The 286093-nt window shown below is 46.0% G+C and overlaps 13 protein-coding genes, 1 long non-coding RNA gene and 4 other non-coding genes across 28 annotated transcripts in view; 10 read left to right on the forward strand and 8 right to left on the reverse strand.

Moving 5' to 3' along the window:
- The window catches only part of ip6k1 (inositol hexakisphosphate kinase 1), a 21419-nt gene extending 13967 nt beyond the window's left edge, over positions 1–7452 (forward strand). The window contains exons 4-6 of the mRNA XM_007890501.2: positions 3179–3360; positions 4238–4413; positions 4816–7452. Of these exons, the coding sequence (XP_007888692.1) occupies positions 3179–3360; positions 4238–4413; positions 4816–5322 (865 nt within the window). The 3' untranslated portion in view covers positions 5323–7452. The remainder of the gene's footprint in view (positions 1–3178; positions 3361–4237; positions 4414–4815) is intronic.
- A 3769-nt stretch (positions 7453–11221) lies between these two features.
- On the forward strand, positions 11222–78276 carry LOC103176755 (E3 ubiquitin-protein ligase RNF123). Of its 3 annotated transcripts, none has more exons than XM_042339578.1 (39): positions 11222–11280; positions 12895–13009; positions 13784–13868; positions 14686–14768; positions 15279–15376; positions 15708–15762; positions 15872–15957; positions 16486–16572; positions 16728–16795; positions 17113–17238; positions 17753–17867; positions 18039–18143; positions 18531–18656; positions 18870–18962; positions 19467–19540; positions 20032–20149; positions 20615–20705; positions 21629–21693; positions 22444–22515; positions 22927–23047; positions 23678–23779; positions 27096–27196; positions 27698–27893; positions 28792–28937; positions 29016–29099; positions 29497–29604; positions 30492–30669; positions 30879–30953; positions 31422–31509; positions 31845–31932; positions 32502–32586; positions 39613–39752; positions 41186–41374; positions 45048–45123; positions 46571–46655; positions 67968–68110; positions 72043–72137; positions 75239–75324; positions 75695–78276. In XM_042339578.1, the coding sequence occupies exons 2-39, from the start codon at positions 12928–12930 to the stop codon at positions 75801–75803; spliced, it is 3924 nt and encodes a 1307-aa protein (XP_042195512.1). In that variant the 5' UTR covers positions 11222–11280; positions 12895–12927; the 3' UTR covers positions 75804–78276. The 3 variants fall into 3 exon arrangements, with proteins under 3 accessions (XP_042195512.1, XP_042195514.1, XP_042195513.1); XM_042339580.1 differs by having other exon boundaries at positions 27701–27893; XM_042339579.1 differs by having other exon boundaries at positions 11261–11280; positions 12892–13009.
- Positions 60123–61737, reverse strand: amigo3 (adhesion molecule with Ig-like domain 3). The gene has a single exon (XM_007890545.2). It carries the CDS (start codon positions 61635–61637, stop codon positions 60123–60125), a length of 1515 nt encoding a protein of 504 aa, XP_007888736.1. The 5' UTR covers positions 61638–61737.
- A 726-nt stretch (positions 78277–79002) lies between the features above and the next one.
- On the reverse strand, positions 79003–88492 carry gmppb (GDP-mannose pyrophosphorylase B). Its single transcript, XM_007890502.2, has 10 exons — positions 88379–88492; positions 84690–84824; positions 84318–84398; positions 83912–83960; positions 83281–83423; positions 82664–82822; positions 82065–82143; positions 81613–81740; positions 80899–81081; positions 79003–80372 (listed from the first exon to the last, which is right to left on the reverse strand). Exons 2-10 carry the CDS (start codon positions 84816–84818, stop codon positions 80241–80243), a joined length of 1083 nt encoding a protein of 360 aa, XP_007888693.1. The 5' UTR covers positions 84819–84824; positions 88379–88492; the 3' UTR covers positions 79003–80240.
- Positions 88493–90060: 1568 nt separating this feature from the next.
- On the reverse strand, positions 90061–93338 carry abhd14b (abhydrolase domain containing 14B). Of its 2 annotated transcripts, none has more exons than XM_007890505.2 (4): positions 93140–93338; positions 92140–92370; positions 91557–91798; positions 90061–91039 (listed from the first exon to the last, which is right to left on the reverse strand). In XM_007890505.2, exons 2-4 carry the CDS (start codon positions 92345–92347, stop codon positions 90857–90859), a joined length of 633 nt encoding a protein of 210 aa, XP_007888696.1. In that variant the 5' UTR covers positions 92348–92370; positions 93140–93338; the 3' UTR covers positions 90061–90856. The 2 variants fall into 2 exon arrangements, with proteins under 2 accessions (XP_007888696.1, XP_007888695.1); XM_007890504.2 differs by having other exon boundaries at positions 92140–92373.
- Positions 93339–95421: 2083 nt separating this feature from the next.
- LOC103176816 (telomeric repeat binding factor 2, interacting protein) lies at positions 95422–98694 on the reverse strand. The gene is made up of 3 exons (XM_042339714.1): positions 97917–98694; positions 97193–97407; positions 95422–96087 (listed from the first exon to the last, which is right to left on the reverse strand). Exons 1-3 carry the CDS (start codon positions 98692–98694, stop codon positions 95611–95613), a joined length of 1470 nt encoding a protein of 489 aa, XP_042195648.1. The 3' UTR covers positions 95422–95610.
- Positions 98695–100565: 1871 nt separating this feature from the next.
- mst1 (macrophage stimulating 1) lies at positions 100566–112608 on the forward strand. The gene is made up of 18 exons (XM_007890507.2): positions 100566–100712; positions 101472–101604; positions 102647–102759; positions 103134–103248; positions 103626–103768; positions 105258–105378; positions 105874–105992; positions 106344–106512; positions 106913–107043; positions 108006–108108; positions 108517–108653; positions 109244–109276; positions 109946–110063; positions 110273–110350; positions 110664–110810; positions 111155–111261; positions 111586–111725; positions 112330–112608. The coding sequence occupies exons 1-18, from the start codon at positions 100661–100663 to the stop codon at positions 112489–112491; spliced, it is 2121 nt and encodes a 706-aa protein (XP_007888698.1). The 5' UTR covers positions 100566–100660; the 3' UTR covers positions 112492–112608.
- Positions 112609–113169: 561 nt separating this feature from the next.
- On the reverse strand, positions 113170–117671 carry LOC121849975. 5 transcript variants are annotated; one of them, XR_006085436.1, is made up of 4 exons: positions 117612–117671; positions 115991–116080; positions 114308–114428; positions 113170–113898 (listed from the first exon to the last, which is right to left on the reverse strand). It is a non-coding gene; the product is annotated as an uncharacterized LOC121849975 (long non-coding RNA). The 5 variants fall into 5 exon arrangements; XR_006085435.1 differs by having other exon boundaries at positions 114304–114428; XR_006085432.1 differs by having other exon boundaries at positions 114300–114428.
- A 7982-nt stretch (positions 117672–125653) lies between these two features.
- Positions 125654–143691, reverse strand: si:dkey-49n23.1 (semaphorin-3D). The gene is made up of 18 exons (XM_042339716.1): positions 143634–143691; positions 140773–140825; positions 138118–138366; positions 136996–137058; positions 136650–136769; positions 136168–136261; positions 135599–135727; positions 135085–135227; positions 134238–134355; positions 131928–131997; positions 131395–131539; positions 130682–130904; positions 129829–129917; positions 129197–129238; positions 128098–128255; positions 127523–127587; positions 126750–126883; positions 125654–126210 (listed from the first exon to the last, which is right to left on the reverse strand). The coding sequence occupies exons 1-18, from the start codon at positions 143689–143691 to the stop codon at positions 125788–125790; spliced, it is 2376 nt and encodes a 791-aa protein (XP_042195650.1). The 3' UTR covers positions 125654–125787.
- On the reverse strand, positions 136528–136601 carry trnaa-cgc. Its single transcript has one exon. It is a non-coding gene; the product is annotated as a tRNA-Ala (tRNA).
- A 21731-nt stretch (positions 143692–165422) lies between the features above and the next one.
- LOC103176759 (testis expressed 264, ER-phagy receptor) lies at positions 165423–227895 on the forward strand. The gene is made up of 4 exons (XM_042339586.1): positions 165423–165683; positions 173063–173284; positions 216319–216481; positions 226669–227895. The coding sequence occupies exons 1-4, from the start codon at positions 165423–165425 to the stop codon at positions 226971–226973; spliced, it is 951 nt and encodes a 316-aa protein (XP_042195520.1). The 3' UTR covers positions 226974–227895.
- On the forward strand, positions 169248–169321 carry trnat-cgu. The gene has a single exon. It is a non-coding gene; the product is annotated as a tRNA-Thr (tRNA).
- Positions 182558–186402, forward strand: LOC103176758 (E3 SUMO-protein ligase ZBED1). Of its 2 annotated transcripts, XM_007890509.2 has the most exons (3): positions 182558–182631; positions 182773–182836; positions 183854–186402. In XM_007890509.2, exon 3 carries the CDS (start codon positions 184063–184065, stop codon positions 186043–186045), a length of 1983 nt encoding a protein of 660 aa, XP_007888700.1. In that variant the 5' UTR covers positions 182558–182631; positions 182773–182836; positions 183854–184062; the 3' UTR covers positions 186046–186402. The 2 variants fall into 2 exon arrangements, with proteins under 2 accessions (XP_007888700.1, XP_007888701.1); XM_007890510.2 differs by lacking the exon at positions 182773–182836.
- On the forward strand, positions 209216–209289 carry trnaa-ggc. The gene has a single exon. It is a non-coding gene; the product is annotated as a tRNA-Ala (tRNA).
- A 7353-nt stretch (positions 227896–235248) lies between the features above and the next one.
- On the forward strand, positions 235249–259669 carry LOC103176760 (metabotropic glutamate receptor 3). The gene is given in 7 exon segments (XM_007890512.2): positions 235249–235579; positions 243315–243616; positions 243619–243887; positions 253034–253871; positions 254998–256061; positions 257886–258060; positions 259552–259669. Coding segments are annotated over 6 exon segments (2625 nt in total). The 5' UTR covers positions 235249–235579; positions 243315–243411; the 3' UTR covers positions 259626–259669.
- A 2100-nt stretch (positions 259670–261769) lies between these two features.
- Positions 261770–276673, reverse strand: rrp9 (ribosomal RNA processing 9, U3 small nucleolar RNA binding protein). Its single transcript, XM_007890513.2, has 15 exons — positions 276490–276673; positions 275494–275576; positions 274683–274789; positions 274190–274254; positions 273671–273712; positions 272961–273087; positions 272421–272545; positions 271899–271991; positions 271398–271498; positions 270361–270495; positions 268023–268085; positions 267448–267593; positions 267097–267176; positions 264632–264705; positions 261770–261977 (listed from the first exon to the last, which is right to left on the reverse strand). Exons 1-15 carry the CDS (start codon positions 276592–276594, stop codon positions 261869–261871), a joined length of 1455 nt encoding a protein of 484 aa, XP_007888704.1. The 5' UTR covers positions 276595–276673; the 3' UTR covers positions 261770–261868.
- A 145-nt stretch (positions 276674–276818) lies between these two features.
- The window catches only part of parp3 (poly (ADP-ribose) polymerase family, member 3), an 11016-nt gene continuing 1741 nt past the window's right edge, over positions 276819–286093 (forward strand). Inside the window, exons 1-10 of one of the 3 annotated variants that reach the window (XM_007890515.2) lie at positions 276819–276873; positions 279129–279330; positions 279716–279841; positions 280742–280927; positions 281850–281979; positions 282453–282676; positions 283399–283554; positions 284281–284361; positions 285057–285234; positions 285566–285712. In XM_007890515.2, the coding sequence (XP_007888706.1) occupies positions 279157–279330; positions 279716–279841; positions 280742–280927; positions 281850–281979; positions 282453–282676; positions 283399–283554; positions 284281–284361; positions 285057–285234; positions 285566–285712 (1402 nt within the window). In that variant the 5' untranslated portion in view covers positions 276819–276873; positions 279129–279156. The other 2 variants (XM_007890516.2, XM_007890514.2) reach the window with 2 other exon arrangements.
- On the forward strand, positions 277703–277778 carry trnat-ugu. Its single transcript has one exon. It is a non-coding gene; the product is annotated as a tRNA-Thr (tRNA).

Genomic DNA, 286093 nt, shown 5'->3' on the forward strand with positions numbered 1-286093 from the left:
GTTGAACTGGAGCATGTGTTGCGGTCTGCAGAGCTGTACTAACTGGATAGAGGGTATATGACGAGCATGTCAAGGGATATATACCTGTTCCTCCACTTTGCAAACTCACTAATGTTAAGTAGGCTGGACATCTTCTGTTGCATCCATTTCTCCTTCCAATGGCACAGGTGCAGAGGACAAGATGTCTTCACCTCAGCTCAGTCTGGACACAACTTGTAAATTGTTTGCGCGTGCATTTGTTGCTGAACTTGAGGTTCAGTAATTTTGTGCGGTTGAAACAAACGGGTGAGCCTCACTAGATTTTCTCCTGCTGGTTTTGAATAAGTTGCTTGAGTCTGCCTTCTTGGCATTTTTCTTTTGTTGAAGATCACCATTGTGAGCAGAGTCTGTAATGGGGCAAAAGAATGGGGCTTCCATGTAAGCTGGTTGCACACGGCTGTGCGTTTCCTGTGCACTATGTCTGGGGGTTATAGAGATGCTAGCGATAGAGATTGAATAATGGCTCCTGCTCATAATCACAACTGGGTACATCATAGGAGGACAGCGACTTCCTAATGGCTTGTCTCCGAGTCTCAGTTGTGAAGGACTGCCGTAATAGTAATAATAATCCTTGGATTTGATGTAGCGCCTTATCACACCTTCGAGACGTCTCAAATATACTGCAAAGTGAATTGACTGTATACTTTGTGGGTGAGACACGGTAGCCAATTGGCATTCCCTGATATGGCCACTGAAAAGTTCGCCGGTGAAGAAATTGTAACATTTTATTTTTTTGACAATTGTGCCGGATTAGTTTTTCGGATTCAGTCTCATACATAGAACGAAAAGGTCCAGATCGTGGTGAGGCTGTAGTTTGGAAGACAATTTTGGTTTGTGTGGTGATACATCGTGGTTCACAGATCTTTGCTTTGCGATCGATTGGGTTGTTTTGAAATCTTTCCAAATACTTTGAACATCTTTAAACAGATATGTTTAGAGGCACTGCTTATTGGGTTTTCTGATGGGGACTGCAGCTTTAAAGGCACATACAGACCTGGATTGCTGTTTGTGGAGACGTATTTTAGCCTATAATGGATGACATCACTGGATTAGCAGATGTGCTCTGAATACTCCGAGGCCTATTTGTGTCCAGATTTCTTGTTGATAACTGTCTTTTGTGCCATGTCATCCTGAGGAGTTGAAAGCACTGATTGCCACTTCCTTTCACTGCTCCTGCAAATGTGCTTGAGATGGGCTGATGACATTTTCTTGGACGCGTACAGGAGCTATTTAGGACTGATTTACTTAAGTATATCAGACCATCCTTTATTGTATTACAATGATGATCCGATTGAATGACTCATGCACATCAACATTGTACCGTTCATCCTTTTGTTGAGTTTTGAAAACATGTTTTGTAGTAAAATTGGAGGTCAGCTACAATTTTATCGATCAATCCTTTCAATTCCTTTGTTTCCCGTTGGTCTACTTTGCGATGAGTATAAAAGTGGTGCTGTAAATATATATCCAAAGATTGCTATTTTAAAAGAACCTTTTGTACAATACTAACGGGGATCACACAAACAAGTCTGTAAAATCTGTCTCTTGAACTATTACTATATTCATAAAATCAAAGTTGAGAGATAGAGTGCCATCCAGACCTTGGTAAGATTGGTGAATGAGGTAAGTAAACCTAACCTAAATAGTATTGGAACCCCTTGCAGATTGCAGCAAAGGCTAACAGAACTCTAGTGTCAACTCGTGCTAATCACCAGAGTATTTCTCTCTTACTGTACTCGTTTATTCCCTTGTTTTCTTCTTCCAGGATTCCCCTTCTTCCTTCACGGTACGGCTGAGCTGTGTGCCTCCCAATATCATGAACTCTCACATCTGTTAGTTGTAGTCGGAAAGACATAGATAATTGGGTGAGCAGCGGTATTAGCAGGGGATGGAAGATTCAGATGGAACATCATGTCTGTTGGATAATGCCCTAAAATTGCCTTTGAGGATTGGGGCCCAATATGCCTAGGGACAATGATGGATTAGTAACAAAATCCAATCCTGGAAAACACTGGACAAATTGGGCCAAATAAAGCTCAGTGATTGCTTATGTATTGTAGTCGTGTGTGTTTCTGATGTTGTACACGTTAACGTTGCAGGGATGGAAATGGCTGATTTAACGCAGAGGGATGGGATATAAATAGTCCGCTTATTCTGAAGGACTTTGAAACCTCCAGCAAAAAAAAGTGCCAGTTACTCCCAACTCAGTGCTGCAGGGAACTACACAACCTGTTATCAGCATCTGTGTTCACATATACGTGTCTGTTTGTGTGTGTGTGTGTGTTATGCAGAATTAGTACATGAGGACTGTGAAGAGCAAGACATTTTTAAGAGAGCACGATGCATCATCATATGTGATTACTAATTAAATTATCGGGGCCGTGCAACAAAGTTAAATTGTCGGCAGCGATTATTATCCTTTATTATCCTTCAGACAGATTATTATAAGGCGCATTATAAATGTAATTATAAATGTAATTTGTTGTTATTGTATTATTAAGGCTTTAAAATTGGGATATGTCATGATGAGTGTTACAGGACAGGGTTAAAAAGGAGATATTGTGAATTTTTTTATATCTACTCATTCTTGCTCTTCTGGACTCGGCAAATTGGACATGTGATTGTTGAAGAGCCTGGTTCTTAGCTACAGTTAATACTAGTTTTGTGTAAAGTAAGTTCTTTCTAAACTTCCACGTTGTACCTCTTTACAGTCTAGTGAATTAATACAACAATACCCTGATTTTCACACCATTTTTCAATATTATACATTCACAGTTCTGGATTGTTTCCAACTTGTAAGTGTCACAAACTGGGATTCGGAATAATGCGACTCGAAGGGTTAGTAGTAGAATCCCAAAGGTTTGTCAGATCAGGAGCACAGAATATACCAATAAAGTGTGATGCTGTAAATTCTGTGAGACTGGAGATGCAATTTGTCACTCTTACTTTCAAAATGAGACAAAGCTATGAATCCAGGAGCCAAACCCTTCAAAGATGAAAAAGCATTGTGATTGCATTGACCTTTGTGTGCGTCTGTGTGGGGAATATCACCCAGTGAAGGTTCTATCTTGGTGAAACTGATGTCTGCCATAAAAATATGTCTTCTCATCTTCATGCTTTGTCTCTGCTTTGTCCGCAGCATTCAGGCGATGAAGAGCACAAAGTTGGAGGTACAGATCCAGTCAGAGATTCCCTTCCAGATGTTGGATGGAAACAGCGGGGTGACCTCAGAGAAGATCAGCTTCAATCCATGGAGTCTACGCTGCCACAAGCAGCAACTGAGCCGCATGCGCTCCGAATCACACAACCGCAAGTTCTACAGTATCCTTCGCTCAAGCTGGTCACACAGTAAACCCACGTTTGTACAACAACAACTTGCATTTATCTAGTGCCCCTTCCGCAATGTAGCGTCCCAGAGCATTTGGTACAGGTACCAAGAGGTACAGCGGAGCCCCACTCACAACGCACCCCTGTTTTGTCCTTATTTCAAAGTTCCAGAACAGCTTTTTTCACAACCTACATTAAAATGTGTGTGTGTGTGCGTGTGCGCTCTTGTTAGCGATGAGCTGTTTAGGTCAGAGATCTGAGGGATATACTTCGACAGAATACAATAGAATAAGGAGCTAAACACTAAGTTTCCAGGTGAATTTGCTCCATTTTCTCATATGAAGGGAGTAGCAGAGTGTTTACGTTCCTCGCTATGGTAGAAGGTAGAGTTTCACAAAACAGTTGGTTCCTGATAGAGAAATTCAATTTCCCAATGATTTATTGCAAATCTGCCTAAAAGGTCCCAGTGCAGCATGCATAAGGTCCCAAAGAGTCAAACTATATTGAATATACTGCTTTGTTTTCATATGGTCCTATACTGGCATTTCTCCAACTGAGATAGATTTGCACTGCACTGCCTGATGCACTTATGCTATTCATTTACTTTAAGAGCAAATACTGAGCCAGCAGCTTTTAGATGTTTTAACTTGTTGAATTTTGCCTTACATGCAATGAAGGGATTATAGTAATAATAATCCTTGCATTTGATATAGCTCCTTATCACATCTTCGAGACGTCTCAGAACGCTTCACAGAGTATAGTGTAATGTGAATTGACTGTGTTTTGTGGGCATGTAGTGCTGTGTTGCACACTGCTCCCAACTTTGCCCTTTCCAAATCATAGGAAACGTTCTTGACAAAATACTCTGCAGAGTTCCTCCTCCTGGAAAATGTGGTTCATCAGTTCCGTCATCCCTGTATCCTGGATCTGAAGATGGGAACCAGGCAACACGGAGATGATGCTTCTGAGGAAAAGGCAGCGCGACAGATGAAGAAATGTGAACTAAGTACATCAGCAACACTGGGTGTGCGAGTGTGTGGAATGCAGGTGAGGAACAGGTCTCAAAAAGTAAATGTAGCCTCATGGTCCCTCAGGATTTTATTTTACGTCCACGTCAAATCATTTAATAATGATAATATTCCTTGGATTTGATATAGCGACTTATCACGTCTTCGAGATGTCTCAAAGAACTTCATGGAATACACTGGAAAGTGAATTGATTGTAGATTTTGTGGCAAAATGCGGCAGCCAATTGCCCACAACAGCGTCCCACAAACAGTTGTGGATTGAGTCACCAATTTATTATTTATTGTTTTTTTGAAGGGATTATTACCCCCTAGAATGCGATCCCCCAATCGAGTAACAACCGGGTTTCTACTTATCAATTATCCCATTGACTACTAGTCATACAAGGGACACTGATCAATCTGCCTATGTCCTCATTTGTAGGTGTTCCAGTTAGACTCAGGGCATTACCTCTGGAGGAACAAGTACTATGGCCGCAGTCTTTCCATTGAGGGATTCGGGGAGACCCTGCATCAGTTTCTGCACAACGGCAAATACCTGCGCAAGGACTTGTTTGATGCCATCCTGCAGAAGCTCCGTAACCTCAAAGCGGTCCTGGAAAAGCAAGCCTCCTATCGCTTCTATTCCAGTTCTTTACTGATCATCTACGACGGGAAGGAGAGGAAAGCGGACTTTCGACACAAATACTCGGAAACATTCGTCCCCCAGGACAACAGCACGCAGGAAACCATTAGCCCTGTGCCATCCTCTTCCTCCAACGGCTCTCCGCCCATGCCCAAACTTGACGTGCGGATGATTGACTTTGCTCACAGCACATTCAGGGGGTTCCCAGACGACCAAACTGTTCACGACGGGCCTGACAAAGGCTATATCTTTGGATTGGAGAATCTCATTAATATCCTAGAAGAGATTCAAAATGAAAATCAGTAGCATACTCCAAAATGTTTCCTATTTCTTTATGTCTATTTACTCAGTGGGTGATTCCCTCCTCTCTCCTCTCTATCTCCCCTCCCCCCACCCCCCAAGCACATACTATGACTGCTTATTCTGATATTCATCGTAACGGTGACATCATAGAAAAGTACTGTTCACTTCTGGCAAATCGCTAGACACAAGTGAGTTTGTTAGACCTGATTGTTCTACCACAGTGTATACTCTTTTGTTTAGTCAAGTGAAGCAGAATTTCCTACACTGACAACACCTCTTGATCCTGTACAGGGAGCGGTGCTATTCACTGACTGATGCCTCCTATGCAGTGGCAGAGGCTAATGTGGAACTGTTCACTGAGCACCAAGGTAGCAAGTAGGTTACCCACTGCTCCCCAAAGACAAACTGCATGGATCTGCCATATGTACATTTGTAAATGTTGGGACAAATTCCTCATTTACGACCACCCTGATTGTGAGTGAAGGACTCTGTAATCTAACACTCAGGTTTGTTAGCTGCCAAGGTGTGTGAGTTTATTTGAATTTCTCTTCTTCCCACGAATATTATTCCCCAAATATCTGGCCAGCGTATGTGTTTGCTGAGGTTATTCTCTCACTGCGCCAGCGATTAATGCACAGAGCCTGCTGCTACTCACCTATTCCTTGGAGATTATTGCACGTTCTCTAGAAAGAAAAGCAGATCAGTTTGAATAGTTCAAATCACGGACCAACGCTGGTTACTGCACAGGACTGAGTATATTAGGCTCAGAGCTTTGTACCGGTGACAGATACGAGTATCACAAAGCCAGGCTTCTGCTAGCGAGCACAATCTCCTTGTCAGCACTCGGGCAAGAAATCGATCAGACTAACCCGCTCAGTGCTGTCATGGACTTCCAGTGAATGCAACCAGAAGTATCGGGACAGTCAAAGCCATTTCCTGTTCCTTATCCTCAGAAGGACTTGGCTTTCCTTTGTTTGTGCAGTTCCATAACGTATGTACTGTTAAATTCAATGAAGATATTTTAGAAGATTGTAGGAAAGCACATGGGCAAGAGGGCAGGTGTTCTATAAAACCTTCCCTGCACGCTGTTCCTAGTATAGAGCTTTTATGTTGCCATCCTTTTGTTTTTAGAATATATCGACTTGACACCGTTTGACCACAAGTAATCGCCGTGTTTTAAAGAGTTTTGAATCAGATTATAATATGTAGTTTTAAAAAAAAATGCATTATTTTGTTACGTTTATCTCAAATCTTTATTTTNATCTTTTAAAAGTGTATGTTTCAGTCCAGATCACAAAGTGTTGTGTTGAGAGAGATTGAGAGACCCGGTTTACAGAATGGCCGACGATTTCTTGAAGCTGCAGTATTTACCCCTGGAAGTGGTTCACGTAAGACCACTTACGGAAAGCGCTTATGGAAACGCTCAGATCACCAGCAGTTTTACTCAAATGAACCACCAACAACTGACTGACTGGAGTTGGGGTCTGCAATGCTGGACTGAAATTGTACAGCACAGTGGTGTGAAACTTTCAGGCCTGATTAAATAACTCTGAGCCCCTCTAAATGGTTTGTACTCAGACCAAATGTGTTTAAACATTTCATCCGAATTCATTGTATTCTTTGAGCCACGCTTATGTTCAAAGGCACTGGAGTGATAATGTGCTTCTTTCAGATTTTTTTTCCTGATCCAGTTACAATCTTTTATATGTGAGTACGTAATATGAGGCTGCTTACTTCAGCTGTTCCACATTCCTCCTGCTTGTAGATTTCCAGTAATCAGACCATACATCGCCCTGTGCTTCGATAATTTCACCAGATTTTCTTCTTGTCATTGGGGACCAACTGCCTGATTTGCCTGAAAGTATTCTTGATTCTACATTTGCAACCTTTTAACCCTTTGTTGTTGGTGACATTTGAGTCTGTCAGGCATGTATTCGATAAGCTTGTTGATTCTTGCTTGAATCAGCAGCTTGGTGGGTTTCCTCTCCTGCTAGGATAGGAGAGGAAATGGACAGTTTGCCCATTGATTGGGTTTGAGAAGGTTAGATGGGGTTAGCTTGTTCTTTTCACCCATTACCAGGGGCTTTAGGAAATACGAGCAGGAAACATCGGGGGTTGACTCACAGCTGAAGAGGATGTATGCAGTTGAGAATCGACATTGAATCAGTGAATTTGGGGAAATTTAACTCTGTGCATGTTACACAATTATTTCTTGTAACGACATTCTTGCACTAAAGAGGGAGAAAAGGGAAATGATAACATTCTCCATCTTAAAATTGATTCGGAAAAAGAATCACAATGTAATAGTAAAATGTGCAAGCATACAGCAAAATGTAAAGAACACATTGGTGTTTACATTGAAACAGTTATCTTGAAAAACACACACACAGTGGGGCTCGGGAGAATAATTCAGAAGATGCTACAAAGTGAGTGAAAATCAGGGTGACCTTGTTTGAATTGTATGTTCAAATGGACTGGACATTATTTCCATGACCACTTTGGGTACAGTACATACGGTCTGGGTAGCAGGATTTGTTTAAAAAAAATTAGATGACTAGTAGGCCAAAAGAAGAGTTCTGTCTGCCTGAGAACTATTGCAAAACCCACAACAACTGAAGGGTATTTATTTTTGCAGCCGAGAACTTATTGCCTAGTTTGCTTTGCGATAAAGCTGCTGTTGTACAGTCAGAACAGTCGCGGACAGTGACAGGAAATATATCGAATTAGAGTGAATCTACTTGGATAAGGTTAGCAGCTAGAATTAGTAATGTCGATTTACTACTGCGCATCAATATCTAAAGTGTGTTAATTTTAAAAGTACTTTTTAAGAAGAAATTTGCACCTTTGTGTGTGAGGAGTAAGTGTACGTGCTTCGCTGGCACGCTTATACCTTTTGTTGATAAGGTAAAGCAGTACTGAGACAGAGCCAACCATCTTGACTGTTTCATCTGTCTCTGGAACTGACCACATTTCAACCAAAGAGGCCGGCAGGACTGGCCGAAGGAAAGCAAGCGTGCTTTTGTCTGAATATTTTGAGACAGATTTAAATGTCTTTTTTTTTAGAGGGATAATCTGTGTAGGGAGGAAGAGAGTGGTAAGTGGAAGTTTTATTGTCTAAAAGGGAAAGAAACTGCATCTATGTTTTTAAAAAAAAATGTTCACTTATAGAAATGACAAGGTGTACATTCATCTCGGCTTTTATAACGCCAGGGTCTTATAGCACTTGGCTTTCGCCGCTTCCCCCAAATTTGTCCCTGGCGTATTAAAGCTCACCGTGAATGCACTTACTTAATCATTCTTATCCAAAAGGCAACTGATTGACACGAGACAGCTGCAAGTGGCTCAGAGATGTTTCTGTGATATTCTAAGCTCCCGACTGCTCTCTGGGCAATAGACGTGGCATTTTCTCATTTGTGTCTGTTGGAACCTGACGCTGACAAAAGGACGATAAATTGAGCACACGCAGAAAGAATTCTGCGGTGCCGCAAAGATTTCTGTCTCTCGCATCTCTCGCAGCGACACACAATTCAGGTATGTGCCGGAGGTCGGTTTAGTTGGGTTGTACCAACTTTGTGCCGTTTGCCAACTACTTCAATAAGAAAAAATGACAGAGCTTTACGACAACTACAACTTGATATTATATTAGCGCCCTTCACGTGGGGTAGCGTTTTAGAGCACTTACGATGACTATCGGCACTGACTTTGGTGAATCTCCTCTGCCCCTTTCCCCACCCAGGTTTGCTCTGGGATTCGCTCAGTTCTTGGCAGAATTCTATCTAAAATGCTCACGGACTTTTCTCTTTGATTTTTCTCTTTTTGTTCGAATTGTAGTTCTATACATATGTGTACGTTGGCGCACGATGCCACCGAGTGGCGCCAGAACTCGCATCGTTTCACCACACTGTGCTGCGGGATTTACTGCCCTGCAAAATCGCAACGGTTTAATGTCCTGCGAATCTCCGACCCATACTCGACGCCGAACTTCCGCACAACATTCCCTGAGCTGTACAACCCGGCCCCTCGCGGAGTTCCTCGCGCTGTACGTTTTTTTTGTGTTTCTGGCCTGAGAGACGATCGTCAAAACATTGCACTGTGAAGAAACAAAAAGCGGGAGTGCGGAGTGACTGCTGACTGAAGTGTGTCGTCTTGAGGGAATGTTGTGCACGCTCGAGTGACGGTTGCCGCCAAATAGGAGGGGATACTGCAACTTTGCTAAGAGTTGTGCGTCACAGACTTTAGACTGAAAAAAAAACGCTCAGTCGTATTGGGGAGTGGGGGTAGGTGGGTGGGGGTAGGTGGGTGGGTGGGGAGGGGGGGGGGGGAATAGTCACAAACACAGGACAAGGCTGAGTATGCTTTCTGGTTAGCAGATGGTGTGTAGGCTCCTGGTAATTTTATTCAGCTACCGTGCAGAAATACAGGGAACCCCCATTAAAATCTGCACACCATCGACCGAACCCGACAGACAGCCCCCGCACCCCCCCCCCCCTCCCCACAACTTGGCTGCCAAGCATACATGGGAATTATTTTGTTAACGATATTACTAATTTATTCTAAGTAGTTTCAATTGTATTTCTTTTCAATTGTATTTCCGTTGTATCTTCAAATTGGTAGCAGACTGTATCTCTTCAGGAATCTGTGGGCATGAACATACTGTATCTTTGTGACCTGTGTTTGACAGTGTTACCTCCCATATTGTCACAGTTATGTATAAAATAAAACACATTTAGGAAATCTATTCCACTTTGCTGTTGTGTGTGCTGTTTCGGTATTGTCGGAAATTGGTCTGCGGGGCACTCGCTGATGACCCAGTGAGTAAATGCACAACAACAACCACCACCACCACACGATTCCATTGATAGAGCGCCTTTCACGTCGGGAGGACGTCCCAAGGCGCTGGACAGTTGGGTCGGGACCCGAGCATTGGGGGGAAATGGTCAGTGTGAGGGGAGGGGAGGGAGGGAGCGAGGAGGGGGGAAATGGTCAGGGTGAGGGGAGGGAAGGGAGGGAGCGAGGAGGGAGGAGATGGTCAGGGGGAGGGGAGGGAAGGGAGGGAGCGAGGAGGGGGAAGAGAGTCGAGAGCGGAGCTGAAGGTACGGTCAAAGAGAAAGGTCTTGAGACCGGCCTTGAAGGAGGAAAGGGAGGAGGCGGCGAAGGCACTGGGGATGGAGTTCCAGAGCCTGTTATACTGAGATCCAGAAAGGTCCCAGTGCAGTTCCCGGCCGTGCTAAGTTGAATCAGCTCAGATGGAATTTCAGTCACAGTCTATATTGCAATGACAATAATCCTGGGATTTGTCACAGCGCCTCAGCACTTCTTCGAGACGTCTCAAAGCGCTTCACAGAATATACTGGAAAGAGAATTGACTGCACATCTTGTGGGCGAGGGGGGTGTTGGGGGGGGATGGGTTGGGAGGGGGGTGTTGGGGGGGGGGATGGGTTGGAGGGGTGTTGGGGGGGGGATGGGTTGGGAGGGGGGTGTTGGGGGGGAATGGGTTGGGAGGGGGTGTTGGGGGGAATGGGTTGGGGGGGGTGTTGGGGGGTGTTATTGGGGGTGTTGGGGGGTGTTGGGGGGGGCACAGCTAACTCAGCCCTGCGTGGAGTCCTGTAGCTCAGTGGTTATTGGCCAAGTTATTGGTCATTTTCAATCTACGACTGTTTGTGGGACATTGCTGTGCGCAATTGGCTGCCGCGTTCGAGTGTGTTCTGTGAAGCGCTTTGGGGATTATTATTATTATTATTATTGGGGGGTGTTGGGGGGGCACAGCTAACTCAGCCATTAAGGATCAGCAAAGCTGTGACTCTGAGAACGAACGCGTTTCGAAACCGCCCCCCGGGGGGCGGGGCCCGGGGCCGGGGGGCGGGGCCCGGGGCTGGGGGGCGGGGCCGGGGGGCGGGGCCCGGGGGGGACCCGTAGTTCAAGATGGCGGCGGCGGAGGAGACGCTGTGAGACACAGAGACCGTTAGTTACCGTCACCCTCTCCCCCCACACCCACACCCTCCCCCCCCCACACCCCCCACACCGCCCCCACACACACACACACAGGTTTGTCCCAGAAAACAGAGGAGCGCGACAGAGAGGGACCGGAGCCCAGAGAGTCACTGCTCGGATACCAGAGGCCCAGCACCGAGTTCAAGTCCCCCCTCACACCCACACACCCCCCACCCCCCCCCCCCACCCCCCCCCCCCTCACACACCCACACAGCCCCCACCCCCCACCCACACACCCACACAGCCCCCACCCCCTCATACACACCCACACAGCCCCCACCCCCCCACACACCCACACAGCCCCCACCCCCCTCATACACACCCACACAGCCCCCACCCCCCTCATACACACCCACACAGCCCCCACCCCCCTCACACACCCACACAGCCCCCACCCCCCCACACACCCACACAGCCCCCACCCCCCCACACACCCACACAGCCCCCACCCCCCACCCCCACACCCCCCCCCCTCATACACACCCACACAGCCCCCACCCCCCTCATACACACCCACACAGCCCCACCCCCCTCATACACACCCACACAGCCCCCACCCCCTCATACACACCCACACAGCCCCCACCCCCTCATCACACCCACACAGCCCCCACCCCCCCTCACACACACCCACACAGCCCCCACCCCCCTCACACACACACACCAGCCCCCCCCCCCCACCCACACAGCCCCCACACACACCACACAGCCCCCACCCTCATCCCCCCCCCACACACCCACACAGCCCCCACCCCCCCCACACACCCCCACCCTCACCCCCCCTCACACACACACGCACAGCCCCCACCCCCACCCACACAGCCCCCACCCTCATCCCCCCCCCCCACACACACCCACACAGCCCCCACCCCCCCCCACACACCCCCACCCTCACCCCCCCTCACACACACACACACAGCCCCCACCCCCCCCTCACACACACCCACACAGCCCCCACCCCCCCCCACACACCCCCCACCCTCACCCCCCCTCACACACACACACACAGCCCCCCCCCACCCCCACCCACACAGCCCCCACCCTCATCCCCCCCCCACACAGCCCCCCCACACAGCCCCCACCCTCATCTTCCCCACAGCTCAGCTGCCCCCCCCTCGCCCCAGGCCCCTCCCTCCCTCCCCCTCTCGCTGCCTCTCCGCCCCTCTCCCCCCCCCCCCAGGCCCCAGCCTCACCTAATGAGCTGCGACCAGAAATGCTGCTTCATCATCCTCCTGTCGTGGTTATTTGAAGTAAACAGGAGAGCAACTGAGACTGACACTCAGCCCAACTCCACCCCTGCCGTCATCATCATAATAATATAATAACAATAATAATCCGTGCGTTTGACACAGCCCCTCATCACGTCCTCGAGCCGTCTCAAAGCGCTTCACGGGATACACTGTAAAGTGGTACTCAGCTCAGCCCCCAGCCCGGCCCCTGTAACCCCCAAAGCCGCCCGTGTAGAACCGCGCAGGGCGCGTGTTCTGTGAAGCTCTGTATTGGATCTTGACTCTGTCCAGAATCTTGCGTTCGGGATGAATTTTGGTGCCTTGTGGCTCACGTTGAATCATTGTCCGCCAGCAGGTCAACGGGTCTCTGCCGACACTAACGTGAAAGATGACGTCAAAAAACAGCAACTCATCACTGTCCAGAAAGAGTTATCAACTGAGCTCTGACACGGAGAAACCAAAGGTCACAGGTAGGATTCGATCAGTCCGCTAATAGTGGTGGAGGCAATAATGTTGCTTGGCTTTTTAAAATGTTTTGTTTTCATTATTAGTTGCTAGAGTGATATTTGCTGGGATCTGCGGATATAACTTTGCTAAAACTCCCAAGACCGACAGCAGCACTGGGATCCTAGGCTGAACGGGGTCGGGTTGGGAGTAGGCTCGATTGAACCACTTCGACTTAGCAACATTGCTAAAGATTGTAATAGGTGACTTGAGGGTTACAAAGGTGACTGACAGTTTGTTCTAATTACATAAAGACATTATTGTCCCCTGGGGTGTGCTTCAATAATAGGTGTATAACAGTACAGTAGTTATAGCTTGAAAAGTTAAGTCAATATTTATTTAACTGTAGACCAATCAATTATCTGTAGTGATCAGAGTAGTCAGTTCTTCTTAGGTAATAATCCCTCTGTGGCTTCAGGCATCATAGTTTATTGGACAGTAAAGCAAGTTAAATTATTAATAAAATGATTACGTATATTATTATTTTTATTATTATTGTTAATAATAGGCAAGAGCGGGTAATTGGAATTGAGGTACAGATCAGCCATGATCTTATAGAATGGTGGAACGGGCTCGAGGGGCTGAATGGTCTCCTCCTGGTTCTGTGGTTTGTATGTTTCTATAAACCGTTATTCCCATGAATGTAGATTAATGATGAAACCAAAATTCATGTTTGAGAGAACCATCATGAACTCATTCTACAGCAGAGTAACATTACACTGTTGTATTTGTTGGTGTAGGTATTGTGAACGACAAGCTCCTCAGTGACTTCCTCCACCACATCTTCCCCAGCTCTGAGAACAGAGGGCTGGCAGCAACATTCAGGTACACGGTGTTTAATAAGATATATATCAACCGCATTTAACCAACAAGTGTTTGGGTGTCTCAGCTGGCACCTGAGTCAGACCTCTGAGTGATGTACAATGTGAACAATGCAGGTGTTAGTTGCTTGTGCACACATTGTGGAACCTTCAGTACAGGTGACTCATTTCAACCACTACGCCCTGAAACTCTGGAACACTCTCCCTCTATCCCTCTGCCCGGCCACTTCCTTCTCCATCTTCAGGTTGAACCTGAAGACTTTCCTCTTTGACCGTATGTATGGTCACCTCCCCGCGGCTCCGCATGATCCTCCGCCATTGTCAAGCGCTCTGGGACGTGAGGGGTAAATACATGTTGTCCTCAATACTCCCAAGATAGTGTTGATAACAGATCATCGAGCCTGACTCATCAGCAGATCAGGGAGAAAGGGATTCTTCTCTTTCAACTCCTGTTAACCACTGCAAGCTAAACCCCCAGTAGATGGTGTAGTTCTGGCTGGACAGGCAGTGTATTAGTGCTGAATGTCAGCTAGTGTCCTGTTCAGCTGTGGCCGTCTCTGGTCCAACATGAGTCAGAAATCCCCAATTAATCCTGGCAGTGTGGCTGGACGATGCAGCTCAGTTTACCCAGGCCTGTAGAGACTGCATCTCCTTGCCTTGCCGTATTTATAGTGTGCGTTAACTTGTGTCAAATCCGTTACCTCAGAACAGAGTATGGAGGGAAATTTGTGTTTGTGAAGGAGTGATAAGGCACTGAATCAAATGCAAGGATCATTATTATTATTATAGAGGTTGTTATATTTTCTCACTCTTTGTCGCAGAAAACCTTTGAACTTTCAAAACTTGAACGAACACTTGGATCGGTTGTTATCTGATGGCATTGACAGTGAGGCCGAGAACAAAGGTGAGATCCCAGCAATAATGTGTGTTATTAACCATTATCGTTTATTAGTTCCAACCCAGATCTGACACCTAGCTATCCATTCGACGCCAAAAAAACACCTGAACCCCATTGCAGTCTGCAACAGATTGTACAGAACAAGTGCGGTAAAGTCCTGATAACTCCACCCTGACCACTTAGGTGACTCACCTATCCTATCAGTAGCCCGGCTGAATTTAACTCGCCCCTCTGGATAACTTGGCCCTTTTATTAATAATAATGATAATAATAATCCTTGCATTTGATACAGAACCTTATCACGTCTTCGAGACGTCTCAAAGCGCTTCACACCGTATCCCGTAAAGTGTCGTGACTGTGCGTATTTTGTGGGCGTGTATTTTCCCTTCCAGTGAAGAGTTATCCCGATAATCGGTACCATGTATATATTTCAGACGTTATTCCCTTGTATGATTTGCTGTGAATCTGCTAGACGCGGAGAGTTGCCGATTGATGGTTTGACTTTGTAAATTTCAGAGCAAAGTGTTGATGGACGTCTCGGCCCAGCCATGGTTGTGCTCGATCACACCAGCGGGTTCGAGGGCTTGCTGCTCGTAGATGATGATTTGCTCGGTGTAAGTACCTCGGGAAAAAAAAGGCTGCTGGTTTAGGCTTCGCTGTAGAGTACGAGGATACTCTGACAAATGGTCTTTTTTTAAAAAAAAAAGCTTGCGTGGTATAATGTAATAGATTCCAATAATACTTTGCACGTGTATGTGTGTCTCTTCTCTTTCTCTCGCCATCCATTATGTTAGCTAATGGCGCTCTGGGACACTACCCTGCGTGAGGGGCCCTACGTAAATGCAAGTTGTTGTTGTCGTGTTCATTCTACCCTTTCCGCAACAGAGGGAATGGCTACAGTGTAGGTGCTAACGTGGAACTTAACTGTGCCTTCCTTTCTTTTAGGTTGTTGGCCACAGCAATTTCAGCTCTATCCGAGCCACTACGTGCGTGTACCAAGGTGAGGCACTATATCAAACGCCAAGATTATTATTATTACTTCTGCCTCAGAACTCTCGCGTGTCGGTGTGTAATGTTCCTCTCCCGATTCTTGTCCTCTTTCCCCTCAGGGAAATGGATGTACGAGGTTCTGATCTCCTCTCAGGGCCTGATGCAGATTGGCTGGTGCACTCTTCACTGCAGGTTCAACCAGGAGGTGAGCGGGTACCACACATAGGTGTCGACGGATTCACGATAGACTGTTTTTCGTACGATATCTGAGAGAAAATAGTTAGAATCATAGAATGTTTACAGCACAGAAGGAGGCCATTCGATCCACCATACCTGTGCCAGCTCTGAAAGAGCTACCCACTAGCCCCACTTCCCTGCTCTTGCCCCAACTAGTCCCACTCCCCCGCTCTTACCCCTTAGCCCTGCAAATTTTATTGTTATCGCAGTTAATCTACTGAGACATCTCGAGAAAACGCTTCACAGGATATACTGTAAAGGGTAATGACTGTATATTTTTGCAGCAGCCAATTGCACACAGGAGCGTCCCACAAACAGTCATGGATTGAGTGACCAAATATATATATTTTTTTCTTTTGGAAGGGATTGTTTTATGAAGACCAGACACTAGTACAGTAAGGGGCAGGTATATTTTTTGTGACTGGAGGTATGATAGCAATAGTTCGCTGTCAGGTTGTCCAGCGCATTGATCTGATGTCCACGTGTCCACGAACAGGAGGGAGTGGGTGATACTCCAGATTCTTACGCTTACGATGGGAACCGAGTACGGAAATGGAATGTCACTACCACCAGTTATGGAAAAGTAAGTACAAGATATGCAAGGTTTGGAATATTAAAACTCACCGGCATTGCCTGCTGCAGGCAGACATCCATCTGCCCCCACTTTCAAATGTCTTATTTCCTGCATTTAGTTTCCTCTCTGCCATCAGTAATTCGCAATTATTTTTTCCCCTCCAGTCTTGGGCGGCTGGGGATATCGTCACGTGTGTAATAGACCTAGACGAAGGGAAGATTGGCTTCTGTCTGTGAGTATTGGTTGCTTATCAAATTCTTTGAATCTGTTTTGGGGACAAGGAGGATGGAAGTGGGAAGAAGACTTAAGATGCGGTCAAAGAGGAAGCTCTCGAGGTGGACCTTGAAGGAGGCGAGGAACGGTGCGAGGCCAAGGAACTCCAGGAAGGAGAGTAGGGGGGGATAGACCTATGGCTCGACCTCCGATGCTGGAGCTGGCGGGCAGGGCAGGGGGGCACATGAATTGTAAGCGAATTGGATGGAAGTTATTAATGTGTAATGTTATCTCTCTTGAGAACAGTAACCAGTTTGTTGGCAATTCCTTTTCCAGAAATGGGATATCTTTGGGCGTTGCATTTGATAACATCAAATTGGGCCCTGGTTTGGCCTACTTCCCAGCTATCAGCCTGTCCTTCAAAGAATCCGTGGCTTTCAACTTCGGAAGCCGCCCCATACGATATCCTTTGTGCAGGTTTTGAGTGAGAATTTTGGTCTTAATAATAATAATAATAATCCTTGCATTTGATCTAGTGCCTCATCACGTCTTTGGCATCTCAAAGCACTTCGCAGGATATGCTGTAAATTAACTGCGTATTTTGTGAGTGACTCGCGGCAGTCAATTGCACACAGCAGTGTCCCCACAAACAGTCGTGGATTGAGTGACCAAAGTATTATTTTTTTGGAATGGATTATTACCCCCAGGAATGCGATCCACCAATCGACTAACATCGGGGTTCCTACTTACTGCTGGTAAACAGAGGCGTGGGTGTGGAGTAAGGAAACTTGCCCAATGTTTCGCCCTGTCCTGGAATCAAACCAGGTCTTCTCGCTTGCAAGGCGAGTGCTCTAACCACTGAGATTTGTGACTCCACAATTCTTATTCGTGTTATTGTCATGAGTTAAGTTTGAGCCTAGAGGACTACTTGGGCCATAGTCTCCAAAAGACTTTACTTTCTTTAGCTTCTTCACACATATCCAATGGAAGGATATCGTCCAATGCAAAATCCACCTGAGGCAGATCTCACGAAGGCCCACAAACTGTTGGGATACCTGAAGAACGTGATCACTACCGGCATTGACGTACAGGTAATAATAGTAGAATAATAATTATACAATAATACTAGACGTACAGGCAGCCAGCCAGGCACTATCATGATCAATAACATGTCACTTTAGTTTGAACTGTTGTAATGTTTGTGGAGCTGGAACGTTATTACAGTATTTTGCTTTCTCTCATGCGATCTCTCCTTGTCAAAGGAAGCCAAGTTGACTGTGAAGGGAGCGTCTTTGTGGCAAGCTGAAGGAGAGCCCACTGTGATCATCGCCCTCGCTCACATCTTCAACCGCTTCGCGCCCCTAATGGCAAGTGTCCGAGCTCATTCAATACAGCAGTAGAGATATCAGCGACGGGGCAAAACATTGGGCAAGTTTCCTTGCTCCACACACAGCTTCTGTGTACCTGTCCACATTCAGACACGCTTCTGTTTACCCAGCAGTAAGTAGGAACCCGTTTGTTAGTCGATTGGCGGATCGCTTTTCCGGAGGATAATGATCCCTTAAAAAAATTTGTAATAAAAAATAATAATTTGGTCACTGAATCCACGGCTGTTTCTGGGGACGCTGCTGTGCGCAATTGACTGCCAAGTTTCACCCACAAAATACACAGTCAATTCACTTTACAGTATCTTATCGACGTGCGAGAATTAGTATTTCGTATCCTTGATCAATTTTTACTTGTGTTGTGAACAGTGTAAAGTTTACCTGGTGGAAGAAGTACTGATGACTTATTTCTTGAGTATATTGGAGGTCGGTGGTTCAGTGGACGAACACCCACTGATTCAGCAATTGCTGGACCTCATGTGGCTCTTAATGGAGGTGAGTGTGCAGAGTTACTGGGGCACATAGGAACAGGCCATTCAACCCCTCATTGAGACTAAATGCTGATCAAATGATGTTTCCTTATCGTTAAGAGAAAACAACAAAACCCCCATGTTTCTGGAAGTTGAGAAGAAGCTGTGAATTTATTCTCTTTGCTGTTTCCAATAACAAAATACTTGAAAATGATTCTGTTTGTTTCTTTTGCGACAGGATTATGAAGTGCAGGAGTGTTTAAAACAGCTGATGATGTCATTGCTTCGGGCGTACCGGTTTTCTCCTATAATCCCTGATTTAGGACTTCAGGTGAGATAACTTGTCGCCTCCCCAAAGTAAATTTCGCCCACAAAATATAGTCGATTCACTTTACAGCCTATCCTGTGAAGCGCTTTGAGACGTCTCGAAGACGTGATAAGGCGCTGTGTCAAATGCCGGGATTATTATTATTATTTTAGTTATGCAAAAACTCTGTTCATCCCTTTAACTCGAGTCCTGCAAACTGACGACCTTGTTCTAATAGGAAATAATGATAGATTTTTTTTTCCCTGGGTAATAATAATCCCATCAAAGAAAAAATACTTTGTTCAGTCAATCCACGACTGTCTGTGGGACGCCGCTGTTGCAATTGGCTGCCCCGCATTTCGTCCACAAAATACACAGTCACTACATTTTACAGTGTGAAGCGCATTGAGATAAATTTGCTGAAGATCCCAACTGCTGGCTCTTATAAACCTAGGGTTGTGTTACATTGTGCAGAATTGTGTCATCTCTGGGAGCTAACAAGCCTCGTATTTCTGTATCTTTTTCCAGATCCACTACTTGCGCCTCACCATAGCTATTCTGCGGCACGAGAAAACCAGGAAATATCTGCTCAGTAATGTCTTATATCCTTTAAGCTTATCCAATGAATCCTGCATGAGGAGCAAAACTCCCTGAGGGACTCTTGTTCAAAGGTATATTCCGAAGACCACTTTATCATTCGTACCAAAGAACCTGAAGCCGTTCTGTGCCTTGCTCCTCGCTCGGCCAGCTCAGTTCTGTGACTCAACCGTTGAAGTGCGATGTGGAGTCCTGTAGCTCAGCGGTTAGAGCGCTCGTCTCGCAAGCGAGAGAGCCGGGTTCGATTCCCGGTCAGGGCGAAACGTTAGGCAAATTTCCTTACTCCACACACACACACACGCCTCTGTTTCCCAGCAGTAAGCAGGAATCCAGTTGTTTGTCGATTGAAGGATCGCTTTTCCGGGTGCAACAATCCCTTCAAAAAAATAGATAATGAGGGGCAGGGGATTCACTTTCGGGGCGAAGGTGATTGATCTTTCTATTTCCGTAGATTAAGCGCTTTTAAAAACCTTTAATTCCCTTAATTTGAGACCACGTTTGACGTGCTGCGTTCAGTTGTGTTTTTCTTCATCAAGACCCCACTTCGAGTGGAGGAGGCGGGGTTGGAGGAGCTCATTCCCACCACATGGTGGCCAACAAGGTTTGACAAAGAGGTGAGTGAGTGTTCATTGTCTTTAACTTCAGACACCTCCATAGCTTTGGATCACTGTAATCCTAGTAACCCGGTCAGTCCATCTCCACCAACCTCGTCCTGCTTCCCCACCCGCTCTGCTCCACCCCACCATCAGCTACTGTAGGCTGTAGGTCACGCTCCCTGATCTCCACCCTACCCTACCCCAAGACCTCTCCCCCCCCCCCCCACCCTCCTCACCCACCGCTTGGGTCAAAGCCCTGACTGTCCAGTGCCTTGGGACGTCCTCCCAGCATGAAAGCTACCGTGCAAATGTAATTTTGTATTGTACAATTTTGTATTGTACTTACAATACAAAATCCCTCCACTTTCACCCCTCTGCTCCTCTGCTTTCGAATAATCACCCGAAGACCTGCTTCTTTGACCCAGACCCACGTTTGCTGCCTGCGGATGTCGATTTTAAAACATTTGCCATTTCTCTCGTTAGGGGAAAGAGACGAGAGAGGAAAGTGCTGAGGAGAGGCTAAGACGCCGGGCGTATGAACGCGGTTGTCAGCGATTAAAGAAACGTATTGAAGGTTTGTATCTGGCTGAGGAAAGAACGACTAAGTGGTGTGATGTCCTCCTGATGTGAAAGGCTCTATACAAATGTAATTTGTATTGTATTTCAATCCTATCGCTAATGGATGCAATTAACACAGTCTCTCTTGAGGATTACTATCATTATTATCGCAATTTCCATGGCTTACATAGATACGATGCAATGCAACAGTTAAATGAGTATGTACAATATATTCTGATTGTTATAATAATCGCTGCATTTGGTATAGATTTATCTCTAGAAGGTACAATAATACAATGACGGTTTAAGAGATAGCTCTAAATGTATTGCTGGGTTAGATGGGAGCACCCTGAGGGAATTGCTGAGGTGTTTGGGAGGCTGGATGGTGCTTATTATCCTTGAATCTGGTCCTGTTTGTAGAATGGCAGTGTTGTCACTGAATACATAAACACAAGAGCCCCTCCTGTTGCAGTGAATGGCGTTGAGCAGTAGAGGGATCCACACTCCCATCAGTCAGGATCGCTGTAGGGCATCAAGACCTTTTTTTTCATAGAATTCAAAATAGTTTATTTGATGATAATAATAATCCTTGCATTTGACGTATCCACGACTCTTCATGGGGACACTGCTGTGCGCGATTGGCTGCCACGTTTCTCCCACAATATATGCAGTCAATTCACTTCACAGTGTATTCTTTGAGACATCTCGGAGACATGATAAGGCGCTGTATCAAATGCGAGAATTATTATCAGTGGTAATTGTACGGTGGGTATGCAATCTGCGAATGCATGGTTACAATCGGCAAACGTAGCACGTTAGCAATAAGACATTTCCAACTGTATCAGCCCACACCTGTTATAGTGCGAGTTCTGATTGGCTTTAGCGGTTCCATCCAGGGTAAAATGGCCACTAATGGTGTCTAATGGTTCTGTGTTTCAGTCGTAGAGGAACTGCAGGTTCAGATCTTGAAATTGTTTCTCAACAACAAAGATAAGGGGTCGTCGGTAAGTAATGCGACAGCAACTGTGCCGTAAACATGCGCTTAATATCTCACCACCCTATCACCCTGTCTTGAAAGCTAATCTTGCATTGTGACTTGTAATCCCTGTATCTCAATAAAAAAATATTTAATATCTTATGGAGAAGATATGAACAATAATAGATTCCAGATAGATAAGAGGGGAGGGAAGTACTAATAGGAATACAGACTAACCCCCTTGGTGGGGAGGATTGGGAGGGGGGGCGCTTGGTAAGTGGGGTCTATCATTGAACTCGGAGTTCTCTGACCGTGTTCCTATATGTAACCCGCAGACCACCGTCTCAGTGGTGACATTCACCGGCTATTTGTGATTCCTTCTATCCTCTGTTTGGGTTTGGTGCAATGCGCGCCCTTCAATCGATTGCTCAAGTGGCAGTAATTCATGTTGAAACCTTGACCGTCAATGTTAGCAGGCTATTCAGCCAACAGGGCACCAGATGGAACACCTTCTGTTTCCATCCATTCCTACGTTGCTGTGGGACATCACTAGCAATCCCAATCCTCTCCTCACCCAATATTCAGAGGTGTCCATCTTCCAGCAGGGATCATTACATGATTCTGCTGCAATGTTTTGTCATTATCCTCAGACCTCGAGTGTATATGCACCAGCTGGCAATGCGTCCTGCAAATTACAGTAACAGTGACCAAATCATTCTGATATGATCACTAGAGGTTCTGTTGAACATGAAAAATATTTAACTCCCTTTTATTTCAGGGTGAGGCTTCCAGATATATTTTCCTGAATAAGTTTCGAAAGTTTCTACAAGAGAATGCGAGCAGTCGAGGGGTGAGTCTCTGATGGTTACAGCAATAATAATAATAATTAAGAATCCTTGCATTTGAAAAAACATAGCAGCCAATTTTCTTTTTGTGTTGTAGTCCTCAATCACACAACCAATTCTACACAACAAGGCTTCCTTACATCTTAAAAGGGCTGCTTGAACTAGCCATCATTGTGACCACGTCTGCTTGTTGGTGTAAACAGTTGGAAATAATAATACTAATATGGTCACTTAATCCATGACTGTTTGTGGGGACGCTGCTGTGCGCAATTGGCTGCCACGTTTTGCCCACAAAATATACAGTCAATTCACTTTACAGTATATTCTGTGAAACGCTTTGAGACGTCTCAAAGACGTGATAAGGCGCTGTATCAAATGCCAGGATTATTATTAACATTGCTGTCTGCTCTTTACAGAACCCTACAATCCTTTGTCCACCCGAGTACATGGTCTGCTTCCTACATCGACTGATTGCTGCTTTGCGAAGCTACTGGGATGAGTACAGGCGGAGAAATCCATCCGCGATTGCCAGTGAAGGCACGTACAGACATCTGATATCCTTAAATTATTTTCTGGGAATCTTTGAGCACACAGTATGGTGAAGATCTGACTGCAGTTTATAAGGGCAGGCCTAGGCATCTTGCATGAAGTTGTACTGTATATTACGGGCTTGTCTGTTCCATGCAGTCACTCACACTACCTGGCTGTAGAAACCAGTCTTTGATTAACCATTTGCTTTTATCAAGTACTTAAAATTCATCCTGTAATGACATACAATTCATTACGATAAACAGGATATCTGTACACAAGGAGCTACTGCATTGAGTCACAGTCTACTCCACATTAATAATAATAATCCTTGCAGTTGCATTATCACGTTGTCGAGACGTCTCAAAGTGCTTCACAAAATATACTGTAAAGTGGAGTGACTGTATTTTATTTTGTGAGCAAAACGCAGCAGCCAATTGCGCACAGCAGCGTCCCCACAAACAGCCGTGGATTGAGACCAGCTAAAATCACACCATTTGCCCCTGCTTGTTCAGCCGGGACCATCCTACCCATTCGGGATTCGACTTATGGGGTCAACACGATATTGATAAATATTGACGATTTACAGTCTGTTGAACCAGGACACGCAGAGAGTTTACGGTGCTTTTCTGTTTCCAGATGCCTTTGTTCCCCCTCAGCTGTTTTACAATGGGAAGGTGGATTACTTTGACCTGCAGCGACTGGGTGGCCTTCTGTCCCATCTGAAAAAAGCTCTGAAAGGTGAGGCAACGGATATTAGTAGCATCTGCTGATAGGCTGCCTTAACTACTCTCCTCACTCACTCCCTCCCTCTCTTTCCTGCCCTCCCCCCCACCAACACCACCATCCTGATACTCAAATGAGTAACTGCCAAACTATTAACTTTCCTATAATAATTAAGAATAATAATCCTTGCATTTGATACAGCACCTTATCAAGTCTTCGAACGTCGCAAAGCGCTTCACAGAATATGTTGTAAAGTGAATTGACAGTGTATCTTGTGGGTGAAACCCGCCTGTGAATAAGAACTATTTAGGATTCAATCATTAGACTATATTTTGCCAAGTTTCTCAATTTTCAATCTTCCTTTTGGCTGCCTGAAGAGGCACCTATTCAGGATTCATCCCTTCATAATTTTCGTATCTATGGCCTTTGCTTCTAAAGTGTGCTTTGGTAATCCTGACCACAGTACGTAAGCTCAGTACACACTGCAGAAGAGCTAATCAGTGCCGCTCTATCAACAATGGTAACATAAGCATCACTTAGACCCATTTGCCCCCTTGTTTGAACCAGACAAAATCTTCGACTTCATTACTTGGGAACCAGGCAAATCAAATCACATCCTCGTGCAATGCCTCCGTTCTCATCCGAGCAAATATCACAGCAGTCAAATCAACAGCGGTCAAATCAACAGCTGTGTTCTCCTTCAGTGCGATGAATTTTTATCAAGGGATATTGCTCAGGGTAAAAGCACTTTCAGTGTAAAGTGCTCCTTCCTTCCCCCATCGCCAACTATTGGGGGATGATTATTGTCGTAAACGAGAGAAGATATTGTATTTCGGACAAGTCCAATAACAGTCTCAGATGACTTGGTCTGAAACCCTCATTGACAGTAGGAAGCCACAGATAAAATCCCCGCCTTGGAGGTGAGAGGAGGAGAGGAGATGGAGCTATATTCCCTGAAGCTATATTCTTGAGAGGGAGCCTCAAGGGCAAGCTGGAACATTGGGTTTAGCTTTCAGATTCCTAAAATGTATAAAGACAAGTTATTTTTTTTTAAAAAACTGTCGATTATGATGTCTGCAGGGCGAATTCAGGCTCATTCCTTCCACTGTTAGACGTACCATAAGACGGAGTGTTTCTCAACGTTAAATTAATTTTTTTTATTAATGTAGCTGAATGGCTGAATAAATGCCCACTGGCTGTGTACAGCGCAGTCCTGCCTGGATGAGGAATGTGCTTAGTTAGGGGCTGGTTTACTGCAGTTGCACATGCAAAAGTAATCAATTTCCTGAGTTGTCATTTACCCCTCAGGACGTTTTGATCACCAGTCCTTCATCAAACTCTCTACATTGCCAGAGAACAACAGTAAAATAATAATACTGAGAATCCCAACACTTGCTCACTGTTCAATGTTCCGTTTCTGGTGCAGTTCTTGTGATCGGTTCAACAAGAGGCTGCTTTGATTAAGGCAGCTCTTGTCGTTTCCGAAGCCTCCCAATTTTTTTAATGTGCTCATTCAGAAGCTGCTACTGTTTGTATTGCTGCTGCTTGGAGATGATATATAAAATATACTCTTTGCATTTCAAGCAGCGCCTCATCAAGTCTTCTAGACATCTCAAAGTGCTTCACAGAATGTACCGTAAAGAGATTTGACTGCATATATTTTGTGGGCGAAACGCGGCAGCCAATTGTGCACAGCAGTGTATTTTTTAAGGAATTCTAAGCCCTGGAAAAGCCATTTGCCAATTGACCAACAACTGGATTCCTACTTACTGCGGGGTAAACAGAGATGTGCGGAGTAAGGAAATTTGGCCGACATTTCGCCCTGCCTGGGACTCGAACCCGGTCTCTCGCTTGCGAGGCGAGTGCTCTAATCAATCAGTTACAGGACTCCATTTGTATAGCAGCCTTCACATAGGATGTTGTTTCAAAGTGCTTCATGGGGAAGGTGTCGAATGTTGAGCAAGAGAGAAGGGGAGGTGACCATAGGAATGGTTAAAGTGGTCAGTTTTTAGGTGGGATTTAAAGACAGATAGAGATGGTCCAAGATGACAGGGTAGAGAGAGGGAATTCTAAAGGGTGGGGGCATAGTTGCTGAAGGCAGCAGTGAGTTTATTTTGTTTACGATGCTTATTATGTTGTTTTCGTTTATGATGGGACATCCTCCTGACGTGAAAGGCGCTCTATAAATGTAATTTTGTTGTTGTTAAAAATTCCATCACTGAGATTACTGAAGGTTTGGGTTTTTTTTGGGGCATGGTTTCAGCTTCTTAATATTGCTGATTAGGAATTGAGGAAGCTTTCACAGTGATCGCTGTGAATGTGTTTGTTTCCCAATGGGACAGGTTCTGTTCCTAAGAATTGGCTGTTGATTTGGCCAAGCCTGCAGTGCTGATGATGGAATTCCAAATGCAGAATTAAAATAGTGTTTTGGGGACTGTTACCTTAAACTGGTGATTTTCCACCCACAAAATATAGAGTTAATTCACTTCCCAGTGTTTCCTGTGGAGACGTCTCGAAGACGGGATCAGGCGCTATATCAAACATAAGGGGTATTATTGTGATTATCTTGGGTACCGATGACCTCAACAATTTCAACAAAGTGAAAAATATACTAGAGATTAAATCAAAGGAAACTTAAACCGCCGTATTAAACTGTTTCTCTGGTAGGAGCACGCTTATGCAGATTTGTATTCCGTCCCTCTATTTGGAAGATGTTGACTCTTACTTCTGTCCCCTATGTTTTTCATGGTTTCCAGAATGCTGTCTGATTATTCCACCACAGGTGCAGGGAGAAATATTAGCAAAATACCCGCCCCAAGTATATTCATATGCAATAAAACCAGATGTCACCGGGAACACTCAGCAGGTCAGGCAGCATCTATTAGATCATGGCTGATCTGTATCTCAACTCTAAATAGATCAACAAGACAGACGCAGATTAGGTTGTGAGAGAGAGAGACCAACTTTGGGAGGGAGAGAGTGGGAGATAGAGTGGGGCGGCACAGAGATGATTGGAACATACTCAGAAAATAAATAAAATAACAATTTGGTCACTCGATCCACGACTTTGTTGGGACGCTGCTGTGCGCGATTGGCTGCCGCGTTTCGCCCAAAAATATACAGTCAATTCACTTTACAGTCTATTCTGTGAAGCGCTTTGGAAAGCGCTATATCAAACGCAAGGATTAGTACTATTATCTATGGAGAGAATCGGTGTTGCAGGTCGTTGATCTTTCATCAGAACATATTTATGCTCATATCAACATTGGTGGGAAACATGTGTTGAGGGTGAAACTAATTTGTGTTGTTCCCCATATTGTGTTTCTGACAGATGATCTTGCATCAAAAGCAAACATCATTATTGACCCTGCCGAGATCTCAGCTATCTCCATGGATGACTTGGATGAGGACGATGAGAATATAACTCAGCAGGTACAGAACTCCCGTAAATCACAGAGTTTGAGAGAGAAGTATTACCGTTGAGCCCTACGTTCCTTGTCTTGTTTAGCCTCGGAGGTGTTCAGATTTTACAGCTTCTCATCTTACAGGAGTCCCGTAGCTCAGTGGTTAGAGCACTCGCCTCACAAGCGAGAGGACCTGGGTTCGATTCCCGGGCAGCACAGGGCAAACATTGGGCAAGTTTCCTTACTCCACACACACGTCTCTGTTTGCCCAGCAGTAAGTACGAACACGGTTGTTAGTCGATTGGCGGATCGCTTTTCTGGAGGTAATGATCCCTTTTTTAAAAAAAAATAATGATAATTTGGTCACTCAATCCACGACTGTTTGTGTTGCATTTCGCCCCCCAAAATATACAGTCGATTCACTTGACGGTATAACCTGTTGAAGTGCTTTGGGGACGTGCTGAAGACGTGGTGAGGCGCTGTATCAAATGCAAGGATTATTATTATAATTATTATGTCCTCACCACAGCAGAGGCCAACTGGAGCTGCTGCAATCGGAGGAGCACTAGCCAGGCCGAGCTGGTTAAGTTCACCTACGTTAGGCCGAGCGAATAGATTCCTGAGCACAGCGGCGGTCAGTTTGATGAATCCCCGTCGATCGTTGACAACCGTAGAGAAGGTGAAGATTCGGACATTGAACATGGAGCAGAGGACGGAAGAGGACAGTAAGTATGAACTCAGCTGGTACTGCGTGTTCCCAGCAGGGGTTTGTAGCAAGCCTTGTATACGCGGTTGAATTAAATGGTCGTTATTGTGGCATTGGGTTATGGCCATGTTGCCTCTGGCAAGTGAACACTGTGATGGGCAGTCTGTTGGAAACGCCAATGCTGGGGCAACGGTGAGTAGTGCATGTCCCTGACTTTGGTCCGTGAAATTGATTGTGTTTGTGCCACTCGGGCATTAACCTTGCCTTCTCCCACATCTCCTTCAGTTCACGGAGCAGGGCAAAACTTAGGCAGGTTTCCTTACTCCACACACACGCACACATACCACACACACACGCACACATATATTCCGGGGAGTAAATAATCCCTTTGGGGGAAAACAAAAACGAGAGGTTTGGGTTCTCCACAGAAGCAGCCCAGAATAATCGTCAGCTTTAACTGTGTGCAGATACACTGTGATCAGCTGTCCATCTGCAAAGCAAAACAACAAAAAGTGCATCCAGTCAACAAATTAATATTGTAATGAATTCACTCTGACTCGACAGCTGCTAAATCAGCTCGAGCAGGAATGCACTTTTAGAAATGAGCACAGTCAACAGTCGCGTCATTAAACCTAATGCACACAGGACAGGCACCTCTTAACGCCACTTGAAAGGTGTGTTGGCTGTTGGCTAAGTACCACCTAATTCTTCATGTACGTCAGTGACACAAGCAACAACTTCCATCAAAGCTGAATTCAAAGCTTTGTATTAATAATAATAATAATTTGGTCAGTTAATCCAGTTAGATCGAAAGTCAACTGATCTCTGTTTTCAGGCTGTAGCCGTCCATGTAATTGTGTGACAGAATTAACATTCATTTCTACTAATACATCTTGACTTTTCACTTCTTTGTACAGTTGAGGGGAGCCATGCAAACGATGGTCTGTTAGTGGGGCGTCCTTCCGATGTGAGAGATCAGCTACTCACAGAGAAATCTTTACTGGAGATCCTGGATGGAGTCATTATGATGTACAACCTCAGTGTCCATCAACAGCTTGGCAAGGTAACGTAACAAAGGAGATGGGGTAACGGGTTAGGGTGAAGACGTGATGTTGAGCTCAATCCTCTTCTGTGCTTACAGATGGTTGGGGTCTCTGATGATGTCCATGAATATGCCGTGGCCTTGAAAGACACAGAGGAGAAGATCACAAGATGCCCTTCGAAGGTAAATGAACGGGTGATTAATCAGGAGAGGTACAGTGCACAGCAGAGCCATATGTTGTATGTTAGTTGTGATGCTTTTGAACATATTGAGCACATCAAACCAAACTTCAAAATCAACAATTGCGGGGGAAAAAAAACACATAATAATCCTTGCATTTGATATCGCGCTGTATCACGTCTTTGAGATGTCTCAAAGCGTTTCACAGAATATACTGTAAAGTGTAGTGACTATATTTTGTGGGCGAAAGCTGCCCAAACAAGACTACCCTCCTGTAGCCTGTAACTACTACAGCCAAGCCTGGCTGATTGACGTAGGGGAAGGTCAGTTGAAGTTGTGTTATGCTTTATGTTCACTGGGGAATCTGCAGCTTAACACTCTTTGCCTTTGTTCCGTTTAGAGGAAGGACATCATGGAAGAGTTGATCAAGAGTCAGAGAGTCTTTTCTGAGAAACTCAACCACCTGAGCCGGCGACTTGCCTGGATCAATGCCACCATCTACTCAAAGGTAACGTCCACACTCTGTTGTTGCAAGTTGTTGTCTGGAACTCCATCCCATGGTCCCTCCACCTGGCCCCCCCCCCCCCCCCCCACCACTCCCTCCCTCGCCTCCTTCAAGACCCGTCTCAAAGACCCTCCTCTTTGACTGCACCTTCGGTCACCCTTCTACCCCTACCCTCCCTGCCCACCACCTTATCTCAACTCCCATCTCGGGTGTGGATCCCTGACTGTCCAGCGCCTTGGGATGTCCTCCTGACGTGAAAAGCCCCGTGTGAATGTAATTTGTTGTTGTTGTTGACCACGCTGCTGGGAAGAGCACCTTTGTGAGAAGTTGGGAAGCCGGAGCAAACCACAAACATTGCGGAGAAGTTCCCAATCCCTTGAGAGTACCAAATAGAAGCTGGCCATGATATTAGTCTTGTACAGGGAACACTGAGTTTATTTCAACATAGTTATTTATAACAAAATGAGACATTGGAGAGGCTGAGTGCGTGAGCTGCAGTGCATTAAAACTGGCAGCGAGGAATCCTAATGAACATTCTCTTAACAGAACTTTTTGATTAAACCTGCCAGATTATTCAGCCTGTTTATTAACAATAATAAAAACAATCCTTCATTTGATACAGTGCCTTACCACAGCTTCGAAGCGTCTCAAAGTGCTTCACAGGATATACTGTAAAGTGAATTGACTGTATATTTTGTGGGCGAAATGTGGCAGTCAATTGCACACAGCAGCGTCCCCACAAACAGTCAGTCGGTTTACTTGAATTCTGTGGCTTGTTTTATCCTGTGATTAATTTTGAACCTCTTGTCTTATCAGCTTGTGATTCTACTCTGAAAAGTGCTGATTGTCTTCATCCCTAAAATAAGTAACCTCTTCCTTCCCTTTTTCAGGAGAAGATGCTGGACATTTACTGGCTGCTGCAGATCTGCATCAAAACAATCGAGCGAAGTGACCGCACGCAGTCGTTGTTTGCCTTTATGCCGGAGTTCTACCTGAACGTCGCGATGAACAGTTACAGTGCTCTGAAGAATTACTTCAGCCCAGTGAATAGCATGGATGAGCTGCCTGGTAAGCATGGAGAGTCGTTACCAGAGTACATACGTATTGAGCTATAATTCAGTTGGTTGGTTTATTAACCGTAGTGTCAGCTGATTTTGCCCATTAATATCTATATGCATCCGCACATAACAAAGTGCTACACAGTGATCAAGGATAAACGGTTGATCACCTCCCTCTCTCTCTCTCTATCTCTCCCCTCTCTTTCTCTCTCGTCGCAGGATATCAGGACACTCTGAGCCGATTGGCTGCAATCTTGGCAAAGCATTTTGCTGATCCTCGGATTGTGGGAACAGGTAAGACTTTATATTGGGACGAGGTACTCTAGAGCCCACGGTCGTCCAACCTTCTGGCTGCCGATTTTCTTTTGTTTTTGAAGGGATTGTCACTCCTAGAAAAGCGTTCCGCCAATCAACTAACAACCGGGTTCCTACTCACTGCTGGTACACAGAGGCGTGTGTGTGTGTGGAGTAAGGAAACTTGCCCAACGTTTTGCCCTGACCTGCCCGGGAATCAAACCCAGGTCCTCTCGCTTGCGAGGCGAGTGCTCTAACCACTGAGCTACAGGACTCCATGTTATCTTCCTTTATTAGGACAAAGTAGGAGGAGCTTTACTCAGCAGCGAAAGCCATGTTGTCCTAATCTGCGTGGCGCTTAATGCTGACACTGGGTGGCGGAAGTGGAAGAGTGTTCCATTTCATAGAATTTCCTTGGACTAATTTTACAACGCTGCTTTTTTTTTCTCTCTGTTTATTCTCCTCTAGACATTAAGGATTCTCTGATGCAGGCACTTGCCAGTTATGTTTGCTATCCACACTCCCTGCGAGCTGTCGAACGCATTTTAGAGGAGCAGTAAGTTCAGAGAAGCAACTGTTAATAATGCGCTGGACAGTCAGGGATTTGGACCTGAGCTGGGGGTTGGGATCGGGGGGGCGGGGGCGCGGAGGTGGAAGACGGGGAGGGCAGGGGTAAGAGGTTGGCCGAATGTGCAGTCGAAGAGGAATGTCTTAAGGAGACGTCTCAAAGCACTTCAGAGGATATACTGTAAAGTGAATTGACTGTATTTTGGAGGCGAAACCCCTCTTCAAGATGTGATTTTATCAGAAAAGGGCTGTTTAAGTGCAAGTTGTTGTGGGGCATTGTTGTTCAGCAGAGGGTAATTGGCTTATTTCTGTATGTTCTCGTAGGCGTATGGCGATGATGAAGAACCTTTTAGCTCCGTATGAACAGAGACCATGGGCACAGACCAACTGGATCCTTGTGCGTCTCTGGAGGGTATGTTACAGGCAATCCTTGCGTTTATTTGATACAGTGCCTGATCACGTCTTCAAGGCGTCTCAAAGCGCTTCACAGAATATACTGTAACGTGGATTGACTGTTTTGTGGGCGAAACGCAGCAGCCAATTGCGCACAGCAGCGTCCCGCAAACAGTCGTGGATTGAGTGACCAAATTATTTTTTTTAAGGGATTGTTATACCTGGAAAAGCAATCTGCCAATCGACTAACAACCGGGTTCCTACCTAACTCTAAACAGAGGCGTGTGTGTGTGTGTGGAGTAAGGAAACTTGCCCAACGTTTCCCCCTGCCCTGACCAGGAATCAAACCCAGGTCCTCTCGCTTGTGACGTGAGTGCTCTTAACCACTGAGCTACAGGACAACAATGAAGTGGTCGGGGAAATTGCTTTTCATTTACAATTTTTTTTTAGAAGCATTGATGAGCTTCAGGGACTCAAATAGTCCCTAACCTTGCTTTTAATGTCTTGTGCAAATCACAGGCCCTACAGTGATAATCTTCCATTGTTTTATATTTTTCTTGCTTTGTGTGTTTCTTCAATGTTTTTCAGGGTTGTGGATTTGGCTACAGGTACACCCGACTCCCTCACTTGCTGAAAACCAAACCAGAGGATGCCAACATGCCAAGTCTACAGAGTGAGTACCGGCAGATTAATATCATTCCCACCCAGCTCTGCTTAATGCAGCTCTGTTAATCTTTCGGTGTCTGAAACTCAGTGACTCTCCTCAGCTCGGTACTGTTTGCTAAGTCAGTAATTTGTTTATTGGTGATTTAACCAAAGGACACAGATTTAAGATAATTGGTAAAAGAATCAGAAGGGAGACAATGAGACTTTTTTTTACCCAGTGAGCTGTCATGGTCTGCAAAGCGCTGATGGAAGCAGATTCGATCAAAGCTTTCAAAATTTGATAAGTACCTAAAAAGGAAAAAAATGCAGGGCTGTGGGGTAAGAGCTGGGGAGTGGGACTCGTTGGGATAAGAGTGGGACTAGTTGGTGGCTCTTTCAAAGGGCTGTCACAGGCACGATGGCCTGAATGGCCTCCTTCTGTGTTGTAAGATTTTATGGTTTTAAATGTGCTGTTTATCCATCCATAATTTATGGTTTGATTCCTTAGAGCCCCAGCGTGTGGGTTCTGAAGGTTTGTAGATGGGTAAATGGATCTTGTGATGACAACCTGAATGGGAAACTGCCAGTGCCATGGCAATTGAAAACTCATCAGTTTCAATCTCGTTCCTCCGAGGTGCAAATTCACCCTTTATTTAATCTATGTAATAACGATTGTAATGTTACACTCATGGAGTTTTTCCTAAATTACCTTTGACGATCGGGAGTAATTTTACTGAACATTGTCTTATTAAGAAATGTTATCCTCAATAGTTCTCCACCAGAAATTAATTGTTTTACACCAATTTTCTCCGCCTCGCCTTTTGAAAACTTGTGACTGCTTTTTCTCATTTGTGGAGTCCTGTAGCTCAGTGGTTAGAGCAGTCGATTCGCAAGCGAGAGCACCCTAGTTCGATTCCCGGGTGGGCAGGGCGAAACATTAGGCAAATTTCCTTACTCCGCTCACACGCCTGTTTACCTAGCAGTAAGTAGGAACCTAGTTGTTAGTTGATTGGCGGATCACTGACCGGGGATAATAATCCCTTCAAAATTAAGAATAATTTTGTCACTCAATCCATGACTGTTTGTGGGACATTGCTGTGTGCAATTGGCTGCCGTAATCGCCCACAAAACACACAGTCAATTCACTTTACAGTGTTGCCTGTGAAGAGCTTTGAGGCGTCTCGAAGACGTGATAAGGTGAGGTGTCAAATGCAAGAATTGTTAATTTTCATTACCCATTATGAAATTCTGCTCAAAGAGTTGCTCAAATATATATATATATTTCTTAAATTTATGGTCATTTTTGAAGAAATTCATCTTTTCTGACAAAAAATAGCATTTAAAGGAAGAATCTAAAGTGCCTTTAAATTCTCTGAAGCACGTTTCTGCTGCCGATTGCATCATTAATAAAATATTGCTTTAAAAGTGTATTTTGTGTGATGTAAAAAATTTCACATTATATTCTCTCACAGAAGTATAATGTATTATAAATGGTATTAATTATATAACTTTTATTAAATCAATTAATTGCAACGAAACTTGAATTGTCACTCTTGGGAGGACATTCCCCTCCGCTATGGTATATGGTCAATGCTCCGATGTAAGCAACAATCCATGACTGGGCAGGAATCCTGTAGCTCGGTGGTTAGAGCACTCGCCTCGCAAGCGAGAGGACCTGGGTTTGATTCCTGGACAGGGTGAAACGCTGGGCAAGTTTCCCTGCTCCACACGCCTCTGTTTACCCAGCAGTAAGTAGAAACCCGATTGTTAGTCGATTGGCGGATCGCTTTTCTGGAGGTGGTAATCCCTTCAAAAAACAAAAAAATCTCATCACTCAATCCACAGCTGTTTGTGGGACACTACTGTGCGCAATTGGCTGTTGTTTCGCCCACAAAATATAGTCAATTCACTTTACAGTATATTCCGTGAAGGGCTTTGAGACGTCTCAACGACGTGATAAGGCACTGTATCAAATGCAAGGATTATTATTATTATTAATATTATTATCCTACATGAGGGACATATAAATGCTTTGTGGTTGTGAAAGCTGAAACAAAATTAGGTCAATTGATTATGAATGCCAACATTTCATGAAACACACTAGGCATCAAATGTGTTTCACTTTTAAAGAACTGGAGGTTTTTTTTTAACTCATGGAGCAATGATAATGTCCCCCGGGATTTATACTTCTGTTTCTCAAACAGCTGGAGGAGCCAGTCGTAAACTAATGAAACTGTTCAGGCAAAGAAATAATTCAATCACTGTTGCGTGTGTTCCCCCCCCCACCACCCCCGCCCGTGTTGCTTGAGAATTCGCTGGGATATCCAGGTGATAATTATGAATCGTCAATGCAAAATTGAATCTATTGACTATATATTGGAACACGGTTGTGTGCAATTGGTTGCTCACAAATTAGTCAATTCACTTCACAGTATATTCTGAAGAGACATGATAAGGCACTATATCAAGTGCAAGGTTTGTTATTATTATTAATACATACCTTGTTCCATGACTGCTCAATATGTATCCTGCCCCTGGGAACTGTTGCTTAATTCCCTTTAGGTTTGAAGCAGTTGATTAAAGGAATTCTATCATTATCGCCCTCCCACTCGAACTTAATTGTGTTATTTGATTCTCATCCCTACAAGTGAGTGTTGAGTTGTGCGAAATTAAATATTTCATTCTAATTACTGCAGATTTTAGTTTTGAAAGAAAATAATTGGGTTTCTTTTTTATGGCATCTCAACGGCTATAAAAGGGTCTCTATCGAAAGGTCTCAAAATAATTTCAGCGTGATTATTTTCAAGTATAACGACTCAAAATGTTTTTCGTGATAACTGTTTTCAAGGTCAATGGTGTAGTCATTGAGTCAGCAATGTCCCAACACACAGTCAGTGAATCTGGGAGGTTTGGAGGAGAAACGTTACATTGATGGCCCCAATCAGCCGGCTTCAAGATTTGTTCCAAGTGCTGTTGGGGGGGTTGCCTTGGCTTCAGACCACAGTAATTCCTTCTTCTGTGGTGGTCTGGCCATGACATTGAACGCTGAACGTTTGGTTCTGAGCTCTTGAATCTCGCCTGGTTTGATGTTCGTGCATCTGCGGATATTGCTCACAGCGTAGATGTGGGGTAGCCGGACTTGGAGCAGGAAGAAACCGCAAGCATCGATCAGTGTCCATCATGTAATTCGGGGAGAGAAGCGAGCCCTTACTCGGAGCTTTAAAAGTGCAATTGAAAGCCAGGCTTCAAGACGTTTGTAATCAGCCCCGACCTTCTTCACTTCAACCTGCGAACTGCAGGGGTGTGTGTGTGTGTGGGTGGGGGGTGGGGTGGGGGGCCACTTCACTCTCCTGTGCTCACTGAAACGTGTGCAGACAAGACCCAGGTTTCCTTGCCCTTTCGCCTTGGCTACTGCTAACGTGTGCTACACACTGTTTGAGAGGATTTAGGGTATGAGTTTCTGTAGAAAACTGAATCTTGCTCCTAACTATTTCATATCCATATTAAACAATTTCCGGGTGATTGGAAACCCAAAGTGTTCCCCATTGCCAAGGGCTCTGGAACCCCTACCCTGCGTGAGGGGTGCTATAGAAATGCAAGTTGTTGTTGTTGAGGGTGGGGCCGGCTACTTTTTTTTGTGTAATAATGTTAATTTACTTTTTTTTTAAATTAAATGCCTTTTTTTCCTTTTTGCATGGATTCCAGAAGATTTATCTGTTGCTAGTTTTCAGAGTAAGTCTATTTCTTTTTCTGGATGTGGTGTCACTTCCCATTGTGTGTTCCTTCCCTTCTGTATCCGACACTCAAGTAGGTTTGTGGCAGCTTGTTTGTACGTGTCGCATTAGCTGCTAGCCAAGACCATTTTAAGTAAGTCGTCAGTCCATTAAACGTCCATATCGACCTGTCCGCTCCCTCCGCTCAACGGGCTCTGGCCTGCTCCACATCCCCTAAGCCGCCCCACCATCGGCGATCAGGCCTTTAGCCTTCAAGGCACGTCTCAAGACCCTCTTCTTTGACCGCACCTTCGTCCACCCTCCTATCCCCACCCTCCCTGCCCTCCACCCCCTCCTGATCAACAATCCCCAGCTCGGGTCCAAATCCCTGACTGTCCAGCTCCTTGAGACGTCCTCCCGATGTGAAAGGCTCCATGTAAATATCATTACATGTTGTTGTTGATAGCCAAAAGTGCAATTTAGTCAAGTTCCACCCACACATAACTTTCCCTCAGCGACAGTTCAGCTTCCAAAATGTGGGCTGATCCATAGGCTTTATGCTCCTCTCTCTGATCCCAGTCTGTGTAGTGTCACAGTATCGTATTGTCCTCTGTCCCCAAACACACGGAAGGGAATACAATGGAATACGTTGGCAAAATGGTGACTGTGGTTTATACGGTTGATTGGCAGGAGACGAGGGTATCAAGGGATACGGGGCAAGAGCAGGTAATTGGAGATGCGGTACAGATCAGCCTTGATCTTATAGAATGGCGGAACAGGCTTGAGGGGCTGAATGGCCTCTTCCTGATCCTATGTTCGTGTGACACTCAACCTTCAGGACTCGGCTGCTGTATATCGGATCATTGCTAGAAATCTTACTTGTTCAGTAGTCTCTAAGGCAATCTGCACATCCTTGGAAGTGGAGATTGTCCTGACGTGTGCAGTGTCAGTGTGATAACCCCTGGAGCGCCTTTTATTCGGCGGACAGCAGTAGCAGCTTTGCCTCTAAATGCTTCATGAGTAATCTAGCGCTCGTCAATCGAATACGAACGCAAAGGACTTTCACTGAGCACAAGCAATTAGGAGCTGTGCAGAGCGAGTACCTGCGTTCGAATACGGTAGAAACTTCTTGCTGCTTTTCATTCGATCGCACCATCTGAGAGTTTCTGAAAAGAATCAGGTCAAAAATCAATGTCATTTGAGCTCACTCACGAGGGGTGTTACAGACGTGGCAAATGCGCTGTTCAGTTTCTGTGCCGCCCAGCGACAGGGGAATGCGTTGTTAGATTAAAATATATTGGGTATAAAGCAGCCATTTGTTTTTGTTACGCTTTAGCTGTTCAGAGATAAGAGGGATATTATTCACAGGATGACCGATGACTGTGACCTTGGGTTACTATTAACTGTCAGCAAGTGCCTCTGTTCACAGTGTTTCCTCTTGGAATTGCCTGGGACTGGTTGTTCTTTCTATCTGGGGATTGAAAAAACCCGTGTAATGTGACAAGACGCATTGAATTCTGGTGTAGGGGCTAAAGAGTTTTATCATCATTGACCTGATTGTGTCATGGTGGCAGTGTTATTAATCGACCTTTCATGGTAAAATATGATTTCATTATCCTCTGAGTACATTGAGACTAAACCACCCAACCAACTGGTGAGGTCACAAGTACTCTACTCTGTTCCTTCAAGCCCACACTCTCACTTATCCCTTTATAATCACTTTGATGGATGAATGTTCGGAGTGAGAACACCAGCCACTCAGAACCCAGGAAGGTCCCAGCGACTGACGTCAATCGAAGCCAAGAGTCTTTCCATCTGCTCAATGGGATGATTTGGATTATAAATACTAATGTGACACTAATGAGAGGAAATGAAGTGTGCTTACATTGGAAACTACTTCGCTTTCTACTCATTTAATGTAACACGTCAGCAAGCGAGAGGAACAGCTGCACCTTGCAGCAAACTTGCGCTGAATCTTAATGTCTTGAAAGCAGAAGAGTCCAAACAAAAACATTACCAATGAACGAGAAACCCCTGTTTTTACTGAACGTCTATAATCGCCTCTTTCCACTCTTATTTTTATTGTTTCTCCTTTACCTAATTAGTATTCTATCTCTTCTTTTTCAAAGCTTCACCATGTCACTTTGTTCTGACACCTTATGACAGATTTAATAAGCATTTTAAGCATTACTTTGTAGCCTGTGTCTTTCTCAAGGTCTTTGAAATATTTTTGTGGAGTCCTGTAGCTCAGTGGTTAGAGCACTCGCCTCGCAAGCGAACTCGATTCCCGGGCAGGGCGAAACACGAGGCAAGTTTCCTTATTCCACATGCCTCTGTTTACCCGGTAGTAAGTAGGAACCCGGTTGACAGTCAATTGATGGATCGGTTTTCCGGGGGGGTAATAAACTCTTCCCAAAAAATAGTAAATCATAAATTGGTCACTCAATCCATGACGCTGCCGTGCACAATTGGCTGCCGCGTTTCGCCCACAAAATATACAGTCAATTCATTTTACAGCCTATCCTGTGAAGCACTTTGAGATGTCCTGAAGAAATGATAAGGCGCTGTATCAAATGCAAGGTTTATTATTAATATTTTCCGTACCTGTAACGTGGTTGCCTGGCTATTTGCAGTAAAGAGGCCAGGTGCTGTGCAAATACTTGTCTAGCCTCAGTGGGACTCTTTCTTAATGGTTCCAATTAGCTTGTCACATGAAAAGGCTGGCATCCTGGAGCTATCTGTACCCAGCAAAGTTCTGCTGTCAATTGCAGCTGTGCCATGCCATTCCATCCTTTGAAAAATAATAATAATCCTCGAGACCCTCATCTTTGAGGTCACCCTCCTACCCCTGCCCTCCAGTCTCTCCTGATCCCGACTCTCTGCTCGGGGTCCAAATCCCTCACTGTCCAGTATCTCAGGACCTCCTCCCGACGTGAAAGACGCTATACAGATGTAACCTTGTTGTTGTTGCTGTACATGTAATTTGTTGTTGGTGTCCTGAGTTAAAGGTAGCTTCTGTTAATTCAATTCTTTGGTATTGCTGTATGAAGTGCAGAAATGTTTTCCTTGAATCGCCCGATTGTTTTGGTGCAATCTCCCATATCAATGTTAACATTTCAGGTCGATGACCTTTCGTCAGAACTGGTGGGGGGGCAAGGGGTGGATGTTGGATTATAAGGGCAAACAGAACAGAGGGGACGGGGGAAATACAGACAAAGGAAACATTTAGGTGGAGGACAGAGGACGATGAGATCAGATTACCCTGAATCCTTTTGGTGATTCCAGTTTGCGTCTTCCCTTTCACGCTGGTTCTAACCTGGTCAGTTTATTTTTCTCCTCAGAGCCCTGTCCCTCGACCCTGTTACAGCAACACATGGCAGCTCTGCTGTGCTCTGACTTTGAGATGGCGGCCAGCTTCCTGAACAGCGTCCTCAATCAGCTCAACTGGGCATTCTCGGAGTTCATTGGAATGATTCAGGAGGTAAGAGACACGGTGGAGCATTGGCAGCGAACTGGGGGTAGGGGGTAGGTGACCGTAAGGATGGTCAAAGGGGAAGGTCTTCAGGCGCAACCTGAAGGTGGGGAAGGAAGGGGGTGAGAGTGTTCCAGAGTTTCAGGGCGTAGTCGCTTCAATCAGTTACCACCTCAGATTGTCTCTTAATGTTATATTCTTCGCATTCGACCACTGCGGTAAGGAAACTTGCCCAGGGTTTCTCCCTGCCCGGGAATCAAACCCAGGTCCTCTCGCTTGCCAGGCGAGTGCTCCTAACCACTGAGAGCTACAGGACTCCACAGGGGAAGCGGAGTGTTGCTGATATTATTATAATATCTTCCTGAAACAGGCAGTGAGGGGGGTGTGAACATATTAAACGTACTGTGAAGATGCAGAGTGTCGTCGTATCATCTCCTCGCCCCGAGGAGAGAGTAAAGTTCAGAGCTGTTTCAGTGTAAGACTTGTCAGTTCACTTCCAGGGGCAGATGGAAGGACGCAGGCTCATGGATTCTCTCTGATTCCTTGTGGACTGTAGGTATATAGATATGATTATAATTTAGTTTGAAAGATCTGGTGACAAGCAAAGTCCAGTCAGCACACAATGTCACTCTGGGAAAAGCCGTGTCCTCTGTGTTAACAGCAGCGTCAGGGAATTTGCTTTTGAAAGTGCAAACTATTTTCTTAAACCAGTGATGGCCGAACAACCTTTACGTTCTGCCGCCGAAGTACATTTTCTTGATCGGTTATTTCTTGATTCATGAAGGAAAAAAAAATTGAAACACAGTCACCGATCGAACCCACACCGACCTAGACTCGCGCAAATGTTCATGGGGTGGTGGGGTCTTGTTAACAGCCTCGAGGGCCACTTCTGGCCCGCGGGCCTCAGGTTGGCCACCTAACCTTTCACACAGTTGGTAGATCAAGGCTGTGTTGCAACACATTGGGGAGCGATGCCATTTCTGCATGTTTTATGAATCGCACAAGCTGCCCGGTTAACCGTTCCATGAGAGTGCGGTGATTCCCAGCTCATCACAGTGATCCCTTTCCTTCAAAATTCTACCTACTTCACGGAGGGGGGAGGTTTGGGTCTTCTTCAACATTGAAGTGGGGGGAAAAAAATGTATATTAAAAAAAAAAGGATCTTAATCATATCCACGACTTAAACTATATTGCTCATCATGGACTATTTGCTTCAAGTACCTGACTGTCCAGCGGCTTGGAACGTCCCCCCGACCTGAAAGGCCCTCTGTAAATGTCATTTGGTTTGTTGTTGTTGTTGTGTGCCGTGTTGCTGAGGCAGCTGTTCTACACCATTTTTTTTTACATTGGTGACGTTTGAGTTAAATGTTACAGAAGTGACTTTCGTGATTTTTTTTTTTTTTCCTTCCCACATTTTTCCTTCCCATCCTTTGCCTCTGCAGATCCAGCAGGCAGCCGAGCGACCCGAGAGAAACTTTGTGGACAGTCGGCAGCTGAAGGTTTGCGCCACCTGCTTCGACCTCTCGGTGAGTCTGCTGCGAGTCCTGGAGATGACAATCACGCTCGTTCCTGAGATCTTCCTGAACTGGACCCGACCATCAGCAGAATTACTGCTGAGACGCCTCGCACAGGTATGAAGCCCCCTCTCCCTCTCTGCCCCTCTTTGGTCGTTTGTAGTAATAATAATAAACCTCGCGTTTGGTATAGCCCCTTATCGCAGCCAATTGCGCACAGCAGTGTCCCACAAACACTCGTGGATTGAGTGACCAGATTATTATTATTTTAGATATATTCATTTATTTTTTGGAAGGAATTATTCCCCCAGTTAAAGCAATCCACCAATCGACTAACAACTGGGTCCCTACTTACTGCTGGATGAACAGAGGCGTGGTGTGTGCAGGAAGGAAACTTGCCTAAGATTTCGCCCTGACCGGGAATCGAACCCAGGTCCTCTCGCTTGCTCTAACCACTGAGCTGCAGGACTTGTAGTAGATATAGAATGCAGCCAAGTTGAAAACAATTAAAACAAGCAAGTGATGACTGTGATTTTTGCACAAACTGAGTCCTATTCCAGGACTTTCTAAGATACCGAATATAATTGTTTCTTTGCTTCATAATTCATGGCCTGGATATCACACCCAACTTAATTTGTTCGCTCATCACAGATCTCGCCATCTGGTTTAAAAGGGTTCAGCTGCTCTGCTCTGGGCACTTTCTATTTGATTAGATCTGCTTGATGGTTTTAACTCCTTTGGTGCCCAAATAAAAAAACATCAAGGAGGAAGAAGTCAGTCATTAGCAGCTAGATTGCCAATTACTTGTCGTCCTGTTAGCTTTCAGAAAGGACAGAATCATGTTCCTAAAGCAGGTTGAAGACTTGACACAATCGCAGTGGTACTCCCATGGCCTCGTTACTGGGAATTAGCGGGAAAGAGAGAAAACTCGAGTCCTAATTTCACAAAGTTGTGATGCATACTTGAGTGGTTTCTTCCAAACAATGGAAGCTTTGAGTTTTTCTTGAGCTGTTGCATGTACTTTAATCAGCTCCTAACCCCCTATTCTAGCATACAACATAATAATAATAATAATAATAATCCTTGCATTTGATATAGCACCTTATCACGTCTTCGAGACGTCTCTATATTTTGTGGACGAACCTACGAAAATGGTTGTCGAATATGAGACTTCGCCTGCGGTGTTTCCTGAGGCTGTATCCTCGGTCCCCTCCTTTTCTTTGCCCACGCAAAACGCACACACACTACGCTTTACAGAATATTTTTCACATACTCCCCACGAATACTCTCTTTGTTTCTGTGGTTTCTGCTGCAGAGCCTCCGATTAGCACGGCCTGAGTTGTGTGCTGAGCTTCTGCTGTGTTGACAGCAGCAACACACACATTATTGGACATTCTATACTGTACAAAATGTGCTCCCAGACAATCTCCCAACAGGCAGATTGAGGACAAACCAGCACTGAGTGTGATAAAAATCTGCATCTACAGAATTCCCCAGAGCTTATTTCAGATTAAGTCTTCTCTTCCCTCCACCCCCACACACACACACCACCGCCACAATAGTTTACTAAAACAAAAAACAACTTGCATTTATACAGAGCCTCTCACGTAGAGTATAACATCCTAGAGCACTGATCTTTGACTCATTCAATACTTAATATAAATGCAGTGTCCGAAGCATCATTTGGGTAATATCTGTAACAGTCGTACTCATTAACTTGTTACCATGGGTCGCAGCTCCAAGCCGTGTCAAATGGCCCTAACGTGTTGCCTCGCGTGTAATTATCTTTGTTCGTAACTGACCCATATCGATGGAAAGCTTTAAATGCATGGCTTGAGTTACAACCAAACCCTTCCGCTTGTCATTGTGTATACAATCCTATTCCAACATGTGATCCCTTTCCTTTTTTTCTACCTTCTAGCTGGCACTCCTCAGAACAATTGATTAATTGGTTCGGAACTGGGGGAAAAAAATCTTGTAAATTAAAACACTAGTTAACCAAAGAGACTTAACTATATTGTCAATCCCCTTATCTTACAATCACACACCATTCATCCTCATGTTGTACCTCACATAGTGTAACTGCGCAGGTCAACTTAATAATACTTTACACCACACTCTATATTTGCACTATTTCTGGATTTATTTAATCCTTATTGGTGTTGAATTCAGCTCCACGATACCTTAGGGGCAATAATCTAAGTTGTCATTATGTGAAGCTCAGCCCACGTGCTCTCAGATGAACAGACAGTAGATTAAGTAAGCAGCAGTAAGTAGGAACCCGGTTGTTAGTCATTTGTGAATCGCTTTTTCAGGGGTAATAATCCCTTCAAAAAGAATAATAATTTTGTCACTCAATCCACGGCTGTTTGTGGGGACGCTGCTGTGCGCAATTGGCTGCCGTTTTTCACCCACAAAATACACAGTCAATTCACTTGACAGTGTATCCTGTGAAGCGCTTTGAGACGTCTCGAAGATGTGATAAGGATTATATCCATATCAAATGCCAGGATTATTGTTACTCTTACGGACATTCTGTGCTCTCAGGTGAATGTTGGTGCATTGCCCAAATCACATGCTATCAGTTGACTATCCATTGGGCTATACATGCCATCTGCTCTATCATGAATGAATGCGCTGGAAGGCAATATTGGTTGTTTGAGCCAGAATTTCAAGACACAAAGCACTTTTAGATCTTTTTTTATCGTCGAAAGGTTTCCCTATTGTTGATCTGATTTTCGATGGTTTCCAGCAGTCCTGAACGATGTGCAATCATGTGTGGTGTGTGTGTGTGTGGCTCGTTGTGAAGCAGGATTACACTGAAGGACATTATTCAAATGACAAAGGTTAATGTGCTTATTGATCTGTAGCCAGCCTTCAAATGCAGAGCATCACATGCTGAAGATCTGTAATTGTTACTTCATCAGTTCAAGCTATCTTGAGAGAATTAAAAAGATAATAATAATTTGGTCATTCAATCCACGGCTGTTTGTGGGGACGCTGCTGTGCGCAGTCGGCTGCGTGTATCCTGTGAAGTGTATCCTGTGAAGCGCTTTGAGACGTATCGAAGACGTGATGAGGCGCTGTATCAAATGCGAGGATTATTATCTACAACAACAACAAAATGACATTTATAGAGCGCCTTTCAAGTCGAGAGGACGTCCCAAAGCGCTGAACAGTCAGGTGTCAGGGCCCGAGAATGGGGGAGGGGTGGTGGTGGGATGAGGGAAGGCAGAGAGGTGGGAGTGAGACCAAAAGCACAGTGGAAGAGAAGGGTCTGGAGACCGCCCTTGAACGAGGCAAGGGAGGAAGAGAGGCGAAGGTACCAGAGTGTGGGGGCAGAGAGGCTGAAAGCCCGGCCACTGATGGTAGGGCGGGAGACATGGAGCAGGTCGGAGCCCGATGAATGGAGGGAGCGGGCAGGTCAGAGAGGTAGGAGGGGGCAAGGCCATGGATGGCCTTGAAGGTGAGGACGAGGATCTTGAACGCGATCCTCTGGGGGATGGGGAGCCAGTGGGGTCGGACGAGGGTGGGAGTGATGGGGTCACGGAGCCTGGTGCGTGAGAGTACACGAGCTGCAGAGTTGTGTTGAATTGTAATTAACACACCTATCTAGGCGTCTAGTTGAATTGCTTTACACACTGAATCAGAATAAGGAGGGGGAGAATGTATTTCAGGTTTTTCACTGATGGGTACGGTAAGAAAATCTGAAAACGGGGGACCCACTGAGATAGAAACTGTATTTCGATCACGTTTCCGGCTCATCCAAATCAATTTTCTTCATCCACAGCTGATAAACCAAGTCTTGAACCGAGTGACGGCTGAAAAAAACCTCTTTGACCGCGTGGTCAATCTGCGCTTACCTGGTGAGTAGGAATCTGCTGGGAGTCTGTTGGGAGTTCTACTCAACAGAAATTTTGGGGAGTTTTTTTGTCATGTGGATTATTTGCCACTTATTTTTGCTCATTATTCAGAGCGCTAGCTCTCATACAATAAAAAGGCTGTGTTAACTGTACATTTTGCGGGCGAAACATGGTATCAATGTCGGTCATGTCAGCAGTCGGTCAGTTCACTCTCCGCATATTCCTTCCAATTTATCCTTGAAAGGAAAAATCATCCTTTGTCAAAAAGCACATTTTTCATCTGTGACGTTTCTGTTGCCTGGGTACATGATACATTGCTGAATGACAACAGCTCTGCTTTTGTGCTGTGATACTGGGCTGAAGATTCTGTTGATTTTCTTCACTCACTTTACCTTTACCTTGACGTAAATCTATACGCGACTCAGGATCACATGAAACCCCAATCTTTGTCAAATTGGATTTTCGTTTCTTTCATTTCAATGAGTTATCTGAGGAAAGTGAGTGCGTGCTGATCTGTATGAACACACCTATGGCACTGTCGCCAATAACTCATCAATGTTTATTGTATCAGCCCAGCTCAGTCACAGACCATAAATCGGGTGCAATCAATGCAATGTGCTCATGAAGGCATTAAGATGACCTCAAATTCTTATACTGCATTTGAAAAACGTTTTTTAAAGAGCTCTTAAAACGTCGAGCATTTCCTATCAATGTCCGGGAAGCTTGAGTGTACTGTATTTCTGAATATAGTTTTACATACTACATATAATTCTTAAAATATCCAACTTGATTTTAAATTATTAAAGGGTGTGTTAATTACAGAGTCAAAAATATTCCACTCAGCTGAGCTATTGCGGGTTTATTAATTTTTAAAATAAGGCAATGATTACCTGCCATGTTGGCAATAAATTCCATTTATAATGAGATAGAAAAAGCAAACAAATCTGTGTTTGTTGCAACTCAGCAGTATAAAACTTAACAAATAAGTCAAATAATAATAAGTTGGTCGTTCAATCCACGGCTGTTTGTGGGGACGCTGCTGTGCACAATTGGCTGCCACGTTTCGCCCACAAAATATACAGTCAATTCACTTTACAGTATATTCTTTGAAGCGCTTTGAGACGTCTCGAAGTTGTGATAAGGCGCTGTATCAAAGACAAGGATTATTATTATCATTAAAAGCAACAAAAGGTATAATACTGAGGTTACCTTCTTTGTGCTGAGTGAATATAATACAAACTTACATTTATATAACACCTTTCATGTCAGGAGGACGTCCCAAGGGACTGGACAATCTTAAGGTGAGGGTGGGTGGGGGTAAGAAACATTCATATTGTGTTCGTGGTTTGGTAACACTACAAATAATAAAGATCCTTTGCACTGTGCTGTTTTCTGGGGACTCGGTGAAGGATGGACATTGCTGACTTGTTTTAACCTCTTCTTGGTATAGGTTTGGAGAGTGTGGATCATTATCCAATCCTTGTTGCAGTTACAGGAATTCTTGTCCGGCTCCTGGTAGACTCTGATGTTCAGGGGTAAGCTCCAGTGTTGTTTTCTCATCCCCTTTCCAGCTCAAATCATCTGTGATGTCCTTTGTGGTTTCTGGTTTGGGTGGAGACTTGCTGGGCTTTGCTTTGCTGTACTCGTGTTTGGAGTGGGCACAATCTGAGATTGCAGTGTTCAAAGTCTGACAGATATAGTTAATGTCTGATGCACTTGCTGTTTCTAGCCCACATTTCCACTGGCAACTGGGTCTCTGCAAACCGTTGTGCATTCATGGTGTTTGAAATACTTGGTGATGACGATGATAACAATAATAATCCTTGCACGTGACGTAGCACCTTATCATGTCTTCGAGATATTCAAGGCGCTTCACAGAACATACTTGTAAAGTGAATTGCCTGTGCATTTTGTGGGCGAAACGCGGCAGCCAATTGAACATATCTAATTCTTGCTGCGCATATAAGGCTGTACTGCACTATCGTTGTTAAACGATTTGCAGATTGCTTTTCCGGGGATAATAATTGCTTCAAAAAAAAAAAAAAATTGGACACTCAATCCACGGCTGTTTGTGGGAAGCTGCTGTGCACAGTTGACTTTACAGTATATTCTGTGAAGCGCTTTGAGACCTCTCGACAACGTGAAAAGGCGCTGTATCATATGCAAAGATTATTATTATTACACTGTGCTACAGTGGCTACATACAGGACTGCTGATGATACAGGAATTGGTTTTATTTCTCAGCCAACTTGACAGCGACGCTTTGTGAAGAGATGATGCAACAAAACTGGCACAAAGAGTTTATTTACAAAATGCTCCCGGGTTCCTACGATAAGCTGAAATATCTGACTGGGATGTGGGGGCTGGGATGTGGGAGAACTGAAGCGTACTGACAGCTGGGTTAGTGCTTCTGGATAGATATGACACAGCTAGAAAAGACATAACCAGAGGACAACCTCTCACAAGAGCAACTCACGCACAATCTCTCTGCACAAAGGGAAAATTAACTGCACCAAACAAGGTGCTTCAACAAACTGAGCAGTTACAGGGCTCAGAGAATCAGGCGAAGAGGAAAGGCAGGTGGAGTGAAAGTAATGTTTCAGTTGTCAGACCAATGGTAGAATATTAATAATAATAATAATAATCCTTACATTTGATACAGCGCCTTATATCTTCGAAACGTCTCAAAGCGCTTCACAGGATACACTGTAAAGTGAATTGACTGTGTGGTTTGCGGGCGAAACGCGGCAGCCAATTGCGCACAGCAGCGTCCCCACAAACAGCCGTGGACTGAGTGACCAAATTATTATTATTTTTTGAAATGAACAGAGATTCTAGATTTTGTTCATTTTTAGTATTTCTGCTTTTCTGTATGTTGTTTCCGATCCTATCCAAATGAAGGCTCCAACACAACACACAAGTCAGCATCACCACTGCTGGATGAACTGCCACCAGTGTAGGTTTTAAAACCATTTGTGGCAATGTTTTTTGCTCTCTCAGACTGTACATGTAATAAGATTGTGAATACACAAATTGTTTTGGGGGCCGGGTGCACGGGCTTCAAAACGGTTATACATTGCCATTAATACTAAATACAAGTGTCTGTAATTTCCTGCTCTTGTAGATAAGAATGTTTTGGAAAATCAATTATAATAAGAACGTAGCAAGAGTGAATTACTGTACTAATCAAAACAGTTCAGGGAAAAAGTCACCTTGTTCCACAAACACCATCTCTGTCGCTCTCCCTCCTTCACTCCCTCAGTGACTTTTGTCTGCTCCGAATTCCTTGTATTGTTGATGTGCTGTCTGTCAGCGGATACCTTTGTTGGAATGAGTTGGAAAGTAGATGTATCATATCCAGACACAATGAAATAGGTGCTAGAAGGGTTTTGAATCTACAGCAGTCGTGACATTTTCACATCTAATTTCTCGTGAAACAAACCTCATGTAAATTTTGTCCTTTCGGCTTGCAAGAGATGGAGAGAAACAAGACAGCTGTGTGAATTAATTTCAGGTTTCATTGGGTACAGAGTTGGCTTTGATCTGATCCACTGGGTATTGCGAAAATGTCAAATGGAATTTACCTGGTCAGAATAATACTGTGACTGCACAGCTCACCACAACCACAAATGACATTTACACGGCGCCTTTCACGTCAGGAGGACGTCGCAAGGCGCTGGACAGTCAGGGATTCGGACCTGAGCAGCGGGTTGGGATCAGGAGGGGTGGAGGGCAGGGACGGTGGGGGGTAGGAGGGTGACCGAAGGCGCGATCGAAGAGGAGGAGTTATATCATTACTAACCGAGTTGTATCTGCTGGTATATTTGCTCATGAATGAAGGTAAAGCACCAATAATAATCCTTGCATTTGATATAGCGCTTTTCACGTCAGGAGGACATCCCAAAGCGCTTCACAGAACACACTGTAAAGTGAAGTGACTGTATATTTGTGGGCGAACGCGGCAGCCAATTGCGCACAGCAATGTCCCACAAACAGTCGTAGATTGAAAATTACCAATTTATTATTGTTTTTGGTTTGGAGGGATTATTATTAGGCTCTGTGTGGAGTAAGGAAACTTGCCCAAGGTTTCGCCCTCTGCCTGGAATTGAACTCAGGTCTCTCACTTGCAAAGCGAGTGCTCTAACCACTGAGCTACAGGACTCCAATGTAAATATTTAAGAGTTAGCGACCGAGAGCAATTTATCTGTAGTCATCTCGAATCCTTTGAAGATGCTACACACACTTCCAACAAAAGATATTGTTCATTACTTATTTATTTCTTGACCAGAATCACTGATGCGATCGGATCTGTTTGAATGTCGCGCACAATCACACAATTGTAGAAATCCGCTGTTGCGATTAGTACACCTTCTTCTTGCCGTTTCCCCCGGACAAATTGATCATGCAAACGCATTGCTAACCAGGCACTTTTGTCAGTTCAAACAGCCATTTGCTATGTTATCTAGAAACCTGTGTTTTCCAATTAAACTAATTAGTATGCAGGTTCATTCTGATTAGTCCAATCCATTAATGGGCCTTGTTTTGTAGATAAAGTGTGCATTTGAAGTTCAAGGAAATATCCAATGAATTTCCATTTTATTGGCATCCTGCATGCAAACTACCAAACATCAGGGCATAATATTCAAACATGAAGCTACTTTGCAAAACCAGTTTAGTTCGGATTCCCAGATCACTCTTAGATTCTACAATATATTCCGTGAAGCGCTTTGAGACGACTCGAAGACATGATAAGGCGCTAAGTCAAGTGCCAAGTATTATTATTGTACCTTGTGTATTCCGTGAATTCTGGATGCTTTCACGGGACTACATTGTTTTTTGCATTTCACTTCCCTCAAAACAGTTTTATTATGGATAAATAGTGCAAATGTTATATTTGCCGTGTACTCAAACATCAGAAAAAGGCTTGGCTAGCTTTTTCCAGTTTAATTATTTTTCTTTGCTGACTTAGTTTGCCTGGTTTTATCGTGTCAACATTTTGTTTTTAAGAGCAGCTGGCGAAGCTTACTGAAGCTTGGCTCATAAAATTCTCCTGAAGGATTCAAACGGAACTCGTGTTAGAAAAGATGTACCTGATCGTGACCTGCAATCCACTGCCTGCTTACCCTCAGCAATTTATACCGCTTGAGAGGCAAGATGCACGATCATATGCAATCAATGCTAACTGCTTTAAAACATGAGTTGTTATCAAACTTTTATGGCTCAATTTCAATCACAGCAGCTATCTAAATTGCCAAACTACCAGATCGATTCAGTACCATCTTTCATCGGGCTATTAACAACTATAACAATAATAATCCTTACATTTGACATGGCGCCTTATCACATCGTTGAGACGTCTCAAAGCTCTGCACAGAATACACTGTGAAGTAAGTTGACTGTATATTTTGTGGGCGAAATATGGCAGCCAATTACACACAGCAGCGTCCCACAAACAGTCGTGGATCGAGTGACCAAATTATTATGTTTTTAATTTGTTTATTACCCCCAGAAAAGCGATCCACTCGCTATTTGAGGTGGTATTTATCCGGAAAAGGGCAGTCCCAATTCAGCGTTTCGCCCACGAAATATACAGTCAATTCACTTTACAGTGTATCCTGTGAAGCGCTTTGAGACGTCTTGATGAGGCGCGGTGTCAAATGCAACGATTATTATTATTATAGTCGACATTTTATAGGACTCTTATCAGTGAGGGATACTGAATTCCCGCTCCTGGTAATTTTTTTTTCTGCAATTGATGTGATCATGTGGAAAAGCCCTGGTATTTTTACTTGGAGTTTAATGGTGGCTTTCTGTCTGGTTGAGCTGCAGAACGAGAATTTGATACCTGTGAGGAATTGTACAGCACAGCAATCTACCGCAGTGCAGTTAGCTGGGACTTTGAGCCACAGAGTGATGGTAGAACAAGCTGCCCTCAAATTGTGTACTTATCTACAGTCTATAGATGTGCTTTCTGCGAAAAAGGCTTTCAGAAAACAGTTGTTTTTGATAATTGCTCAGCCCATTCTGTGATCCTAATGACGATTTTTGCCTTTGACCTTGCACATTTCGCATCGGAGGACGGCTCGAAGTGCTTCACAGGATCTACCGTCGAGTGTAATAACTGTGTGTTTCGTAGGCAAACATACAACTCGACAGGTCTCAAACAGTTGGAGTCCTGCAGCTCAGTGGTCGGAGCACTCGCCTCGCTAGCGAGATTGCCGGGCGGGGCGAGACGTTGGGCAAGTCTCCGTACTAAATAATAAATAATAATTTGGTCACTCGATCCACGGCTGTTTGTGGGGACGCTGCCGAGCGCAATTGGCTGCCGCTTTTCGCCCCAAAAATACGCAGTCAATTCACTTTACAGTGTATCCTGTGAAGCGCTTTGAGACGTCTCAAACACGTGATAAGGCGCTGTATCAAATGGAAGGATTATTATTATAATAGACACAGAAGGTTGTGTCCAGAATTAATTCAGCTCCAGACTCCGAGCAGCCACAACTGCTATTCAAATAGTGCACACAAGGGGCTTTATATTGCCTGGACTTTGAACCAAACATTGGAAAGAATCCAAACAGTTACTCTAAATCAGACCCAATTGCTTCCCTTGATTCTCAGAATTCAACGCTACAGTTAACTTATGGCCTAAGGTATTAGTTTTCCCCCCCATTCCTATAAATGTTACAGACACGCAATCTTTATAGTGTTCTATGTTCTTTTACTATCTGGCTTGTAAACTGATCATAAACAATGATTTGCAACCAAACCCTTTGTGTCCCCAACTACCTCCCATAACATGACCTCTGACAGATGCCATAGGGATGAATAGTTCATGGCTGAGGTTTACCGAACCTGTCGAGTTTACTGCTTTTCCCTTTAAGTTCCTTGAGACTCCTGAGGTGCTCATAATTTGCAGCCTTTTTACCACCATCTGTGTTTCTGTCTGCTCCTAATTTGAGTAGGTATTGATGGACTGGGCCCAAACCTAATCTTCGTTTGCCAAGTTCTTTTTATTTAGTGGTCGCTGCTCTCCTCATCTGCTCTTCCCATTAATTTGCAGCATTCGTTTAAAACAGTTCAGTCATTTCTCCAAAGCAATTTTTCCTCTAGCCGTCATTTATAATAATAATCCTGGCATTTGATACAGCGCCTTATCACATCATTGAGCTGTCTCAAAGCGCTTCACAGGATAGACTGTAAAGTGAATTGTGCTCCACAGTATCCCACAAACAATCGTGGATTGAGTGACCAATTTTGGGGGGAAGAGCAATCCTTCAATCGACTAACAACCAGATTCCTACTTACTGCTGGTAAACAGAGGCGTGTGTGTGGAGTAAGGAAACTTGTTCCGCCCTGCCCGAGAATCGAACCTGGTCGTCTCGCTTGCGAGGCGAGTGCTCTAAACCACTGAGCTACTGGACTAGAATGAGAAGGGGGGAGGGTGAGAGAAAGTCAGGTAACAATCTGCATTGCAGTTCATTCAGCACAGTCTGCACCGACTGCGACTTTCTCAGTTCTCTCGGGAAGAGATTGACTTCTTGGCGTGTTCAGTGACTTGGTGTTGAGATGTGAAGCATTCGCGGGAAGTGAGAACTTGTAGCTGTGAGCTCATGTTTTGGGTTTCTGTAATTTTCAGACCATAAGGACATTTAAGTGTGTATTTGTTTAGCGGTGTGTGTGTGTCTGTTTAAACTACAAATTTATAATAATAATCCTTACATTTGAAATAGCACCTTATCACGTCATTGATTATTATTATTTATTATTATTATCCACACACCTAACTGTAAGGACCATTAAAATACTTCATTGTGGAGCGAGTTGTGTCACATGCAGAGTTACTGGCTATTTGAGGTATTTATCCATAACAGAGCAGTCCCAATTCAGCGTTTCGCCCACAAAATTCACTTTATGGTATATTCTGTGAAGCGCTTTGAGGCGTCTTGAAGGTGTGACAAGGCGTGATATCAAATGCAAGGATTATTATTAGGTGATATTTATCATTAACATCAGTTTCTTTGTTAGCACTTCAGAGTGTTGCACATTTTTTATGTATATATAATATATATTTAAATCACGTAATTAATCTTCTCTCCTCTTGGAGCCTCTATTTTCACATCCCCTCGGCAGCGCTCATGTTAATATTTCCTGCATGAATGAGGCCGTTCTCATTGGAGGTCCGCTCGCTCTCAAGTAATTGAGAGCAAGCGGTTTTGATTTATACTTACTATTTCCTGTGTAAGCAGAACTGTTGAGTCAGATTCAGAGTGATTCATGAATATTATTTTATTTTTATATTATTATTTTTGTTACTATTTTATTTTATATTATTTTGGCAGTGATTACTGCCAGGTGATTGAAGGGGCCTATGGACCAACATACACGATGACCATGGCATTACCATTGACTAGGATCTGCAGACAGTGAAAATCTGAATGTGCTTGCCTTATCTTGTTTGGATAAAGATGCCCCGGCTCGTGTCAGTCAGCTGCATGGTGCTGAGTGCCAGAGGACCCTTCAAGACTGTGGGGAACTCGCTGAATGGCATTGCACAATGATTTCCTGACTGTCCATTCCCCCTTATGGGAGATAGAGCACTCACCTCACAAGCGAGAGAACCTATGTTCGATTTCCAACGGGGCAAAATGTTGATGTAAGAGGTGTGTGGAGTGAGTTTCCTTACTCCACAGACACACCTCTGTTTACCCAGCAGTAAGTAGGAACCCAGTTGTCAGTCGATTGGCGGATCGCTTTTCCAGGGATGATAATCCCTCAAAAAAAACAATAATAATCTGGTCACTCAATCCACGACTGTTTGTGGGGACACTGTTGTGCGCAATTGGCTGCCGCGTTTTGCCCACAAAATATACAGTTAATTGACTTTACAGTATATGCTGTGAAGCGCTTTGAAACTTCTAGACAACGTGAATAGCGCTATGTCAAATGCACTTGTTATGTTATTCTCAATATTTTAAAACTGATGTACAACGATGCCTTCCCTTGAATCCACGCAGTAAGTTCACATAATTCGCATCTGTTCCTGGCTCCTCTTCTAATTAGATAACACTCATGGACACAACCTCGATAACGCAGTCATTTAAGTGGCTGATTCTGCCAGTTGCTGTGTTCTGATAGCCTAAGCACAGCGGGGGGTGAAAACCTTACAGAACCCGGTTGTTAGTCGAATGGCAGATCGCTTTCCGGTGGTAATAATCCCTCCAAAAAAAATAATACTAATAATAATTTGGTCACGCAATCCATGACTGTTTGTGGGATGCTGCTGTGCGCAATTGGCTGCCAGGTCCCGCCCACAAAATACACAGTCACTTTACAATATATGCTGCGAAGGGCTTTGAGACGTCTCAACACTAGGATAAGGATTATTATCATTATTATTATGGGAATGTGCTGCATAACTCTCTTCATTTCCGTAAATATTGCTTAATGGGCGACACATTGAAAGGATGTTTGCTGTGCAAGCGAAATTCTGAAGGGCACAAAATGTTTTACATCGGCGTGTTCAGAAAATTACATCAATCCGTGGAGGTTAGGAGATAGAAAAGAAACCATGGACCTGGGATAATAAATATCGCTTGCTTCTCTACACTGCGATCATAAGCAAGTGTTTGGCATCACTTGTTTTTTAAGACCCGCAGCCCCAGTGATGTGGAATCGAAGTAATGTTTTTGAGACGTCTCGAAGACGCGATAAGGCACTATATCAAATGAAAGGATTATTATTATAACATCCCAATGCACGAATGCTTTTGAAATGGAATTGAGTGTTTCAACAGGATTTACATTGTGTCGTGCTCCGCCACTGTCAAGTGCTCTGGGACGCTATATAAATCCAAGTTGTTTTGGAGTCCTGTAGCTCAGTGGTTAGAGCACTCGCTTTGCAAGTGAGAGACCTGAGTTCAATTCCAGGCAGAGGGCCAAACCTTGGGCAAGTTTCCTTACTCCACACAGAGCCTAATAATAATCCCTCCAAAACCAAAAACAATAATAAATTGGTCATTTTCAATCTACGACTGTTTGTGGGACATTGCTGTGCGCAATTGGCTGCCGCGTTCGCCCACAATTATACAGTCAATTCACTTTGCAGTGTGTTCTGTGAAGCGCTTTGGGACGTCCTCCCGACGTGAAAAGCGCTATATCAAATGCAAGGATTATTATTATTATTATTGTTGTTGTTGTGTGGTGCCCGCTGAAGAAACGGCACAGGATTTGGTGAAGATGTTTTTCTTCCCCCGTGAAGAGCTCGGCCCTCTGTAACCAACCGTCTAACCACTCCGTACGTTCTCTGTGTTTGAGTTGGTGGTTGAGAATTACAACAAAAAAAATAAGCGTGCGTGAGCGCCTCCGACCTCCAGCTTGTCCCTCGTGCCCTCCACTCCACCATCCGTGGCTGTGCTTTCAGCCGCCCACTGCGCCCCCGAAACTCTGGAGCACTCTCCCACTATCCCTCTGCCTCGCCCCTTCCTTCCCCAAATTCAGGTCACGCTAAAGACCTCTCTCTTTGACCATGGCTACGGTCACCTTTCCCTCCCCCCAACCCTTTGGGGTAGTGCCCTGCGCGAGGGGGCGCTGTGTAAACACAAAGTTGTTGTTGGTTTTGCTTGATAGAAGGTGCTGCGACTCCGAGCAGTGGCCACGTACTGTGTATCCTGGAGCGGTAATTAGCTGATCACCCATGATCTCTGCGTTGACAGCTGACTGGGTTGGATGATGTGCAGACCTCAGAGGGGTGGGAGCAGTGAGATGTGATGTGCGTCGGTCCCCAGGCGGCTTGTCTGTTAGATGAGATCTCTCGGGGGCCCTCCAGCACTTTCACTCCATCCGTCGCGGGCCTGGCTGGGCAGCCCAACATGTGGATGGTAATGACTAGAGACAACTTTGCCCAAATTCCCGTTCAAGCCCATCGTGTAAACAAGACGCAAGGATCGTTCCACAAACTACGCCCCAGCCCCACACACCCACTGTCATCGCTTCATGCCTCGTGCCAGCACAAGACTAAGCTGTTAACTTGTACCACACCTCATGGCATCTATTAATATAATAATAACCCCGGCATTTGATACAGCGCCTTATCACGTCTTTGAGACGTCTCAAAGCTCTTCACAGGATACAGTGTAAAGTGAATTGACTGTATATTTTGTGGGTGAAACGCGGCTGCCGATTGCGCACAGCAGTGTCCCCACAAACAGCCGTGGATTAAATGACCAAATTAGTATTTTTTGAAGGGATTATTACCCCCCGGAAAAGCAATCTGCCAATCGACTACCAACCGGGTTCCTGCTTGCTGCTCAGTAAACAGAGGGGTGTGTGTGGAGTAAGGAAACTTGCCCAACGTTTCACCGTGGAATCGAGCCAAGGTCCTCTCGCTTGCGAGACAAGAGCTCTAACCACTGAGCTACGGGACTCCAGATTAGCATTAATTTTGCCCAGATGTGCAAGAATGTTTAAATTTACCATCATCTGTTCGCAGAACCCCTTATTGCAAAGACTCTGTCATTTATTGTTCTGCGTTTTAAATGGTACTTGTAGCTGTAATTTGCCCTGCATCTCTGTGGTGCAAGTAACCTGAATATGAAGCTTCCAGGATCTTACACAATAATGATTATGTGCTTCAGAGGTTACTGATTCATCATTAATATTCTGACAATTCGGAGATATCATAAAACTAGCAATTAATGTGCAATAAATTATTTCTGTATGACTGCTTCAGACTGGTGCATTCAGTTGATGGGTACTATTAATAATAGTCCTTGCGTTTGATACAGCGCCTTACCACGTTGTTGAGACATCTCAAAGCACCTCATACAATATACTGTAAAGTGAATTGATTGTGTATTTTCTGGGCGAAACGCGGCACCCAATTGTGCACAGCAGCGTTCGACCAACAGTCGTGGATTGAGTGACCAAATTGAAGGGATTAATACCCCCGGAAAAACAATCTAGCTTTCCCATACCGTTACTGTTCTGGAAATTCTTACCATCGTACTGAGAGATATACTGTACCTTAAGAGAGCATCAGTGACCAGGTCGGGGCCCTGTTGAATGGTGTGAGAGGCAGTAGCAGGAGACTTTGATTGGTGATATAGCATTGGAGTGGTGGCTGGAGTCATTAATAATTGATGGCACATTGCACTGTATGGAGGATGGTCCAATGTCACTGCTAATGGGATGGATTCCTGTACTGCAGAGAGTGTTCAATTAACCCATTCATCAGCCTTCCACAGCAAACAGCGACCAAGTTAAGCACAGGTTAACATCCTCAACATGGCCCGGCTCCTCCACCCCCATCCTCGCCGACTTCACAGGCTTCCCATCACACAGAGGATACAGTACAAGATCCTGGTCCTCACCTTCAAGACCCTCCGCCCCTACCTCTGCGACCTTGTAACCCCAACAGCGGGCTCCGGCCTGCTTAACGTCCCACGCCTCACCCGCCCCACCATTCTACCACTCTGCCCACACCCTCTGGTGCTCCATCCCACAGTTCCTCCGCCTCGCCCCCCACCCCCCCCCCCCCCCGGCTCCTTCAAGACCCATCTCAAGATCCTTCTCTTCGACTCTGTCTTCGATCACCCTCCTTCCCCCTCCCCGCCCTCCTCGATCCTGACCCCCAGCTCGAGTCCGAAACACTGATTGTCCAGCACCTTGGGATGTCCTCGCGATGTGAAAGGCGCTATACAAATGTAATTTTGTTGTTGTATCATCAGTGCGTCTAGCACCTTCCCTATAAGAAGCTGAACCCACAGAGTAGCCTCTGCTGGATGCTCTGATTTTAATGAAACACAAGGACTAATAAGAGTTGACACGATCTTTTGAAAGGTTGGGTCCCAGGATCATCTGGGATATATCCTCACCAGAAATTTAAAGGTAGATGTAACTACTTCTACAGTTAAAATAATGAGCAGAACCACAAGGGTTCTGGTTAGCAATCGAAGGCTGTGTGTCGTGTCACATAGTGAGGGTTCATGACTGGATCTGACATGCCTGCTGTGTTACTCTCAGCTCGTATCACATACAAGGGATGCTCTATGAGAGTGAGGAAGTAGGGAGATGGGTTGTTATGTAGCAGGGCCTTTGTAGGGGATTTAACCGTTTAGTGAGGTGTGTGTGTAAATTATAGTCTATTAATAAGCGTATCTGTATCTAATAGTTTGGTCACTCAATCCACGACTGTTTGTGAGACACTACTGTATGCAATTGGCTGCCGCGTTTCGCCCACAAAATATTCAGACAATTCACTTCACTGTGAAGCGCTCTGAGACATCTCGAAGACGTGATTAGGCGCTATATCAAATGCAACGATTAATATTATTCATTGCGTGAAGAAGACTTTAGGATTACTTCTGCGCTGCTTCTGTTTATCACTTCCTATCACTTTTCTATCACTTCCCAGCTCTGAGATTAATACAGGCTGGAGCTTAATGATTAGGCTAGATTGAATATAGCGGGAATCCTTAGGCTAAAACATAAATCATGATTGCGTTCAGAGCTCTGCAAGAATGTTATGGCTTTGGTTCATTGCAAGGTGTATACTGCACATATAATCTCATCTGAATCTACTGAAGTATTTCCAAACAACTGATCAGGTTGTAATGAATGGCCACTAATCAGTTAATAATATAAAGTGAGAATTTGAGCTTTTTTTAAAAAAAATCGGTAAATGGATAGCTGCCAGTCGCTTCCAAGTATAGATATTAACACACGGGGCTCTTCCACTGGTAAAACAACTCACCAACACATTTGCCATAAAAGGCCATTTCACCCGACTCCAGATACTGTCAGTTCTGAGGAAATTAAAAATTCCTAATTCTATACCATTTTGCCTGCGACATATCCGGTCAATTCACTTTACAGTGTACTTCGTGAAGCGCTTTGAGATGTCTCAACTGCGCGATGAGGCGCTATATCAAATGCAAGGATTATTATATATTATTATAGCAGTAGCAACCAATGATTCAGCCCCTTACTGTTCAGTGTTCTCGACCCAAACACTCAGCAAACCTTGGGATAGAAATCAACAGTTATTTATTATAAATCAGGCCCTGCTAAAGATTACATTAAAGCAGTCATTGCAATGGACATGTCACAGTTAATGATATGATACAGTGTTTTCTTGGATACAATACCATACATATATACTGAGGACAATATATTTGAGATATACACATTTCCTGCCATCCTTTGGATGAGATGTTAAACCAAGGTCCCGTCTGCCTGTTCAGGCACTTTTTGAAAAGAGAAGGGAGTCTCTCTCTCTCTCTCTCCCCCCCCAGTGTCCTGGCCAACAATCCCCCAAACAAAATTGGTCACTCACTCCATGGCTGTCTGTGGGACGTCGCTGTGTGCACTCTGACTGCCCAGTTTCACCAAAAGTCTATCCACTTTACACTGTATCCTGAGAAGCGCTTTGAGACGTCTCAAAGGTGTGGATAAGGCGCAGTATCAAATGCCAGGATCATTATTGTCATCATCATGTACCGTAACTGGTCGGTCATCAGTTTAGAGGCAGGCTGATATCTCTGTTTGCTTGTCGCTGGCCTCGCCGATCCCTGGTTTACGTGGCGAGCTGCCAATGTGATTATCTGGAAGAGAGTTAGTTGCAAAGGCCAAGCATGAAAACAAGAGCAAGATGCTTCGAATCTAGAATATCCTGGTTTGGGGACAAGATAGATGGAGGTGGGGGGGCGGGAGGGCTGCAGATGTAATCCGTTACCGTCGCCTATTCATTGTAGTCTTGATTGTAACATTGAACGAGTCGGGCAGTGTTCGTGCGTGTAAGCTGACCGAGTAAGTTTTGTTCTTTGACGTAGAGGTGTTTGGGCGGGTGCAGGAAATCCCTTCACTGCTCCCTTCCGAGAGCGAGTCCCTGCCTCAGTCCATCAATTGTGAGTGATAGCGAATCGTACAGAAGGATATTTGAACCCTTAAGACTTTCTGACGTGAAGAAGCATCGGTGGTGGGGTGGGTGGGGGGGGGGGGGGAGACCTAGGACATAATCGGAGTGTCTGAGAAGACCGAGGTGATGGACTCGGAGTCGGACTTCAGCTGAAGGATTTTGGGATTCTTGACGTCGGGGAAGTCCTCGCTCACGGCCAGCCGGATCTTCCCGTTCTGGGAATCCTTCACCGGCTCCAGGAACACCACGTGCTTGCCGCCCCCGGTCTTCCTGTTGGCGTCCTCGTTGCAGGGAGGGGTGGCGCTCAGGATGGACGACTGGGCGCTGCATTCGTTGGGCGGAGTGGGGTGGGGGGGGGGCGTCTTGCACCAGCAGCGGCAGGGTGTCAGGTACAGGTACATGAGGACCAGGACCAGGCTCACCACGCAGCCCAGGAGGGTGGTGAGCCCCGTGTTGAAGCCCTCGCCGTCGGACTTCCTGTAGAGCACAGTCACGTTGACCTCCTGAGACTCGTTGCGCATCAGCTGCTTGTTCGTGGCCATGCAGATGTAGATGCCCGAGTCGTCTTTCTGAGTTCTCCTGATCTCCAGGCTCCCGTTGGGGTAGAGCTTGAACATCTTGTTGAAGCTGCCCGGGTAACCGATCAGCTCCTTGTTGGGGGTAATCCACACGTAGGTAGTGTGAAGCTCCTGTAAGCTGGTGTTACAGACGATCAGCAGCGACTCGCCCACTGTGGCCACGTAGTTGTTGTCGACCAACCCCAACAGTCCGTGGCTCGCATACGTACAGTTGTCGAAAAGCTTCCTGTGCTTGAGGAACCGCAGAGAGACCCGGGGCTGCCCGGCTGCCCGGCACGTGTGCTCCTCCTGGAAGTCGTAGATGGAGCTGAACTGGTATTTCTCCCAGTGGAGCAGCATGCTGTACAGAACACAGTCGCACACCAGGGGGTTGTTGTGGAGGTACAGGCCGTTTTTAACGTTGTGGGACAGAGCGATCACCTGGTCGACCGGGATGGAGGAGAACCAGTTGGACGAAATGTCCACGATCTTTAGCCGAGGTAGCGTGCTCTCGTGCAGCGAGCCGAACGGGAAGTGGGTCAGCTGGTTCCAGCTGAGGTACACCTTCTGCAGGCTGCTGAGCCTCGCCAAGGCCCCCTCGTCCACCCGGGCAATCTGGTTGTTGTACAGCAGCAACTCCTCCAGGTGCGTCAGCTCCCGGAAGAAATGCTTCTCCACAGAGTAGAGCCTGTTGGTGGACAGGTCCAGGTGCGTGATCAGCGAGCCACTCGGGAAAGCCGCCTCGGCGATGCGAGCGATGCGGTTGTGGTTGGCTCTCAGCGTGGTCAGGCGAGGGAGGTGAGACAGCCGGTTGTCGTGCAGCTGAAGCAGGAGGTTGTGGCTGAGGTCGAGGCTGGTGGCTGTCTCGGGCAGCCGTGCGGGCACCACAGACAGGTTCTGACTGACACAGCTCAGTAGGTCGGAGGCACAGATGCACACGGCAGGACAGACATGCAGGCTGGCTCCGGATTTCCCAATGAACTGTTCCCATAAGAGTCCCACTGACAGCCACCACAGAACCGAACCCGCTGATCCAGGGCCACGCATGATCCAATCCCCCTCGCCTTCCTGCCCGCGACTCGGAGCCACTGCGGTCAAGTTTGCCTTCAAGTTTTTATATAAAAATAAGCCACTGATGTGTGTGTCTGTCTGTTATCAGTCTAACACCCAACCTTGGGCCGCGACTGTAAGGACAAACATACTAGGCTGCAGGATTTCACAGGGGTTCAGAGCTGCGGGTTTCAAACCATTCCGAGGTTTCAGCTCACAAATCACACAACGTATCTGCGTTTCTAATGCGACCGCATTCTGTGGCGTTCTGTTCTGCTGCCACCACTCAATCCCAAGCAGTAAATTCACATTGTTTTATTTCCCTGTCGTACCCTCTTTAATGAAAGTACATACTTACAGACGAGACTTGCTGTTTAATCACCCGCTGCCCGATTCCCGCTGCCTTGCTGTCAGGTTAAGGTGGAGGGGCTGATGGTCACTGCGAGATTCTGACCAGTAATGGGATTGTCAAAAGTGATGAAACTTCCTCTCCTGTGCACTCCAGGCAGGTGAAGTCGCAAAGCAAACGGACTTGATGTTGGCTTGAATGAAGGAGGACGCCTTAGCTCGCTTAGTGCAGACCGGTCACTGGAGCTGTTGAGAAGAAATCCTTCAATGCGGACAAACCACGACTGATCAAACCGCCCCTAACCGTGGGCGATGAGCGATCAAGCCAAAGCTCTCTCTGCCTCTCGCAGACTGTGTACAATCCATTCCCCTTCGCTGTCTATTTAAACTGGAGTGGTGGAGGCTGTGTGCTGACATGGGCAGGGCTTGCTGCTCGGGGTCTGTTACTGACACGTTCTGGCTGCATCCAATCAGCGTGGCAGTTCGAGGCATTGCTGAGTTGGTTTTCGTTGCAGTGTCGGGCTGCGCTGTGCCGGGCTGTGCAGTTCATGATGTTCACCACCAGTCGGTGGAACTGAACCACTTACTGGGCTGTACCTTCCTGAGCAAAGAAGCTGTTTTGCTTTGTATAAGAACATCAGAATTTCCCAGGCAAAAGAAGAGCAAGGTCCATCTAGTTCGCCTTCCAACCTCCTGGCAGTCACTTGACATGTCGTGTCCCAAACTCTATCCTGTATACCATAGACAGTCAATTCTGTAAAGAATATTATTAGTAGTATTATTCTGTGAAGGGCTTTGAGACGTCTCAAGGACTTGATAAGGTGCTATCTCAAATGCTGTATATATTATTGCTGTATCCCGATATATTATTTTCTAGCAGGAATCAATCTAATTTGTTCTTGAAACAAACAAGGCTTTCAGCTTTCTGCGAAACGCGGCAGCCAATTGCGCACAGCAGTGTCCCACAAACAGTTGTGGATTGAGTGACCGAATTTTTATTATTATATTTTTTGAAGGGTTTATTGCCCCCGGAAAAGTGATCCACCGATCGACTAACAACCAGGTTCCTTCTTACTGCTCGGTAAACAGAGGAGTGCCTGACTTCTCACCCTGTCCGGGAATCGAACCCAGGTCCTCTCGCTTGAGAGGCGAGTGCTGTATGATTCCGATTGCGGAGTCTTCTTTGTGTTTGAATCACCTACAGTGTCACCTGCGTTCTCATTCTCTCTCGGCCCCTTTTGCTATTCATCGTGTATTATCCATCCCTGTATTAATCAGCGCCTGAATGATGGACTGTATTGTTAGAATCGTTATTTTCATCGGGTTTTGCGGAAACATGTTTTCTGTGTGATTTCCTGTCTAAGCTGACAGTAAATCGCACTTGTGCAGAACGAAGGCTTCTGAGATTTGAGACGGTCAAGCGCTTGATGTGATGGTGACAGACAGTCAGCCCCCGATCAAATTTACAGCACTTCACAAATGATCTCTGGGCAGCAGATAGCTGTCTGGCAGCTCTCTCACTTGCTCACTCACTTACTCACTTATTCCCTCTCCTCTCTCCATCTCTCTCGCGCTCTCTCCCTCTCTGTCTTCCCTCCCCCCTCCCTCCTATTCCTTATCCCATTTAAACCATTTCCTGAACATTCCTGTTTTCATCACATCCTAACTTGATTATTCCACTAACCTGCTCACCAGACTCCCCAATTCCTTGCCCGAGATCCACAGAACAATTTTGTCTTTGGCCACTCAACCCACGGCTGTTTGTGGGGACGCTGCTGTGCGCAATTGGCTTCCGCGTTTCGCCCACAAAATACACAGACAGTCCAATTTACCGCATAGTCTGTGAAGAGCTTTGAGACCTCTCGAAGACTTGATAAGGCACAGTATCAAATCCAAGGATTATTATTATTATGATGAAGGTGATATTTGTGGTCTTGTGTAGAAGTGGATTGAATGTCCATTTGCTTCTCCTCTCAATACCTCCCGGTGGCTGCTCTTTGGCATGGCTGTATAACTTTCAGCTGAGTTTTGCCTCATGAATTATTTGCAGTTGCTGCCTGCCTGATGCGCTCTGTACCAAAATTTCAATACACTGTGTAAAGTGAGAGCAGGAAAGTCTTCTGGCAGTGCTTCTGTGGTGCCTGCTTAACAGTTGGATAGTTTTTGAATGACATTCAAAAAACACGGAGGAGCTTTACAATGACTGCGGTGAAAAATGCTGCAGTATTTGTGGTGTTTATCAACCAACCAACTAACCAACCAACCATGTAAAACAAGAATAATATCAGTAAAGATAGGATGTAAATCAAGCAGATTTATCATGAGCAGTACCCAGGATGACATGTTATCGTAACTATGTGTTAGGTTTGCAGAGAGAGACAGGGAATTAATGGTCAAATCTAAACGCTAACAATCTGTCCGTTTTGTCCACAAAACATAGTCAATTAATTTTACAGTACATCCTGTGAAGCGTTTTGAGACATCTCGAAGAAGTGATAAGGTGCAATATCAAATGCAAGGATTATTATTATAAGAATCACTTGAGACGTTTTGGGAATTCTTTGAAGTTCGAGCCACTTGAAGTCTGGGTTCCCATAATAAAAACATCCTTACACAGAAGCTGTGGGAAACAAACCGCCCAAACAAAAGTACTTGAGACACTTTGAAAAGTTCTGGTTTATTGTAAGACCATCCTTCTATAGCCGGTAGAGTACTGACTGGCCAATGACCATTATAAACTGAGCCACTTGGAAGCTCTAGTTTTTTTTGCATCTTAAAGGAGCCAAATGTGGAGTCCTGTAGCTCAGTGGTTAGCGCTCTCGCCTCGCAAGCGAGAGGACCCGGGTTCGATTCCTGGGCAGGGCGATAAGTTAGGCAAGTTTTCTTACTCCACACACACGCCTCTGTATACCTAGCAGTAAGTAGGAACCTAGTTGTTAGTCGATTGGCGGATCGCTTTTCCGGGAGTAATAATCCCTTCAACAAAAAAATAAGAAGAAACTGGTCACTCAAACCACGACTGTTTGTGGGAAACTGCTGTGCGCAATTTATGGGCAGCCATGTTTTGCCCACAAAAATATACAGATAATTCACTTTACAGTATATTGTGGTCAAGCGCTTTGAGACGTCTCGAAGACGTGATGAACTGTTATCTCAAATGCAAGGATTATTATTATAAGAGCTGCGCAATGTACCTGTAGGCAATGCATGTTGATTTCAGCAGAATTCAGGCTTCCATATTTTATCAATTGCATCATGACAGGAATGCCAGCAGCTGCAAAATAAAAGCTCGTTGTTCATTCGGAACACATGAAGTATGAAAAACAAACAGAAAATAGGTGTCCCTGATAGGGGAAGCACAGACTAAATCAGTGGGGATATCAGCAGCTGACCTGAAGGGGCTCATATCATAACAGAGTCTTAACAGGGGAAAGCCATAACATTTTTCAACACATGAGATACTGAGTTTCCGTCTACAAAATGCACAGTGAGTTACGATGCTTTACAATAAATCCTGCGAAGAAGTGCTTTGCGATGTGCCCCTGACATGAAAAGCTGCACGCATTTAGCTGCCACGTTTGCCCACAAAACGCCCAGTCACTACATTTTTACATTCTATTCCGTGAAGTGCTTTGAGGCGTCTCGATGACGTGATGAGGCGCTGTATCAAATGCCAGGATTATTATTGTTGTTGTTATTATACCCAAGTGCAAGGATTGTGATTACAGTTAGCAACGAAATGCACGGATTCTGGATTTTTTTTTTACAATATTTGCCTGAAAATACAATTCACGATAACTGGGTCTGATTTCCCGCTGCTGCAATGCCCAGGAAATACCCAGCAGTCACCTTGTGATGGAGATGCTCTAACCATGGTGTCTTGCCATTTACTTTGCAAAAACTGTGTTTGCTTAGCCCTCTTACCAGTCAGAATAAGAGTCCCCGTTAAGATCAGCCGTAAGTGACGGCAAATAAAACACACCTGAGGTTTTAAGCGCGCAGCCGAGTGAAACCATGTATCATGAATGTATTTTACCGCCTTATAGTGGAAGATGGGTTAAAAAGGGACTTTTTAACTTTATATATAGATTGTAATATGGCTCATGAGCACATGTATGTACAGTCGTTGTAATACCACAGTAATCTGTTTCTTGCAGTTAATGTTGCAGCAGTTTGATGGGTAAGAAGAATGAGGGAAAGTGGTATATCTTTTGCCAGAAACAAATCTACGGATCATTAACACTTCCTTTCCAAACAATGATAAATGTTAGAAACTTATTTGCGTTGGCAGTTTGTGATTCAATGCAGTTACCGGAGATCTGGGCCATTTATCGGAATTGACCACAGGACCATTAGCCATGGAAGTGAAGTGCAGTCCTGTAGCTCAGTGGTCAGAGCACTCGCTTTGCAAGCGAGAGGACCTGGGTTTCATTATAATATATTCTGTGAAGAGCTTTGAGTCATCTTGAAGACGTGACAAGGCGCTATATCAAATGTAAGGATTATTGCCGTCTATTTCTGGAGAATGATGTGTAAATGAGAATCACATCCTTGGTGTCTCCTTACTACTTGTCTGCGCTCTAAGAGAAAACCATCGATTTTCCCAGAAACAGATTCTCCTGATACTTTGCTTCTCTCCGCTCTTGAGAAAATATCGCAGTTATTTATAGACACTGAGCAGTTTGCCCTTGTTTGTATGTTCTGCTGTTTTTAGCCACATGGGGACAGCCTTGTTACTGCAGATGGATCTCATTACATTTATGTCATTATGTTAACCGCTCACTGGGACAGCGGGTTGGTTTACTTAAGAGCATTCACGCTAAATTTGATCTGTTTATTCCACGTCGGCACGGAATTGGCTGCCGCGTTTCGCCCACGAAATGCGCAGTCACTCCACTTTACAGTATATTCTGCGAAGCGCTTTGATGGTGATGATTATTATTATTATTATGTTGACTGGCAGACGTGAAAGCCAACTTGTGAAAGGCTGAAAATAATTAGATCGGCTGAAGTACGTTGGCTTTGTGTTTACTGTGTGCACATGATGAACAGCACCTCAAGGTGTAATTGCTCAGATGCTGGATGTATTCATTTCAGTACGTTCAATTCCAGCCCATGGTTTCCTGCTCTAGTATAATAGCTTTGTGCTGTGTGTGTGGGTGGACCCTTCACATACATCGAGACATAACTTATTCAGCTCCAAATGTGAATCGTCGCTTATTTCAGTTTCTATCACGGGAAAAATGGTCAGTATCGACCCTCGCTGTAATAATAGGTTTTGAAATCGTCAACAGACCTCTTTGTTGTAACAGCTTGTAATTGCGGGGCTCTGCGTGTGTTAGGCAAGAAGCCATCATTAATATTGTATGTCAGAGTGTGGCCGGAGACTCGTGTTGGAGAATGGAACATGTTTGGTTGATTTTCTTTAAGATTTATTTGTTTCCAGGGTCCAGTGACCTCACTGTGGTGTCCTGTGGCTCAGTGGTTAGAACTCGCACCTCCCAAGCGAGAGGACCTGGGTTCGATTCCCGGGCAGGGCCAAAGGCCTTGTGTACCTTGTAGTAAGTAGGAATCTGGTTGTTAGTCGATTGGTGGTTCGCTTTTCCGAGGGTAATAATCCCTTTCCAAAAAAAAAACCAATAATATGGTCACTCAATCCATGGCTGTTTGTGGGGACGCTGTTGTGCGCAATTGGCTGCTGTGTTTCACCCACAAACAACACAGTCAATTCATTTTACAGCCTATCCCGCGAAGCGCTTTGAGACATCTCAAAGACGTGATCAGGCGGTGTATCAAATGCGAGGATAGTTATTATTATTATTAAAGGTCGGGTGATTGTTCCAGACAGGTGCCGGAGCCCAAAAAAGAATCCTCTTGATTTGTTCTTTGATGTCGCGGTCACTCGGATCCCAGGGGGCCGAGTGGAAGTTATCTCTCTGCCCTTTGACTGACGTGTTTCCTCTCTGATCGTCATTTCAGGATCCAGCGTGCCACGGCTGTGCTTCTTGCTGATCCCTGCTTCCAGCTGCGATCGATTCAATACCTCCTCGGAGAAAATGAGACGTCTACCCTGGGAGCAACACCCTCCACGGCCGAGAGGAAACACTTCTCTCTCCAAGCATGTGAGTGGAATCGATACCAGAATTGCTAGCAGTAATTTAAGAGATCCTCAGTTAGCACTGGACACGCAAAGCTTTATGAATGAAACCATTGCTTCTGTTGTATGTAGGGATGGGTTAGGTTGTCCTAGACATTTGTTCAATCGTTTTGAGTGGTTTGCATTCACGTGAGTATGTTTGCCAGTGATCAATATGTTCCACTGAACAAGGCTCTCCATTCTCACCACAATTAGTGCAGTCCTGTAGCTCAGTGGTTAGAGCACTCGCCTCGCAAGCGAGAGGTCCTGGGTTTGATTCCCGGTCAGGGCGAAACATTGGGCAAGTTTCCTTACTCCACACGCACGCCTCTGTTTACCAGCTGTAACTAGGAACCCGCTTGTTAGTCAATTGGCAGATCGCTTTTCTGGGGATAATAATGTGTACACAAAAAAATAATAGTTTGGCTGCCGCGTTTCGCCCACAAAATATACAGTCCATTAATTTTACAGTATATTCTGTGAAGCGCTTTGAGACGTCGCAAAGCCCTGATAAGGGGCCGTATCAAATGCGAGGATTACTATTATTATGAATAGTGACTGGAAAGCACTTTTTGTTGAGAAATAAGGCAAAATACTCGTATCTGATGTTTTCATTGCAAATATAATGCAAATTCCAGAACAGTCGAGAACATTGGCCCCACTCAAATATGAAATGACTTTTACTAGAGGCATCATTTGTGATGGGAAGTGCCGCATGTCCCTCCAGGGAACTTAATTTATTAAGACATAACATTCAGCAAAGTTAATGATCACTTTATAAAACCACACTTTCCAGTTTGAACTTCAATTGACCTGATTACAACCAAGACAAATGTATGTGACATCAGACAAAAAAAGTCCTTGACTCTCTCACGCAAGGTTTTCTGCTCTGATAAAGAGACAGTGTTCGTTTGTTCGTTCATTATATGCTTTACAAAGGCTACGTTTGCATTCTTTTTAACGTGAGAGCCATCTTTGATCTGCAAACTCCCTCCCTCCCTCCCCCGAGCCGGCCTCAAAGGATTGTGTGATTCAGAGTTTAGACGGGACAGAAGAACCAGTGAGTATACAAAACCGAGCTCCTCCTGTCCCTTAAGATGCTTAAAATGCTTAAGACCAATGTCCATCTCCTGGCCACCTTCCTGGCGATCACGTGCCCATATGTCCCGACCTCCCCATGTACCGTACCCCACAATGTTGTTTCCTAAACGGAAACTATCTAATCTGCGTTTGAAAGAATCAGCACTTCCTGCTTCAGCCGTCTCCCCAGGGAGGCTGATCCACAAGTTCACCACTCGCTCACTGAAATAGTCTTTGCGTAGATTTGTTCTGAATTTACCCCCGTGCTGTGGTTTTACTATTCTGGACGAGTTGGAGCACCCTCTCATGATCTATATTGTTTTGCCTCTTTAGAATCTTAAAGACACTAATCAATTCGCCTCTCAATCTTCTCTCTCCCAGTGCGGCTGTTCCCAATTTACAATCATTGTATATTGTTCACACTGGGTTTTTGCTGAGTGAGAGGGAGAGACCGGATAGATTGTAACACAGACAGTTTAATTTCAAACATTTTTTGCAAATTTCTGAATTCTGGACATGATCCTGATGATGATAACCCTCGCATTTGACACAGTCTTCGAGACGTTTCAAAGCACTTCACAGGACACACTGTGAAGTATAGTGACTGTATATTTTGTGGGCGAAACTTGGCAGCCAGTTGCGCACAGTGGCATCTCACGGACAGCTAACACCTAACTCCTTCTAATTCCAAGGGAGGATCAGTGGTCAGTTTTTTTTTTTGGCCGCTTTTCTTACAAAGCGACATCTCGTTGCTTTTTTACTGGTTTGCTCTTGTCTGTCTTTTCAGAAAGAACTAATGTTGATTAACTGCAAACTATATCGTGCTTTGCTTCTGTTATCCTGCAGCCTTGACCCTGATCTTTATCTGCTATCTGATGCCGTGCAGCAGCTTCGGTTTTTAATTAGGAACGTCAGTTTCAGACGTCTCGGTGCTTGGCTAAGTCAGACCCAGAGGCATTTTATTCATATCTGTCTTGAGAGATTGACGGTCAATATGGCTGCTCCTCACAGAGGATCTTTCTACCTGCGGGATAGTCACCTTTGATTTGATAGGTTGGTTTGCGGGGCTGTGAGGAGGCTATACCAATACAATACAACATGATGTTTTGCACAATGCCTTTCACGTCGGGAGGTCGTCCCAAGACGCTGGGCAGGGCAATCAGGGATTTGGACCCGAGCTGATGGCTGGGAACAGGAGGGGGTGGAGGACAGGGAGGGTGGGGAAGGAGGGTGACCGAAGGCGAGGTGGAAGAGGAGGGTCTTGAGACGTGCCTTGAAAGAGGCGAGGGAGGAGGGAGGGAGGGAGGCGAAGGGGACTGTGAGATGGAGTTCCGAAGGGTCTCACCATTCAGTTAGTCTTTGTGATGAATTGCCAATTTCTGGAACACGTCCGAGAAAGTTCTTTTCAATTCGAATCAAGAATTTGGTTTACTAAAAGCACCGTACAGTCTAGCGCACAGCCCTGGAGATCAGAGGAACTAAGTTAGATTACGATTTGTTCCCAGGCTCCTATCTTGGCTCGAGCAGCAGTTTTAGATGCTTTAATTGACCTTGGCTGCCATGGATCGCAGTCCTGATCAATATCAAGTGAGAAAATAATGCCAATAGCACACTGGAAAGCAAGCAGAACTCAAACACGCCTTATAAAAGATTTTATTTAATATTATACTGTATTGTAAAAACACAGAGAGAATACGTAACTCCCCGTGGGAAAATCAAAATAATTAAGAGGAACGAAATATAAACATGGGGAACGGAAAACTAAATAATAATAATCCTGGCACTTGATACAACGTCTAATCATGTCTCGAGACGTCTCAAAGCGCTTCACAGGATACGCTGTAAAGTGAATTGACTGTATTTTATGGGCAAAACGGTAACAGCCCATTAAAGATAACAAAGAGGCAGGACCAGGCAGTTTAACAAAAATATCTTCTGACCTTATAACTCACAGATCATGGGAAAGGATTAGACAAGAGGCCCCTGTGTTTGGCTCTTATTGACTGTCAATGTTCAGCCTGAAACAAAGTCTACATAATAATAATAATCCTCGCATTTGATACAGCGCCTTATCACGTCTTTGAGACGTCCCAAAGCGCTTCACAGGATACACAGTAAAGTGAATTGACTGTGTGTTTTGTGGGCGAAACGCAATAGCCAATTGCGCACAGCAGCGTCCCCACAAACGGCCGCGGGTTGAGTGACCACATCATTATTATTATCACTATTATTATATTATAAATCCTTCGATGTGAAAGGTATTAATTATATCAAGTGCAAGGAATATTGTTATTATTTAGGATTACTTTGTACGAGACAGACGTACAGTATTCCCGGTTGGAGCTGCACTCATTCATTACACTAATCATTAGAACAGTTGCCCAGAAGCCACTCTGAGGTCATTTAATATTTTTATTGTAGATCACAATTTCTGTGGCTGTACTCTGTAGGTTAGTGGTTTAAGCTCTCTTCTGGCCTCCTGTGGCAATCAGAGTGTTAACACCATTGTATAAAAACTCTGTGCGCAAATATTATTCTGTTATTTATCTCCCGTCGGTAACTTTAACCAGGATTAAATATTCACTGCAGTTGAAAAGGCATTTAGAATAAACTGGGAATTAGAAACTTTGGTTCATAGCGCTTGAAGTATTATAATAATATTAATAATAATAATAATCCTTTGCATTTGATGCAGCGTCGTATGTCTTTGAGTGAATTGACTGTGTATTTTGTGGGCAAAATTATCCGTCTCAAGTACATATTGTAGCAGACTGGCAGGTGGTAGGGTAGGTTACCAAGATATCATTGCAGTTGAATGTGCTGTTTGTTTCACTACAGATCCAGAATATATCAGCCTGGAGGAATTGGGGAAGGTTGAAGACTTATTCTCCCACCTGACCAACGAGTCTAAACAGGCTGCAGCCGCTGCCCTGGTGAGTATCTGTACCCGAGTCCAGAGGAACATCACGGTGGGGATGTCATTGTTTTATTATAATTTGTGGGCACCAGTGTGTATGAGTCCTGTAGCTCAGTGGTTAGACCGCTACCTCACAAGCGAGAGGACTTGGGTTTGATTCCTGGGCAGGACAGGGCGAAAGGTTAGACAAGTTTCCTTACTCCACACACACGCCTCTGTTTACCAGCAGTGAGTAGGAACCCGATTAGTCGATTGGCGGTAGATAACAATCCCTTCAAAAAAATTATAATAATAATTTGGTCACTCAATCCACGACTGTTTAACGTTTCATATACCTGCTGCTGTAGTCAGCACTGAAGAGCTCATCGTAACGTAAAACACCTCTAAGTGATAGCGGTGTAGAATGAGTAAACCCACCACACAGACTCAGCTGAGAAAAAGGGAACATGATTAATAATTTAGGCAACAAAAGGCATCTGGTTTTATAAGGGTTGGAGTTCTGATGTATCAGCAGCTTTCAGTTATAAGTAACAAAGACTGTCCGAGCAGTTTGAACAAGTTTCCTGTCAACGGTTTGAAAATATCGGCAGTTTTAGATTCATCAGCCTGGGCAACAAACACTGTTATCAAGGTGGAGTGGAGTCACTGTAGCTCAGTGGTTAGAGCGCTCGCCTCGCAAGCGAGAGGACCTGGGTTTGATTCCCGACAGGGCAAAATGTTGGGCAAGTTTCCTTACTGCACACACTCCTCTGTTTCCCTAGCAGTGAATAGGAACCTGCTTAGTTGATTTATGGATCGCTTTTCCGGGGGTTATAATCCCTTTAAAAAAATAATAATTTGGTCACTTCAATCCTCGACTGTGTGTGGGACGCTGCTGTGCGCAATTGGCTGCCGCGTTTCGCCCACAAACTATCCAGTCAATTAATTTTACAGCGTATTCTGTGAAGCGCTTTGAGACGTGTCGAAGACCTGAAAAGGCGCTGTATCAAACACAAACACTATTATTATTATGATTGTGACTAAATCTAATCCAGGCCAATCTCTCAACCAAAATAGTCAGTTTTCCCACCACACACACACGCACCACAACACATAAGTTGCTGGGGGTTGAAAATATGAGAGTGCAAAGGAAGTAGTTAATTACTGAATGCCCTTTCTGCTCTTGTGTTATGATGCGCTGACTTTAATCTGCCTTTGAACCAACGAGTAAAGATAGTCTTACAGCCAGGAGAATACTCTCACTCAGTATCAAGGTGAGATAATGTGGTGACAGAGTTTTATTACCACCCGAAGTGAGGGAGTTATGTATTTCGGGTCGTTTTTCAACACGTTTCTGAGACGATCAAATGTAAATCTATTCCTGCCGCTGAGCTCAGAGACAATGACCTTTTTGATATTCCGCTCAGCACAAGTGCGACAGAAACCTATTCCATTCTCGAGCAAATCGACAGAGAAACTATTTAAAGACAATGTTAAGGCTTCAAATGTACAGCGCTAACCTTTCTCTCCTCTCCTGCTTGAACAAGATTTTGACTGTCCGAGAGCTCAGTGTAGTGGTACTTATTGTTTCACATTGTTATTTCATACGATTGCAGCATTTGCAGGCTCTTATCTTTTTTTACAGTTTACAGTACATCTGTGAAGCGCTTTGAGACACGTCGAAGACGTGATATCAAATGCAAGGATTATTATTATTTCCATTGCCCTTTGGTGAAAAATTGCCTCCGGATTTTGAAAAAATCATCCCTGATTGCTCTCGTCAGCACTATTTTCCCAGCTGAAAGTTTCCTTGCTGTATGTAATAATAATAATAATAATAACAATCCTTGCATTTGACGTAGAGCTTTATCACGTCTTCGAGACGTCTCAAAGCGCTTCACAGAATATACGGTAAAGTGAATTGACTGTATATTTGTGGACGAAACGCGCAGCCGACTGCGCACAGCGGCGTCCCCACAAACAGCCGCGGGTTGAGTGACCAGGTGATTGTTATTATAAATTTTAAAAAAAAATTTGAAGGAATTATTAGCCCCAGAAAATGTAGGTGGTTTGCTGCCAGTGCAGCTGCGGCCAATTCCCCAGCAAGTAACCGGCCTCCCACAGCTCCCGTCAAACCACTACAAGTTCAGTATTTCATATACTTTGTTAATTTTCTCTCTAAGCAGTTGACGTCTGGAGGTTGTAAATTGTAAAGATTTTCCCAGTGATGTGAAAGCAAGTTGTAAATTTCCACTGACCGGCCAGTGTTTAAAGGTCATGTGTACCTGTGACTTAGAGCCTCTGTTCTGCTGCTTAGCCCCTGTTTCTATCAGATTTATTGTTTCTTTGCTGGAGTTGACAGCTGGCAGGTAACATTTTACCTCTTCCAAGTTGCCCAATTTTCAATATTATTAGTGACATTTGACTTGTTCTACGATTGGAGGCACTCTGTACGGTCACAGTACATGAGTCCAGAGCAGTCTGATATTTTCCCGGTTGTTAGTCGATTGGCGGATCACTTTTCCGGGGGTAATAATCCCTTTCCAAAAATTAATAAATAGTAATTTAGTCACTCAAGCCACGACTGTTTGTGGGGACGCTGCTGTGCGTAATTGGCTGCCGTGTTTCGCCCACAAAGTATACGGTCAATTCACTTTATAGTATATTCTGTGAAGCGCTTTGAGACGTCTCGAAGATGTGATAAGGCGCCGTATCAATTGCAAGGATTATTTATTTATTATTGTATCAAATGCAAGGATTATAATACTAATAATAATTATTATTATCAGAGGCTTAGGAAATGGCTATAATAATAATAATTATATAATAATAATTATTATTATAGCCATTTCCTAAGCCTCTGGTCTGGTGTAATTAGCTGGAGATCGGTAATGCATTTCATTTTTCTTGTTCGTTCCTTGTGGGAACATCTACAAGGCATCAATAATGACCTTTATAAAACACTGATTGCTGTACTTTGTATTGTAAGAGAGATGTCTGAACCAATCCTGCTGGGTTAGAATTCCTCAATGAAATGCGGGCTTCTGCCTTTGATAAAGCTTCAGTGTGTGTGGGGGGGGGGTGGGGGGTGCAGCAGTAGCCTAAGGAATATAAATGTTTTTATTTTCTTTCTTGCAGCCGACCAGTGAGGAAGACCTGTGCCCTATTTGTTATGCACACCCGATCTCTGCAGTCTTCAGGCCATGTACACACAAGTCCTGCAAGTAAGTCATCGCTCTCATAGTCAGTGCAAGGTCAGAGACCTCCTCGCAGGTAAACACTGGATGTTGACACTCATTTAGATTGTTGCAGATTGCGTTGTGAAGTCTCCTCCTTCGTGCCCTCGGTTCCACCATCGGTGGCCGCGCTTTCAGGTACAACGCCCTTTCCTTCCCCATCTTCAGATCGAGCCGTCCTCTTCGACCGTGATTACGGTTACATCAAAATCCGGTCAATTCACTTTACAGTATGTTCTGTGAAGCGCTTTGAGACGTCTCGAAAGAGGTGATCAGGCGCTGTATTAAATGCCGGGATTATTATTGATTATTAAACCCAGAGTCACCAAACCTTAACCAGTTATTGTTCCCCTTTCAGGGCCTGCATCAACCAGCACCTGATGAACAACAAGGATTGTTTCTTCTGCAAGGCCACTATCACCGGAGTGGATGACTATATTAAGCCATCCACCTCCTTCACATCCTAATCGCCACCGATCGATTGCCTGTGACCCTGGTCCTGTGACCCTGCGTTTACCTGCTTTCCTTTCTTTGCCAGCGTAAAGGAGAGACTCTCTACTCAGAGGTATTTGGGGACAATTCAGTTGGGTATTTTTGCAGGGACTGAAATCGGATATTCGATGTTTACAAAGGGAACGGTCCTTGGAATGGTGCTTCACCAGCTGATGAGACGCTAGTTAGACTCTGCTATTTCAATTCATATATCGATCGCTAGAGAGACTGAGACAAATGTGTTCTAAAGGACAACTAATAGATTGGATTTCGCTTTGTCCTGTCAGATATCGGCCCGCACACTAATCCTAAACCACATTCAACTACCCGGGTCCTAATGCCTGCCCAAAACCTGATGATATGACAAACACTTAGGGGTCTTGTGAAATTTAAAATGATTTGAGGAAGGAGGGTATGTTGGTGTCCTGGACACTTGTGTGCTTTCCGCTGTTGGAGCTGTGAGGTGGTAATGGGATCTAACCAGGCAGATATATTCATCCAGTTAATTGCTGCATGTGATGTGATGATGCTTTCATCTGTCGAGAGCAAGATCCCTTTAAACTCTTATGGTTTGTTACTCCCCTAAATAGGTGCATGGAATCAGCACAATTCTCCAGCCTCCCTCCCTCCTTCAGGAAACTGCAAGGTTACTGTTAAGCACTGTCGATCACTATCGGCTATTGTATTTTATTTGGAGGATGCTGCATTGTTCAGTTCTCGACCTTGTCCTGAACGACAGAGGAATTTTGCGCCAGATATTAAGTATCTCCAGACTTTCCAGGCAGGATCCTCTGCCAGGTCTTCCCTGCAGCAAACCAACCTTGGAGGCAGCAGGTTCCTGCTTATTTTCCTGATTGTCTGTCTGTCTCTCTGTGGGGAAGGAACGTCAGGATAGAGCTCTGTTTACATCGGGTGCTTTTGAGCGTGAGGTCGTGACATCAGTGAACCTTCAGCACACGGGGACTTTAGTTAATGGCCATGTGGAGTATATCTATGTTGCTGTACTTTTCTCAATGGGCCTCAGAGACATTATGTCCCCAGACCTGGCTTTGTGATACTCCGGTTATTACAGGGAATGTGCTTTGGGTTCCTTTGGTTCTTTCCAATCTTCAGTAAAACACAAGACCGGGGAGAAACGGTATCAACCGAGCCAATGCCCACTTTATAACACTCAAATCTATTACGTACGAATAATCCCACTGAGATAAAGGTACAAGTCAACTGTGCACAACATGGGAGGGAGGGAGTGTGCAGCGTCTGGACTCTGTGATGTTAGTTTATTGAGTTCCAGTGTGTGCCTCTAACAAACACTTGCCATACAAGATCCTTTCCTGTCCAACAGCCAAAGGCTGTGGCGACTGATGCTTTACAATAGCAGTTTGTCAGACCAGATTGTGCATTATTATGCTGAAAGGACTTGTTACAGAAACACACAAAAGGTACAGTTTACATCAAAGAACATGTGTTAGGAGTTTTGCAGTCCAGTTACGGGATGTTGAGGAGTTTGCATCCCAGTCAGACACGTGTCTGATTTAAGCTTTCAGCTACTGTAGGTCAAGAGAGTGATTTTTTTTAATCCTTCACACCAATTGTCACTTTAAAGAGAAGGGTCCTACTTTGCACACAATATGTACAGTCAATGCAGTGTATCCTGCGAAGCCCTTTGAGACGTCTCGAAGACGTGATAAAGCGCGATATCAAATGCAAGGATTATTATTATTACTCCATTCGTTACTTCTCATTAATTGTCACGACTGCTTCTGGAATTGTCTGGCAGTAACTTATTCCAACTATGAGTACAGTAGTAGGTGGTTTTGCTATAATGAGAAGCAGACTGTTGTTACAGGTGGAATCAGATTGGGAAACCGCTGAGCTGGGTCTGGCTGCTCCCAGGACCCTCGCTGTTAAAGGGCTGGGTGTCGGCTGATATTAAACTCATTACTAAAAACCAGGTCATTCTTTTAGAGCTTTTAAATTTTGTAAAATGATCCAATATCATTATCGGAACTTTCTGTGGGTCTCAGCCATATAAAATATTGTCTAAACGTCAGAATTGTTTGACCCTAAATTTGGTTACTTTCGCGGGGTCAAAGCTTTACACCTTTTTTTTATTAAAAAAAAGATTTCACAAATCGGTTCGATTCTTATTTTGAAGCGAAGCCAGGTGAAGGCACCAGGACCCCGTTTTAATAATGTTCGGCGTGTTATTTACTGGTGAGGGAGAGAGAGCTAGAAGAACCCACACTTCCCACCACCCCTCAGTGCGTGGGGTTTGGGAGCCGGGTGTTTTAACTGCTTTTAATACTTATTAACTAAGATTTCCTGGTGGTGTCGGGGAGAGTGTGGAGAAAATGTAAAGCTGCTGCTTGTGTTGATCTCAATGGACAGTTCAGTTCTCGTGTGTGAGTTTATCTGCAGATCTGAGCAATAAATATATTGTGGTTATGAGCCGTGCCTCCAGATTCTGTTTTTCGTCCACAAGCTTTGGTACGAGCAGTAAGTCTCCCAGTGGTATCCAGAGAGAGCATTTAAGTTTCCCTGGAATGTTTGCATAACTTCGAGAGTTCTTTTAGGAATCCAGGAATCGTCTAAAGTGCTAAGTTGCTGCCAGTCTCCGGAGTCCGTTGAATCTCCCGAGACCTTGGGATGACACCCGCAGAGGGCGTTTACCAGGTTTCAGCTCACGAGCGTGTGATGGCTCCTATTCCAAGGTCTCACTTTGGAAGATGTTACAGAAACGTCAGATTGCTGGGACGATCGCAAGCTCTGCACATCCAACTGACGGGAACGTCACTTGACAGGTAACGAGGTGCGTCCAAACTGTAGGCAGGAGGAAGGTAGCAATGCTCTCGCGCATTTCACCCTGAACTGTTATTGCTCCTGTTTTCCACCCACTGAGGATTCAGAACCTGCATTTGTCAGGCGTCAGATGACTAAATACTGTGGTGAGGATGTGTGAAACAGAGAGACGGACAGTGAGAGATCAGTCTCTAATGAAAATGAATTTATAATTTTATATATTTGTCATTAAGTGAAGCAGTGTGTAATATTATTTTCCCCTCTTCCAAAGGCATTTATTTGATGCTTTCCCTTGCAGTGTAATTTTCCACTGTGCATGTGTAGAACAAGCTGGTTTTGTGTCGTGTGGACTGAAAAATAACATTACTGCAGGAGTTTTACTAAAATTTGTTCATTTTTCTTTAAATTCATACAATCTGTATAAAATTCATTTCAAGATTTTCCATGTTAAAATACAACCAGAGGCAGCAATTTATTACAATTATACAGAGCATTTAAGCAGCCACTTCCTTTCCCAGTGCTCTAAAGAAATTAGTTTTGAATTAAATGAGCTCTCATATCCTAGGACTTGATTCGCTTTTCTACCAAATTATCTAAACAGAAATGTGTTTCATTTAGATTACGTCACTCAGATTGGAAAAAGGATCCAGTATTATAATTATTTCACCTTCGAACAAGGTGTTTGCAAGGCGTTGTAAATCCCGCCACCCTCAGTAACATTATTTGAGGAAGGGTATTGCTAACCAAACTGAATGATTTATAAAACTACATGTCAGGTGTTTTAAGCTTTGACATCAGAAAGTACAGACTCCACCAGTTTCATGATGTTGCAGTTAAGGTGCGCAATGTCAGACACCTGCTGGTTAGCTGTAGCCCCTCATCTGCAGGTGCCAACACCAAGCCAGGATCTTGGCACACGAGCCACTCCATCACGAAGGTAAAGGTGTAGTTTGGTAAGTGGATATGACTGATGCAAATCTCAGCTTCGCCCATTACATTTAATTCCTGTAGACTGGAAAACACTTAAAGCCAAATAATTAAATTGTTAATAAAAAATCCCATTTATCACCCCAGAAAAGCGCAGATCCCCTCTCGCACCCTTTACCTCACAACTTGGCGATTCTAAAAGTGCAACTCAAGCAGCAACTTCCGACTTGTCACAAAGTCAATTTCCACCGGTCAAAGAATTTCAATAGATTTGTTGCCTTGATGGAATGATTCAGATCGTTTTGGCTGCTTCCCTAATGGAAGCTCCAATGAATATCAACTGCATAGAACTAACATCTCTGTGTGAAGCTAAGTTTTATTCCGAGCGTCTGCCAATAGAGAGGAACGAAAAGGGTAGGAGGCATCTTAATAATGCATTATGCAAGTCACAAAAACTCCTTGCTGTAACCCTTTTGTCCCCCAAATTCATTAGGACAAACAGTGTGGGGAGGAGATGCAGACAACCTCACAGGGTAAGATTTAGCTCAGCTGCCAAAGTGCAGAATCTCTCCTTCGCTGCTCGAGTGTATATGTTGACTGTTGGCAAACAAACTGCATCCAGGATAGCTCTGCAGGTTCACTCTTGAGCAGTTAGTTCTGTGTGCGTGTGGCTATTAGTGCTCTCTCTACATGATGATTTTGGGTTCAGGCACAGAATCGGCGATGGACTTGTGAGGCAGGACATTGGCCCCGTTCAGGTAAAGCTCGTCTTTCACAATCACGTCCTCTCCCAGCACCGCAACATTCTCCATCCGCACCTGCAGACAGACACATTCAAATCATTGCTTCAGCCCAGACTGACGACGACAACTCATCAACAAAGTTCTAGTCAAGTACAGAGAGTGAAGCTAATACTATAATCTCTAAGCACAGAAAAGAAGGCATTCATTTAGCAAAGTGGAAAACCTGTAGAGTCTCATTACAAACATCATTTGGTATTTTATGAAACAAAATGTGATTGTAGATTTAAAAAAACTACAATAAATCTCAGTGCATTAAAATGAATGAACAGTTTGCAATAACATTGCCCAACAGTGGACTATGAAATGACTTGCACACGTGTGATGGTGACATCATCCTCTGAAGTATTACTTGGTTAAGCAGGATTCCATGATGACAGAGCTCTACTTACTTTAGTAACTAATAACTCAAAATAAAAGTGTAATGGTCATGACGTTTATTGGCCTCTGAAAATCACCCGGTGAATCTGGTAGATATAATACCCTTGAGTGATGATTGATACGTAAATCCAGCTGCATGTTTAGTAATGTTGTCCTCACTCACCCACTGCCCGACATCTGAACTCCAGCCGATAATGCAAGACTCCAGCCAGGAATGAGAGCGAATCCGTGAGCCCTTGAGAACTGTGCAGCGTTTTATCCGGACCCCGTCCTCTATCACCACCCCTGGGCCTATCGTCACGTTCGGACCGATAGAACACTTCTCTCCAATCCAGGCACTTGGGTCCTGAAAAAGGAAACACAACACACACTGAGTCAGTCCCCGTGTGGTCCCTCAAAACAGGTTAACAAAAGATGCAAACCCTGCTCCTCAAGATACATGTGAGCATGACTGAAACAAAATGATTAAGTTTAATAATAACAATCCTACTCTGGTTTCTCCAGGCAGTACACCCTACATCTTCTCTAACATAATTTGGTAGAATTTTAGAAAAGTATAGAGCTGCACTGCTTCCGGGTTGAAAGTCAGGTGCACTGTTTAAAAAATATTAAACGTGCACTGAGCAGTTCCCTCTCACTCCCTATCAGTGAGTACACAAACTGTCTGTATTCGACAGCCACATTGGGTGTGACTCCTTTCAGTGAACCTCTGGTGTCATCCAGTGGTCAGAGAGAGTACTGTTTGCAGTCGGTGATTTGGAGCGATGGACATTTCCTGAGATCAGGTTAGAAATTGCCACATAGCAGCAGCCCCCGCTGTAAAGTAGTGGTGAGAGCACAAACCATCTCCAAACAATGAAACATACTAAAATCTTACCACCAGCACATTTCCGACGATGCCAGGCCCTTGATGCAGCCTTTCTGGTGCTTTGTGTCGAAGAGATTGTAGGTACATGCACATCCCGGTCAGAAAGTCTTTGGGTTGGCCAATGTCCATCCAGAACCCTGAGGGGAAAAGCAAAGGAAATTACCTTCTAGGAAAAAAAAGTATTTACTTTCAATCACAGAATAACTTCCTATCTCGCCATTTCGGTCCAGTCGTAGAATTTGCAGCCCAGGAGGCCATTCAACTAGTTCCATTCTTACCCCAGAGCCCTGCAAATTTTTCCTTTTCAAGTACCAATCCAATTCCCTTTTGATAGCTACTATTGAATCTGCTTCCAACACCCTTTCAAGCAGTGCATTTCCACAACTCGCTGCATAAAAAAAATCATCTCCTATCGGGTTCTTTTGGCAATTATCCTAAACCTGTGTCCTCTGGTTTCTTACCTTGGAGTTCCATGGCGTACAGCTCGCCCTCCTGCGCCATCACAGGGAAAATCTCCTTCTCTATGGATGTTGGCCTCAGCTACAAAGATTGAAGATAGAGATGCAATTAATATCACCCAACCAAGGTTACCAAACACAGCTCATTCATTTCACTCAAATAGGAAGTGAATTTGCAAAAGGTGTTAATACCAACTGAACCTTGGGCGTTTAGCTTTCAAAAGGGAATGGGAGAGGTACTATGTTTCTATGATGTGCACATCTGTTTCCCAGGTAACCAAAATGGAGGAACCATCCAAAAGAAAGTGTAAAGAGTTTATAAATGTTCAGAGGTTATTTCTTTGACGGGGTGCTTTGGCTGTCCCCAAGTGCACTACAGTTGCTGGATGGGCACCTGAACCGGGGGGGGGGGTGGGGGGAAGGATGACTGGTAAGTACAGTCAAAAAGGTACATTTTGAAACATGTCTTGAAAGACCATAAGGGGAAGGGATGGTACAGTATATCTTCACCTAAACTACATTGTGCAAGATTCAAAAGCGCTTGAAGATTACAATAAACACAGAAAAGATGTCAGAGTGACTTTAATCTTTAAATGACTTACTTGGATTCTGTTGAGAATCGTGGGGCTGAAGATGTACATCCCTGCATTGATCTTGTTTGACACAAAGACTTGTGGCTTCTCTACAAATCGATGGATCCGCCCAATCTCAGCTTCGTAGATCACTACTCCATACTTGGATGGTTCCTCCACTTTGGTCACCTGGGGAACAGATCGGCACATCATAAAAACATAGGAACAGGAACATGCTATTCAGCCCCTCGAGCCTGTTCCACCATTCTGTAAGATCATAGCTGATTTGTACTTCAACTCCAATTACCCGCCCTTGCCCGTATCCCTTGATATCCTGACCTAACAAATATCTATCCACCTCAGCCTTGATCTATCTACCCCAGTCTCGAGTATATTAAATATACTGTTCCCATCCCCTCATTAAGAAAGCTTGATAATAATAATAATAATAATAATAATAATTGATGAGGTGCGTCTTCACTTTCCAGTGATCAGCTATCTCAGCATTGTCGAAGGAAGGTCTGTTTGTTTCAATGTGATGCTGGGCATTGGCCTTTACCAAAAAAATCATCATAGAAGTGAAGTGTTTTAAGAGCAGTAAACTACCAGTTGAAAACAATGCCCCTGTAACACCAAACAGTACTTACCACAATAGTACCCTCCTTCCCATGATGCTTGTGAAAGCGCACCATCTCCTCAAAGGGAAACTCACAGATCACATCACTGTTTAGCACAAAGAAAGGCTCAGAGTTACTGGTTAAGAGATCTCGAGCCAGAGCAAGTGGTCCAGCTGTGAACAGAATGAACACAAAGTGTCAAGTCTGAGTTCCCCCAAAATCTTCCCACTCAACGACTAACTCTGGAATAGATCAATGGTTGTTGGGACATCATCTTGCAGCCACCCGTGCCCATGTGAGCAGATTCACTCTCCCTATTACAGATTTACAATCATAGCTAGAAAATAAGACTGTCTCTCGCTCTGGCATCTATTCATTGCTCCCATCCATTCCTGTATTTTTATCTTCCTTAATGTTGCACATTGTAACATTTCAAAACACTTTAGAAAACATCAAAGTTGACCAAGAAAATTCCATAAGGCAATGTGGTGCTAAATAAAACACAGGTATTTTAACCCGGGTTACTGCTATTGTACAGTAGTAGAAAAAAACTATAATTATGGGTTAAATCAAAGAGCACACAAACTTTGAGGCTGAATCTGACCGGGATATTTTCAATGCTGCAAATAGACAGACAGACAAAGATGCAAGGATTTCTTACCTGTTCCTAAAGGCTCCTTTTCATGCGAGAGTGAAATACGAATACCAAGCTATTTGGAGACACACAAATATAGATGGTAAGAGTAGACATTACGGTAAACTAAATTTCTAATGTGTAAAGAATACTGATTTAGAGTAGAGTAGTTCCAGTGGAGAGGTAACTGCACCTCAGTAATGATAGGCCAAATGGCCTCTGTGCAACAAGTGTTCTATTTTGCTTTTACTTTGCAAATTAAAATTGTTTGTTATCAATTTGAATAACAATAATCCTTGCATTTGATACAGCACCTTATCGGGTCTTTGAGATGTCTCAAAGCGCTTCACAGATTATACTGTAAAGTGAATTGATTGTGTATTTTGTTATAAGTTACTAATAAATTGAGAAGGGAAAATTCTCAACTCGTTACCCGCTGCTCCTGTTCCTTCATTTTCTTCTCCAGCATCTCCGACATGTAGCTGACAGCGAGGATCACGTGCGTCACCCCAGCCTGTTCCAACACAGACACACACACAACAGGTTCAGTCTTCTGTAGAAATGAGGGGATGGGAAGGAACAGAGGCAAACACCTTCCTACTACAAACTAGATTTATGTAATCATAAAAATCACACAAGAGAAATATTGAAAATACTTTGACAAAAATGTATTTTAGTTGCTTTACATCTACTACAGTGATTATAGTACAATTGCCGGAAATTGAGCTTGCAAATTAAGTTAGTATTTTGTTAATTCTGTGGTCTCTTAGTCCAGGCCTGTCCTAAATTAAGGTGCCAACTGTACCTTTACTAAAGCCTCCACTTGATGCAGAAGAATGGGTTTGTTGCAGAAATCCACCAGAGGTTTGGGAACACTGAGTGTGAGCGGCCGCAGCCGCGTCCCATAGCCTCCAACTAGGATCAACGCTTTCATTGTTACCTGGAAAATAAAACCACGAACAGCTTCAGATCCTGCTAAATACCCCCAGATAAAGCGAAAAACATAGTGAAACACAGCCGAGCTATCCAGCGACAGCCCAACGATAACAACAACTCAAATTTATATAGCGCCCTTCACACAGGGCAGCATCTCAGAACGCTTAACATGGATGGCAGACAATACAATCTCAATTTCCACTCACATATGCAGCTTTGCATATGCACCTCAAACCAAACTAACTTCTACATACATACTTCTGTTTGGACAACTATTGTAAATTGTATGTTTGAATTTACTCCATAGAAACATATAAAGTTTGTTGTTTTTCTAGATACTGAGTTCCTCTAATATTGCAGAGGTCATGACCATCTTCACATGGCCAGAACATCAATGCAGTTAGAACCAAGCGTTGTTCTGGGTGTAATCTGTGCACACGTGGAAACTAACTCCATAGTTGCAGATGACGAGCACTTGCTGGCAAACCAACTGGAACAGAAATAAACCTTTTACTCCACAACAAATCCACAATGTACAACAGATATGATTACAAAACATCCCCATTTTCATCGACTGCCAACAGCTAACTGGACCTAAGGGCCTGTTTCTGAGCTGTACCTTTGATCACTCTACTAGAAATCTCTCCCTCAATCCCTCTATGATGTCCCCTCTTTTACTATCTTCAATTTAAACCCATGACATTTAGCTGTAATCCAGCTATATTATGTCAAATCACATCCTGAACTGCAGTTCTTTACTTCCAGCAATCAACAGAATAATATTGCTTTTGAAAGAACCAATGTCATGTGATACACACACCAAAGTGCCATCCTGAAGGTCACTGAACAGGAAATGAAACATTTAGTCTGTGTGGCTGACTGACTCCATTAAAATGAGGGATTTGTCAGCTATGCTGATTACTCTATAAAGCACCATTAACTGGTTTATTCCGGCACAGAAAAGATAGTCATTGGGTGGTCTACTTTTATGTTGGGTCTTTCGCTGTATTTATTATAAGACACAGTATTTTATAGCTAGAAAGTCAATAAACTTATAAAAGCAAGCAGAAATAAAAATGTGTGGAACGACACCAGGTAAGAAATCAATGTATTGCACTTTGAGGCTCTATGAAAACAAATCCATTCAGAATTTCAACCAAATGAGAATATGAAACATACAATTACATTACATGTGTGAAACTACACAAAGCTGTCATTCCAGATAATGCTTGCAACTCCCTCTGGTAAAATATTGAATGAACACCATGCTCAATGGGCCTTCTGTGCTGTAAATATCTACGATTCTATGATACTGAAAAAACTACATTAGATTTGCCCATATATGCACTCAAATATACAGTCTCAATACTACACAAAAAACTGTTACGTGTTTAGAGATGTTTAATTGATATATATCTCATATATATGTATATCAAATTAAATAATTCTTGTTATGAATCAAAGAATATGCTTTTATCAAACGAGTGAGCAGCAATAGAGAGCTCTTTAAATTAAAGCTGTAATGAACTACTAATTTATAAGATACTGTATACACTACAGCAGTTCAATTATTTAAGGAAAGTACACCCATCCACATAAAACAAATTTAATCTTGATAGTTTCCTCTCTTGATGTATCCATTCATCACATCAATTTGTGGTATGAGTTTAGGTATGAGTTGGGTAGGGACATTCACTATGACGTCCACTTCCTCGGCAGTCTACATTGATTTTCTTTGGCAGTCACTGACTAAAGTCTCACTGAACTTCTTGGTGCAACATACAATACTTTTTTTCTTGTTAACCTTTTCATAAGCATATGTACACACACACACACCACTCAGTCGGAAAGTATAACTCTGGAAACTGATTCAGCAAACTAATGATGCTTCATTCTGCTGACTGTGATAAGCTGGCAGCTGACCTGGGCTCCTGAATGATTCGGGTAAATTCTGATTATCAGTTCATTGATAAACCTATATAACCAAATAATTAGTTATGCTAGAATTATCCTGCAATGCTAGATCACTGTGCGTGAAACTGGAACAGTCCTGCAGTGCTCAAGACAACAGGAGACAAATATCGATATGCCAGTGGATAATCACTTTCATAAATCACTTCATAACACCACAACTTTCAGATGAAATATTGCAAATGACTGAGCAGCCAAAAGACCAAATCTATTTACAAACTTTGTTTCCCTCTATGATACCCCGAAAATCCACTGAAGTACCTTCATTAGCATTATCTTCACAATATTCTACAGTATCTATTGCTCTGCCAAATAGTTAGCCCCACCAGCACACCTGAAACTCAAACTTTGATACCAAAGGATTGATGTATTGTTATGGGAACAGACGGAGACGGATCAGCCCATTGAGCCTGGTCCATCAATTTGTTAGAATTTGATAGATCTTTTAATCCAAATGCCACATCCTTTCACCATATTCCTCTGAGACGCCGTCCGGGGTGGAGGGCGCTATATAAATCCAAGTTGTTGTTTTAATACCCAAGTATATGTCCATTTCTCATTTAAAGCATACATCTTGATTCAGCCTCTACAGCTTCCTGAGGGAGAGCACACCATGTCAAGCAATTCCGTGACAGGTGATTGCTAAGTGCAACTTCTGTTCGCTTTCAGTTTCAAAGCTGCCCCTGTTTGTTAAGGCAATGACAAGCAATCCCTCCATAACCCTTGAATTGGTCTATGAATGATAGACCATTGCCGAGACGGCAAACTCAAACTTGACATTCATAAACCATCATTTTAAATATTCAAGCACAAATATTCAATATTTTCCAGACTGCACATCCTCCTATATTGTACCTCACCTGAGTTGACATTAAGAATGGACAAGTCCAATCTATGGGTTGTTATCAGATGATTATTATCCCTGGATCACTCAAAGCAGACCTTAATTGAGCGCACACCCACGTCCTTCTCGGCAGGAAGCTTTTAAATAACCACCATTGACAGCTAAGGTTTCCCCTCCCACCCCTGAGCCGAGAGTACATTGTGGCACTCCCCACGGGCATTCGCTAATAATCACAGGTGACACAAGGCGTTAAAATGTGGAACTTCCTGAATTGCTTGACTCAGAACCGCACCAACCAACATTTTACCCGAAACCCTCCCCTTACCCCCAAAAGCTCAGAACACGTCGCCACGACCAACATCAATCATAACAATTCTTGCAGCTGTTTGTAGCGTCTTATCGCACTGCTGCAGCTGCGTAAACATACTGCGAAGCGCAGCCCCCCCCCCCCCACCCCGCGTATTTTGCGGACGGACGGACAAAACGGCAGCGGCCGAGCTGCGTGCAGCTCGACCTCCGGCAAACAGCGCGTGTGGACCGACCGAGCGGCCGCAAATGTTTTCTTGAAAGACGCAGGCCAAGACGGGAGTCCTGCGACACTGCGCGGTCTCGCTTGTCCTTCACGACGCCCGCAAAACCGCACAGTCCGTTCGCTCTGCGGTATATCCCGCGAAGCGCTTTCGAGACGCCTCGAAGGCGCGATTATTATTATTATTACTATTATTAGTCGATCAGTGACTTACCCAACGGTCGGTCTTGTTGCTTCTTGGCGTCCTCTGTGGGTCGGGGTTCCACTTAACTCTCCTCACTCACTGCTCTGTGTGTATGTGTGTGTGTGTGTGTGTCTGCACATTCCCCCACACAGACTGGGGGGGTGGGTGGGGTGACACGTGTGTGTGTGTGTGTGTGTGTGTGCGCTCTTTGCCTCTCTCTCTATGACACAATCTCTCGACAGCCTTCCAATCTGTCACCCATGGGCATTGGCTGCGCAGCGCAGTGCACGGTGTGTGTTTGTGTGTGTGTGTGTGGGGGGAGTGGTGTGTGTGGGTGTGTGGGTGTGTGTGGGTGGGGGGGTGTATGTGGGTGGGTGTGGGGTGTGTGGGTGGGTGTGGGGTGTGTGGGTGGGGGTGTGTATGTGTGGGGGGGTGTATGTGTGGGGGTGTGTGTGGGGGGTGGGGTGGGTGTGTGGGGGTGTGTGTGTGTGTATGAGGGTGTGTGTTTGGGGGTGTGTGTGGGGGTGTGTGTGGGTGGGGGTGTGGGTGGGTGTGGGTGTGTGTGTGGGGGTGTGTGTGGGGGGGTGGGGTGGGTGTGTGGGGGTGTGTGTGTGTGTATGAGGGTGTGTGTTTGGGGGTGTGTGTGGGGGTGTGTGTGGGGGTGTGTGTGGGGGGGGGGGTGTGTGTGTGTGGGGGTGTGTGTGGGTGGGGGTGTGTGTGGGTGTGTGTGTGGGGGGGGGTGTATGAGGGTGTGTGTGGGTGGGGGTGTGTGTGGGGGGGGAGGGTGTGGGTGTGGGGGGGTGTGTGTGGGGGTGTGTGTGTGGGGGGGGGAGGTGTGGGTGTGGGGGGTGTGTGTGGGGGGTTGTGTGTGGGGGTGTGTGTGTGTGGGGGGGGGGGGGGGGCACTGACTGTCGAACTGACCAACTGCCCGATTTCAAACCGCACGGGTGGGGCCCATCTCGCGCCGCCCGAGTCACGTGACACCGGTCGCCCGCCCCAGGTTTAACGAGGCGAAAATCGGTGGCGTCACAGCGGGACCCTGAGCCGCCCCCACACACACACACACAGACACAGCCCCACCGCCCAACACGGCTCCGCTCCAACTCGGCTCCTGAGGTGGTCCTGAGGCCCCGCAACACTGACAGCAAAGCGCCGACACCGTACGCGTCCGTCCGTCCGTCTCTCCCTCCTTTCCCCTCAGACCGGTGACGTGGCACATGCGCCTCGATGCGCTTGTAACGTGGCAACTGCCGGCCAATGGCGTCACGGCGGCTCCCCCCCCACCCCGCCTACCGTCGGTCCGTCAACCAATCAGGAGCTAGGTAGGGCGGGCAGTTGGGCGTCTCGGACTCCGCTCCACCAATCAGGCGCAAGATGATGGGAGGGGGGGCGGGGGGAGAGAAATAAGCCTGGCCAATCCGAGCGAGGGTCGCCGAGTCACGCCAACGATGGACTGGAGGAAAGATGGTCCCTTCGCCTCGGCGGAGCTGGGAGGACCAGCGCCCCCTGCAGACGCTGGGGTCTCATTACATTGCTCTTGTCAAGGCATTGAAACACTTGTGATAAAACTGGGGGATTGTTAGCCAAACATTGCATGGAATTTCCTTCCCCCCCCCCACCCCCCACCACCACCCCAACATTCACCCAAACATCTTATCTGAAGGACATTCAAATTTTCAAGACTTAAGAAAAACAAACGATACACGATCAGCAGACACTGACGCAGATTTAATAATAATAATAGATACAGAGCCTACAATCTATATCACAGGGAATTATGGCAAGTGTAGTGACTATCTGCGGGAAAGATGTGCACGGCAAGGCTCCACAAACAGCCAGGAAATGAATGACAATTTCTCTGGACAATTGTTGGCTGGCTTACTAGCTCCTGATTAATGCTTCATCCCCAGGAAAGTACCTCCTAAAACACAGCTCTTCGGCAGTTGTGTCCTGGAGTGTCAGCCTGGACTATCGGCTATCGGCTCAAGTCTTGAGGTGGGGCTTGAAGTGACCATAATGTTTGACAGAGGCAAAATTGGTATCAATCAAGCCAAGTTGTCATAACTCCGAAGCCTGCCTCAGTAATGCATAGTCTATCTTATTGTACACAACCCAATCTGTAGCGTCCTAAATAGGGCAAGTTTTTAAAGGCCTTGTACTCATTTGAGTGTGAAAACATTCCCCAGAGCAGAGTATTTAATTATACGTTTGATTCTAATAAAAGGGCTAAATCAGTTGGAAGATTCTAATGATTGAATGTCATCATTTTGTACATTTGCCTTTGCACATGGTAAGTACCAGCTGGTTAATGTTAATGTTAAGAGAGCAGTGAATTCTGATTAATTGATCTCAGTTGTCATGATGGCACCAGGATGATGTGAAGCCACAAGAGGAAGGGAATGTCTGTTCTGATTGATAATTGATCGTCTATTGATAATTGTTACTAACGTGGATTAACTTATCCAACGTAAATCAGCGTTCCTCTTGGACATGTGTGCCCACTGGACTTCAGACCAAACTCTGCAGGTATTTCAGTAGTGCCTGATTCCACTCTTCAGGTCTGTCAAGGTAGCAGGCATGCCCGGCCCCCTTCATCACCATCACTTTGTGATTGGCCAGATTTTTGAGAGAATCGAACGACTGCTTTCCCAGTTGAGCATCCTGATCACCATAAACTATGAGAGACGGAACCTGTTGAAAAGATAAGACACGAATCAGTTCAGAAGCTACATTGCCACTAGATTAGGGCAGATCTGCCGACAGCCAGCTACTCTGGGTCCACTTGTAGCCAGGATCTTTCACTTCGCAAAATATACTGTGAAGTAAATTAACTATATATTTTGTAGGCAAAACACGGCAGCTAATTGCGCACAGCAGTGTCCCACAAAGACGTTGTGTATTGAGTGACCAAATTATTATTAATTTTTTTTAAAGCAATTATTACCCCCTGAAAAGAAACCCACCAATCGACTAACAACCGGGTTCCTACTTACTGCTAGGTAAACAGAGGCATGTGGACTAAGGAAACTTGCCCAACCCTGCCCGGGAATCAAACCAGGTCCTCTCTCTTGCAAGGCGAGTGCTCTCACCACTGAGCTACAAGATTCCACAAATTGGTAGGCTTAATTAAATAATATTTTAAGTAATATTTCTATGAAACTGAAACACAGCAATCCAAACACACCAGTCAATAAGACAGTCAGCATACCTGCAGACTAGCATACTGTTCAGGAGTGAACATATTGGTACAGATGGGAGCCACGGGGATAAATGCTTTCACCATACTCGGGTATTCAAAAACGAATGGCAACGAATACATCCCACTCATTGATGGGCTAATTAAAACCACTTGCTCCAGGTGCAAAGCTTCACAAACTTCCTTTAGGAAACTTGCAGGAACGAGTTCCCCCACCTTGTCTGTGGTTGTGGTCATTTTGGATTCTCCATAACCTAATCAGAAAGAGACACCGTGGAAAGAAAGGCCAGTTAGATTCCCTATACCATATACGTTGCCGTGGACAACAACAATAAATTCACCTCATAAAACGCAAAACACACTGTATAAATTCTGATAGGGCCATTTATTTTCCTATTCCAAGTCAATGGAAGCAGAATGCCCACTACTTAATAATAATCCTTGCATTTGATATAGCGCTTTTTCACATTTTCGAGACATCTCAAAGCGCTTCACAGATTATACTGTAAAGTGAATTGACTTGAAAAAAAATCTTGCGGGCAAAACGTTCCTTTTTTCCCCCAAGTGGTCATCTAAAAAATCTGGCAGCCCTCACCTGGTAAATCAATGGCCACTGCATGGTAGCCATTGTCTGCCAACACTTCGAGGGTTTTAATTGTGAACCAATTTGCGGAGGAAAAGCGAATGCCATGAAGCAGTAGGACGGAGAGTTTAGGAGGTTGTTCTTTAGGTGCGGTCAGGCGGATAAACAGTCTTTTTCCTGAGACCTCTATTGAGTTTTCCTTGATTGGAAATTCATCCATGGTTCCCAGAAGTTACCGAAGTTCTGCTGTTGAAGCAAAGGTCGATTTAAGAGATCGAACAGTCGTGGATTGAGTGAATGCATTATTATTTTTTAAAAAGGGATTATAACCCCTGGAAAAGAGTTCCGCCAATCGACTAACAACCGGGGTCCTACTTACTGCTAGGTGTGTGCGTGGAGTAAGGAAGCTTGCCTAAGGTTTCGCACTGCCAGGTAATTGAACCCGGGTCCTCTCATTTGCCTGGCCAGCAAGCTAACCACTGAGCTATTCCATGTTAATAACAAGATAAGATAAAGAGAGAGAGAGAGACAGACACATGATCTGATCAGCACAAGTTCTGATAAAGGGTCACATCTGACACCATTAACTCTTTCAGTGGTGCCCACTGACCCGCTGCACAATATTCAAGCACTGTTGATTTCATTTTCTTTTCTTTTGATCTTTGCATTCCATTAGTATTTGCTTTAAGTGGAATCTAAAGAAATCTCTCTCCCTCTCTCTCTATATATATATAAAAAAAAACTAAAATGGGTTCCATGCAGCCAAAAAAAAACTCAACTCTGAAAACAAAAACAGCAAATGATTGCCATGAAAACATTCCAACAGCAGAACCAGGAAGTCTGTGTGTTTCTCTCTCTCTCTCTTTCTCTATCTCCCCAGTGGTTTTCTCTCTCCCTATCCCTCTCTCCATCTCCTCTCAGCCCCCCCCCCCACCCCCCCAAAATAAGGGCAATACAATTTGCACAGCTTATTCTGTAATGGAATGGAATGACACTTAAAAGCAACCCAGACCTTTCCGAGCGAGCGAGTGAGTGGAGTTGGGTTGAATGATCCTTTCGCTTTGCACCAGGATCTCAGAGGAACAGGCGTCAGACCCGATGGACCCCACTCCTGACTGCCTTCTGCTGGTCGGGACTCGCCACTGGAAGACAGAAGAACCCCCAAACAGCAACGTGTTCATCAGCCACAGCAATCACAGCAAACCCACCCACCCACCCCCATCGAGGCGAGGGGCTGCACATGTTCAGGGCTGATCTGCTAACTGGGACAACAGGGGGCGCGTACACAAAGGCAGATGACGGGGCTATCCTGATGTCTATGCGTGGGGCAAGGACTGAGGAGAGCAATAGTGACCAGGACTGACTTGTGTGTGTGCTTTGGCTTTGCTTTGGCCAAACAACACACACGCACTCCTCCTGGCTGGACTGTGCCCCTCTCTTGAGAGCAGGTTGTGTGCAGTGGCTGTCACCAATGTGCTGCAAAGCATATTCCCTTAATGGTTATATACTTGGGATTTTTTTTTAAAAAATGATGATTTGGCCACTCAATCCACGACTGTTTGCGTGTGTGTGTTTTTTTTTAAATGTCTCAACAGACAACCGAGACAGAGCGCCACGCTGATCGCAGAAGCCAGCAAGAATCGTTTCGATAGAGGAGACGGGGGAGAAGACCTCAAACGTACACGGTTGTCACCCCAATGCCCCCCACTGAAACGTGTCTCCGCGTTCATTTCAGGCAAATGCTGCAGTTATTTTTCACCATCAATATCCCACAACAACAACTTGTATTTATATAGCGCCCCTTACACAGGGTAGCGTCCCAGAGCGCTTGACAGTGGCGGGAGCCAGGGCACGAACAGAGAGAGACGTCAAATTAACTTGATTTGTGGGGGCAAATTTGGATTTGGCAGGAATATTGACCAGAGTGTTAACGGTAGGTTCTGACTTGGGTGCGATGCAAGTGCCTGTCCATACCTGAAGAGTTGCACTCTCTGGAATTCCATCCCGCAGTTCATCCACCTTGTCCCCTCCCTCGCCTCCTTCAAGACCCATCTCAAGACCCTCCTCTTTGATGTCAATCACCCTGCGTCCCTCCCTGCCCTCCACCCTCCCCAATCCTGACCTCCAGCTCGGGTCCGAAACTCTTGACTGTCCAGCGCCTTGGGACGTCCTCCTGACGTGAAAGGCGTTATACACGTCATTTTGTTGTTGTTGTTGAAACATGGCCACTGTGACTAGCTCCATCTGTGCTTATGCTGTCATTAATCATCCAGGCTATGCCTATTACCATCACCCTATGAAGATTTCATGTAATTAGTTCCAAACTTGGTGCCTCTAAATGTTTGGAAGTTAAATTGCAGTTTAATTGCGTCCAACTGCAATGCTGGTGGAGGAATCTTAACTATAAAGAGCCTGGATCCATAACCCTGTGATGAGCACTGTGAGAGTGCTACCAACAAAGCCAGGCTGACAATAAAACAAAAATACAATACTGATATTTTATTTAAGTATTTATATACACGTTTTAGCACTGAGCCAAGCACCAAGAAAGTCCCAGGTCCAATCCTTGGTTTGTGGAGATAGTTAATCCCAGGTAGTACGGTATAGGGAGTTACAGTTAGTCTCCATGTCGCTTGGTGAGACAGAACAGCCAATGTTCTTACTTCTGTTTATTGACCCTTACTCAAAATCAACATGCTTGAAGCATCCTTGAGTTAGATGTCATTCTGGGATGATTTTCAGCTATTTTCATACATTTTGTAGATACTATTAGATGAAAAAAAACACCAGAAAAGGCTTTTTGACAACAAATTCATCCTTTTCAACCAGTTCACTTAAGAGAATAAAAAGTACATGTTGTAGCCAAACACTGGCACTGCATAAACTTCCAGACAGATGCAAGGAAAAGTGCACCTGGTCACTTATTATACACTGATCTTATCTCAATTAGGACCCTAACAAAAATATTTCCATTCCATCATTCTGGGCTGAATTTATAATAATGCTTGCATTTGATACAGTGCCTTATTATGTCTTTGAAACTTCTCAAAGCACTTCAGAGGATATACTGTAAAGTGTATTGACTGTATAGTTTGTGGGTGAAACCCACACAGGAGTGTCCCACAAACAGTTGTGGATTGAGCGACCAGATTATTATTTTTTTGAAAGTATTACCCCCATAAAAGCAATCCACCAATCAACTAACAACTGGGTCCCTACTTACTGCAATGTAAATAGAGTCTTGTGGAGTAAGGAAACTTGCCCAACGTTTTGCTCTGCCCAGGAATCGACCCCACATCCTCTCGCTTGCGAGGCGAGTGTTCTAACCACTGAGCTACACGACTCCATCTAATAGACACCTGAATTTAAATTTAGGCCCAGAGATGGAAGGACAGACAGTGTTCAAGGAAACTACACACTAAGGTTCTAGGTTCATATATTCTTTACTCACTGAACGAAAGAGTCCTGCAGCGTTTCTTGAAACTAACTATTTTTAAAAGCTCGTCTCTTTGCTAAATGGTCTGCTCCAAACATTTTGACCAATCTTTCCTTCACATTCTGCTCTTCACTCTCAAGATCAAGGTCATCTTGATGGGTCCAGATAGGATGGCCATCTGGTCGGTGACCAGTCGCCATGAAATGCATCGTAGCCACCAGATCTCCATTATTCTTCAGTAACACTTGAGTGGCTCCACAGAGATCCAGGTGGTACTCTTGCCTCAATGTTTCAATGGCTTTAACTGCAGAATCCACTTCGTTCTGGGAGGGTGTGGGGCTGAAAGAGTTGGCATCTACTTGTGTTTGCGATTCCGATTCTGACTGTGCATTGTTTATTATGAATTCTGCCAGAGTTCCTGTCTTCTTTGGAAGGTTGTTCGCCCTTTGCTGCTGTGGGAGGGTTTCAGTCTCTATCTGCTGCTGATCTACTTCAGTTATTTGCAGCTCAGGACTTTCTTCATCCTACGATAGGCAACAAATAAATGCAAAAATATTGAAAAACAGTCCAAGAATAAACAAGTGACCAATCTCTATATTATTGGGTACTTGATTTGCCCTATTCATTGCTCTTTAAAATAATCCATTCTGTCCTCAGATATAATAAAATAATATTAAATAATAACCCTTGCATTTGATGTAGCGCTTTTCACGTCTTATCGACGTCTCAAAGCGCTTCACAGAACAAACTGTAAAGTGAATTGACCGTATATCTGTGGGCGAGATCTAGATATCTGAGAGGCAACACAAGTTCGTCCATGCAACAGCAAACAATGCGGCCGCGAACCGCTTCCCCCCCTGAAACCCAGTGTATTAGTTTTTTTTTTTAAAAAAGTTGAAATATTTTGAATTTGCTTCAGCTCCAATTACATTGATCCCGTTTTAATTTTTGTTCGAAAAAAAATAAAGAGAGAGAGAGAGAGAGAGGGGGGGCAAAGCCGGTTTTCTGGTCCTTCTTCGGCATTCTTACTGTTGTTTTTTTCCAGGTCCCCGACGAGGAAAGGTTAGGCTCAGCTGAGACTTGCTCCGGTAGTCCAGGGGGGCTGGGGGGGGGGTCTTGCTCGCCCCACACACACTCACCGACGTTGAGTAACGGCCGCTTGGGGCTGCGTATCTGGGGGCGGGGGGGGGGGGACGACCCGAAGCCCAGCACACAGGGGAGGCTGGGGGACCCTGGCGAGGCCACACTGAGTGGGGGGAAGATATGGGGGGGAAGAAGATAGGGGGGGGGGAAGAAGATATGGGGGGGAAGAAGATATGGGGGGGGAGAAGATATGGGGGGGAGAAGATATGGGGGGGAAGAAGATATGGGGGGAAGAAGATATGGGGGGGAAGAAGATATGGGGGGGAAGAAGATATGGGGGGGAAGAAGATATGGGGGGGAAGAAGATACGGGGGGGAGAAGATACGGGGGGAGAAGATACGGGGGGGAGAAGATATGGGGGGAAGAAGACATGGGGGGGAAGAAGACATGGGGGGAAGAAGACATGGGGGGGAGAAGATATGGGGGGGACGTCATCATCGACTCAAACCGCGATCCTGACCCTCGGGCCCTCCCTCCCCCCCTTACCTCAAACTCCCTGATAGCAATCGGGAAAATGTTGAAGCACTCGTCCTCCGGACCGGCCTGAGCCTGAGCCTGAGCCTGAGCCTGAGGCTGGGGCTGGGCCCGGGGCTGAGCCTGAGCCTGAGCCGGGGGCTGGGCCCGGGGCTGGGCCGAGTGACCGGCGCCGCCGCGCTCCCCTTTACCGTCTTTGTGCCGTGCGGGAACGGCAGACATTTTACCTGCGGGGGGGGACAACACATCATCATCATATATCTATATATATATATATCTATATCTATACCCAAATAAATGAATATATAGAAATGTAGGAAATCCTCGCCTTTGCCACAGCGCCTTCGAGACGCCTCAAAGCGCTTCGCGGGCGAAAAGCAGCCGAGCGTCCCCCGGCCCTCCCCACCGCCCCCACCGGCCCCACCGCCCCCCCACCGGCCCTCCCCGCCGCCCCCAGACCCCCACCGGCCCCACCGCCCCCCCACCGGCCCTCCCCGGCCGCCCCCCAGACCCCCCCCCACCGGCCCTCCCCCCGCCGCCCCCCCAGGCCCCCCCCGCCGCCCACCCGTCTTCACCTCGGCCCTCTTGTTTTTCCCGAGGAAGGCGCTTCGAGCTTTCAGACGGGGAAAAGGCGCCACGACGGCGGGGGCGAGGATTACGTCGGCGTCCCGCGCGGAAGCGCTTCGCGGGGCCTCGAAAGGCCCCGGTGAGAGGACTCTCGCGGTCCGGGCCTTACCTGGCTGGGCGGCCGGCGGCCCCGGGCCCCCGTTCGGGCTGGCTGGGTCGGCCCTGTCCGGCGGCGGCGGCGGCGGCAGCAGCCTGACCGGGGCGGGGATGACGGTGCGGCTGTCGAGCTGGTAGTCCCGCTCGCGGCCCCTCAGGTGGCGCAGGTAACGGTCCCTCATGGACTGCCAGGTGTGGCCGGTCAGCGCCAGGCGCTCGAGGTGGCGCCAGAACGCGTTGCCCAGCAACGAGCCGCGGCCGCGCGCGGCCCGGCCGCCGTGGTCGCGCACGTACATCAGGAGCGTGACGTCTTCGGCGCGCGTGTAGGCGCTCCGGCCGCCGCCGACGCGCGTGGCCGGATCGGGGTCACGTGACCCCGCCCCCGCCGCCGCCGCCGCGGGCGGTTGGTCTCGCGGCCGCTCGCCGCGCGGGGCCGGGTCCCGGTCCCGGGAGGCCGCCGGCGGCCGCGGGCCTGCCGGCCGCTCGCGGTAGTCTTCGACGTCCAAGCGCTCGTTGCGCTCCACGCAGTCCAGCACGTAGCGCGCCGCCACGTGACCCTTCAGCGGCGGCCCCGGCCCGAGCTCGGCCAGCAGGAGGGCGCCGGGCGCCTGCAGGCCGCACATCACCCCGCCGCCGTGCGTCACCAGCGGCAGCAGCACGGCCTTGGTGGAGCTGGGTCGCATGTAGAAGCGCAGCGGGGCCCCGCTGTCGTCCAGGAACAGGGTCCTGGAGTGGGTGAAGGTGGTGGTGGTGGCGGCGGAGGAGGAGGTGGGTCCGGCCGTTGCCGCCATTTTCGCGGTTCAAATCGGCGGCGCGCGCCGCCGCCGCCCCCGCGGCTCTCTGTGAGTGACGGAGCCCCGGCCCCGCCCCCGCGGCTCTCTGTGAGTGACGGAGCTCCGGCCCCGCCCCCGCGGCTCTCTGTGAGTGACGGAGCCCCGGCCCCGCCCCCGCGGCTCTCTGTGAGTGACGGAGCCCCGGCCCCGCCCCCGCGGCTCTCTGAGTGACGGAGCCCCGCCCCCGTCGCTGGCAGGGCTTGTCAATCACACGGCAAGCCACGCCCACCCCCGCCCGATGGCGACCCCATTGGGCGGTTTCACGCCCAACTGGGGCGGGTTTGGTGGTGGAGGTGGTGGTGGTGAGGGTGGAAATGACGATGATCACAGCCTGCCCTGGGGAGTGTAGTGACTGTGCGTGCTGCGGGGGCGGCACGGGGCTTAAGGCTATCCAAACCCGCCCAAGAGTCCGCCGCCGCGTTCGCCCACAAATATGCAGTCACTTCACTTTACAGTACGTTCTGTGAAGCGCTTTGGGACGTCGAGAAGACGTGAAAAGCGCTCTATCAAATGCGAGGATTATTGTAAGCCAAAGGCACAATGCTGCAGATGCTGGAAATCTGCAAGAGAAACGGAATTAGCCGGGAACACTCAGCAGGTCGGGCGCAGCATCTATGGAGAGGGGAGAGTGTAACAGTGTGAATACGGGGGGTTACCGCACCAAGAGAGCAGTGTTACCCATATCCCTCGGGGGTTCTCCTCAAAGATCATCGACCTGAAACGTTAACCCACTTTCTCCGTAGACGCTGCGTGGCCTCCTGAGTGTTCCCAGCGACTTCTGTTTTTATGTGAAAGGTTATTATGTACGCGACCAGCGATGGAAATTTCCCTGCGTACAGAATGAAATTTGCACCATCATCATCAATGCTTTGGACCTGCTCAGACCTGCCTGGCTCAGGAATTGGACCACTGAAACAACCACATTTTCAGTGATTCCGTTGCCAATCACAATACCTTGGAGGTAGCTGCTCCCAAGGAAGATACGTTTATGTTTGTTGTGATCATAATAATAAATGCTCATTTGCCTTTCCTTGCCTACATTTGTGTCTCAGTAACCCCACTTTGTCTCCTCCAATGGCTTCTCTTGCTCTCACAGTCACATGCAGTGTTCCTCAGGCCTCGATCCCTAGTGTTGATCATCTCCAGACTCAATTCCAAGAGATGATGAGCCACTCCTAGGACCAAAGGAACAGGAATAGGCCATTCAGCCCTTTCGAGCCTGTTCTACCATTCTTTACACTCTTTGGTACTCCATCCCACAGTCCCTTTGCCTCACTCCCTCATCTTCAAGGCCTGTCTCAAGATCCTCCTCTTCGACCGCGCCTTCGTCCACCCTCCTACCCCCACGCTCACTGCTCTCCAATCTTCCTGAACCCAACCCCCTGCTCAGGTCCAAATCCCTGACTGTCCAGTGCCTCAGGATGTCCTCCCGACATGAAAGATGCCGTGTAAATGTAATTTGTTATTGAGCCGGTACAGAGACAGGACTGGGTTAAGCTGTGACATTCCTGTGGTTCAACAGTCTGATAATACCTATCTGGACCCTGATAAAAGGTCAAATGGGCATGTTACCAGAGTGCTGCTTTGCATGTACAGTAAATATAAGTTTACCTCAACATAAATCACTATCGTTCTTGGAAGAGGAGGTCAGAAAATTGTGGGACACATAAAGCGGAAGGATGGGCCATGTGAACAATTTTTTTAAAAGAACAATTTGCAGTTAGTCTACCCTCTTAACTCTCTTGTTGAAATGCAGTGTGTGTGTACGTTAAGTTAATGAATGTATTGGAGACAAACATTAGACGAATGCCTCAAAGGACTGACGTATAATTTCTGCTGCTGACCTTCGTAGAAAGACAGTTCAGAACAGCAGTGTTAAAGCGTCCCATCGGGTCAGAGAGAGTCAAATGATCAGCTCCAGAAAATGAGGCCACTTCATATCTTTGTGTTTATACTAAGCAGTGAACTCGCGGCTGGTAAGTAAAATGAAGCAAACTACGATGGAAGTCAGCAGATAAATCGGAGTCCTGTAGCATGGAGGTTAGAGTGTTTGCCTCGCAAGCAAGAAGACCTGGGTTTGATTCCCGGGCAGAGAAAAACGTTGGGCAAATGTCCTTACTCCACACACACCTCTGTTTACCAGCTGTAAGTAGGATCCCGGTTGTTAGTCGATTGGCGGATCGCTTTTCCGGGGGTAATAATCCCTTCCAAAAAAAGAGGGAAAAAAAATCAATCACAGTCGTAGTCACTCAATCTACGACTGTTTGTGGGGACACTGCCGTGCGCAATTGGCTGCCACATTTCACCCGCAAAAAAATATACAGTCAATTCACTTGACAGTACATTTTGTGAAGCTCTTTGAGTCGTCTCGAAATGTCGTTTCGCTCTGCCCGGGAATCGAACCCAGGTCCTCTCGCTTGCGAGGCGAGTGCTCTAACCACTGAGCTACAGGACTCCAGATGAGAAGAGATCGTCTTCCCTAAAGGAGTGATTCCGTGGAATAGACTGGTAACAAAGCAGTTGATGTTGGTTCCATTAACATCTGTAAAAAAAAAATCATTCCGGTAGCTGGTACACTCAACTGTGTCTGTCGGGAAATAATATTTGTACAATAGGTGACCCTATTGACACAACCTTGACTGTATAACACTCTTGCTGGAGATGATTTTCATGTGGCATCAAAGAATTCACCACGATAGAATTACTATGAAATGAGATGGCTGGTCATTTTCCAGGACAGAGAAGCCCTCTCAATGATTATCACCGGTCCAGAGGAGTGCAACTGCAGACGTTACATCGGTCACCAGAAGGGCATGTTTCCGGTGCGGAAGAATGTGCCATCCGGTGTACTGATGATCTCCGATGCAGGTAATACGTGATCTCATACCTCTTTTTTTTTAATCAATAAATCTGGAAATGTTTCTCGTCTCTCCTCCTGAAGTCACCACTACACAGTGATGGATGGCTTCACAGCTGTCTGTTATCCTACAGAACTGCAACTCTTTCAATTGGCCATTCATTTGTGGGTAAATGAATCTAGGCACAACAACAATAATAATAATAAATGAATTACTTCAATCCACGACTGTTTGTGGGATGCTGCTGTATGCAATTGGCTACTGCCTTTCACCCACAAATATACAGTCAATTCTCTTTTCACAGTATATTCTGTGAAGCGCTTTGAGACGTCTTGAAGTTGTGAAAAGGCGCTGTATCAAATGCAAGGATTATTATTATTATTGTTATCACAAGCAAGCTCAATCCTGAACTCACCTAACATCACAAGTGCCAGAAAGAGGGCATGAGATAGTGGTTAGGTGCTGGAATACTATTTGAGACCCTCTCAAGACCCTCCTCTTCGACTGCGCCTTCGGATCACCTTCTTACCCCTACTCACTCCGCCCGCCACCCCTCCTGATCCCAACCACCAACTAGGTTGTGGATCCCTGACTGTCCAGCGCCTTGGGACATCCTCTTGATGTGAAGGGCACTGTGTGAATGTAATTTATTGTTGTTGTTGTATGGCTGGTTTCCAATTTGGGTCATGACGTGTCCAACTGAGCCATTAGAGGTATCTTTTTTAAGATACATTCCAGTCACAGCCACATAATCCAGATATATACACATTTCTCAAATTGTCATTACTAATTTAAGAATCTTTTACTTGATGGGTGTCTATTTTTTCAGAATGCACAATTCCAATTTGATGATATATATATATATATATGTGTGTGTCCAAGGCTACAAATGTGATTTTCTTCATCCAGAGATTAATATCAGGATTGTTTTTTTTTAAAAGTTAACAACCACAAATTCTGAATCGTGTTTGTCTATCTTAATTTCACCAAGGATTACATCCTTGAAAATATTCTCTTGACTCCTCTCTTTCTTTCAATGTTTAATCACTTAGAGCTTTCAACTACAACCTGCAGGCTAAGGATTGCCAAATTCTGAGCAGTACCAGTCAGATGGAAGGCACTGAGCGACACAAGCATATTCATATTGACCTATACGAAAAGAAAGGTATGTTCGTTCAGGAAAAATGGTTCCTGGTTAGCCTTCTCACCAAAGTTGGTTTCATTTTGAGCCTGTAGCTGTAGCTTAGTGGTTGTGGAGTCCTGCAGCTCAGTGGTTAGAGCACCCGCCTCGCAAGCGAGAGGACCCGGGTTCGATTCCAGGGCAAAATGTTGAACATTTTCCCTACTCCACTCACATGCCTCTGTTTACCCAGCAGTGAGTAGGAGCCCGTTTTTTTAGTAGGAACCATTTGAGGTGGTTGCATGATCTGATTCCTGTGTACTTCCACCTCCATCCACCCTCTGTCTGTCCTTGTTCACAATTGTGTGTCCGTTTCAATTCACATCTCAATTCCACATTGTGTGCTCTTGCCTTTCCAGCTTATGTGCGAGAATGTATTGTGAACAACGGTGCCACATACAGGGGAACTGTGTCCGTAACTCAGAGCGGAAAGACTTGTCAAGAATGGATATCCAATGTACCCCACGAGCACAGGTGAGAGGAGCATTCCATGTCTCACGTTTCATTCTTCTGAATTCTAGCTTTATATAAAGAGGAAATATTATAACTAATACAGTGATCTGAGTAATTTCAATCGATCAATCAATCAGTTAATCAATAATTAAAAATAATAACTTGGTCACTCAATCCATGACTGTTTGTGGGTTGCTGCTCTGCGCAATTGTCTGCTGCATTTCGCCCACTGATTTCACAGTCAATCCACTTTACGGTGTATTCTGTGAAGCGCTCGGAAGTCTTAATAGACAAATGCAAGGATTATTAATTATCACTATTATTATCATGTCTGAATCTCAATGCACATTAAAATAGGAATTATATTGGGTCTGAAGTCTCTCTGAATCCACTGACAGGTATTTGCCAATTAAGTTTCCTGAGAAAGGCCTGGATATGAATTACTGTCGGAACCCTGACAACGATGTTAATGGACCCTGGTGTTATACTACAGACTGGACCACAAGAATAGAGGCCTGCGGCATCAAGAGATGTGAAAATGGTAAAGCAACATGTAGAGATTGCAATGCCTTTGATGGAATGTCGAACATAAGTCCTGTAGCTCAGCGGTTAGAGCACTCGCCTCGCAAGCGAGAGACCTGGGTTTGATTCCCGGCAGGGCAAAACATTGGGCAAGTTTGCTTACTCCACATGCCTCTGTTAACATAGCAGTAAGTAGGAACTCGGTGGTTAGTCAATTGGTGGATTGCTTTTCCGCCAGCAATATTCCTTCAAAAAAAAAAAATTTGGTCACTCAATCCACGACTGTCTGTGGGACACTGCCGTGCGCCATTTCGTCCACAAGTACAGTCAATTTACTTTACAGTATATTCTGTGAAGCGCTTTGAGACATCTCGAAGATGTGATAAGGTGCTGTATCAAATGCAAGGATTATTATTATTATTTATTATAGGAGTTTGCTGGCGAAAGAAGACTAAGGTCCTTCCAGTTCGTGTTGCACCATTCTGGCAGTCACTTGCACATGTCATGTCCTGAATTACAGGGTGACCAAAAAGTCTTATTTTTCAGCTCCCCTATTGTCTAAAAAAAATCATCATTTCTTTAAGGCTTATTAGACATAGTAAAGGTATCACAACATTTTGTACATACTGTATCCTACGATATTATTTCCTAAAAGAAAAGAGGACTACAGATTACTCATCAACTGTATCCCGAAATATTATTTTCTAAAAGAAATCGGGACTAATTTGCTTGTGAAAGAATCAACGCTTTTCACTTCCACGTTCTCCCCAGGGAGCCGGTTCCACATATTTACTGCCCACTCACTGAAATAGTGTTTCATATCTACAGTCTTGTAGCTACAATGAAGGAACCTGCACCAAATAGCCCTGTGGAAGACAGAGACCCAATATCCTCCAGTGACTTACATCAGGCCCCACTTACCATCTGCCACTTCAACAGTGGGTTTAGCTCCCTTAGCAGTTGTTGTAGTGTAGATCCCTACCTGCCCTGTAGCTTACTGGTTAGAGCACTCGCTCTGCAAGTGAGATATAAGCCGCTATACCAATTGCAAGGATTATTATTATGTCCTTGTTCACACCTCTTCCAGTCTCATCACCATCCATTCATTGTATTATTACAGCCACTCACCATATTGTGTGATCACAGTACAGGACATTGAGTTTCTGAGGCATCTCTGTGCCTTAGAAGAACAGTGAGACGTGATTTCAAATGGACTGTGCAGAGCGAACGCTTTAAAATCAGCTCCAGCACGTTGCAACCTGTTCCGGATCAATATTTGCAGAAGCTCTTGTGATCGGAGAGATGCATTCCCTGCTGGATAGAGAATGGCTGGGAAATTGGGGGTGGGGGGGAGAACAGCGAAAAAGAACGGTAGGACCTGCAATGATTAACAGGAAATGTATGTCTACCTTTACCAAGAGGGGAACAAAGTCATTATTACTTGTCAGGAAATTGGATGACTACGGGAGCTCTCGATTGCGTAACTGACAATCATATGTTTTTCTCAGATATTTGCGTCTTGTGCAATGGTGAGGATTACAATGGATTTGTCGACCGTACAGAGTCTGGGAGAGAATGCCAGCGCTGGGATCTCAACTCGCCTCACAGACATAACTATCAACCAGACAAGTACTTTACTTTATTGTGTGGAGTCCTGTCGCATATTGGTTAGAAAAGAGCGCTCGCCTCGCAAGCGAGAGGACCTGGGTTCGATTCCTGGCCAGGCACGTCAGGGCGAAAGGTTGGGCAAGTTTCCTTACTCAGCACGTCTCTGCTTATCCAGCAGTCAGTAGGAACCCACTTGTTATTTGATTGGCGGATCTCCTTTCCAGGGGGTAACAACACCTTCAAAATCAAATAAATAAATGATAAATCGGTCACTCAATCCACGACTGTTTGTGGGGACTCTGCTGTGAGCAATTGGCTGCCGTGTTTGGCCTACAAAAATATACAGTCGATTCACTTTACAGTACGTTGTGTGAAGCGCTTTGAGGCTTCTCGAAGTCGTGATGAGATTAAGACAAATGAGTCATTTCCTGGACGGATTGAAAACGCCGCTGGTTAGTGCTACTACTACTATTTCAAATGTTAATTAGTTTTTTGATGGATGTTTGATGGATCCAGGTACCGTGACATGAATCTGGACGATAATTACTGCCGTAACCCGGATGGCTCTCCTCAGCCCTGGTGTTTCACCACTGACCCAAACGTGGAGCGGGAATTCTGCAACATACAGAGATGTGGTAAGTCTAGTGAGAAGAAGGATGGTTTAGAATAACATTTTATCTTACAGTGTATTTAAAAGTTATTTACTATGAGACACAATACAAGTCAACTACAAAGCCAACAACCAACAATGTATTCTCTGTCAATGCAAATAATAATCCATAAGAATAAGAATAATAATCCTGGCATTTGACACAGCGCCTTATCACGTCTTCGAAACGTCTCAAAGCGCTTCACAGAACATACTGTAAAGTGTAGAGACTGTATATTTGGCGGGCGAAACGTGGCAAACAATTATGCACAGCGGCGTCCCACAATCAGTCGTAGATTGCGTGACAAATATATATATTTTTTCTTCTGATAAAAAGAGGGAAAACACAAGCTGAAGGAGGTACAGACCACAACAGAGTGTTTCAAACGCCACGGGATAGGATACAGAGGGACTGTGAACAAGACCACATCCGGAACTCCTTGCCAGCCTTGGAACTCCCAGGTCCCACACCAACACCAATTGACGCCAGAAAACTACCCGTGCAAGTATGTAGACTCCTGGAGCTCAGTGGTTAGAGAGCTCGCTTTGCAAACAAGAGGACCTGGGTTTGATTCCCGGGCAGGGCGAAACGTTGGGCAAGTTTCCTTATTCCACACACACGCCTCTGTTTACCCAGCAGTAACTAGGAACCCACCAAATGTTAGTCGATTTTTTTCCAGGGGGTAATAATTGCTTAAAAAAATAAAATAATAATTTGATCACTCACTAACTCAACACAGAACAAGATTCAATCACCCTGCCCTGCCTGTTTCGTTCATTACTGTAGTGGGCACTACCTTTTAGCCTTCAGACCATCGGAACAACTCTTTGGTGGAAAAGAGTTTTATTCCGTCAAATGTCACCCTTCAAATCTGAGTTGATCACCATCTGTGTGTGTCGTTGTAGAGGACTGGAAGAGAATTACTGCCGAAATCCTGACGGATCTGAAGCACCTTGGTGTTTCACATCAGATCCTGATGTACGACATGCATTCTGTCTGCAGATCGATCGCTGTGAAGATGACATTGAGCCTGAAGGTAACGTGGACTTCCCTAGCACTGAACATCAATAACTTTCTCCAGCCTCTAGTCACACAGAACCCATTCTGCTATAATTAGAGAAACAAGACGATCACATCTCGGCAACAGCCCTCTCTAGGGGACATCTGTTAGGTTCAACTGGAGGTATTGCTATTTTAGCAGTTTCCATTCCAGGAGCTCATTCATATCTTATATTGAAATCAATTACCAGGAACCTGAGGATCATCCTAAATGTCCCTTGATTCCCCACATTGAACATGTTGAGGCAAAGTTTGAACCAAAGTTGTTCAGTGTGGAAAACACCCTAAATGTTCCTAGGGACAGGCACATTGAGGATGAGCCTCAGGTTCCTAGTAATTTATTTAAGTGTAAGGTATGAACGAGTTCCTTGCACGAGCCTGGTTGAATGGCTGTGGCAATAGGATGAACCGCAAATAGCTGCCTGGCTTAATCCTGCTCAACTACAACACAAACCACAACTTGCATTTGTATAGCAACCCTCGCGCAGGGTAATGTCCCCGAGAGCTTGACAGTGGCAGAGCAGGACATCAGGTGGGAAAGGTTACAAGGGTCTGATTGAAATGTCTTAAAGGGACACAACACCTGGCATTTCTTTCCAGCTGGGTAGGTAGGCCACTTTATTGTTAATACACCGTTCTTCGGTTGGGCTGACTCTGTGAAGACTCATATGTTAATACTAACCATTGAGGTGTTTAAGCAAGGCACTGGAGAGAACAGAGCCGGGCATGTGAAGGAAATCAGCCCTTTGAGACGTCTGAAAGACGTGATAAGGCGCTATATCAAATGCAAGGATTATTATTATTATTATTAAACCTTCAGGAGAAAACTGCCAATAACTCCAAAGTCGAATAGAAATGTGGAATTATATATATACATAACCAACCGTTTCTGAGAAGCTGATAAATTATTGAAAACTTTGGCTTCTTATAACTCTACAGATTGCTACTATGGAAATGGTGAAATGTACAGAGGGAGTGTAAAGAAAACAAGGAAAGGGATCCATTGCCAGAAGTGGAATTCAAATACCCCTCACATAACCCAGTAAGTCCCACAGTCACATTTTACAGTCACCTCAATACCTGCAGATTATTGGGATTAATTCAAGGAGCTGTGTGTGTGTGTGTGTGTGTCACCCACAAAATACACAGTCAGTCAATCCACTTTACAGCCACTACGCGCCAATACTCTGGAACTCTCTCCCTCAATCCCTCCACCTTGCCCGCTCCCTCCCTACCTCCTCACCTTCAAATCCAGACTAAAGACCTTCCTCTTTGATGGTGCTTACGGTCACCTCCCCTCTCCCTCCCTCCCTCCCCCCTGGCTCGGGGTCAGACTCCGCCACTGTCCAGCGCTCTGGGACATACCCCGGGTGAAGGGCGCTGTGTAAATGCAAGTTGTTGTTGTGTATCGTGCCAATGTCCTGATTCCCTTCTGAAACCTTTCTTACAGAGTCAATCACAAGTCTCATCCGAAAGCAAACCTCGTGGGGAATTTATGTCGAAACCCAGACGGTGACAGTCACGGTCCCTGGTGTTACACCATGCACCCCAAAGTCCAGTGGGATTACTGTGCCATCAACACCTGCAGTAAGAGACTCAGTTGATGTTGGATATCGACCAAACAACAACAAATGACATTTGCACGGAGCCTTTCACATCAGGAGGACGTCCCAAGGCGCTGGACAGTCAGGGATTTGGACCCGAGCTGGGGGTTGGGAGCAGGAGAGGTGGAGGGCAGGGAGGATGGGGGTAGGGGGTGATCGAAGGTGCAGTCGGAGAGGAGGGTCTTGAGACAGGGATCCCATAGGGACAACATGCAATATTTGGTAACTGTGATCAAATCCTACGTATAATTCCTTATTTTAAAGTATAACTATACAGTACTTACTCAGTATTTTGTGGATAGTGCTTCAGATTATCATTTTAGGCAAATGATTTTCAGTTGCTTCTTCAGGCGCAAACTAATAGTCCTTTGGTAATAATAATAATCCTTGTATTTGATACAGTGCCTCATCACGTCGTCGAGACGTCTCAAAGCGCTTCACAGAATATACTGAAACTGTATTGACTGTATTGTTGGTGGGCGAAAAGCAGCAGCCAATTGCGCACAGCAGCGTCCCACAAACAGTCATGGATCGAAGTGATCAAATTATATTTTTTTTATGTTTAAATTATAGAAGGAGCTCATGAGCCGCCCATCGTAGATCCAGGTACACACTTTTCCTCTCTTTTTTAATCTATTTATAAAGCTTGCCGGTATCTAATTGGATTTTATCAATATATGCATATTTATTAATTATTGTTAAAAAAAAACTTTCTTTGAGGTAGGACAGTGCTTTTGGTAACTGTTAGGTTCGGAAAAAATTCTGGATTCCAATCCTGCCCGGACTGAGACATATATCTACCGGCTTCAAAGGTCCCATATGAAAACCCACCCTCAACCCAATCCTCAATGGGCACGAATCCACAGCCCAAAACTAACCACAACTCCTTAGACTTTAACGTTGTTCCTCTTCGAAGCCGTAACAACTTGCTGTTTACACAGCGCCCCTCACTTTGGGTAACGTCCCAGAGTGCTGGACAGTGGCAGAGCCTGACACTGAGCCGGGGGAGATGGGAGGTGACCGAAGGCACGGTCGAGGAGGAAGTGTCTTCAGGTGTGACCTGAAGATGGGTAAGGAGGGGGCGAGGCGGAGGGATAGAGGAAGCTGGTTCCAGAGTATCAGGGCATAGTGGCTGAAAGTGTGGCCACCGAGCGGAGGGCACGAGGGACAGGCTGGAGGCCGGAGCCAGTCGAGGGGAGACAGTGGGTAGTGGGTTGGGGATTAATGTACTTATGTCTGATATGTTTGTAACACTGCCTTGTTTATCCTTTTCAGAAGAAGTAGTCTTTGATTCCTGCGGCAAACGAGATGACCGAATGTTTAGGAACAACATGCTTCGGATTGTGGGAGGTTTACCCGGCAATTCCCCTTGGACAATCAGCTTGCGGAACAGGTAACTACATAGAGCAACACTGACGGCATCTGAGGGCTCTACACCCAGTGCAGGAAATATTAGTAAACAGTAAAACGAGGGATAGCTAAGCCTAGTCCCTCCGCCTCGCCTCACTCCCTCGCTCGCCTTCTTCAAGGCACGTGTCAAGACCCTCCTCTTTGGTCACCCTCCTCCTATTTCTCCCATTTTCTTTCTTTCTTTCTTTTCAGGGCAGGGAAACATTTCTGCGGAGGAACCCTGGTCAGCACAAGTTGGATCATCAGTTCAAAGCAGTGTTTCTCCTCCTGGTACGGTTTGAACTTTTACTGTATTGAGAACGTGGCTCGGGTCAATACAGAGTTAAATACAGACAAATAAATGCAACCGGCAATTGGAAGTTTCAGATTGATGTTCAAGTTACTGGAGCTGTAAGCAGGAATGAATATTATTCAGGGATATCAGGGATGTTTCTCTGCTTGAGGCAGATTCTGTAAGAGGGACATTTTGATAATAGTTTATTATTATTATTAATTTATTATCTCAAAGCGCTTCGCAGAATATACCGTCAAGTGAATTGACTGTATATTTTGTGGCACATTTAACTGTTCCTTTGCTTTCCAGCTATGTCGAGCGCAGAGGGTATGAAGCATGGATGGGAACTATATTCAAAGATCCAAGGCCAAATGACCCAAACAAGCAAGCGATTCCTATCCAGAGGGCAGTATGTGGACCATCCAGCTCTAACTTAATCATGTTGCAGTTAGAGAGGTATGATCAACACTAAAAACAAAATGAGGGTTAGAATTTACAATACCGTATTCTGGTACGAGAAGTTTATGATGTATATATCACGAAACGCTGGAACACTCTCCCTCTATCCCTCGGCCTCGCCCCTTCCTTCCCCATCTTCAGGTCACGCCTGAAGACCATCCTCTTCGACCATGACTGCGATCATCTCCCCACCAGCTCAGCGTCAGGCTCCACCACCGTCACGCGCTCTGGGAACCTGCCCTGTGTGAGGGCGCGCTGTGTAAATGCAAGTTGTTGTTCCACAAGTAACAGATCAGAAAATGACCCCACAAGCTTTTGTATTCCCCCCCACCCCAATACAGGCCTGCGTCTTTAAACGAACGTGTGGCTGTGATCTGCCTGCCCCCACCACAGTACATAGTTCCTGAAGGAACGGGATGCGAGATAGCCGGATGGGGAGAAACCCAAGGTAAGGGGTTTATTCGAAACACATTCAGGTGCACGGCTGAGAGCTCAGAGATCGAGTCAGTCGTAACCAGAGATCGAGTCAGTCAGTGTGTAGTCAGGGATCTCTCTGTTTCAGTGCTCAGAGCGCCCATCACAATGCCACAAGAACTCCGGGCCTTTGGGCACATCTGCTAAGTTGGCAATAATTATGGATTGCCTCGCGAGAGGACTTGGGTTCGATTCCCGGACTCGGGGCGAAACGTTGGGCAAGAGAGATTGGCAAAGAAACAGCCGCGATGGAATCGTCTGTCATCATTGACGCTGATTTGTTCTGGTTGACATTTAGGTACAGGCGACGATGAGGTCCTCAACATCCTCCAAATGCCAGTGATGAGCAACAGACAATGTAATGGTTACCACAGAGGACTTGTGCAACCAACAGAGATATGTGCTGGGGCGATCAGTCGGGCCGCAGGGGCATGTGAGGTAAGAGACAACTGCAGATTCAACGGTTAAACTGTAGGAACCCTGAGTGTTAATTAGTTGGAGGACGTCTTGGTGAAATACCAACCTTTGACCAGATCGCAATAAAATTCTGATAACATTTAAGATAAATGACAAAAGAACCAGAGGGGAGTTTTTTTTTATATATACGCAATGAGTCGTTACGGTCTGGAAGGCACTGCCTGAAAGAAAGGGCGGGTGGAAGCAGATTCGATAATCACTTTCAAAAGGGAGTTGGATAGATACTTGAAAAGAAAAAAAAATCGTCAGGGGGTATGGGGTACGAGCGGGGGGGGAAGAGGGGGAAGGGCGTGGTGGTGGGACTAGTTGTTAGCTCTTTCAAAGAGCAGGCACAGGCACGATGGGCCTCCTGAATGGCCTCCTTCTGTGCTGTAAGATGCTACGAAACTCAGGTTTAAACGGAGGATGGGATTAGAAATCGAATGCCTAATGGGAACGAGAGACGATTGAAAAATATCCAATCGTTTTGGGCTCACTCAGGAGAGTCACTGCTGAGACAGCCGAGGCTGCAGTCAAGTACCTTCTACAAGACGTAGGGAGAGAGCAGTTTATTTTGCCGTTTCAGAAAGATTACGGGGGACCCCTCGCCTGCTTCACGAACGAGTGCTGGGTGCTGGAAGGAGTGATCATACCAGGCCGGGGTTGCGGGAGAAGGAATCGTCCAGGGATCTTCATACGAGTCTCGATGTACGTGGACTGGATGAATAAAGTCATGAAGATGAACTAAAGGTCGATTCTCGAGCCGATCGCAGCAAAGACTTTTGACGAGCAGGAGACTGAAATGGGACAGTCTGTTAATAATGCATAATACTCGCTGCACAAATAAATGTCGGAAAAAACAAAACCCAAACGGAAGTTGCAGTCATTACTCTATGCCTTACGGAAGGAGTCACACAAGAGAACGGCCATTTTAGGATAGTCATTGTTAACACTTTTATTTCACGGGAAATCAATCCTAACAGCAATGATTTCACAAAATGTCACTGTTCCCTCCTTTCGGCCACCCTCTGCCCAGCGGGCTCCGGCCTGCTTCACGCCCCCCGCCCCACCATTGGCGGGCGAGCCTTCTGCCACTCTGCCCCCACCCTTTGGAACTCCAGCCCGCAGTCCCTCCGCCTCGCCCCCTCCCTTGCCTCCTTCAAGACCCATCTCAAGACCCTCCTCTCCGACCGTGCCTTCGGTCACCCCCCTTCCCCCCACCACGCCGGCCCTCCACCCTCCCCCGACCCCCAGCTCGGTTCCGAAACACTGACTATCCAGCGCCTTGGGACGTCCTCCCGAAGGCGCTGCGTAAATGTAACGCGTTGTGGTTGGAAGGGGGAGAGTGTGGGGGGGGGGGCGCGGGTGGAGCTGAAGTCTGTAGAAACCCGGGGAAGCGGCAACCGAGAGGCCAATCGATAGGAATAAGCCGGACAATTGTTGACCACGACGTTCAAACAAGGCCCCCAGAGGGAGGCGTGGAGTTACGGCGGCCGAAGGGCTCCTCGGCTAAAAAAAACAACCCCGACATTGATAACTTCTTGGCGCCTTGAAATAAACCGGGATTTTGGACACTCTGTGCTTCGAGTACGTCTGTTGTTGGGCATCGAACGTGTAAACCCTTCGGAGAGAAGGGGATCAGGTTGACCCCCCCCCCCAGACCCTCGGTTGACGTGGGCTGGGCTCTCGTCCCTGTCGTAAATCACACCGCCTCTTAATTATCTCTTATCGAGGACGAACAAATAAACCCAACGGCCACACAACACAGGACACCCCTAAACATGATAGGACTCGAGCCTGTAAAGCTTCTTGAAGGGGAAGGCAGCCACTACTCACACCCCCTCCCCCGGTATTTGGTCTGCGGAGATTAATACGGATTAACCCAGCGGGGAATATTGTCTTGGAATGTCGGTTACCGACACCATGCACATACAGTGCCTCGGACTGATCTGAACGCTGCTCCGGAAATGCGGCCACTTGATTCAGCCAAGAAATGGGAATCCTCAGCTGATCCTTCGGTCTCTCCGTTAACGCCTCCTTCGACGCTCCGCCTCACATCACACCGCACAGGTTTCCGGAAGCCCCAAAACAAAAATAATCAGCGCGAACCCAAAAAAAATGCTCGCCCGTCCGTCTGTAAAATAGCCCCGTAACCCTGTGGACGGAGCAAAAAGTCAGACTGAGTTGGGGAAGAGCGGGGAGGGAGGGGGAGACAGTAACTGAGCTCCAGTCACGCGCTCGGCTTTTATCTGCAGAACCGAAATCCCCGACGGTAACAGCCACTTCGCTAACTCTCCTGGCGCTTCACCCGCAAGACAGTCGGCTTCGCTGCGCAAGTCGTTCCGCGAAGGGCTCTTGAGACGCCGACGAGGCCAAACGCGTCCAAACGCCGGGGTTTTTTTTGTGATTATAAAGTGAGAGTCATCAGGAGCGGAGGGGCTAAGGCACGAGAGGGAGGCGCGGCGCCTCGTGCAAAATAGCCGCGGTCGCTCTCTGCCGGGGAAGTGCGACTTCTTACTGCAAGTGCGGGTAACGCCGGATCGCTCACTCACTCACTCACTCACGGACGCGCAGCCGGAGAGGACGAAGCCCGGCTGACGTTCTTCCTCAGACGTCAAAGGTAATTTTTTTCCATAACACCTCCTCCTCAAGAATTCTCTGGCAAGCGGTTTCTCCTTTTTTTTCCTTTCGGGGGACGGGGGACGGGGGGAGAAAAAACAAATAATAAAATGGCAGGTTTTTACCGGTTCCGGAATTTTGGGACCATCTTTCCCCTTCGTTTGCGCCGGGTCTCCCCCCCCCCCCCACTCGGGAAGCGGAATCGTCAGCCGCAGATTCCCACATTTGGAACGACGAGCGATTCCCACCCCAATTTGTCTCCGGCTTCTCCCGAGTGTTCTCTTCCCGCTCTCTCTTCATTGCTGAGCTGGAGCGTGGCGTCCCGTAGCGCAGCGGTGAGAGCTCTCGCCTCGCAAGCGAGAGGACCCGGGTTCGGTTCCCGGGCAGGACGGGGGGGGGGTGGGGCGAAACATTGGGTAAGTTTCCTTACTCCGCACACACACGCACACACACGCACACGCACACACACACACACACACGCCCGCCCCGCGCCTCTGTTTACCAGCGGTGAGCGGGAACCCGGCTGCTAAGTCGATTGGCGGATAAATAAAATTTGGTCACTCTCTCTCTCTCTCTCTCTACGCTCCGTGTGTGGGATGTTGTTGTGCACAACTCCACACCAACGCACAGTCCCTTAATATCACAGTACGTCCTGTAAAGCCCTTCGGGGTGTCCTTCCGACGCGATAAGGCCCTCCACCAAACACAAGGAGTATTATGAAAACCCACCGCCGCAACTTTAGGGTCTCAAGATATTCAGATTCAAGCAGCAAAAGCACCGGCTGACCCACCCACCCACATACCCACCTACATACCCACCCACATACCCACCCACATACCCACCCACCCACATACCCACCCACCCACCCACATACCCACCCACCACCCACCCACCCACCCACATACCCACCCACCCACATACCCACCCACCCACATACCCACCCACCCACCCACATACCCACCCACCCACCCACCCACATACCCACCACCACATACCCACCCACCACATACCCACCCACCCACATACCCACCCACATACCTACCCGACCACCCACATACCCACCCCCCCACATACCCACCACCCACATACCCACATACCACCCCACCCACATACCCACCCACCCACATACCCACCCACCCACATACCCACCCACCCACATACCCACCCACCACCCACCCACCCACCCACATACCCACCACATACCCACCCACCCACCCACCCACAACCCACCACCCACCCACATACCCACCCACCCACATACCCCCCCCCCCCCCCCCCCCCCCCCCCCCCCCCCCACATACCCACCCACCCACATACCCACCCACCCACATACCCACCCCACATACCCACCCACCCACATACCCACCCACATACCCACCCACCCACATACCCACCTACATACCCACCCACCCACCCACATACCCACCCGACCACCCACCCACCCACATACCCACCTACATACCCACCACCCACCCACCTACATACCCACCCACCCACCCACATACCCACCCACCCACATACCCACCTACATACCCACCACCCACCCACATACATACCCACCCACATACCCACCCACACACACACCCACCCACATACCCACCCACATACCCACCCACCCACATACCTACCGTCCTGGAATCTGCGGCAGACTTGGAAGATTTATTTTTCCATAACGCCGCCTCACCCGGAGTTCCACATCTCAAGTCCACATATGTTTTCTGCCCAAAAGGAAAAAAAAACACAGAGTCCTGTCCTGTCGCTCTCAGCGGTTAGAGAGCGCTCTCCTGGCGATCCCGAGCACCCGGGGGGGCGGTTCCCGGGCGGGGGGGAGGCCTCGGGCAGGTTTCCTTACCACCACCCCCCCCATCCCCCCCCACACACACACACACGCAGACACACACACACACACCCCACACCCACCCACACACACCCACACCCACACGTGCACACGCGCCGCTGGTTATCAGCAGTCAGTAGGAACCCGGTTGTTAGTCGAATGGCGGATGGCTTTTCGGGGGTGGGGGGGATATAATAATCCCCGTCGGTCAACGTGAGCGCCACGTTTCTCACCCCCACACCCCACACCCCCCCCACCGCACACCCCCCCCACACCCCAAAAAAAATATATTTTACGGTCAATTTGCTTTACAGTCTATTCATTATTATTATTATTATTTTATCACAAGTTGTTGTTGTTTTAATTCTCTCTCTCACCCCCACTGCCCCCCCTCCCCCCCCCTCCCCCGTCACCCCCACTGCCCCCCCCCTCCCCCCCCCCCGTCACCCCCACTGCCCCCCCTCCCCCTCACCCCCCCCCGTCACCCCACTGCCCCCCCCTCCCCCTCACCCCTCCCCCGTCACCCCCACCCCCCCCCCCTCCCCCCCCCCCCCCCCCCCCCCCCCCCCTCCCCCCCCCCCGTCACCCCCACTGCCCCCCCTCCCCCCCCTACCCCCGTCACCCCCACTGCCCCCCCTCCCCCTCACCCCTCCCCCCGTCACCCCACTGCCCCCCCCCCTCACCCCCACTGCCCCCCCCTCCCCCCCGTCACCCCACTGCCCCCCCCCCACCCGTCACCCCCACTGCCCCCCCCTCCCCCCCCCCCCCCCGTCACCCCCACTGCCCCCCCCCCACCCCGTCACCCCACTGCCCCCCCCCCCCCCGTCACCCCCACTGCCCCCCCCCCCACCCCGTCACCCCCACTGCCCCCCCCCCCACCCCGTCCCCCCACTGCCCCCCTCCCCCTCACCCCCCCCCGTCACCCCACTGCCCCCCCCCCACCCCGTCACCCCCACTGCCCCCCCTCCCCCACCCCCCCCCGTCACCCCCACCCCCCGTCACCCCCACTGCCCCCCCTCCCCCTCACCCCCCCCCGTCACCCCACTGCCCCCCCCCCGTCACCCCCACTGCCCCCCCCCCCCGTCACCCCACTGCCCCCCCCCCTCCCGTCACCCCCACTGCCCCCCCCCTCCCGTCACCCCCACTGCCCCCCTCCCCCTCACCCCCCCCCCCCCGTCACCCCCACTGCCCCCCCTCCCCCTCACCCCCCCCCCCCCGTCACCCCACTGCCCCCCCCCCCTCCCGTCACCCCACTGCCCCCCTCCCACCCCGTCACCCCACTGCCCCCCCTCCCCCTCACCCCCCCCCGTCACCCCACTGCCCCCCCTCCCCCTCACCCCACTGCCCCCCCCCCCACTGCCCCCACTGCCCCCCCCCCTCCCCCGGGGTTGGCTGACAGGGTCGGTACTGACCGCCGGACTCCGGGCACTGCCCCCACACCACACACTGACCCTCAGGGCCCCGCGGGCGGGAGAGGCGCTGATTGGCCCAAACCGCTCACACTGTAACCACCGGAGGGCGGAGCCACAGCGCCCGATACAGAGGGGGGGACAGGGGGGGGACAGGGGGGAGAGGGGGGGGACAGGGGGGGACAGGGGAGAGGGGGGGGACAAGGGGGGGACAGGGGGAGAGGGGGGGGGACAAGGGGGGGGACAGGGGGGGGACAGGGGGACGGGGGGGGGGGACAGGGAGGGGGAGGGGGGGACAGGGGGGGGGGGGGGGGTACAGGGGGAGAGGGGGGGGGGTACAGGGGGGGGGGGGGGACAGGGGGGGGAGGGGGGACAGGGGGAGAGGGGGGGGGACAGGGGGGGACAGGGGGGGAGGGGGGGACAGGGGGAGAGGGGGGGGGACAGGGGGGGACAGGGGGAGAGGGGGGGGACAGGGGGGGACAGGGGGAGAGGGGGGAGGGAGGGGACAGGGGGGAGGGGGGACAGGGGGGAGGGGGGGAGAGGGGGGACAGGGGGAGAGGGGGGGGGACAGGGGGGACAGGGGGAGAGGGGGGGGACAGGGGGGGGGGGACAGGGGGAGAGGGGGGGGACAGGGGGGGACAGGGGGAGAGGGGGGGGGACAGGGGGGACAGGGGGGACAGGGGGAGGGGGGGGGACAGGGGGGACAGGGGGAGAGGGGGGGAGGGAGGGGACAGGGGGGGACAGGGGGGACAGGGGGGGAGGGGGGAGAGGGGGGACAGGGGGAGAGGGGGGGGAGGGGGGGTCAGACGGGGAGGGAGAGACGGGGAGATAGGGAAAGTGGGAGGGGGGAGACGGGGGGGGGGGGGGGGGTGAGAAACGGGGAGAGAGGGAGGGAGAGGGACTGAGGGAGTGAATGACAGAGAGTGAGGGAGGGACTGAGAGAGAGGGGGACGGGATCGATACAGTTTAGATACACGGAGAGAGGGAGAATAATAATAACAATAATAATAATAATAATCCTTGCATTTGATATAGCGCTTTTCACGTCAGGAGGACGTCCCAAAGCGCTTCACAGAACACACTGTAAAGTGAATTGACTGTATATTTGTGGGCGAACGCGGCAGCCAATTGCGCACAGCAATGTCCCACAAACAGTCGTAGATTGAAAATGACCAATTTATTATTGTTTTGGATTTTTGGAGGACTATTATTAGGCTCTGTGTGGAGTAAGGAAACTTGCCCGAGGTTTCGCCCTCTGCCTGGAATTGAACTCAGGTCTCTCACTTGCAAAGCGAGTGCTCTAACCACTGAGCTACAGGACTCCACGTCGAGAGAGAGAGAGAGAGAGAAGGATAGCGTGAGATGATAAGAGAAAGAGAGAGAGAGAGAGGAGATAGCGAGTCAGCGCACGGGTGTGTGAAAAAAAACCTTTGGGGGTCACTGTTTCCCCACATTTCCAATCCTATTTATTCAGCGGTTATTGTCGCTGAGGTATAATAGTAATAATAATTTTGAGTGACGAACCCCATCACTGCTCGTCACCATCACCGGCCAGAAATCCTCGGTCCTTTGCTCAGGTCAAAACCAGCGCAAACCTTTGCGTACGCAATTATTACTATCGTTAAAATGTACTTTTTCTTGAACGTTGCTTAGGATTTGCCACCAGATGGCAACACGGACTGCCGATCCTCACGGTTTCCCGACCTTCCCGGCATCCGACTGCGTTACTCCTTCACGGATTTCGCTCCACCGTTTCGGGATTGAACAACGATAATAATCCGCTGCATTTGATGTGAGCGCAAAGCGGACGGACTGCGGATATTCTGCGAGCGGAACGCGGCAGACAATTGCGTACGGCCGGTCCGCAAACGGTCGAGTGACCAAATTAATTCATTGTTTTTCTTTCTTCTTCTCGAAGGATTATTATCCGGTGTGAGGAGTAAGGAGATTTATCCCAAGGTTTGACCCTGTTGGGAATCGAACCCAGGTCTACTCGCTCGCGAAGCGAGGGCTCCAACCACTGAGCTACGGGGGACACCATGTGTATAATTTCTCATATTTTTATTTTCACTCAAACCCTAATAGTTTCGTGAATCCAGTATAATTTGTTCAAGTCATAATATGTTTGCATTTGGTGTGTGTCCACACTAGAAATGGAATACTTTGGCCAACAGCGTCAAAACACAGGTACAATATCACAGGTCGGTTACAAGATGAATGAGATGCAGAGGAAAGCTCTTCTTCATTGGCCCCACCATGTCATCACTTGTCACATAAACCAGTGGATATACACACACATATATATATAAATAGCTTTATGGCGTCAAGTTTCCTTACCCCTCACGTCACTGTTCACCCAGCAGTAAGTGGGAACCCGGTTGTGGTGGTGGATCGTTTTTTNCCAGGGGCAATAATTCCTTCAAAAAAACTAATAATAATTTGGTCACTCAATCCACGGCTGTTTGTGGGGACGCTGCCGTGCGCAATCGGCTGCCGGGTTTCCACCCGCAAAATGCACAGTCAATTCACTTTGCAGGATATCTTGTGATGCGCTTTGAGACATCCTGAAGATGTGATAAGGCGCTGTATTAAATGCAATGATTATTATTATTACTATAATAAGCCACAGGAGGATTATGAATGTCCACCATACTTTGGGGGTAAGGATTTTTGTTGGAAAAGCTGCCACTGGGAGCATGTGATTATCATGTGATTCACTCCTGGACAGGGATCTACACTCCATCACTAACAGGATTTATTTCCTAATGATCTTAATGGAAACCAAAGGAATTTTGTTTGCAATGTGGTCTCTGGCGGCTGCTAATAATTTCCTTGAATATTGCCTGCAGACTCTTTGGAGTCGGAGAGAACCCACAAGCAAGGAACGGCTAACAGAACTGGAGCAAAGTGCCGGAGCCGACCACATGGACTTGTGCTGCTCGTCAACTGGATGCGTAGGAACCGCAGCTGGCACGGAGCCAACAAGGTGAATCGATGGGTTTCAGGCGGGGAATCAATGTTAGTATCAGCCAGTAAACAGGACTTCTATGGAAAAGAGTTCATGGGAAAGTAGGAACAAAAGGAGGCCATCCAGCCCCTCGAGCCTGTTCCGCCATTCTGTAAGATCACGGCTGATCTGTACCTCAACTCCAATTACCTGCCCTCTCCCCGTAGCCCTTGATCCCCTGACCCAACAAATATCTATGCACCTCAGTCTTGAAAACTTGAATGGATCCAGCCATAACCCACAGCCTTTTTTGGGGGGAGAGAGAGGGAGAGAGAGAGTTCCAGATTCTGTTGTTTGAACGGTTGATGGGGATCGAAGGAGCTTTCAGGTTCCAGGTTACACGCTTCAATATCTCGCAGTAAATATGCAGTGACCTCCCATGGTGGGGTAGGAAGAAAACCAACAGGAGGCTTGCAAGACTGTGCCTGAGAAAGATGTCATCAATCCCTCCATCTTGGGGAGATGTTGTACAATCTGCTCCTTTGCCTGTAGGCTGGAGTTGATGACCGTCCTTGGAAGCAGATGTCCATCAGAGAGCGAGAGAGAGAGAGAGCTGTCTCCAATCACAGGAGGACAGGCTGTGGACACACTTCCACACTCCCCCGGAGGCCAAACTCCAGATTATAAATAGATATTTGATTTGAAAGCAGAATTTAGAAACACCCACACTATCCGCTTTAAATATCACTCACTCTACACCTATGTATCTGCCTTTGTAGATCGTAACACCTCTAATTATTATATTAAAAAAATTCTGTTTCAAAGAGATAGGTGAGGCATGTTTGTGTCTCAAGTTACAAGCTCCTGTTGAATCCTGTACTGTATCGCCTTAGGAAGTATTTTTGACGATCTTAATACTGTTCTGCAACCGAATACTTTCTTGATTACTTGTGACTTGATTGCAGGGTCATAAGGTGAGAGTTGTCAGTATTGTGAAGTAATAATTTTCTGAGCTGAATCGCTCGCGGATCAAGGTAAATTGCGGTTAAACACGCGGTTGCAACTCTTTCCAATTCACGCCAACCATCAAACGTTGCTTCATCAGGTGTAGGGTGAAACGTCTCAAAGCGCTTCGCGGACTATACGGTGAAGTGAATTGACTGTATATTGTGCGGGTGAAACACGGCGGCCAATTGCTCATAGCGCTAATTGCTTGACTAAGATCTCCATTAATTTGGTCGCCTGTAGCCTTAAGATCAACCTCCTTAGATTTTCTCTCAATGCTTTTTAATGTCTATTTTGCGGTTATTTTTTGTCCAGAATCGCACACCACGCCCCACACAAGATATTAAGTAAGGTTGGCAGAACTTGTTTTGGCTTGCAATCCAAGGCTCTCCAGATGTTTCTCAATACAGTACTTGTTAACAACTGTTTCACAGTAACTAGACATTCACAATGATCACACCTACATTCTTTGCACTTTTTGTCCAATAAACACCTTTTGCATTTAGTTTCTTTATCCGAACGCAATTGCTCACTAGTCACCCAAGATTGCCCAGTAAATAAAATAAATATAATAAATAATCCCTGCATTTGATACAGAGCCTTATCACGTCTTTGTCTCAAAGCGCTTCACAGAATATACTGTAAAGTGAATTAACTGTGTACTTTGTGGGCGAAACGCTGCAGCCGATTGGGCACAGCAGCGTCCCCACAAACAGCCGTGGACCGAGTGACCAAATTATTATTATTATTATTTTTTTAAGAGATTATTAACCCCAGAAGATGATTTATATCGTAAACAATTGATACGTCGGGGAGAGAAATCTAAATTGACGAGCAACAGAAAAGCAGGAGAGACTTTTTTTTAAAAAAGTAGAAAGAAAAGGAAGTTTAAGTTACTTTACAGAGAGGGTACCGATAGTTAAGACTCCCTTCATGTAAATGAGAAGGCAGTAAACAGTGTGATTTGTGGGGTCAGGGTGCAGCCCTTGAGATCTGCTCTGCGCGGCTGTGAATTAGCTGATGCCTTCTCAATCATTCCCAAATTAAACATTTACCCCTAATTATACACACGAGCAACTCCTGGATTAGTAAAGAATAACCAGAAGAGTAATAAATACTCGACGTCTGGCAGACCGCAGGCCTGCACAGTGTTGTAAATAAAATTGGCTTGTCGACAACAGGATTAGAGCCGTCCGCAGGAACCAGGAACGAGCTGAGAACATTCAGCCAATTCAATCTGTTACACCAGTTTATTAGATCTCGTTGACAGTTCCACATCTTCACAACCCTCTGTGCGAAGAAATAGTCCTGTGGCTCAGCGGTTAGAGCGCTCGCCTCGCAAGCGAGAGGACCCGGGTTCGATTCCCGGGCAGGTCAGGGCGAAACTGGGCAAGTTTCCTTACTCCGCACACACACACACACACACACACGCGCGCGCGCGCCTCTGTTTACCAGCAGTGAGTAGGAACCCGGTTGGTAGTCGATTGACAGATCACTTTTCCGGGGGTAATGATTCCTTCAAAAATAATTGAATGTCCCATCTATTTATTGTAAGTTTACGGCATATGCTCTTCCGTGTTTCCCGACCTCATGACCAATATTTTCTGATGAAAGCTGTGCACAAAGCTCACAGACGTGTTAGAGACTCAGCAGAATAAAGCTTAAACCCACACAGAAATTCCACATTTTGCACAGTTTATTCGAACAGTATATACAGATTCAAACGCTCAAATCCCCACTCAACCAGGTTTAGTGATTATATTTAGAATAAAGTTCATAACTTAAGGCTTTAACTGCAGAGCAAAGTATCTTCCACCTCTTAAAAAAAACATACGCAGCACGACTCGCTCAGGATTTGAGTACAGTAGCTTGAAAATTAACTTGTATTTTACTCACCTCTGCTATCGTTCTGCCCTGCAATGATGTGACCACAAATCACATCCTCTGTAACCAGAGGATTACTAAAGTGTAAATATTAGCTGCCAACACACCCCACCTCCACGAAGAGGGAACTTGATTTTATGAATTGAAAATGAAGGAGCATAGCTGAGGTTTGCTGATTTCTGTAGCTCAGTGGTGAGAGCACTCGACTCGCAAGCGAGAGGATCTGGGTTCGATTCCCGGGCAGGACTGGGTGCAATGTTGGGCAAGTTTCCTTCCGCTACACACACGCTTCTGTTTACCTAGCAGTATGCAATCAGTACGTAATCTGGTTGCTATGTCGATTGGCAGATCACTTTTCAGGGGGTAATAATCCCTTCCAAAAAAAAATAATAATTTGGTCACTCGATGCACAAAATACGCAGTCAATTTACTTTACACTATATTCTGTGAAGCGCTTTGAGACGTGATAAGGCGCTGTATCAAATGCAAGGACTATTATTTATATCTTATGTGGGACAGGTTACTAAAGAAGCAGCAAAGCAACATAAATGACAACCACAAACGAAGGTTATTCATTCACCTACAAAATATACAGTCACTACACTTGACAACAAAAATCCTGTGAAGCGCTTTGAAACACTTTCAACCAAGTGATAAGGCGCAATATCAAATATAAGGATTATAAAAGGTATATACAGTATTGGATTTAATCTGTTTGAACATTATACTGTAAAACTAGACTAAATCAGGAGTCAGGTTCGAACCTAACCGGTTTTGTTTCATGAATTAAAACTCTGTGGAAATGTCCACCAGAGAGAATTGCAAAGTTCGAGCCAACACTGTTTGCCGGAGTCAGCTGTGGAGACACAACTAATTAGAAAGGTCGAACATCCATTTGACGATTGCAGCCAAACTGTATAATACTTCAGACGGTCTTTCTCCCTTCAAGAATGACGACAAAAGCAATTCTAGTTCCAATTCAAAGCGGCGTAGAACAGGAAGCGTTAAGTTTGATGTCCCACTGTCCTGGCAGGGAACGTGACAGGTAGCATTAATTTGCATTCCCGCTACACTTTACTACGCTTCCCAGACACACTATCCATGGCAAGCCGTGTGGTTTCAGCTGGTTAGACTCAACGCTCCACAGTTATCCCAACGCACACCCCAAATCTTGGCTCTCGCCAACCTGCGCCTAATCCTTTCCGGAATTAGGTAAGCGGGGTGCGTCCCTCCAGAGAGAGAGAGAGAGAGAGAGAGAGAGCGCATTCCGTTCCGACAATCTATCTCTGGGATTTCCAGGTGTAGGTGGGATGCCTGGAAAGCTTGGCTTGGCTTGGAGACTCGTGAGCAACGGTGATGGGTTTCCGCGTGAAAAAAAAACCATGTGTATTGCCAGGAAAAGTAGCTTCCGTAACCCAAGGTAATTCAATTTCGGAATTGGCAACTCTTTCCTGATAAGTCTCCGCGCTCCGTACTTTCGTTAAACAAAATTATTTTGAGATTATATACACACCCCACACGCACACAGATGCAAATACATGAATACACACAGTATTATTAACACAAAGCCACAGATGTTCAGATATGAGGACAATGAGGAGCAATCCCTCCTGGGGTCCAGGGTTACTCTGTTGGTGTAGGAGCGCCTGGAATTTGGCCAATTGTTGAATTAAGTCTTTGAAGTCGATTTTCTGTATTTTTTTGTGTGTGTGTGTCAGCCTGGAGAGGCGGTAACACTCTCATCTCCGAGTCAGAAGTTTGCGGGTTCAAGCCCCCGTGTCGGGACGTGGAATAACACAGTTATTAACGTAGTTAAGTTGACGCTCCAGTACACGTGCTGGTCGGAGACAAGGTCCTTTGGATGAGACGCAAAACCGAGCTCCCGTCTGCCTGTCCAGGCGGACGCTAAAGATCCCGCGGCGCTATTGGAAAAGAGGAGGGAGTATCTCTCTCTCTCGGTGCCTGGCTGACAATCCCCCAAATAAAATCGGTCGCTCACTCCACGACTGTTTGTGGGACATTGCTGTGTTTCGCCCACAAAATACACTTTATTCCGCCTCGCAGCATGTCCCACGAAGCACTTTGAGACACATCAACAAGGTGGGGACGCCGCTGTGCGCAATTGGCTGCCGCGTTTCGCCCACAAATATACAAGGTCACTCCACTTTACAGCGTACTCCTGCGAAGCGCTTTGAGACGTCTCAGACGCTAGGTCAAATGCAAAGATTACTATTATTATTATTATGTTGGTTCTGATTATTATGGTCACCTTTCTCACCGCTCACAGTAACTGTACATGGACACAATCAGAGAGAGTGTTGTTTGTTGGGGCGGCCTCTAAGGTTAGTCAGTCTTCCCCAAGGCCTCGGGATGCCTCCGGATCCGACTCTTCCTGCCGTCCACGGTGTTTTTCCACTTGAAGTTCCTCGGCTTCTGCCTGCGTTTCTCCCTGTTCCACGATTGCTCACAGTACTCGTCCATGCTGAGCCTGGGGCCGCTGCTCAGGAGCTGGAGGTACTCTTTGTAACGCGATCTCAGCTCTCTGACCGAGGTGCTCTGCTCTCTCACCCGCCCCTCATCCTCGTCAGCCTTGTGCCAAGGCCCCTCCATCTGCTCCTGGTCGATAACCCGCAGCCTGTAGCGGCCCACGGTGTAAGAGAACGAGTGCTCCTGAGCCCGGCAGTAGTAAACGCCAGAGTCCTGTTTGTGAAGGTTGTGGATCAGAAGGCCTTGGTCCACGGTGATGTAATGATCATCCAATTTCAGCTGTGGGGATAGTGAACATAAACACCACTCAACTGGAGCCTTCAGACATCCACAAGGTGATATTCCACAAAGCCACGCACTTGTCATATTTCCCGATTACATTGACTGCTGTTGCACCCACAAAAATATACAGTCACTCCACCATACAGTGGAGTCCGTGAAGCACCTTGAGTCGTCTCGAAGACGCAGATAAGGCTCCACATCAAATGCGAGGATTATTATTATTTTTATAATAGTATTGTTGACAAAGAGAAAGGAAAGAGTGTTAATGAGAGAGGAGAGGATACAGAACAGAGGTGAGTGAAAATACGCCCTTTATATAACATATACATCTCTCTGCCAACAAGCTTTCTCTGGTGTCCTGTCCAGAGTTGCAAGAGACGCATTGGAAGAGCCTCTCTCGATGGTTTTAATACCTTGGGACGTCCTCCCAACGTGAAAGGCGCTATATAAATGTGATTTGTTGATCAGACTGTGTGACTAATCAGTGAGACTTGATGGTGTGCACATTGCCATTTCCCTCAACGTCAACCACCCACCTCTTCTATATGTTCAGTCTTTGTCCACTGCACAAACCATTTGACGGCTGTTTGCAGTGACTTGGGAACACATTCCAGGAGAGTTGAGTTGGTCTCCACACCAAAGAGCAGCTTCTCTTCCGCATCTTCAAACCCTTTATGTAAAACGAGAGGAAAAGGGAATTCAGCCGTGTTTCACCCAGGAATGGAGAGTGCAATACCATCATATGTGCACATGTTATATAGCATGTGAGACCATTTAATACCATGAAAGTCAGAGTTTGTTATTATATACAAGGTTATTATACCCTAGAAATATATGATGTATTGTATAATACACACAAGAAAGAGTGTGACATTTCAGTATTACATTAATAACAATAATACTTACATTTGATACAGCGCCTTATCACGTCTTCTGGATGACTCAAAGCGCTTTGCAGAAATATTACTGTAAAGTGAATTGACTGGATATTTGTGGGCGAAACGCGGCAGCCAATTGCGCACAGCAGCGTCCCCACAAACAGCCGTGGACCGAGTGACCAAATTATTATTGTTTTTTTGAGGGATTATTATCCCTGGAAAAGTGATCCGCCAATCGGCTAACAACCAGGTTCCTATTTATTGCTGGTGAACAGAGGCGTGTGCGTGGAGTAAGGAAACTTGCCTAACATTTCGCTCTGCCCGGGAATCGAACCCGGGTCCTCTCGCTTGCGAGGCGAGTGCTCTAACCACTGAGCTACAGGACTCCACTTAAAGTACCGTATGGCACAGAATCAGAAAGCAACACACACCATCTCGCAGGTCCCAGCACTGGGTCATTGGGTCACCGTGTTTCACATCTTGTCGACGGGCTCGTCTGAACAGAAACAAAGTACAAGGAGTTGGCAGATATATAAGGGCTTATTTATTTAATTCAGACACAGCGCTGTCTTGGGATTCCCCGGCAATATTAATCTTATATTCCTTGCATTTGATATAGCACCTGATCACGTCATTGAGACGTCTCAAAGCGCTTCACAGGACACACCGTACAGTGAATTGACTGGAGATTTTTGGGGCCGAAACACAGCAGCCAATTGCGCACAGTGGCGTCCCCAAACAGTCGTGGGTTGAGCGGCCAATTTTTTTTTGCTTTTGAAATTCCTTTTAGGCAATGCTGTTAAATACCCATCGACACTCAATACAAATTCACTTTACAGTGTATCCTGTGAAGCGCTTTCAGACGTCTCAAAGACGTGATCAGGCGCTGTATCAAATGCCGGGATTTGTTATTTTTATTTATTATTTGGTGGTTAATTTTCACACGCACTGCACCAGCTGCCGACGCTGACCGAAGAAGCCATTCTCCAAATTGCCGGGATCTTACCGTTTACTTGTTGGGAAGTACCGGGAGCAAGCGTAGCCGTCCCAGGCACAGTATGGATCTCTAGCCAGGCAGCACTCAGCGCACACCTTCCCATACAGCTCACATCGGTGCAGCGAGACCTGGACTACACTGTCCACTGTGCCGACATAGAGGTATTGCTAGAAAAACAAAAACACGGTTTATAATAATAATAATAATAATAATAATTAGAAGTGAACACAGCGTAGATCAGAGGGTTTTGCTCGTGGCTTGTCCGAAGAACAAACCTGTCCCCTGTAGATATAAAAAGGAAATACTTAATAATAATCGTTGCATTTGATACAGTGCCTTCTCACGTCTTCGAGATGTCTCAAAGCGCTTCACAGGATACACTGTAAAGTGCAGTGACTGTAGATTTTGTGGGTCAAACTCAAATATGTTTCTGGTCCCCAATGAAGGATTAACTTGCATTTTGCTCCATTAAAGCGTTCCATTCCTTGACCTATTGCCAAACTAGTCCAAATCTTCCTAATATTATTTCTCATGCTTACATCATCCGGTAAATATTGGGCTCATTAGATCATTAAGTAACAAGACATGCTCTACAATTCATAATTGTGTGATGAGCAGACAACCCAAACCAGTCCCTTTCGAAACTCCACTGGTTATTTCCCTAAATTGGGCCTCTGGTTCCTGAACTGTTTTTAATACAACTTTATAATTCACCATTCATTCTCTAAACTATACCTTTTCTTTAAAACAGTCTCATATGCTTCAGCAAATGTATTACATGCACTGGATTGCCTCTGGAACTCTCTCCCTCCCTCCCTCCGCATCGCCCACTTCCGTCCCCATCTGCAGGTCGCAACTGAAGACCTTCCTCTTCGACTGTGTCCACGGTCACCTCCCCCCTCCCCTCGGCTCAGTGTCGTGCTCGGCCACTGTCGAGCGCTCTGGGACGCCGCCCTGCGTGAGGGGGCGCTGTGTAAGTGTAAGTTGCTGTTCTCATTCACTAAATATTTCCTCGAAGATTTCCTTTCACTTTCCTGATGTGCATCAGGTACTCACTAACCAATGTGCTGTTCGGTTGAGCACTGATTGCAATCTGAATGAGACGTACCTGTTTGGAGGAGAGCTCCATACTCAGGATTGGGGATAGTTGCTGCAGAGACAAAAAGAACAATGGTGTAGACACGTCCTAGATTTCCTTTCATTAACATTCAAGAACTACACAATACTGAAGCTTGTATCATCCAGCTGGGGAAAGCGAGGGCTCAGGTTATTGTCAATCCAGAATTTATGGAGCACATGTGCATTGCTTGCGCTCTTCTATTGAACAGAAGAACCGGAGGACACGGGCTGCGATTGAGAGGGGGAAATTCAGAACAGATCTGTGGAGACACTACTTCAGTGAGCGAGGAGTAAACGTACGGACCTGGCTCCCCTCGGGAGACAGACGGTGGAAGCAGAAAATGTTGTTTGCTTCAAGAACAAACAAGATAGATTTCTGCTAGAAAATAATATCCTGGGGATACGGTGTATAGTTTGGGGACACGACCTGTCAAGCGACTGCCAGGATGGTGGAAGGTGAACCAGATGGACCGTGGTCTTATGTTCTATTTTAATGTAGAGTCATTTTTGTATTCATCATGAGGTTTGTCAAAGCATCTGGTGATTTTTTTTACGTCCACACAAGACCACATTGAAGAGCTTTACTCATAACCAATTTAGAGAGAAGTTATCTGCTCTTACCTGGGTGACACTGAGTTCCTCCAGGACAATCTCTTCGGTTTCCCAATTCTCTTTGGGGATTGTAATAACTTTCATTATTTTCCCTTCATCTGTTGAGAAAGCATGAAAAACAAAATTAAAATCACATCTTTTGAACATCTGCATCTTTCTCTGTGGCTGTTTTCGCTGCAATAGGAGATGAGGCGTATCAGGAATCGTTCAACTTTCATAAATGGAGACATAAGGAATTCGTAAAAATATTTACAATAACCAGCAACAGAGAAACATAGCTGAGAGCAGAAGATAATAATAACCCTGGCATTTGATACGGCGCCTTATCGCGTCTTTGAGACGTCTCAAAGTGCTTCACAGGAGACACCGTAAAGTGAACTTGGTCAGGAGATGGGCTAACCCACCCCCAAAAAAAAAATCACAGGGATATAGACCTGAACCTCTATGAATACTTTTAGACTACGATAAGTTGTTTTATACTGAACAGTAGAACCAGAGGACACGACATGTCCTGCGATCAAATGAGCGGTAAATTCAGAACAAATCTGCGGAAACACTATTTCAGTGAGCGAGGAGTAGACGTACGGAAAAGGTCAGGGACTTGGACCTGAGCAGGGGAGTTGGGATCAGGAGGGAGTGGAGGGCAGGGAGTGGGAGGGGTAGGGGGGGGTTGGCTGAAGGCACAGTGGAAGAGGAGGGTCTTGAAGGAGGCCAGGGAGGGGGCGAGGCGGAGGGACCGCGGGATGGAGTTCCAAAGGGTGGGGGCAGACAGAGTGCTGAAGACCCGACCGCTGATGGTGGGGAGGGCCGGTCGGCGGACGTGGGGGTAAGTGTCCCAGAGGCGCTCAATTCTGCCGCTTACCAGTTCCAAGGAAAAGCACATCATACTGGCCGTCCTCAGCAGCCACTCGATCCACCGCTATGTGCTGGATCTTGTATTGCGTGTTGGTTTTAATGAAGATGGGCCTGTGCTTGACAGGCCGGATGGCCTCCCACATCAGCTGGTGGGTTCGTACAAAGCTGATGACATCGTCGGGGTAGTCCTTTGTCGATTTGTACTGAGGGTCGTAGGTTTCGCTCGGACACTGTGAGACAGAGAGAGAGAGAGCAAAACCGATGGTTGTTACTTTAACAAGTGACCACTTCTCTGATGGATTATAATCCTCGCATCTGACACAGCGCCTCATCACGTCTTCGAGACGTCTCAAAGCGCTCGAAAGAATATACTGTAAAGTGACGGGACTGTATGTTTTGTGGGAGAAACACGGCAGCCAATTGCGCGCCGCAGCGTCCCGCAAACGGCCGTGGGTTAAGTGTCAAAAAAATTTCTTTTTTAAAAAAACGGAAGGGATTATTACCCCCGGAAATGTGATCTGCCAATCAACTAACAACCGGGTTACCGCTAGGTAAACAGAGGCGTGTGCGGGCGTGTGGTTTGCCTAAGGTTTCGCCATGCCCGGGAATCGAGCCCCCGGGTCCTCTCACTCGCGAGGCGAGAGCTCTAACCACTGAGCTGCAGGACTCTGTACATGCAGTACTGCGTATTGCAGTGAACGTTGCTGGTAACAAACGTACTGTTCCTGGCCTGGGGTAAGGGATCCGCCCTTTGTATTCTACCCAACGATAGTCCAAACCTTCCTTGTGGGCGAAGGGACCATTGAAGACTGCACGGATCTTGGCCATGGAGTACACACACACGGCCGAGCCCTTGAAGATAGAACTGGTTAAAACCAAGCAGAGGTATTAGCCAAGAATGCAGACAATCTTTGCGTTTGACACAGTGCCTTTCACGTGGGGAAGGACGTCTCATAGAATTTACTGTCAACTGTAGTAACTGGGTATTTAAGCCAATTTTGCACACAGCAATGCCCCAATAGCCATGAAGCAAACCACCAATTTTTTGTATCTGGAGGACGTTTGGACGAAACCGGAGGAGAAGCTCCCTTCGCTTCTCACATTCCTATCCCCTTCAACAGGCAGATGGGCTTTTTACGAACCGTCCACGTACGCACGGCATCACGTAGAGCCCGTGCAGGCTCCATCCAGCCTGGGGCTGTGGCTGAGTGACACTGTTGGGAACCACCAATCAAGCCAAACATTTCACTGACCTGGAAGTAGTGAACACAGCGTAGATCAGAGGGTTTTGCTCATCCCTTGTCTGAAGAACAAACATGTCCTCTGTAGACATCAAGAGGAAATACTTAATAATAATCCTGGCATTTGATACAGCGCCTTATCACGTCGTCGAGACGTCTCAAAGCGCTTCACAGGATACACTGTAAAGCGAATTGACTGTGTATTTTGTGAGTGAAACGCGGCAGCCAATCGCGCACAGCAGCGTCCCCACAAACAGCCGCGACCAAAAGGAAACTTGCCCAATGTTTTACCCTGACCTGCCCGGGAATCAAACCCAGGTCCTCTCGCTTAGGCGAGTACTCTAACCACTGAGCTACAGCACTCCCAGAATAGGTGCACATATATCTCCTGGTTCATAGACTAAAGAACACACAGAGACACCCGCAAGTCAGAGGCCATTCATTCTCTCCGCCTGCACTAGATTTGAACCCCTGCAGAAAGAGAAGCGCCTTCAACCCCTTGTGCCTCCCAATGCTTTGGGCATTGTTCTGTCTGAATGACACTATTTCACTCCGCATCGTGTTCTGCGGCAAATCAACTGCAAGTCTGTATACAACTCCAGCCTAGAGATGCACTGCAAACAGGTGCAGATTTCCTCCTGATTTATGGATGGTAAAAGATGCGATTCATGACGCACTCTAATTGAGCAGCTATCTACGTTTGGGGAATGTAGTGCCTGCAGCCAGGGCTGTTAAGTGATGGGATTATAAACAACTCTTTGGCATGTTTTATGCTGGAATAGGGGCCAGGAAACTCAGATGTAAACTTCGACGTGGTTGGTTGCGTAGGGATCCAGGATCACCCACAGCAAAAATATGTTAACCCTCCTGCCCCCAGTTACGCTACACTCTCCTCTCCATCCACTATTAAATCTATATTATAATATGGTAATAATACTTATATTTGATATAATAATCATAATCTTTGCATTTGACGCAGCGCCTTATCACATCTTCGAGACGTCTCAAAGCGCTTCACCGAATACACTGTAAAGTGAATTGACTGTGTATTTTGTGGGCGAAACGCGGCAGCCAATTGCGCACAGCAGCGTCCCCACAAACCGCCGTGGGTTGATTTGGAGTGAGTGGCCAAATTAGTTTTATCGATTTATTTAGAAGGGATTTTTACCCCCGGAAAAACGATCCACTGATCGACTAGCTACCGGGTTCCTACTGGTAAACAAAGGCTTGTGTGTGGAGTAAGGAAACTTGCCCAATAATTCCGTTATATCTATCACAAGCAGAAGCCTTTATTTACCAGATGGACACAGATATTGAGAGAGGCCGTTGTCTACTTCTGGGAAATTCTGTGCCCCCCTTTCAAAGCAAAACCGCGTTAGGCAATGGAATAAGTTGTCAGCACCTCTCATAACACACGGAGTAAGAAAGTGCCTTTCACTCAAATCAATCCATTTCTGAACTGCTGGGAGACTTATTTTCATGTTGTCAAGAAAACACGTCAAACTAGGTTGTCCGTGGCCTGAGGTTTATAGGGTATTTTATTTCTAGTCCTAGTGATTTGCAATCCTTATTAAAGTCATTATTTGAATCTAGAATTACGCTGTTTCAAAGTCACTGCTGCCTCTATCTACAACATATTATATTATTATGGGGAACCAACTGAGTTCAAAACTGGATTTGAGGCCTCGACATCCAAATTTAAGACTCAAATTCCATCTGCGCAAATTCTTCAGCTTCTCAGAGCTCTGGGCTCAAGCAACTGAACACAGGTCATCCGTATTTTCAAGAAGAAAACCAGAAACAAATGTGCCTAAACTGGAATAAACGCAGGCTCTCTGGCTCTCTGTCCACAACTGGTTTAGGTCCGGTTGCCCAGAATCTAACCTCAAGCACATTCGTATCATCGTATAATAATCATCATAACAATAATAATCCAGGCACTTGATATAGCGCCTTATCACGTCCTCAAGACGTCTCAAAGCGCTTCACAGGATACACTGTAAAGTGAATTGACTGTGTTGTTTGTGGGCGAAATGTGGCAGTCAATTGCACACACAGCAGCGTCCCCACAAACAGCCGTGGATTGAGTGACAAAACTATTATCTTTTTGAAGGGATTATTACCCTCGGAAAAGTGATCCGCCAATCGACCAACAACGGTAAACAGGGGCGTGCGCGTGGAGTAAGGAAACTTGCCTAAGGTTTGGCCCTGAACCGGCCCGGGCGGGAGTCGAACCCGGGTCCTCTCGCTCGCGAGGCGAGTGCTCTAACCGCCGAGCTACAGGACGCCACGATCAGAGCAAAGTCACGATGGGCGACCTACCAAGTTCGTCGAAAAACGTGTCCAGTGTGTCCCCGAGCCCGGGCACAGAACACACCAGCCTCGCTTTCAGAAATGTGGTCCATCGGTTAATGAGGCTGTGTTTGCCGCCTGTGTCATTCTGGAAAAGAACCCAGAACGTTACAGGGTTTGGTTGCACTCCAACCCAATCGGAATGCTTTGTCTGCCACTTAATTAATTAATTTACTTAATTGATTAATTTGAAATGCTGATCGCCACGTGGGACGTCCTCCCGACGTGACGCACCATCGACAAACGTCATGTCTTCTTCTTGTTGTTGGTGGTGTTTGCACTTTCGGAGTTTTCCCGACACCTCCCCACCCGACCCCACCCCCCCCGCCACTTACTTCCTTCAAGGCCCGTCTCAAGACACTCCTCTTCCACTGTGCCTTCGATCATCTTCCCCCCTCCCCCCCCCCAACTCCCCCCTTGACCTGCACCTCTCTTTATTCCGACCTCTTCATGTGTTTTAACATCAAAACACCTTTTCTTAAAAGACTGCGGACTGGTGAGGAGGACAAAGAATGCCAAGGACCAATAACTTCATTATAATAACGTCCACCACACAGTGGGTAGCAATACCTACGAACCAGATTTGTGCGTTAATTGCAAGCATCAGTTTGCAAACATTGGAAGAGGGCTGATCAGCGAGATTTATAAAAATGGTTAGTTGCTAATCCCCCATAATAGTCTGGCTTTAGGATCAGCAAAAGTTAGAAGCTCTTCCATCGTCTCTGCTCACAGACGTTGGAGTGTCTTATAGACCATTTGGAAACCCTGTGGTCACCAGGAAGGTTCCCCCGTAGGATTACTGGTGTCCGATGTTTACCTTACACACACGAGCCACTCTGGAGTAGATGGCTTTATTAGAGTTCCCAGTTTCCATCGCAATCTCCTTCAGGAAGAAGTACACTTTATCATCGTCAGGATTATACGTGTCAGAGATCGTGTAAGCACCAACAAAGTCAGGATCTTTAAAAAAAAACACACACACACACACACAGGAAAGATTGATGAGGAGACTCTGAGATTATTCTGGCAACACAGGTCAGGCAGCATCTATGGAGAGAGGAAAGTGAGTTAACGTCAGAATGAAAGGTCAGTGACCAGAAGCGTTAACTCACTTTCCTCTCTCCGTTGATGCTTCCTGACCTGCTGAGTGTTCCCAGTGATTCAATCCTTTTTTGCCTATTTTTCAGTCTGTTAACTTAACTGTTCACGGGCGGTTTCCAAATATCAACCAGTGATTTACAAATCTGTTTGTTTCTCTGAGTGCCGAAGAACAGGGTTCCCAGGACTCTCTTAGTCTCTTGTTTGCCCAGTTTAGCGATGCCCAGACTTACGGTTTAGCCAGTGCTGCTGATCCTGTTCCGTCTTGAGGTAGCGTTGCTTGGACCTGTGACCCGCGGTCCTAATCACTGCATGGTTCATTCCCATGAAGTCCAATGAGGTACCAGCGTAGAGCTCCCCGTCTGTAGGAAAAAAAACACAGGGTTGGGAGAGGCAAAGCAGGTTCTGTTGCACCATTATAATAACAATAATAATCCTGGCATTTGATACAGCGCCTTATCTCGTCTTCGAGACTATTGTCTCAAAGCGCTTCACAGGATACACTGTAAATTGACTTAACTGGACATTTCGTGGGCGAAACACGGCAGCCGATTGCGCACAGCAGCGTCCCACAAACCTTCATGGATTAAATGACCCAATTATTATCTTTTTGAAGGGATTATTACCCCCGGAAAAGCGATCTTCCAGGCGTCTCAAAGGATTTCCCCAAATGTGAAATCAGCTACAAGACAGCGAACAGCAACCCTCTTGGATGATCAGTTAGGTTGTTTGACGAGGTGTGTGTGTGTGTGTGTGTGTGTGTGCAGGACCTCCGTAGAGCAGGATTTGGGTAATATCTCACCTGTCAGCACAGCTGCAAAGTGTTCGTGTGGGCTGTATGGACATTTCCCCAAACCAGATTCCACCGAATGTGGCTTCAGATGGAAGCGTGGCTCCTGGAAAAGAAACATTTCATACTAACAACAACAACAAGATTACATTTGTATAACGCCTTTCACGTCGGGAGAGCGCCCCAAGGCGCTGAATGTGTGGTTTGAGGTCCATCTGGTTCGACCCAATTCTTACCATTATTATTATTATTATTATTATTATTTTATCAATGGAATTATTACCTCCGGAAAGCGATCCGTCAATTGGCTAAAAAAAAACGCTGCTCGTAAACAGAGGGGTGTGCGTGGAGTAAGGAAGTTTACCCGCGGTTTCGCCCTGCCCGGGAATCGAACCCGGGTCCTCTCGCTTGCGAGGCGAGCGCTCTAACCACTGAGCTACAGGACTCCAATTGTCTTAGAATGGCCTCTTCCCAAAGCAGCTCAGAATCCCTACCTCTGATTCAGTGGCAACTTGAACGTAAGCACAGAGCGGGTGGAAGGCTGCGGTGCCGCAGGCAAAGACGTGGGTCCTGTTGAAAGGTTCCAGGAGGCGGATGAAGTTGGCACACTCTGTCTGGATGAAGGTGCAGGAAGATTAAAGTCACATTTTACTGTGAATGTCAAGTCCAGAAATGAAGTAGCAGAAGCTTAATAATATACTATTGATACCAAGCACTAAATCTTAGTTAACACTTCGGTTACTGATATTCCTTAGAGAGTAGTTTAGCTCATCTCTTCCTTGAACACTCAATGTTCTACATACAGCAGTTTATACAGACGGTAATCTCCCGTTTCCTTACTTCAATCCTCTTCCCTGTTGACACGCAATGTTCCACATGTTCTTTCGGGGCTGGCCAGTGAATCTGAAGAAGGAAGCAAATCGTATTTGTCGTCAGCCGAGAGCTTTTGCGGATTTCGTTTCATTCCATTTTTCCGATCTCTTTCGGTTCCCTGGCGCTCTACACGCCCTCCGTGCAAGTCAAACCCCGGTCGTGGTCAGCAGTCTGGGGGAAGGGGGTGGGGGGAGGGGGGGGGGGGGAGTCGAACTTCTTTTTATGACAGTAATTAAACGGTATTAATTAGCTGTTGAAAATGACAGGATATGAGAAAAGGGATTAGGAGGAGACGTGATCCGAGTCCTGAATAAAATCTAGCCCACAGGGTGCTGACCTGCTGAACTCCCCTCCCCTGTCCCACCAGCTGAAGTGTGGGAATAGTAATGAGCTCAAAGAATTCAGAGCCAGTGGCCTGTCTACCCCAGGAGATAAACTCTAGTTCCACTAATCTCTCAATCCTCCACCTCCCAGACCAGCAGGACCGCGAATCCTGGCTCCAGGCACCCACCCCACCCTCAGCCAATCTACATTTACCAAATCTATGTTTCACCCACAAAATACGCGGTCAATTCACTTTACAGCGTATCCTGTGAAGCGCTTTGAGACGTCTCGAAGACGTGATAAGGCGCTGTATCAAATGTGAGGATTTTTAGTATTATTATTATTTAGTTGTTGCAAAACTGCATCAAAAGGCTCTCAACAAGCTCTTAATGTTAAGAAATATCATGCTCAATATTCACGCGCTCACTGCGTGTTAAATGTAAGGAATTAAATGTTTATAGCTAGGAGGAGCTTGGCCAAATCTAATAATAATAATCCTTGCGTTTGATATAGCGCCTTATCACGTCTTCGAGACGTCTCAAAGTGAATTGACTGAGTGTTTTGTGGGAGAAACGCGGCAGCCAATTGCGCACAGCAGCGTCCCACAAACAGTCGTGGATTGAGTGACCTGATTTATTTTTTTTTTAAGGGATTATTACCCCCGGAAAAACGACCCACTAATCGACTAACAACCAGGCTAAGACTAGGTGGAGTTTTGGGGTCCTCAGATTAGCACTGGTACAACTAGTGACTGGTAGAACGAACCTGCTGAGGGCTTTGGCCTGTGTGGTCCAGAGGCAGGAAGAAGATGTGATCCCTGGCACCAACGAGAAGCCTTCCTCGATCTTCGTCCAACAAGAAGACCTGGTACTGGAGCTGTTTGCAGCTGGTAGCAGGAGCACTGAGCTGTTGGATCTCAGCAGATCTGAAAGTACGGGAAGCAGGGAGGGGAAAAGTGTGTGGACTCGGAAGACAATCCATACAATTTGTGTGAAGATCGGCTATCTCCAGCCACTGCCAAACATACACAGGGAATTACAGGCAAGGATTATTGTTAGTAGTAGCACCTTTCCAATAATCCTTAATCATAATAATAAAAATAATAATAACAATCCTCCATGGGAGACAGCGCCTGATCACGTCTTCGAGACGTCTCAAAGCGCTTCACAGGATACACTGTAAACTGAATTGACTGTATATTTTGTGGGCGAAACACTGCAGCCAATTGCGCACAGCAGTGTCCCCACAAACAGTTGTGGGTTGAGTGACCAAATTATTATTATTATTCCCCCCGGAAAAGCGATCCGCCAATCGACTAACAACCGGGTTCCTACTCACTGCTGGTAAACAGAGGCGTGTGTGTGTGCGGAGTGAGGAAACTCGCCTAAGGTTTCTCCCTGACCTGTCCAGGAATCGGACCCGGGTCCTCTCGCTTGCGAGGGGAGCGCTCTAACCACTGAGCTACAAGACTCCAAATATTGTCACGTTGTCAACATGAGCGATTTAGGAAGAACCCGTCATCAAACACCATCTGGGCCACCGGTAGCTAAAGCTCTCCTTGAGGCACTCCCTTAAAGTCAATTATAGGTCTTAATCCTTGAAAAAAAATCGTTGTAAGAATTGTGCCATTGTCCCTACTTGGCACAATGGACTGACCAGCCCCAGGACCTTGACTTGCTGGAGCTGGTTTTTAAAGCATTAAAGACTAATTACTTGTTGACAGGTTGAAAAGGCCAAGTCACCCCATGTATTGACTTGTGGAGGTTGATGGCATTCCTCTGTACTCCACTCCCCTCGGGCAGATCACTTGAACAAGAGAGAGAGAGAGAGAGAAAGAGAGAGAAAGAAAGAGTTCCAGAAAATCATTTACAATTGCAGCAGTTATTCCCTGTGGTGCTGCCCAGGTGACCAATGGAAAATGACCTTTCTCTCTTCCTGTTGGTGTTTTGGCGGAGTTTGCTTGTACTGCATAATAATAATAATAATAATAATAATAATAATAATCCTTGTATTTGATACAGCGCCTTATCACGTCACCGAGACGTCTCAAAGCGCTTTACAGAATAGGCTGCAAAGTGAATCGACCGTATATTTTGTGGGTGAAACACAACAATGATATAATGTGGTGGGAGTCAGGAGTGTGATATTGGTGATGGAATGAAGAAATCGTTGCTGGAAATCCATGTGGATTTGGCTTGCACTGTTCACAGAAGCCAGATTTCTATTTATTGGGACCGGGCACTGGTTAGGATCATATATTCCAATCTTGTGCTGGTGACGATGCTTGAGGACAGTTTAATAAGCCTCCAAAAGCAATAACCGCTTGTTTCTACTGTGACAAATTATTCTGATGGATTTGGGATGCCCGACACCATTCGAAGTTTCCTTTCCTTGCTGTGATTACGTAATTGAGAGATAACAAAAGGCCGTCTGTGTGTCTGCTTTCAGCTGAATGGAATGTATTCACCGAACTCAAACCGCAGCCACAGAACGGAAGGATTACAGGTTTGATGGACTTGCAGACTGGCCTTTGCTCTCAGAGAGGGCTTGAGGTCTTCAAGCACTCCGAGAGCTCCAGCGTGTAGAGCGCTCTATAAATGCAAGTTGTTGTTGTTGAAATCCCAAACAGATTTTGCTTTTCGCCACCCAGACCTTTGCTCACGGTTGCACCGCACGGACATTTATTAATAATAGTAACAATAATTATAATCATCCTTGCACTTGATATAGAACCTTATCATGTCTTTGAAACGTCTCAGAGCGCTTCACAGGCCATAAAGCGAATTGACTGTATGTTTCGTGGGACAAACGAGGCAGCTAATTGAGCACAGCGGCGCGTCCCACAAACAGTCGAGACTTCTTGGTTGCATTTTCCTCTACTCGGTCGAGCATACACGTCGAGACATCCTCCCAGCGTGAAAGGCGCCGTACAAAAGCCATTTTGTTGCAGTATTTGGAGCTAGTTTCCTCTCTCCTCATCGCTGCACTCAAAGTTACTATTGAGATGCAAGGTTTGAGCTCATGGGATATGATCCAGATATTGTAATTAGAGAGTTGCTGAGCAACTAGAGTTTATTATACCCAAGAGATTGGCATTAGATCTATTACTGTCCTACTTTCGATAAATACCTTGGCTATGAAGTGATCCCATGGGTTGGTGCATAAATAATCTCCTCCCCACTCTACGCTAGGTTCCAAACCTCAGGTATGTCATTTGGACGACTTCACTAGGGATGGAGGAGGTGTGGGGCAGAGTTTAGCCACACAGATGGAAGGATAAATACAATCATTCCCAAGCTGTTCTGTTGAATGTTCCTTCAGAGGCTTGAGAGCAACATGTCAGAAGGACCATCCCTTAGGCCATGTTTTGACACAAGGTCTGAGGAGGAAAAATAGAGGAAAATTGTGTGTTTGCCTTACGGTGGCAGTCCATGTCGTATTGTTTTTGGGAGGTAGAGCTTCCCGGAAAACCTCTGCAACAGAGAACACAAGCCCTTTAATTCCTTTCCAAAACATACAACTGTATAGTTTGGGTAACAATTAGAATAGAATAGATGGTTGGAGCTTTACTCTGTGTATGTGCAGCCTGCCCTGAGCCTGCTGATCCAGGCACCGTAGTATTATACCAAATTAAAGTTTGAGTGTGCACTAATTATTGATTATCACATATAATCTGACATAAAAGAGTCACCCTATCATTAAGGTTATAAAAGCAGTGTATTCTGGTTCGGTTAATGTGCTAACTCTTGGTTTAATTTTTACTCACGGCTCGTAAGTTTAGAAAGAAATATTAAATATAAAACACCCAGGGCGTTCTCTATAGTTATTGATTTTGATCAGCTGATTTGACAGATTCATCTACAACATACAATCACTAACTACACTTTACAGTAAATCCTGTGAAGCGCTTTGAGTCGTCTTCCCAACATGAAGGGGATTATTCCCTGTAATAATCCTTGCAAAATCAAATGCAAGGATTATTGTTGTTACTTAATAAAAAAAATTATATAATGTGGTCACTCGCTCCACGACTGTTTGTGGGGACGCTGCTGTGCGCAATTGGCTGCCGAGTTTCGCCCACAAAATATACAGTCAATTCACTTTATAGTATATGCTGTGAAGCATTTTGAGACGTCTATAAGATGTGAGAAGGCGCTGTATCAAATGCAAGTTTTATTGTCATGATTATTAATTAAATTAATTAAATAATAAGAATAGTTTAAACTGTAAGTGAATGTGAGCAGTAAAACAGAGTGTGATTTGCAATTTGGGCTGAGGTAGACTCACTGAACAAGAATTTACAGCTGAAACTATTTAGTGAATAAGGGAGTGACGCTTTGAGTAGATAACGGCATTTGGTGAAAAGGTTAATTTGCTGTTCATCAGCCAAAAGATATTTACTTCACTCCCAGCGATCTGTTCCCTGAAAGGTCTGTAGGTTTACGGCCTTTATCTACTCTTCAGTTTGCAGACAATATTGGGGAGTCTTGAGGGAACAGGAGACTGATATCAAACTGGCCTGTTCTCAGGGTGGTAATGGGGTGATTTCACATTGCAGGGAATCTGGGATAGCCTGACCCTGAGTACAATTTCTACACTCACTGTTAGCTCAGGGAATGCAGTTTGTGCGTCTTGTTAAAATTCCTGAATCTCTTAGCCATTTAAAGACCGTGTAAAACGATGAGCGACCAGAGGTGTGCAACATGGAAACATAGTCAAAAACCCGGACTAGTTACGAGACGGCCAGGGTGACTAGTTATCAGAGGATCGTGAATAAATTTCTTATGGGAGAAATAGCCGGGATATCGAGTAAGCGACCAGCTGTGTGGGGTCGACTACTTATCCCAGGGGCGAGTTATGAAAGTTTCACTATAATGGGCCAGAAACTCAACCCCTTGGATTAGATGGTGGCATCGTTCCCTAACCCGAGTAACCCCCACTTGCTTTGCAATCACTTTCTCTCGCTCATTGACCGAGGCCACAGAGTGTATGGTACGAGCCACACAGAAACAGGGCCACTGGTGTCAAATACCTTTCTGAAGCTATCGTGCTCGCCTTTAGCTTTGAGGTCATTGTGTGCATTAGTAAAGATAAAAGTTTGGGCACTTCACAGGGTTCATAGATCAATAGTCTCCAAATGGACTAGGAGGGGGCGAAGGGGTGGGGGAGTGAGGGGTGTGGGGGGGGTGAGAGGAAGAGAATCTGTTTACACAGACTGTGATCTGGTACTTAGAAAGGTCATGTTCTCAGATAGATGTGTACATACTTAATATAGCTAGAATTTGGGTTAAGCAATTTTATTTTAAGAAAAAGTGTGATTAAGCCAGATATAAATGGTGTAATGGCCGATGTTTAACAATGTACAGCCTTGTCAAAGGGCCAGCGTTAGAGTTGGGTATGTTACGTACCTGGACTTTACCAAATAAATCAGCTACTGTCAGACACCGGCACTTAAAGCCTCGCAGTAACAAGATACAGCCTGTGCTTTTCCTCTTCAGCCTCAAGTACCCCACGAATAGCTGTCGAGAATATTTGGCGGTAGATTTTTCACCCCCCACCCCATCCCCACTTGCAAACATACACACAACACACATACACGCACACACACAACACACATACATGCACACACACACACAACACACGTCCCCTTTACAAATTAAATGTATTAAATTTACTGTAGACCCAGTAAATAATAAATGGTTTTGGCGTTGTATATATTATATAGGGCTTGACAGTGACGGAGCACAACGCCGAGCCGGGGGAGGGGGGGAGGTGACCGTAGGAAAGTCTTCGCATGACCTGAAGATGGGGAAGGAAGGGGTGAGGTGGAGGATGTCACGTAAGTCTCTAATAAACACCATCAAACTTACACCCGAACACTATTACTGTACAGGCTCTTTGCTTGGATTCCAATGGCTTCCCAGACCTTTGAATATTGTAGATGGGAGTCACAGACACCTGCTATCAACACTGGGTTGTTTCAGGAAATGGGTCTATCTACATTGTCCTCCTCTCCCACCCCCCAAATCTGCCAACAAATACCTTTCAAAGGGCCTGTCCTACTCAAACGGTTGATGAGACTCATTCAGAGTAAAGTGTTAGCGATCTTGCAAAGTCAACTTGTGCTCGCTTGGCTTCCTCTGTGTCTGGCTTCCTATCTTCGCCTCATTATTGAGTCACTGACAGATGGGACAGTGCAGAGCCTCAGATAGATCTCTCCGGTTGCTTGGATTGTCTGGGTGTCGGTCAGCAAAGCCAGGATCCAAAGCAAAAAAACTCACCTACTTGACCCTGGGTGTCGCTCAGCCACTCCAGGTGAGATGACATGTCAAGGCTCATTTCCCTAAGCATCACATTCTGATCTCAGTCAAGCATGTTCACTGACAAGCTTTTACGTCTGACGGGTGTGAAATTCAGACTAACCGTCACCCGTTTGTTGTGGCTAAACTCGTAAAGAAGTGAACTTGATTTTACCGTGAGCCGCCTGGGCATTAAAGCTTTGTTGCAATAATGATACTTGCATTTGACGCAGCACCTTATCACGTCTTCGAGAATTTGAGCGCGAAGTGAAGTGGATCTACACGTTCTGTGGGCGAAACGCGGCAGTGAATTGCGCACAGCAGCGTCCCCGCAAACAGCCGTGGATCGAGTGACGAAAATATTATTTTTTTAAAATTTATTTTTGAAGGGATTATTGCCCCCAAGAACAGAGATCCGCCAATCGACTAACAACCGGGTTCCTACTCTCTGCTGGTAAACCGAGGCGTGTGCGTGCGCGTGTGTGTGTGGAGTAAGGAAACTTGCCCAACGTTTCACCCTGTTCTGCCCGGGAATCAAACCCAGCAACCTACGTCCACTGCTCTTACTGTCTTACTGTCTTGATACGTTCCTAAAGTATTGATCAGAGTTGACTCTTGCAATCCGACTTAAAATCTTGTACTCAAAGAGATCACCTTTACGTGGGTCTGGCAGCTTCCCTGTAAACTGGCCGGGACGACGACTTTGTGGAGAGGAAATGAGTGAGGGAGAAGTGGGGGAAGGGGGAACGTAGAAGGACAATGGCAAAGCTGCGGGAGTCGTGAAGCTTTGAACACAGAAACCCCCACCCAACCACTGCCCCCCCCCCCCCCCCCCTTCTGTGTTGTGTGCTCTTAGATCCCTTTCCTGGAAATAAACAAAAAAAAGAAGAACTTGGAGGTTTGAAAGCAAGCCAGAAGCAGCTGGTGAGAAAACAGACCGACTCGGAGGAAGTTAAACTCCAAACAACTGTTAACAATAAGAGGCTTCCTGTTCTAGAAGCGCTCGCTGGCTCTGCCACTCCGCCTGTCAGCCACGTTCTGGCCCAAACCAAAGCCTAGCAAAGCAACAACAACTTGCATTTACACAGTGCCCCTCACATAGGGTAGCGTCCCAGAGAGTTTGCCAGTGGCGGAGCACGAGGCTGAGCCAAAGGGAGGTGGCAGGGGGCTGGGGCGGGGTGGGGGGGGGAAAGGTGACCGTAGGCACGGTCAAGAGGATGGTCTTCAGGCGGGACCTGAAGATGGGGGAAGGAAGGGGGTGAGGCGGAGGGATTGAGGAAGAGCGTTCCAGGATTTCGGGGCGCAGTGGCTCGTATTAATTTTTATAAAGTAGTGGATTGTGTTTCCTCTGCATTTTCTGCTCTCAATTCCCATGAACTGCACGTGATTATGTCAGAAGAAGATTATTTTCCTGTAATTTGGCTCCCTGGCTGGCAGTCAGCCAGTGCTGCTGTCCCACAGCATATACCAACGGAGTCACTTGCACAGCCACATTGTCCTGACATGAATCTTTCCATTTCAATCAAAGGAAACAGATAAGGAAGGACTCCATGGATGTTAGACAGTGACAGATGCCAGTGGAGTGGATTACAGACCTATGTGGGTGGGTTTGCGGGTAGGGTGGGGAGGAGTGGTGGGTGGGGAGGAGTGGTGGGGGGGGTGGGGTGGGAGTGTCCTGGATTGTGTTGTGTTTATCCCAAACCATCTTAGAAGCAGAAGCCAGTCCCAGGTAACTTGATAATCTACACACAGGAAAATCAACTTGCCAGATGTTACTTAGACATCTTTTGAGATGATAATTGCCCTTTGCGATGTTGCATTCTCAAAAGCCACAGGTCCACTTATTCTCTTAAAATGGACTGACAAATCCTTGTATTTGATATAGCGCCTTATCAGGCAGCATCTATGGAGAGAGGGAAATGAGTTAACGTTAACGTTACATCACTTTCCTTCTCTCCATAGATGCTGCCTGACCTGCTGCGGGTTCCCAGCCACTTCTGGTTTTATGTCAGACTTCCAGTATCTGCAGCATTTTGCCTATTGTTAAGCGCCCCATGACGTCTTCGAGACGTCTCAAAGCGCTTCACAGAGTGTAAAGTGTAGTGACTGTGTATTTTGTGCAAATGCCCACAGCAACCCATTTTGATATTAACCCATCTTCCTTCGGTTCCCAAAGGGTTACTAAGATTTCTGGGCCAGTTCAGAAAGGAGCACTGAAGTAAACCCGACTTTACAGAGAGCTGAAATCTTTCCAGTAGGTCGTTATCAGAGAGTAACAGAGTCAAATGAGCTGGAAAAGCTCTTAACTGCACATGTAGGAGCCAGAAGAAAGGGACCTGTTCAGTTCAGGTCACTCAGAATAGAGAGTGTCTATTATCTAATGGCACAGGCTTCCGATGACCCGAGTCCCATTTCAAACCCTTCTTTGCACTTCTAGGCCTGTGGCTCAGGGGTTAGAGCCCTCGCCTCGCAAGCAAGAGGACCTGGGTTTGATTCCCGCTCAGGACGAAACATTGGGCAAGTTTCCTTACTCCACACACACGCTTCCGTTTACTGAGCAGTAAGTAGGAACCTGGTTGTTAGACATTTGCCAGATTGCTTTTCCGGGGGGGGGGGGAAAATCCCTTCAATTTGCGGGACGCTGCTGTGCGCAATCGGCTGCCGCGTTTCGCCCACAAAATGTACAGTCAATTCACTTTACAGCGTATCCCGTGAAGCGCTTTGAGACGTCTCGAAGACGTGATGAGGCGCCGTATCAAACGCCAGGATTATTATTATTATTATTATTATATGTTTTTTGTTGATCTGATGCGGAACCCATTCCAGCAATGTCTCTCCAATTTGTATGGCTTTTTTTAATCCTAAAGAAAAATACATAAATAATGAAAAACAGCTTCAGTCAGTCACACTATTAGCTTGTGAGGAATGTTGGCTAAGGCAAGTAACTCATCAGTTAGACATGCAGTGAGTTTAGCTGTCTTGGTACTGTGTATGGTTTAACCCTCTATTAGGTGGCATGGATTTTTCTAGCCATGGGTGATTGAAAGGGATTTGTGCAGCGCCGTTCATGTCGGGAGGACATCCCAAGGCGCTGGACAGTCAGGGATTTTGCCCCCGAGCAGGTGGTTGGGATCAGGAAGGGAGGAGGGCAGGGAGGATGGGGGGGTGGGAGGGTGGCTGAAGGCACGGTCGAAGAGGAGGGTCTTGAGACGGGCCTTGAAGGAGGCGAGGGAGTGAGGTGAAGGGACTGGAGGATGGAGTTCCAAATGGTGGGGGCAGAGAGGCTGAAGGCAATTTATGTTTATATAACAACTTTTCAAATGCAGCGATTATTATCCTCAATATTAGACAAGTGCCCAAGATTATTATATCAACTCAAGTTCCTCTAAACACCAGTGATATAATCCTCTTCACACACGTGTATAACCTCGTTAAGTTAGGAACGTAAAATTAACCAGAGTTTAAAGAGTGCGTTAGTCCCACAGACACGGGCAGATAGAGGATGAGACTCATTTGGAAGCAACATCCGATTTAGTTAAGAATTTTAATTGTACTCTGGAAACAGCACCGAGCCTATAATCAGAGGAACAACATAACTGGACTGGACAGAAAGTTTCCCTTTGATCTTCAGCATTACGCAGACTATTTTTGTTCGTTACAACAGCCTCCCTCACAAGTCACTCAATGTCTGGCCCTGTGTTTACAGAATTAAGTAATTCAGACAAACTGTACTATTCGGCAGCTTAAAAATAGAGAGATTACGTGTAGTCTGACTAAATTTAGTGGTTGCCAAAATAAAATCAATCAGAATGTGCACTGAACACACATGGGCATTCAGCAGTGGCTAAGTGACGTTTCGCCCACAAAATACACAGTCGATTTACTTTACAGTGTAACCTGTGAAGCGCTTCGAGACGTCGCGAAGACGTGTATCAAATGCAAGGATTATTACAACGACACCTTGCATTTATATAGCGCCCGAGGGAGGTGGGAGGGGAGGTGAAAAAAATCAACCGATCAAAAAGGAAGGTGGGATTTGAAAGTGGTGAGGGAGGAGGCGAGGCGGAGAGATTGAGAGAGAGAGAGAGAGAGAGAGAGAGTTCCAGAGTTATTAATTATTACTATTATTATAAACTCAGAGACTTGAATTCAGATATCGGTCTGATTCGTAACAGAAAAAAAAAATCTAACGTATCTGACTCCCCGCAGACAAGAGAAGTGAACGCTTTCACCCAAACGTCAAAACTGTTTTGCACAATCCTTCGCACCAGCACAGCTTTCTCCAGACAGATCGCTAACACTCGAGAGGGGGAGAGGGGGGCGAGAGAGGAAGAGAGACAGAGGGAATGTGTGGGGGAACAGCGAGCATCAGTTTCAGTGCATCGAGTGCTGCCAACATACTTCTGGGGTTTTATGTGAAGAGGGAGTTTGATCGATTGCGATGTGAAATTAGCAGGGTATGTGCTGAGACCTGGAGTAGGCATCAGACACACACGTACAACCGTTAGGTGTATCGTCTATCACCCTGAAGGGTGCGGGCTTTAATGACTTATACAGCAACAAGGCTTAAATTCATCTCCCCTTTCATAACTGGTCAATTCCCCCTAGAAATATTTTGACAGAATAATCTGCCAGGACTATTCAGTTACATTCGCTAAAGGAGAAAGGCACTAGCCCTCTCTCTAGACGGCTCATGTCATTTGCCGTTTGAATACACATTGTGAAGAGGTACATAGATATAGATTAATAATAATAATAATATTTAATATTAGATATAGATTAAAAAGTCATAATATTGATAATTTGGTTACTCAACCCACGGCGGTTTGTGGGGACGCTGCTGTGCGCAATTGGCTGCCCTCGTCCGCCCACAAAACATACAGTCAATTCACTTTATGGTAAGTTCCGTGAAGCGCTTTGAGATGTCTCGAAGACGTGATAAGGCGCTGTATCAAATGCAAGGATTATTATTATCATTATTATTGTTATTATAGACTGGTTAAAATCAAATCGGGTGACGCTACCATGATATAATGCCATTATTAGGCTAGGTGGCTGAGGTTATTATTACCAACAACGACGACGACAACTTGCATTTATATAGCGGCCTTCACTCGGCGTAGGGTCCTGGAGCACTTGATCAAAGCAACAAAATCCTACCTTTATTAGTGAGGCGAAGGCGGGCAATACTGTGTCTCCGTGAGGCACTCCCAACTGCAACTTGGATGCACTGAATGATCAGGACGAGGTGAACGGGATTGAGGAGTTCTGTAAACATGCTGCGAAATGTTACCAACGCAACTCGATCACCAGTAAGATCCATGGGGAGATGCCAATGAAGCTCTTCAGGGATGCATTGTCCCTCAGTGCTGATCAGGCTTCAGGCACAGCTGTTAAATAAAACAGAAGAAAGAATGAAGCATCGTAGAATTGTAAAGAAATAATAATAATAATAACAATCCTGGCATTTGATACAGCACCTTATCACGAGTCCGAGACGTCTCAAAGCGCTTCACAGGATACACTGTAAAGTGAATTGACTGTATTTTGTGGGCGAAACGCGGCAGCCGATTGCGCACGGCAGCGTTCCCACAAACAGCCGTGGGTTGAGTGGCCAATTATGTATTTATTTATTTATTTTGAAAAAGGGATTATTACCCCCAGAAAAGCGATCCGCCAATCGACTAACAACTGTGTCCTTCATCACTGCTTAGTAAACAGAGGCGTGTGTGTGTGTGTGTGTGTGTGGAGTGAAGAAACTTGCCCAACATTTGGCCCTGCCCGGGAATCGAACCCGGGTCTTCTCGCTTGCGAGGCGAGTGCTCTCACCACTAAAGGCTTCAGGACTCCACTAATACAGCACGATACAGTAGTCAAGAAATAATTGCCACGTGTTCCTCCGAAATAGAACCTTGGCTGCCCTTTTGTATTTGAACATTGGGTTTGAATCCGTGTGATTTGATCCAAATCTCTGCCCCATCTGCCGGCCAGCTGTAAAGGTCCTCAGTGGAAATGAGTTTCAATTTCACTCCGTGAAGCTTGAAGGAAGGAATGTTGGCGAGCAAAACACAACTGATACCCGAGTGGGAAAATCAGTGGCTCTTTTAACATTGGGTGGGTAGGTGGGTGGGGAATTGTACACAAGAACGAAAAGTGATCCTGACTCGGGCGTCGAGTGAACACAACGCGACGAATGTTGTAGCTTGGTCCGCAAACAATCAGAAAGAGTCTGACCAATTTTATCTGGAGGATTATTGGCCGGGACACCGGGCGAATCTCCCTCCTCTTCTCGAATAGTAATAATAATAATAATCATCCTGACAGCGTTTGACACAGCGCCTCATCACGTCTTCCGAAACGTCTCAAAGCGCTTCACAGAATATACTGTAAAGTGAATTGACTGTATGTTTTGTGGGCGAAACGCGGCAGCCGATTGCGCGCAGCAGCGTCCCCACAAACAGCCGTGGATTGAGTGACCGCATTACTATTAGTATTTTTTTGAAGGGATTATTACCCCTGGAAAAGCAATCCGACAACTGACTGACTACCAGGTTCCTACTCACTGCTGGTAAACAGAGCCGTGTGTGGAGTAAGGAAATTTGCCTAAAGTTTCGCTTTGCCTGGGAATCAAAACTAGGTCACTCACCGCTTGCGAGGTGAGTGCTCCAACCACTGAGCCACAGGACGCCACAAAATTAATGCGTGGACCCAGTGGCAGCTTTTCCACAGCCAGAACCTGTAATAATACAACATGACATTCTGACAGTAATAATCCTAAATCCACTACACAAACGTTTCAATTAAGACTATGCTTACAGCAGCTTCTGGATAGGATCACCTTGAGGCAATGTCTCCCTCTGGGCTGGCTTTCAGCCAATCTTTAAAGCAGATCTATTCTCGAGCAACCAGAGGCTTGAGCTCAGCGTTCTGCCCCAGGATCAAACCAGCGAGAGAACCTGGGTTCAATTCCCAGGCGGGTCAGGGCAAAACCTTAGACAAGTTTCCTTACTCCACACAAACAAGCCTCTGTTTATCCAGCAGTGAGTAGGACCCCGGTTGGCGGATTGTTTTCTGGGGGTAATAATCCCTCAATATAATAAAATAATAATAATTTGGTCACCTAACCCACGGCTTCTTGCGGGACGCTGCTGTGCGCAATTGGCTGCTGCGTTTCGCCCGCAAAATATACAGTCCCTTCACTTGACAGTGTGCCCTGTGAAGCGCTTTGAGGCGTCTCGGAGACGTGAGCAGGCGCTGTATCAAATGCAAAGATTATTATTGTTGTTATTATTGTTATTATGGAATGTCCTGAGGTCCTGAGGACTGGTTCCAGCGCACTGCGGAATGGCTCAGGTTCCTGGGAATTGGCCTCGGGACAGTGTGACCTAAAGACAACAATGGACCCAGGTGTCGGAGGAAGAGAGTCACCAGCACAGGGAGCTTCCTGTGACTTGGCTTCTGCGATGAATCAGCGGACAGAGACTCGGGGAATACTTCTGCAAAGACCTTTGATCGTTTCCCTGTGATTCACTTCCCGTGAATAAATAACACACTGATACAATACGTGAGAGTGCTCAGGCCATATTCGTGCCTTTCACACGTTCCACCATTGCCCTTCCCGCTCCTACTGTTCAAAATAATAACTTGGTCCCTCAATCCACCGCTGTTTGTGGGGACGCTGCTCTGCGCAATCGGCTGCCGCATTTCGCCCACGAAACATACAGTCAATTCACTTTACAGTGTATCGTGTGAAGCGCTTTGAGACGTCTCAACGACACGATAAGGCACTGTGTCAAATGCCAGGATTACTATTATCATTATAATCTCATCTGAAAGATGAGTGTGTCTGATAACCCAGTGTTGCCTGAGTATGGAGTGGAGTGTTAGCCTAAAAGGATCCAGTGCGAGAGAGAGACTGAGACCTGCTGAAGGACACATGTAAAAGGCGCTTAAATGTCCAGGCTTGGATTATAGGGTCTCGAACCATTTCATCCTGACAACAGGTGGATTTGGGGAAGGAGATTGATTTAATGACAACTTGGCCTGATGGTGGTTTTTCACTCCCAGAGGCAAGATTCCAAAAGGCGGTGTGATTTCCTTCCAACTCCAAAACCCGTCCAAGAATTTAGCAATGATTTAAGAAATATGTGGCATTTGATCCCAACACAAACGCAATGGCAATTATTGGAGATATGATCTGACAGGAAACATGAAACAGATCACTGGGCTGTAATTAAAATACCTGACCAGGCTGTTTAGCTTCACGCTAAACCACATTTCTTCTGCAGAATGCACCGAGGTGAGTCTCAAAGGTGAATGAATCTCTTAATAGGTAGTAAATTGGCACCGTTTATAACAATAAAAATAATAATCCTTGGATTTGATATAATGCCACAACGTCTCAAAGCACTTCCCAGGATACACTGTAAAGTGAGTTGACTGTATATTTTGTGGGCGAAACGCGGCAGCCGATTGCGCACAGCAGCGTCCCCACAAACAGCCGTGGATTGAGTGACAAAATTATTATTATTGATATTTTTTTTGAAAAAGGGATTTTCTCCCCTAGGAAAGCGATCTGCCGATCGACTAACAACCGGGTTCCTACTCACTGGGGTAAACAGAGGCGTGTGTGTGGAGTAAAGAAACTTGCCCAACGTTTCGTCCGGCCCGGGAATCAAACCCAGGTCCTCTCGCTTGCGAAGCGAGTGCTCTAACCCCTGAGCTACAGGACTCTACGCTGGGGGGATGTGCCTCAGTCCTCTTGCCCTGGGCAGTTCTGGACAATCTAGGAAGAATTTCTCTTAACTAAAGGTGGAGCTTGGCTCTTTGAACTCAGGATCTGAATTCTGGCTCCTCTGCAGAGGAACTCAAAGTGTAAGTTCTTCCAAATGCTCGGTAATCCCCAATAAAGATTACCCTGGTGCTAAAGGAGTTATTCAATTAATATAAATCTCCTGTACAGGGGTCTGGAAGTTTCCTCGCTGGGACAGACCAGCACCAGCCTGTTTATGGTGGTCTATAAACTGCATTGGGTCGGTTTCAACAGACAGACAGCATGACACAAAGTCTGTCAGTGTGTGTCCGTTCATCAGTTATCACAGAGCAGGCACGGGCAGACCTGTATCTGGCTCCCATCACACCGTCCTTCACTGCACATTTAACACATCGTGTTGCCGTGAACGTAAACACAGCCACATAACTGCTGTGATTATCGGTACAATCATTTAGTGGAGTCCTGTAGCTCAGTGGCTGGAGCACTCGCCTCGCAAGTGAGAGGACCTGGGTTTGATTCCCGAGCCGGACAGGGCGAAACATTGGGCAAGTTTCCTTACTCCACACACACACCTCTGGTTACCAGCAGTAAGTAGGCACCCGGTTGTTAGTCGATTGGTGGATCGCTTCTCCGGGGATAATAATCCCTTCAAAATAAATAAATAAATAAATAATGTCTGGGATCACTCAATCCATGGCTGTTTGTGGGACACCACTGTGCCGTGTATCACCCACAAAACACACAGTTAATTCTCTTTACAGTATATCCTGCGAAGCGCTTTGCGACATCTCGGAGACGTGCCTTGGAGGAGCAAATGCGTAAAAAAACAAAAAACATCTGCTGTAAGAGAAAAGCAGATTACGTCAGTCCTGAGCGCAGAAAGATACTGAAACCTGCAGCAACCCGGAGACTTTAACTCTATCAACCTAAGGAGAGATTCCTGTCGGAGATATTAGCACCACTTCAGTCAATGAAGATACGTTAGATCTAATCTGCGATCCAAAGTGAAGTTGTATACGTTTGCCAAGTCCAAAGTTAAACAAACAAGCTTTACCTAGTCTGAAAGACCTTGCCTGCAATCACCTGGCCCATTCTGCAGGGCAAGACATTCTGAACAAGTTGCTTTTACCGGCTGATTAAACCGAGTGGATTCTGTCAAAGTAGAAGGTGCAGCTTTGTGAAGAGGGATTTCAAATCTGCCGAGAAACAGCTGCTGCATAAAGAATAAGAAAAAAAGCTCTTTTTTTTTCCCCCCCCAACCCAACAGAACCTGCTCCACACTGTGGAACTATCAGATAAGAAGCGTGTAGCAATTTTGAGCAGGCACGAGTCAATTCTATGTAACTGCTGTTCAACCACTCGAGATTGTGAGCAAATTCCCCCCGTGGATTGACTTTGTTTTTGAAATATGTCAGCATTGGTGCATTACATTTTTTTTCACAAGCAACTCAAGCGGGGATTAAAGATTCTCAACTCACCCCCTTGCATTTGATACAGCGCCTTATCGCGTCTTCGAGACGTCTAAAAGCGCTTCACAGGACATTCTGTAATATATATATATATATAATGTATATATCTTAGTTCAAGAACGGCACAAGCCATAAAACACCAAAAAGGAGGGTCTGATAGTCAAGTGACTTGACATGGAACACACGCACGGATTGCACTCCGAAGAACGCAAATTAAAGGCTGTCTAACATCAGGCAAACGGCCAACACCATCCCCCCCCCACCCCTCAGCTGACTTTCAGAATCTACATTTATAATCAACCACCGAGCACTGTAATACCGCTGCCTAAGTATTGCGTTTCAGCGTTTCAGTCCATCCAATCCCCAGGCAGAGAAGGAGGAGAAGAAATCCAATGTTAAGTCACGCAAGTGCAATCCCTAATGCACCTGATTGTTAGCGTGTGACTGTTACGATGCAGAGACGGTCAGGAAGTCTGACCTCTTCAGCAACGCAAAGGGAAGAAGTCAAAATACAACAGAGTGAATGAAACACTCTCCAGGTTTAGTTTCTAAAGTGCCCCTTCCTCTGAAATTCAAACCCGTTTCTTTCCTGCTTGCTTACAGTAGCAGCGATATACTGTACTCTTCATTTATAGCCAAGAATTCCTATACCCAGTTACAAACCCTCTCCCACAGGCTCCCAAATGTCTAACCCCATGCTTCAGTGTGCGTTTCACAGTTAAGCTGAATTAATTGCCGATTTAAGAGCTGTTTCAGTCTCCAGTGCACCTCAAATACTGTGCAGCACCAAGTCTAACTGAAAAACTACACCTGGGTATTGCTCAGAAACAACTCAACGGTTCATAGTTCTACATTTGGACACATGTAGGATTAGGGGCTGATTACGTACAGCAGGTAAACAGAGGGTTGTGTGGGCGGAGGAAGGAAACGCATTTAACGTTTCACCCTGCCCAAGAATCAAACCCAGGTCCTCTCGCTCACAAGGCGAGCACTCTAAAACCACTGAGCTACACAGATCACTATTGGGGGTTGGAATCTATTGACTGAGGCTCAGGCAGCTCTGCACAGGCAGATAACTGGAAGAGGGAAGAGAGATCATCAGGGTCAAAGATTAGTCATTGAGTTCACGGATGGTCAAAAGAAACGACAAGACTTTTCACAGACTAATGGATACTCAGCGTGAATGATAAAACCACGATAATGTCCAACCATGTAATGGACGGAAAAGAAAAGCATCTCCATAGCTCCTGATAAAGACTAAGCTGATAGATGTGTGTGGAAAGCAGGACCGAGTTATTGGCAGTGAGCAGCTGATGAACTAACATTTCGCACATCAATCACACAGCTGGAGGAAGGGAAACTAATTGCTACGTGTTGTTTTGCCCAGCCGGGAGTCTGACACACACGGAAACCCATCACCATTGCTTAAGAGTCTCCAAACCAAGATGAGATTTCCCTCCATCCCACCGACACATGGAAATCCCAGAGAAAGATTGTTGGAATGGAATGCGCTCTCTCTCTCTCTCTCTCTCTCTCTCCCCCTGGAACGACACATCCTGATATTCCCGGAAAGTAAAAAGACACCAGTGAAACATTTCTCAGTAACTTTCCTTTCACAGCGATGATTAACGATAATAACCCTTGTGTTTGATGTAGCGGCCTATCACCTCTTCGAGACGTCTCAATGCCCCTCACACAGGAAACTGTAAAGTGAATCGACTGTAGGTTTGGTGGGTTGAAACGCTTTAATACAGCCAAGTATTTTGATGATGGCAGATGGAATATGTCCTTCAGAAGCAGGTTGGGTAATGAACAGCCCCTTAGTACGAATGACTGATGACGCCCCAGCCCGTGCAGTGAGAGATGGCCTTGACAAAGCTCCAGCGGATTCTGAGTGCTCAGCATCAGGTCTGGCGCTGACTGGAGAATGTTCGGAATGCGAAGATTCCCGCACTCGTACCAAACCTTATCCACCTCTGCTTACAAATTATTTAAACACACGAGAGTTCAGAGTGGATCAGAACCCGCTGGTCATTAGCGGAATCCTGTAGCTTAGCGGTTACAGCACTGGGTTCGATTCCCGGGCGGGAAGGTATTGAATCTCTCTTGTCTGGCGTTTAATTATATAAGGTATTTTCCAAACGGATCGCAATCTGCTGCTGGTGGCCATACTCAATAAAAAGAGTCTCTGTGAGCCGTCTCTCCTCTTGTTAACGCAATTTGGTTTTCACACGGGAACACAAAAGGTACACAACTCCCATTGTTACACCCAACGTAACCACATAATACAGCAGATGAAGTCTCAGCCATGCCAGGTTCCGAGTACTAAAAGCAATAGAAGATAAGACGAGTAACGTGATACCACACACAGTACGTGTGAGAATAACTATCAGGACCAAAAAAAAAATAGCAGGATAATAAGCAGGTTTGTTTCTGTACTTGAGGGACTTGTCTGTTATTTTTGCCGGGCAGAGAGAGGGAGGGAGGGAGGGAGGATTCTGTCTGACATCACTGAGCTGTACATCACTGAACTGTTACAATCATATTATTATTTTACATTTCAAAGCGATCTGCCAATTGACGAACAACCGGGTCCTTACTTACTGCTTAGTAAACAGAGGCGTGTGCGTGGAGTGAGGAAACTTGCCTAAGGTTTCTGAGCCATCAAGAGAAGTATACGGATTTTATAGTCACCAGTTTGTTATTTTTCCAATGGTTGGAATTGTAATCGAGAAGTGCTTTCATACCAGTTGGGGGGTATTTTTCCATTGCAGTGTTATTTTAAAGGATTTTGCTTCCAACTCTTGTGAAATGTCATACCCTGATTTTTATATATATATATATATATATAAACCCAGAGAGTTACAGTCTGGAATGCACTGCCTGAAAGGGTGGTGGAAGCAGATTCGATAATAATAGCTACAAAAGGGGAATTGGATAGAGACTTCAAAAGGAAAAAAATGTGCAGGGCTCTGGAGTAAGTAAGTAAGTAAGAGCGGGGAAGAGTGGGACTAGCTGGTGGCTCTTTCAAAGAGCTGGCACAGGCACGATGGGCCGAATGGCCTTCCTTCTGGGCTGTACGATTCTATGATTGTTGCTGCCAGGACACAGGGTGTGTACGTACCTGAGCTGCGTTTGCGTAGCAGAGAGAGTGCCTGTCATCGGGCACTTTGAGTCGGAGAGCTCAGAAACGTGGCGTTTCGCCTCCGAGTTGTCCGATCACTGAGCAACTTCACACAGGGATTTTACTGAAACAGCAACATGCCCTCCGTCCACTGCCTACTCTACAGGAACATCACTGTGTCAGCAGTGACAAGGTTTAACACTCCCCATCGCGATCCGAAGCTCAGTGCCCGCTGGGCTCAATGAATGCTCAATGTGATACGCAGTGGAGTTAGCATCGCAGATCACATCTCGTTCCGTTTCAATCCATCTCCCACTCGTCAGGATTGAATGACCCCAAACTATTGCTGTTGCACTCAACTATGTGGCATCTTATAGCCAGGACCTGAGCTTCAATATCCAGTGGTTCACACACCACTCACACTGGGCCCTGCAATCTTTATATAGAGGCTCGCTCCAAGGGAAGCAACTGGGTTCCTACTTACTCCTGGGTAAACAAAGGCGTGTGTGCGTAGAGTAAGGAAACTCACCCAACGTTTTGCTCTGCCCGGGACTCCAAGCAGGGTCCTCTCGCTTGCAAGGCAAGTGTTCTAACCACTGAGCTGCAGACTCCAGTGTGTTGAGAGAGGTAAAGATTCTCTCTGTTAAACTGAACGAACAACACACTGAACGCGCTCCAGCTACAGTAGCCTTGAACTGAGTTAATCACCTTAACGTTTCTCTCCAGGGCTTCCTGATGTTCACGTAACAGTCAGCTGGCATCTCCATCACCCACCGGTACCATGTGGTGGTGCAATACACAGAGGTGCAATCACTCGAGTTTGCACAAATATTCCTATAGGGGACTTGGTCAGGGCCTGGCATAGAGTCAGGTAGATTGTCCGCACAGAGACTGGAGATCTGCGGGAACTTGGTAAAGGCTTATTACAAAATAAACGCCTCCAATTATAATATATATAATAATCCTTGCATTTGATACAGCGCCTCATCACATCTTCGAGACGTCTCAAAGCGCTTCATAGAATAGACTGTAAAATTAATTGACTGTATGTTTTGTGGGCGAAAAGCAGCAGCCAATTGCGCACAGCAGCGTCCCCACAAACAGCCGCACATTGAGTGACCAAATTATTATTATATTGTATCAAGGGATTATTAGCTCCGAATTTATGATTATTTCTTTTAACAAAAAAATGAAGAGGTTATTAGCCCCGGAAAAGCGATCCGCCAATTGACTGACAACCGGGTTCCTACTCACTGCCGGTAAACAGAGGCGTGTGTTTGGAGTAAGGAAATTTGCCCAACATTTTGCCCCTGTCCTGCCCGGGAATCGAGGTGAGGGCTCTAATGACTAAGCTACAGAGCTCCAACTCACTTTTGTTTACTGTGAATCTGCTTTAAACATTGCACATGTAGATACGATTATAAACACAGGCACTCTTGTGTGGCTGTGACAAGATACAGTGGAAAGCCATCTGTAAAGGATTCTAAACACACAGAGGTTCAGTCACAACGATGTTTTGTTTGTTACTGATATGAAAGTTCTCAAATTTAATTTAATTTGAGGCCAATTTTAATTAATTTCTCTGCTCATGAAAATGGCCAGTTTTAGAGTAGAAGGACGAGGAATTTATGATAATACAGTAATAATAATCCCTGCGTTTGACACAGCGCCTTATCACACCGTTGGGACATCTTCAAATGCTTCACACGATATACTGTAGAGTGAATCCATTGTGTTATTATTATACAATTGACTGCATATTTTTGTGGGTGAAACGCGATAGCCAATTGCCCGCAAACAGTCATGGATTGAAGTGACAAAATAATATATTTTTTTGAAGAACAGTGGCATGTGGAGCAAGGAAACTTGCCTAAGGTTTCGCCCTTTGTTAACTCACAGTTTCCCTAATGTGCCAAAAAAAATTTTTTTTTGGGGGGGGAACTTTGTAAACTCTTGGCCGTTTGGGGGAGATTCTCGGGGTTCTCTCACCGTTGATTAGTGCTTCTATACAGAAGCAAACAAATCACTTGATCCTGTTTTTTTAAAAAAAATGATATAAAATCAAACTTAATTACATCGGTTCCCAATAAATAAAGTCTGGGGAAGAAAAAAAGCTTTAATCCCGCATCATGTTCCCAGCAAAAACATCCTGGAACCGGCTTTCATTACACCCCTATCACTCTGTTAGTTGAGTGATATCAAGCAATTTTGCCGTTTTGATGCACAATATTTTTAGGACAAAGCCACATTGTTTAAATCACGAAACTATCATCTGGAATCCTCCTCTGTCTAAATCTGCCGCCTAAGGGGAAGTGGACACAGCTCTTCAGAACTGTATTTCTGTGGATTATTTCCACCTTCCAGAAACAGAAGAGTTTATTATCAGAGTTGCTGTCACTTAAAATACTCAAACAATCCTATTCCGCCCCCACAAAATAACTGAATAATCATCCTCGCCTTTGATGTAGCGCCTGTGATTTTGAAACAGCGGCAGCAAATTACATTTGTATCGTGCCTTTCACGTCAGGAGGACGTCCCAAGGCGCTGGACAGTCAGGGATTTGGACCCGAGCTGGACGGGGGGGGGGGGGGGTCGGGTTGAGGAGGGGTGGAGGGAAGGGAGGGTGGGGGTAGGAGGGTGACAGAAGGTGCGGTCGAAGTGGAGGGTCTTGAAATGTGTCTTGAAGGAAGCGAGGGAGGGAGGGAGGGAGGGAGGGAGGGAGCGAGGCGAAGGGATGTGGGATGGAGTTCCAAAGGGTGGGGGCAGAGAGGCTGAAATATCTCAAGTGAGTCACAGGTACGGCACAGGTTATTGCTGTTAAGTGTCGGGACTTTGTATTCGCCGGCAGCAGATTTCCATTTTTCCTTGTGTAAAATACACCCAAATCACTTTTAAAATAGACCCCTTAAAATATACATTTGCAGTATAGTCCATAGACCAATAATCACTCCCAAATCACAGTGTTATTCTTTTTATAGAGTGTGACAAGTAGGTACGGCTGTGATGTCATTCCACAAATAGCATCAGTGTTGACTGGATTACAGCATTGTCAAAACACTCATCAGACACTCATTCAGAATATATAAACACACCACACACACAAATATATATTATATATAATTATATGAGTTAGTTACGGGTTAAGCTTCAACTGAGAAGGAACCGTACACATCATTGATTTTTTACTGTTTTCCTGCACAGTATGTTTTCACCCACAAAATATACCGTTAATTTACTTTACAGTCAATTTGGGAAGTACTTTGAGAGTCTCGAAGACGCGATAAGGCGCTGTATCAAATGCAAGGATTACTATTATTACTTAAATCCTGCATATTGATTACTATACTTACAAAATAGAAGCATATATATATATATACAAACCAAATTGACATTGCCCTTTTTTATATTTGGTTATAAATAGTTGTGATTCAAGTCTTGATTATAAATAATTCCCTCCATTGGTCATTATGAACTGGAGCCCTATCAAACTTGTCCCTAATACAGTGTATTTATTCTGTGCGATTCAACATTTGTATGTGAGGACACAACATAATTTTTTCAAAAAAAAATAATAATTTGGTCACTCAATGCACGACTGTTAGTGGGGACGCTGCTGAGGGCAATTGGCTGCTGCGTTGCGCCCACAAAATATACAGTCGATTCACTTTACAGTATGTCCTGTGAAGCGCTTTGAGACGTCTGGAATACGTGATAAGGCTCTACATCAAAATGCACGGAATATGATTATTATTATGGCGTGTCAGTGTCTGACAGGCTATCAGATAATATAGTGGAAGATAGATTGACAGATCTAGGAACTGTGAGGAAGTGTCCAGTGTTCACCGCACTTCTTATCTTTATACTCACACTAATCCAACTCGAAAAACCTAACACATTCAGGAAACACACCAAAAAATAAACCTTAAAGTCTTAAACCTAAATCTATCATACAGTACACTACAGTATATCTTAAGACTGACTGACTGCACAGGATGCAGCACTTCTCTTTTTAAATAGGAATATATATAGATATACAGTAGAACTCACCGGTATTGTCTGCTGTTTCTAATCTGCTGGGTTTAAATCCCTTCAACTCCACTGACTGCTCTGATGCTTTCTGCTGCAGGTCTATTTCACTGAGAAGAGGCAGCACATTTTCAAGGCAAAACCCATTCATTAATGAAAGGAGCAGCCAAGACCCACCCTGGCTTTGATGAGTGAGTGAGTTAGTGAGTGAATTAGCTTTGCAGCTGCTATAATTGGCCCATGGAAATGTCAGTCGCACAACCCCAAAGGCATAGAAAGCCCATCCCAACCCATCTCTGTGAGTTTGGGTTCCTTCTCGGTTGAAGCTTAACCCATCACTAACTCAACCACCAATAAACTAGTCCGTGCCTCTCTTACGGCTGCAGATTCGTGTTCTAATGTGTGTAAGAGAGAGAGAGGGCAATTGTTCAATTTGTTATGATCTGATTATCTGGTAATGTGATGCCTGATCTACATTGCGGAAGATGTTTTCGTGAAATGCAATGAAAAGGGGCACGAGTTATTTTTCACCAGTGTTCAATTAGGCGGCTTCGGGTTCAGAAGCCCAACCCAACAGCAGGAACACAGATCGCAAGCTATGAATTATTACTTTTTATTGGAAAACACGGCTCGACAAGAAGTAAAAATACATAATAATAATAATAATATTAATCCTTGCATTTGATATAGCGCCTAATCACGTCGACGAGACGTCTCAGAGCGAGCACTCCGCGGGATTTTACCGTGAAGCCTAGCGACTGCGCATCTGTAGGCAAAGCAGCAGTCGATTTGCGCACAGCAGCAACAACAACAACAACAACAACAACAATAAAATGGCATTTGTAAAGCGCCTTTCACGTCGGGAGGACGTCCCGAGGCGCTGGACAGACAAGAGTTACGGACGCGAGCTGGGGGTCGGGGGTGGAGCGATGGCCCGTACCCAGCAATGAAGTCCTGTAGCTCAGCGGTCAGAGCACTCGCTTTGCGAGTGAGAGACCTGAGTTCAATCCCCGGGGGAGTCAGTCAGGGCCAAACCTTGGGCAAGTTTCCTTACTCCACACAGAGCCTAATAATAATCCCTCCAAAACCAAAAACAATAATAAATTGGTCATTTTCAATCTACGACTGTTTGTGGGACATTGCTGTGCGCAATTGGCTGCCGCGTTCGCCCACAAATATACAGTCAGTTCACTTTACAGTGTGTTCTGTGAAGCGCTTTGGGACGTCCTCCCGACGTGAAAAGCGCTATATCAAATGCAAGGATTATTATTATTATTATTATTATTATTGTCTCTCACTGTTATCTTCACTGTACTGTAGTGTCACCGGGAAGGACCGGACCCTCTGCTGACACCCGGTGGTCACACAGCGCACAACCGCTCCCCCACTGCAGTGTCGCCAAGAAACCGTCTCAGTGACGGTGACCGATATCGTCATTGTTACTGTTTAATAATAATAATAATAATAATAATAATCCTCGCATTTGATATAGCGCTTTTCACGTCGGGAGGACGTCCCAAAGCGCTTCGCAGAACACACTGTAAAGTGAATTGACTGTATATTTGTGGGCGAACGCGGCAGCCAATTGCGCACAGCAATGTCCCCACAAACAGTCGTAGATTGAAAATGACCAATTTATTATTGTTTTTGGTTTTGGAGGATTATTATTAGGCTCTGTGTGGAGTAAGGAAACTTGCCCGAGGTTTCGCCCTCTGCCTGGAATTGAACTCAGGTCTCTCACTTGCAAAGCGAGTGCTCTAACCACTGAGCTACAGGACTCCACATTACTCACAGTAACTCATTGTTACTGTTAATAATAATAATAATAATAATCGTAACCCTTGCGGTCGAGAAGACGCCTCAGAGCGTTTCCCCGGCGCGTGCTGTGAAGTGGGGGTGACCGTGCGTTTCGTGGGCGGAGGGCGGGAGCCCCGACTGCACACAGCGGCGATCCCCACAAACAGCCGCGGGTGTGACACTTCCCCCTCAACCGCTCTATTGTAATAATAATGATCCTTACATTTTACATCGCGCCTTATCAGGTCTTCGAGACGTCTGAAAGCGCCTCGTCTGTCTGTCTGTCTGTCTGTCTGTCTGTCTGTCTGTCTGTCTGTCTGTCTGTCTGTCTGTCTGTCTGTCTGTCTGTCTGTCTGTCTGTCTGTCTGTCTGTCTGTCTGTCTGTCTGTCTGTCTGTCTGTCTGTCTGTCTATTTCTCCATCCCTTTCCATTTCTCACTCTTATCTATCGCTCTTTGCGTACTATTGATTGATTGACTGATTGACTGATTGACTGACTGACTGATTGACAGCCCCTGTCCCTGGTACCAAGGATGAACAGACAGATCTGAGTCAGCGGAGAGAGACAGAGAGAGAGAGAGAGATAAGAGTGAGAAATGGAAAGGGATGGCGAAATAGACAGACAGACAGACAGATGAGGCGCTTTGAGACGTCTCGAAGACGTGATAGGGCGCGATATAAAATGTAAAGATCATTATTATAATAGAGCGGTTGAGAGGGATAGAGAGACAGAGAGATATAGAGGGAGATAGAGACAGAGCGACGGAGATAGAGAGATAGACAGATAGAGACAGACAGACAGAGACAGACAGAGAGGGATAGACAGATAGAGACAGACAGACAGAGAGGGATAGACAGATAGAGACAGACAGACACAGAGTGAGACAGAGATACAGACAGTGAGGGACAGACAGACAGACAGACAGACAGACAGACAGACAGAGACAGACAGACAGACAGACAGGGAGGGAGGGAGGGAGGGAGGGACAGACAGACAGACAGACAGAGACAGACAGAGACAGACAGACAGACAGGGAGGGAGGGAGGGAGGGAGGGACGGACAGACAGACAGAGACAGACAGACAGGGAGGGACAGACAGAGAGAGATAGACAGGGAGGGAGGGACAGACAGACAGACAGACAGAGAGGGACAGACAGACAGACAGACAGAGAGGGACAGACAGACAGACAGACAGAGAGGGACAGACAGACAGACAGAGACAGACAGACAGACAGACAGAGAGGGACAGACAGACAGACAGAGACAGACAGACAGAGAGGGACAGACAGACAGACAGAGAGGGACAGACAGACAGACAGACAGACAGAGAGGGACAGACAGACAGACAGACAGACAGAGAGGGACAGACAGACAGACAGACAGAGAGGGACAGACAGACAGACAGACAGAGAGGGACAGACAGACAGACAGGGACAGACAGACAGACAGACAGACAGGGACAGGGACAGACAGACAGAGAGGGACAGACAGACAGACAGACAGACAGACAGACAGACAGAGAGGGACAGACAGACAGAGAGGGACAGACAGACAGACAGACAGACAGACAGAGAGGGACAGACAGACAGACAGAGAGGGACAGACAGACAGACAGACAGAGAGGGACAGACAGACAGACAGACAGACAGACAGAGAGGGACAGACAGACAGACAGACAGACAGACAGAGAGGGACAGACAGACAGAGAGGGACAGACAGACAGACAGACAGACAGAGAGGGACAGACAGACAGACGGACCCCCCCCGGGGCTGTGGCTGATGGTTGGATCCCGGAAGCGATGTCTGTTTTGCTGCTGAGATTCTAATGTGAGAGACGAGAAGAGGAGAGAGAGAGAGGAGAGGCCGCGACTCACACTCACTCACACTCACACACACACCAGCCCGAGCTCACACTCACTCACACACACACCTACACACACACACACTCACACCCACTCACACATTTACACACTCGGTGGTACCAGAGCGCACTCCTCTCTGACGCTTTTCACAAGTGTGATTTTCGTGCCGTTGTTGTTGTACACACTCACACACTCATTTACACACTCACACACTCATTTACACACTCACACACGCATTTACACACTCACACACTCATTTACACACTCATTTACACACTCATTTACACACTCACACACTCATTTACACACTCACACACTCATTTACACACTCACACACTCATTTGCACACTCACACAGTCATTTGCACACTCACACAGTCATTTACACACTCACACACTCATTTACACACTCACACACTCATTTGCACACTCACACACACACAGTCACTCCCACACAGCCGAGTACTTACACACTCACACCCTGGTACCCCCCCACACACACTCACAACCACCCCAGAGACCCCCCCCCACCCCCTGAGCCCCCCCTTCCCCCCCCCCCACCCCCTGAGCCCCCCCCCCTCCCCTCCCCCCCACACCCCTGAGCCCCCCCCCCCCCCACCCCCTGAGCCCCCCCCACACCCCCTGAGCCTCCCCCCCTCCCCCTCCCCCCCACCCCTGAGCCCCCCCACCCCCTGAGCCTCCCCCCCCCAGTCCCCGCACCATGTCTGAGCTGTGGCTGCTGACGGTCCTGGCGCTGTCCCTGGTGTCGCTGTTGCTGGTCACTGTGGTGGCCCTGGCGCTGCACTCGGGGCTGCTGACCCGGGTGCGGGTCAGCGCGGGCGCCTCTCCCGTGCGCGCCCTCACCCTGGCGTACAAGTACAGTCGGGGACCGTACCGGCAGGTGGGCAGTCTGTTCACCCAGAGCACCAGCATCGGCCCCGAGCTCAGCTGCGTCGGGGTTTACTACGACGATCCCAACCAGGTAGGTCTCCGCTCGTCCGCAGCAGCAACTGTCCTCGCGCTTGGCACGGCCGGCGCCGCCCACCGCCTCTTCGAGACGCCTCGAAGCGCTTCGCGGGGATCCGCGGTCTCACGTGCGGTGACTTTAATAATAATAATAATCCTCGCATTTGATATAGCGCTTTTCACGTCGGGAGGACGTCCCAAAGCGCTTCACAGAACACACTGTAAAGTGAATTGACTGTATATTTGTGGGCGAACCCGGCAGCCAATTGCCCACAGCAGCGTCGCCACGAACAGTCGTGGATTGAGTGACCCCAAATTATTATTGTTATTTATTCGGAGGTGTTATTATTATCCCCGGAAAAGCGATTCGCCCGTCGACTACCGACCGGGTTTCCCTACTGACTGTTGGTAAACAGAGGCGCGCGTGTGTGTGTGTGTGTGTGAGGAGTAAGGAAACCTGCCCGAGGTTTCCCGCTGTCCTGCCCGGGAATCGAACCCGGGGACCTCTCGCTTGCGAGGGGCGAGGGCTCCGACCGCTGAGCCGCAGGACTCCACTCCACATGAGAGCGCCTTATCACGTCGTCGTGGCTCAAAGTGCTCTGTGGGATGTACTGTAAAGTGGCATAAAGTGTATTGCGTGGGAGAAACCCAGCGATGGCCCCGCCAACGTGCTTTGGAGTTATTCGGGGGGTTTGTTGGGTCAGGACAAATCAGAAACGTTCCCTTCTCTCTTCGCATGAGATCTTTTTAACGTCCACCTGAACAGGCAGACCGGCCCTCGGTTTAACATCTCATCCCGAAGGACGGGTAGAGTCGCTGTGCTTAATCTATGTCGTTCCTTGCAACCTGAGCGATGTCCTGCACAATACCCTGAGGCTGGTTTCTCAACGCTAAACACAACCGTGTTGGTAAATATTGGGTAATGTTGATACTGTCTCATTGTATTGCTCTCCCGTTATGTATGTGGGTCGCGGCACTAAGACTATTCCAGTGACCGCTGTACCACAAGGAATAACTTGGAAGTGTAGAGGGTACTTTACCCTCTAGAGATGGGATTGTGGTGGGATGAAGGCACTAACTAACAGTATCTCGGGATACGGTATATAGTTTGGGGCGCGACTGTGTTTTTCACGCAGCGAGTTGTTGGGAACGCATTGCCTGAAAGGCTGGTGGAAGCCGATTCCATAACAACTTTCAAGAGAGAAGTAGATAGATATTTGGGGAGGACAAGTTTGCAGGGGTATGGGGAGGGTGCGGGGGAGTGGGATTAAGTTGGACAGCCCTTTGATAGACCCGGCACAGACACGATGGGCCGAATGGCCTCCTTCTGTGCTGTATAATTCTATGACTCTGCGTCAAGCGACTGCCAGGACGGTGGAAGGCGAACTGGACGGACCGCGGTCTTCTTTGGCCAGCAAATTCGTACGTTCTCAACCATTCCAGGAGCTGTGACTCTGCAAAACCGATCCCATTGCGGCTCCACATTTACTCTTAGTACTCTGCTAACTCTTGCAGTAAAATCGAATAAAACCTCTTTCCACAGGCGGCGTGACTCCTGAAAGTATTTTTTTTTGTGTGAACACAAAGGGCCTAATCCTTTGTGTTGTTTTAGAAACGTAGGAACGGGAGGAGGCCATTCAGCCCCTGGAGCCTGTTCGCCATTCTATGAGATCATGGCTGATCTGTACCTCAGCTCCCATTTCCTCACCCTTGATCCCCTGACCTAACAAATATCTATCCACCTCCGTCTTGAAAACTTGAATGGATCCAACCCTAAAACCACAGCCATTTGGGGGGAGAGAGGGATTTCCATTAGCCTTTGGAATTCTCAGTTTGGTTTGGAGACTCTTAATCACGATGATGAGTTTCCGGGTGGGTCAGACCCATGTCTGACCCAAAAAAAAAAAAATTCCATCGGCTTCTCGTTTGATACTTGCCACGATTCAGAGGAAGCCGTGCCAGGCCTGGAAAAACAAACAGTGGTGCATACAGAGGGAGCAGTTACTAAAGGTTATTAATAGGGCTGTGTTTGCACACAGAAAGCAACGGAAATGCCTCACAAGCGAGCGGGAGGACCCGGGTTCGATTCCCGGGCAGGACAGGGCAAAAAGTTGGGCAAGTTTCCTTACTCCACACACACCAGCAGTGAGTAGGAACCCGGTTGGTAGTCGATTGGCGGATCGCTTTTCCGGGGATAATAATTCCTTAAAAAAAATGCTAACGTAATCACTCATTAGTAACGCTTCACGGAATATACTGTAAAGTGGATTGACTGTGTTTTGTGGGCGAAACCCGGCAGCCAATTGCGCACAGCAGCGTCCCCGCAAACAGCCGTGGATTGAGTGACCAAAGTATTATGATTATTTTTTTTGAAGGGATTATTACCCCTGGAAAAGCGATCCACCAATCGACTAACAACCGGGTTCCTACTGACTGCCGGTAAACAGTTGTTTGGAATAAGGAAACTTGCCTAATGTTTCTCCCTGTCCGGGAATCAAACCCGGGTCCTCTCACTGCGAGTGCTCTAACCACTGCGTTACAGGACATGTACATTCAGTTCAGGAACTCACTTCTCATCGACTTCTCCATTGTAATTGTCCCGGGAACTCTGACTCATCATCACTGACACTGTTAGAGAAAACTTACCAAGCAAGCGCACTGGTTATAAACTCCTTCATATTGTCGTAAAACTCACGTAAATCTGAAGTGTATAAATCCTATAATTGCTTAAGTCGAACGTCCATCTGCCCACGGCCCATTCGAGAGTTTATATTACACGTTTGACATAACTCAACAGCAGCACATGACATTTACACGGCACCTTTCACGTCGGGAGGACATCCCAAGGCGCTGGACAGTCAGGGCTTTGGACCCGAGCTGGGGGTTGGGATCAGGAGGGTAGGAGGGTGACAGAAGGCCCGGTCGAAGTGGAGGGTCTTGATACTGGCCTTGAGGGAGGCGAGGGGGGGGAACTGTGGGAGGGAGCTCCAGAGGGTGGGGTAGTGGATGTGGGGCCAGGCTGCTGATGGTATGGACCCAACTGATACGACTTGTGTGAGGTTTATTGTATAATTTACGTCTGATCTGTATCTCTATCTGAACCTTCCTTTCTGCCGGCTATGGTTTACTGCTGATTCCCCTGCTCCGTTTCTCAGTGGGTAACTGTGGTTGTTCCGAGTAATGCGTTGGCTTTGCCGTGCAGGATATGTTATTTTTACTTCCAGTGAAACGTATGCCATTTCGTGCCTCGCCCTCTAGCACTGGCGGTGACTACAGCTGAGGATGTGCCACGTGTCTCTCTCTCTCTCTCTCTCAGACATCTGAAAACGCTTCAGTTTCTCCAGAGCAATGATGGACTATAATAAAAGGCAATCAGGAAAGTGTAGGCAACAGATGGGATAACCTTAAGCGTGTAATCTGAGGGTTCAGGGCTAAAATAAGAGTTCATGTTATAAGGACGGCTGTATCTTTAGGCAAAGCTTTGTCGGTCTGTTGTCACATGCAGTATGCAGATAACTGCGCGCTCTTCAAGTAATACCACTGTATAAGGATCTAAGGTGCTCTCACCACTAAGATATGGAGTCCTGTAGCTCAGTGGTTAGAGCACTCGCCTCGTAAGCGAGAGGACCCGGGTTCGATTCCCGGGCAGGACAGGGGGAAACCTTAGGTAAGTTTCCTTACTCCACACACACACACGCCTCTGTTTGCCAGCAGGAAGTAGGAGCCCGGTTGTTAGTTGATTGGCGGATCACTTTTCCGAGGGTAACAATCCCTTCAAAAAAATTAAACAATAATAAATTGGTCACTCGATCCACGGCTGTTTGTGGGGACGCTGCTGCGCGCAATCGGCTGCCGGGTTTCGCCCACAAAATACACAGTCGATTCACTTTATCCTGCGAAGCGCTTTGAGACGGCTCGATGACGTGATGAGGCGCTGCGTCACATGCCGGGATTATTATTATTAATAATATTATGTCCTGGGTTCTCGGTGACATTGCTGTGAAGGATGTAATTTGGGCTGAACATCACTGGGTGGCGGTGGAGCCACAGTGACTGGGTTGGAATCATCGATTGCCAGTTCTCTTAGCTTTAAGGCCAAAAATGTGTGCACAGTATCTCAGTGGTGTTGGCTTTGGATGAAGAGGAGTTGGTACAAGCTCAGTCTTACTGCTTCCTTCCTGAACCTACCCGATGCAATGTCAGGAACACGACCTGCCTTCTCTCTATGTGGCGATGTTACGTTATATGACGCGGTATACGGTGGACGGCGCCTTTCACGTCGGGAGGACGTCCCAAAGCGCTGGACAGTCAGGGGTTTGGACCCGTGCTGTTATGTTGTGGGATGGGCAGGAGGAACGTCAACAAGGGGTTCTTTGACACTCTCCTCAAATCTTCTCTGTTTGGACTTCAGGTCAGAGCAGGATTGAGTTGACCAGCGTCTCATCCCAAGGACGGCACCACCAACAATGCAGCCCCTTCTCCCCACCCCCCACCGCCCCGCAACTGCATTGTTGGAGGTGCCTCGAGACGTCCTCTCGACGTGAAAGGCGCTGTACAAAATGTAACTTGTTGTCGTCGTTCCAGTCTTGAGTGTCAGTCTAATTCTCGATTGAGTGCAAAGCCCTGAGATGAATGAGAAAGGAATTGACAGGTCACAGCAGTGGGTCTGCGAATGCCGTGAAGGCCGAATGGGTTTGAGGTGAGGATGCTGGAAGGGTTGGATTGATGGCTGAGGTGGGATCCAGTCTATGTGGGAGTTGAGAGTATTAAAGAATCAAGTGAAAATGATTTCCTGTTACCAAAATAATATAAATTTGGTCACTCAGTCCGCGGCTGTTTGTGGGGACGCTGCTGTGCGCAATTGGCTGCCCCGTTTCGGCCACAAAATATACAGTCAATTCACTTGATAGTATATTCTGTGAAGCGCTTTGAGACTTCTTGAAGACGTCTCGGAGGCGCTGTATCAAATGCTATTATTATTTTTATAAGGGTTATTCTAATAATAATATTATTATTAGAAAATAATAATAATAATATAGTATTGTTATTGTTATTATAAGGGTTATTCCTGGAGCCTGTGTGCGTCTGTCTGTGAGAGAGAAAACAAACAATAAATAGAAAGACACACTTGTAAGTTGCTCCGATCCCAGCAGCCAAGCCATTTTGGTGTCTGTTAGTATCGAGATTGCTTTGTGCAGACAGTAATTGTTGTGTGAACTGCTTTGCAGGGGAATACATTAACCTGTCGTGACCCGGTCTACCTGTTTGTTCAAGTTGAATTAGCGCAGTACGTGTTCTTGCTGCTCTCTCGGATGCGGGATTGCACTTTGCTTCCTCCCCATTGAAGACACGGTTACTGGTTACTGATTGATCTCATTCGGGCTGACAGTTCAGTGCAGTGAGCGTGAGCTTCCATCCACATCACCAATCCGCGGGCAGACAGGACTAATGCGGGAGGCGTCGAGTTGTCCGGGTATAATGGGCCACACCATTAGAACAAAGAGACCATGAGTGAGAGCGTGTAGCATCGAAGCTGATTCAGACGAGTTGATTTATTGGTAACGTTGGCTTCAATTTGTTCGTTGGACAAAAGCAATCTGGCATTGAGCGTTTGCTGAGCCATACAGGTTATTTCAGTAACACTTCATTCTTCTCAAAGGTACTTTGTGTATTGTGCAGCTCACGTCCCACACACAAACTCTCGCCTTGCCTGCTGTTCGCTGGGGAGTCCTGTAGCTCAGGGGTTAGAGCACTCGCCTCGCAAGCGAGAGGACCCGGGTTTGATTCCCGGGCGGGTCAGGGCGAAACATTGGGCAAGTTTCCTTACTCCACACACACACGCCTCTAAGCAGTCAGTAGGGACCCGGTTGTCAGTCGATTGCTGGATCACCTTTCCTGGGGTAAAAATCCCTTCAAAAAATGAGATTGAAAAAATAATAATTTGGTTCCTCAATCCACACCTGTGGGGAACGCTGCTGTGTGCAATCAATCGGCTGCCGTGTTTGGCCAACAAAATATACAGTCGATTCACTTTACAGTGTATTCTGTGAAGCGCTTTGAGACGTCTCGAAGATGTGACAAGGCGCTGTATCAAATGCAAGGATTATTCTTGTGGTAGAGTGTAGTGACTGTGTTCTGTGTGTGTGTGTAATGCAGCCAATTTGTGCATAGATTGTGGATTCCCTGCCAGCCCTAATCCTACCCCTCGCCGGCAGTGCATTTTAGACCTCTCTAAGCGAGTGACAATGTTTAATGTCTGACAACACACACACGCAGTGAAGCCGTGCGGTATTACTCTACACCTTCCGAGACTCTTTTATCACTGACAAATCTCCTTTTAAACACTGAGTGCTTGTGACATCCTTGGGTAAACCGACTGGAAGCAATTTCTGAGCCAAGGGTCCAGGGGGATCTAAAGTAACATCAAAGATGGTCATTAACCCGGGGGTGATTAAGTGATTATGTCACTTCAATTGGGTAATGCTTAATTTATCTCGCTCGTGCTGTCAAAATCGACATCTCCTGCAAGCCAATTGTGTCATCATCCACACTTGCTGTTAAACCCAAAATATTCCACAAGAAAACATTGTAATAGTTTTTGCTTTGCTTTCCTCCCCCTTCACCCCCGGGTGATGGATTATTGTTTTGTGGTTGCGGCTGATTTCAGATAAAGGTTGAATTCGTCAGCCTGGGTCCTGCTAAGTTGTGAAATAATAATAATAATAATTCTAATAATAATCCTGGCATTTGATACGGCGCCTCATCACCTCTTCGAGACGTCTCAAAGCGCTTCACAGGATAGGCTGTAAAGTGAATTGACTGTATATTTGTGGGCGAAACGTGGCAGCCAATTGCGCGCAGCAGCGTCCCCACAAACAGACGCGGATTGAGTGACCAATTGAGTATTTTTTTTGAAGGGATTATTACCCCCTGGAGTGCGATCCGCCAATCGACTAACAACCGGGTTCCTACTTACTGCTGGTAAACAGAGGCGGGTGTGTGTGTGTGTGTGTGTGTGTGTGGAGTAAGGAAACTTGCCCAACATTTCGCCCTGACCTGCCCGGGAATCGAACTTAGGTGTCTCGCTTGCGAGGCGAATGCTCTAACCACCGAGCACAAATGTACACGTGTGTGGAGAGATGCCGCTGTGACTCTAGAAAATTAATAAGGCTTTGATTATCCTGTGGCCTCGTCTATCCCTATAACCTTCAATCTTCCTCCCAGTGGACTCGATCTCAATAGCAGTTGTTGGCTGTGTTCTCCACACATCCATTGCCTGGCAGATAATCACTGATAGCTGTGCGTGTTAACAAAAAGTATTTTGGCACAGAGACATCTGCAGCATAGCCTCGTGTTTGATGTGAGATTCTTTTTGTTGTGTGGTTGTTTTCTCAGGTACCGCCTGAGAAGCAGAGATGTATAATAGGCAGCATCCTGAGTGAAGGAGACGAGAAACCTTCTGAAGAGCTGGTGAAACTCTACGAGCAGTTCGGCTTCAAGATATTCTCCTTCCCAGAAGTCACGCACGTTGTCATGACTACGTTCCCCTTCACGACCTTCCTCTCCCTGTATCTGGCCATGTACAAGGTGTACCCGGTGATGAACGATTACATCAAGGTAGGAACCGGCTCAGCTTATTCTGTAACTATCGCTGAATCCTTCTTTTGATGGCAAGGCCCAAGAAATCGGGCCTTGTTTTGGTCTGGAGTACCACCAGCGAGGCTTAGAGTTTTGGAAGTTGGCCCATAGTGATGCGGGTATGCCCTTAGCCCACACCGACTTATTGCCAAGGATGCAATCAGCTTCACCCCTATTTGCCAAGGCCCCTCGCGCCAACTGGCTTAAGCAGTTGGTGTTGAGGAAGCCTGGTATGAGGCAGATATCTGTTGAATATCTGTTAAGGAAAAGTTTGAGGCTTGGAATGACAGCGGCTGGAAGGCGTTACCTGGAGTCTGGGTTCACAAACCCCCGCACTCGTATTCAGGGCTTGATATCCACCTTGACTGGTACACAGCAGTAGCCCGACATACACTCTGAGGTCCCCAAGCTTTGGCTCTCTCCAACCTGTCCCCAATACTCTCTGGAGGTAATCAGGGTGTGTCCCTCCAAGGAGAGAATGAATGCACGTTCCATTACAGGCAGTCAAGTTGAGATACTTTTAAGCAATGTGATGGATTTCAACATGTGCTCTGTGATCTGCCAATGTATTAGACGAGTCATGGTCTGATTTAAGATCTGGACTTAAAGATGAGCTCAGTGTGTGTGTGTGTGTGTTTTCTTGCATCGAGACTAAAATCCTGTCTGTGCACGACCTTGAAGCTGATCCAGCCTGACCTTGCAACTCGTTTCATGACAACAGCAATCGTCGCATTTGATACAGCGCCCGGAGAGGGAAGTTGGACTTGCTTAAGTGATCAGTGAGCAGCAGTTTGCCACCACAAGCAGTTGCTTCTGTTATTATTGAATAACAAAGAATTCTTTGGGGTGAATTGCACAGCGTCGAGTGTAGGTGGGAAGGCACGGAAATCTCAGCTCTGTTTGGTGACTCTTAAGCAACGGTGATGGGTTTCTGCACGTGTTGAGGCACCGCCCCACCTCCCCCCCCAAAAAAGTACAAAATTCCCCGAAGAAGAAAAAAATAAATGAATCTCGTACCGTCAAAGTGTCTTCATTTGAATAGCAAGTGCGCGTGACTGAATCAATGGGGAAAGTGGATGAAATATTCAGTACAAAAGACCAGAGTGGAGAGTGACAGATGGTTGGGAAAGCCAGTTTCCGATCTCTGCAATGGGTTCCGCACAGCGAGTTTGTCTAATTAGCAGGTTTCAGCGCGAGAGCCTGCAGTTAGGTTGTCTGTCTGTTGTTATCGTGTTCATCACGCCCCTCGCAGCCTGCCCAACTGGATTTCATTACACTGACGCACTCGTGAAAATGTGTTTAATTATCGAGATTTGCAGCAGCTCTGCGCTCAAACTCCCAATTTCACATTCCACTGGAGCCCGCTCTTCCGAGAGCTATTGGCAAAATGTGTTCAGCTGCTGAGAAATCAGACCAGCTTTAGGGGGCCTTGACATGACATGCATTTCCTACAGAGTTCTGCTGCTCACCAGAAGGCTCACTCGCAAGGAGTGTTTGCTACCTACTCTCCACCCAGCGAGCGCTCAATACCTGGCTTGTTGGATGTCTGATGACCAACTAGTGACTGTGCTTTGGTTGGAGTGGGATGGGATGGGGTGGGTTTGGCAAAGCTAATTGGACCACGTTGGGCATAAAGTGGCTCCATGGTGACTTGCCGAGCAATGAATTATAACACTCGAGATGTTCTTGTGGTGATCTTGGCAGCCTTGGTTCCTCAGCCAGCTGGGTCTACAATATATAATGATAATCCTTGCCTTCGATACAGCGCCTGATTACGTCTTCGAGACGTCTCAAAGTGCTTCACAGGATATGTTGCAAAGTGGAGTGACTATGTTTTGTGGGCGAAACTCGACAGACAAACTATATGTTGTGGTATTGCTGATGGCAAACCAGTGCCCTATAGATAAGGTGGTTCCTACCTTGACAAGCAGTGGGAAGCTTGTCAAACCAGGCTCTCGATGGCAAGCTAACCCGCACAGTCCCCTAATGCACCACATTGACGTTCCCAAAGCTTGGCTCACTATTTTAGAATGAAAATCGATCCGAACTTTACAACAGTAATGATAATACTCGCATTTGATACAGCGTCTTATCACGTCTTCGAGACGCCTCAAAGCGCTTCACGGAATATACTGCAAAGTGTAGTGACTGTGTATTTTGTGGGCGAAACGCGGCAGCCAATTGCGTCCCCACAAACAGTGGTGGATTGAGTGACCAAAATTATTATTATTGTTGTTGTAATATTTAGACTAGTCCAACGGTGAGTCTGACTGATTTTTGCCTATCCTCCCGGTACAGTGTCCCACATTGGGAAGACTAAAGCAGCTTTGCTCTATGAAAGTCAGAGGGGACTAAAGTATTTGTGGAGCAGGTGAGAGAGGGAATGAACAGCTGTCTCATCCAGCAAGTGCCCCAGGCCCTCCATATCCTCACAGTAACCATCTGGATGTCCAGAGCATAGAGATGTCGTCTGACGTGCTGGGTTTGAACACTGTAGAGGTAGAGCAAAAGGTGATCTCATTGCCTTTCTCCGCTAGCAGTTAATGATGTATATCATGCTAATATATTTCTGTAGCAATTTCTGTATCTGCTCCGGGGGGGGAATGGAAAAGAAGTCACAGTTCAGACTTGTTTGTTCTGATGTCCTGTCCACCATCCAATTAATGGACAGGGTGCAGCCAAGCTGTCCAGCATATTTTCTGTAAAATGCAGCACAACTTTGTGCAGGTGATGCAAATGCAGCTCATGGGGGAGCCTCAAAGTGATTTTGATGGTGTATTTTGTCAGCCAGTTTGCGCACAGCAACATCCCACAAAGGGCCGTGAAGTGAGCGACCAATTTTATTTGGGGGGTTGTTGGCCAGGACATCAGGTGAGAGAAAACTCCCTTCTCTTTGCGAATAGCGCAACGGGATCTTCCACATCCACCTGAACCGGCGCAGACAGGACCTGGGTTTGACGTCTCATCCCATGGACGGCACCTCCGACAGTGCAACTCACGCTCCCCCCCCCCCCCCCCCCCAGCGCTGCGTTGGAGTGTCAGCTTAGACTGTGTGATGTTCAGTCCCAGCGTGGATTGATTTTTGCTCTTTTTTTTTTCCCCCTCCCCCCCTCTTTGTGCATGTATCCAGGTGGCGGTTAACTGGGGAAGGGAGCGGGTGGGCGGAGGTGGGAAGGGGGGGTCCGGGGAAGAGGGAGAGGGAGGAGAAGGAGTTTCCAAAAAAAAAATATGAGTGAGAATTCAGTAAATGGCTGTGCATAATTGAATCGTCAAAACTAGACTATTTATCCCTGTTGTGTTGCGTGTTGCACATGGAACCCAAGAATCCGGTGACATTTCCTCGCAGCCAGCAAGCAGCATCTGTGTGGAGAGCCACCTTTCCTGTTAGGTTCTGCCTGTTTTATTACCTTTCTTCTTCTCTCTCTCTCTCTCTCTCTCTCTCTTCCCCCCCCTCCCTCCCTGCCTCCCCCCCCCCCCACCCCAATCTGCTTTCCTCCATCTGCGTCTCTCAAGCAGAACAAGCAACACATTGCACCCAGGAGCGGGGGAAGGTGTCGCATTTGCTGACAGGCTCTCCGTGGTACTGGAGTGCCAGTGTTGGCTGTCTCTGTGTGTGTGTGTGTGTGTGTGTGCGCGTGTGCGTGTAGCTCAGGCTTGCTGCTGAGCGCCGCACAGGAAGAGATCTCACATAGCGTTCGGCTTTTAAACCGCATGTGCGCGTGTGTGTGTGTGTCTGTGTGTTCTTTATTTTAATTACACTCCGAGGTCGGGGTCTCGGCCATTCGGGAGGGCTCCTGTCTGCTGCCGTGCAAAAAATTTCCCAGCCGTTACCAGCGAGTCAGACCCCACGTGGAGGGGATCCATCGCGGTGTAGAATGCAGAGTTTTTTTTCTCTTCTTTTTAAAAAATGCCCCCACTTCAATTCCAGGCGAGCTCGCCGTGGGGGCTGGGATGGGGCTAATGGGCCCTACATTTAGGGGAATCCAAGTGGTGCAGTGGGTGAGAATTCTAATCCTGTCCAACCTCTTAAGATCTCCATTTCAGGCCAGACAGATTGGCCGTCTGTCCTGCTCTCCGCTGACTGTAAAGGTTCCTAGTGAAATGGTGGCTTGGATCCACTCACTCCCTGATCTACAGGAGACCAGAAGATAGAACTGGCTCAGCGCTAATTGTCAATCACACGCCACCAGCGTAACAAGGGGTTGGTTGTCTTCTAAGAGTGAGGCCTTTTGTTGAAGCTGAATTAACTCTTCTATCAATCTCCCAAGAGGTGACCTTTATACTATATTAGCGTGTGAAGCCAAACATCTCTTAAGAAGGCCAATTTAGTGCCTTTGCTGACAATTGCACTTGATAGGTAATGAGTGCAGCCTATCCAAAACGAATGGGCTCTTACAGCAGAGGTGAATTGCTGTTTGAGTTGAATTGAATCCCTTGTCTGCGAAGGGGAAAGTAGCTTCTGCTAACTCAGTCTGTCTGCCACTCACTCGCCTACAAATTCTCTATAAAACAAGGTATTTTCATTGAAAAACACTTCAATCATTTTCTTGGATTCCCGGGCAGGGAGAAGTGTTGGGCGAGTTTCCCTTCTTCCACACACACAGACACACACACACACGTCTCTGTTTACGCAGCAGTAAGTAGGAACCCGGTTGTTAGTTGATCGGCAGATCGCTTAAAAAAAATATTAAAAAACAATTATTTGGTCACTCAATCTATGACTGTTTGCGAGCCACCGCAATTGGCTGCTGTGTTTCGCCCACAAAATATACAGTTGATTGAACGAGTTACTTGAATCTCACATCTCAGCTGGTAGAATCTATGACTATAATGTTCCCTGTTGACAAACCCCGGCCTCTGGGTACGCTTAAATAACACACCATGGAAGCTCTCGCAATTCGATGTACAATGCCAATTCTCTCTTGAGTGTATTCGGGAGCCAAGGACGTGAAGCGCCAGAGTTCTGACTTGGATCAGATGCGACGAGTGGCGAGCTATATAGATGTTGATACATAGATTGCTGCCCGTTGAAGGCTTCTGTCACGATTGACATTCGCAACATGGCCCTGATATATAATATGGAGCCTCTGGAGCTCTTGTGCCCTGTAATTGTGTATGCTCAGCTTGGTTTAATTATTAGCAAGCCATTTAGTTCACGTTTCTGCTCTGTTGACTCGGTGCGTGCTCAGGGACCTCATTGGCTCATTGCTTTTGGTTGTAGTTTTCAACGACTTGAAATTCGCTGTAACCCAATAATTGTCGGGATATTGTACCATCCGGAGGAGGGGGATCCCTGCCCTGGGAGTGGAGCTGGACAAATTTGGGGGGCTAGTGTCCCTTCAGCCAATTAATTCCAAACGTGGCGATGATCCCTGGAACGGTCCATTCCTAATACAGCAATGGATGGAATTCCTTTGGGATTAACCCGTCTGAATAAAGCCTTGATCATGCTCTGTTGTCACGTGTGTCTCGAGAGCAAATCATTGGCTTGCAGTGAGCATTGCCCACGCCCCAGAGAGAGAATCTCATCCCTGGGGTGTCTGTGTCAACAAGCGGGGAAAAACATTGTGGATACTAATAATAATATTAATAATAATCTTTGCATTTGATATAGCGCCTCAGCACGTCTTCGAGACATCACAAAGCGCTTCACCGAACATACTGTAAAGTGAATTGATTGTGTATATTTTGTGGGCGAAACGCGGCAGCCAATCGCGCACAGCAGCGTCCCACAAACAGCCGTGGATTGAGTCACCAAATTAAGTCAGCAAATCATAATTTTTTTTTTTTCAAAGGGTTTATTACCCTCGGAAAAGCGATCCGCCAATCGATTAGCAACCGGATTCCAACTGACTGCTGGTAAACCAGAGGCATGTGCGGGGAGTACGGACTGAGGTTTCGCCCTGTCCGAGAATCCAACCCAGGTCCTCTCGCTTGCAAGGCCTCACCCGATCTAACCACTGAGCTACAGGACTTGTTGGGAACAAGGCAGGTTCCCAACCTCAGGCTGCTCAGGATGTGATTGCCTTTGAACAGGTTCTCGTGTAGTTTGTACTATAAGCAGATCTTGGGGTCTGTGCAATGTAATGTTTAATTAGTTGCTGGGGATTTGAGTCCCGGAGGTATTTGAATTGTGTTCTGAGTTCATTAAACTTTCTTATTAAAACTGTTCTTAATTTGTTCAACCGCCACAATACAAAGGGATATTGACGTTCATCCTCCAGGGGAAATCACCTGGCGCTTTCCTTACTTCAGAGGCCAGATGTCTTACCGTCTCGCTCTAGCCACAAAGCCTCACCCGATCAAATCCTTTTTACGTTGGGGACAAGATGCATTAACTCGTGCTGTGCTGGGTTCGATGTCAGGGCGAAAACCTTAGGCAAGTTTCCTTACTCCACACACACGCCTCTGTTTACCAGCAGTCAGTAGGAACCCGGTTGTTAGTCGATTGGCGGATCGCTTTTCCGGGGGTAATAAACCCTTAAAAAAAAATAATAATTTGGTCACTCAATCCACGACCGTTTGTTGGACGCTGCTGTGCGCAATTGGATGAGACGACTTTTTTAAAAATTATTATTCACTTTACGGTATATTCCGTGAAGCGCTTTGAGACGTCTCAAAGACACGATAAGGCGCTGTATCAAATGTAGGGATTATTATTATTATTGTTAGACTGTACTTGACTACACTGAGGTTTTATATTTCCCAATTCTGACATCTCTCGTTTTGATGAGCATTTTTTTTGTTTAATAACTGCAGCTTTAATCAAGAATCTATTGATATTGTGAGTGTCTTACCTCATCTGCCTATCTTTTTTTCTCTCTCGCGCTCTCGCTTCTTTCCCCACCATCCCCCCCTCGCTCCATTCTTTACTGTGATCCAAAATAAAGGAACAATTCCTTTTTGTGGGCTTTCTGTCCAGCCAGAATAATTAGCTTTTTATCTCAGGCTCTGAACAGTGTTCAAAAGCACCGCTGGAGTTTGAAATGATTATGCAATCCCTAAATTGTATAAATTTAATATAATGAATAATTAATTTCCATTCATTGCCGGTGCATTGTGGCTTTGGTTCCCGCTATCTCATTATCTAACGCATACATATTCAAATAAGGAGAGAGCTTCAAACTATTGCTTGCACATTGAGGGAGGTTCTGTGAAACCGACCCGTGAAAACTTTCAGTTTAAAGGCAATCAGATATTACCTTGTTCTCCTCTGCTGCGCATCAATTGTCTGAGATTCAATAACCTCCTGTGAAGGTTTCTTTGGTGTGAAAGTCCTTTTTTTTTTACATCAAGGAAAAAATTACATTGAGAATCTTATACCCGTCCCCAGAATTAGTTTTGGACAATTCCCAGAATGAATGGGTTTAGCGATTGGCGGCTGCTCGCAATTATTTCATCGTATTCTTTCAACCAAAAAATCCAGAAATGACGAGCGATGTGTGAAATGGATCCTCGCAATTCAAGTTCTGTGATGTATTTGGAGTCCTGTAGCTCAGTGGTTAGAGCCCTCGCCTCGCAAGCGAGAGGGTTTGATTCCCGGGCAGGACAGGGCGAAACGTTGGGCAAGTTTCCTTACTCCACACACACACACACACACACCTCTGTTTACCTAACAGTAAGTAGGAACCCGGTTGTTACTCGATTGGCGAATCGATTTTCCGGAGATAATAATCCCTCCAAAAGAAACTAGTAATAATAATTTGGTCACTCAATCCACAGCTGTTTGTGGGACACTGTTGTGCGCAATTGGCTGCCGCGTTTAGTCCACAAAATATACAGTCAATTCACATTGTATTCTGTGAAGCGCTTTATTAACAATAATAATAATAATAATCCTTGTTTTTGATATAGCGCTTTTCACGTCGGGAGGACGTCCCAAAGCGCTTCACAGAACACACTGTAAAGTGAATTGACTGTATATTTGTGGGCGAACGCGGCAGCCAATTGCGCACAGCAATGTCCCACAAACAGTCGTAGATTGAAAATGACCAATTTATTATTGTTTTTGGTTTTGGAGGGATTATTATTAGGCTCTGTGTGGAGTAAGGAAACTTGCCCAAGGTTTGGCCCTGACTGACCCCCCGGGGATTGAACCCGGGTCCTCTCGCTTGCAAAGCGAGTGCTCTAACCACTGAGTACAGGACTCAGGCATCTCAAAGATGTGATAAGGCTCTATATCAAATGCAAGGATTATTATTGTTTGAATGGAGAGATAAGCTCTGTTCTCTGTTTATTTGCTTTTTTTTATCAGATTCATGTAATGGTTCAAGGTAACAACTGTATTCAGCTCTGTCCAAGTGACTTGAATTTGTTAATATGCTAAACCTTTGTGATTAGAACAAAGATACACTAGGCAAAGGTTAATCTTATGAATATTAGGAACCTTATGAATATTTATTGTGTGATTATTAAGAGCCTTATGAATATTAACATTGCTTTTTGCTCGTGGGTTTTGTGGCCAGCGCACTCCAGGCGGGGGAGGCAGACACACTCACCCGCGTCATTTCAGGCTGCTCTACACCGTGGTCAAGACATTTTCTGTAGAAAGAGGTAATAATTCCTTTTAAAAAAAAAAAAAAAATTTAATCACTTCAACCCACGGCTGTTTGTGGGGACGCTGCTGTGTGCAATTGGCTGCCGCGTTTCACCCACAAACTGTACAGGCAATTCACTTTACAGTGCGCCCTGTGAAGCGCTTTGAGACGTCTTGAAGACGTGATAAGGCGCTGTGTCAAATGCCGGGATTATTATTATTGTTATTATAATGTCCTCCCTGTAAGGTACCAGCTCTTAAGGGAACATTGATTATTCTAATGGAAAGGGAGTGTGTTGTGACATGTGGTGTTGGGGTGTCACTTGCCCTTCAGGGCCAGGGGCAGTAAAAAAAAAACCCCAGCCAGGCCGGGCGAGAACCAGCCAGGTTTCACCTGACTTTTAACACTGACAAATCTCCTATTCCCTTCCCACTCGAGGACAAGAAAGGGTTAAACTTAAATTTGGTGAGTTGCATTTGGAGGAAAGGGGTTAACTGACGACCGCCCGTGGCTCGAATCCAGTCGTGCGTAACAGAACATGCATATGCAGCAGAGACGGCCTTTCATGAGGACTGAGGGGCTCAGACGCGCGCGATAATCATCCTCTTGGAATTTGTGCGAGACGCAGATCGCAGAACGATATGCCAACTGGTTGCTAATCGGTTGCCAGGGGCTTCCCACGCACTGCTCCTGAGCAACACAGTGACATCATGCTGGATGTAGGCTGACTGCCGGCAAAAATATAAGATGTCTGGCACAGTCTCGGATCTCTGCAGCCTGGGGAGGGAGGTAAGGGGTCAGCCACTCGACGTCAACTCATCCGCCGGGGAAACGGACTGACTCGTGACTCGGGGCTGTGTGTGTGTGTGTGTGTGTGTGTGATTGCCTGAAGCACGTCAACATGTAATGCTTGGCAATTAACCGTTGCAGGGTGACTTGTAATGCAGACGGAAGGAAGCCCTGTGCGAGCCTGCGACGTGTAATTCCATTCCAGGTGTGTGTGTTCAAGAACTGGGGGTGGGGGTGGGGGGGGGGGGTTTCGCATCACGCTTGAAGTGGTCGATCCTCTCTGTAATATTTTCCTAGGCTCTGTGGTTTTGGAATTGGCTTGTTTTATCGACTGCGTCCTGCAGAGCAGACCAGAGCTCCTCCCACAGGCCTTGATGTGGTGCTCACTGAACATGGGCCTCCGTATCTCAGCAGCACAGTCGCTGCTGCTTTTCGTATAGCATTCACTGCGCCCAACATGTTAGCACGTTACTAATACAGGTTTGCTTTTGGCTGAGGAGGCCACACAAGTCCGGTTATGGCGTGAGGCCCTGCACAAAAAAGGGCTTCCAGACGATCGTGTTGATGTGTTTTTCTCATTGAAGAACGCGGTGTGTTTAGCTCCTGCCTTTTCATGGTGAAGGGTGGGTAAAATAAATCGAAATGGACAATGTGGGCGCTCGATCCACGACTGTTTGTGGGGACGCCGGTGTGCGCAACTGGCTATCGCGTTTCGCCCACAAAAAATACAGTCAGTTCCCTTTACAGGATATCCTGTGAAGCGCTTTGAGACGTCTCGAAGACGTGATGAGACGCTGTATCAAATGAAAGGATTATTATTATATATTTAGTATTATTTAGCCAGAGAGGCCCACACACAGCAGGTCTGAGGGAGCAGAGCGGAGACAGTGGCTGGTGGAGTAGGACTAGAAGAGATCACAGAGGTACAAGGGGCCAGGAACATGTAGTTGGTTGAAAGTTAGAGCAAAGATCTTAAATCAATACACAGTTAATAATGATAATAATCCTTGCGTTTGATATAGAGCCGCATCACGTCTTCAAGACGTCTCAAAGCGCTTCACAGACTATACTGTAGAGTGAATTGACTGTATTTTGTGGGCGAAGCAGATTAAAAAGCCAATGGAACCCGGGAGTTTATTCAGGAAGTTATCTCGTTCCTAGTTCTGTAATTAGATTTTTATTCCTATTTCTGACGATTTATAAACTGAAATTTCCTTTCTAGGACTGGGGGAGGGGGGGTTTGTGGCTAAACCAAGCCCCCGTTACAGTTGTAACAGCAAATCTCTCGCTACCTGTGTGTGAGGTGAAGTGAGGTGTTGATCTGATATTCCTTTCGAAGCCGTCTCTTCCCAATCGCACGTGAACCCAATCGCAAAGAAGCCATTTGTGCGCTGCTTTAAAGTCTTCCCTTTTCGGAGCACGTTGAGAGTGATGGAAGGTGACGGAGACATTGTCCACTGTAGTAATGCTGCTGTGTTCGTGAAGATCGAAAGGCCGCAACTCGTCGAGAAAAGCAACACCACCTCAGAAGTTTGGAGGTACTTTGGCTTCCAGCCAGGCAGCGATGGAAGGCCGGAGAACATAGAAACTCCAGTCTGCAAGATCTGTTTCCGTGTCATCCCAGCCAAAGCCTCAAACACCAGTAACCTTTATGCCCACCTGAAATCCCAGCACCCTCACATTTACATCGAGGTGAAAGGCAAGCCCAACCAGACCCCCACCACTCCCACGTCATGTGGGGAGCCCAGTAGAGAGCACCAGCCCACAATGAGGGAGCTCTTTCAACGCAAGGACAAGTTCGATCCCAAGGGTAGGGAACACAGAGAGCTGACCAAAGCAGTGACTTATTGCATCACCAAGGACAGGATGCCTCTAAACACCATTTCCAAACCGGGCTTCCAACATCTGCTGGGCAAGTTCAACCCCAGGTACGAACTACCGAGCAAGAACTACTTCTCCAGGGTGGCTATTCCGTCGCTCTATGCAGAAGTCCGTAAGGTGGTCGAGAAAGAGGTGAGGACTGCCGAGTGTTTCGCCACCACCGTCAAGACTTGGACCTCGAGGAGCAACGAGATGTTCCTGACGTTTTCACTTCATTCAATCGATGGTGACTGGAATCTCAAAAGCCACTGTCTGCAGACTCAGTATCTACCAGATGAGCACACGGGCAAGACACTAAAGTGCACCCTCGAAGATGCCTTGGAGGAGTGGGCTTTGGATCCTGGCAACTTGGTAGCCGTCACTACTGACAAGGGCCCTGACCTCGAATTGGCCTGTGAGTTGTTAGGCTGGCGAAGAATCGGCTGCTTCAGCCAGAACCTGCAACGCGCTCTCCTGAAGGGCCTCGAGGATTCTCGCATTGAGCGGATTATTCAGCTGTCGCGTCAGATATTCTCCCAGTTCTCTCGCAGTTGGAGGAGGAAGCGGGATCTCTCCATAGCTCAGGGACAGAAAGGCCTGCCCAGGAACGCCCTGAAAACCGACATCCAGGCGCACTGGGTGACCACCCTGGACATGCTGGAGAGGTTCCTTGAGCAGCAGGACGCTGTAAGAGCTGTCCTGGCTCACGATCGCAAGACGTGTCACCTGGTTCCGACCTGGCAAGACATCGACGTGCTTGAGTCGGTGATCGGCGTTTTGCGTCCGTTTCGAGAGATGACAGAAGCCCTGTCTTCCGAGAAATTCATCTCCATCTCCGTCGTAAATCCCCTGATCAAGCACATCTGCAACGACCTCGTGAGGGAGGAACAGGAGGAGGTAACGCTGGGTTTTCTCATGAGAATGAGGATCAAGCGCGACCTTGAAATCCGCTATGGGGACCCGGAATTGGTTCACTTTCTGGAGAAAGTCACCTTCATCGACCCCAGGTTCGGTCCCACTTGTGTGGACAATCTAGAGGGCGTCCTCCAGCAAATCAAAGAAGAGGTCCTCGCCGGCAAAGTCATCGAAGACTCCTCCTTGCTGCTTCAAATTGGCTTTGATGGTTCGACTGTCTCCCCATCGAGCTCTTGCTGTTGGTACGACGGAGACAGCCCAGGTCCAAGCCAACCGAAGAAAGCGAAATATGGAGGAGGACTCGCAAAGATCTTTGGGAAGCAGAGCGGAGATCCAGCTGTGGACAAGATGACAACCACTTCAGTTTCACTGCAGGAACAGCTTGACCGGGAACTTGATTTTTACTTCAAGGAACCCAAACTGTCGCTGGAGAGTTGTCCACTCCAATGGTGGAAAGCCACCCAGAGCTGCCTGCCTTTGTTGGCAAAACTGGCCAAAAAGTACCTCTGTATCTCTGCCACCAGCGTGCCGTCAGAAAGCGCTTTCAGTAGCACCAGTTACGCGCTCACTGACTATCAAAACAGCGTGAAACCAAAGCACATGGATCAACTTGTCTTCTTATCAGAAAATTTGCCTTGAGGGTCAGACTGTTGATGCCTTTAAAGATGAGCTTCAGTTCTCAAATTAATCCAAGGGCTGTTGAAGCCAACTTGACTGATATTTCACTGTCATATATATTTATGGTGTGTCAGATAATTGGAACTTGGGTGGTAATAATAATATTATTATTATTATATTCAGTGTGTTTTGATGATGCTACTGTCTATTGAATCCATCCTTGAGATAGATGGCTGGTGAGGACTAGTTAGTGTGACTTCTCTATCATTGGCTGATGAGGTGGGCAGAATAGGTTCTCTTCCCATTCTCACCCCCTCACCAACCACCTATCCAGATATAGGAGGAGGCCATTCAGGGTACCAAGCCTGTCCTGCCAGTTTTCCAGATAATGGCAGATCTTTGTATCCCATTTCACCACCATTTTCTCCATATGTCTGGATGATGCTCTGTGTAGAAGGGTGATGAAACTCACCCAACTGAGGCGGTTAAGTGTGAGAGACAGACACCTCTCGGACATGATTGCCTATCAGAAGATGATAATAATAATAATAATAATAATCCTTGCATTTGATAAGGCGCCTTATCACGTCTTCGAGAGTCTCAAAGCCCTTCACAGAACATGCTGTAGAGTGAATTGACTGTATAATTTGTGGGCAAGATTATCGTTTGAGAGTATTCAACAATTTGTGTCAGTTGGCTGGCCTCAAACCATAACTTTTATATTCATTTGACCAGCAAATACATTCTTGGCGTAGCTCCAGCAAGACTTACAGTTATTTTCTCTTACATCACTTGCATGATTTTTATATTTGATGCATGTTTAAGTGGAAATTCCATGAGTCTGTACTTAGTCCAATAAACTTATGAAGCACTTGCTGGTATATTTTGGCTCATAGTCAACATTGCGATGCATTTCAGTGCCCATCGAGCCTTCTAGACACTGCTTAATAATGAAATGCCGAGGTACTGTTGCTGCCATTGTACATCTGCACTTTGTCAACCACTGTACATAGAAGCTCCCTCTAACATGCGCTGTGGCACCAGTTGAATTTACTTAACAGGTCCCAGTATTTGGGACTGACCAGATCAGGGTTCTAAAAGCCACTTCTAAGACCTTTATAAGAACATAAGAATTTGCTGGCGAGAGAAGACCAAAGTCCATCTCGATCGCCTTCCACCATCTTGGCAGTCGCTTGTCATGTTGTTTTTATAAGATATAGTTTTATTGATTTCACCTTCTCCCCTCCCCCCGCCCATCCTTGTTCAAAGCCTGTTTGGCTGGGAGTGATGTTTGCTGCCCACTTCACTTTGGCATTTCAAAGGTGTGAAATCGCATCTGTGTCATAGGTAATCGCTTCTGAAATTGATTGCAATGAGTGGGTTGAGTAATTGTTCATCGGCCTCTGCTTTTTTGAGGCCATTTCTTAGAAATCTTGTGATGAACGCCTGGTTAATGGAAATGCTTGACTGTGGCCTGGTTGTGGCTTAAAGTGACTTCCCCTGAATTGGTTCAGTGCCCAGGGTGCAATTCCCTCATTAAAGGTACCAGACTCTGCCATTACTCCAACTGGTGTTTTGCCCGGCCGGGTGTCTGACAAGCGTGGAAACCCATCACCTTTGCTTAGTCTCCAAACCAAGATGAGATTTCCATCCATCCCACCGACACATGGAAATCCCAACAATAGATTGATGGAATGGAATGCGCTCTCTCTCTCTCTCTCCCCCCCCAGAGGGAACCATCCTGTTTACCTAATTCCGGAGAGTATTAGGCGCAGGTTGGCAAGAGCCCAGGGTCCCCAGAATGTGCGTTGGGGTAACTGCTGGAGTCCAACGAGCTAAAACCACACAGCTTGCCATCGACATTGCTCGTGTGTGTGTGTGTGTTGGATGCAGATTCCCGAGATGGAGGTTTGCTTACTCTATTTCTTCCCCCCCCCCCCCCCCCTCCCTTCCCCACAAGAAGCAAAACCCGCAGGTGTGGAGAGAAGCAGACCTTAGGTGTAAATTGTGGAACTGTTTGGGTCGGGAGGTGTAAATGAAGTAGCACCAACTGTTGTGGCACCTTAGGATGGAGCCATCTGTACAGGCTCCAGGCAGCCATCCTGCTGCACTGTCACTAAAACACTCAGACTGACATCGTCTTCTATAACGCTACTTGTGGAGTCTTGTAGTTCAGTGGTTCGAGCACTCGCCTCGCAAGCGAGAGGACCTGGGTTCGATTCCCGGGCAGGGCGAAAAGTTAGGCAAGTTTCCTTACTCCACACGCACGCCTCTGTTTACCCAGCAGTAAGCAGGAACCCGGTTGTTATTCGATTGGCAGATCGTAATAATCCCTTCAAAAACTAATTAATAATTAATTAATAATAATTTTGGTCACTCAATGCACGACTGTTTGTGGGACGCTGCTGTGTGAAATTGGCTGCCGTGTTTCTCCCACAAAATATGCAGTCGCCTCACTTTACAGTATAATCTGTGAAGCACTTTGAGGCGTCTCGAAGACGGGATATGACGCCATATCAAAAGCAAGGATTATTAAAGGCCCCAACTCCCTCGCAGTTTCCCATTGCCGATCACAGTATTATAATAATAATAATAATAGGGAACAAGTCCTACACAACTCTCTGGCCCTCCTCACCTAGCCCTAGCCTCGTCACACATGGCTTTGCCGGATTAGACGAGGTTGATTGCTTCCTGTGGGAAATGACCTGGCGAGTTGCAATTTAATATTCTTTTAAATTCTTCCAACTTTTCAAATTAAAACCTCCGAGTGGATAACGGGATTCAATTCAAATGACAACAGGTTGGTTTGCCTAAATTGCGTTTCAACCTCATTAAATATTAATCAAACAGCGAACTGAAATCAGCACATATCGTGTATCAAACATTGCTGCGGAGGACTGGTGATAATAATCCTTGCATTTGATATAGCGCCTTATCACGTCTTTGAGACCCACAAACAGTCGTGGACTAAGCCCTCTGGGGTGCGACCCTGTGTGAGGGGCACTATATAAATTCAAGTTGTTGTTGATTGAGTGACCAAATTATAGTGGTTTTTTTTAGGGATTTTTACCCACGGAAAAGCGATCTGCCAATCGAACTGCTTGTGAGTCGATTGGCGGATCACTTTTCCGGGGGGTAATAATTCCTTCAAAAAGAATAATTTAGTCATTTAGTCCACGGCTGTTTGTGGGGACGCTGCTGTGCGCTATTGGCTGCCGCGTTTCGCCCACAAAATACACAGTCAATTCACTTTACAGTGTATCCTGTGAAGCGCTTTGAGACGTCTCGAAGAGGTGATAAGGCGCTGTATCAAACGCCGGGATTATTATCATCAAAACAGGAGTGTTGCTGCTGTCCGTAGCTGAAGCTGTTATAGTGAGTGTTGCTTACGAAGGCTGGTTACCCTCTAACATGGTCAGATGTTACACAGCATCTGGAAGCTATTTGCAGAACACGTGTGTGGAGTGTCCACACGTGTGTTGTGATTTCAGCCCGTGGGTGATGGTGGGAGGGGGGGGAGCAGTTGACGGGGAAAGGAATGGAAAAGGTGCCTTGTGGTGTCGGAGTATGTTTGTGTTGGGTTCTGGACTCTGTGTAGCGTGTGATGGGATTGGGTCAGGATTGCCCGCTGAGCTGAACATTGCCCGAGGAGGAAACAGACATGGAGACTGCGAGAGGATGAAGGAAGAACTGCTCCCTCAGTGTTCACAGCGAGAAGTAATGTGAGCCGCACAGACTGCAATGATGTTTTCAAAGAGGAGCCTTTTAAAGGGCACTGAGGGTCTGGCGCACAGTTTCTGTTTGTGGGGATGGACGAGAGTGAGTTACATTCTGTTCGCTTGTTGCAGTGCCGTTTGCACCATCGGCGTGCTTGCTTGGCAGAGAAATTAAACGCGCTTTTCTCTCACGAAGATCACTCTCTTTGAATAAAAATTTCAAGCCTTAATAATAATAATAATAATCACAATAATCCTTGCATTCTATATAGCGCCTTATCACGATTTCGAGACGTCTCAAAGCCATGGGTTTCACAGGATATACTCGAAATTGAATTGTCTATTATTATAGTGTTGTTATTGTTATTGAAATGGATCCATAGAGAGCCAACGGAGGACTGGAGTGATGGATGTGCAGAGTTTGGTGTTGGTGAGGGGTGCAGTTGGTGGAGTTTCACACTTGTGAATTCAAACAGTTTCCCTGACTGTTTTGCAGACTTACTTAAGATGCAATCGATTTATTTTGAGGTTAGAGAGTCACAAATGACGCATTATTATTGCTTTATGAATTTCACAATCTGAAATTGACGGATGCAAATTGTTCCCGAGATCCTCTTCATCTCAATTTAGAAAATCCAGCAGTCATTGGTTTCCAATCCTGAGGTGTTACCTGTTGGTATAAAGTATGATGGATGAGTGATATTACAGAAGTGTAAATAAAGAGAGATTGCATGTCTGTTCTGGGTCACCAAAGCCACTTGTTATCGACATCAGATTACCTTCTGTGGCTCCTAAAAGTGCCCCGGCCTGATTGAGACGATCGAATTACAATCTCCTCTCACTCCGGAGTTTTATTTGGATGAAATAGTAATAATAATCCTTGCAGTTGATATAGCACCTTATTGCGTCTTTGAGACGTCTCAAAGCGCTTCACAGAATATACTATAAAGTATTTTTAATGGGCGAAATGCGGCAGCCAATTGAACACAGCAGAGTCCCACAAACAGTTGTGGATTGAGTGACATTATTGTTATTTTTTAAGGGATTAGTCCCCCCAGAAAAGCAAACCACCATTAACTAACAACCAGGTTCCTACTTACTGCTGGTAAACAGAGCCGTGTGTGTGGAGTAAGGAAACTCGCCCAAGGTTTCTCCCTGCCCGGGAATCGAACCCGAGTCCTCTCGCTTGTCCACCGAGCTGCAGGACTGCACCTTGGATCTTGGAGCCAAGGAAATATCATTCCTCTCCGAAATCAGTCCTTGGAAGGTCAGGTTAACAAGCATTTGCTATGGAAGTGAAGGGATCCACAGTTCCTGCTGTCTGGACTGCTACCTCCATTCCCGGGAGTGTTGGTGACACAACAGTGACTTGTATTTACACGGCGCCCTTCACACGGGGTGGGGTCCCGGAGCGCCTGACAGTGGCGGAGTCTGACCGCGAGCCTGAGGGGGCGGGGGGGGGGGGAGGTGACCGTAAGCACCATCGAAAAGGAAGGTCTTTAGGTGGGATTTGAAGGTGTGGAGCGAGAGGGGGGCGAGCGGAGGGATTGAGGGAGAGAGTTCCAGTGTTTCGGGGCGAAGTGGCTGAAGTCACGGCCACCGATGGTGGAAATGGAATCAGTTATTGCTGTCACCCAAGGTTGCAGCGGAGATGTTGTTGGTAGATGAAGATGGATTGACCTGGGACGCCAGAGTGAGCCTGATCAGACGGACGCAGACGAGAAGCTATTCCTTCAGGCAAAAGTCCCCAGAGAAACATTGTGAATTACTGGCAGCAGCTCTCCCGGAGGAACGTGCCCATCTGAGCAGTTATATAAAGAATATAATAATAATAATAATCCTTGTATTTGACACAGCGCCTTGTCACTTCAAAGCGCTTCATAGGACACACTGTAAAGTGAATTGACTGTCTGTTTTGTGGACGAAACGTGAAAAGAAGGATGTTAAAGTGACCCCGATTTGCCAGGAAGTCGTGTAATAATAATACTAATAAAATAATTGCGTGCAATTAATTGGCTGTCCGCGTTTCGCCCACAAAATATACAGTCCCTCCACTTTACAGTGTATTCTGTGAAGCGCTTTGAGGCGTCTCGAAGACCTGATCAGGCGCTGTATCAATTGTAAGGATTATTATTGTTATTATTTGGCATTTGTCTACAAAATACACAGTCGCCAGAATTCAACGTAGACACTTTGAAGCAAACTCCCCAAACTGAAACCCACTACCAAATGCAAGAATTATTATTTTTATTATTATTATCATAATTTTATTTTCATTCTATTTGAAACTGAGCCCCTGGATGGTGACTAAATCTGTCCTATCTAAAACTTGTGAGGATCGCATCTATTTTAGGCTCTACCTGCTGCTCCCTCGCTAATCGAGATGAATTCAATGTGGAAAAGCAAGTGCGGACTTGGCGGGCTGCATCGCAGACAATTAAAGGAAATTGGATGGTCATGTTTCAGGTGGTAGCGATTGCTGAGACTCCTCAGGCTCTGACTTGTCCCTTCAATTAATCTTGATTTGCACCGTGTTACGGGCGTAGGACGTGTTGAGCACAGTTTAACACCCTGAACAATGAAAACTTCAGCAGGAGACACTTTCCTCATGAATCAGCACGAGGAACGTGCGACCCGTTCCTGTCCCAACAGCAACCCCTCCCTGGATAACCGCTGAAATCTGAATTCAATATCTCTCTTATTATCGGGGGGCAACTAGTCATGTGCAGTTTCCTGACTCCCAAATCAAACTCCTGACTTCGCTCCCCCGGAGTCGGTTCTGAAGCAAATATGATAATAATAATAATAATAATCCTGGCATTCGATACAGCGCCTTATCGTGTCTTCGAGACGTCTCAAAGCGCTTCACAGATTACCCTGTCGAGTGAATCGACTGCATATTTTTGTGGGCGAAACACGGCAGCCGATTGCGCACAGCAGCGTCCCCACAAACAGTGGTGGATTGAGTGACCAAATAATAATTATTTTTTTTTGAGCGCTTATTATCCCAGAAAATGACCCGCCAGTCGACCAACAATAATAATGCTAAGCTGATTGCTTATATAAAAGAGGGTATGAATGTGCTGTCGGAAGCGTACAGTGCCTCTGACAGTACATTTGTGGGATGCAAAGTTAAAAATAACTCGAGCCTTTATTACTTTGCAATCAGTGTTTGACTATCTCGTGTCCTGCTGTCAGCGTGAATGAGATGCCTGTCTCCTCGAGGTGTCCTGGCACAGCCTCACATGTGCTCCTGTTGCTGTGAGCGTCGGGGATGTTTTGTTCGATTTCTTCACTTATCTTGATTAGAATTTGGTCCTCTTCGGGAAAATACATCTTCTTCCTCCATCACTAATCTCCCCCCACCCCCCCCACCCCACCACACTCTCCCCCACCCCCCCACCACCACCACCACCACCACCGCCACCTGCTCCAGCTCAGCATCTCTCTCTGCCCGCCGTGCGAAACAAATCCAGGTCCTCGCGCTCGCGAGGCGAGTGTTCTAAGCAATACGCTACAGGAATCCGTGACTGCTCTGTATGAAAAGAAAACTTGCAAGACTTCGGTCCTTGACGGGTGCTGTAAGTCACGCAGAGTTGGCTACTTTTCTGCTTGAAAGACCCAGTATTGGAAATTTCGTCTGAAACACACACACACACACACACACACCGTAGATGTTGACAGGGAAAGCAGGAGTGATGTGAAGAGAGAGACAATAATAATAACAATAATAATAATTCTGGCACTTGATATAGCGCCCTTATCACGTCTTCGAGACGTCTCAAAGCGCTTCACGGAATATACTGGTCAAGTGTAGGAACTGTGTGTCTTGTGGGCGAGATGGTCGTTGGTACATGGGTCGGTTTTAACCACAAGTTTCTCATCTGCTGTCTCTTCAGTCACTCTCAATACCGCAGGACCTCTGCAGCTTTCCCAATACACCTGATCGCTTTTCCTATCGCACCAGCAGATCAGCTGAGAGTTTCCTTATTAATTGGATGATGATGGCTTGTGTTGTGTTGTGGTAGAACGACTCTGCCAATCGTCAAAGGATTTGTGAAGGTTCTCTGAGCTGTAGAGGAGTTGGTGGGGTGGGGGGAAGGGGTTGAGGAAAAAAATTGCCCCGGTTGGGAAAATTGTCAGAATCACATTGATTAATGGCAGAGCAGTTTGGGTTAAAGGTATCTGCTGAACTGATGGAATTGGCTTGAGCTCAGGCTGCTTGTGCCTGAATATTATGGCTCTAATACTGTTATCTGGGTGACTCCAGACACTGTTGTGTTCCATCTTATCATCCCTGTTGGTTGCTTTAAGGTCCCAGGGCCAAGCACGACATTACCAGCCTATCCCTGGCATCATGTGCTACATTATCTGCCCTTGCCAGATATCCCCATCCCCGACAGTATCCAGCCAACACCAAACGCTTGAGGAATAGGCTTCAAAACCTTGTGAGGCGTGTCAGGCTGATCGAGGATTTGGAAGCCCACAATATATCCTTGTTTTGCTCCTTTACCCTCTTTTCACTTTGTTCCCATTTAGTCCAGGTCCATGAGAAATCTCCTTGGTTGGGAAGAGAGGCAGAGTTGTAGCCCAGGACTGGATCAGCATCAGATTTGACATAGAATACCAGTGAAAATGTTCCTCTGACAGAATTCCTAAGGAAAGTCAGGACAGAACTCATTGGAATGAGGTCCATTATGAATGAAATACCGAAAAGATCAAAGTCGATTCCAGTTGAGTTTGGAATTCAGCATTAAAAATAATAATAATCCTTATCCCGTCTTTGAGACGTCTCAAAGCACTTCACGGGATACGCTGTAAAGTGTAGTGACTGCGTATTGTGCGGGCGAAAACTGTACGAGGTTTTATTTTTTGCTATTTCTTGCTGTTTGCGGCACTAATCGATAGGAGTATTGTGTTGTAATCGCCTCCAATCTCCATTATTACTCCATGCCTTGAACACCTCAATGAAATACTGCACCGTAATGGCTGCCGCTGATCCATTATTCAGTTTCTAAACAAGAATGGCACAATGGTTGCTTCATTATTCTTTGAATAAAGTTTGCAACCTCCATTATTCTGTAGGTTCAGAGGTATCGAGGACAGCACTTTCCATCTTTACAGGGAACGCATGAATGAAAGTCCATTCACCAACTGCAACTTCAGACACCGAAATGATATTACAGTCCAGGCTCAAAATCCCCTTTGAAATGGAAAATAATTCCACCCGACGACGAATCTGATTATTCCCCAATGGTGACATTATAAATAGCCTCTTACATGCTTCATTCATTGTAGTTTCAGCTCTACGTTTGACTGGCATTTACCAGGGCTTTTCATTTTATTGAGTCAACGATTTATAAATGAAACCAGAATTACTTGTGGTGAAGGGTTGCCTGATATCAAATTTCTCGAGACATCTCAAAGCACTTCACAGGATATACTGTAAAGTGGATTGACTGTGTATTTTGTGGGAGAACTGCAGCAGCCAATTGCGCACAGCAGTGTCCCCACAAACAGTCGTGGATTGAGTGACCAAATTATTATTTTAAAAAAATAATTGAAGGGATTATTACCCCCGGAAAGACAATCTGCCACTTGACTAACAACCGGGTTGCAACTTATTGCCAGGTAAACAGAGGTGTGTGTGTGTGTGGAGTACGGAAACTTGCCCAACGTTTCATCCTGCCCGGGAATCAAACCCAGGTCCTCTCGCTTGCGAGGCGAGTGCTCTGTAATAAAAGTCCGTGCAGAGTTTTGTCTTCTGCAATGTTGCTCCTGGCTTCCTAGAAGCTGGAATCTCAAAGGTTATTTGGTGCTCTTTGTGTCCGTGAATTGCCCATAAGCTGAAAAAAAACAACTTCTGGGATCACGGACAGGGTCCAAGGGAATCCCATTAAAGTCCTGGGGGTCTGAGAAGTAATCAAAGAGAGATTTCCAGACTGGGCTGCTGTAATGAGCCGTGTTCCGGGGATAAAAGCGAGTGGGTAACCTTGCGATTGTTCCCACATGTGTATGTCCTTAACATGAGGCCTTCGGAGATGGAAAAAAATACTTAATTCAGGACAAATGGCTATAGCTAAAACCCTGGCATTAGCTGAACTCAATTAAGTGGTGTTTTGCCAGTTAATTTCTACGAGATTAGACTTGCAATTTTTTTTAAAAAAAAGTTGTGCGCAGGAGATTGCATTTTAATTAGTTTGGTAATGCGGTGCCCCTGTTGTGTTAAGTAATTTCAGTCCCGCTTTGAGGTCGGTGACGTTCTTGACGCACTTTGTCATTGGCGAGGGAGAGTGCGGAAGGAGTCTCAATCCCAACGCGGTTTTAAAGTGACAGGCACAACCTCATGGTCGTGTGTGTGTGTGTGTGTGTGTGCGCGCGCGTGTGTGTGTGCGTGTGTGTGTGTGTGTGCGCACTCGCTATGAGCTAGATCCACACGCTCGATCAGTTCCAAAATAGTCAGATTCCCCTAATAATAAAAATAATAACCCTTTGTATTTATACAGCGCCTTACCACATCGTTGACACGTCTCAAAGTGCTTCACAGGATATACTGTGCTGTAGAGTGAATTGACTGTATATTTTTGTGGGCGAAACAAGGCAGCCGATTGCGCACAGCAGCGTCCCACAAACAGCCGTGGATTGAGGGCTGCACATCAATGAAAATATGCGAGAAAAACTTCAGGCGAAACGTCAGTGGTGTTAGTGCACTCGGCATTAAGTGGCTTGTGGTGAAAGATTGACTGTGGGCAGACGATGGTGTCTCTTCTATCCCCCAAACTGCCAACCCAACAACAGCAACAACTTGTGTTTACATTGCGCCCCTTCACACAGAGCGTCAGCGAGGTAGAGATTGTCGGGTGACAGGAATCTCTCGCTACTCCTCGCGGTTATCGCTTTATCGTACGTCTTCTGCTCCAATACCTGGTGTGGTTGCAGAGATAGTTTAATAACTACATTTATTGCAGGAGCCAGCACAGGGAAATGCACAAAAGCCGTCTAAGAAAAAAACACCACCACCAAAACAAATTGCTGATTAGACTGTAGCATAACATTTTCCTCCCATGTCCCTTCATTAATTGCGGATCAGAGTGCAACAGTTTCAGCCGTTATCTGTTTTTCTACCGCAGAGAAGCTGACAATCAGCGAGACATATAATGATGAATATGTTAACTGGCCCTGTGCTGCCCTGTCCTGTCGAACACGACTGTCATTATTTTGTTTGCGAGACACGGTGCTGGACTTACTGGTACTGAATTCTAATTTCAATGCGTCTGCGTGCAACAGCCAGCCACCGGGATAGAATGTAATGAACAAAAACAAAAACCTGGGCACCGGTAACCTTGGGGAACTGAAGTGATCTGGGAATTCATGGAGCCATAATCGCACGGCTAGAAGGGCATAGGTTGAAAAATAACAAGCCTCAAGCGAGACTGAAGATCACAAGATTATTCTTCCCCCTCCGTGAGGTGTCGGCGTGGTAGATTCCCCTGCCAAAGCGATTGGTGTGGCAACAAAACCCCTTCGAAAGACAAAATAATTGGATAAATATCCACCCAGGAGCCATTTTGGAGACAATAGGTATAGGTGTAGACTGAGATGAACGATGATCTCCGTGCTGTTGGGATGGGATTGGGAAGGATCGCCTCCGCAGGGATCGAGGCCCGGTTTCAGTAGTATAAGATTCTAAGATTGTTTCCTTACTCCACCCCTCGTGCCTCTTGTCTATCAGCAGTGGATGGAAATCTCAGCCTGGTTTGGAGACTCTTAAGCACGGTGATGGGTTTCCACATGTGTCACACACCCGGCTGACCAAAAAATAATAATAATAATTTTATCTAGCAGTAAGTAGGAACCCCGTTGTTGTCGTTTGGTGGTTCACTTTTTCGGGGGGTTTTAAAAAAAATAATGGGTCACTCAATCCACGACCGTTTGTGGGGACGCTGCTGTGCACAATTGGCTGCTGCGTTTCACCCCCAAAATATACAGTCAATTCACTTTACAGCGTATCCTGTGAAGCGCTTTGAGATGTTTCGAAGACGTGATCAGGCGCTGTGTCAAATGCAAGAATTAGTATATCTATTAGGTGTAGGATGGAAGACTATTTTTGCTTGATTAACTTTGGGAATCAGGGGCTGTTTATGCAGTACTTGTATCCTCGGGGCTAGTGTGGGGAGGGTGGTATCCTCCACAGAATGTTTTCTCATAGTTTGCACTACTGGAAACGTTGGATCAAATAGATTTGTCTTGGTCCACGGTTCCTTGAAATTGAAATCGAAAATTTACGGTAACAAAAAAATATTTTTAAGAGGCTCACCTCCCAGAGCCCAGTTACAATCGAGAGATAATAATAATAAATAATAACAATAATAATGCTTGCATTTGACATGACGCCTTATCACATCTTCGAGACGTCTCAAAGCTCTTCCCAGGTCCTCTCGCTTTGCGAGCCGAGTGCTCTAACCACGGAGCTGCAGGACTCCACGTACACATATATATTCATCTCGTTGCTTATGGCTCCTCTGGCAGACAGCGGTTTAGACTCCGTAACTGGCACCCATCATGTTATTGCTTTTGCCACTGGGCCTCTGGAAAGCACACAAGTGTGACACGGTGGCCTTGGATTTCATTATGCCTTCTCCTTTGACAGAAGCTGTTGGAATCCAACACATGAGAGATCCGACAGTAATGAGGTTTCGCTGCCTGTCACTTTGTGTTCTGTCAGGAGGAGGGTCAGAGGTTACGCATCACAGAGACTCTTTCTTCTCTTCCCCCAAACCCCAAATATAAGGCCGGCAACGTTAGCCTCCACTCCAGGACCTGTCACATCAGACAGCAATCCAGGAAGAAACAAAGAAAGGTTCAAGCAATTGCTAATCGCGAGACGGATTTCCTTCAGTGAAACTTTCTCCTCTCGTTCAAGTTTAACGTTTAAAGCGCCGCTCAAAAAGAAAACCAGGCTTTACAATTGCGAGATGGTCCTGCTTATCGATAAGCTTGAAACGGCACGTTAACACATTAATAATCCTCGCATTTGATACGGCGTCTTATCACTTCGTCGAGACGTCTCAAAGCGCTTCGCGGGATACGCTGCAAAGTGGATTGCCTGTGTATTTTGCGGGCGAATCGCGGCAGCAAATTGCGCACAGCAGCGTCCCCACCAACAGCCGTGGGTTGAGAGACCAAATTCTTCTTATTTTTTTGGGGGTGGGGTGGGGGTGGGGTGGGGGGAGGAATTTTTAAACCACCGAAAAGCGATTTTAAAGAACGGAAGAGCAACTCCTGACGGGAGAGTTGAAAAGGCTAAAAACCTGATAAGCCATTGAGAAAGATGGAGCTAAATGGAAGGGAACTGTTGGACAAATCGATGCAGGGAGAATGCACAGGTAGTCCCAGCGGGGGGGGGGGGGGGGGGGGGCGCGAGGACAGAGACACCGACACAATACGGTTCATTTACCACTCGAGAAAATAGGCATAAGCGGAAACTTCTAATACCACTGAGAGAATTCAAGTGTAGGTAGTGCGGAGAGTTGCAAACAAAGGATTGGAGCATAAATATGAAACGGAATTTTTATCTGGTGGGAAGTCCAGAGTTTGGTCGGCTGCAGTTGTGTACCGGGAAGATCAATTGTATGGCAGCTCTATACCATTTATACACACACAGCTCTGTGAGCAACTCAATCTTACTCGCACCACGTCTGCTGCGCCAGTTGGCAAGGTATCAGAAGCTCCCACTGGAGCCCAGCGCAAGGCAAATGGAGTCAATAATAACAGTAATAATGATCATAATAAAAATCCTTCCATTCGATGCAGCGCCTCATCACGTCTTCGCGACGTCTCGAAGGGCTTCGCGGGATCCACCGTCCAGTATTTGTGGGCGAAACGCGGCAGCCAGTTGCGCGCGGCGGCGGCGTCCCGCAAACAGCCGTGGATTGAGCGAGCGCATTTTTTGGTGCGATAAGCTCCCCCGCAGCAAGTTTGTCAGGAAAGAGAGAGAGAGAGAGAGAGAGATTCATCTGTTGCTCTCTTCGCGGATCGCAAATAGTTTCCGTCTTAGACCAGTAACGAGCAGCTTTGCCATTGCTGTTGTTGCGCGGAGCCACTCTGTCCCCGTCCCCCCCACTGCTTTGTCTCACCCTGTTTTCTAACGCACGTTTGCACCAGCCCACAGGCCACTGATCTTACAAAGCACATCGGCAAAGAAAGGGGCAAATTACTGTCAACGACAAGAGCAGCTGCAGGCTGCAATTACTCCGTCAGCTATCCAGCCCCAACGTGTCCTTCTGTGACTTTCATGTTGGTAAATGATTCGTGCGGCGGGCGATCCGAAAGAAACGTTTTATGCAGTGTCGACGCTGTTGCTCGCTGCTCGGAAATAATACCTCGGTTATACCAGGATATAGATTGGGACACGACATTGTCTAGCGACTGGGCAGCTACAGTGAAACCTATGTCCTCTGGTGCGTGAGGGTGGGGGGGAATCCAGAACAAGGGGGGCATCATCTTAAAATTAGAGCCGGGCCATTTAGGAGTGAAATCAAGAGGCAGTTTTTCACCCGAAAGGCTCGTGGGAACTCGTCTCTCTCTCTATCCCTCCCTCAAAAGGCTGTGGATTATGGCTGGATCCATTCACATTGCCCAAACTGAGGCAGATAGATATTTGTGAGGTCAGGGTATCAAGGGATATGGGGGGGAGGGAGGGTAATTGGGAGTTCAGGCACTTATATAAACGTCATTTCGTCGTTGTTATAGAACGGCCATAACCTTACAGAATGGCGGAATAGGCTCCGGGGGCTGAATGGCCTCCTCCTTCCCTTGCCTCCTTCAAGAGCTTCCACTTCGACCGCGCCTTCGGTCACTCTCCTGGCCCTACCACACACATACACACACACACACACACACACGTGTACACACCCACATATACACACACACAGTTTCCAGTAGGGGTCACTAGGTAACCACGAGCAGAAAGAGTAATGGTTGATCTTTTTGTCACTCCCTCTGGAGTACTGAGGCTACGACCACAGCTTTGGTTGTGGTCTATTAACTTAGCATAGCGAGTAATCTAACATTTCATCTGCATCCTCACCCTAACTCAACGCCAACCTCATACATCTGCCTCTCCCACGTCTGGATTTATTGTATAATATGCAGTTTGCCTTATAAATTGACCACACAAAGTGGTCAATTGCTTAACCTTCAAGATTTACTGAGTTTACAGTCATATAAGAAGAAGAATAATAATCCTCGCATTTAATACAGCGCCTCATCACGTCTTCTAGACGTCTCAAAGCGCTTCACTGGATATACTGAAGAGTGAATTGACGGTGTATTTTGTGGGCGAAACGCGGCAGCCGATTGCGCACAGCAGCGTCCCCACAAACAGCCGTGCATTGAGTGCCCAAATTATTATTATTAATTTTTATTGATCGTTCTTGTACCCGTATCTAGTGGTGTAGAGTTGTCATTCTTTTTTACTGACTTCTTTTCCAAATTACTGTGTAAAAAGAGGGCTCGGCTGTATTCATTTTATGGATCTATTGCACATTACTGGGAAAATGAAAATGCTTCATTGTTCAAATGTATTTTCCCCACTATCTGCATAATTAACAAATTGCTGTAAAATAAAGAGTCTGTTTTGATCCACAGTGAAAGAAAGATTCATTATTTTTATGAATGTTCCTGGATTCCAACCTGTCTTATTTACAAATTTCCAGCACAATAAAAGAAGCTTTTAGGTTAAATGCAAGTTTAAGCACTGTATCATTGCAAAATGAGTTAAGATCTGCAAGGGAGAGAATCAGTGCCGATGTCGAAGGGCTTAGGCAAGCTGCTGATATGGATCTCTGGTAAATTGCGATAAAAATAATAATAATAATCTTTGCATTTGATACAGCGCCTCATCACGTCTTCGAGACGTCTCAAAGCACTTCACAGGATACGCTGTGAAGTGAATTGACTTATATTTTGTGGATGAAACACAGCGGCCAATTACGCACAGCAGCGTCCCCACAAATAGTCGTGGATCGAAATGACAAAATTATTATTATTAACGGATTATTTCCCCCGGAAAGGCCATAGGCACATAAATTCTTTGAGTTTCCCTGATTGGATGTGGATCGTATTGAGGTGAAAAGGCAGAGAATGGGAACAAACCCCCTCCCACCCCCCACCCCCCCCCCGCAATACTCTTTGGGATTCAATTCCAGGTCAGGTCAAGGTTCTCCTTCAGAGTGAGCCCTGGATTTTCAAGACTGATCTGTTCTGAAGTTCTTTGGTAAAGTTTTAGGATAATTCCAGGGCTGGAATAGGTACCACGGGAAGCACAGGGTACTGTCGTATTGTCTTCTCTCCTTAGGACTGAAATTAGTTTGAGCTATTTAAATCCTGATGAACAAGAGCCGAGAATACATCTCTTCCATAATTCCACAATAATTAGCCAATTGTTGGGTGTGTTCCAGTAAGGCAAAAATCAAGCGCTGGTTTGGGAGATGGAAGATATCACACTGGTGCTGTGGGAATCATCTGGCGAGGTTGGAATTAAGACTAATTTTAGATCATCGTAAATCCTAGATTATATCTCGGCCAAGCGAGCTACAGATGGGTGAACAGGAAGAAGTATAGTAGAGAGAAATGATGTTCCTATATTATTATCTCCTTTCCCAAGGAACACAACAACCAGAGCGACAAACTACAGCTACGAATGAGAGAGTGGGGATGGGTGGGTGGGTGGGTGGGTGGGGATTAATGTAATGTAATGCTTGTGATGTAGTGCGTTAACAAATAAAAGCCCGGTTGTCATTTAATGTGACCTTTTGCAATTACAGGTCTCTGTGGAACGGTATCGGAATGAACTGTGTGATTTGTGTTGTGGACTGACAGACAGCTGTTTTGCCTGCGCTCTGTCAGAGGAAAGGTCACTTTCCCGCACGCATGGCCACATAAATTGTGGCATAAACGAAGGAAACGTCGGTGTAATTAAATGTTACAGCACTTAAAGGGCAAGGCACTCAAAGGGGTGTTATGCTTCCGCAGGATTTACTGCAGGCAGCCAGAACTAATAATCCCAGCTTCACAACGAATGACTGTTTTGTGGGACACTGCTGGTTGTGGGTGGCAATTGGCTGCTGCATTTCGCCCACCAAACACACAGTCATTTCACTTCACTTGACAGTATATTCTGTGAAGCGCTTTGAGACGTCTCGAAGACGTGATAAGGCGCCGTATCAATTGCAAGGATTATTATTAGTATTATTATTATCTCCTAAAATTAAAGTAGATTGGATTTTAAAACCAAAAGGGAACAAATACCAGTATGGCAGTTGCTTGTGACCGGATTGTACAGCGGTCAAAACCAAATCCAGATCAGAAGCTAAGGACATTCCAACTGCAGCTGCGTTCCCACAGCTCAAAGTGGACTGGCTCTGTGACTGTGCGTCCGTCTGCCCATTTTGGAGTCTTACAAAGACGTCTAGAGAATGCAGACCATTATCGGATTGGATTAAGCATGACCAAACGTATTCATGTTCTTTGATGGCTTGGCTCCATTTGTGCCAACCCTCCCTTCAAAGACTTGGCACAAGTCTACCAATTCCACTCTCGAATAAGCTGGAGCGCAGGCCAGCGATTACATTGCCTGCCCTCAGATTGCCTCAGTTATTTCGTGTGAAAATACTCGAGAAAGTTTAGCAGAGATCAGGAATTTGCTCTGCAAGGATCAGGCCAATACTCTAATGATAATAATAATAATAATAATAACAATTGGTTATGCCATGGTTAGGATTCGAGAATGGATCTTGAATCACTCTTCGACAGAAAGTGTTTGTACACCCCCCGTTTGGCTTGAGTTCAGCTGATCTGATCTACCCATTCAGCTATTCATCATATTAAAAGATACAAAGGCAAAGCTTCTTTGCGAGTTGCTCTGTATGAATCACTCACTTGAGCACTCTCCTCACTGTAGCCAACATGCTGATTCGTTCTGTTCCGTAAATTCAGCAATTTGCCCCTCTGCGCTTATAAATCACGGTAATGCAATTGTAAGTGTATAACGCCATATAAAATTGTGTTACATTTATTCCTAAGCACCTGGACTAATTCACTGAACTTATACTGAATGGATCAGCAAAGCCTTTGGTTCTGTCCGCATCAAAACGTAGCGCAGGAAATTCCCTCGAGTTTCTTACAAATCAGGAATGCACAACTTGTCCATCAAAAATGATAATTTCATATTCAGTTGCGAGGAAGCGTTCATATTCGGGAAGAAGAAAGATTGGTGCTTTCATCGAAAAGAATAATAATGATAATAATAATAATAATAATCCTTGCATTTGATACAGCGCCTCATCACGTCTTTGAGACGTCTCAAAGCGCTTCATAAGAGATACGGTAAAGTGTAGTGACTGTGTGTTTTTGTGGGCGAAACGCGGCAGCCAGTTGCGTTCAGCAGGCACGTTGAACATTTTTGACCCTTGGTGGAACCCTTTCTCAATTGGTATCTATCTTTGTTTTACGTACAGACCTGAATATTGTGGTTCTCTATCTCAGATAACACTTAACACACAAGGAAGGGCTGGCTGCCTCGTCTCTGCACAGCCAAGAAGCACTCTGTTTCCATGACAATCATAGCTTATTTCTGGGAATGAATTGTAGACACTACAGCAGACCTCCAGAGAGATGGAGAGAGAGAGGCGGAGAGAGAGAGCGAGAGAGACCCTGTGAACTTCAGACTTCCTGCTGGCTGCCAGCGTAGGAAGAGTTCACGTGAAGTCTCAATGCAAAGCGTTGAGGCCTCAAAATGCTGTCAGAAAACCTAACCTTTCAGAATATCCAGAAAGCTGAAGCCTTTTTTCCCTTAAAGTCTGTCTGATTAATAGCAGTGCGTTCAGTATGAAGATTTTTTTTTGGTGTCTGACACACGTGGAAACCCACCACCGTTGCTTAAGAGTCTCCAAACCAAACTGAGATTTCCCTCCATCCCACCGACACATGGAAATCCCAGAGAGAGATTGTTGGAATGGAATGCGCTCTCTCTCTCTCTCTTTCTCTCTCTTTCCCAAGAGGGACGCACCCTGTTTACCTAATTCCAGAGAGTATTAGGCCCAGGTGGGCGAGAGCCAAGGCTTGGGGGGGAGCCTAGTGTGTGCGTTGGGGTAACTGCTGGAGTTTAACCAGCTAAAACCCGCACAGCTTGCCATTGAGAGAGAGAGCGCTGTCTTTCCCGCTGCGTGTCCGTCTAGGAGCAGGGAGTAGGGATCTGCTCTTAGCTCCTCTACAGAGACATTGGACACAATTCAAAACTGTTTAACTTGGCAGCAGAAGGAGAGAGAGCGTTGGCCCAGGAACACTAGCAAGTGTAGGCAGACGGCAGATCCACGGGGGATGATCTTAAAAGAGTGTTTAAGAAGCGGTGCCTAATCTATGTATCGAGTTCAATTATTTTTTTTGATTACCTAATTAGTAACTCTCTCTGGGACGGCAGAAAGGAAGCAGGAAGGTGCTCAAGGTAGCTCCCAGGCTGGTTGGCCATTTTGACCCTCAGTTTGTACAATTTAAGGCAAGGCGGCAAACTTTGATAGTAAGAGAATGCTGTGGTGACGGAGTGACTTGTAGTAATACAGGGGTTTAATTTGCAGGTTGTGCTAACCGTGTGTTCAGAGGAGATTACAGTTTATCTTAATTACGTGCTTAACTGTCAATTAAGAGGGTGACACAATCACCATTGGTTAATTACATAATTAAGGGAAATATCTGAGTTGGAACTAATGGTAACTGTAATTCCCTCTTCGTTCCGTGCCTGTGCACATGGTGAGCTCATCGATTGTCAACCAAACTTTCGACGACAACAGATGACATTTACACGGCGCCGTTTCACGTCGGGAGGACATCCCGAGGCCCTGGACAGTCAGGGATTTGGTCCGCAGCTGCGGGTTGGGATCAGGAGGGGGTGGAGGGCAGGGAGGGTGGGGGTAGGAGGGTGGCTAAGGAGGAGGGTCTTGAGACGCCCCTTGAAGGAGGCGAGGGAGGGGGCGAGGCGGAGGGACTGTGGGATGGAATTCCAAAGGGTGGGGGGCGGAGAGAGGGCTGAAGACCCGACCGCCCATGGTGGGGAGAGCCGGGTGGGGGACGTGGAGCAGGCCGGAGTCTGCTGAGCGGACAGTTTGACGTGGCAGTTTAGCTGGTCCCAGGGATAGGAAGGAGCAAGGCAACGGAGGCCTTTGAAGGCGAGGACCAGGATTTTGAAGTCTATCCTCTGGGGGACTCTATCCAGTGGAGCCGGGCGTGGGTGGGGGAATAGGGTCACGGAACCTGGTTCATCAGTCGGGAAAACAAGCCAGAGGTGATGTGCTGACCATGGTATCAGCTTCTATTTATTCTTTGCCCCAGTGTCACCTCAGCTGGCTCTTACAGCCTGTGACAAATGAGCATTTCCACACATCTCTCAGTGCATATTAATAACTGTTATGTTTGCTTTTCTTACTGCACTCATTAGTCTAGAAAAATCTGCATGGATGGGTTTTGATGAGGAATATTTGGAAAACCAATTAAGTCATCATGTCTGGTTTGACTTCGGGCGTCAGGAGAAATTCAGCATTTTATGGCGGAGAGAAAGCACAGAGAGACGGCTTGAATCCAGATACAAATAAACAAGACCGAGTTTTCCGAAGGAATCGGAGGGAATCGCGTGACTGGAAAGCGTTGTTAAAGAACCATCAATACATCGGTTGAAGGGGATTTGATAATAATAACCATAATTGTTGAATGTTGAGTTTCTCTTCACGTGGAGTTCTGTAGCATATTTGGTAATAATCCCTGCCAAAAAAAAAACTGATAATGATTTGGTCACTCAATTGGCTGCCCTGTTTAGCCCACAAAATATACAGTCACTACACTTTACAGTATATCCTGACAAGGGCTTTGAGACGTCTCGAAGACGCAATAAGGCGCTGCAAGGATTATTATTAATATTGATAATATTGCCGCCTTTTACTATCACCCTCATTGACATCCATCACCTTTATATATTACATTACATGTTAACATGTTACGATGGCTTCATCCCTACATCGTAAAGTTCGTCTTTGTCCACCTTTTGTGAGCGAGTCTCGTGAGGGGAAGGGGAGAATCATTCCGGACCTGAAGCAAACACACATCGGAGAAAGCAACTGATTGCAATCGTTCCGTGGTGCTGGCGTAGGAGAGGGTGTGAGGCCTTGGATTGTTAGTTGGAATGGGCTTGAAAGTTGGCATTGACTGACCATCCCCGATCCCGTCAGTATTGATTAGCAAAGCTAAGGATGAGTGATTGATTGGTTCAGACATAAGTATTGATTATGCTTAACGCTATGGTAAGCAGCTCGCTCGCTCACTCTCTCTCTCACTCACTCACTGTGTAGTCACTGTGTATTTTGTGGGCGAAATGCGACTTGGAGTAAAAAAGACTCTCTTTCACTAAATAAGGCGGAGCCTTGTCCTTTACCTAATTTAACTTGATCAACCCCAGTAGTGAAATCAAAAGCCTGCTCTGTGGAAGCATTTTAATTGCCAGCACGTAACGGAATTTGAGGCAGTTTTCTCCTCTGCCCTCAGGGTTACATGATACATCCTCACAGAAACACAACCTGGTGCCTGGGTCGCCCATTAATCAGCAGATGTCTAACGTTAATATGTGTGTTGGAGGCGAGTGAGGAAACCCAGTTCATTGCTTCACTTGACATATTTCTTAATTAGTTTGCCGAGCTTAACTTTCCTATTCCCTGCAGAGTTCCCTGTGTTTGCTCTCTGGCAAATTGAGCTGCTCACAGGACAGCACTTACTGCGGAGGGACATGTGTCAGAATTTGGGTTAAATATCCCTCTCGCCAAATTAGACGCGGCAGGGATCAGCGTCATAATAATAATCCTCGCATTTGACACAACAGCGCCTTATCACGTCTTCAAGACGGCTCAAAGCGCTTCACATGGATACGCGGTAAAGTGAAGTGACTGTATGTTTTGTGGGCGGAACGCGGGCAGCCGATTGGGCACAGCAGCGTCCCCCACAAACAGCCGTGGGTTGAGTGACCAAATTATTATTCATTTATTTTTTGAAGGGATCATTGAAAGGAAAAGCGATCCGCCAATCGACTAACAACCGGGTTCCAACTTACTGTGAGGCAAACAGAGGCGTGTGTGTGGAGTAAGGAAACTTGCCCATCCATTTTGTCCTGCCTGGTTATCGAACCCAGATCCCCTCCCTTGCGAGTCGAGCGCTCTAACCACTGAGCTACAGGATTAATTAGGGTGACACTGCTCCGTGTAATGTGATTTTCGTGTGTGAGGTGTATCGCCAGTTGTGATCTGCCTGTGTGTGGGTAACGCATTCTCAACGGATCATCGCGTCTTAATCTGCAAAAATAGCCTCATCTTTACACCGTAATAGGATTTCCTGTTGTAAAATATGCTGCGAGAAATTGCCATTTTCAGCGATAAGTGTATGATTGACACCGAATTTGACATCCCTCTCCCCCTCTCTCGCTCTCTCTCTCTCCCCCTCTCTCTCACGGCCCCCCCCTCTCACTCTCTCTCCCCACCCCCCACCCCCCTCCGCCTCACTCTCTTTCTCTGCCAACCCTTCAATTCGCTTACAATACCTTTCTTTCAGATAGTCCTCAATTCACACCGGTCCGAGCACACGCAGTTGTTCCTTCTTAGGTGTTCCTGACCTCTGCACAGAAAATGTCGCAGAAAATGCCTTGTTTGCTCGTGTGGTCGTTAAAAGGTGCTTCACGTTGAAGGTCAGGGGATCGAGGGACACAGGGCGAGGGCGGGCAATTGGAGATGAGGTACAGATTGGCCGTGATCTTGTAGAATGGCGGAACGGGCTCGAGGGGCTGAATGGCCTCCTCCTGTTCCTCTGTTTCCGACGTGACACGAAGCTTCGGCTTTGCACAAAATCCTGTTCCACAGATACAGAAACAACTTGCGATAATACGGCGCCCTTCGGGGCTGGAAGCGTCCTGGAGAGTTCCACAGCGGCCGAGTCTGGCGGTGAGCCGGGGGGGGGGGGAGAGGGCGGGAGGGGAGGGGGAGGGGAGGTGACCGTATTCACCATCAAAAAGGAAGGTCCTTTTTAGATGCCAGGTTCGAGCCCGAGCCATGGCTTGAGTAACAAGAACGAAAGGCGACTTAGCCCCTGGTCCCACCATTTGAAGCAGACGGGGGTGTGAATGACAGCTGTCAGCTTCTGAGAGCAAAACCCCTTCGCGATATCTGTAGCTCTAGAGGAGCGCGAGCCGGAGCCGGAGCCGTGTGTGATTATACCGGACGCTCGTGCGGGACTCCCGCGTGCCTCAGGGAAACCCCATCTGCTTCAGGTCCGCATTGGACGCGAAGACGTGTCAGGGGAGAGAAAGAGAGAGCTTTTTCTTTTGCCGTCTGCGACAGACCGGTCCAGCCTCACTCCGTCCAAACGTGTTCAGTTGATATTTAACGTGGAGTCCTGTATCTCAGCGGTTAGAGCGCTCGCCCGGCAAGCGAGAGGGCCCGGGTTCGATTCCCGGGCAGGACAGGGCGAAACGTTGGGCAAGTTTCCTTACTCCCCCCACACACCCACACACACGCCTCCGTTTACCAGAGGTCGGTAGGAACTCGGTTGTTAGTCGATTGACGGATCGCTTTTCCAGGGGTAATAATCCCTTCAAAAATAATAATAATAATAATAATAAATTGGCCACTCGATCCACGGCTGTTTGTGGGGACGCTGCTGTGCGCTAATTGGCTGCCGCGTTTCGCCCACAACATACACAGTCCATTCATTTTGCAGCCTATCCTGTGAAGCGCTTTGAGGCGTCTCGAAGACGTGATGAGGCGCTGTGTCAAATGCGAGGACTTTTATTATTATTAAAGGGCAGGAGATAAGCTGTGAGAGCGGGGTCTGCGGGAGAAATCAAATGGAGTACGATAATTATTCTCGTACGTTGGGAAAAAAAAGCAATAACTTATTTTATTGGAAGCAGAGGACAGTGGTTAGCAGAGACTGGCGGGCAAGTTAAAATGGTGACTCTCTTAACTCAGACAGAAAGCACACTCGAGTGACAGAAATTTCTGAAGATGCTTTGAGACGTTTTGAAGTGATGAAAATGCAAGGCTGATTACAACCCCTTGCTTTTGATCTCGCGCCTTCTTCAACATTTCAAAGCATCTTCCCAGTCAATTGTCAAGCGAAATGCCGAATGGGCGCAGCTGCCGGTGGCTGCAATAACGGTAAGTTTTCGCGATAAATGCTACGATCAGCGGGTGGAGAGCCAGATTGCGGTGGGGCCTGCGTCAAACTGCCATGTCCTGTTGGCAAAGCTCGGTCTGCGCTGCCTACGTCTAAATTAGCCGGGAGCACAGTGACTGATGTCAGTGATTTGCCGAGGGCCATTGTCACTCGATCATTCCACAGCTTTCTTTTCAATGTGACACTGCGACTCGCCGGGCGTAGACTTTCCAGCTCTTTCTCGTATGGTGTGGACTGTCGTGTCGGAAGCCATTCTGCAATGCGATGCCACGTACATAATCTCCGTGGTAGCCCAGAGCACCGATGATGGACTATGGGTTGAGCATTTAGGAGCCGATTTCCCTGTCTGGACATTATTTGAATTCTGTCACTTTCACAACTATAGCTTGGAACGGTGGGTGTCACTGACAATAGTGTGTGCTTCCTGTTGCACAACACCACCACCACCACCACCAACAACAACAACAAATAATAATGATGATAATAATCTTTGCATTTGACCCAGCGCCTCATCACATCTTCGAGACCCCTCAAAGCGCTTTACAGGATGTACTGTAAAGTGTAGTGACTGTGTGTTTTGTGGGCGAAACACAGCAGCCAATTGCGCACAGCAGCGTCCCCACAAACAGTCGTGGAGGTGACTGATAGAGTGTTCGTTCAGTTCAGCTTCACATCCATATCCACAGAATGGCAGAAACAGACCGCAAGTAGGTTTTCCTGTCGTGCATTACCTACAGGGAGAGATGCAGACTGTCGAGCGCTCCAGGACTCTACCCTGCGTGAAGAGGGCACTATATAAATGCAAGTCGTTGTTGTTTGTTGTTGTTGTTGTTGTGATAATCCCTTGAGATAAAAAAATAAATAATTTGGTCACTTCAGCCCACGACTGTTTGTTTGTGGGGACGCTGCTGTGCGCAATTGGCTGCCGCGTTTCGCCCACAAAATACACAGTCAGTTCACTTTGCAGCGTATCCTGTGAAGCGCTTTGAGACGTCTCGAAGACGTGATAAGGCGCTGTGTCAAATGCGAGGATTATCATTATTATCATCAGTAATAATTCTGGGTGGAGCACGTCAAAATTTAGCACAGACACGAGTGAGTTTCCGATAATGGTTTTGATGTGTTGAGCTGCTCAGTACTGAACAGCTTGGGCTCATCATCAAAAGAACACCAGCGCGAGAGAGAGAGAGAGACACAGAGGTTGGGTGTCCTGCTCATTAACAAGGAGGCAATGACGAGAGGCCAGGCTTAATCTCAGCCCAGTAAAGCAAGATTATTCCCTGTGTTTCACTGTACTGGGCTCCGTGTTTCATTTGCAAAGACCAAGCCTCATTGAAGGGCACCGGTTCAAATACCGAAACCATTACCGGCTCAGTGACAGGCCTGCCGAATAACTTAATTGCAGAAACAATTATCTTAATGAAGCTACTCGCCTTAATTAGCAGCAGAAACCGGGTAATTTAGTAAGAAACAGTTGTCAGCACAGAGTCATTTGGCACAAATGAATCAACATTTCGAACCACCCAAAAATAGAAGCTTTTGTAGTAAAGTGTATATATGTTTGTGCACCAGCTGCGACCTATGATTTCCAAAGGATTGCAATACTAAAGTGGGCCAATGCAGTCTGATTCGAGTTGATTAAAATGGTGGTGTGAAAAGCTCCCTCTGCTCAGCAAGCTCCGCCCTGCCCACCCCACCATCGGCGATTGAGCCTTCAGCCCTCTCTGCCCTCACCCTTTGGAACTCCATCCCACAGGGGTGGGGAGGGGTGGGGGGGAAGGTGACCAAAGGTGCGGTTGAAAAGAAAGGTTTTCACCGAGACCTGAAAATAGGAAGAGAGGGGACGAGATGAAGGGAGTGAGGAAGGCAGTTCCAGAGCCTCGGGGCGTAGTGGCTGAAGGCACGGCCGCCGAGGGTGGAGCGGAGGACTCGGGGGACGAGGAGGAGGCCAGACATGGAGGAGCGAAGGCAACGGGTACTGTTTTGAGGAGAGAAGAGGTCAGAGAGGTCGGGGGGTGCAGAGGAGTGGAGGGATTTGAAGACGAGGGTGAGGATCTTGAAGTCGATCCTCTCTGGGACAGGCAGCCGGTGCAGTCTGGCCAGGACTGGGGGGATCGGGGAGAGGGGTTTGGTGCGGGAGAGAATGTGGGCGGCAGAGGTTTGAATGATCTGGATTTTATGGATGGCAGTGGAGGGGAGGCCGTCGAGGAGGGCGTTAGAGTAGTCCAGCCGAGAGTGACAAGGACATGAACCAGGGCTTCTGCGGCTTTTGGAGTGAGGTATTGGCAGAGACGGGCGATGCGTCGGAGGTGGAAGAAAGCGGTGCTGGTGAGGGACAGGATGTGGGGGAGGGAAGATAATTGGGGGTCGAACCTGATGTCTAAGTTGCGTACAGGTTCAGAGAGTTTTAAGGGGAGGTTGGATAGGTGGAGGAAGTGAGAACTGTGAGATTTTAGACGTCGTACTTATCTCCAAGCTCAGTCGAACCGTTGCTCTGACACAAAATGTGCTTGTAGCCAGTGGGAGGTGATCATTTGGTCCATTTCTCGAAGAAACAGAGGATTCAGCCCAATCGAGACCTGTTCCACCAGTTTATTACATCACGGCAGGTCTTATAGTAATATTAGTAATAATCCTTGCATTTGATATATTGCCTTATCACATCTTCGAGACGTCTCAAAAGCGCTTCTCTGTGAAAGTGAAATGCCTGTGTATTTTGTGGGTGAAACGCGGCAGCCAATTGCGCACTGCAGATTTAATCCCACTGTCGTGCCTTTTCTTCTTATCCCGTTACACCATCACAATATCTGAAGCAACGTTGCCTGCACTCGCGTCGAACCATTTCCTCCGCTCTTTACCAATGAGTACACTGTACCTCGTTTCGCCCACAAAATACGCAGTCACTCCACCTTACAGTGCATTCTGCGAAGCGCTTTGAGACGTCTCGAAGACAGGATAAGGCGCTGTATCAAATGCAAGGATTATTATTATTATTATTATCCATATCTGTCTTGGTTCCTAACCCAACCAACCATTGGCTCTTGAAGCCAGCACCAAAACCCTACCTCTCGTGGTGGGAAGGCATTCAGAACTAATCTGCGGAAACTTCAGTGAGCGAGGAGTAAAATTATGGAGCGGGCTCCCGAGGGAGACAGACGGTGGAAGCAGCAAGTGTCGTTTGTTTCAAGAACAAACAGGATCGATTTCTGCTAGAAAATAATATCTGGGGCATACAGTGTAGAGTTTGGGGACACGACATGTCAAGCGACTGGTGGAAGGCGAACGAGACGGACCTCGGTTTTGCAGGTTCGTATGTTCTGATGTTTCCCCCACGGTGTTTGCTGACACTTGGTGTGACTAAGTGACACAGGAGTGAGCGCAATGGCACAAATTCTAATACTTTCTTACAAAATGTCATCTTATACACCTAGGAGAGAGGAGCAGAAGCCTGGGGTGTTTCAGCATGTCCTCAGCCACAGACTACAGATGAGCCCAAACCGCACTGTATTATGCATGAGATGATAAGATTCCCTGTTTTGGCCTCATGCTTGTGTTTTTTTTTAGTCAAAGCGAATTCCTGTTCGACTCGGGGTGGAGGGAAGGGGGGGGGGGGAAAAAAAGGCAGTTGACTTTTGTAAGACTAAGTGATTGATTGAATTGAATTTTAAAGTGATGCAAACTGAGTTTTCAGCCCCAGAGGTTCAGTAGGTAAGTCTGACACTGAGCCACAAAGAGCAGGAAAATGCCCACTCACTTTGCTGTGTTCACTCATTTTAGTCACAGTGTCGGTCGTTGGTTCCCCCTATTAATAATACTACGAATAATAATGATCATTGCATTTGATAAAGCGCCTATTCGCGTCTTTGAGGCGTCTCAAAGGGCTTCTTCGCAGCACGTACTGTAATGTGAATTGACTGTATTTTGTGGGCGAAACATTTTGAAGACATTTTGTAAGAAAGTATTTTTTAATAAAGGTGGCAGCCAACTTCGCACAGCAGCGTCCCACAAACACTCAACCCACGGCTGTTTGTGAGACACCGCTGTGCGCAATTGGCTGCTGCGTTTCACCCACGTGCTACATCAAACGCAAGGATTATTATTATAATGATTATTATTTCGAAGAGTAGAGCAGTTCCTGCTGTTGAGCACAAACAGGAACAGCCTCTCTGTGAGTAAGTGATTTCCCTGTGAGAGGATAGTGAGAGGAAGTCACTTTCTCAGTGGGCCTCTGTAAAGCGAGTGTTATTATTCGGAAGGTGTTGTTTCTATGGCTGTGTTTTGTGGGGAGGATATAGGCTGTTGTAATTTTTGCACCACTTCTTCACAGCTACTAAATAATGTAAATTGTCGTCATTTGACTTTAAATGGGTCGCATTTTGGGTGAGGAACTTATTATGCAAGAAAAGTCTTGATGCTTAATTGAAACGAGGAGCCATTTATCTTCTCGTCTGATTATATCTGATTGCAAATGGAGACCCTTATGCAAATTGAATGAGCAAGCATTTATGATTAGTAATTGCTGGTAAATATTATCTGCCGGGTGAATTTTAAGAAAGGCTGGGGAGAGTGAAGTGAGTGAAACACGCCTCTGGTGACCGAGCAGTGAGTAGGAAACCGGTTGGTGGAGATTGTTTTTCCGGGGGGTAATAAATCATCCCTTCAATAAATAAATAAAATAATAATGTGGTCCCTCAATCCACCACTGTTTGTGGGGACGCTGCTGTGCGCAATCGGCTGCCGCGTTTCGCCCACAAAAATATACAGTCAATTCACTTTACAGTGTATCCTGTGAAGCGCTTTGAGACGTCTTGAAGATGTGATCAGGCGCTGTATCAAATGCGAGGATTATTATTATCATTAATATTATAAATAACTCATACAGACAGCGTCAGGGACATACTGGGAGAAGGCATCTGTGTGTGAGATAGACACTGATGAGTTTAGACCCATCTTGGGCTATTGACTGACAATCTGTTGGCCTGAGGTCAACCGACACAATGAACTCTTGGAGAAATCTCATATCAACTGCTGTCAGCCAGTAAAGCACACACACACAGAGACACGCACACTCACAATGGACCCAGAGACACGCACACACACACACAACGCGTATAGAGAGAGACATACACACACACATATCCACACCCACATACACAACGGACCCAGAGACACACACACACACACAACGCATATAGAGAGAGACACACACACATATCCACATACACATACACAACGGACCCAGAGACACACACACACACACATATCCACATACACACAACGCACACAGACATACACACACACACAGAAACACACATGCACACACAGACACGAGTTAGAGAAAAAGGCAGAGAAAAAAAAATCGATTGAATTCAAATGTAGAATTAATAAGGTGTCTGATGAAAGGAAAGGTTCCCTTGGGATTGTTTCCATATATCAAAGGGGACCGGCAGGGTGTTAGGGCTAGGCAGGGTGCTAGGGGACCGGCAGGGTGCAAGGGGACCGGCAGGGTGCTAGGGCCGGCAGGGTGCTAGGGCCAGGCAGGGTGCTCGGGCCAGGCAGGGTGCTCGGGCCAGGCAGGGTGGTGCTTCTAGATGTGTTAGTGTGAGGATGTGCCCACAGGCTTAGCTCGAGGGGACAGATTTCAGACTGTGTTGCGCTCGCTCCTAATGAGATGGCCCAGCCTCCTGCCAATCGCCGAGAACATTGGAAATCATGACATTCCCGCAGCTCCATCGTTCAGTGCATTCGGTTGTCTTCCATTTAACTCCTTGAGAACCCAAACCAACCCATCTGTCCTCCTGACAATATCGTATCATTCAGGGGGGGGAGGGGGGCTCTTTGTGTTGACAAGTTAGGATTTTTCTCATTTTTATTGTGAACTGACTGCGTATTTCTAGGCAAAAACGCCATCCGTCCAACCAACCCTTTGTTCCGCCATTGCTTTCCAGCCCTAAAACATTGGAACTCTCTCCCTCCATCCTTCTGCCTTGACTTCACCTTCGGCCGTGCTTACGGTCACCTCTCCCTGGCTTGGCACCGGGCTCCACTGCCGTTAAGCGCTCCGAGACACTACCCCCGCATGAGGAGTGCTGTACAAATGCGAGTTGTTGTCGTAGCTTATACCCAAATACTATCGGTACTAAATGTACGTGACTTTTATTCGATTCGCCCCCAAAAATATACAGTCACTGCACTTTACGGCGTATCCTGTGAAGCGCTTTGAGACGTCTCGAATTCTGAGCCTCTGTGTCAAATGTGAGGATTATTATGATGATTATTATGTTTCTCCTCACGCTGTGGTCTTTTTGTTGCCCAGAACCGGAAGCTGTGTGCTCACCCATGGCTGGAGATCTACCGAGGGGATGTGATTTACTACGTGTGCCCTCTGGCACGACAGGGAGACTTCTATGTCCCTGAACTGAAACAGGCGGAAAGGAAAGCGAAGGAGGAAGAGGGAGATGGACAAACTGACATTACAGGTATTTAACTAACCCGGACTGCAGATACTGGCAGCGACATTATTGGGTCAGGTCTTGTCTAAACACACAGCGAAAGGTTATCTCCTACCTAGCAAGTAGGAACCCGATCGTTAGTCGATTGGCGGATTGCCTTTCCGGGCCAGATAATAATAATAATAATCCTTGCATTTGACGCAGCGTCTTATCACGTCTTCAAGACGTCTCAAAGCGCTTCACAGGGTATACTGTAAAGTGAATTGACTGTGTATTTTGTGGGCGAAACACGGCAGCCAATTGCGCAGAGCAGCGTCCCCACAAACAGCCGTGGGTTGAGTGACCAAATTATTATTATTTATTTTTAAATGTTTTTAAGGAATTATTATCCTCGGAAAAAGCGATCCGCCAATCGACTAACAACTGGGTTCCTACTCACTGCTGCTAAACAGAGGCGTGTGTGTGTGTGGGGAGAAAGGAAACTTGCCCAACGTTTCGCCCAAACCTGGGAGTCGTCAGAACCATCTGGTCAGATTGGTTTGACCCTGTAACATCAGAGCACACTGGTGGGGGGTGCGGGGGGGGGGGTTGGGGGGCGGTGGCTGGAGGGACAAAGCCCAATTTGTGCCTTTTAATTTTGTGTTATAATAAGTTTATTAAGTTTATTAACAAGCTTCTAGGGGACTTCAGTCCGCTTTTTAATAAGTTGCTGGCATTGACTGTCGGGGCTGAAAATCCATTCTAATCTCTTCCAAGTAATCTTGTTCAGGTGCTTGTGTGCATTTGAGGGCTTCGGGGAATAGTGCGAGCAATAACAATTTAATCATTTAGATTCTTGTTTTATTTATAATTTATATTTCAGTGGTTGGGCATTACCTGGCCTGCTGAATCAGTGGGATCTTAACTGCAATGGACCACAGGTTGCTCAGGTTGTTAAAGTCCATCAGTTTCTCCTCTCTCTCTCTCTCTCTCTCTCTCTCTGATCAGGTCCAAGTCTCGCAAAATCCAGGGCAAAACTCCTGGGGGTAACAGAGCCCTGACTCACTCTGTGTTGCTCTGAACTACAATTTCACCACAGATTACTGAAATCATTGGACTCTAGATCTGAGAGGAAGGGTATTAACTCTGTACCCCTCACCCACGCTCTGACTATTAATATTAATAAAATCTCTCTCAGACAGGCTACTTGGATGTTTGATGTGGGGAATATAAATGTTAGTCAGTTGGCGCCGTATGTGGTGTGGCTACACCGTTGGGTTAAAGGCATATTGTTGAGACCGTATATAGCAGTAACTTTACAAGCGAGAGGATTTGGGTTTGATTCCCGGGCAGGGCGAAATGTTGGGCAAGTTTCCTTACGCCACACACACGCCTCGGTTTACCCAGCCGTAAGCAGGAACCCGGTGGTTAGTTTTTTCAGTGGTAATATAATCCCTTCAAAAATCTAAAAATAATAATAATAATATGGCCGCTCAATCCACGGGTGTTTGTGAGACGCTGCCGTGCGCAATTGGCTGCCGCGTTTCATCCACAAAATACGCAGTCACGAAACTTTACAATATAGTCTGTGAAGCGCTTTGAGACGTCACAAAGACGTGATAAGGCGCTGTAACAAAATGCAAAGATTATTACTATTACATCAAACCTGTGTGGTTAAGGGCTTGGCCTGGCAGGACATACCAGAACAGAGCAGAGTCGAGAGAGAAAGAGTTTTACTCTTGCCTGAGGTGGAAGGGAAGGTGGGTGAGATAGATGACAATTGAGGATTGGTGAGACAACAAGGAGAGAAAGCCGGTGTAACAGGCATCTTTGCAGGAGCTGATCGTAATCCTCAGTCCACTCTGCGAGAGTTATCTACAGAAGGAATGAATCACGCAGTAACGTGAAGTAAGAACACGGACGGGAGAAATGTTATGAAAATTAACTGAATGAAAATGAAAGCAAACGTGATGTAATCGTACATTACATACAGTACCTACGGAAACATTGTTCGCTGAGTTGGATCAAGGCCCTCGTCACTATTTTCTTTTGTCTGATCGCTAACCAGTGGAGCCCTGGTCTGCCTGCGTGCTGTGTGTTGCCCGAGGCACGGCCGGCTCTGTCTGGCTGAACTCTTGTTGCTTTATCAGTAGTGAGACATGTTCCCAGTGTGACAGGGATCAGCCGAGTGTATCAGTGCTTCCAGATCGCATTGCAGCCCGTCCCCACAAGGGCAGAGGCGACATACTGGAGTCCCGTAGCTCAGTGGTTAGAGCCCTCGCCTCGCAAGCGAGAGGACCCGGGTTCGATTCCCGGGTTGGGCAAAAACTTAAGTTTCCTCACTCCACGCGCACGCCTCTGTTTACCCCGCAGTGAGTAATAGCCCGGTTGTTAGCCGATTGGTGGATCGCTTTTATGCAGGTAATAACCCCTTCAAATAAAAAAGAAAAGAATAATTTGGTCACTCAAATCCACGGCTGTTTGTGGGGACGCTGCCGTGCGCGATCGGCTGCCGCGTTTCGCCCACAAAATACACAGTACAATTCACTTTACAGTGTAACCTGTGAAGCGCTTTGAGACGTCTCCTGATAAGGCACTGTGCCAAAGGCGAGGATCATGATAAGAAGTCGGAAAGGGTTAAACAGCGTCGGACAGTAACTCCAGCCCAGAATCAGCTGCCGTTTGTTACTGCAGCGTGAGCATCATCACTCTTAACTAGACAAGCAGCCACGGGATTAGTTGGAAAGAACTCTCGTTGTTTCCAGATCGTGCTGTGGGGTTTTCGAGAAAAAACAAAAACATTTTTAATTTAATTTAAAAAAAAAAATCCTTCCTGAACGATGAAGCTGCTTAGGTCAGGAGCCTTCCTTTCTCTTTTATTGGGTTGACTATTGTGGTCCCAGGTGGCATTTGCTGAGGATTAGTGAGACTGCAGAATGCAAAAGGCCTTTTGAAATAGGTCAGGCCAACTCCGCAGGGCTCTCCATCAAATACTGTTGCCATTCGATCCCAGCTAATTAACAACAGGAAGGGTCTGTCTGTCCGTCACACCCTCTGAAACCTGTGACCCAGGCCACCACCAATATCTCAAGTCGGTCATTGTTCTTTTTTTTTGCTTCAATAATAAAAAAAAACCTCTGTGTATAATGGTACTAACAATAATAATCCTTGCATTTGATGTAGCGCCTTATCACGTCGTTAAGACGTCTCAAAGCCCTTCACACAATTTACTCTGAAGTGGATTGACTGCACGTTTTGACTGCAAATTATTATTTTTTATTAACATAAACAGGTCTCTCGCTTAAAGCTTCTGTTTGCCTAGTGTTGCCGGTGGGAGAACCTGATGGTTGGGCAATCGGCTTGATCGCTTTCCGGGGAGTAATAATCCTCCCCACCCCACCAAAAGTCTGGTCACTCAATCCACGGCTGTTTGCGGGGACGCTGCTTTGCGCAATTGGCTGCCGCGTTTCGCCCACAAAATACACAGTCGATTCACCGAGTGAATCGCTTTGTGAGGCGCTTTGAGACGTCTCGGAAGACGTGATGAGGCGTTGCATCAAATGCCAGGATTATTATTGCTGTTGTTGACTTCCCCCCCCCACCCCCTTCCCCGCAAAGAAAGATCCGGTTAAGTCCAGTCTTATAATAAGGTTAGGAAAGAAAATGACTCTGTGAACGTGTGGCTTTTCAGACACGAATCGTGTGCGTTTCCCTGTTCTGCCATCGCATTCTACGGACAGTCTGTGACCTCATTGCTGCTGGAGATGTGTTTCCTCGAGTGCGAGGTGTCAATCACATCACATTATGAGGATGGAGTCAGACCTGCCTCTGATAACTGCTCAACACTGAAGGCAGACGCTCGCACTGATTTCCCTGAAATCTCACTAAACCCGCCACAAAGCGGTGCTGACACTGAGCGCTGGGGGAGAGTGGGGTCAGTGGGCTCTCCTGCGGACAACTGCTGGTTCCTCTCACTGTCTCGCGTTGAGCTTTATCTTCTGAGACACCGACATCCATGCCTCCTGGTACAACTTACACTGTGGAGATGTCTGTCCGACAGACACACACACGCACCCACACGCACTCATGTATCTTTCCCCCTGCTCCGAGCTGGAGAGCACTGAACTTATTTATGTCTTTATCTGCTTGATTTGAGGCAGACCAGGATGATTGCTTCGATTGCGCTTTATGACAGTGAGTCAAGTCTGCGACTTTAAACAAGTCACTTTCGTATCACTAATTACACACAGTTCCCCTCGCTCTCTTTTTCTCTCTCTCGTTTCACCTCTCGCAAGTCACCTTGGAGCCAGCTGAACTGGCTCCAAGGTGACTTGCCTGGCAACAGAATAAGGGAATGGAGCCAGCCCTCTGAGCGTGGGAACCTGGTTTGTTGGTCGCTTTGCAGATTGCTTTCCAGGGGATAATAATCTCGATCTTCCCCACCACCAAAAAATAAATTGTGGTCACTTCAACCCACGGCTGTTTGCGGGGACGCTGCTGTGCGCAATTGGCTGCCGAGTTTTGCCCACAAAATATACAGTCAATTCACTTTACAGTGTATCCTGTGAAGCGCTTTGAGACGTCTCGAACACGTGATTCGCTGTATCAAATACCGGGATTATTATTATTATTTGGTGATCGCTGTGGGAAGATGCAGATGTTGAGCTTGAGATTGGTTGAGGGCTGGTAAGTCACAGTGTACAACAGTCTGTCAATTCTTGCTGACAAGACTCACACGTGATTAATGGACAGTTGGGTGAAGTACCGAAGGGGGCCATTGAATTGTATCCCAACAGAAAGAAAAATAACTCAACAAACACATTCGGGACCACTAGAACACACCACAACAGATTACATTTGTCCAGGTGCCTTTCACTCAGGTACTGATCAGGAGGATAAGGAGAGAGAGAGAATGGAAAGACATTGGAGGGACAAAATTGACACTCAAAAAAAAACATTCAATTCGAAGCAACTGCACATCTCCGCAAAGCCTAGTTGGACACGTGGGCAAAATGGTGATGGACGTGAGAGCATTGTTATACAGTTGATGTATAATTTATCTGGACGCCATTAATAGTTAATTCGCATTCCGCCTTTGATGCCAAGAAGTGTTTCTTTTTCGTATAAGATCTCAGCGTTATAGATTAGCTTTCAAAGCTGGTTCAGAGACGTGTGAGGTTGAGACTGATGGTGATTTGTGAGGGGCTCAGATTGATCATACGCCAAAGAGTTAAGAAACAAAACCGTTGAGTTGGGAGGAACAATAGGCAAATCAATGGGAGGAAAAATGGAGAAATGTCATTTCAAACACAAAAATACTAAATTACATTTGTATGATAAGAAAGAAGCACTTCCTGTTACACTGTTGTATTGCACCAGCAACACACTTGCACTTATATAATAATAATATTTAATAATAACAATAATAACTCTGGCATTTGATACAGCTGCTTATCACGTCTTCGAGACGTCTCAAAGTGCTTCACGGGAGACACTGTAAAGTGAATTGTGGGTGAAACAGTGTGGAGACTGCATTTGTGGGCGAATGCGGAAGGCAATTTGCACTCAGTAACATCCCACCAACAGCCATGAGGTGACTGTCCATTGGGATAAATTCTCTTTTCTTGTCAAATGATGACACAGGGTCTTTAACCGTCCACCTGAACAGGTGGGTTGGTGCATTCAACTGTGCGGCAGGTGAGTCGATGTAAAGCAAACTGTAGATCTTGCGAAAAATTGGCTACTGCGTTTCGCCCACAAAATATACGGTCACTACACTTCACGGCGTATCCTGCGAAGCCCTTTGAAACGTCTCAAAGACCTGATGAGGCGTTATATCAAATGCAAAGATTATTATTATTATTGCTATTATTAAAATATTGCTGAATGGTGCCCTGTGTTTATCAACTCGAGTCTGCAGTGTGGCAGTCATTGAATATATGGGAATGTTTCTCATTATTGTCCTCTCTCGGGAAACTGAACACGGTGAAATCATGTATGTGCATTCTCATACTTCTCCACTCCAGGGAACATTAAAAAGAGCCAATTTATAACAAACACTGTTAACGTGGCAGAGAAGTAAAAATAAGTTGAACGCATGCATGGTTGATGATTGGTTTAAATTACTATAATTTAGCTGTGAAGCACAGTGGGGAAGCTCTCTATCCTTCTGAATTTTGTATAATTCTGTTTTTTTTTTTTGCTGTGCTTCATGCTGCTCAGGTGAGGACTGATGGCTCTGGGGAATGTTCCGGAACGTATTTGATGTTGGAATTGGGTGGGGAAACATAATAATAATCCCGGCGTTTGATCCAGCGCCTCATCACGTCTTCGAGACGTCTCACGGGATAGGCTGTAAAGCGAATTGACCGTGTTGTTTGTGGGCGAAACGCGGCAGCCGATTGCGCACAGCAGCGTCCCCACAAACAGCCGCGGATTGAGTGACCAAATTATTATTATTATTTATTTTTTTGAAGAGATTATCATCCCCGGAAAAGCGATCCACCAATCAACTCGCAACCGGGTTCCTACTTACTGTGAGGTAAAAGGTAGGCGTCGGGAGCAAGGAAACTGCCGGGAATCAAACCCGGGTCCTCTCGCTTGCGAGGCGAGCGCTCTAACCACTGAGCTACAGGACTCCACAACTTGCCTGATACACGGTCCAGCCCTGCAGCGCGAGTTCCTTCTCCCGCCTCCACCATCCTTGTAGTCTTCTTCTGAAGGAAACTGTTCACCTCTCGCGTCAAAGTGTGTGGTCCAATGAGCAGCCGTTAATAAAGCTAAAGGAAAAGGAAAGGCGAGGCTGGTTTTTGCAGAAAATCCATCTGCAAAAGAGATTGTGTATCCAGTCTCTCTGGATTTGATTTAATCAGTCAGGTTCTAATTTTGTCTGTGCTTTTATAATACTGTGCCAATTTTTAAATAAGGGTGTTGGATTTGGACTCCATAGATTTGGCATAACAGATGCTAGTTTGGGCTTTAATCCTTACTTTTCTGTATAAACATGAATACCATATGGTCGCGCAGTAAAGGATAGATCTAGTGCTTTAGTCCTGACCCTGTTGAATACAGAGCAATAACATATGCTTCACAACTGATGATATCTGGAGCTTTAATCTTTACATTGATGAATAAATATGGAAACTGTAGTTTTAAACAGCAAGTAAACTTTGCAGCGTCTCATCTGGAAAACTTACGTGACATAGTTACGCTTGATCGTGAAGATATGAAAGGACTTCATGGTGGGCAAGTCTTTTTACCAAGGCCCCTCACATAAGAATTTGCTGGCAAGAGAAGACCACGGTCCATCTAGTTTACCTTCCACCATCCTGGCAGTCGCTTGACAGGTCGTGTCCCCAAACTATACACCGTATCCCCAGGATATTATTTTCTAGCAGAAATCTATCTTGTTTGTTCTTGAAACAAACAACATTTTCTGCTTCCACCGTCTGTCTCCCGAGGGGAGCCCGGTCCGTACGTTTACTCCTCGCTCACTGAAGTAGTGTCTCCACAGATCTGTTCTGAATTAAGACCTGGATTAAGTAGTTTGGAGTAAGTAAGACTGATGCAGGTCAGTGTACCTGGTACTCACATCACATGGTGATAAAACAGGACAACAGTGAAGGAAAACTCTTTGGATGCGCAGTTTGAGACGTCTGGAAGACGTGAGCAGGCGCTGAATCAACTGCAAGGATTATTATTATTGTTATGTATAAACCACCGGCTTGTTCAAGTTTGACTGCATTGAGAAACCTCTTATTGTATTTAATTTTGACAAACACTTTTCTCCATCACCCAACTTTAGTGGCATTGCTGAGAAGCAAAGCACTGAATATTTTAGGAGACAATGTACAAAATGTCAGAGTCCTGTAGCTCAGTGGTTAGAGGACTTGCCTCGCAAGCGAGAGGACCCGGGTTTGATTCCCGGGCAGGACAAAATGTTGGGCAAGTTTCCTTACTCCACACACACACACCTCTGTTTATCCAGCAATAGGCAGGAACCTGGTTGTTGGTCGATTGGTGGATTGCTTTCCCGGGGGGTAATAATTCCTTAAAAAAAAACTCCACAATATAACCTGTAAAGTGCTTTGATACGTCTAAGATGACGTGATAAGCCTTTCCATCGAGGGCCAGGATTATTATTATTTATTGTTTACAAACGAAGGGTTGATTGAGAGGAACGATGTCCTGGGGAGAACCTCACAAAGTCCGTATCATCTGTTTATAATCTAGTGAGAGCTTTTGAGAGTGCAATTCATATGCTAACTGCTCAGTGAATATCATTAATCATCACAGGATTAACGCACTGGTGTTCGGGTCTGGCTCGATCCAGGGCTATCGATTGCAATTTTACCCAAAGACCAATTAGTTGTATGGAATATGCTGACATTTAATCGCTGTGCACAATTAACACGTTATAACTATAACTACAGCAAGTAATTACATCTGTGGGATACATGATGACAGGATCTGTAGGAAGAACAGCAGCCCTGGTCAGAGGATAGTATTTATACCACGCCTGAAGAATAATGAGAGGCTGAATCTTTTGCACAAAAATACACTGGCAACAACCAACTATAATAATAGTAATAATAATAATCCTTGCATTTGATACAGAGCCTTTATCACGGCTTCGAAACGTCTCAAAGTGCTTTTTTTTTCAAATGTGATGCGGGAAAAGCTCAGAGACAGACGTTCACAAACTCACAATACCACATCCCAGGCCGTGAATCTGAGCTCACCGCGTACAGAGAAGAGAAGCTAGTGATGGCCAGTCTCGCCTGGCCTCGCTCTCCAATTCTTTTTACCACCCGCTGCCTCTGCTTGACTGGCTCCTGCCTCCTGCTTGTTCCTCGTGCCCTCCGTTCCACCATCGGCGTCCGCACTTTCAGCCACTACGCCCCGGAACTCTTGTCACTCTCTCCCTCTATCTCTCCGCCTCGCCTCTTCCTTCCTTCCCCATCTTCAGGTTGCGCCTTCCTCTTCAACCAGTGCCTACGGTCACCTCTCTCCCCCTCCACCCCCCTCGCTCAGTGTCGTGCTCCGCTACCGTTAAGCTCTCCAGGACGTCGCCCGGCGTGAGGGTAGTGCTGCGTGAACGCAAGTGGTTGTTGCGGAGAAGAGAAGCTGGTTAATGGCCGCCCTCTCAGGCCTGCTGTCTCCAGTTCTTTATTAACGTGTGAATTCTTGATGTGAAACCGTTTACGATTCAGCTGCGGGCGAACCCGTCCTAATTAACACCAGAGCGACAAACCCATCCCCCGGGGCCCCGGTCTGACCCTCTTCACTTACAGCCACATGATCCTCCTCTTGTTGTGTTGCTAACATTGAAGTGTGGTTATTTAATGAGACCTGGACTGACAGAACCTGGAGAATTGCCGATTGCAGCCGGGACACTAATCGCTGCACTGTACATATCTCCCTTTCCTTCAAATGCACAGTCACAAAACTTTACTGAAAAATCAATAATAATAATAATAATAATGATAATGCTTCCATTTGACACAGCGCCTCATCACGTCTTCGAGACGCCTCAAAGCGCTTCACGGGATACACCGCAAAGTGAATCGACTGTAGATTTTGTGGGCGAAATCCCTGGACCAGGGAGCAGGCCTGGTTGAAGCCGCCAGCCGGTTGTGTAAATCAGCCGGCAAATGATGACTGCGGATTTAACTTGGTCTGTAAATGAACAGTGGCTTAAATAAGCTGGAGAATTTATTGCCTGGATATCGCTCCAGGGCTCCGGTCACTCTGTCTCATCAGGCCTGCCTGACCTCTTTTACATTATTGATTCAGATTAATAGATAGAGGAGCAGAAGAGAAACAAAAACCCTGGTTTGACAGGAAGAGAATTCAACTTTAAAAGTTCCCCTTTCCTCTCAATTTTTTTAAAAAAAATTAATAATAATAATAATAATAATTTGGTCACTCAATCCATGACGGTGTGAGGTTTGACACTGCTGTGAGCAATTATCTGCAGCGTTCCGCCCACGAAATACGCAGTCAATTCACTTTACAACAACAAAAACAACAACAAATGACATGTGGCTGGCGCCTTTCACCTCAGGAGGACGCCTCAAATCGCTGACTTTGCAGTATGTCGCGTGAAGCGCTTTGAGAGGTCTCAAGGACGTGATAAGACCCGATAACATATGTCCGTCCCAAGGAGATAGAAGGTATAAATGCTCAGTTAAATGTTAAATCACGAGCCTTCAGTGTATTTTGTTTCCCCACAGGTGCGGATTCCTTCAGCGACAACAGCTCGGTGAGCTACACAGACAGGTCAGAGAGCAGAGAAACGTCAATGGCGCCTTCGGTCGCCCCCTTCTTGTCAAAGCGGGAGTCAGAGGACAGTGACAGCAAGAGCGACAGGAGTGAATCAATGGCCAGCGGATCATCCTTTGAGGAACTGGACCTGGAAGGACATGATGACGGGGAAAGGTTAGGGCTCTCCCAACAGAACTCTGAGCTCAGGAAAGAACAGGACCATCCGGCGGGTCCGAAGAAACCTTCGGACATCAGCACGGAAGAGGAACAGTGAAAGTATAAGGAACAAATGTTTGATCGACGGTATTTCGGAACGAGTTATAGAATTGACCTGACACATTCCCTATGATATGTAAGAGTTTTGTGTGGCTCCGTGATTTCTATGTTGGGAATTATTCACAGTGAGAGGATTATTAACAAACACCTGCATTTACTGATCCGAACAAATTATTAACTGCCGATATTAAAAATTAATTCTGCTTTAGCGTTTAAAAGTATATTTCTTTGTATCCTCTTAAAATCATCTTTTTTTTAAAAAAAATTGTGGTTGATTGTAGCTGTTTGACGGCTGGTTTAATTGCTCTGGAAGCAGTGCTATAGTTTCCCACATTTCCCAACTTTTCTTAGGTTGGTCACTCAACCCACGACTGTTTGTGGGGACGCTGCAGTGCGCAATCGGCTGCCGTGTTTCGCCCACAAAATATACAGTCAATTCACTTTACAGTATATCCTATGAAGCGCTTTGAGGCGTCTCGAAGACGTGATGAACCTCTGTATCAAATGCAAGGAGTATTATTATTTTTATTATTATTAGAATGGCCATTTGAGCAAAGTACTGAAGACCAACCGTTTTTCACGCCACCAGATAGACAGGAGAAGGAGGCAGATCTCTTCAGAAGAACTGGGAGAAAAATTGGTTTCCAAAAAAAGTTGCTCTTTGGACATGATGGGGTGGGGGGGAGAACGAGTACGTTGGAAGGTTTGTTGACGACAGTACTCCTATAGGGACGTATCATCCAATGCTTTTTCTTTAGTTTAGTTTTGCTATAGTCAGTCCATAGTCCTACGTTTAAAAGTTTCTTCCAATACATTGAAATGAAAGTTACTGAGAACATTTAACTCTGTTACGCGTTGCCTGTAAATGTCAAGCCTTCAACTGACACCAGCACAGCAATAAATTAAAATTAAAAAAATGACTCAACTGTTTCTTGCCTCTGGTAGAACTTGGGGTAAGAGCGTGAGGGGCGGGGGGTGCGGGCGGGGGGTTAAAATCAGGAGGAGTGGGAATAGTTGGTTGCTCTTTGAAGCGCCGCAGGCACCATGGCCCGAAAGGCCTCCTCCTGCGCTGTAAGATTCTTGTCAGCTCAGGTTAACGGGAATCGAGTGTTCAGCAAACCTGCCGCGTTTAAATGTCTCCCGTACGATTTAAGTCGTGTGACGAAGGTCCTCAGTGTGTGTTTCTGTTCTGATTGCGCTCATTTGAAACTGAGAGTGTAATCCAGAGGGAGAGATCACAGAAGGACAGAATGTGGCAGATTTTCAACGTCGCCAGAAAACGCTGGAAACACACGAGTCAATGAATCAGCGGGTGAAAGAGAGGAAAGTGGGTTAACATTTCAGATGCAATTTCAAAGCAATCCACACCTAATTAAAGGAAGGGGACACGTGCCACAATAGGCCTTTCAATCTCTCCACAGGTCCCGAGACGAGGAAAACAGGACCAGGAGTCAGCGTAGATAATGGACAAACCCAACAGGAAAAAAAAATCCATCTTCAGAGTTAATGACCGGCTAACTAAGGAATGAATAGCGACAACATTGTCTTACTTGCTCGAAGGGCACAGATGTACAAGTTTGGCTCTGTAGCGATCTGTGACATCTGCTTGTAATGTTTGCAGGAGTTTAGTTGTTAGAGCTCTCGCCTCGCAAGCGAGAGGATTTAGGTTTGATTCCCGGGCAGGACAGTGCGAAACGTTGGGCAAGTTTCCTTACTCCACACACACACACACACACACACACACGCCTCTGTTTACCAGCAGTGAGTAGGAACTCGGTTGTTAATCGATTGGTGGATCGCACTCCAGGGGGTAATAATCCCTTCAACGAAAATAAGAAGAATTTGGTCACTTCAATCCGCGGCTGTTTGTGGGGACGCTGCTGTGCGCAATCGGCTGCCGGGTTTCACCCACAAAATATACAGTCAATTCACTTTACACTGTATCCTGTGAAGCGCTTTGAGACGACTCGAAGACGTGATCAGGCGCTGTATCAAATAATGGTTATTATTATTGTATCCTGGCACCTCCCTATCTCTCCGACCTCCTCACTCCCCAATCCACCACCTGGCGCCTCCGCTAGACTGGCATTGGCCTTCTGCTCATCCCTCACACTCTCCGCCCCACCACTGGAAGTCGTGCTTTCAGCCACTACGCCCCAAAACTCTGAACACTCTACCTCAATCCCTCCACCTTGCCCCCGCACTCCCCTTTTTCAAGTCCCGCCTGAAAGCTTTCCTGTTCAACCGTGCTTACGGCCGCCTTCCCCTACCCCCGGATCGGAGTCAGTCTCCTCCACTGTTAAGTGCTTTGAGACACTACCCTGCGTGGAGAGCGCTATATAAGTGCAAGTTGTTGCTGTTATATTCCCGGGCACTTTGAGATGCTGAACGTCGAGATAGAAATTCTATTGCATAAGAGTTTGACCGGGTTTCTCCACGCTGACACCAAATGAGCTTTATAATGAGTTGTTTTCCCGCCGGTGCTGGTTTTTAGCGAGCCAACGAGTGTGTCTCTTGGGTTGAAACAGAAGAGCAGAACAGTGGAGGCACAGAGAACTAGTTAGGATGATTAATGGAATATTAAAAGAAGCAAAAGTTTTCTGGTCCAAATGGTTAGTGGAAACTTGCCAACAGGCTGCGGATTATGGCTGGATCCATTCAAATGTTATCAGGTCAGGGTATCAGGGGATACTGGGCGAGGACGGGTAATTGGAGTTGAGGTGCAGATCAGCCGTGATCTTACAGAATGGCGGAACAGGCTCGAGGGGCTGAATGGCCTCCTCCTGTTTCTATGTTCCTGTGTTAAGTGTGGAAGACAGAGCGAATAGCCTCAAAAGAGACTCAGTTAAAGACGTGTATTTAATCATTTTAACAGCCCCACCATAATATAATGAAGGTGCTCCTGACGTCTCAGAGGGCAGTTACTGTAATGAGGCTTCAGCGTGGGGCAGTGGGAGCAGTCAGTAACATTGCGGTTTTACTTAAAAAATAAATTTTGGTCATCTGGGTATTTGACACATACGGAAACCCACCACCTTGGCTTCTGAGTGTCCAGGCCATACAGCCTTCTACGATATATATGTATGCCACCTGCACACGAAAATGTCCTTGGGTCTGGATTGAAACGCACACCTGGGAGGGATGTTATTTGGTCACCTGGATGAGTGTTGGGTACAAGTTGGGAGATACTCTTCCTCTCTGCAACACCGAAGCGACGGATAGTGAATATGAGCCATCTCCGATCTTCTAAACAGCTGAATCATCAAGGTGGAACCCTCCCAGGCATCTCCAGTCGTCACTGTATTGCAGCTTTGAACTGTTTATATTGAGGACTATTTACTGTCTAGTCAATTTTTCTATCCATTTTCCCTTGGAGTTTCATCCTTGAGCACTCTCCCTCCTCCCTGCTTTCTCTGCTGTGTTAAAATCATCACCCATTTTTGCCCTTCAGACCTCGAGACCTTCTGTTCGATGAAACACAGATGGTAAATCAGCCAGCCACAGGAGAAGGAAGGTAAGTCCACTTGTTGTCATTAACTGAGTAAAGTTAGAATAAAGTTAGAGAAAGATTATGTGTGAGGGAATAGCTATGCGCTGATTATCAACTCCAATGCAAGTATTTCTTTGGGGAAGGAGGTTTTTTTTTGTATTAACTGAAACCATAATAATACAAAAACAATCATCCCGGCATTTGACACAGGGCCTCATCACGTCTTCGAGACGTCTCAAAGCGCTTCACAGGATACACTGTAAAGTGAATTGACTGTGTATTTTGTGGGTGAAACGCGGCAGCCGATTGCTCACAGCAGCGTCCCCACAAACAGAGCGAGTGCTCTAACCACTGAGCTACAGGACTCCACCTTACTTCAGTAGGAGGAAAAAAAGGAATTAAATATCTTTAGGCAGAGCAGGTGTTGGGGTTGGGTGGGGGAGCAAAATGTGTGAGAGAATAACAGAAGACCTTAAGATAGATAGGGAGAGGGTCCATTGGCTCCAAACGACATAAATACGCCTAATTTATCACTATCCACAACAACAAATTACATTTGTAGCGCCTTTCACATTATTATCAGCAGATATTTAAACATTACTATCAGCAGCGGCTGCACAACAGACACTTCCCAGGAAGGCTGATGCTCGAAGCCGATTCAAAGGATTATTGTCAGTGACGCCCACAGTTTTCGCTATAACTCTGAAAGTGACGGCAGTTTTCTTGCCTCTGGGTCTTTCCAGTCCAGGGAGGTGATTTCTCTGGCACCGGAGAATGGGCTGCTGTTCACCTGCAGATTTTTAAAATGTCTTTTTTTAATCGACTTTAGAGAAGGGAACAATCGAAGCAATAGTGCCAGTGCAATTACTTTGAATTGAATGTTAAACACGTTTTGGTTTTCAACATTAACAAGTTCTTTCGCGCGACCATTTAACTGACTAAACTCCGCTCAACCAGTTGTCGCCCACACCATATACAGTCACTGCACTTTACGGTATATTCCGTAAGCGTGAGCCAGGCGCTTTGAGACAGCTCGTCGCAGTGATAAGGCGTTATATCAAAAGCAAGGATTATTATTATTATTATTAATGCAGGAAAAGGCTTCACAGACTGCTGCTGAAAGGACAGAGGCTCGCACATTTTAATTTTAAACGTCAATTAAGGACTACAATATCAGATTTTGGAAGCAGCTAAACAACTTCATTAAAATTCATATTGTTCAGGCAATAACCAATTTACATATGAATCCATGCTTCAAAATAGGATTCCATTAAAATAATCCACGCTCTCAAGTTCCACCCAACGCTGCACGAAAGCTAAACACTAACCCTTTTCATTTCATTGGCTAAACATAAAATATTGTTTATCTTTTGTGGAAGAATTATTAAATTAAAAATATCTTTTTCTCTCCGTGTCCAGGGCTGTTCAGTCATGATATCCGGTTATCTGTTGAATATCAAATTATGTTTCTTAATGAGAAAAATGCAACGCAGCCGTCACTGATTCTATCTTCTGTGAGGAATGGAGGTACTTATCTCTGAGATGGATCTCTCATTCCTTCTCATTCTTTTATCCATCATAATTTATCTCCTGGACACAACTGCGGATATTTTGGCACTACAGATTCACATTAAGGTGGGCCCATTGATCACTGAACCTAACATTCACTCTGCTTAGACTCGAGGTCTTTGACCTTAATCTCTCAGAATCATTCCTCAACCAGTAGAGATACTCAGAGGGGGCTCCTACTATGTTGCTTCACTATAAGAATAATAATAATAATAATAATCCTTGCATTTGATACAGCACCTTATCACGTGTTCGAGACGTCTCAAAGCGCTTCACACAATAGACTGTAAAAAATGATCAGTCTATAAATATAATAATAATCCCTCAAGAAAAAAAAACAATCATAATTTGGTCATTTCAATCCACGGCTGTTTGTGGGACGCTGCTTTGCGTGACTGGCTGCTGTGTTTCGCCCACAAATATACAGTCAATTCACTTTACAGTGTATCCTGTGAAGCGCTTTGAGACGTCTCGAAGGGAAGCTAGCGGAAGATCTAATAGAGAGTTTAGGAGGAACATCTCCATGCAGACAGAGCTGGTGAAATGTCCATCATACATTATAAACTATTTCACTAGGTATTAGGTTTAAGTATGTTTATGTTATAATCAATATAATCATTGCATCCTCTCTAATCAATAAAATAGTGTATAATAAAACATGATATTTTCAGTAATAATAAAGTAATAAGATAATACAATAATTCAGGTAAGTATATAAGGGAATTGTCTTGATCTGCTGTAGTATTGCAGGGAGATTAAGAACCTAATATAATATTATAACTTATGGTCAGTTCTGTACTGTTCATTCAGTAACATAATGAAGAACAGCTCCATCTATTGCATATTCAGTGTTGGGCCTTGTGTGTGAAGCAATCGATGGGTGAAACAGTGTCGACTGTATGTGACTGCAACCTCATCTCTGGAAAGGATTGTTTCCAAAGGAAGTTATGATAAACAGTTTCCTTTCTTCTCCAGGAAGTTTATGTCAGGTTACAAGATTTTTTGTGTATGTGTTTAATTAATAATAATCCTTGCATTTGACATAGCGCCTTATCAGGTGGTCTCAAAGCGCTTCATAGGAGATACTGTAAAGTGAATTGACGGTATATTTTGTGGGCGATACGCAGCAGCCAATTGCACACAGCAGCGTCCCCACAAACAGCCGTGGGTTGAATTGCTTTAAGCAAATAAAATATTATGATGTCAAAGCTTTTAGAAATATGTTTGTACTCCCTTTGGGCTATTTTGATACGGAATGAAACATTTATTCATCGCGTTCATTGTGAAAGGTAAACAGAGAGGAACAGGGAGAATTAGAAATTCCAAGCTGCAGGGGATCCAGAGTCTTACATTGTTTGAATCTGTTGGATACCAAAATAGATCAAATGTTGGATAAAATAGCGAGCGGACCGATTGAAATTATATTAAAACCTGATCATCCATTGGGTTTGATATTCCAATTAAGTAGCGATTAATTTTTGAGGAATTAATTAATGACCTATTTAGCTATGTTTAAAAATAATATTATAACCTTCTTACACACCTAACTAGTTCACTCACTTTGCGGAGGTTAGGTACTCTCTGGGTCAAGGAATGAAAATTACACTGTATTTTCTGTGGTACAGAAGTTGCCGCCAAACTACTTCAAATGCCATAATCGTTTATTGAGACTTAAGTATAATGATATTATCGTCTATCAAAACAAACTGTGGATATAATGCTGTCATAAATACACTTACAGAGGTTATGGACCTCAGATAATAAGAACAATAATCCTTCCATTTGATATAACGTCTTATCACGTCTTCAAGACGTTTCACAGTGTGTCACAGGATATACTGTAAAGTGTAGTGACTGTATATTTTCTGTGCGAAACTTAATAAAATGTTAGCACAATAAATACAATCGACTTCTCAAAACATCACACAAAGGGCTTTATGAGTCTAGAGACAGGACATGGCAGATTATTATTGACAAAGGACACTGTAATAACAATAATACTCCTTGAATTTGTGAGAGCGCCATATCATGTCTCCGAGACGTCTCAAAGCGCTTCACCGGATAGATTGTAAAGTGGAGTGACTGTGTGCGATGTATCTCACACAGAGTGAGGAAGCGCCTTTCTCGGATTAAATCTTCCTGATCATCTTGAATCGTGAATGTTTAATTTTGTTACGATTGGAACAGGATCCCAGAGAGAGATGCCACAACCCCTTAACACCTGAAAAAATTCCTTCCCCATCTTCAGGTCGCGCCTGAGGACCTTCCTCTTCGACCGCGCCCGCGGTAACTCCCCCACACACCACCCCCTCCCCGTCCACACACACAAACACCCACTGTTTGAAAAGCAGCCGTGTCTGATTAAAGGGTTAACCTGTTTGTGGATGCGTTCTGCACAAGACTGGGAGCAGAGAGAGACACAGAGAGACAGAGAATACATTCTAAAGACTCGTTCAATATAATTGCTTTCGCACCAGAACAAATCATTGGTGCCAAATTGAAATGTTTTGTCACTGAAGTCTCCTTCAAGAATAATGGTAATGTGGCAATGTTTTTTTTTTGGGGGGGGGGGGGAATGGAAGTGATTTAAATGGCATCAACACTCCAGCAGGAGGAAAATCTGAGCTTCATCAGGACAAACACACACACACACACACATTGACAGCAGTGAAGCAAACAAAGACAACAGCTTGACCATCAGAGGCAGCCTGTAACATACAGTCACTACACACAGCCCTGGTCAGAGACAGAGAGAGAGACACAGACACACAGAGAGAGTTAGAGACACAGAGAGAGACAGACACACACAGAGAGACAGACACACAGAGAGAGACAGACACACAGAGAGACAGACACACACACAGAGAGACAGACACACAGAGAGACAGACACACACAGAGGAGGCAGAGACACAGAGAGAGACACAGACACAGAGAGAGACAGAGACAGAGAGAGAGAGAGAGACAAAGAAAGAGAGACAGAGAGAAGGCAGTGAGAGGCTCAGAACAACTACTGTTCTGGACTGTAGTGAGTGAGACAGAGAACTTGTAAGAGCAACGCCATCCAATCCCAACAGAGCCCCCCCCCCCACACACACACAGTATTAAGCTGACAGGCAAACACCCCAAGTGATGAGTTAAAAGGTGGAACTTGCAGAAAGAGCATTTAGCATCAAGTTGAGGACTGGTGATGGAGCAGTGATGGGCTGGGGCTGGGGGGCTGGGGCTGGGGGCAGCCAGTGTGTGAGTGGGACAGACCTGGGCAGCTCCTCTGGTGAGAGCCAAACCACTGACCAGAGATTTCAATCTTCCACCAGAGGAGAGGATTTGTGTTTCTATCAAAAAGGGGGAGAAACAAACATCCATCTCTACAGTAAATAGCTATAGATAAGATAAGAGCAGTCAGTCTGCTCATCTCTGCTCATCTCTGCTCATCTCTCCCTCTCTCTCACCATATCTGATGGGAACATATCAGATGTAATGAATATCACACATTATCTTCTCAATTGAAGCATTCCTCTCTCTCTCTCTCTCTCTCCAGTGAAGGTAAGGTAACGCAGATAATGTTTCGTGAGTCTCTGTTTAACAACACAACAAAGGATGTTTTATTTTAAAAAGAAAATTGATGATGATGATGATGATTATTTAATTCATCTTAAATTTCTTCCAAACCCTCTGCAATAATTGGAAAGTCTGTGGTGTTGTGGAAAGAGGGAGAAGAGGAGGGTTTTTTTTGACACTGAACTGATGGTATTTTGATAGCAATGATATGGGAGTGAAATTAATATTACTTCTGTTTGTCTGAGCAACAGTCGTATTGATATTCTCGAGTTTGTGATTGTGATTGTATATCTTTTAAATAAATAGCTATGTATATCGCTGTATAATATCGAAGTCAGGTGTGTAAGAGGGTTATAATATTATTTTTTAAATAGCTAAACAATAGCCATTATTGTTATTGTACTGTTATTTATATAAACCATCTATTATTTAGCTTTGTTTTAGATATACTGTTATTTATATTAAAATAATATATCCCTATAATTATTATTGTAATTCGAAACAAAATCTACACATGATCACAGTGTGTCAAAGTGAATTGGATGGAAGTCAGTGAAGCCTTTCGTCCAAATTCCTTTCCCTCTCCCTCTCTCTTTCATTCAAGGTTTATTTTTTAGAGTGGATTTATGTACAACTGTCGCCTTGTTATTCCTGCTCTTGAGATCAGCATTAACACTCTCAGTGATTGCATTAATGCCTTGTAAAGCAAACACATCTGATGCTTGGCCACACACTCACTCACTCACTCACACACTCACTCACTCACTCACACACTCACTCACTCACTCACTCACTCACACACTCACTCACTCACACCTTGGGGATGGGTTCGATCACCATTCTTTACCATTTACACACACAGTGGTGTGTATGTGTGTGGAATATATCTATATCTATATATGTGTGTGTGTATACAGATTTTTCTAACTTTCAGTAACACTGTACGTTCTGGAGATACATAATAATAATAATAATAATTAATAATAATACCGGCATTTGACACAGCGCCTCATCACGTCTTCGAGACGTCTCAAAGCGCTTCATGGGATACACTGTAAAGTGAATTGACTGTATATTTTGTGGCCAAATACGTACTCAATAATACTTTGGGGCTGCGTAATCTCAATGACCATTAAAAATAAAGAAGGTGATGTTGATTTACCGTTTTTATTAATGAATGTGCTAATGTCGTAATTAATACCTTATTACATTAATCATAGTGTAGAATATGAATTGATTAGGACTGAAAAAGGATGACAAAGTGTGAAAATCAGCTTGTCTATCAATAGTGAGGTTCAGCTGTTTGCTTTAATCCTCGCTTTTATTTTTTTATCAGCACTCGGCTAAAAATAATAATCCTTCCATTTGATCATATCTTCGAGACATCTCAAGAAAATGCTGTGAAGTGAATTGATTGTATATCGTCCCACAAACAGCCGTGGATTGAGCATTATTATTATTATTTTATTAAAACATTTTGAAGGGATTATTACCCCCAGAAAAGGATCCACCAATAGGCTAAAAACCGGGTTCCTACTTACTGCTATGTAAACAGAGGCGCGGGTGTGGAGTAAGGAAACTTACTTGCCCTGCCCGGGAATCGAACCCGGGTCCTCTCGCCTGCGAGGCGAGCGCTCTGAGGTTTGAGATGTGGAACCGGCAGATTCACTCACCCAGAAAACTCCCGATGACAAACTCTGATACCAGTCCCTAAATGGTCAGACCAGTCCCTAACAACACCGCAACCCTCCTTGGTTAAAGTTAAAGTGAGGATCTTGCCGGCATAGTTATATATCAAAAAGAGATTAGATGAAGAGATTGTTAGTTTGGGTGTGGCAGTCCAGCTCAGCACTGTAATACCGCACTCCTGCTCCGGAGACGTCCATAACGTTATCATTAGGATCTGTGTACTCAACACTGACAAATTATGTTTAAATGTCATTAATTGTACCCTGGAGACACCAATCGTGCCCGGTTCCTACAGCGTATAGAATTGGTTTGGGAAAGAAATTAGTTGTTTTATGGGGCTCCGTCCATTATGACCACCTGATGCTGCTTCAATTGAAAATCATGGCATTGATATTCATCGAAGAATCGATGCTGCTAAAATCTAGCAATCGCACTCAGTGAAAGGATCAAACACATCTCTACACATTAAACACTGGAGATCCATTCAAATGTACTTGGGAAACATATTGCAATTAACCCGACTTGTCCCATTCACATCTCATTAGAACGAGGTTTTGAACTCGGGAAAGCAGTGGTGTGATTAAATAGTTCTAATTCAGGTTTAGGATGCTTCCAATCCTTCATATTCTGAGTAGAAATCAGCCTAAAAATGTTCACTTCACAGTATATTCACAGAACATACTGTAAAGTGAATTGACTGTATATTTCGAGGGCAAAATGATCTTATATTTATCCCCCCTTTTCAATGTATTTGCGTGTGCCTTTTTTTGTTTTAGGATCTCCACTCCACATTACGGTTAATTGCTAGTCTGGTGGTGGAGACAGGACCTTGCTATCTGGACACTTGTAGTATCAAGCCATCTCCTAAACTCCTTTGCTAAGCTTGAAATACGAAATGCTCCAAATTAATAATAATAATATTTTTTGCATTTGATGCAGCGCCTTATCACGTCTTCGAGACGTCTCAAAGCGCTTCATAGGATATATATATATATATATAGTGTACCAAAAAGTGAATTGGCTGTGTATTTTGTGAGCCAAATCGTCTGACGACTGAATGATGTGGAACATAAATACTTTTTGAAATCTTCACAATGCTTCTATTCGGTCCATGAAATCTGATTAAGACATAAACATTTTATGACCAATAAATATTATCTCAGGCTGGAAACAGCTGGTGCGGAAAGGGGAATTGGCATAGAATTTACAAATGTACTGAATGGTTTGGGAATACTTCACCATTTACCGTTTAACATTACAGACACTCCCTCAAAATGCTGATTGCACTTCACTTTTTGCTACATGTTAACCAGTTTGTTTTCCCTAAATTTATAATAATAATCCTCGGGTTTGCTACAGCACGTCGTCGAGACGTCTCAAAGCGCTTCGCGGGATACACCGTAAAGTGTAGTGACTGTGCGCTTTGCGGGCGAAACGCGGCAGCCCAGTTGCGCACAGCAGCGTCCGGTAGTGATGATGTCTCATCTTAGCTGTTCAGCAGCCAAGCTCGAGATCACCAAAGCCTCCCCCGGATTCACGGTATGATCGAGTAATAAAGGCTTAGAGAGCTTACAAGGTATGTCTCCAATCTGATCTGTAGCCTCACCAGCTCGGGGCAACATTGCATGTTGCTCCTGCTCAAGGCTCCAAGGAGTAGGAACACCAATCAGTCTGACTTCACCATCAAAGCACTGTGTCATTTCCTCTCTTCCCTGACAGAAAGATTCGCAGTCTAGGCAGAAAATCGCCCTAATTGGCACAAGCTGCTATTTCGCCCTCGTCTCCTCTGATTTAAGAAGCGCACTAGCACTACCCAGGCTGCCCAAACTCACTACAGGCATCGCATCTCTGACGGAAACCGTCTTACCCACGTTCCCATCCACACACCATAAAAGCTCCCCGGAAAAGAAACCCCCAACCATTTTTTCTTTTTGCTACGGCAAAGCCGCGAAGATTTTTCAGTAATTTGCCCCTTTGAAACCTGCAGCAATTGTTTGCAGGAGCAGCGAGAGGGAAAAAAGAAACCCTTGATAGATAGAAAAAAAGAGAGTTTGAAAAGAGGTTGAAGTCACACAGCACAGAGGCAGGAATTGCAACTTTTTCCACAATAACAAACCATTTTGTCACTGTCAGAATCCCAAGGCAATTTTAAAACCCTTCAACAATAAGGCCAAAAGATGATGTCAATTAAAACATGAGTTGAAAATGTTAACAAAGACCTCTGTATACAAAGAATTGGCTGCCACGTTTCGCCCACAAAATATGCAGCCAATTCACTTTACACCCTATTCTGTGAAGCGCTTTGAGACCTCTCGACGACGCGATGAAGCTCTGCGTCAAATGCGAGGGGTTATTGCGCAGCAGCTTGAGAGAGAGAGAGAGAAATAAAAAGATAATCTGAAAGAGACACATAAGAGTGAAAGAGAATCTTAACTGCTTAAAGAAAGAAAATAGGCCAATACTTTAACGTGAACACAGACCCGCACATTAAGACACAAACGCAAATGGACAGAATACCAATATTCAAATGCAGAACAGAGAGAGAGAGAAGAGATGCACAGATACACACACACCCAGACACGCACCCACACACACGCACACCCACTCGCGCACACCCACACACACACCCACAGGCAGAGTCACAGCTAAGACAGGAAAGCAAAGATGGGAGCTGGAGTTGATGACAATTCATTCTAAATTGACTCTTGTGTTTACAATGATGGGTTTACCTGCCGAGTCTGTCACTATCAGGCTAACAAACCACAGACCAATATAACTCACAATGTCTACGTCGTACTCACTCTCGCGCCAACAGAAACTCTATAACTCTGTGATCTCTTTATCATCCACTCTCCATCACTGTAATACTAACTCCCCATAATGCCTCCTTCATTAAACATTCCCTTGGTGTCTCGGTATTCTTGTAACTTGCTCATGTAGTTTCTATCACAGTCGGTCTCCGGCACAGCTTCTCTGTAATAGACCTTCACTAGAAAATACCTTCTGTGTAACGTATAATAATAATAATCCGTGCATGTGATACAGTGCCTCGTCAAGTCTTCGAGACGTCTCAAAGCCCTTCGCAGAAAATACTGTAAAGTGAATTGACTGCATATTTTGTGGGCGAAACTCAGCAGTCAATTGTGCACCACAGCGTCCCCACAAACAGCCGTGGATTGAGTGACCAAATTATTATTATTATTATTCTTTTTTTGAAGGGATTATTACCCCCGGAAAAGTGATCGGCCAATCGACTAACAACCGGGTTCCTACTCATTGCTGGTAAACAGAGGCGTGTGTGTGGAATAAGGAAACTTGCCTAAAGTTTCACTCTGTCGGGAATCACACCCGGGTCCTCTCGCTTGCGAGGCGAGAGCTCTCACCGCTGAGCTACAGGACTCCACATTCTTTTCCTTTTTTCTTGAAATTAAGTAACTCTGAATCTATTTTCTATATTTTTTGGCTATTATCTCCCTATCCCCCCCCCCCCCCCGTCCCTTACTCAGATAACCGTTGTGATTGTTGTTATGGACAAGTCACTTACTATGCAATGATACCAACAGAGAGAAGATACAGTGGCCCCCTATTGATATCTCCATCATTACAGTAGCCTCGCGAACCGGAGGAGCTTTTCGATCGTCAGTCTCCAGCCGGGAAGCAGGACAGAACCAGCAGCAATTTTATGGATCGTAATGAACACGAGGTGACAGTCATTGCCATTGGGGACAGGAGGGATCCATGTGGTTTGTGGTCCATTAGCAGTGAAGCCACAAGGTCTCGAGGGGGAGTGGGAGTGTGGGGCGGACTCTGGCTGGTAGTCTCACATTGGGCTGATTAGCTGAGATATGCTTCCCATTTGCCTGAACCTCCAGTGAGTCTCAGTTAAGCTGTAGAACCATAACCAGCGTGAGACCTTTATGGGATTCTTCAAGGAGTCAGTGAATTTCCACAGACTATTTGACAACAGGAAGTGCTCCAGCTGAGCCTGATCTTGGTCAATTTGCACCCCTCGTGTGGCTCTGTCGCTAATTTACCTCAGAGTATGGATTGACCCTGCTCCTTACCGTGTGTACAGTCTGGTCATTTTGGTCACTCAATCCACGGCTGTTTGTGGGGACGCTGCTGTGTGCAATCGGCTGCCGCGTTTCACCCACAAAATATACAGTCAAATCACTTTACGGTATATTCTGTGAAGCGCTTTGAGGAACAGGAGGAGGCCATTCAGCCCCTCGAGCCTGTTCCATAAGATCATAGCTGATCTGTACCTCAACTCCAATTACCTCCCTTGCCCCATATCCCTTGATACCCTGAACTAAACAATTTTTCGATCATATGCAGAAAGCAGATCGCTTGTTTCCTAATCGCTGAAGGGGGAATCTTCTCATTTATCTTATCCTTAAAAGCTCTCGGATCAGTGAACAGGAGAAGCTCGAAGCAGAAACAGTGACCTGGGAAGTGCAGTATGTTCATTTGAATAGTATTCACCCTCTGTAAAATAAAATAAAATAAGTAAGGGGCAGCAGATCGCAATCCATTTTAACCTGTGTTCATTTATTTTCATAGTCAATTTAAACAAATTTTAAGAAGGGTCATAAATACCCCCCTCCCATCCCACTCCCCCTCCCATAGCCCGTACACAATCACTCTCAGGCATAAATCTCCTCGGTAATATATAAAAGAAGAAGATATCACATCTTCGAGACACCTCAAAGCGCTTCACAGAATATACTGTAAAGTGGAGTGACTGTATGTTTTGTGGGGGAAACACCAATTGTGCACAGCAGCGTCCCCACAAAAGGCCGTGGATTGAGCAACCAAATTATTATTAGTAGTAGTAGTAGTAGTAAATAGTATTGACATCTCTTACCGGAATAAACACTTAATTTTTCCAATTTATTAAGATGACTAACTCTGACCTGGTGTTGACTGCCTGTCCAATAATCCATCTCAGTTATGCAATGCTGCTTGAATTCCTCTTCAATGATTCAGGGAGATACATTGCTCCTTTTTTTTCATGTTTGCAGACATGTTTTTAAGATGGGTTCAGAGTGGTGGAAATACTGTGGCTAAATGCAGACAATATGTTTGTTACTTAATCTCCCGAGAGATGAGAAAGAGAGAAGGAGACAGAGAGAGGAGAGAGATAAAGAGAGAGAGAGAGAGTGAGACATTGGGATTTTCTGAACTCCATCTAGTTTATGCTAAAATTGGTGTTGGTTAAGTCAGTGTTGAGACAATAGCTTATGAGTTAGATGGGTATAACAATATTGAAAGATTAATATAAATAAATAACAATCAATACAAATAAATAACAATCTTACACCGGAATTATACCAGTTTTCATTCCAATTTCTAGTTGGGAATACTGAATGCCTCTGGAACAAATTAGGATCAGTTAAAAATCTCTTCTCAGTAATTGACTTGTGTCTGACATGGCTGTGAACAGAATTTATTCCACCTCCTGTTGCTTAATGCTTTGTAGAGTAATGATAATTTCCCAAATATATGAATTTGAATCGCCTGTTGTAGGGGCTGTATTTGATTAAATTATCAATCCTCATGTTAGAATGATGGAATGATTATAACTACTGCTACTGATAATATCCTTGCATTTGACACAGCGCCTTATCAAGTCTTCGAGACGTCTCAAAGTGCTTCACGGAATATACTGTAAAGCGAGTTGACCGTATATTTTGTGGGCGAAACACGGCAGCACAAACAGTGGTGTATTGAGTGACCCAGTTATTATTATTATTATTTACTTATTTATTTTGAAGGGATTATTACCCCCAGAAAGTGATCTGCCAATCGACTAATATCTAGGTTCCTGCTCACTGCTCGTTAAACAGAGACGTGTGTGTGGAGTAAGGAAACTTGCCTAAGGTTTCACCCCACCTGGGAATCGAACACAGGTCCTCTCGGTCACGAGGCGAGGGCGCTAACCACTGAGCGACAGGTCTCCACATGAAGAATGAGAAGAATGGTGCCTGTGGCTCCTTCTAATGCCTGTTCTTTGACATTATTTCCGCAGGTGATCGTATGATGCGATCGACATTCAGGATAAGAGAATCATTTGCCCATTCCATGACAATCAGGGAGATCTCGATTCTCCAGTGAAGACCCACAACATGAAGACTCCAGGCGTCTCTTGTGTGTCTCGAGTCCTCCTGCTTCACCTCTTCCTCCAGAATGTGTTGCTGACACCCAGTTATTCCACAGGTTCAAACAAGGAGATCGCAATCGAAGGAGATCTGGTGATTGGAGGTTTGTTCCCAGTCCACGAAAAAGGCAATGGTTTGGAAGACTGTGGCAGAATCAATGAGCAAAGGGGTATCAGCGGCTGGAAGCTATGCTCTTTGCTCTGGATGAGATCAATAAGGACCCCGCTATCTTGCCCGGCATCAAGCTCGGAGCCCATATCTTAGACACTTGTTCAAAGGACACGTATGCTCTGGAGCAGTCCCTGGACTTTGTCAGGTCCTCCCTAACTAAAGTGGACGAGACAGAGTACATATGCCCAGATGGGTCGTATGCCATCCACGATGAGATGCCGTTTGCAATAACAGGCGTCATTGGGGGATCCTACAGCGATGTGTCTATTCAGGTAAGACAACAACAGCAATAACAACAACCAATGACTACACAGGGCCTTTCATGTCAGGAGGACGACCCAAGGCGCTGGACAGTCAGAGATCCGGACCCGAGCTGGAGGTTGGGATCAGGAGGGGTGGAGGGCAGGGAGGGCAGGGGTAGGTGGGTAACCGAAGGCGCGGTCGAAGAGGAGGGTCTTGAGACGGGTCTTGAAGGAGCCAAGGGCACCGGGAATGATGGTATCACTGTAGGGAAACCAGGTGAAATGTGTAGCTGTGACTTACAATGCAATAACTGGTGATGAATTTCCATCTTGTTACATTTTCAATAATTATTTGGAATGACCTGGTTACAAAGGCAGGAAACAGAATTAAACCTTGCACCGTCTTCTCACCCTGTTGTTTAGGTAAATGATCAGGATTTGTTCCCTCTTGTTCTCGGCAGGAAAAATCTTGTTCCTTCATCTCCCGCTGAATCCGAAACCCATCCATTCCCTCTGTGAACTCTTCATTCTTCTTCACCTCGATGATGGCCTCAACAGATCATAATAATATGGTCACTTAATCTACCATTGTTTGTGGGACATCGCTGTGTGCAATTGGCTGCCACGTTTCGCCTACAAAATATACAGTCACTACAGTATATTCTGTGAAGCGCTTTGAGACGTCTCGAAGGCGTGATAAGGTGCTATTATAATAATAATAATAATAATAACCCTTGTATTTGACATAGTGCCTTATCACGTCTTCTAGACGTCTCAAAGCGCTTCACAGAATATACTGTAAAGTTCGGTGGGTGAAATCAAATGCAAGAATTATTATTATTATTATTATTCTATAAATGAAGCGGGTTAAGTATTCATTAATTAATTTATACTAAGCCTGCAGGCAGCTTATAATCATATCATCAGTTCAGCTTTAATGGATCAACACATTAAAGAACTTTTCTATAACTGCCTCGCTGATTTGTGCCAGGTTATTAAAACATTGATCCTGTTTCCCACTCCAGTTTTCATTTTCTCAATTAAAACGGATTTATCGGGGCTTAGTCTCTATTTATGGATCATTGAGTCATCGCGTTTTACCAAAATCTCGAAGACCTAAAAACTCTCGATGCTAATCTGAGCCGTGAAGCTTTATGTCTTACCGTCCACTATTGCATTTCCCTGCCAAATCTACCCGCAGTTACAGCTTGTGGTGTTGGCGTGGAAATTGGACACTATTGTGCTTCTCATTGGGAAAGAGATAGCAAACGCGGAGCAACTACTGCCAGCATCAAGTCATTCCAATCCCGCCTGGGCCTGAGGTGTGAGTATGGATTGGAAGCCATTTGAAGTTTCCTCCCCTGACAATGACCTTTCCTCCCCCTCGAACAACACCTTTGCTGCAGCGTGGAGACCTGTAGCGAGCGCTTAGGGCATTGACTCGTCGGGGATTGGTGCTGTGACCTGTCTTGTTCTCTATGCATATCTCATAACATCTAAATTTGCCGATGATGCTGAAGGAGGAGGTGTTGTTAACAGCGACAGAGGGACAGATAGACGGATGCTGTGGTAGAGGTAATGAAGTTAATGCTATCCCTCCCTCCGCCTCACCCCTTCCTTCCCCATTTCTTCTTCGACCTTTCATGCCTACGGTCACCTCCCTCCTCCCCCTTCCCCCATCTCGCCCCCCACCCGGCTCAGCGTTAGGCTCCGCCACTATCAAGCGCTTTGGGACGCTATCCTGGGCGAGGGGGCGCTTTGTAAATGCAGGTTGTTCTTGTAGTAGTTCCCGCAACTGACGCTTAGAATGCGGGAGTAAATAAATGTGACTGTAACTTTACTGTTGCTTAACTGCTCGGCCAATCTGCCTGGCCTTCGCCTTCCGTCTGCTTTGCCAGGAGCATTTGACTCTTTTAATCTGCTGTTTAGCTGTCAAAAGTACATAACATCTCAAATGGTAGGTGGTCAGATTTCAAAACGAGAGAGAGAGCCTCCTGGTTGCTGCCTGGTTTATAAAAGCAGTTGCTATAATTACTGCTTTCACTGATGGGATGAAGCGCGTAATTAAAGGCAGAAAGAGAAAGAGAGAGAGAGAGAGAGAGGAAGGCAAAGGGATTAAAAATAAGATAATATCAAGGAGGTGCCACACACATTAACCCTGGGATCACGTGCGCGAGGAAGGTTTCTGAACAGTTATTGTTTGTCACCAGCAGTCACAATACAATACAAAATTACAGCGCCTTTAAATTCCTTAAAAAAGATAATAAAGTGGTCACTCAACCCACGGCTGTTTGTGGGGACGCTGCTGTGCGCAATCGGCTGCCGCGTTTCACCCACAAAGCATACAGTCAATTCACTTTACAGTGTGTCCTGTGAAGCGCTTTGAGACGTCAAATGCGAGGGTTATTATTAATTTCTCGTCAGGAGGACGTCCCGAGGAGCTGGACAGTCAGGGATTTGGACCTGAGCTGAGGGTTGGGATCAGGGAGGGGTGGAGGGCGGGGAGGGTGGGGGTAGGAGGGTGATCCAACACACGGTTGAAGAGGAGGGTCTTGAGACGTGCCTTGAAGGAGGCGAGGGAGTAATCCATTATTGCTACATGATGCTTTCATTGGCAATTTGAATGCAAGGATTATTTTTTATTTTAAAATGCAGTATGAGTAATTGCTAAATGTGTCCTTCCCAACCCAAATTGCTATTGCGCTAATCGCAAAATTCAACAGTCTGAATAGACATTGTTTAGAGGCAATGGAACGGATTCAGGGAATAGTGGTAAAGAATGTTAGAAGAATAAAGAAGATTTAGAAGATCAATGAGGTGTGGAGAGCCTAAGGGAGTTAATATGATTGCCGCGGAAAAAGAATGCTACTGCTAGTACCTGGTAACTCAATGTGTGGCACTAAATTGGTCCCTTTGCAGAGACTATGTTGAACTTAGACTCCAGTCCTACATTCTGAGCATTTTTAATAATAATAATAATAATCCTTGCATTTGATATAGCACGTCTTTCAGACGTTTCAAAGCGCTTCACAGAATAGACTGTAAAGTGAATCGACTGTATACTTTGTGGACGAAACACGGCAGCCAATTGCGCACAGCAGCGTCCCCACAAACAGCCGTGGATTGAAGTGACCAAATAATTATTATTTTATTTATGTATTTATTTATTTTTGAAGGGATTGTTACCACCGGAAAAGCAATCCGCCAATCGACTACCAACCTGGTTCCTATTTACTACTAGGTGAACAGAGGCAAGTGTGTGTGTGTGTGTGGAGTAAGGAAACTTGCCCAACTTTTCGTCCTGTCCAGGAAGCGAAGCCGGGTCCTCTTGCTCGCGAGGCGAGAGCTCTAAGAGGTTTCAGGAAATGAACCTTTGATGTGTTCCTATCTATGACCCACAGCATCCAGCGACTGGCCAAGGAAACTTGAATGCACCGGTAATTTTAGCATATTAAAGGCTGCTATCAAGCTGCAAACTGTCCAAACACTTGGCTAGTCACCATCCAGAGATGACAGACAGTTGGTGGGAGAAGTACTTCCAGGCAGGATACCAAACTCCTGTCTGATTAAAATTTTAGTCCTGGCGTGTGAGTGAGTCCAATTGTTTGCGATGGGTGGATTTTTAACTCGTTCTTCTTTATGAATCGTGTGGGTTTAATTGTTTATTTGACCGTAATCGTGAGCGAATCCTGCAATCCCTGGGTGGACTTACACAAAGATGATTATACTCCCTCCGCCGTCCCCGTACAGCCGAGAGTTGCTGTTGTGGCGAGTCTGGAGCCTGTAATTACTGTGACTCTGAACAGTTATTTGCACCAATTATGATGAAGTGTTTATTTTCTTTACAGAGTCTGCTACAGTATCAGACTGTTACCTGCTGCTTTTTTGGGGGGTTACAAACTGGACATAAGCTCATTTTCTTTATTGCCTGAAAACATTGTCAATATTTGAACATGGATATCTGTGGGGACTGGATCCTGGCAGCTCAGTGGTTAGAGTGGTTAGGTACTGGTTGCTAGACAATTGGTAGATCATTTTTCTGGGGGTATTAATCCCTTCAAAAAATTAACTAAAGGAAAAATAATTTTAAAAAAATAATAATAATTTGGTCACTTCAACCCCCGGCTGTTTGTGGGGACGCTGCTGTGCGCAATTGGCTGCCGCGCTTCGCCCACAAAATACACAGTCAATTCACTTTACAGTGTATCCTGCGAAGCGCTTTGAGACGTCTCGAAGACGTGATAAGGCGCTGTATCAAATGCCAGGGTTATTATTGTTAATATTATTAACACAATGCGCCAGGCTGTGTACTGGGAGAGCGTGACCTCTCTATTCTCCCACATGGTGAGTTCCTGATTATTGCCGTGTTGGTGAGGAGCAAAATGGCAATCAGATCTTCCAAATAAGAAGATGAGATCTGAAAGAAAAAGAGAGAGAGAGAGGAGGGCTGTGGCTGTGTATCTTTTAGCAGTCAGCTATCAACGGAGTTAACATTACCTGCAGAGAGAGCATTCAATATCCAGTCAGTCGCTGCTATCACCAGTTCCTAATCCTGGCAGACAAACCACTATTTCCGGTGCTTAACTGGGTACAAACAGACTCCGGTATGTAACGCGTTACACAGCTATCGTTTCACTCTATCCCATTGTGTCACAGTGTGGTTTAATCCCAGCCCATTCTAGGTTATTCCCGTTTATAATTCAACAACAACAAAGCGACGCAATGGGTCCAGATTCATTCCCCTGAACAACACAAATGGTGCCTTTGGCTATGTTGGCCACAAACAGGATTTGCCTTTATAATTGCCCAATTAATACCTCTCAGTGAGTAAAAAGAGACCAATAATATTACATTTCCACATAAAGGGACTGTTTAATATATTTTTCCTGTTCAGAGGGACAGCTCTAGTGACTGAAGTTACGCTGTGTACAATGGGACCATCTATAATCACTCTTCCTGTGGTGATCTGTGGTGATTTATTCTGTAAAATTAGGGCCTTCTATATATATTCTCCCTGTGTAACTGCAGCATCTGTAACAACTCTCTGAAATATCTCTCTTGCAGTCTATGTATAAAGCAATCATTATCTTGTAACTCTCTTTATATATCGCTTTTCCAGGGGTAATAATCCTTTAAAAAAAATCATAAAACTTAGTTACTCGCTCCACGACTGTTTGTGGGACGCTGCGGTGAGCAGTCGGCTGCCGCGTTTCGCCCACAAGATATACAATCGATCACTTTATGGTATATTCCGTGAAGCGCTTTGAGACGTCTTCAAGAGGTGACAAGGCGCAATATCAAATGCAAGGGTTATTATTATTATTATTATTACGATTATATGACAATCCTCAATGTTACCTCGTACCCTTGCGTTCCTTTGCATAGGACACATACAAACTTGCATTCAGATCAAGAAACAAAACCGGTTATCGAGTCCGCAGTGTATCTAAACGTTCTTGAAAATCAATTTGCAAGATTATGAAATGTATTTTTAGGCTCCGGGAAATAAATTCCCACCATACAAATCCGTGGAGACACAACTTCAGTGAGTCAGCAGTAAACATATTGAACAGATGGAAGCAGAAAGTGTCGTTGGTTTCAAGAATAAATTTGATCGATTCTGCTAGAAAATAGTATCCGGGGCTACAGTAATGTATATAGTTTGGGACACGACATGTCAAGCAACTGCCAGGATGGTGGAAGGTGAACCAGATGGACCTTGATCTTCTCTCGCCAGCAAACTCATACGTTCCTAAGTTATTGTACAAGATGTTGACAGAGTTGACAGAAAGGGAAAAGGGAACAGTGTTGAAGAAGTCACACCTTTAGCTGAGAGCTGACAAAAGCACAACAGCACAATCGCAAACCACTGGAGCGAAAAAAAATCTGCTTTCATTAAAAGGAAAGCAACTGTGTCAGATAGCAATGTGCCAAAAGGACAGAAAATTAACATGAGGAGAAGAGAACATTAATTCAGCCGCGTGAAATACAAACCTCTAATCTCCTCTCACCTCAACGCTTTGGTGAGTATCATATTATTTGTCAAAGCCACAGGTTATTGTTTGATATTTATACTGTATTGGTAATTGATAGATATTTATGAGGTCAGGGGATCAGGGTATCAAGGGATACGGGGCGAGGGCAGGTCATTGGAATTAAGGTACAGATCAGCCATGATCTTATGAATAGCAGAACAGGCCTGAGGGGCTGAATGGCCTGCTCCTGTCCCTATGTTCCTGGTTTATTGAGCCAGCTATTAGCATCCTACAATATAAAAGATTGTGTTGAAATAGCACATTTACAAATCCTTTCAAGCTTTGAGTTCCCGATCCACTGTCAGTTTCTTGCTCATGAATTTAACACCAGTCGTGTTTGATGAACAAAATTCTTGCCAAGTGCTTTTGTGAGAAAGTTTTCGGTAAATGCCGTCATGAATTAAACAAAAATCTTTCCCTCATTTCTCCACAGGGGATTGTTCCCATCCTTTGGGAGGCTAAACACAGTTGGATCCCATCATGCTCTCAAAGGAGAACATGCCACGTGATCACGAAGGAACTCCAATGGCTGAAGAAAGCATTGAAGTCTTTTTGAGCAACACATCTCCGAGTGTAGGTCGGGTGGTGGGAGACAGTCTCATATAAGGGGCAAAACCTTAGTCAAGTTTCCACCCGAAGAAACATCCCAACACTGACTACAAGTGTGTGGCAAAGCCTAGACACGGAAATGTTCAATAAGTTATAAAACATAATCAAAAATATAATCAATTTCTGTTGAATAAAGAATACAAGCAATGGAAGAGTTTACTGCGATTGAAGTGGAGCTAAACTCAGAACACATCTGCGGAGGCAATACTTCAGTGAACATATGGAACAGGCTCCTGAGGGAGGGAGACGGCGGAAGCAGAAAGTTTATAGTGCACAGTGTATCACAAAATGCACAGTCACTTTGCTTTATGGTGTATCCTGTGAAGCGCTTTGAGACGTCTCGAAGACGTGATGAGGCGCTGTATCTATTGCAAGGATTGTTATTATTCCTATTATCATTAAAAACACAACCTACTACAGTATGATACAATACACGTACACTATGAAATCCAGTCGCTGGTAGCTCTGTGTACACCTGTCTTGAGACGTACACCAGCCTACCAGCCAAGTGGATCCTTAAGGAGTGCAGTGCGGTAACTCATTTATTGCTCAATTGAATTATTTTTATGTCCCACAGTGCCAAAACTCTACCAGACAAGGTAATAAAAAAACGCTTAAAGGGTCAGGCAACATGCCAAGCATTTCTCTGACTTCAGATCAAGGTTTGTTAAGTTAGAATTAAGTCAGGGTAAGCCGCACAACCCGTTTTGTCTGGGTCTAAAGCTCCAGCCTGTTATGCCTCTTCGTCTTTCATAAAAATAATAATAACCTTTGCGTTTGATACGGCGCCTGATCACATCTTCGAGACGTCTCAAAGCGCTTCACAGAATAGACCGTAAAGTGAATTGACTGTATATTTTGTGGGCGAAACGCGGCAGCCAATGGCGCACAGCAGCGTCCCCACAAACAGCCGTGGGTACGGCGCTATATCAAATGAAAGTATTATTATTATTATTATTATTATTAACGGTGCACATAGCCACAGACCCAGAGCACCCACCGCTTGACTTACTTTAAAGTAAGCTCAATGAAAGCGCTCGGCTCAATATGTCATGTGTTCATAAAAGATATAGTTCTTTGTCAAAACCGCAGCCTTTTAAAACGGGAAAATCTTCACAATCTGCCCCAGGCGCGAGCTTCCTGATGAGAGATTTGATCGTGAACTGTAAAGGATTTTGAGAGCAGGAGACAGAATATTTCTAGGTCCTGAAATTTGAGCAGTTTGCGTGCAAAGACTTAAGTGAAAGAGACAGACTGAAACCGAGACAAACAGTGGAAAATAAAAGACAGATGAATGCGAACTGTTTCTTTGTCGCACTGTGGGATAATGTGTGATTCTCATATGTTTCATAGCATATGTATATATAAAAAATAATAATATTAATAATCACTCAATCCATCACTGTTCGTGGGACACTGCTATCCACAATTTGCTGCTGCGTTTCACCCATAAAATATACAGTCAATTCACTTTACATATATGTGAAGAGCTTTAAGACATCTCGAACATGTGATAAGATGCTGAATCGAATGCAAGGATTATTATTATTATTATTGTTGTTATTATTACAGCGAGAGTCACTAACGCATTGGTATCTCTACTCCTGCAGCATTAATTGTGAACCGCATGGCCAAACACACCACTTAGTGCAACGGGTGATTTGTAGTTAAAAATACATCTTAAAAAAAGCTGAAGGTAAGGGAAGTGTGAAATGTTTGTGCAGTTCTGTGCACTGAAGCTACTTCCACGAGTCATCCCGAAATGAGATTCTTTGGCCCCACGTCTCCATGGTAACCTTCACTAACTCCATCTCTCGATCGCAGAGGTTCTAATTGACTATCCATCTGCTTTCCCTGCCGTTAGTTTGCTGTTTCTCACTGAAGGTCGACAAGACTCTATTTGGCATTTCGCTCTTGACTACATCTTTATGAAGCTCCTCGGCAAAGCATTCAAACTCAGGCAACCGCTGAAAAATCTCTTTCCTTTCTGCCTTGGAGTTTGGGGGTTCTTTGGCTTTCAACATCTCTGTCCAACTCCCGGCTCTTGCTTTGTGAACGTTGGTTCCCACAAATGCAGATTTAGTCTCTGCTTGACTCTCTGGTCTGGTTTATTGTGGAAATTAACTTGAATTATTTTTAGTGTTGACGTGTGGGACTTGGATTTCCCTTGTTTTCCACCAGCGGAATTGGGAATACTTTACTGGAAATTTGCCGGCAAGGAAATAGTACTCGGGATCTACTTATTGAACAGCTGTTGACACAATCTCAGTGTGTGGGGAGGTAACTCGAAGGAATGTTTTATGTTTTTATGTTGCAGACCTGAGACAGGCGTCGTGAGTAAGTGTGTGATAAGTTGTTCGATCATAAGGTGTGTTAATTTACAGCCTATCCTGTGAAGCGCTTTGAGATGTCTCAAAGACATGATAAGGCGCTGTATCAAATGCAAAGATTGTTATTATTGTTATGATTATTATTAATGTTGTTATTATTATTATTATTAATGTTCTTCTTGACTCTGCTGATTGTTCCCAGGTGGCCAACTTGCTTCGCCTGTTCCAGATTCCCCAGATAAGCTACGCCTCCACCAGCGCCAAGCTGAGCGACAAATCACGTTACGATTACTTTGCTCGGACTGTCCCTCCGGATTTCTACCAGGCCAAAGCCATGTCTGACATCCTGCGTTTCTTCAACTGGACGTACGTCTCCACGGTGGCGTCAGAGGGCGATTACGGGGAGACCGGCATCGAAGCCTTCGAATACGAGGCTCGATCGAGAAACATCTGCATCGCCACCTCCGAGAAAGTGGGACGCTCCATGAACAAAAAGACCTACGATGCGGTCATCAGGGCCTTGATGCAGAAACCCAACGCCAAGGTCGTGGTCTTGTTCACCAAGAGCGAGGACGCTCGCGAGCTGCTGGCCGCCTCTCACCGGCTCAACGCCTCCTTCCTGTGGGTGGCCAGCGACGGCTGGGGAGCCCTGGAGAACGTGGTCAAAGGCAACGAGCGGGTAGCAGAAGGTGCGTTGACTATCGAGCTGTCGGCCTACCCCATCAGGGAGTTCGCCAGGTATTTTGTTAACCTGGAGCCGTACAACAACAGCAGGAACTCGTGGTTTCGGGAGTTTTGGGAGCAGAGGTTCCACTGCAGCCTCCAAACCCTGCGCTGCGAGAGGTACTCTCTGAAGAAAGGCAAGTTCGAGCAGGAGTCAAAGATCATGTTTGTGGTCAATGCCGTCTACGCCATGGCTCACGCCTTGCACAACATGCAAAGGGCCCTGTGTCCCAACACGACCAAGATCTGTGAGAACATGAGGCCGGTGAATGGGAAGAAGTTTTACAAGGACTACATCCTAAAGGTTCAGTTTGATGGTAAGTCCTTTCAGTCGCTTCATGTTTAACAAGTGCCTTTCCTTCTCAGAGACTCGGCTAAGATCGAGCTTAGCTAAGACTCATTCTCTGTTTGTAAACTCAACAGTTCTTGAGGATCTGATACAGCATAGTACAATCTGGTATCAAATAATCTATAAACTCTCCAGTTATGTAATAATCTGTATCATTTTCAATTGGAGACTAGATTACAGAGTCTCCTGTATAATAATAAGCTGCAGAACTACTGTCCAAAAATATGTTACGAAGATAACATAAGGATTTGCTGGTGAAAGAAAACCAAGGTCCATCTGGTTAACCTTCCACCCTCCTGGCAGTCGCTTGACATGTCGTGTTCCCAAACTATACACCGTGTTTCCCAGGATGTTATTTTCGAGCAGAAATCTATCTTGTTTGTTCTTGAAACAAGCAACACTTTCTGCTGCCACCGTCTGTCTCTCTAAGTTTACTCCTCGCTCGCTGAAGGAGTGTTTTCAAATAAGTAATAATTAATAGAACTTTCTAACATTTATTCCAGTTATGGAACTCCTCAGTGAGTAATAAACCAGGGACCTATTCAGTGTGTAATGAACACATTAACCATCGGGTAATAAATTAGGATTCTCTTTGATGTGTAATAAAATGCAGAGGTCCCCACTCAAATGCGCCACTCTGGCTCTATCAGAAAGCAACGAGACATTCCTCCCCTGTACACTTTTCTACTCTTTTTGTAAACCCTTCTTTACTGGGGGGGGGTTGCGGTTTGCACGTTTCAACAGCTTTAGTCAGATCATTCAAATTCCTTCAAAAAAAATAATAATTTGGTCACTCATTCCACGGCTGTTTGTGGGACGCTGCTGTGCGCAATCGGCTGCCGAGTTTCGCCCACAAAATATACGGTCAATTCACTTTACAGTGTATCCCGTGAAGCGCTTTGAGACGTCTCGAAGACGTGATGAGGCGCTGTGTCAAATGCCAGGATTATTATTATTATTATTATCATTGAGTTCTGGCTCAAATGTCACCCTGTTTGTATTTGAGAGTCCATGTTGAAAATGTCTTTCCTGTTTCTTTTTTGTCTCCCTCCCCTTCCCTCCCTCCCTCTCTCCCCTCCCCTTCTCTTCCTCAGCTCCGTTCAGACCGCAAGACACATCCAGTGAAGTCCGATTCGACAAGTACGGCGACGGGATCGGCCACTACAACATCTTCAACTTCCAGTCGGTGAACGGCAAGTTCAGCTACCGGAAGGTGGGCTACTGGGGGGAAGACCTGACCCTGAGCACGGACTTCATTCCCTGGGCCAAATCCTCCACGCCCACCTCCCAGTGCAGCGACCCCTGCGCCAAGAACGAGGCGAAGAGCATGCAACCGGGTGACGTGTGCTGCTGGATCTGCATCGCTTGCCAACCCTACGAGTTTCTGATCGACGAGTTCACGTGCTCGGACTGTGGACGCGGGCGGTGGCCGAACCCGGAGCTGAGTGGCTGCTACGATCTCCCCGAGGAGTACATCAAGTGGGAGGACGCTTGGGCCATCGGGCCCATCACCATCTCCTGCCTGGGCATCCTCTGCACCCTCTGCGTGTTCGGTCTCTTCATCAAAAACAACGACACGCCGGTGGTGAAGGCCTCGGGCCGGGAGCTTTGCTACATCCTCCTGATCGGGGTCCTGCTGTGCTACAGCATGACGCTGATCTTCATTGGCAAGCCCTCCGCCGTGGTCTGCACCCTGAGGCGCCTGGGCCTGGGCTCATCCTTTGCGGTCTGTTACTCCGCGCTCCTCACCAAGACCAACCGCATCGCCAGAATCTTCAACGGCGTCAACGACGGGACCCAGAGGCCCCGGTTCATCAGCCCGACCTCCCAAGTGGTGATCTGCCTGGCGCTGATCTCCTGCCAGCTCATCATCGTGATCGTCTGGCTGCTGGTGGAGACTCCGGGCTCCAGGAAGGAGACAACACCCGACAAGAGAGATATCGTCACGCTGAAATGTAACACCAAGGAATCCAGCATGCTCGTCTCGCTCACCTACAACGTGGTCCTGATTGTCCTCTGCACCGTCTACGCCTTCAAGACAAGGAAGTGCCCTGAGAACTTCAACGAAGCCAAGTTTATCGGGTTCACCATGTACACCACGTGTATTATCTGGCTGGCCTTCCTGCCAATCTTCTACGTCACCTCCAGTGACTACAGGGTAAGCGATAGTCGAGGGACATGTATTCGTCGGTGGCGAAACGTAAACCGCTACAACCCGCCCTCGACTCTGTACAATCATCCGCGGTCACAGCGGTGGGAGAGCTCCCTGCTCTGCAAAATATTTCACAGGGTCTTTGACGCTCAACTAAGATATCACATGAGACTTCGGTTTAATGTGGAGTCCTGTAGCTCAGTGGTTAGAGCCCTCGCCTCACAAGCGAGAGGACCCGGGTTCGATTCCCAGGCAGGACAGGGCGAAACGTTAGGCACACACACACACACACGCTTCTGTTTACCGGCAGTCAGTAGGAACCCGGTTGTTAGTCAATTGGCGGATCGCTCTTCCAGGGTTAATAATTCCTTAAAAACAGACGTGCGAATGATTATAGAAGAGAGGGAGGGGGTGGGGGAGGGGGGGGAGGCTGAGAGATGTCGGGAGCCGTGGTTAAGGAATTCAATAGCTTGTCTTACCGACCGCAAAACCAACCTCAAAACAATACGAAGCCTATATTGAGTTAAACCAATCCAACGTTAAATGCTGCCATTAATCTTCTTCTTAGATTTTCATGATTGTAAATAATACATTATTTTTTACTGCACTCGGGTTCATTTTAAGACTATTGAATAATAGATGGCAGCGGATCAGAAATTATACTTCTGTGTATTAATATGTGACTAACCACAGAGTAGAGTCAGGGAGATGTTTCTGTATTATGTATGTCTGGGTAACTACAGCAGGACTTTGGTGTTCATTTTATGGCAGCACCAATCCCTTTTATTTATAGTGAGTCTAAGCATTGATTTTCTCTTCCCCTTATAGCCTAATATTATTAGCAGTAATAATCCTGGCATTCGATACAGCGCCTCATCACGTCTTCTAGACGTCTCAAAGCGCTTCACAGAATACAATGTAAAGTGCAGTGACTGTATATTTTGTGGGCAAAATGCAGCAGCCAATCGCACTCCGCAGCGTCTCCACAAATAGCCGTGGATTGAGTGACCAATTTTTTTAGAAGGGATTATTAACCCCCCCACCCCCCCACCCCACCCACCGCCGAAATTTCGATTTCTGCTAAGTAAACAGCGGCGTGTGTGTGGAGTAAGGAAACTTGTCTAAGATACATAAGGTGACCCACTATCTAATTTCCCTGGGCTCAGAGGATGAAATTATCCATTATATGGCTGTGAGCTGTGAATGATGCAACACCTTGCTGACGTGCACTGAGGGGAAGACTTGAAATCAGTCACGGTCCAAGCAGAAATGTAGTGAAAGTGTCACCATCTGGAGTGTAGGAAATGAATTGCATCCAAACCATCCGTTTGGAGAGATTCGGAGACACTGCTGCCGCTTGTTCCAATCTTTGCTCGGTCACACTGAACTCCTGGGCGGCAATCCGACAAGTAAAAATGAAACCCATTTCACCGAACGCTTAGTGTTTTTTTAATAGCTGACTAAATAAGGGTAAATTTAGAGTGCAAAATAATAATAATAATTTGGTCACTTCAATCCGCGGCTCTTCGTGGGGACGCTGCTGTGCGCAATTGGCTGCTGCGGTTCGCCCACAAAATATACAGTCAATTCACTTTACAGTGTATCCTGTGAAGCGCTTTGAGACGTCTCGAGGACGTGATAAGACGCTGTGTCAAATGCCAGGATTGTTATTATTAAATAATTTGACAGCATCAATGAGCCTTATTTTGAGCGACTTATTTCTTATTGTGTATTAAGAACAAGATCACAGCCTGTAGTGTAATCAGGTTTGACGTTCTCTCTCTCACTCTCTCTATCTCTCTCTCGCTTTCTCTCTCTCTCCCTCCACAGGTTCAAACCACCACCATGTGTATCTCTGTCAGTCTGAGTGGTACTGTGGTTCTGGGCTGTCTGTTTGCTCCCAAAATACACATCATTCTCTTCCAACCCCAGAAAAACGTGGTCAGTCACCGAGTGGCAACCAATCGCTTCAATACAACTCAATCAGGAACCATTCAATCTCACGGTTAGTATCCATCTTTGCGACCTGATCACTCCCTCAGTGACCATCACTTCCGTGTGACCTGTTCACTCCCACAGTGACTGTAATAAAAATAATAACCCTTGCATTCGATCTAGCGCTTAACACGTCTCGAGACGTCTCAAAGCTCTTCACAGAATTTTACCGGGACATGAGTGACTGTATTTTGTAGACAAACGTGGCAGTCAATTTGGGGCACAGCAAAGTCCCACAGACAGCCATGAAGTGAACAATCAGTTATGGATGGAGTATGTTTGTCTTGATCACCAACTCCCCCCCTCGCCCCCTCCCTCCCTCTCTCACATGTATCTCCAATGTATCAGCCTGGCTCAGTTGGTAGCAGTCTTGCCTTGTCTCTGAGACAGGAGATTGTGGTTTCAAGCACCATTCTGCGTTCGTTGGAAATGGCGTCTTTTGGCTAAGACGTTAAACTTACAACCCCGTCTGTCTGCCTGCCTGCCTGTCAATGTGGCTTGTTAAAGATCCAATGGCACTGCTTGGAAAGATGAAGCAGAAAGGGCCAACAATCCCCCCAATAAAACTACCCATTCACTTCATAGCTGTTACGTGGAATATTACTATAGATTGGCTGCCTTTGCCTACAAAATACATGGTTACTAGATTCTACAGTAAATCCTGTGAAGTGCTTTGAGATGTTTCAATGATGTGAAAAGGCGCTATGTTAAATGCAGGTGTTATAATAATAATTATTATCTATTTAGTGTGACCTGATCACTCACAGAGTATCGCTTCAGTGTGATCTGATCACTCACAGAGTGGGTATCTCTTCAGTGTGGGAGATGGACTATAATGAAAGGCCCATCAATTTCCTCTTACTGCTATTCCTCACCTCGATGAACATAATTGCCAATAAAAATATACTGGTGAGCGACAACTATACGCTTTCTCTACCTCACTTATCTTTGTTGGTGAACGGCCTACACAATCGTGCAGTTGCCACAAAGGAAGAGTGACAATAGAAAAAACTGATGGTGAAATAATGTGTTTTGGTGCTTCAATTCCCTGTACCCTGGTGTGGCCGGAGGCTTTACTTGTATTCATCAATCACGTGTATTCATAGGTAGCGGGTCGCAGAGGGAGCCTGACGTATCTAATCAGATGGAGGTCTAATTTAATAATAATAATAATAATCTTTGCATTTGGTATAGCGCCTGATCACGTCTCCGAGACGTCCCAAAGCCCTTCACAGAATATACTGCAAAGTGAATTGACTGTATATTTTGTGGGCGAAACGCGGCAGCCGATTGCGCACGGCGGCGTCCCCACAAACAGCCGCGGGTTGAGTGACCAAATTATTAAAATTATTTATTTAGTTTTCACCCCAAAGTGCGTCTCTAACCAACCAAATAAGAGCAGGATTGGCAGAAACGCTTTCTAATGGACAACAGGTTGTGTTCAGTGTTCTATGTTCCTGAAAGCAGGGTGGCTTATTGAATCTGTCGTTCTGTCTTTTAGCTTCTGCTGTGCACTATGTGCCAACAGTTTGCAATGGACGAGAGATCGTAGACTCCACAACATCATCATTATGAGTATTATAAGGACGCCTGCCACATACACCCACCCACCCGCCCATCCTCCCCCTTCTATTCTCTGGAGAAATGTATATTTTCTTCAAAGATATCTAAAGCGAAAGCACTCGTTATCATGTTATATGTATAAAAGTTTTTAACCAGGTAGACTTTTTGTGAATTGGTATGTGTGCTGCTGTAATTTTTGTAAATAAAAGTGTTTTATATGAATATATTGTAACCTGGGTTTGCTGGTCTTTGGAAAAATGCATTTAGAAAAGGACAGATTTGTGCCGTCTCTGCAGTCACTGGGACGCAAGTTTAAAGCCAATCCCATCAGAATGGCTTTACTTTTAAGTCTCGACAGCAAATGGGTTTATTATACGAAGCCCGTTGGCGGAATGTCATAATCTGCAATTTTCAAGTCTTATTGGCAAACAGTTACTGTAAGTAATAAAATCCGAAGTGTCTGGGAAACACTCAGCAGATCAGATCGGGCAGCATCTACGGAGAGAGGAAAGTGAGTCAGTGTTTCAGGCCGATGACCTTTCGTCAGAACTTACAAAAAAAACAATAAACGGTCATCGACCCGAAACATTAACTCGCTTTCCTCTCTCCGTAGATGCTGCCTGACCTGCTGAGTGTTCCCAGCCACTTGCTTTTATTTCAGATTTCCAGCATCTGCAGTATTTTGCCTTTTAGTTACTGTAAGAAGTTCATCTGGTTTTATTTTCTCTCTGGTCGCTGTACGGGTCCCACATTGAATAAGTTTGGGCTCATTTTTAACCCAGTTTGGGGGCAGAATCCAGGAAGTGTGTTGGTGTCAGAGAATTTCTCTGCTTGCCTTCCCTCCCTACTGCCACGTATATGGAGCTGCGGAGTGAGCAGAAGTAGACGGTGGAACATTGTCCGTCCGTTACGGAGAGAGAATGCGGTTGGGAGCGGTGTGGTGTAGCCAGTAATGTCAAGTTGAATTTCACTTTTGTGCTGACTCTGTCTAAACTTCTGAGGCTCAGCATCGGTACACCTTTGAACCGAGAAACAAAACCAATAAAGATTGATGGACTTGCTTTAACCCAGTGTGCATTTAATCAAATGACTTGTGATTGAGCTCTACTTTGTGTTAATCCAAGGTTTTGAATGTAAAGAGAGACGGAGCGCACAGCTTCCTCTGGACTACTGAGAGCATTCCCAGCAAGGTCTAAATAACTCCACAAGACCCTCAAGCGCAAGGGATTGTCTCAGAATGAGGGATATTTTAAGAACATAAGAATTTGCTCGGCGACGGAAGACCAAGGTTTATCCAGTTCATCTTCCACATAGCACAAACAGAATATTATTCATTAGATATGAGATTCACGTAAATCTCAAGCATAGATGGTGCTACAATGAACTAGCTTCTTCAAACAACTTCATAAAAAAGCAAAGCATGCAAACAAGATAATTGAATGCGATGTGGGTTTTATTAGAAAACACAATTTTATGATAATCCCCATCTTATAGGAAGCTCAAACAGAGAGAAATCACTGACTGGGTGATACGAGAAACGATGTGATTTCCTCTGACACTGATAAAGATGGCTGGAAACGACAGGTTCCTGACATTAATGTAAACTTGATGAGAAATAAAGTTCACAACGACAGTCTGGGGACTGTGATACACTGCTCCCAAACACTTAGAAATCACCATTACATTTTCTCCCTCAAATCTTGTAGCTATTCTGTTCATGTTCGCAGTTGGTGTAGTTTGGGGATTTGCACTGCAAACACTCTCTCCAGCGTTTATCTTGTTCAGCTTAACTTCACGGACTCATAACAATAATCCTTGCGTCTGACACAGCGCCTTTTCACATCTTCAAGACGTCTCAAACCGCTTCACAGCACATACTAAAGTGAATTGACTATGTTTTGGGGGCAAAACGTGGCAGCCAATTGCGCACAGCAGCGTCCCACAAGCAGTCGTGGGTTGAGTGACCAAATTAATATTTTTTTTAAACTCAGAAATACCACAGATGGTGATCTGTGCGCTGCCCTCCCAAAATACACAACACGGCAGGATTTTCAATAAACGGACAGTCATCAGGAGGTAGAAAGAAAGGCAAGCTACGGGTTGAAAGGATTTAGAAAGTGTGGAAATGAGTACAATAGAAAGCTTGGACACTGCTGTGAAGTGAACGCAAGCAATTTTTTTTATTGTGTTCTATCCCAAAAAGAGCATCGAAATCCCTGCAGGGGGGAAAGGATTAATTACAAAGGGTTTATTGTTCACACCGCAGTCACTTGCTCTTTGGTGACGTCAGTTTGCTCTTTCTTTCTCAGGGGTATAATATAAATTCCATTCTTGGCCTCTTTGATCCGCCACCAACGGCCTAACCTGTAAATAAACACACGGGACAAACTGTTGGAATAATTTGAGCCAAGTGCAGAATTCTGTACAAATATAACCGACGCTCTCAGACCACAACAGCTGCTGACGTCAATCGAGCGCCTGAATTAAAACGTGTCTCTCAGTTAATCCGCGGCATCCATTATTTATAATACGCGTGAGTCACAACACACGCGCGCACACACATATATGCACACACACACACACACACACACAAGTCGTGCTGAAGTTACATTCGTGCCCAGGAGATGTGAGTGCGATGTCATTAATAACAAAGTCACACCACGCAGCGGATGGACAGTGTCGGTATATTGCGGTTTGAAAGCTCCCGAGACAAATGCACTTGAAAATCGTTTCAACACAAGACCACACAGGCTCCCGAATAAAGCTCACACACACGCACGCACATCAGTGTCCAGCCCCACAAACCCCCCTCTCTCCCCCCTCACACCCCCACTTCACTACATTATAGCGTGGCTGAAAGTTAGCGACGTTCGCTTGTGCAAGCATTTCCAGGAGTGACTGAGACCCCACTGACACCAGAAACCTACTTTGCGCGGAAACCTACCTCACTTTCGTGAACCAAAGGGGTTCATTCAATCAGACTGAACAGTCTGGCTGAGCAATTTGCAGTGAAGTGGAATGAGTGAAAATTACAGGATAACCGGGTGACTATTCAAGCGAATAACTCTATACCTCCTCACTGAGTCAAGGACAACAGCTGCAAGGCCACAGATCATGTTACATCCTCTCTATCACTCCATCCATTTAACCACCAATAAAAAAAACATACATCTGGCATAAGCAAACTCGCAGACATTTACAATTCCCAGTGGCCGCCGCAGCAAGCAGTCAATGCCTCCTGATTTCACATGATGGCCAATCATCACTTAAACCTTCACTAATCCCAGGTCAGACTATTGTAGGGTGGGTAAAGAATCAATCTCCCGCCACTCAAGTGCCTCAATCTCAATGTCAGAAAAACTACGCCCAACAAAAACAGCAGTTGTGTTTACTCAGCGGGTAGGGCCCCTGAGCCGAGGCAGATGATATTTATTCAGCGGCTTTGTGCTGTGGACCTGCGGCCACTATGAACCGAGGTAAAATCTGCTCAAAATTCATTTCACTGGACTCTGGTAGAAAGCAATCGCCTTCTTTTAAACTTTACAGTGAAACTGAACGTCCTTTTTTTTAAGAATCATAGAATCTTACAGCACAGGAAGAGCCCGTTCTGCCCCTCGTGCCTGTGCTTGGAAAGAGATACCAACTGCAACAGCAAAATTACATTTAGTCCCACTTTTGGTTTCAATACTTTTTTGACAGTGTACATACATTATAACTCTACAACCAGGGAACTGAAATACATTATTTACCAGATAATGCTGAGGAAACCCGAGCTGATTACTGCATAAGTGTTACTTTAGCTCCATTGCACAAGAGTCATCAGTAATTCCTCCGGTGCGGGAATCCAGAATAAGGGGGGGGGTATCATCTTAACATCAGAGCTAAGGCCATTTAGGAGTGAAATCCAGGAGGCAGTTTTTCACCAAAAGGCTAGTGGTCCTGCCCTCCACCCTCCCCGATTCTAACTCCCAGCTCGAGTCCGAAACACTGATCACCTGTTGCCTTCGGACGTCCTCCTGATGTGAAGGGCACTATACACATGTAATTTTGCTGTTGTTGGAAATCTAGGATTCTCTCTCTCCCTCCCCCAAAAGGCTGTTGATTGTGGCTGGATCGAAACGTTCAAGACAGAGGTGGACAGATGTTTGTTATATCAAGATATCAAGCGATACGGGGCAACGACGGGTAATTGGAGTTGGGGTACAGATCAGCCATGATCTAATAGAATGGTGGAACAGGCTCGAGGGGCTGAATAAATTTAATAACTTCAGGTGACACATCCTCTGTGTTCCTATAAATTCCTAAAACAATTCTGACAAAACCTGGTACTCAAGGTTCACATAGACACCGTCAGCCTGCTGGGGAGAGGAGCACTGACGTCAACCTTTGAAGATGTTACTAACAGCAACAGCCAGATCCAAGACGGGAGAGGCAGAATCCGCCGCCATCACATGACATCCATCAAAGATTATTTTTTTAATTTGAAATCATTCTAGATGCTTCATTCAGATAAATACAGAAAATAATCTCTTAACAGGCGACATTCTCACATCTAGGACAACGCAGTCCGTTATATATAGGAACATTTTATTCGCTGAAAAGGGGTGGGGGGGGGTTCATCCGCACATGCCTTGGATCAAATCTTTTTTTTAAATGACAAAACAGATGACTGACACAGAGGATGTGTCACCTGCAGTTATTAAATATACATGCAGTCTAAATTAGCAGCAAACAGCAAGCAGTGACAAATTACCATCAGTATCACACTGCGTGCATTTAAATATTAAATCAGACAACTGTGATTCAAGTGGAGACAAGACATATTCATACTGTATTTTAACTACAATTGTGATTTTGTTCATATTCATGAAATTCACCAGGAGATAGAGATTGTGTATCAAAGAACAGCTCTCTTTGACTTTAAAATATCTTGTTCCTTCCTGACTGTGTGAAAAAGCAGATCTAAAAAAAAATATACAATTCCAGAGCACCTACTGCATTGCAGTCTGTGATCTTACCTGTGTTCCTGCCCCACACCGGATACCAAAAAGTTACCGGAAGTGGAAAACTTCAGACAATTCACAAAACCAGCCTGTGAAGGACAGAAAGGTGATTTTAGTCCAATACAAACTGAATAACAACAACAACAATCCTTGCATTTGATATAGCGCTATTCTCCCAGTATTCTAGTCAACCGATTGATCTGCAACCACCACCTACCAATGTTCAAATCAACATTTTAAAATCTGTCAACCATATGCAACTGCATGCTTTGAAAAGTAATAACCTTCTATATTCACTACAATATGTTAATCTGTCTAACAATCCTTGCATTTGATATAGCGCCTTATCAAGTCTCAAAGCACTTCACAAAATATATTGCAAAGTGTATCGACTATATTTTGTGGATGAACAGAACTCATTGACAAGACACAAAACAGCTGCCATTTCCTGATGTTTAGACAGAGGGAAATATTTTTTGGACGTCAAAATTTCAGTTTATTTACGAGAGAAAGAGGCACACAGGAAGGAGTCCAAGCTTTGCCTTCTTTTCTACATGACTTACAGAGTCTTAACATGAATAAACAAGATGATAAACTGAAGGTTAAAGGTGTTAGGAGGGATTGGCTGTAATCCCCGAATGAATTGTTACGGTCTGGAACACACTGCTTGAAAGGGTGGTGGAAGCAGATTTGATAATAGCTTTCAAAAGGGGAATTAAAGTAAAGTGAATCAACAGTATATTTTGTGGGCGAATTAATGAGGGAAGGAATATAAGCTTTAATTAAATGAAACAGTGCTCAGGTTCCAAGGTGGATGGGAGGCTGGAAGAGAGAGAGAGAGAGAGGATAAAGTGAAAGAACACTGGACACTCAATCAAATTAGCTGCAGGAAAACCTTCCAGTACACAACACACACAGTGACGGAATACAATATTACTATATATTTATTTTATAATAAGGCAATTACCAGCCACTTGCCTTCTCAAAACTATCTGTACTTGTAGAATGTCTTGTTAAAAGCAAGAGAGAGCTTGTTTTTCCACTCAATTTAGAACACTTCAGGCAGAGGGATGCATTTCTCATGCGTTCACGGTTGTTCTATTTATGAGAACTTTTGCCGATGGCGGAATTTAACACAGGGAAGTTGGGCTGATGTGAACCTACGCTGAGATCAGAATTAAGCAGTAAAAGCCAGATTTCCAAAATTAGCTTGACACAGATGTTTCCCCAGACAATTTTCTCCCTTTCCTGAAGGCCTTGAAGTCTATTCCACTGGGATCGGTTGTTCCATATTACCCCTTGTTCCATTTGTAAAGCAATCATTATTCACACATAGGCTATGGAGCATAACTGAACCAAATCCAATCCTACTTTCACCCAGAGTCCAAACACAAACACCTTCAGTAAGCATCGTTAGAAGATTAGGAGCAACAACACTGGCTGATTTTCTATCTCAAGGAATTGTTGTGAATTAGAGACCACTACTGTCACCATAGAGGAGATCAACGGATTCAACACATCCCAGCAAACTAGTACATTCATCGTTTGCGCGGTTCAGCTACTCACTGACTAAGCTTCCTGAACCAACAGGACAGCTTCTTCACACTAATTTAGCAAAGGCCTGGGGCGTGTGCTTCCCTCACCAGTTTGCATTATTCTGTGCCAGAAACTTGGCAAACGATACTCTTGAGAGACTGTAACTGTAACGTGACGTTAAATTACAGCTAATTTACAATGTAGATGATTGTCAAAAAAACACTGCATCGTGTACATACTTCCAAGCCCAATAATAGGGAGGACGAGTCATTTTAAGATGCCGGAGGAACATTCCAGATTTCTCCAGCAATAACACAGCGTGTTTTCAAATATGAGCACATCTGCTGCCATGTACACCACTCACATCATATATATATATATATACATATATATACACAGAACCTGACAGACACAGACAAGTCGTGGTGTAAGAAACTGCTATAATGATGACTGCTGACCTGAGAAATATTAATAGCTGTTCTGTAACTGAAGTGAGCAGCGTTCATTACAGCATCTGGTTGATTATAGCTCTGCATCTGGTTAGCCGATGAGACTAAGTGACTCATGAATATAAAGTGTTTACAAATGTAAGTGTGACTTGGAATTACAAAGTACTTACCCTGGATCCTAATAAGCATGTTATCTGCACAGGCAGCCTGGCAGAACAATGAAAGGACTATTGGATGCTTTGAGGAACGTAGTTATTGTAGTTCAGTTCTACAAGGTACAACGCTTCTCGAAGCCTAAAAATACAGATTGAGCTCTTCCTTTGAAGTAAGTTGATGTCAATGTTCGGGACCGTGATCTAGATGAGCAACAGGACATTTTCACAGCAATGGAGTTGACCTTTATCTCGAGACACGTGTACTTAATTTCTAAATAGCTAAACTGGTAATGACTGTTCACACTCAAACAAACCTATCATCCTCTAACTCTTCTCTTACCATTGGGATGTCAAACAGAGGCTCCAATTTCTTAAATCCGGCCCCACACTTCCAGAGTCTGATCCTCGAATCATGGGAACCTGAAATACAGAATTAATAATAATAATAATCCTTACATTTGATACAGCGTCTTATCACATCTTCGGGACGTCGCAAAGCGCTTCACAGGATTGTAAAGTGAATTGTGTATATTTTGTGGGCGAAACACAGCAGCCAATTGCTTTTTTTTTTAAAAAAAGGGATTATTACCCCCAGAAAAGCGATCCGCCAATCGACCAACAAGCAGGTTCCCGCTTACTGCTGGTAAACAGAGGCATGTGGGTGGAGTAAGGAAACTTGCCCAACATTTACCTGAAGCTACCAAATCACTGTTTAGCAGTGCGGCCACTGAGGAAATCCAATATGGCTGCTCCATCCCTGAGGCACCATGGATACCATGGGCTTTCCTTACAGTCATCAGGGGCTTCTTCTTAGTGACTGTCCAGAGAGCAAGGGAACTGAAAAACATTGGTTCAGTCTTAACATTTAATAGCTCCAGCTCTTAGTCACAGGAGAGGTCTCTTACATTAAAAATTAGGCGCGGTATCGAAATTTGCGCTTACGCAGCACCCCTCATGCAAGGTAGAGTCCCAGAGGACGTGACATTGGCAGAGCATGAGGCCAAGCCAGGGGGGAAGGGGGGTGACCACTTCACCAGTGCCTGTGGTCACCTGAGAGTCGCACCTTCGCACCTGAAGATGCGGAAGGAAAGGGCGAGTTGGAGGGATAGAGGGAGAACATTCAAGCGCGGCCACCGATGGAGGGCACGAGGCACGTGCAGGGGGCTGGAGCCATTCGAGGGGAGGCAGCAGGTAGTGGGTTGGGGAGTAAAGCAGGTCGGAGAGCTTAAGATAAAACTTAAAAGACACTCAAGGCAATAAACATACCCATCGTCACCTCCAGAAAGCATGTACTCTTCATTTATCAGCTGTATGCAGTCAACTGAACTCCTGTGGAGCAAACAGAAGACTGTGTGTGTCAGTGCATTGCTGAATGAGCAGAAAAGTGATCAGGGAACTGAAAGTTAACAAGGTTCCTCGAGGGGAAACACAGCATCCATTATTGCCGGATAATCAAACTGACCCACTTACAAATTTGGGCAATTTCACACGCTGACAGATAAATAAATCATTCCTAACCGTGTTGATGTATAGAATTTGAGTGAAAAATAAACACACACACAAAAAAAAAATGAAATTGCACCATTGCGTCCTGGTCATCCAAATAATAATCCTTGCATTTGCTACAGTGCCTTATCACGTCGTCGAGACATCTCAAAACGCTTCACAGAATATACTGTAAAGTGTAGAGATTGTGAATTTTGTGAGCAAAACGCGGCAGCAGTGTCCCACAAACAGCCCGTGGAACGAGTTCCCAAATTATTAATTTATTAAAACTAGTTTTGAGAGAAAACGCTAGTTATTTACTGATTAACAAGATCCAAGATTAAAACACAAATTAAACCACAAAGGTAATATAATTCCTCCCTCTTCTTTTAAAAAAAAGTAAGGGTGCCAAACTCTCTCAAAATATATTTGTCGTCAACAGTAATTTCTTCCTGTTGTACAATGAGGAGTGGGCGAGTGAAATCTTCACAGCCGCACCGAAGATTAATTTCCTTTTGGTTTCTTTACTTGGAATATCCTCCTCACTGAAAGCACGCAACGGTTTCAAAAGTAATAAAAGGGCGAGGCAGAGATGTCTAGCACCACTTCTCACCCACCTCCTGAGCACTTGAGAATTTAAGCGTTTCTAATTAGCGGTGGTGTGTAGCTGAGACGGGTGGGTACAGAGGTGAACAGGGAGCTGTGAAATCTCATTTCCACCGATGTTGAGAGTTGGGTTAAAGCAACATGAGCAAGTGAGAATAGACGACAGTGCACACCTGCACCTCAATCTTTCCGTTCTCTTTCAGACAATCTCACCTGCTCCCACAATATCTCTCACTAGCTCTGAAATAAGCAACTGTGGTGACAAATAACCCATTGAGTACTGAATGTTCTTAGTCAGCAGCCTTCAGTTAGAGACGATCATTCTGACAAGCATTTGGATACCTCAGCGGTCATGTTAAAGGGGGCATCTACATTTTACAACAACAACGTGCATTTACACAGAGTCCTTCACGCAGGGTAGCGTCCCAGAGCACTTGACAAAAGGTCTTCAGGCGCAATCTGAAGATGGGGAAGAGGCAAGGTGGAGGGATAGAGGACAGTAGAATATTATATATCCAAACCATTAAACACCAGGATAGAAGTGATTAGGAAACAAGGTTTTTTTGGTATGTGAACATATTCAATTTCCCCAAATAAACAGTGTGAAAAAACGCTCATACTTAATGACTTCTTAAAAATTAGTTGCTAAGGAAACACTCCGACATCGGAACACCGAGAATCATCAAGAACAGGAGGAAAAAAGCTAATGGGTTCAACAAAGATCGCTTTTGTAGGGGTAATAATCCCTTTGGGAACTGAAAAAATGTAAGAAAGGTAAAAAAATATATTTGTCTCCTTTCTAAGTCTACTTTAAACATTGTTATGACTGATCCTCAATTCAATCTGAACATGAGACTCACGTCTTCAGAAAGAAAAGTGCAAGATACGGAATTTACACCTCAGACTTGTGATGTCAGGTGTGAAATGGAAACCTTCTGATCGATAAAGAAAGACAACTATTCTCCAAGGTGAGAATGGAAGCTGGGACAATTCAATCTATAAATTCCCAGAAGTCAAAATTGTCGTGAAGGTAGAATTCACACAGGATGTGGAGTGTAATGACTATTATTAGGGGGGGGGGTGGGGGGGGGGGGTGGGAGGGTGAAAAGGAAAATGTAGGATGTAATTCACATGGTCCATTTGGACAAAACTTTATCCTGTCTTGGAGACGTCTCAAAGCTCTTCACAGAGTATACTGCAAAGTGTAGTGACTGTGTATTTTGTGGGCGAAACGAGGCAGACAATTGTTTGCTTTCAATGTCCGTTTCTTTGGTTGTTGCGCTCTTTGCATGTCTGTGCGAGTGTGTGTGCGTGCGTGCGTGTCTGTGCGAGTGTGTGTGTGCGTCTGTGCGAGTGTGTGTGTGCGTCTGTGCGAGTGTGTGTGTGCGTCTGTGCGAGTGTGTGCGTGCAAGTGTGTGCGCGCGAGTGTGTGTGTCTGTGCGAGTATCTGTCTGTGCGAGTGCATCTGTGCGAGTGTGCATGCGAGTGTGTATAAATAATTTCTGCTACTCACTCGTGACCATAGAACAGCAGCTGTGACTCCTCTGTGATTTTCCAGACACGCACAGTGCGGTCCCTGCCCCCAGCTGTCACACAGCATTCTCTGCTCAGGCAGTCCAGCCCCGTGATAACATCCTGGTGACCGAATCTGTTTTATGCACAAAAGGAAACCATACATAAATAAAAACTCGGCCAACGACAATGTCAATCGGTCAGCTCGCTCCCTGCGACGACAGAGCACTCTGGGACAGTTTGGAATCAACAACAATCCTCGCATTTGACCCAGTGCCTCATCACGTCTTCAAGACCTCTCAAAGCGCTTCACAGGATAGGCTGTAAAGTGAATCGACTTGGTGTTTTGTGGGTGAAACAAAACGCACGGTCACTACACAACACACAGTCACTATGGGTGAATCAAGCTAAAGGTATAGCCTGTATTTGTGCCAGTAGTGTTTTTTGGTGCAATTTGACAATTAATTTTCCAGTGTTTCTTAAGTACAATGCTGACATCTTGTGGCAGAATGTCAATACAGCAGAGGGGGGGTTTTCCCCCAATGGTCCACTGGACAACGATTAAACACTGATGAAAGAAACAAGAGAGAGAGAGAGAATATGTAGAGCAGAGTTTAAAGGTTTGTCCACTGCATAAACCTTTCCGTGGATTCAAAGGAAATGAAAGACAACGATAGTGGTGTAATGCATTGGTCTTAACACGGCAGCCAATTGCGCACAGCTGTGTCCCACAAACAGTCGTGGATTGAGTGACCAAATTATTATTATTTTGTTTTTAAAGGGATTATTAACCCCTGGAAAAGCGATCCGCCAATCAGCTAACAACCGGGTTCCTACTTGCTGCTGGTAATCAGAGACGTGTAGAGTAAGGAAACTTGCCCAACGTTTCGCCCTGTCCTGCCCGGGAATCCAACCCAGGTCCTCTCGTTTGCGAGGCGAGGGCACTAACCACTGAGCTACAGGACTGCACAAAGAAGATCTCAAAACCCTGATTGTTTAAACTCAGTTAAAGCCCAGAGTGCGGCTCACAGTACTCACAAGGTTTCGACGTAAGCATTCTGGTCAACATTCCACACCTTGACAGAACGGTCGTGCGAGGCGCTATATAACTGATGTGTTCCTTTCCTGAAGGACAAGCCCTGCGGGAAACACAGCCGTTAAAAGAACATCGTGCAAGAGAACAACAACAACAACAAATGACATTTACACGGCGCCTTTCAAGTCAGGAGGACATCCCGAGGCTTCGGACAGTCAGGGATTTGGACCCGAGCAGGTGCTTGGGATCGGGAGGGGGTGGAGAGTGGGGGTGGAGAGTGGGGGTAGGAGGGTGGCCGAAAGCGCGGTCGAAGAGGAGGGTCTTTAGCTGTGCCTTGAAGCAGGCAAGGGAGAGAGCGCGGGGAAGGGACGGTGGGATGGGGTTCCAAAGTGTCGGGGCAGAGAGACTGAAGGTCTGACTGCGGAGAATATCTTAATAGCAAACTTCTAAATACAAGTTAGCAACTGCCAACTGTGCCCACAACCCCCGTCGCCCAGACTCACTGACACAGCATCTTTATGTCCTTTGAAGGTGTAAACATGTTGACAAGTGGCGGGGTCCCAGATCATAATCATCTTGTTCCTATCTCCTGCCGCCTGCCAAGAAAATTCAAGAGTTAATAATAATAATACTGCGCTTCACACCTCTTCCTTCCACCCCAACCTCCAGCTCAGGTCTAAATCTCTAACTGTCCAGCCCCTTGGGACGTCCTCTCGATGTGAAAAGAGCTGTGTAAATGTCATTTGTTATTGTAATAATAATCCTTGCATTTGATACAGCGCCTTATCACATCATTGAGACGTCTCAAAGAGTCTGAACCGAGTAGTACCTGTGATGTGTGACAAGTGCTACCGTCAATCTCAAACTCTGCCCGTTCACACATCTGCTGCTCATGTAAACACGCACTTGCACTAATTGGCTTTGATTAGTTAGAGCTAACAAATAGGGTGTCTGTCTGAACCATTCCAGCAATACTGCTCTTCAACACCATGCTGTTTTCTGGGGGGAGGAGAGGAGTTACTCACCAGGTATTTGCTATCGGATGAGATTGCCATACAGAGGATGTGAGCCGTGTGCCCAACGTGTTTATCTTCTGTTCCTTTCCGGCCGCCCTGGATTGTGTGAAGCTTCTTTCCATTTGCAACGTCCCCTATAGTTAAATATAATAATAATAATCCTTGCATTTGTCACAGCGCCTTATCACGTCTTCGAGACATCTCAAAGTGCTTCACAGAACATACTGTAAAGTGAATTGACTGAATATTTTGTGGGTGAAACGCGGCAGCCAATTGCACACAGGAGTGTCCCACCACAAAGAGTCGTGCATTGAGTGACCAAATTATTGATATTACTTTTTTCCACAAAAGCGCAAAGACACCAAGCCCCTTCCTAGGGGAGATCAAACACCAGAGAAAACCAAAAAAATTCCACAGCCAATTTGAAGGAAACAAAGATTCCTTGAATTCATCACGGATAGAGCAATCTCCAGGAGAGGACGGAGCCACTGCCACCATCATTGCTAAATATCCCCGTTACCCTGTGACTTGGCGGTTGCACAAACTTACACTTAATGATTGAACAGTCTTTGGACCCCGAAAATATGTATTTATCATCTGCAGATATGACCAGACACGTGATTGGAAGTTGGTGACCTTTTAGCAGTCGAATCTCCGACGGGTCAGGGGGTAGATACTGAAACCAGATAAAAATAAAAAAAGGTTTTACACATTCATCGAGGAAATGTCAGACTGCTCTCACAAGTCAGTACAATGTCAGGTAAATAAGAACATAAGAATTTGCTAGGCCAAAGAAAACCAAGGTCCATCTAGTTCGCCTTCCACCATCCTGGCAGTCGCTTGACACATCGTGTCCCCAAACTATACACTGTATCCCCAGATATTATTTTCTAGTAGAAATCTATCTCATTTGTTCGTGAAACAAACAATACTTTCTGCTTCCACCGTCTGTCTCCCGGGGGAGGCTGTTCCATAAGTTTAGACCTCGCTCACTGAAGTATATTGGGCTGTTCAAAGAGAACAGTCATATATAGTACATTCCAAAAGAGTAGGGCTGAGTATTCCACGACTGTGTCTTAATTCCATGCAACAGACGTCGAATATTGTTATGACGTGGGGATGAAACGTGGATTATATCCATTACACAGCAACACTGACAAACAAGGAGAGCAAATATGAAGCCCTCTGGCTTAGCGCCTATAACAGCGAGGAGCATCAACAACAACAACAATACTGAAGAAAAACCTTTCTTTACTTACACCACTGGCGACAAGACGTTTAAGTTTTCCTTTCTGTTCAAGCTGTAACGACAAAGAGGAGTTAGGGCACGAGGGATCTGGCTGGAAAGGTTGGCCATCATCACCATTAGAAAGTGTTCATCGATCCTTGCAGACAGGTTAAATTGATCAAATAACTAAGATTTGACACGGCTGAGCGAGTTGAATGTTTTTTTTTGCTCAGCCCGGTGTCTGACATGTGCGCAATTCAAGAATCTGTGAGGACAAAATTGTTGTTTGATGTGGCACTAAATTGTAGGGACACAAATGTTTCGCTACTTTCTAAGTGTCATCGATTAAACTTATATCAAAAAATATCAAAACTGCTACAGTACATTAGGATTTTACAGAAAACACTGATTTGTTCAAGAATCAACTTGTGAATTGCAATTACAAAACAAGTGTCCTCAATTTAGTCACTTCATCCTTCTGGGAAAGTTCTGACGGGCTGGTCGGTGGTATAACCTAATAAACATTATATAAGACACATCACTTTCTTACCACTTCATCCTCCAGCCTGCCCCCAACCTGGTCACCCTCTAACTGTTCCTCTGCCTTCTCCTCTTCTGCAAGCAAATCAAACAAAAATCAAGCCAGGAGTTCCCAGAGCTGCCCAGTGCAAAGCCAACGTCAATTAAATCCGCACTAATTGGAATTGTTCCTTTAGCAGATAAACAAACAGCAGCTTTCTGTGACATTACTTTTAGGCATCAAGAGCAACCGCATTACAGTAGTAATAATAATCCTGGCATTTGATACAGCGCCTCATCACGTCTTCAAGACGTTCCAAAGCGCTTCATCAAGAGACAGCGGAGCCGAGGTGCGGCCCACTTCACTGACCTGTGCATATTTTGTGGGCGAAACGCGGCGTCCCCACAAACAGCAGTGGATTGAGTGACCAATTTATTACTTGAGGGGATCGTTTCACCCTTACACAATGCCGAAGCAGGGCTGTCATTGTTAGGTGGTGTTTTGTAGCTCAATAAGTTCTTACCCTCCTGCTGGAGTTGTGCCAGGTAGACCTTGGCCAGTCGCAGCTTCTTCTCCTGTACAGTCTCTTCAATTTCATCTTCCTGCTCATCCTTTCTTCTCTTCGCACCACTGTCATCGAAAAAGCATTTTAATAAACATTGCTAAACCGCGTTCAAATACAATGCCATTTACGTTTATACGTAGCACCTTTCACATTAAGGGGGCGTCTCAAAATGCTTTATGCTGGAGTGGGCTCTGGACAGGGACAGAATGGCTGAACGCTTGCTTGCCAAAGGTGGGATAAATACAGCTGTCGACGTGAAGAAGGCCAGTGCTCCCTGAGCAAATATATATATATATATATATATATAGGAACAGGAGGCGGCCATTCAGCCCCTCGAGCCTGTTCCTCAACTCCAATTATCTGCCCTCGGCCCGTATCCCGATACCCTGACCTGACAAACATCTCTCCACCTCAGACTTGAACGGATCCAGCCAGAACCCACAGCCTTTTGGGAAAAAAATCTGGCTAGTTTCTATATAAAAAAAATATTGCACTCGGGCAGGATTCACCTTCCACTGTGGGAACCAATGATTAGTTTCAGGCTAAAAAGTTTGTTCAATCCCCAAAAGTCCGTTTTCAGAACCAGTGGAATCTCGGAAGAAGACCTGAACGATAGACAAAGTGGGTTCCAACATCTGTAATCGGCTTCTTTCTCTCTCCTTGGGAAACCCGTCATTTCCTCTTCAGCGAGAAGGAAAATGCTCACGGGGTCCCTCAAAACATTGCATTTACCCTTCGCAGGCCGACAGTGTAAATGCCGCACAGTTACCTTTCTGTCTCGGAGTCACTGGAAATCTCTTCGTTCAATTTAGCGGTGAATTTCTTGCGGACATTATCTTTTGCATTTCCAGCCTGAGTGGGTGGGTGGGTGGGGGGGAAAGAGGACAAAGTGATTATCAAATGAAACAATATTATGATTGGAAACAAATACCATCGATTTACACACATATATATAGACATAGATAGAGAGAGAAAACACATCCCATGTGTCTCTGGGATTGTTCAGGTGGAGTGGGGGATGTGGGGAAATCTCAGTTGAGTTTGGAGACTATCAGAGCAGGTGATGGGGTTCCCTGTGTGTGGGGGGAGAGGGTGTGTGTGGGTGGTGTGAGGGTGGGTGTGGGGGGAGGGTGGGTGTGGGGGAGGGGGGTGTGTGGGGGAGGGGGGTGTGTGGGGGAGGGGGTGTGTGGGGGAGGGGGGGGTGTGGGGAGGGGGGGGTGTGGGGGGGGAGGGGGTGTGTGGGGAGGGGGTGTGTGGGGAGGGGGTGTGTGGGGGAGCGGGTGTGTGTGGGGGAGGGGGGTGTGGGGGAGGGGGGGTGGGGAGGGGTGTGTGGGTGTGTGGGGAGGGTGTGTGTGTGTGAGGGTGTGTGGGGGAGGGGGGGTGTGGGGGAGGGGGGTGTGTGGGGGAGGGGGTGTGTGTGGGGGAGGGGGGTGTGGGGGAGGGGTGTGTGTGGGGGAGGGGGTGTGTGGGGGTGTGGGGAGGGGGGGTGGGGAGTGTGTGAGGGTGTGTGGGGGAGGGGTGTGTCTGGGGGAGGGTGTGTGTGGGGGAGGGGTGTGTGTGGGGGAGGGGGGGTGTGTGAGGGTGTGTGGGGGTGTGTGTGAGGGTGTGTGGGGGGGTGGGTGGCGCCTCTATGTAGCGCAATCAGCCGCATCCCCACACACACACACACAGTCAGTAAATCCCTGTGAAGCGCTTTGAAGCGTCAGGGGCGACACGACGTGACATGACGAGGGCCCACCCCGCCCGCCGGCCGCCCGCTCCTCACCTTCCTCTTCCCGCCGCCGCTCCCCCCCCTGCCCTCGCCGCTGTCCCGGGCCGCCCCTCGGCTCCGCTGTCTCTTGATGAAGAAGCCGCCGTCGCCGCCCGCCATCTTCACCGCCCGTCCACATGGAAACCGCGCGACAGACCAGCGACCCACCAACCTACCCTGCTAGCGCTCTCCAGGCCCCGCCCCCTCCCCGGGCCGCACCAATCATCAACCACCCTCCGCCCCCACGCCCCGCCCCCTCCGCCTTCTGATTGGAGCCGACCGCACGCCCGGCAGCACGTTTGGTTGTGGCGGAAGTCGGTGCGGCGCTGCTCTGAGGTCCGACTCGGCCCCGCGGACCCCCGACACCCGGTTCCGGCCCTGAATCACCACCAACGTCCGGTGGGTTTAAACATCTCCTGTGGCTACTTCTGTTATCAAAGGTGTTTGAGGCTTCTTTAAAGTTTATTATTATTGCTGTTGTTGTGGTGCTGTTGTTGTTGTTGTTGTGCTGTTGTTGTTGCTGTTGTTGTGGTGCTGTTGTTGTTGTGCTGTTGTTGTTGCTGTTGTTGTGCTGTTGTTGTTGTTGTTGTGCTGTTGTGGTGCTGTTGTTGTTGTTGTTGTTGTTGTGGTGCTGTTGTTGTTGCTGTTGTTGTGCTGTTGTTGCTGTTGTTGTGGTGCTGTTGTTGTTGTTGTTGTTGTGCTGTTGTTGTTGTTGTTGTGGTGCTGTTGTTGTTGTTGTTGTTGTTGTTGTGGTGCTGTTGTTGTTGTGGTGCTGTTGTTGTTGTTGTGTGTTGTTGTTGTTGTTGTTGTTGTGGTGCTGTTGTTGTTGTTGTTGGGACTTAAACCCCAAACATCACAGCGTTGGAGATCAATACGGTGTACATGACTGCCCGGGGCAGTGACTGACTGACTGACTGACTGAGTGACTGATGGAGGGAGGGAGGGAAGCTTCCTTTCTTGCTGGTTGGATGGTTTTGTTGCTGAGGGAGGGAGTATATTCCCGTCAGAGCTGGTATTGCCCAGACTTGCTCAGTCGGTGCGAATTAACTCCAGTGGAGTTTGTTATCCTCCCAACTCCTGATCAGGGCGGTGCGATTGGCCGAGTCCCAACATTCACAGCAGTGAGTAGCGCAGTTTGATATGTTACAGCGTTCGGTCCTCGATGGATTTGTGCCGAAATGCGATCAGAAGATTATTAGAGAAACTGGGGCCTATTTCTGATTGTGGAGTCCTGGAGCTCAGTGGTTAGAGCACTCGCTTTGTAAGCGAGAGGACCCGGGTTCAATCCCCGGCAGGTCAGGGCCAAACCTTGGGCAAGTTTCCTTACTCCACACAGAGCCTAATAATAATCCTCCAAAACCAAAAACAATAATAAATTGGTCATTTTCAATCCACGACTGTCTGTGGGACATTGCTGTGCGCAATTGGCTGCCGCGTTCGCCCACAAATATACGGTCAATTCACTTTACGGTGTGTTCTGTGAAGCGCTTTGCGACGTCCTCCCGACGTGAAAAGCGCGATATCAAATGCAAGGATTATTATTATTATTATTATTTTAGTCTCGTGCAGATGTGTTTACTCCAGGGTTCGGTTAGCGGCCGTCCCCGAAGCTTTATGTGGTACGCACCACTCCGCGATCACAATAGCTCCTGTGTCTGTTTGTCTTGCGTAGTTTGAATTCTGCTGGAGTTAATGCTGACACAGCTATTCCAATAATTCTCTGCTGCAAAAATGAACCCAGTGCCCAGAAGAGCTAATTACTGCATTTTAAAATGAAATGAAAGACAGCGCTGAGTAGAAGGGAGGCTTTCAAGGGGCCCCCGTGTCTGTGAAAAAGTCTTTAGCAAACTTGTTTTTCCGGTACCCAAATTGGATGCCTTCTATTGTCTCATCGCCTGCCATATTGTCAACAGTCAGAGTGAAGATTGGCTATGATCTCATTGAATTGCGAAACAGGCTCGAGGGGCTGAATGGCCTCCTCCTATTCCTATCTCCCTGTAGGAATACTCACTTTGGCGAGGTCAACATTTCAAGGAAGGAGGAGGGTTTGACTTTTATACATGGTGTAAAACAAAATGTTAAATAACTTAGATAATTATTTTGGGAGGACGAGTTTGTAGGGCCTTGGGGAGAGAGCGAGGGAGTGGGGTTGATCAGGGCTATGGGGAGAGAGCGGGGGGAGTGGGGTTGATCAGGGCTATGGGGAGAGAGCGGGGAGTGGGGTTGATCAGGGCTATGGGGAGAGAGCGGGGGAGTGGGGTTGATCAGGGCTATGGGGAGAGAGCGGGGGAGTGGGGTTGATCAGGGTATGGGGAGAGAGCGGGGGAGTGGGGTTGATCAGGGCTATGGGGAGAGAGTGGGGGAGTGGGGTTGATCAGGGCTATGGGGAGAGAGTGGGGGAGTGGGGTTGATCAGGGCTATGGGAGAGAGCGGGGTGTGGGGTTGATCAGAGTATGGGGAGAGAGTGGGGGAGTGGGGTTGATCAGGGCTATGGGGAGAGAGTGGGGGAGTGGGGTTGATCAGGGCTATGGGGAGAGCGCGGGGGAGTGGGGTTGATTTGGAAGCTCTTTTCGAAGAGCAGCACAGACACGATGTGCTGTGTAATTCCATGATTCTATGAACTACTGACAAAGTCATTTCTCAAACGTTGTTAGATTTCAGGTCAAAAACACTGCTGCAGAGATGCCACCAAAGAGGAAATCGGCCAGCTCAGCCACCAAGGGGAAGAAAGTCAAAGTTGAGCCGGCTGAGGACAGCTTCAAAACAGCCGTCAAAGCTCTGAAAGCTGCCCCCAAAGAGGAGAGAAAAGCTAAGATAGACGCTCACTGCACATTGCTTTCAGAGCCCAACGCTGAGGTAGGTTCAATACAGTGCACGATGATCAAGAGCTCTCAGCCACTACGCCCCGAAACTCTGGAACACTCTCCCTCTATCCCTCGGCCTTGCCCCTTCCTTCCCCATATTTAGGTCGCCCCTGAAGACCTTCCTGTTCGACCTAACGTGCCTATGGTCACCTTCCCCCTCTCCCCCCTTGGCTCGGTGTCGTGCTCAGCCACTGTCAAGCGCTCTGGGACGCTGCCCTGCATGAGGGGGTGCTGCGTCTTTGAGCTTAGTCCCATTTGTATGGACAAACTGAGCATTGAATTGACATTGAGGGTACAGTCCCACTTGCTAGAGGTTTAGTCTAACAAATTGAAGACTTTTATCAATCGTCCTGAATGATTTACTTCTGTTTAAACAGCTCTATGCGGATTATGACTGTATGTTGAATCAAACCAACATTGGCAACAACAACAATAAATTCTACATCATCCAACTGATAGAATTCGATGGATCCTATTTTTGTTTTAACCGTTGGGGTCGTGTGGTGAGTATCAAGATAGTTTTATATCTGATGGTATTTTAATAAGAGTAGAGTGTCTAATGGAGAAAACCTTATAACTGCAAGCCTTTTCATGAGTGTGCAGTGCATTTGTGGAGTCTTGTAGCTCAGTGGATAGAGCACTCGCCTCACAAGCGAGAGGACCTGGATCCGATTTCTGGGCGGGGAGAAATCTTAGACAAGTTTCCTTACTCCACACACATGGCTCTGTAAGCTGGAACCAACCTGGTTGTTAGGCGATTGGCGGTTCTCTTTTCCGGGGGTAATAATCCCCCCCCCCAAAAAAAATTTAAAAAATAATAATTTGGTCGCTATGTCCAATGCAAGGATTATTATTATTCCTCCCTTTTCTGAGGCGGATGGATCTGCAGTACTTTAAGGCAGGGATTCCCAAATTGGGGGTTGCAGTTTTGGGCGGGGTGGGGTGGGGGGGGGGGGACGGAGCCACGAAGCCGGGAGATTTACCAGAAGTTCAAAGTTCCGTAGACCGACTAGAGAAAGCGGTATTTCAGGTTTAAGATGTAGTTGTGCAAAGGTATCAAAGCCATACTCATCCCATTGTGTTGCTCAGAGTATAAGAACATATTAATTTGCTGGCGAGAGAAGACCATCTAGTTTGCCTTCCACCATCCTGGTAGTCGCTTGACATGTCGTGTCCCAAACTCTATCCTGTATTCCCCAGATACTATTTTCTAGCAGAAATCAATCTCATTTCTTCTTGAAACAAATGACATTTTCTGCTCTTACCGTCTGTCTCCCTAGGGGAACCTGTTCCATATGTTTACTCCTCACTCACTGAAGTCGTGTCTCCACAGATTTGTTCTGAATTTACCTCCACTTCAATCGTAGGCCGTGTCACTGACTTACTTCCCGTCCTGGTTGTAGGGAGAAGTTGGCCAGTTTAAGCTGAACACTTTTTGCACCCTGGAAGATGCAATGAAGGACTTTGAAAAGAAATTCAAGGACAAGACGAAGAACGACTGGGCAAAAAGAGATTCCTTTGTAGCACACTCGGGAAAATACACCATGATTGACGTTCAACACGATGGGGAGGAACAAACTGTTGTAAAGGTAGGTCACACACATTGGATTGTGCCCAGTCTGCTCTTGAATTGGGGCTTTGTTAGTATTCATTTTCATACTTGGGAATAGCGATCCTGTTTTAGGGAAAATGGGTTCCAGTGATCCCCACCCCTCTCCCAAACATTTTCCCCAGCTTCTGTTCCAAATGCTTCTTCATCTCGGGTGATTTCAACTTTCAAAATCTACCTTAAGACTCATCCCTTGCTCGCTCGCTCACTTATTCAGCTCCCTATCGCCAGCTCGGGCTCCCACAGTTAGTTTTCTGAAGTGCTCCTCTTTGACCGCGCATTCGGTCACCTTCCTACCCTCACCCTCCCTGCCCTCCACCCCCGTCTGATCCCAACCCGCTGCTCGGGTCCAAATCCCTGACTGTCCAGGGCCTTGGGACGTCCTCCTGACATGAAAGGTGCCGTGTAAATGTCATTTATTGTCGTCGTTGTTGGACTTGGGATGGTCTCATAATGTGGGATGGTGGGGCATGATAATAATAATAATAATAATAATCCTTGCATTTGATATAGCGCTTTTCACGTCGGGAGGACGTCCCAAAGCGCTTCACAGAACACACTGCAAAGTGAATTGACTGTATATTTGTGGGCGAACGCGGCAGCCAATTGCGCACAGCAATGTCCCACATACAGTCGTAGATTGAAAATGACCAATTTATTATTGTTTTTGGTTTTGGAGGGATTATTATTAGGCTCTGTGTGGAGTAAGGAAACTTGCCCAAGGTTTCGCCCTGACCTGCCTGGGATTGAACTCGGGTCTCTCACTTGCAAAGCGAGTGCTCTAACCACTGAGCGACAGGATTAGCTAGACAAGGAGAGGACAAGAACTGGGAAGGGGGAGTTGATGATGATGATAATTAAAAAGCCACAAACCTGACGACGCACAATGTGTTTGATTGCAGACCGATATTGTGGATGGGATTGTGAAAAAACAGGTTAAACCTTGCACTTTAGACAGCGTCACTCAGTCTCTTATCACTTTGATCTTCAGCCACGATATGTTCAGGGAACAAATGCAAACAATGAACATCGGTAAGTTCTCGCCCCTTGTTATAAATGTTAACTTAAGAAGTAGAATAATGCTGTTTCGTTTTTTTTTTAAAAAGTGACAATAGGCTGGTAATTTATATCACTGTATTCAATCCATCTGTGAACGTATCCCCAAGATCGGAAGTTTATAAGCATCTGGGACACTACCCTGGAGTGAGGGGCCATATATAAATGCAAGTTGTTGCCGTTGTTATAAAGAGGAACCACAAATGTCTCTGTTTGTGTGGCTGGATATGTTAGCCGCGTGAGTTACTTGTTTGCTGTAAAGGTATTCAGTGTAGCCAACTATAACCATAACATGGATAATAATAATAATAATAATACTTGACACAGCGCCTCATCACGTCTTCGAGACGTCTCAAAGCGCTTCACAAGATACACTGAAAAGTGAATTGACTGGTATTTTGTGGGAGAAACTATTATTGACCATTTCTATTTGCTGTTGGTACCGACAGATGTGAAGAAGATGCCTCTGGGAAAGTTGAGCAAGCAGCAGATTGCCAAAGGCTTTGAAGTCCTGGAGGAGATCGAGAAGGCCCAGAAATCAGCTCAGAATAAAAATCAGCTGGAGAAGCTGTCTTCCAAGTTCTACACCAGCATCCCTCACAACTTTGGTCGTATGAGGCCACCGGTCATTGACACTCCAGAATTGGTCCAAGCCAAGAAAGACATGTTGCTGGTAATTGTCCTGGAGTGTAAGCGATGTAGTGAGGACCTGACTTCCCTCATAGAATCTTACAAAAGGAGGCCATTCGGCCCATCGTACCTGGGCTGGCTCTTTGATAGAGCCACCAACCTATCCCACTCCCCTGCTCCTACCCCAACTGCTCCCACTCCCCCACTCTTACCCCAACTGCTCCCACTCCCCCACTCCTACCCCAACTGCTCCCACTCCCCCACTCTTACCCCAACTGCTCCCACTCCCCCACTCTTACCCCAACTGCCCCCACTTTTACCCCAACTGCTCCCACTCCCCCACTCTTACCCCAACTGCTCCCACTCCCCCACTCCTACCCCAACTGCTCCCACTCCCCCACTCTTACCCCAACTGCTCCCACTCCCCCACTCTTACCCCAACTGCCCCCACTCCCCCACTCTTACCCCAACTGCTCCCACTCCCCCACTCTTACCCCAACTGCCCCCACTCTTACCCCAACTGCCCCCACTCCCCCACTCCTACCCCAACTGCTCCCACTCCCCCACTCTTACCCCAACTGCCCCCACTCCCCCACTCTTACCCCAACTGCTCCCACTCCCCCACTCTTACCCCAACTGCCCCCACTCCCCCACTCTTACCCCAACTAGCCCCACTCCCTTACCCCTTAGCCATCCAAATTCTTCCTTTTTAAGTACCCATCATCGAAGGACCAGCTTAACCTCTCACACACTCTACATCCACAGGTTCTTGCAGATATTGAGCTTGCTCAGAGTCTCCAGGCTGGGAAAGAAAAGAACGTGGTGACAGATATTGAAGAGGTGCCTCATCCCTTGGATGAAGATTATCAGCTGCTGAAGTGCAAGCTTTCTGTGCTTCTGCAGAACTCAGAAGAGTTCAAGGTCAGCACCACTGCACCTCAAATGTCCACTCGTCGACACCATCAATGGAGAGGAGGATGGGTGGAGGGGGTGGTGGGGGAAGGAGACAGAATTGTATCAGAAGGGGCAGTGGAAACACTGGAGAAGAGACAAAAGACAGGATCAAACTGGGTTGATTTCAAAACTGTCATTGGGAGGGGAGATTCAACACAGTTTCAATTAGACCAGAAGAGGAGATAATAATAATAATCCTTCCATCTGATACATAGCTCCTTATCACGTCTTCTAGACGTCTCAAAGCGCTGAACAGAATGTACTATGAAGTGTATGTTTTGCGAAACGTGGCAGCCAATTGCACACAAACAGTCGTGGATTGAGTGACCAGATTATTATATTAATATAGAGTAGACAGTGGATTGGCTTCAGCAGTTTCGTGAAGGGTAGAAGGATGTATATTGTTTTTTTTAAAAAACAAAGAAAAATCAGCATTTGAGATGGGGATGAAGTCAAGATTCAGGATAATTTATTGTAATAATATAATTCAGTCTATTCTGTGAAGCGCTTTGAGGAGTCTTGAAGAGGTGATGAGGTGCTATATCAAATGCAAGGATTAGTGTTAGGGTAATGGGTGTGAGAATCTGCTACAAGAACAAACACCTGAGTGCGCCTCCTGCTCTGGACAGAATCCTTTCATTTCCTCCAGTTATGTGTAGTAATATAATCTGATTTTTTCCCTCTCCCCCACAGATCATAAAAAAGTATGTGGATATGACTGGTCCAAAGTCTTTAAAAATCCTCCACATCTGGCAAGTGGACAGAGAAGGAGAGGTGAGTGATTGAGGTGCAGAGGGTTTCTGTAGCTCAGTGGTTAGAGCACTCACCTCACAAAGCGAGAGGACCAGGGTTCGATTCCCGGGCAGGTCAGAGCGAAACCTTAGGCAAGTTTTCTTTCTCCACACACACGCCTGTTTATCTAGCGGTAAGTAGGAACCTGGTTGTCTGTGCGGCAGTGACTGGGATTGCTTGATGGTGATACTTTACTTTATGCAAAAGTAAATAAGGCTCATTTTCACAGCATTGATATCCCTCAAGTTGATGAGAAAACATCAGCTTACATCAACTGTAAGTGCCTGGTACGTTGGCGTCACAAGTGGCAGCATCATCTGGATGCAAATGTAATCTGTTCATATTGTCATATCAACCTATCTGCTCCACGTCCCCGTCCAGCTCTTCCCGCCATCGGCGGTCGGGCCTTCAGCCTCTGCCCCCACCCTTTGGAAGTCCATCCCACAGTATCTCCGCCTCGCCCCCTCCCTCGCCTCCTTCAAGGCCCATCTCAAGACCTTTCTCTTCGACCATGCCATCAGTCACCCTCCTACCCCCCCCCACCCTCCCCGCCCTCCACCCTCTCCTGATCCCAACCCCCAGCTCGGGTCCGAATCCCTGACTGTCCAGCGCCTTGGGACGTCCTCCCGACATGAGGGGCTCTGTGTGAATGTCATGTGTTGCTGTTGTATCTCTAGGACGACCGTTTCGAGAACCACAGCAACATTGAAAACCGCCGACTACTGTGGCACGGAACCAATATTGCTGTTGTAGCCGCCATCCTGAAGACTGGTCTGCGGATCATGCCACACTCGGGGGGACGGGTGGGAAGTGGGATCTATTTTGCTTCCGAAAACAGCAAGTCTGCAGGATATGGTAGTAACACGTTCTCCCCGAGAGCAATCCCTTTCTCATTTATCGATCCCGCGCTTGCTTTCTCTTCAGAACGTTTCACTTTTTCTTATAAGACCTTCTGGCCTCCGTGACCGACATCAAGACAGATAGACAGCCCCAAAATACACAGTCAATTCACTTCACAGCCTATCCTGTGAAGCGCTTTGAGAAGTCTCGAAGACGTGATAAGGCGCTGTTATCACATGCAAGGATTATTATTATTATGATTTTGTCCGTGTTAGCTGCTGTTAGAAATACTTTCTATTTCAATCGTTTCCTCTGAACTGTTGTTTCTGTTCTTTCTCGTTTGCAGTCGGCTGCGCACGTAATTCGATCTGTATTATGTTCCTGAACGAAGTGGCTTTGGGCAAAGAGTACATCATTAATAAAGATGACTGCTCTCTGAAAGTTGCCCCCGAAGGCTTTGACTGTGTGGTTGCCCGAGGATATACTGAACCAGGTAAGAGTCATCTCTGGAGAGATGTGACTGGTTCTGTTTTGAAACATAATATGGATTCTGCCTTGACCGCACGGTGTCCCACAACTACCGACTCTCCGTGTTTAAAAAAAAAGACTCCTAGTCTCTCCTCTTTTACAACTACGGTAATTTCCTAATCCGTCCTTTGGATGCGACGTTAAACCTGGGTCCCTCTGCCTGCGACGCTACTCAAATAGAGGAGGGAGTTTCCCTCTCTCTCTCTCTCTCTCTCTCTCCTGGTGTCCTGGCCAACAAGCCCCCAAATAAAATCGGTCACTGACTCCATGACTGGCTGCGGTGTTTCACTCACAAAACACACAGTTAGTCCACTTTACCATCCTGCGAAGCGCTTTGAGACGTCTC

Source organism: Callorhinchus milii, unplaced genomic scaffold (genome assembly GCF_018977255.1).
Source record: "Callorhinchus milii isolate IMCB2004 unplaced genomic scaffold, IMCB_Cmil_1.0 Scaffold12, whole genome shotgun sequence".
NCBI lineage: Eukaryota > Metazoa > Chordata > Chondrichthyes > Chimaeriformes > Callorhinchidae > Callorhinchus > Callorhinchus milii.

Coding starts and splice junctions, on each gene's coding strand:
- LOC103176755 (XM_042339578.1), top strand. CDS start 12,928: ATGACGTCAAAAAACAGCAACTCATCACTGTCCAGAAAGAGTTATCAA. Junction 17,868..18,038: donor CTACCGGCATTGACGTACAG/GTAATAATAGTA, acceptor TCCTTGTCAAAG/GAAGCCAAGTTGACTGTGAA. Junction 23,780..27,095: donor TCTGAAAAAAGCTCTGAAAG/GTGAGGCAACGG, acceptor TGTTTCTGACAG/ATGATCTTGCATCAAAAGCA.
- amigo3 (XM_007890545.2), bottom strand. CDS start 61,637: ATGCGTGGCCCTGGATCAGCGGGTTCGGTTCTGTGGTGGCTGTCAGTG.
- gmppb (XM_007890502.2), bottom strand. CDS start 84,818: ATGAAAGCGTTGATCCTAGTTGGAGGCTATGGGACGCGGCTGCGGCCG. Junction 84,399..84,689: donor AAGTGGAGGCTTTAGTAAAG/GTACAGTTGGCA, acceptor GTGTTGGAACAG/GCTGGGGTGACGCACGTGAT. Junction 83,424..83,911: donor AAAGGAGCCTTTAGGAACAG/GTAAGAAATCCT, acceptor TTCTGTTCACAG/CTGGACCACTTGCTCTGGCT.
- abhd14b (XM_007890505.2), bottom strand. CDS start 92,347: ATGGATGAATTTCCAATCAAGGAAAACTCAATAGAGGTCTCAGGAAAA. Junction 91,799..92,139: donor AGTGGCCATTGATTTACCAG/GTGAGGGCTGCC, acceptor CTTTCTGATTAG/GTTATGGAGAATCCAAAATG. Junction 91,040..91,556: donor AACAGTATGCTAGTCTGCAG/GTATGCTGACTG, acceptor TCTTTTCAACAG/GTTCCGTCTCTCATAGTTTA.
- LOC103176816 (XM_042339714.1), bottom strand. CDS start 98,694: ATGGCGGCAACGGCCGGACCCACCTCCTCCTCCGCCGCCACCACCACC. Junction 97,408..97,916: donor GCCGCCGGCCGCCCAGCCAG/GTAAGGCCCGGA, acceptor CCCCCCCCGCAG/GTAAAATGTCTGCCGTTCCC. Junction 96,088..97,192: donor TTGCTATCAGGGAGTTTGAG/GTAAGGGGGGGA, acceptor TGCCTATCGTAG/GATGAAGAAAGTCCTGAGCT.
- mst1 (XM_007890507.2), top strand. CDS start 100,661: ATGAGGCCACTTCATATCTTTGTGTTTATACTAAGCAGTGAACTCGCG. Junction 102,760..103,133: donor TGACCTATACGAAAAGAAAG/GTATGTTCGTTC, acceptor TTGCCTTTCCAG/CTTATGTGCGAGAATGTATT. Junction 110,811..111,154: donor ATCATGTTGCAGTTAGAGAG/GTATGATCAACA, acceptor ACCCCAATACAG/GCCTGCGTCTTTAAACGAAC.
- si:dkey-49n23.1 (XM_042339716.1), bottom strand. CDS start 143,691: ATGAGCCTTGACATGTCATCTCACCTGGAGTGGCTGAGCGACACCCAG. Junction 137,059..138,117: donor CAGGCCAAAGCCCTCAGCAG/GTTCGTTCTACC, acceptor TTCCTTCTTCAG/ATTCACTGGCCAGCCCCGAA. Junction 130,905..131,394: donor CTTACCCCAGGCCAGGAACA/GTACGTTTGTTA, acceptor TCTGTCTCACAG/TGTCCGAGCGAAACCTACGA.
- LOC103176759 (XM_042339586.1), top strand. CDS start 165,423: ATGTCTGAGCTGTGGCTGCTGACGGTCCTGGCGCTGTCCCTGGTGTCG. Junction 173,285..216,318: donor TGATGAACGATTACATCAAG/GTAGGAACCGGC, acceptor TTTGTTGCCCAG/AACCGGAAGCTGTGTGCTCA. Junction 216,482..226,668: donor TGGACAAACTGACATTACAG/GTATTTAACTAA, acceptor GTTTCCCCACAG/GTGCGGATTCCTTCAGCGAC.
- LOC103176758 (XM_007890509.2), top strand. CDS start 184,063: ATGGAAGGTGACGGAGACATTGTCCACTGTAGTAATGCTGCTGTGTTC.
- rrp9 (XM_007890513.2), bottom strand. CDS start 276,594: ATGGCGGGCGGCGACGGCGGCTTCTTCATCAAGAGACAGCGGAGCCGA. Junction 271,992..272,420: donor CATCCGATAGCAAATACCTG/GTGAGTAACTCC, acceptor TTTTCTTGGCAG/GCGGCAGGAGATAGGAACAA. Junction 267,177..267,447: donor CAGTGATTTGGTAGCTTCAG/GTAAATGTTGGG, acceptor TCTGTATTTCAG/GTTCCCATGATTCGAGGATC.